The following is a 228,164-nucleotide window of genomic DNA, read 5'->3' on the forward strand; positions in this document are numbered from 1 at the left end:
CCTAACCTGTCTGGTTTTGACTCTATGCCTGTTAAATACATAAATTTTGCTCGAGTCAAACCTTGCTCAAATTATTGATTACATTTATTTGAGAATTATTGGTAATAATATGCAAAGAAAGAAAATCTTTTAACTGGCATATTTAAGTGTTTTATTCGCTGCTCTGATCGTGTAGTGTTTATTGCTGCCGATGGCCATTTCGTTGGGTCCGAACTCGAATCCCGAAGGAAGGCTGTATGTTGTAAGTGTGTAGCATCTTCGTGGCATGGGGCTCTCAAAATATATGGCGAGTCGAAAGTTCCCTCGAATGATTTGGGGGTACGGTAAGAGGGGTGGGAGACACCTGGACCCATCCCTCGGGAGATTCTTCTTCGAATTTGGGATGGAACTAGGAAATGTCGTATTATAATGTGCTCAAGCCCAATACCAATGAGAAACACAACCTTGCATTCTTTGCCACGATAAAATCGTAGAGTTGATCTGATGTTACTGTTAGACAAGTGAGATAAGTCACAATAACAACAAATATACTATTTACATTATGAAGTGTTTTGAAGTATTTTCAAATCAGAAATTAAATTTTTTTCAAGATTGGGCAGGTGAGGTATGCAAAGACATGAATATGATTAACATGAAAAGTAATCCTCTTTACACTACATACGAAAATTAATTCTTCAAACGCATTGGCAAAAACGCTACCATTCTAACATCTTTCTCTACTAGAAACTAAAGGAAAGAAAACATTAATAATATTTTTAATCTTCGCTACAAAAATCTCCTGTGCTAGATTCCAGCTAACTCAAATTAAATTCGGATGCTGTTTCGAGGTAAAAAAAAAAAAAAAAAAAAAAATGAAAAATTTCATTTTAATTTTCAGCTATTTCCCATGAGTAATGCAACAGTAAAATACACAAAAGAAAATTAATATAATAATTAAAATTTCAAAGTGTTTAACTTCCCACATTAAATACGTATATGTAAATACTTTAGGTACCTTAGGTATAATGCATTCACATTGGCACATATTTATTCAATTTTCATGATTTGTAATTGCAATCAAAAATATGCTGCCGTGCCCAAAACAACAGGAAATCCCTTGAAAAGTCCAAACAATAGAAACACGAATTTCAACCGGCACCAGATGCAGGCTCCTTCACACATAACAAAGCCACGCGCGTCTTTTCTGCGTTCCCCACTCCTATTTAAAAAAAAAAAAAAAAAAAAAAAAAATCGAAAAGTTCGTGTATGTTTGGGTAGAAGCTTCAATCTCGCATCGTGGTCCCAGCTGGTCTCCCCAACTTTTCACTTAACGACTCGATCCTTGGGATGAAGTAGCACCTGAGCCCGTTTCGCAGACTGTCAGCGATCATTGCATCCACCGACTGCTGCTGCTTTATCTCCCACGTGACAGGACACAAAGAGAACTCCGGAATATCTAACGGGTTCGAATCTGCAGATCAGTTCCGTGAATACCCAGCTTGATTCCTTTCTGTATTGAGAAGCTCATTGCTTTTAAACTATAAAATTGCAAATCAGTGTGTGGAAGATAATAAAATTAAGAGGCACTATTATTAGCATTAGCATAACGATTACAGTTTGTGCTCAAAAAACAATTTGTGCTTGAAAATAAAAGTCTTAACAGTTTGAAATCTTTATGCTCTTTACATACTAACTAGATAAATGAAAGATAAAAGTCATAAGCAAAATTTTAAAAAACTGCAAACGTAAAATTTTCGTAATACCGTATTTTAGAATTACGCAGCAAATAAATAAGAGGTATATAGCCAATGCCTTGTCCTAAACAAAACAGGAAAATAATTTAAATATTCATTAAGCTTTAATATTTGTCACACACTATTATCAAAACTCTCCCTAGCTTTTCACATACAATACTGCGTATGGATCACAGCGCTTAAATGTATTGGTGGCAGCGCTACGGTGTGAATTCCACTAAGCAGTTTTAGTTTAGCAATAAAAAAACAAGAACTCTTGTGTTTTACTCTAAAAAGATTGCAGGCGTCAGTTCGGGTAAAAAAACGAGTCAGACTCCGGAATTCAGCTCATTTTAAGTTTTGCGAGACAGTCAATGCCCGAAGATCTCTAATATTTTTAATTCTTATGGGACCCCCAATGTTCATAAATGGTTTAGTGAAGAGAAAGGAGCATCAGGTTCCAAAATTCAGCTCATCTTAAGTTGTGCGGGACAATCAATGTCCGAAGATCTACAGCATCGTGCTCAAGTATGGGACCAGCAATGTCTAAAACTTGTGTGTATTGTGAGAAATGCTTTAAGGTGTCGAGGCCATCAAGCGTCCATAAAAATTTTCTACAGAATATACAGGTTCCAGGCTTCAACCAGGGCATCAAGCCTATAAAACCAGACGGGTTACCTTGGATTTTTTATATTTAGGCAGTGAAATAATTTATTTCTGTGATTTAATTTATACAAGTTCACTTAACTGTTTTTAGTTCACTTAACTGTTTTAAAAACAATTAAGTGAATGTCGACACTGTTTTCTGTAAAGCTTAAAGAAATGTGTTGGTTTGGTTTCGTGTTTCAAATAAGAAAACATAAATTATAGAAATTTGAATTTGTGTTAATACATCTTTTAGTATCTAGTTTGTAGTTTGTAGAGACATTAGGTACTTTTTGGAAGCAGGAGAAATGAAAAATTAACAACGCGAACGCCGGGAATCGAACCGCGGACCTCTGGAATACCGAAACAGTGTGCAAACCACTACACCACGAAGGCTTGCCAAGAAGATGGGAGAAATACCCCACAAGTTCTGCTGAAACTAAGATATTGTTTTCCATAAAGTTTAAGGAAATACGTTGCTTTGGTTTTTGCTATAATTCTGAAGGTTCTAAATGTTAGCTGGTATTTTAACATATCATTTTTAAGCCGTCTAGAGATTTCCATTAAGGAGTATAAAACATTAGCTCGTGTAAGAATTATAAGAATTGAAAAATTTTTTAATTGAAGTGTTAAAGGGAAAGACTGGGAATCTCCATTAGCTTATGTTTTAACTGTTGTTATATCAATGCTTAGTTATGAGCATTTATACATAGATTTTTTAAAATTTAATTTACCTTTGAATGCATACTTTGATATACCTCGAAAATTTTGATGAAAGTATATTGTATTATCATAAGCATTTGAGTTTTAAAGCAGTTGAATGTAAAGCATTTAAATGTTAAATATTGCTTGTATCATTATAAATCCTCAAGTAGACCATTTATAATTGAACGCATAATGTGCATATTAAAATTCTCTTGAATTTGTGTTTAAGATCAGTTGAAAATGTTGTGAAAAAAACTAAGGGTTACATTTCACTTCTCACAGTTGAAATTGATATTTGTTTAATAAATAAATATATATATATAGAGAGAGAGAGTCATTAGATTTTTATCATAAATTGTGGTTATATCACAGCATTCATAGAAAAAGTTAGGAAAGAGGACTTTAAAACCTGGAAAAGGTCGGACCAGGGCTTTAGGATATTGGACTTAAGACATATGATTATGAGATATGAAGCCTACGAGGAGTAACTTGTGAAAAGTCTGTTGGAAACCATCACTTCAGTGAGGCTTGAGAGGGAAAAAAATGAATAAGATAAAATTAGGAGAGAAGAGGAAGAGAGGCAGGACAAAATTAGGACAGAAAGAAGAGAATTCTAGATGAACAAATTGAAACTCCAGGCCACAGTTGTTCGGAAAAACATAGACACTGTCGGTATTTACTCGGGAACCGAACTGATAAAAAATTAGCAGAAAATCGAAATGAAGGACTCTTTTGTCAAATTTCTCCCCCCCCCTCCTTCCCGGCTAATGAGGTAGTTACATATTCGCCAGGAACTCTGCTCCCAGTAAGCGAAGCTGATTCTCCTAAAGAAGAACAGAGGGACGCACCATTGTTCCTGTCTGACACAAAGGTGAATGAACTATCCCTTCTTTCAAAAGACAAGACTCAGTTGTCTTACCTGCAAAGAGAAAGCGAGATTAAAACCACTTTTTGATTTAGCGGCGTTAGACGCTCAAAGTAGCTCTCCGAAAAATGTTGGCAAAACAGAAAACAGACTGCTATTTAAAGGCCTGTAAAATGGACGGAAACCACTGGTCACTCCCAAAGCTGATCAAGGTATGAATGTAGTAAATACGTGCAAACTTTTACCAATCACACTTAATGAAGGAAAAAAGTCATCAGGATCGCACTCTATTTAGCTTCTAAGTACCCGGATGTTATTCCGGTAACAGAGATAAATTACTCTAGTAGATGCATTACTAAACCTCTCTACCAAAATGAGATTTTCTAAAGAAATTCGGTACGACGAAGGAACTATACTTATGCCAGTTTTGGCCTTGTACAAACGAGTCAAATTCTCTGTCCATTCGACAAAGCCTGAGAAATTCGGAAATGGGTTGTCCGAAATACATTGTAATGCAAAATTACCAGAAGAAAGAAAGATCCACTTATTATGGTAAAGCCTTATACGGAGATGACTAAAGGGAATAATATTTATTTCATAAATGATGTAAATCGAATTCATAATGAAGATTTTTTTAATGTTTATATCAGTTCAAATATTCATGATTATTTTAATGTCATTAACTGTAGTAATTCAGAGTCAAGTTTAGGGTCTCCGCAAAGAGATTCCAAAAGATGATAAATAAATATGGTAATTAAGCAAGAGATGTTGGTCTCCTACCCTTCCCCCCTCAAGGAGGGAAGCATCAGGTTTATATTAGAGAACTTCCTGTTCTTGGGAGCGAACAGCAGTATCCGCCGCGGTGGCTAGAAAGTGATCAAAGAAAGACTCATTAAGGACAACCCACTTGGCGAGGTATCTGTCACTGATCGGGTAAGAGAAACGAAACGCTGGCTTTTGTCTGAGAAATGCTGGGCGAATAAGAAGCATCACGAGTCGGCAAAGCTCTCGTCTTTTCCCTTCTGTAATAATGCTGTAATGTTACTTTTTAATTAACCAAGAAAGCCTATGTTAAGCTTTAAAATAAATATATTAAAAAAAAAAAAAAAAAAAAGAGATAAATGGTCTAAATTTTTCCATCACGGAAGTTGAGCGACGTTACAGTGCAATCAAATACTGAATGTGATGAAGATGACTGAGTTGACTCAAAACAATTCACCTATTAAAAGTGTTTGTTGAGGTCCCAAGCTCTTAAAAATGTCAGGCAGTTCGTCTAGGAAAAGAACACTTGCAGAGTATTAAAGCATTTTCTTAATTAATCAAAATGCAGTTTCCATAATATCTGTTTAACTTTAACAGTCATTTCTTCTCTTAATATATTACTATTCAGTACCTAAAACTGACAATAAGCATATGAATTTGGATCGAGATATGCTTTTCTTCCAGAAACAAATATTTTGCAGAGCGCCAACCCAAAACGACACGGACTACCTTTCATAAATTACTGGTGAGATTCTTTATTTTTGTTGATTTTTATTTCAGAAGTGTTAAAATATTTTTATTTCAAATTGTTAAAATAAATTTTACACAACTTCCATATACTCCCACGCTAGTTTTTTTAATTCTTTGGGCAAATCAGCAGCAGTAATACGGCTCGAAGATTAATTGCTGTCGGCATAAAGCATTCGCTTATATCCAAGATCTAAATTATCATTAAATATATCCTACTTTTGCATCTTCTTATGTGCTCTTACGTATAATTTCTTAATTACATATTTCTGATACTAGCAAATAAAGCGAATGCAGGAAAAAATAGTCCAAAAAACAAAATGTAAACTGTTAACAAAACGATGAAAAGTTACACTGCTTTTGTTAGGCACAAAAAGGTGTGACGTTTAAACACCAATAATTTAATTATATTAGACACCATTTGATAAATTTGACAATGAATTTGATTCAACATGAATCTAATTCATTGCCAAAGTTATGAGACGCTAAACTGCAGAAAGGTTGTATCTGTTGAGTCAGAAATCAAAAAATTAATTATATACGAATTTATACATCAGAAAAGATGCTTGGATGACACTGAAACTAGGAGAGAGAATTTCCTCGGTAATCATTAGCATCCTAATTACAAAATCATTTTGGAAACATTAAAGAGCTCTGAAAAATTATGCTGAAGCATATTTCTCTCTCTCTCTCTCTGTATATATATATATATATAAAGTTCTTAGATGGTATTACAGCAACCGAAAAGAGAAAGTATCATGAAAAGTACTAATGTTATCATACCGGATTATTACTGGTGTTTGAAGGCAGACTAAAATAATTTGTAATAAAAAGAACTAGTAATTAAAAGAAAGGAAATAAAGCTGTTAAATATTAGTGTGATGAAAAAAACGTGGTGTAAGATATTAGGATGTCAAAAAGCTTATTAACTAAACATATAAATCATGCATCTAACTAATCCGTTGATAAAGCGTGCATTACTTTTTTAACAACTCATAAATGTGAAAAAAGTAGTAAAAATGAATTCATTTTCCTCAGTAATGGTACTCAATAATGATACGATAACTAGAAGCAAAAGTCAGTACTGAAAATGATAACAGCATCAAATAGTACAATGCATCCACTTGTCCAGAAAGTAGTAGAAATTTTGTATGCCTGACTGTGATCAATTCAATCAATATAAATTTTAGTGGGTGTCTTTATTATTTGATGTTACATAAATCGGTGAATATGATGTTGATATTAATAGAGCATAAATCTTTATATATCAAGGCCAAGTATCATTCAAAGAACGATCACACAAAGGAGCCTTTACGTAAAATAGTAACATAATTTTAAGGATCACGCATCAATGGAAACAGCATCGGAAAACTTGATGTCAATAGACATTCAGTGCATTCTGTTTTTGATTAGTTAAACGTGCCAATGTTCCAGATACGTAGATTGAAACGTGCCAATGTTCCAGATAACGTAGAGTTTCAACTCTGAAACTGAGCAATAAATTTAATCAGAAATCCGATTCTAAATAGAAGAAGCTTTTCAGTGTACTTTAAATTTGAGATTCAGAGAATAAGCAACCCAATTAGATACGCTCGTGCTAACAAGACAAGGGGAGGATTTGGAAGAGGGCTTTTGCGGCACACCCGTTCCCATGGTAACTCTCATTATCGAACATGGTTCTGTACACCTTGTTATACCTAACAATAGTGCTCATCTCTAGGGGGAAGCAGTCCCTATTTAATGAAATGGAAAAAGGAGTTGAGGGGGCTTCTATAAGTTCATCAGTTTGCCTTCTGTTCGTGGCAGAAGCAGTTGCTTGGCTAAACAAAAGTGCTCGCATGCGGATAGAAGAAAATGCAAGCTCAGTAAATGTTGTAGCTCAAAACTATGGACTTTCTGGTAAAAATGGATTAAATTACTAATAATCTGAATCTTTCCGGCATTTAGTGTAATTTGAAAATTATTTTATAAACTCAATTCTCCATTGTTCTTGAACAAACGAAAATATATATATATATATGTTAAGCTATGGGATAAATCTGCTATACAGATATTAGTTTATGTAAACTAAAATATTAGTCAAAATTCTTAAATATTTGGTTTAGGCCAGTGAAATTTTAATAAGATATATTGTTTGCATTTTGTGCTGTATTGGGATACTTCGATAAACTCTAAACACTGAATCCTGTTCGTCAAAATGAAGATAACTTTAATAATCTTTATACTAAGTAGTATACTTCATTTGCCCTTTTGGAAGACAGAAATACATTTCAATCATCCAACGATATTCTTTCTGCAGGGCAAAGTATTTGATTAATTCCTCCAAAACATTCTTGCAGCGTTATCAGACAGTTTCTTATTTTCATAAACTTACTTTGTTTTGCAGATTAATTTTTAATTAGCATTGTAAAATTTTGTGTTTACCAAATAATACTCTTCAATTTAACACAGAAGTATCAGACCAAAAGTAAGGGTTGGGTCCTTCGAACGTCTAGCATATCAGCTGGGTCATTATAGAATAAACCATGTCTTCGGAACTTAACTGAGATCTGCCTTCTACAATGCTTCTAGGATTAAATTCCTATCAGAAAGACAAAATTTCACATATTTTATTATAGGATGTGATATAAGAGTAATCTATAATTAGTCAATTCGCATTAGAGAAGATGCTTTGTTCATTTTATATAGATTCTTAAATTTGGAAACAACACAACTAAGATTATAAATATACTTTTACGTAAAGATGTTCGTCATAAAATCCATTTTACATATGCTTTTGTCATTAATGATAGAACAAGATTATGACGCGAGAATTTTATCTTGATTACAGATGGTAACACTTATTAAATCAGTAACCTTCTAGAACAAAGATGGCTCTCCAGATGCTAAGCGATAAAGTCGCTAAACACTGGTAGTTTGACCCGGGTTCGAATCCCGGCGAACGATCTGGTTGCATGAGCTTTTCCGTTGCTTTCGCCATGTGTAACATGGGTGCCAGCCAAATTCTCTTAAAGAGCCCTCCAAAACGCATTTCATCCTATCGGCAAATAGCTTTCGAGTTCCTTTGATTTAATCAATCAATATTAATCTAAAACAGACCTGTAGTAAATGCAGTCAACAACGTTACCTAGGGCGGCCAGTTTTTAAGATAAGATATTAACTCCCATGTCATATCCGTACAAAGTTGTAAAATGCACAAGAAAGTCCATTTAGAAATTATAAGTTATAATCCATAAGTTCCTTTATGTTAATTAACCAGGTATTTTATGATTTAGAACTTCACTGTCCCTTCTTCCTTCCGTTTCCATGCCAGAATGCAAATTAGTTCATGTGTAAATAAGATGAAGTTTTCTAGATTGTTAAGACAGAGCGTGTTCTGCCTCTTGAGGCCACGTTACTATCTCAGATAAAATTTGAAGTCTTCGGCCTTGCATTACAATAGCGGAAATTGAATTTTCCATGCCGGTTAGACTGTAAGCCAACTTCCCGTTAAACTGTCCTGTGTAGCCTTTGGCTACTAACTTATTTAATTTTTTTTATATTTGAACTTAGTGTTATTTTAAGTTATCTCGCCATAAGTGCTGGCTGACCTTGTAAAAATCAGTTGTTCCTCCTGTTCTTCCTTACTTAAAATAAAGGTTCTTTTGCAGACTTCTCAAGGCTCAGTTGCTATTTTATACTTAGCAATAATTCGCTTAACGTTTACCAACAGTTTGGACAGAATTGGATAATTGAAAAACATACCAAACTTTATAAAGTAATTAATGAAAAATAAAATCCACATTCATAGTATTACTATAAGACAAAATCCTTGAGTCTAGCGTGGATTTATAATACGGTATTCGTGAATAATAAATTAAAGCAAGCTAAACTATGTATAAATCATTTGGATATTTTAATTTAAATGATCAAAGTATGCTACTATTTAGCTTTCGGCTGATTTTGCAATTTTTAACTGCGCTCGCATGAGCTTGTTTTGCCTTTTTTTTTTTTTTTTTTTTTTTTTTTTTTTAACTCCGTCACCTCTGCGTTGGATTAAATAAGCATATCCTTTTCTTTTTCCCTTTACTTCAAATTTTTAAATTCTGCTTTTTTACAGAATTTTATATTAAATTCATGTTTGTGAATGAAGATATTAAATTCTGTATTAAAATGCAGTTTAGAAGTCCGTGAATGCAACTGTAAGGCAGCAGAAATTTGAATCATTCTTTGTACAATTATTTCGTATTAATTTGGTATTTTCGAAAACACATAATTTAATATTATTAGCAGCTGATATCAAGCTGCTAATAATATTAAATTATGTGTTTTCATGTTAACATTCGTAATCAAACAATATACTACACCCAACCTACTTAAATTATTTTGCTTATGGCAAAACATATCAGCGAAAGAAACAGTCCAGAATTTAACAAATTCCAGTCTTAAACATGCATTTGGTCAATTCTTTTCCTGATTATTTTACAGAAAATTATTTTAATCAAAAATAAAACCAATAGTGAAGAGAATTCAGTGGTTCAACATCCGGAGATGACTAAGTAAAGCAGGCGTGGCTCAATGGCCGTTTTGGGCCCCTTGAAGCGGATTGCCTTTTAACAAACAGTAGCTGCTTTCTTTAAATATAATTTGATACAGAAATTTTATTATGCCGTGAATTTTTTAACCAACCAGTAATTTAATATTTTTTAATTACCTTGAGTATTTAGTGATTTTAAGCGATTTCAAACTCACTGTTGTCATTTGTTAAATTAAGAAACAAGATTTGAGTTCTCCTCTCACCTGCTACCACAAAGATCTTATTTCTAGAATAGAGTTCAGATACCGGAATACCAGAAAAGAGAATACACCGACAAAATACAGGCGGGGTGTATGCTGCACATCTAATTTTACCTGACAACAGGGCCATGAATATGCATAGTTGAAACACGCACTGGAAACGAACATGCCTCTTGATCCAGTTTGCATCTCATGAATTAATAAGGCTAACTTTGATCTCGATATCTTAGTCCTCAAGTTGAGAATGTAGGAAAAACTAAACTAAAATTTTTATACAAAAATCTTGGTAAGATGGCGGGTTATTTTAAAATAATTTCGCATCTCGAACTGCAGCTTCTTCGCAGCACACCCTGTCCCTCGCTGTAAACCATTGACAATTATTATGGCGTGAGGATTAGAAACCAGTAGAAAATGCTTGGTTTAATACCTAGAAAATGAGCGTTGAGTACACGGCATATCAGCTTTAAATTCCTGTAGCTTATTAATATACTTTCTTGAATGCAGAACATCATCAAAAAGAAGTAATTATTCCTGTTTACAAATAACCATATAGCGTTTCGTATTTTCATATAACCATACGGCGTCTCCTATCGAAACAGGATGAGGCTTCCTAATTAAAACAGGAAATCAATGAAGTGAAAATTTACAAATTTATTCCAAAACGTATTCCAGTATACACATGCATGTTTTACAACAGTAACTATAGCCGTTCTGTTACGCAGTGTTTATATTTTTAAAAAATAGTAAAATGATATCTGTTCTTTGATTAACATTCAGCATGTGGGGTTTCCTGAAACATCAACTATGGGAACGTCCCTAGAGAAATATTAGCAGAAATTTAAAAGAAATAGCCCCGTTTGAAAGGCTGCGCAACAAAACCACTCTGTGAATAGGCTACTCCAGAAAAAATTGTGGTGTTTGTACTTTATAGGAATTTTTTTTTACCAAATGTTTTGTAAACAATAAAAATGACACTAATGAAAAGAGGTTAATCATATCAGTTATATACGTAAATTATATACGTAAATGCTGAACTGAAACACAGAAAAAGAGGGGAGGGAAACTTATGCGTCTAAAAACGCGTCAGAATAAAATAACGCAAACGTAATTAAATTACCCTCTCTTGACACCATAATCCAGGACAATTTTAAAAGCCCTTACGCGTAACCGTATTACGCATGATCGAGAAGGAGAAAATTTTCCCATGGGTTGAAAGGAAACTCTTCCCCATTGCAATGACTAAACAGCAGTTCTAGAATAGGTAGCACAGCAAATGCAAAATTCTGATTCAAGTCAACACTAATTTTGTGAATTTTTACATATTATAGATAACGTTTCGAAGCTAAATATTTTTAAACCAGTACCAACACAAATTTTTAACCAGTTTTAATTAAGGACATAATTTAAATTTTTTTACGCATTTAAATGCATATTAACATGGAAATGCGTTACAAGCCATGTCCTAATAAGATGAGAGTTTTTACAGACCGATCTTGTTATAAAATTACAAATTCTTTCTAACGAGATGTAGAGAATAGTCCCATAACCTTTCTTAAATGGCCAACAGCAGCTTGGCTATAAAAAGCTTCTGCTCATTACTCATTGAAAGGATAGAAAAACCTTTCATATTTACTCTACTCTTTTCTACTGACTCTGGTTGAATTATCCTGAGAATGATAAAAGAATTTTTCAGTTTTAGGTCTGTCATTCTCTAGCTTGTTCGACCCGACTATAATTTCAATTTGTATATCCTTAGACTCTACTTCTTTTTACCTTGAATTTTCTCCAACAGGATCCTTTATCAGGATCTTGAAGCTATTTTTAAGTTTAAAAGCTTTACACGTAAAGCGAACCCGGATTCGAATCCCGGAGGAGGCACGGATGTTTGTAAATTTATAGCGTCTGTGCGGCATGGGGGCACATAGATCCTCCGACTCGCCCCCCCCTGGGGTGCTCTCCATCAAAATTGGGGGCGGAACTGAGCTAAATCGCACTGTCACCTGGTGCCCCTTGGCAACGTCAAGGTGCTCAAGCCTCTTGGCAACGACAGGTGTATGATGCGCTCCTTCCCATGAGGAATTTCGTGGGCTTAGGCTGACTATAGGTCAGACAAGTGAGCATTCGTCAACAACACCAACGCAAACAAAGTGTTTTCTTCCTTAAAGAGATATGAATTACCTCCAGTATTTAAAAAAAAATTTTGTCTGGAGAAATTTGTCTGTTTATGGGAAAAATCATTCACATAGCAAACCATCAGCACCAAATTGCAGTGTCTTTTCGTGAAAAGACATTTCGAATGTATTGATCCGACTACATATACCCTTTTGAGAGTATTTCTCAAACTTCAGTTATTTAGGTCATAAGGTATTTCATTCCTACTTTCAGCGTGCTTGCGTGGTGTAACTGGAAGCATACTCGACGCGAATTCGAGAAGTCAAGGGCTCAACTCCCAGCGAGGGCATTTCACATTTTTCACGTCGATAATTCATCACCATTTTTGCTTCCTCCTTTCCACATGCCTTCGTGGTGTAATTGGAAGCATAATCGGAGCGTATTCAAGAGGTCCAGGGTTCGAGTCTCGGCGAAGGCACAGCATATTTTTCACGTTCCAGTATCGATATAACCGAATGACTCATATACATGAGATTCATAGACATGAGATTATGATTATTACAATGTCAGAAGATTACGTCACATGCAAGTTATAAGGTACTTCTCCCGCTTCCCTAGTGTGCCTTCGTGGTGTAACGGTAGCACGCTGGGAAGGTATTCCAGAGGTCCGTGATTCGATTCCCGGCGAAGGCGGTTGTTAATTTTTCATCTCTCTGGCTTCCAAAAATATACCTAATGTCTCTACAAGTGGCGTCCGAACTAAAAGGGTTGTGGATGATGATTCTCCGCACCCAGGATTTGGCGACTAGGTCCCCTAAAACCCTAGTCGCCCTTTAAAAAGGGGAGTATATAAGGTATTTCTCCCACTTTCCCTAGCATGCCTTCGTGGTGTAACGGTAGCACGCTGGGCCGGTATTCCAGAGGTCCGTGGTTCGATTCCCGGCGAAGGCGGTTGCATATTTTTCATCTTTTCTGCTTCCAATTAACCTAATGACTCTGAAAAGTCACCTGGTCACAAGAAGATTAAAAATCTCTCTAAATTAAAAGACGTATTTTATTTAATAAAAACGCTGTTAAATATATGCGAAATTAAATAATGCCGAGAATTTAGTACATTAAAAAATGTTACATAGATAAATATGAATATTAATTTCTACCGTATTGATCTGAATATAAAATGGTATTTTCGCTTAAATTTCTCTTCTGATAACTATACCCGTCTTATACACGAAAATTAAAATCCAAGAAACATATTAAGATAATTTATCACATATTTCTCAGCTTTCGCTTTAAAAGAAAATAAATTTGCTTAATTTTATCTCATAAGCATTTAGATCATTTAAGCACTTTTCCGTTTCCGCAACAGAATTCAAAATAGTTTGATAGCTTTTAAGCTGAGGTTTTTGGATCTTGAGACAGAATGTGTTTCTGCCTTTAGTGGCCACGTTATATACACTGGTGTGCAAAAATTAAGGACGAAGTCGAAAAATTAGCATATCAGCTGAACGAAGAGGCAGAGTGGACAGAAAGACCAATCAGGAGATTAAGTAAGGTGATGTACGGTAGCACATGCGCAGATATGCAGATAGACGTAATGGGGGAGTGCCTGAGTAGTATAAAGCATGTTGTCGATGTAAGATCAGTATTTCTGGCAAAGAGATTGCACGCCGTATAGCAGTTAAAATCACACCGAGTTGCTGCCTCAGCGAGAAATGGCGAATAATCAATCTGTTAGACGACATCTGGATGCTTTTACCCGAGGTCGAATCATTGGGAAGTTGGAGGAAGGCCGCAGTGTGACAAGTGTGGCTGCAGAGTTCGGAATTGCTCACAGCATCGTTTCACGACTTTGGAGACAATTTCAAACTACAGGAACAGCTATCCGGGGGTTTAGTAGTGGTCGTCCACGAGGAACCACACCCGCAGATGACCGGTATATTGCCTTACAGGCCAGAAGAAACACGTGGCAGACAGCGGGAGAAATCGCTAGACACACGACACAGGCGACTGGACGACCGATATCGCGTTTTACCGTGGCCAGAAGACTGCACGGTGGTGGTCTGTTTGCACGACGCCCTGTACGGTGTGTACGGTGTGTACCTCTAACGCCTGCCCATCGGAGAAGGCGTTCTATGTGGTGCCGGGAACACCGGAATTGGAGAGACAATGAATGGGGACGAGTACTCTTTACAGATGAGAGCAGATTCAGTCTGAGTAGCGATTCTCATCGCATACTCATCTGGAGAGAGCGGGGAAGCCGCAATCATCCTTCGAACATCATTGAAAGGGACAGGTATGGAGGTGGCGGTGTTCTCGTTTGGGGAGGCATCATGCTTGGTAGTCGTACAGACCTTCACATCTTCGACGCAGGTTCAGTCAACGGGACCCGTTATTGTAACGAGATTCTTCTTCCATATGTGCGTCTTTTTAGAGGCGCTATGGGCCCGCAGTTCCTTTTCATGGACGACAATGCACCATGTCATCGCACAGTAGCTGCCGAACAGCTCTTAGAGAGTGAGGATATTGAACGTATGGATTGGCCGGCACGATCTCCAGATCTCAATCCCATCGAGCATGTATGGGATTTTCTAGGCAGACGCTTGGCAGCTCGTACCTTACCACCAGTAACGATTCCGGAGCTTCGATTGGCGCTGCAAGACGAATGGGCAGCAATGCCTCAACAACTCATTGACACCCTCATTCTCAGCATGGGCAGACGTTGTGAAACCTGCCTAGCAGTCAGGGGAGATCATATCCCCTATTAAAGACCGGATGTTTCTTGCTGGACACCCATCACAGGGATGTTTCTTGCTGGACACCCATCACAGGGATGTTTCGGCTTTCAGTCGCATTGCGCTCCATGCTACTTTTTCAATAAAGCTTTTTTTACCCCTCTCATTTCTCTTTTTAGTAAGTGTTGCTTACATTACTCATGTCCTTACGTATTGGGGATCTTACGGTATTAAATGTGTTGATTTGGAAAGTTTTTGTACAAAGTTATATTGAAAAAACCGTCTCGTCCTTAGTTTTTGCACACCAGTGTAGTTCTGCAGCTCTGATAAGTTTGTAATTTTTCGACTTATGAATGCAAAAATTCAATTTTGATATGCCAGTTAGCCTGTTGAGCCAACTTGGATTTAAATTTAATAGTGTAGTTCTTGACATTTTAAATTTTGAGTCTGACTCTTATTTTAGTTGCATCTCCACAAAATAACTAAAACAACGTCTGTTAGTACGAGAAAGTGCATTTATGTTCAAAGTTGTGTTTCTGTGAAAAAAAGTTTATTCAAAACCTTTCTAAGACTTTATTATTAGTTTTTATTTCTAAGACTTTATTTATTCAGAAATACTGATAATTCGCTCTACATCTGTTAAGAATTTGGATCTAGCGTATGCATGCTCCCAAAGCAAGCCAAACTCTATTATGTAACATTTCGTTTTTATACCGAGAGGACAGCAGAGCAACGAGCAACATAATTCTTCCATTATATAACCAGGAACGTTCTTTAGGACTCGCGCATTTTAATTCGTATCACCTATGTTTTTCACAGTTAGTTTTAAGACTTATATATGTTCCGATTTAAAATAAACAGAGCACTTTATTTTACTTCACATAAAGTTGTATACACTGATAAATGTTGCTACGCCTGATAAATGTTGCTTTAAGCACAAGATAAATTTTGTGACCATTTTCAACTACTTTACTATCTATTACAATATATTGCGCTATCTATTATATATACTATATATATCTACTATATATACTATATATATCTATTATATATACGCACTGTAATGCGAAGTTTCAGGGAGAAAAAAAAAACGAGAATAAACTTAACGTATGATGTCAAACAATATCAGAAGTTTCGGGCCCAGAGGAAGGAATAAAGTAACATCCTATTTCGAGACAACTTATTCTAGCTACTGACAATGTTAAACACAAAAATAGTGGGTTCGAATTTGGTAGTGATGAAAGAGGGATTTATGAAACTTTTTCTATAACAAAGAGACTGAACTTGTTAACCCTAAACATCTTTACCGTTTAGTATATACAGAAAAGTCGTAGCTTGCTACATACAAAACAATCAGACGGATGACAATTACTCAAAAGAATATTATTGCTATATACACTTTTGCAAGATATTAAAAGCATTCCTCCTATATGATTTTGTGCTGTAACGCACAGCATACCATTTCAAGTATTTTTCCCTTCCTCCTGTCTCTATTTTCTCCAGTTTTTCACTGTTCCCACATATTTTCGACATGCAGTCCCCATGTCGATTACAGAAATATCGAGGCAGTTAGGACAGTCTTACTTTATAACTTCAATCTCCTGAGTATTGGTTAAATCCGCGAGTTATTTTTTTTATTTTTTGGGTTTCCAAGTGATTAAATCTGCGAAACGCTGAAAGTTCGCCCCCATTCTATTCCTGGAGATTGAATAAGCTGGATGCATGAGGTTTCCGGTGTTTTCCTCTTGTATAACATAAATATCAACTACTTTCCTTAAACAATTTCTTCCCCGTAAGCAAATAACATTACCGTGCTTTATCATTATCACATAAATCCAATCCTCAATTTTGCATGTATGTGAAATCTTATTTATATACATAAAGTTTTTAATATAAAGTTGCTGTCTATTACCCAAAATTCCGTCAATGATAAAACACCTGACATTAAGTTCACAATTATTTGGTATATAAACTGATTCCAAGATACCCAAAGTCATGAATCTGAAAATAAAAGCTATAAAATTATATTTTCAAATGATTATATGTATATATACATAAATATAAAGAGAGAAATCTTTTGAAAATATTCACGTTATAATTTTAAGTTTCAAATTCATATTATACCATATAAGGAAATAAGTGCACTATTGTGAGCTTTCGTAATCTGATTATAAAAAAATTACCAAAACTTTTATTACAAAGCAACTCTGCAAATTGCGCATTAAGCCTTTTTAACTTTGTTTACGAAAGAAGGAATCTACTTAAGCTTTAGTTACAAGATAAATTCCCCGGATGCCTAAACATTTGTAATTATGTATATATACCACTCTTTCATAAATATATAAACACACCTTACGTTGCTCTTTCTTTTATTAACAAGTGGATGGATTTATTGTCAAGCTTTTGTGAAGTACTGTAAGACAAAGACATTAAGCTTTTCGTTTTTTCAGTTTTCATGAACCTTTGTAAGCGAAGACTTTTAACTATTTTCTTCACTTCCTGACTTTTACTTCTACTTGCAAATTTAATTCAATAGTTAACATTTTTAATTAAAATTAAAACCCATTTTAAGCTAATTTCTAAATTTTTTCAGAATAATATGTCAAATTTCAAATTAAATTAAATTAAAATAATTGCAATTTGAATTATGTTTTAATCCCCGACAAATCTTTAGGTAATCTACATTGTCAAAAATTAATAACATGCATTATACGTTTATTAGTTTTTTCCCAAATAACATAAATCGCTTTTGGTCTAACATTTCCAAATAGTAATTTCACTACCCCCATTAAAATTTACAGCTCAGCTCGATATGTATTACTGTTTTTGGACTTGGCAACCATATACATCCTCCACTTCAGTTTTTTCATACTTCGGTTTTACAGATATAATTTTATTTTGGCGCCTTGCTTCTTATTTCTTGCTTGTACATTATACCATTTTCGTTTTCACAAGACGTTTATTGTTTCTTGTGATACAATTTCTATCGTTATAGGATTTAATATGAATTTCACTTTTGGTGCAAACAATAGCACGTACGTTTTGTTACAAATAATTTTTGCTTTTCATATTACGCATAATTTAGGCAGATATATTAATAGGCCAAAATAGAAGTTTACACGTATTTTTAAAATTTGTATTTCTGATAACGTTCTTTATTATATTACAAAAAATTACTTTGCTGACGGAAACATTTTCGACTTAGCAAAACGCCAGTATTCTCGCACCTTGATTCTGTTTTGTTTTTTGCAAATTTTATAATTCTGTGACTTTTTTTTAACTATTTCAAATAAGATCTACACAAATGCATGTGTTCTTGTTACAAATAAAATTGTTTTATTTTCCACACTTTCCATATTTCTAGCTGTTATTGCTGATTTTGTTTATTCTTTCTTGATTTTGAAATTATATGATGACACTACTTATTCTAACGATTTCGTAGCAGATTTGTTTTTGAACTTTAGTTTTTTTTTTTTTTTTTTAATTACTGGCCTTAAAAATGTTCTAAAACACGACTGAAAATTTCTAAAACTCTTCTGCGAATAAATTTAAAAAAAAAAAAAAAAAAAAAAGCTGTTGATTATGCAATATTTTAGTTGACCCTTCCGTTTTTTTCATTGATTGCAATCTCCATTTTTAGTTCTTTTCCCCTTTGCCTCCTACTTTTGCGGACCATGAAGGATAAAAATGTTTCTTATAATTTTCCTACCTCAACACATTATTTGTTAGCAGCAGTCATCTGGCAATTAACGGATTTTAATTTTTGTTTTTACATTTCTAATACATATACATATAGATATCAGACATATACATATAGATATGATTAGAATTACAAAAACATTAGTTTACAAGGTTAATGAGATAAATTAAGACTGGAAGAAATATATAAAACAAAGTTCGAAATAACGAAAAAGTAAAAATGTCGGAAGAAAGACATATACACGAGTGCATAATGTATACTAGTGATTTTCAAACATTATAGACTCGGGAACTCTTAGAGCTATAAGGTTTTTCTTTCGCCATCCCACTCTTAGAAAAATATGCCTTAAAATCGTATTTATAGTAAATCAATATGTTATAGAAACTTTATGTAAAGACAATTAAAGAAAGGTATTGTACTTTTTTAAAAAAATTTTAACGTAAAATAAATGTAACATTAAGAGCATTAACTCGTACTTCAGGTGTCACCTACCCTTGCATTATATTTACTGACATGGGGGTGCTTGCACTTTTTTTTTTTTTTTACACAAATTGTCCAAGTCTAACTCTATTGATGTCTTCTACAGTTACATTTCATATTCTGATTCAATTTGTTTCTATACTTTGTTTTTGCTGCCAGATAAATTGAGAAAAATTTTTCGCTTAAATACAATGATCCAAATGGCACTTAAATGCTTACAGCTGTATGAGAGTATCTAGATATCTGTGTGAATTTACAACAAAAAATTTAAGAGTTGCTCTAGCTAAAATTTAGGTTTTAGCGTCGAAGTAAAGGGGCAGATTTTTTATACTGTATAACTTAACACTGCTGTCTAAATTCAATTCCGTTTCCATTCGTAAACTGTTTAGTTTTGCAAAGTATTGTACGCCATTCTCACTTACATATGATGACCACATGTTAAGTTTTAAAACTAATCTGCAACTAAATATATCTTTATATTTTTAGTTAATAAACTCTAGTCAAAGGAGTGCTTTATACTTTTGTTTCGAATTTTTATTTTGATGCAGAACTCTGGGACTCCGGAACCCCAGGGTTCCGTGGAACACAGTTTGAAGACCACTGATGTATACCGAACGGTAAAATGATTTTTTTTTTCTTTGGCGACTAGTTTAGTACTTGCAGTGTTTTTTTATAGCAAATGTAATTTGCAACGTCAAAATAACTGAACAGTAATACCCATATCCATTCCTTTCTGAGAATACTTTACTCAGTTTCGATTGCTATAGCTTTTCACAGTATGCTTCGAACTTCCTTTCATATTTATAGTTCCTTTTTACATCAGACGTACAGAAATATCATTTCTGCAAAATCTTTTCGGGGTTGCCAGGAAAATGAGAGAGAGATCGTTCACTCCACTCTGCAATTGAATGGCAAAGACTGTCTACCGAAACCATCAAATCTATAGCAGAATAAGCAAGTGCAAAGAGTACGAATTGAATTCTCCACAGTGTAAACCCCATGGCTCACATCAACAAAGCAACCTTCCCGGGTCTTTTCCTAATCCTGAAGGACAGAACAGAGCACAGAAGTAATTTACGGTTGTCATAGAAACGGGTCTGCATATTAGACTTCAGAGATCCCCAGGGTTTGTTATCGCAAATGAACTCGAGAAGCGATAGTTGCTGTTCACAACGTTGGAGGTGGATGATGCCATAATGAGGTTAAATGGTGTTTGACGATCCCTTGACCAAAAAAGCTTAAAGTTTTCACATTAGGGGACTCTGATGAATACATCACTTTTAACAAAGGATGAAGATACCAGTTTTGTTGTCCTCTTTAAATATTATATTACAAAAATTATTATTCTGTTTCTAATGAGATTTCTAGAAATGTTATAGCGATCTCCTTCAGGCGACGCTCTTGAAGAGTCGAAAACAGATCAGCTGCATAACAGCCAAATGAAAACCTTACTTCTTATTTGCACTGAAAAATTCAATACTTTAAATTTCTAACACTGAATCTGAGATTTTTTTTCTCTTTTAATTCGGTCATTTTCATTTAGAAAGATAAGATCAGCACTTCTTACAATCCAAAGTCCGTTAAAATTTTATTATTCGAATAAAACTTCTCTCAAAAGATTTTAATAGCCACTGCCATGGAAAAAGTCTTATTTCAAATAAGTTCCCTTTGGATTATATATAAAACTAATATGAACCATTCTGAAAACTTCTCCAAAAATTCTCTAAGTTTTCACGAAATTAAAATACATATATATACATGAAACTGTATGAAAACAGAAGAGAAACACGCCAAGTAAAACATAAAACTAGAATGCCCTCGAAATCGATTGAGATCTTGACATAAATCTATGCAAAATTCAATGTTGTTTTGCTACTAGTTTTTTTTTAATAATAATAAATTAAATTTACCTCTTCGTTATAAGATGTTGTACATCCGTCTGGCTACAATTATTTTAGAGAGCAGAATATTTAACAAATATACGAAATCGGCAATTTTACAGGAAAATAACAATTTGAAATTTAATTTAAACATTTTTGAACACTTTAATGAACACTTTAATTTAATGAACGCTTTAATTTAAAGCTTTGATGAATGTTGCTCATTACATTCTGTTTTTTAAATATATATATACATACATCGTGTGGCATACATTTGCTCCTGCATACCATCAGACAGAACTTAATTTGCTTTATTATTTGTCATATTTATCCTTCTCCAGATTAGTGCCTTGTAGTAGTATTCAATGCGATACTGGAATTCTGAAAGTCTTTCAGTATCCGTGGTATTTGAAGCCACAGTCACTTTTGTGAGAAACAATCCTCTGACTTGATTTTCCACATCCTGGTTACTGCATACATCCTCTAAAAAAACCATCCATCACCATATTTCAGCTACGTTCATTATTCCTAACCAAATTTAGAGCATTACAGTAAATATCCATGGAATTACTTTTGAAATTTTAATACAGAAAGATAATAATTTGTTTCCCAATAAATTTTGTCTTTTGTACTTTTATATTATTATTAAACATAACAAAATTCTTTCAAATGTAATTGCACTTCATATTTAAATCTTAAAACATCTATCACATTAAAATTATTATATTAAAGAATGTGTCTAAGGAAAAGAGCTTAGAGGTAAACCTTCTCTGGCTTGCTTCTGTGTAATTTCCTCAATTATTCGATGATAAAAATTTAAATGTATATGCCAAGAATTATCGCATTCCCCCGTGTGCGTTATTGTGCTGTAAGTGTGTAAAGTCATTAGGTTATTTTGAAGCAGGAAGACGTGAAAATGTGCAGTGCCATCGCCGGGACTCGACCTATGGACCTCTCGAATAAGCGCCGAGTGTGCTACCGTTACACCATGAAGGCATGCTAGAAAAAGAAAGAAAATACCTTAGAAGTGGTATTTTATAAGTGGCCTGTATGACCATAGGGCTAACTTGTTTTGTTAGGTGGGTCGGGCTGCTCCCGCTTCTGGTACCTTACAACTGGTACGCACATGCAGCAATTGGAATAACCGTGGTTCGAAATCTCGGTGAGGGCATTTCTGATTTATCGGGTTCCCCGGCATTGAAAATAGTCATTACTTAATGGTCATTGAAATTGCATACTTTGGCTCAATGCCATTTTTAATATTATTCTTTATACCGAACATGAGAATAAATAATCAGAAAATTATAACTTCAGCAGTTGTATTACATAACTGCATTTCGATGTTTGAGGGTTTCGAAAATTTCTGCTGTTTTTTTTACTGTACTAATCTCTCTATATGAATTTACCAGTGCTCTTAGAAAGCTTCCTTAAGATAGTGTTTTGATTTCTGTATGTGTCACTAAGAAGCGTTCTATAAATGTCGTGTACAATCAAATGAAATATCTGCTATACAAGCGTTCTCGTGGAGGGGAAAAAAAGCGATGGCTATAATTCTCAATGTCTCTGAGCCATTGTAATTAAAAAAATAACAACAAAATCTTCAATAAAAAATATAATAGCAAATATTTCAGCTTGAGTATTCGAGTTTGAGAAAAATTAAACAAGGCTTTGACATTAATACAATCATAAATGCCGCTTCAAGTCAGTCTGTTTGTTTCAATCGTTTGTGGCAAAGCCTGTGACGGATGTCTGCCTAAGGGAAAAGATGCCATTGTGATCGTAATCACGTTGCAAGTGGGGAACACTATGAAAGCCAAACGTTTGCCAGGATTCGAACCCGAAATTGAACAACCAATGTTCGGCAGTCTTATTCATTCGGCTTCAACAAAGAAGTACAAGAACAAAGAAGCATTGCTGCTTCAACAAGTAAGTATAAGAAAAATACTAAAGGAAATAGACAAAGCAGTAAAACCTAGCTTAACCAGAATACTGTTTAACTGATACGATAATAAAAAGTCACAATGCATTTCTGTATTCTCAAAAATAGACATCTTATTTTTTTTTAAATCTTTTTCCTTCCTATAGTTTAATCTTTTCAAGGAAACACACAATCCATGATGAAATCAAGTAATCACAATATATTACATGGAAAAATAAGGAGCTAGTAAACAAGTAGTGAAATGTTTTTCCGCTGTTTCCAACGACTAAAAAAATGAGGCGCTTAATCCCAAGATCTTGGTTGGAACAACAAAGCATGGCGGTGGAGATGTTCTTGTGTGGCGGTGCATGTCAGAATCAGAATTAAATAATTTAGTATTTATTGATGGCATAATGAATCATGCTCTTTGGGCTCTGGAAACTATTTTTTATCAGGATAATGATCCTAACACACGGCCCTCAACGTTCGCCTTTTTATAACTGTCCACAAATTCTGAAAACACCACCTCTCTCACCATATTTAAACCGAACAGAACACGTTTTGAGAGAATTAGAGTCTAGAGTTCCAAGACTCGGCATTAAAACAAGAACGAAATAAAAACAGTAATGATGGAAAAATGGACGAACATTGATGCAGACATTACAAAAAAACTGGTGAACTCTATGCTCAGACGTTTGAAAGCTGTCATAAATACTACGGGATATACTACAAAATACTAACTGAAAGAAATACTACAATATTAACTATATGTGCATATTTCTTTAAAGCGTACGAAGCCTTTTGTATGGTAAATTTTCTGTAACTTTTTTACTACTGATTTTTCAAACATAAGTTTTAATATGTTCATAAAATAATTAATTTAGTTTTGCTAAGAGAAACTTAGGGATATTAAAAAAATTTTCATTCTAAAATATTAATTTTAGTTAAAGTTTTGATTAAACTTGTAGAAATTCAGTTTTAATAAATTCAGAATTCAGGCTTTTACCAAAAAAAAAAAAAAAAAAAAAAAAATTCTTACAATAATCATTCTCTATTCTACCTCTATTCTACTTTCAATTTGTGATTTACAAATTTAAAATAATTTTTCAAATTTAAAATTAAATGAATTCAATTAAATTGCTTAATCGAACTTTTCCTTCAAAAAACATTTTTCGAATTTTTACAATCTTTAGCAGTTTGCAACATCTATTTTCACAAACCGTAACAGCTGACAATTTTTTACACATTTTTACGATGCTTCACAGTTAGCAACATTTTTGCACACAGAACAGCATTTTAAATTTTACATTACTTAAGAGTTTAGAGAATACGTTTTTACAATAGATCACACAGGTAGCAGCTTAACACTCAACTTTACATTGTATTAGCGCCCTCTATTTATACAGTTAGCCGATACAAACTACTCAACCTCACTTAGTTTAGCAAATGCTACTCCACTGTTTTCGCACTAAATGAATTCAAAATCATACAACTTAGGAATACAAATGTGTAGTGAATAGGTAAGTTAAATCAAAAATTACTATTTACTTGCCTTTTTAGTATTATTTTTGTATTTTGATAGATTGCATATAGTTTATATGCATAATTCGTGTCGGGGAAGTTTTCAATAGGCAAGGGTTTTTTTATTTATTACGTGCTCCGCCCTTAGACACTACACGGAAAGGGAGGGATGCCCCGTGGAGGTCTTTTTAAGGGAAATTGGCTCGTATCCACGTTACACATGGGGAAAACCACGAAAACGCCCATTCAGCCAGCTTGTTCGCCGGGACTCGAACCCCGGAACGAACTACCAGTGTTCAGCGGCTTTTACCGGCCGCTGGTGGGCCATAGGCAAGAGTTTCTAAATAACTTTGGTTTTCTACTCTTAATTACATTAGCAATTTACATTTAATTAATATTTTGATTACTAGTCAGTTTGCTTACTCAAAATTCATTTTGTTTAAACTTTTTAAAGTAATTTGCTACATTTGGTTTTGAATATTACTATACCCATGCCCATATGGATGACGAAACACGAGTAATTGAAGTGATTGAAGAGTTACGTTTGGAGGCAACTTTCCCTTAATAAGATCTGTCTACTGCCTGCTCAACAATTATTCATAGTCTTAAAAATTCTTTAAAAAAATTTTTGGGGGAATATTATATATTTTTTCATGGTTTTAGATACTTAATTTACATATGCCCTCAGAATTTAAGTGATATTGTAAATTAGTTAGCAGCAATAATTATCTTTTATTTGCATGCGATTAAAATTTCATAATTTAAAATTTAAATTAATTTCAAATTAGCTTTATACGAATAGCGAATATTTGTTAAATATACATACATTTAATATTTCTCTTGAGAAATTTTAAAATGATCATTGGAAAATGTAGTGTTTTTCAATTTTTGTTTAGATGGTAGGCGTTAGTGAAAAGGTTGAGAACCGCTGTTCTAAACAATTCAAACTTTTTTTATAATTAATATTTTAAAAATGATGTTAATACAAATTTATATTTATAAAATCATAAGAATGAAAATTTCTATACTTAGTTACATAAAACTGAAGAAAAATAAAATTACCTTTATTTGAATTACTGTCTTAAATAAATAACGTTTTTCTCTTCTAAGAACATTTTAAAACAAATTTTAACTTTTTTACAGAAAACATATCTAATTGTCGCCTGGCATACCGTTTGCTTCTGAATTTAAGGCAAGGCACTTATGAATTAAATTCAGTTCTTGAAATGTTTTCTCGTTTGTATTTTTCATACACAAGTTTCTGAGGGTGTCAATGCATTAGACAGCATTTTAAAAAGAAGGTGGGATTATTTCTTCATTTTCTTCTTTATACCCACTGTTTAAATGTTCACCTAGAAAAATGTTTTCAATCAGTTCTTCAACTGTGCACAAGCCTGACGTCATTGCATTGGCATCACAGTTTACGGATTCCTCGAGATTGTAATAAAGTCTAATCCAGTAGTTTCTAATCTTTTTCATCCATAATCACAGTTTCATAATCATCTTCATCGTCAACACTTCTCTTGACTCTGGGTTCTTAATTAATTTTTAATTGTTTGTGATTCTAACTGAAGTCAGGAAAGTGAAATGATATTCATAACCTCAAGAATATTTAAATTTTTCTGTGAATTTCTTGTAGTTACATTTTGAAGGGCTATTTGAACTAATATTTGCCTATAGAACATTTTCAAATTCTTAATGACATCCAGATCTAAAGTTTATACTACACTACTGGAATTTGCCGAGAAGAAAATAACTTTTACATTCTGCAAGAAATCTGCCGTTTGAGGACGGGCGGTACACTGATTCATGAAATGTAGAAGTTTGCTGCTTGTCTTCTCATAAATAGACTTGAGCCATTCTGTAAAAATGTCATAAAAATGTCAGTAGTCATCCATGCTTTCTTATTTCCTTATTTTCTAATGGCAGAGTTTTTAACGTATTTGAAGTACCTTGGTTTTTGTGACTTTCCTATAATTAAGAGAGTCACTTTTTCCGCAACATCAGCATCTGCACAAAGTAAAACAGTGAGACTTTTTTTCTTTGCTTAGTTCCATAACAATGGTCTCCTTTGAAAACTAGAATTTTGCAGTCAGAAGTTAAAAAAAAAAAAAAAAAAGAGAGAGAGAGAGAGAAGTTTTAACAGCATTTAAATTGTCTTTTAATTGATATCCATCTATTTTGTTGTATAAATTCTTGCACCACTCTTCAATCGAGTCGGCAGGAACGCTTTTTCAATCTTCATTTATTATATTGCATGAGATTCCACGCCGCAGTTTAAATTTATGCAGCCATCCAGTTGAAAAGCAAGCTTCCTTCCCATCAATCGAAGTGCTGTTTCCTTCGACTTCTCCATTAACATAGTACCATTCAATGGAATATTGGAAGCACGACACTGAATGAACAATTTTAGCAAAATGGCTTCGATTTCAACGAAACTTCAACGAACTTTTTTTCAACGAAACTTTCCATCCTGAACTCGTTACTTCTTGGGAGCGGACTGTCCACTAATTCTTCAACATTTTTTTTTTCTAATCATAAACAACTGTTTTCTGTAATGTCACAGGAATATTCAGTTTCTTTGCTAACTCAATTTTCGTCAAACCAACATTCTCATTAAGTTCTTAAAAGATTTGAAATTTATCACTTAACGAGAGCGCCTTTCGCTTTCATGACATTTTGTTGACATAGTTGATTTTGCTCCACCTAGTTTACGTAACGCAGTCCCTTCAGAGGTAAAAACCGTATCTACATTTTTTCCACGCATCCCTTTGCCGCCCAGACGGTATAGTGGTTAAGGGAGCCTATTGCGGTACCGAAGGGCCGAGTTTGAATCTCGGAGAAGATATGGATGTTTGTAAACGTACAGTATCTTGGCGGCATGAGGGCACTTTAAATATACGGCGAGCCGAAGGTCCTCTCGTGTGGTTTGATGGTAGGGGAGAGGGGTGGGAGACCTTATATCTAATTGAAAGCAATTAAAATGCATTCAATTTAAAATGCATACATTCTAAAAACTTGAACATTCGCTGCTTTGTTGTAATTAACAAAAGAAGAGTGTTGCCACTGCGCAAAACAAAAGTTACTTAACTTACCCTCCACGCGCCCTCGAATATAGCTAAATCTCAGAGTGCTACAATTTGGAAAAGCACAAGATCTTTATCTTTCAAATTTAATCAATCTGCTACTGATTAACAAATTAAGCGAAGTGAAAGGCAATAGATGCATTTCTTACTAATTTAAATCTATACTTTTTAATAACATAAATTGCTTATACAAATTAAAATACATTTAATAAATCAAACTGATAATGTTATGAACATTCGCAGCGTGGTTGCAGTTAATAAAGGATGTTTTTAATACCATTAATAAAGTAACTAATACAGAAATTCATTTTTTTAAAGAGCCCACCAGCGGCTGAGCAGTCAAGACGCTGAACACTGGTAGTTCGGTCCGGGGTTCGAATCACGCGAACGGGTTGGCTGCATGGGCGTTTACGTGGTTTTCCCCATGTGTAACGTGTATACGAGCCAGTTTCCCTTAGAATGTCCTCCACGAAGGCATTCCTTCCTTTAGGCAGATAACCCTCTTGTGCTTTGCCATAATTAAATAATAAATACATTTTTTTTAAAACTTTTCACAATTCTAATTTTTATAACACTTTGTTTTAATTTTGTGACATTTTTAAAGGTAAATTCTTCTTTGAGGAGTAAACGCTAATCTGAAGTTTTCAGATTGCAATCTTTCTAAAATATTAATAAGACTACCAAACGTTATCTGGTTTCTTACTCAGAAGCAATGAAAAAATATTCATGTAGCGTAGTCCTACCACAACAGCTAAATAGTCACTATTTCACCCTATTTTTCAAATTTAAAAAAGACATTTACCAAAACGAACACAAAAAATTAAAACTTATTGCCTAGTAAGGTACCTGAAACTTAGTATACTATTTTGTTATATGTGTGGCATATTGCGGTTCAGCTAATTTAATAAAGATGACAAGGCAACAGAGTATTATTTATTATTTTACCAAACCATTTCAACTATATTAAATATCGTAGATATCACTCATGCAAAATAATTGTTGAAATTCCAAATACTTTTAATTCTAAAATTAAAGAACTGATAAATGAATTTCTAGACAAGAAGGATGCAAAAATTAAAGAACTGATAAAGATTTTTTTCAGAAATGAAAAGTAAGTAGATTATAACAGCAAAGCGCACAAAATCCGCCAAGTAGATACAACTTCGATGAGAACTTCCTAAGGGAAATTTTCAGTATTTAATTTCATACGCAAAGGAAACAAAAAAAAAAAAAAAAAAAAAAAACATATAAGCCAACCTGTTTACTCACTCGGAGGAGGAGGAAGGAATTAAAGCCTAGACAAATTTTCGCACAGAAATAAATGGTCTTCCCCCTCGGTAGGCCTAAACTGCATAAGGATTTGAAAATATGAAAACTATAGTTGACATCTCTACTATGAAAAACGCAATCTTTACAGAATTTTTTATTCTTCTAAAATTTAATTGCATGTGCACGATAGCAGACTACTGAAAATTAAAAATGACAAAAAGTCTGCCTTTATATGGTTTTAGAAATTATTATTTTTACTACATATAAAAAAATAGGCTATGAAAATAAATTCAATTTTGGAAGCTTGTTTTAAAGCTGATTTACGCTCTATCCTACTCTTATTAATATTTCGGCTTGATGCAATTTCTTTCCCCATCAACCACCTTTAGTGTGTATGTGAGGGGGTGGTGGGAGATTGGGAAAAATAAATGTCAGGAAACTCGCTCTATACAGTTCCGGATGCTGCAGAAAGATGAGCGGTGTTATCCCACTCCCCCTGGAGGGTTGTCTCTCCAATTATCGTTTTAACCCCTGAGGCTAATATTTGCTGTCGAGAAAAGAGAGGGAGACTAATGATGGGAAATGTATTAGTCTTTCGGTAGGAGGGAATTCTATCGCTACACATCAAAGAAAATTCTTCTGTAGAATTTATTGGTTGTTGAGAATAACAGTTCCACGATCATGCTCGCCAAATGTGCATGTGATTTTTAAAAACTGACGTCTTTCACAGAGCAGCAATAATTTTCGTCACAGGAAGAGAGGCAGAATTCCCAGCTTCACTTTTAATCACATACAAAAACAAAACTCGTTGCACTGTAAAGAAACACAATGGACACAGTTCACAAACTAAGGAATATTTAGCAGAAATATTTCAACACAAAAACAATAACTTCCTTATAAAATGACAGCCAATTTAATAGCTAAACAATGGAAAAAATATCTGAGATAAGGCTACTAAATAAAATATTCACTAGTGACGGCACTGCAATCTTTGATTCGAAAAATATTATAATTATTGTCAAGTTTAAATTTAGCTGCATGCAACTACGCGGGAAAATGACATGGTGTATGCCGGCACGTATTGCTTCTGCCATCTACAGAAATACGACTCAAATTCTATCAAGTGAATAAGATGACTGAAATCTGCTAATCCATCCCGCGATCCTACCTTATAGCTGGTTAGGTTTCAATAATCATGAGATTTTTATCAAATACAACTGTGGCCAAAGTTATTGAAATTTTTATTAAAACTGTGCAAACCTGAAATCACTTAAAAATCATTCCCATTAAATACATGCAATATTATCATGGATGTTTTGATCACAGGTGGTGCTGCAGTCGGGTGTCAGCGCAGGAAATAAATGCAATTTTTATTAAAGCTGCGCAGACCATAAATCACCTAAAAAACATTCCCATTAAATATATGCAATATTATCATAGATGTTTTGAACACAGGTGTGCTGCAGTCCGGTGTCAGCGCAGGAAGTAAATGCACCTGTGCAATTTCAAAGGTACGGAGTCGCACACCTGCTCTCTCATATAGAAACATTACCGTCCGTGGTTCCGCTTCCCAGACACAGCGGATTCCATGCATGCGATATTCGTGCTTTTCTCTTATGTGTATATGCAAATAACAATTCTCTCGGAAGGCCTTAGGTTTGGTTATTTGAATACGCCAAAGCACATGAGGGCTATATACATTCCTGGAGGATTTTGTTTAGGAAACTCGCTCGTATTCTCCTTCACATGAGGAAAACCACAAAAACTAACCACGCACTCAGCCCGTTGATCGACCACAGGTCTTTTGGTATTCACCGGTCTTAAGCACTCGGCCACTCGTTGAGTCGGAAGGCTTTAGTAAAAGTGTCTATAATTTTTTTTTTTTTTTTAGACAGGACTGCAACGCATTGAATAAGGCAACCAGTTAGTACTGGCATCTACTTTCATTCTTATTCAACGTCTTGTAACTGGCACACTATATGGTTGTCGTTAGGTCCTAGGACACTTTTTGCTAATATTCGGTCACATAATGTGCTGCTTACATGGAACACTCTACAGATTCTAGCTGAACATCTGAAAGGCATCATGTGCTGCTTACATGGTATTCTTGCATCATGAAACGAGCTTGTCTATCAGAAACTCGAAATCTAAATTTTTCTCATCAATTATTAACTCACACATATTTTTTATAAACTTAAGGGGGAAAATTCACTATAAATACGTGCTTTTAGATACTTTTGCTAAAAAAAATTACATAGGGACTTGTAAAGATTGCAATTTCCATAGACGAAACACTTTTCTTCGAGCAAACCACCAAGAAATGTTAAAATTAACTCTTTTAACAAAATAATAATAATAAGAAGAAGAAGAAGAAGAATACTCACTCTTCCGATCTAACAAAACAGTAAAACTAAAAAGGAAGAGGGAAACAATATCCAAGACGATTGCAATTTACATAATGGTACAAAAGTATACAATTCTTTAAAACTGCTTACGTTGCTACACTCATAAGGAAAGTGCTGTAATAATTTGGAAGATCGCATGCCTTATGGATTAGCGACATTTTTCTATAAGATATTTTTTCCAGAGTGAAAGAAACAATATCATCTGTAGCAGATGTCACTAAAAAACGGTGACTGCGCAATTTTACAATTTTAATTGGAAATATCAGTTTCATTTAAAATAAAAAAGGTTGACTCAGCTCAATAAATTGGAAATTAAAAAATTCATCGCTGGAGGAAATATAATCCAAAGCTGTCACTAGCTCGCAAATACAACCCATCAGTAGTCAAGTGGACTAAGTATTCGGAATATGGAAAAGCTTGCGTGCACTGTAAAAAAATTATGCAAGGTTACTAAAAAAAAATCATGGCAACTCGGATACCATAGGTTATGTGAGTAACAGGTGCATTCTTTGTGACTTCACATTAATTACGCCAGTAAAGGTTACAGATCTTTTTCCTGTAATAATACAGTTGTGTAAATAGAACTTATTTTTCTCATGTAAAATCCCAAACGATATATCTGTAACGATTACAGATTATTTGCCTGTAATGTTGCAGCAAGTAATTATGTAAACAGAACACGTTTTTCTCACATAAAATCCCAATAAATATATCTATAACCATTACAGGTTATTTGCTTGTATTATTATAGCAAGTAATTATGTAAACAGAATATACTTTTCTTATATAATCTCCCAACATATATATATATATATATATATATATATAACCGTTAGAGGTTATTTGCTTGTTTTACAGCAAGTAATTATGCCAGTATAACACATTTATGTTAAATCCAAACTAAGTAACTGTAAAAGTTACAGATTATTTACTTCTAATATCACATTTAGTAATTATGTATGTAGAATATACAGGGTGATCAAAAAGTCAGTATAAATTTGAAAACTTAATAAATCACGGAATAATGTAGATAGAGAGGTAAAAATTGACACACATACTTAGAATGACATGGGGTTTTATTAGAAAAGCAATAATTAGAAAAGCAATAATCTGATCAGAAAAGCATTAATTAGCATAACAAATTAAGACAAAGCAAAGATGATGTTCTTTACAGGAAATGCTCAATATGTTCACCATCATTCCTCAACAATAGCTGTAGTCGAGGAATAATGTTGTGAACAGCACTGTAAAGCATGTCCGGAGTTATGGTGAGGCATTGGCGTCGGATGTTGTCTTTCAGCATCCCTAGAGATGTCGGTCGATCACGATACACTTGCGACTTCAGGTAACCCCAAAGCCAATAATCGCACGGACTGAGGTCTGGGGACCTAGGAGGCCAAGCATGACGAAAGTGGCTGCTGAGCACACGATCATCACCAAACGACGCACGCAAGAGATCTTCCACGCGTCTAGCAATATGGGGTGGAGCGCCATCCTGCATAAAAATCGTACGTTCCAGCAGGTGTTTATCAGCCAGGCTGGGGACGATGCGATTCTGTAACATATCGGCGTACCTCTCACCCGTCACGGTAGCAGTTACAAAACCAGAATCACGCATTTCCTCGAAGAAAAAAGGCCCGATAACAGTTTCTTTCTTTCTTTTTTCTTTTTTTTTTTTTTTTTTTTTTTTTTTTTTGTTCTAATAAAACCCCATGTCATTCTAAGTATGTGTGTCAATTTTTACCTCTCTATCTACATTATTCCGTGATTTATTAAGTTTTCAAATTTATACTGACTTGATCACCCGGTATTTGTTACAGGTTTTAAAATGATATAACTGTATCGATAATAGATGTTTTGTCTAAAATGATGCTTATTATAATAAAATACGTTGAATTCAGTATTCAATATGTTTAAGTAAAAGAATGGTATTTACATATATGCAAGAGAAGCATTACAGTTTCAACTTTTAAATTAGCCAATTCAACCTCACAATAGCATTAATTTAAAAGTTGTGCTATGGTCCTTTCAACAGTATTCAATATTAGTTTCTTTTCAAAAAGAAAGATTACTCTGTTGCATGGTACTTTTGTTTCAAAGACAGAAACGCTTATCAGATATCATTCAAAAGTTTTTCAGATTTTCACCAATCTGAAATTGAATTTTGATTAATTAAAAAGTTCAAATTAATATACTTCTCCTTACTCTAAATTACATATATAGCCTTTACATTAAATAACGAAAAGGATCTGAAAATTACATTTGTCCTATAAAATAGCTGAAAAAAATATGCTTTATTTATCAAAATCAGTATGTCTTATTGTTTTAGTATCAATTAATAAGATATGTTTTAGAACTCTCTTTTTTGTTCAGCAATCTTAACTTGAAACAGACACTGCTTTAGAATTAACCTATTTGAAAAAAATGTGTTGCAGGTTGGTATGATTATAGTAAAGGCCATTTTGTGAAGTATTTCTATAAAGAACTCAAAATAGCTGTTCTCCATTTTTCAAAAAAATTATACTCTCTCCATCCGAAAAACAGTATTTCCTAAAAAGTAAGGAATACAACATAATAAACCTCATTTTGTTACCATAAGGGGTACCCAAAATTTTCTTTGCATGTTTGAATTAAATTGTCCAGTTAATCGTTTTATTCTTATCTGCATTTAGTGTCTGTCAATAGTCTGCTATCATTTGAAATAACAGATGATTGTTGCGCAACTTTCTTACCTTGTCTCCAAATAATTTAATGTAATACTAATAACATAATAATAATGTAAAATATTCTAATAATTTTGTCCTCCTCCAATAATTTTGTCAACCTCCAAATAATGTCAAAATTAACATACTACATATATCTATTAAAATCTATAACTTTAAAATTTTTTAATTCCTCTGGCGAATAAACAAGATATAGCTCATTATTCTTTCAAGCATAATAAATCTATAATATGAAGGTAAAAGACATTCATTTTTACTTTTTATTTAGACAGATTTTAATTTAATATTTGTTTTGTATGCACAATTTTTACAATATCAGCTAAACGAAAATAGAGGTTTATAGTCTCAATCAAATGTCCCATTTATACGGATAAATGACTTTTTGTAGCATCGCATCCATTTTGGGAATTCAGATTGTTAGAAAGAGTGGGGAGGAAAAGCAAAGTCGAGCAGATCGTGGGTCCTTTTTGTTCTGTTCATCCTTCCTTATATAACAAGGCTGGTTAAACTTCACTATGATAGGAGCCGCATAGTAGATTTAAAGAAAGTTCGAGAGCCGCAAATCCATATTTATATTTAAAAATAATGAATGTTTGAAGTAAATTAATGAGAACTTCGCATTTTTATGCAATTATTATGCCTGTAGGAAAATGCGAAAGTTTCTTTCTTTGTGTTCAGAAACAACAAATTTTAAACTTGAGACTACTGTGCGATGTTATTTGAGCATTCTTCTTTTAGGTAAAAAACAAGCATTTGCTTTTGGTTTCCTTTATTTAGCTTCGTTCATAATTGTTGTTTGTTTTTATTACAAGTGAGCTGAAATCGAAAGAATATGTATTGAATATGTTTAGAAATACATATTATAAAAGGTTTTTCGTTTGAATGACTAAATCACTCATTTTAAAAAACAAATTGAATAGATTTTCTTAAATTTTAACTCACACACATTGTTTTAGAAAACATAAAACAAGTGATATAGGACAGCGCACGAAGCAGAGAAACTGTTTTTCGAGAAATAAAAATTATTTTTCAATACGCTATTAACTTTCTTAGGCTTTGTATGAAAATTAATAACTTTATTTTCGCACACAATTAACATGAGGGCTAATATACTGAGTTCATATCTAACTTTGTAGAGACATTAGGTTATTTCGAAGCAGGAGATACGAAAAATGAGCAATGCCCTCTCCGTGACCCGAACCACGGACCTCTCGAATTCGCGTTGAGCGTGCTGACCACTACACCATGAAGGCATGCTAAGAAGGCGAGAGAAATACCTTATAACTTTAAATAATTGAATTAATTCATTAGATACGAAAAGGTACAGTTTTCAAAGACTCAACCCACTTTTTATAAGGCTGAGACTTTCGAATCTTCATAGCTCTCGGATCTTCAAAAAGAATTTTAATTCTAAATCTCGATGGAATCTTTCGAACCTAAGCCTAAAAAATCGTTAAAAGTTTGAAATCAAAACTTTGGAATGACTAGTTTTACTGATGCCCAGAATAGGACAATTCACTAAAAATGAAAATGACTGCAATTTCAATGGAATCGGAGTCATCATTTTTATTCACGATTGCCCTGATTGTTGCACTGTTTCAGTATAATTTCCAACGAAATTTGCCAGAATTTTTATGTAATCAGTATGCTGCGGATCATTGAGAATTTTCGAAATTATCTCTGAAACTGTCTCGATAATTCTGAACATAGATAACCTACTACTAATAAATCTAGCAAATTTTTCGCGATTTATAAATGTTGCTTCGGTCACATATTCCATCTGTATACCACTCGAACTCTTCAGCAACGGCTGTTGTATTTTGAGCTGATTTTCAAACGCAGTCAAATTAAAATTAATTGTACAGAAAGAAATGATATTTATGACTATTGCAATGAATTTGTTTCAGAAACAGAGATGTAAACAGGGTTTGTACATATTTCTGCACATGGAAATTAGGAACTTTTAAGGACCATTAATGAAAAAAAAAATTAAGGACCTGTCAGCAAAAGGGAACCGAATAAATTCAATCAAAGATATTATCTATGGCTGAACTTAACTTTTGTAATACCTTCCTAAGAATAAAATAGATCCATAAGCAGGATGCATTATTATTAAACATAATTTTATAAAAATAATTATAAAACAAATTTGAGAATAAAATCAACTTTAAAAAATTTATCAAGTAGCATTTAATATTTCACACTAATAATAGTTGGACACACTTAAAAAAAGATTAGTGAAATTTTATTTATGTTTTACTAATAGTTAGTTTTATGTTGACTTTTTCTTTTATGTCTCATTTTGTCACGTATTTGCTCAGTCTAGAGGTTTAGCAAATAGCAGGTAGAATTAATGTCAAACGGCATAGGTTAAAATGAGAAGTAAAATAAATCATAATCAGCATGGCTGATAACAGAAGGCTGGCTGTTGTTATTGCTGCTGGCTTGCCTAGAGAGAGACCTGATGACTGAAAGTCTGACGTAGGCACGGTTGGCAAGTTTCGAAAGTTAGTTACTCTCTATCTGTCTGATGCAGTTAGCATCATAGCTTCGCGTAGAGTTCCTAGGGTTGTAATCCAGTTAATGTACTTTAAGGTTCCAATAAGCTACTACAGCACCAGAGGTGATAAGTTGTTTAGTATTATTTCAAGTCTCACTAGCTGCAAAGAATAACTTTAAATTAATTTTTACATTTCTCTGCTGTATCTTGTGACCACAGTAAGGATTAATGAAAGGCAATAACTAGCTTTAACATGCAGCAATAAATTTTAAGGGTGAGCAGTTAGTTACAAATAATTAAATTAAGTAGCTAGATACCCTTAGTCATTAAAGATTTAGACGGCTACTATTAATTTTTTTTTTTTTTTTAATATTTGTTACAAAAAGTACTATTAAAATCACAATCTAATACTATAGTTTAAAATACATGTAATTTATGACATTGATTCTTAAATGATATTTAGATAATTACACATTAAAAGTTACAAAACATTTATATTTTGTAGCAACAGCACTCAAGAAAATATTTGTGTTTTTTTTTCTATTTGAAGCCTTCCCAGACATTTTGAATAATTTATATTAATTTCCTTCTCTTTAAGCATCTTTTCTAACAATTAGAAATTTGTTTCAATAGGCAAACCAGTGTCTATAGGCACGCAGAAACCCACTAGTTTCTGCGTGCTCTATCTCCTAACTTGTCAATCTCTCCATAATGCATCTAATGAGGTTTTCCTTGATCTAGTAAAAGTTAAATAGTCCAAAATCCCCGACAGATGTGAGGCAAATTATCATTATGTCTGAAAGTAATTATCAGATAAAGGTTTAAATAAGTCTCTTATTTAAAAAGAACATAAAGGCACGCTCTTTATGCTAGAAAAATACACTACAGCTTGTGGTGATGTAATTAAACATGAACAGTCAAATTCAAACTAAAAATGTTGGCTAGTAATCAAAGACTATACAATTTAATTTTAATCTAAGTTGGCTCAGTAACTATCATCGTAATAAACTCAAATGTCGACAGCGATAAAGCAAAGACGAATAATTACAAATTATCATAGCTGACAGGAACTAATGCAGCATGCAAACGGAGGCCAGATATACTGTCTCACAACCCAAAAACCTCAGTTTAAAAACTATTTAAATGATTTGCATTCTGGTGGGAAAAAGGAAAAGGGAAGTTATAGTAAAGGCTGAAATTATAATAACTAGTTAATTTACATAATAACTGTACATATTCTTTGAAGAATAATTTTCTTTCTTCAATATATTTCGTCCTCATTTTAGAATTTTTGGATTTAATTAAAGAATTCTATTATTCTAAAAAACTAAATGCATTTAGAATGTATAGAAGAAAAGCTGCTAATTTTATTTCTTTGAAACTATATATGGTATGGGCCGGTTACACAGCCGGTGTAGCAGAATTTTTAGAATTTAGTGACACGTCGAGTAACGAAATCTAGAAATGGCAAAACGTTTAGAATTTAGGACAGGCACTGGGAATAAAATTTTGGAAGGCACTAGGCAATAGAATTTATGATCCACAGAGAGTGCATCAGGTGGGAAAATGCCTAGAGTGCATCGAAATCTGCGCACAACGCATTACGAGATGATATCTTTCAAATTGTCAGTTTTCCATTTATTTATTAATAGAAAAATTCCTTTTCTATAAATGCCTGTCCATGCGATAAGATTAGAAGCATTTTTGATATTTTTCATGCTTGCGTCTAGACAAAAGTAGAAAAAATAAAGGGAAGATACACGTTAAGAAAAAGACTTCTTGTATCAGAAGTAAAACATTCAAATATGATTTCATTGTTCTTCCAAAATTTCTCCAACAAGTACGAAATTCATCACACATTTTCTGTAAAATACGTCTATTACGTGTTAATATGATGAAGACATTTTTCATTTTGTTCACATTTTTCTGGAACCTTCTACACTGGTGAAATAAATTAAGAGATTTTGCATATTTTATCGAATTGCATCAAAAGAACTGAACTGAAGGAAAAACCACTGCTTCTAGATAAAAAATGTACATCTTGTACGACAAATACGTAAGCGTACACATGTGTGTAGGCAGAGACAGCAGAAAAAAATGCTTTATAAGCGCGTGGAGGGTAAGACGAATTGCGTTCGCTAGCAGACATCGGCGAATTTCTTGGAGTTATCTTACAGCAATCGGTTAACTTCGGAATAGTAAAAATGACTAACCACCAACGTTTAGATGATGGAATGAGGTGGCGAATTGTGGGGAGGCTAGAGGCAGGCCAATCGCAAGTTCACATATGCAGAGAGTTTAATTTAACGCCCAGCATCGTGTGTAACCTATTGAAACAGTTCCAGGATACTGGATCCATCGAGAGAAAGTCTGGGCAAGGTAGTCCAAGAGCCACGACGGCCAGAGAAAATCGCTATTTGTCCATTTTAGCGAGGTGTAAACAGAGGGGCTACAGCTTCTCAGCTCTCTCGGGTCCTGTATGCAGCCACAGGAACCCATGTAACAAGGGTGACTGTTTCCAAAAGACTTAATGAGAGAGGGTTGTTTGCCAGAATACCGGCTGTTTGCGTCCCGCTCACGTCTACGGACAGGAGAGTCCGATTAGCACGTTGCAGGCAGCATAGTGATTGTAGTACGGAGCAATGGGCGACCGTTCTGTTCACCAACGAGTCCCGTTTTAGCCTAAACACCGTTTCTCGCAGTACTTTCATATAGAGAGAGCCAGGGACCCGCTACCTACCCTCCAATGTCCACGAAATCAACAATTATGGCGGGGGCGGTGTAATGGTCTGGACAGACATCATGTTGAATGGCCGCACACCTCTCCACGTCTTTGACAGAGGCTCTGTGACTGGTGTGAGGTATAGGAATGAGGTCTTGGAGCCCTATGTTCGTCTTTTCCGTGGTGCAGTGAGCCCTGAGTTCATCTTACAGGACGATAACGCGAGGCCAAATAGAGCTCTTCTGGTCGACGGATATTCGCCGGATGGATTGGCCAGCCAGGTCTCCAGACCTCAACCCTATAGAGCATGTTTGGGACGCTCTTGGGAGGGCAATTGCAACTCGCAACCCCCAGAACCATCTAGGAACTGAAAACAGCGTTGCTGAATGAGTGGGATCAATTGCCACAGGCACTGATAAACTGCCTTATTTCCAGTATGACATCACGCTGCGAGGCCTGTGTTGCCGTAAGAGGGGACCATACCCCCTATTAACCCATTTCTTTTGTGTTTTCTGCAACCGCTGTTTCAGACCTTTAGACTCCCATGAGTGTTATGCATGAACATGTGTGTCTATTATAACTGTTGAATGTTTATTTTGTTTGTATTGTATCAACCTATGTTCATACTAAATTTTATTAAAATCTGTCCATTAGTTCTGGAGATCGTAGATCAAATATGAAAATTCTCTTAATTTATCTCACCAGTGTAGAATCGTGGGTCTATAAATCCTGCTTTCAAATCCTTCTAAACGTTTCCACGTTGCAATGTCTAAAATCCCAAAGAAATATTATACCTATCAATTCTGAAACAGCAAAAAGCCAGAACCTTCAGATTTTATAAGAAAGCTTTCAGATTTCATACTACGTCCAAATGGGTGTATTTTTAACGTTTTGTGTATTACCTTTACTTATTAAATATCATGTTCTTTCTACTTAACCATAAAATTCAACAGCAATATCACAAAATATTAAAAAAAGCACATCTTTAGAATTTCCGATACACAGTCTCGCATGCTGGAGATAAAAATGCTTTTTTTCGTACAGTGTTACAACTGCTCACTTTGAAATCGTTGAGTTTGATAAACAATAATTGGTTAAAGTTTAACAAAATATGAAATAGATAATAAAACAAATTCCAAATTTGGGCTTCCAGATGCCTATATTCGCGTGGAGGACTTATTCAAAATTTGATATCTCCAGGTACCGCTGTTTTATCACAATGCGAGAAACATACATACATTTATGCAGATTCTTCATTATTTAAATTTCTTTAAATATATTGCAGGGCTCTAATATTTGGTGGCAAAAACTTAAAAAGTGAAACGCCGGTTTAGAGTGGATGAGCCAAAATACCAGAATGAAATTAATAGCCCTTCTGGGAAACCTGTTCCTTTGGGCTTTTTTTTTTTTTTTTTTTTTTTTTTTTTTTTTTTTTTTTTTAATAAATAATTGGAGGGAAAAAATGTAAAATTAATTTTATAGAGAAAACTGATGCACATTCTGAGACAATTATATGGGAAAAACTCTTACCACGAAAAAATTAAAAAGAAGACATTTTTAATTAATTACATAACTATTTTGCTTTCGCTAAGAATTGTTTCGTTTCTTTTGTAAATTATGCTTTATAGCATTTATTACTTTTTTTTTTTTTTTTTTTTTTGAGATTCAAAATATTGTATAATAATTAAAATGGAAAGCAGTGTTATTTTATAATATTACAGTAAAAAATAAAAATGTTTTATTTTAATGCTTTTTCTTAAATATAATTTCAGTATACTACCATTATTTTAATGAAAACTATCAATGCTATAAATGTTTAAAAAAATCGCCGAAAATTCCAAGATCTTCGAATTAAAAATTTTCTATAGAAACTGATCATAAAATCGCGAAATTTAGAATCGTTTAATAAAAGAATTCACATCCCCAAAAGCGAAACGTTGTTCAAGAGCTCTTCATTAGAAAAAAAATGAAATAATTTCGAAAAGCTTAGGTTTCACTATATTATCATTATTTTGATAAAATGTTTTAATACTATAAAGTTCAAAAAAAAAAATTATCGTCGAAAAATTCACAAATCTCGGAAATAAAAATTTTCTATAGAAATAGATCTTATAATCGCCAAATTTAGAACCGTTTAATAAAAGAATTTACATCCCCAAACGTGAAAAGTTCTTCATGAGCTTTAATATTATAATTTTCTAAAAAATCATCGAAAAATTCCATAGAAAATTTTGGAAATTTATCTTAAAATCGCCAAAAATATTGATAAGTCGCCAAACTTAGAACCGTTTAGTAAAAGAATTTGTATCCGCAAAAGGAAAAGTTGTTTAAGTGTTCTTCATTAGAACGAATGAAATAATTTCGAAATTCTTATCTTTTATTTCATGCCCAGAAACTCGAATGTTGCCCCATTCATATATTACAAATAGGAACAAATTATAACCCATGAACCCACTCAAAAGATAACCATATTTGTCAGTAAATCGCCGAAAATATTCCTCCAAAATGCTTATTCACACTTAATATGGCAATTGTAAAAACAAACAGAAATTTCAGATGATTAAAATTAAGGAACTTTTGAGATTCTGGGCGAAATGAAGGACTTTTAAGAACCAAAAATCGATTTAAAAAAAAACCTAAGGACTCTGAAGGACCGTACGAACTCTGTTTAAAATGGAAGTTCAGCTGTCCAAATTTCTACGGACACGCATAAAATGTTCAATATGAGGTTCTTTGTAGTATTGCAGTTGTCTACATGATCATTTAGTTCCCGAGTTCTTGCCACAGAAGTTTACGGATCCATCGTATTGTAACTGCTAACTGCTGGACCCATAAAGATAGTCAGATGCTTAATCAGTCTTAAAGTTCTGAGTAAAATTACACCAATTCAGTAGTTTAAAATAAACCTTCTCTTCTAATTTTCAGACTAAAGGTTATATAATTTATATATCAGAAATTACAGTTCAGATAAAATTAAGATTTTAATTTACAAGACAAAGTGAGCCTACAAGTTTTGATTCAGGTCCTCAAACGTTCACTAACAGTTATGGCTAACAAACTAGAGATGAAATATATAACACAGTTGCTAAGAGAAATGAAAATGAGATGTAAGCTGTAGATGCCAAAAGATTACTGTTACGAACTCTGTGCTTAATACATGAACTAATGTGGATACTGATGAGAACCGACGGAACTACAGAAAAAATGAAAATTAAGGCAAAATAATTAGGTAACCTGTTAATAAACACAAAGCTCCCCACAAGCGATAGCCCACCAGCGGCCGAGCGGTAAAATCGCTGAACACTGGTAGTTCGGTCCGAGGTTCGAATCCCGCAAACGGGCTGGCTGCATGGGCATTTTCGTGGTTTTCCCCATGTGTAACGTGCATACGAGCCAGTTTCCCTTAGAAAGTCCTCCACGAAGGCATCCCTCCCCTTAGGCAGATAGCCCTAGTGTGCTTTGCCATAATTAAATACACCACACCACCACCCTACAAGCGATAACAGAGCTTGACAAATTGAGCCGCCTCGCCTGACCACTGCTTTACTTGCTATTTAAGTCCTGTTGAAAAGTAGGCATAAGAAAATCTTCCCTTTCAAGCATTCCAAAGGAATAAATTAATGGTTGCGCAAAGAAGGGTATAAACACATCGCATTCATTTAACACTTTCGCCATCCTCTCTTGTCCGAGAAAATCCCCCCCCCCCTGTGGCCGTCTGTTTTTCGTAGCGTGTAATGTTGTTTTCTCGGTACATCATAACTTTCCATACATGACTTTCGTAGTGGATGAATGTCGATGAATATTACGTAAAATTATAAGGAAATAAAGCATAATGGAAAAATAATATCTCTGCTTATTTCTAACAGCAGGATAATTTGATAACATCTGATTCAGGCGGTCCACACCTCCCATTTTGGTGTAATCATTTACAATTGTTAGATTTTTACAGTTCTTTTCCGTGTTCCAACATCAATCATCGAGTTATTATGGACTGTACACATCAAACATATATCCTTCTTGTCTTTCCAATTCACAAACTCATTTTTCCTCTTTTTCTGATGAGTAGACGTTGAAGCCATCTCTCACTGTCTTGTATCTTATGTAAAATGGCGCGAATATTCATAAAACCCGGGGCAGATTCAATTAGAAATAGAATGCCTGATTAGTGCTACTCTCTAGGAGGTATTAGAATAAACAGAATTATAAACTCAAACAAGTAAACATTTAGAAAGCGATTTAAACGTTTAAAAATTTTAAAATGTAGAAGAACGCTTGCAGCACGTTTCGGCCGCCTGCGGAAGTTTCACTTGAACGCGCTAGAGGCGTTACGGACGACGAAGAGGTTAAGGCACAGAAAATATTTATCTTCAGAAAATTATGTGTATGTTTCTTTCAGAAAATTATGTATATGTTTCTTATTTAACTAGCGAGTTTTCTGTGAACCAAATACCAAATTATATTTGTTCAGTCTGCCACATGAAACGTGGCTTCCTCACGGATCAAGAGTCTACTCGCGAAATCAAAGACTTTCAGATCTATGCTAAACTTCATCCACTTGACTTTTCGGCAACTTTTAGTGCCCATGCTTTCTCAAATTTGCAACACCTAAACTAAAAAAGCTTGTGCAACACACACCATAATTTTGCTCCCTAGTCTGTTAGCATGATGCATGGACTTGCTGAGGATTCAAGGCTAAATCACACGAAAAGTTTCGCCATTCCAATCATTGATTCTGCTTGGTTGTTAACTTGGACAAATGTCTGAATATTTGTGCTTTTTTTCTCTCACAAGCAAGCCCTATCATTAAAATGTTTCATCTACTTTGCGATATTGAGACAGTGAAGTGCTTTTTTCGAAAATTCGGTTAAAAACGATTACCGATTGAGGTTTTACATGTTCTAGCTAATAATTAATGAATTTGTTTGCACTAAAGCTTCCATTTTGAATATCATCATCTCTAATGAATTTTCCAGTGTTGTCAAATGAAAGTCAGAGAGTTAACTTTTCGTTTCATACTTTTATCTGTAAAGTAAATTTATTATAGGAATCACAAATATGGTTTCATCATATTCATCTTGAATCACCTTATATGTTTGTCAGAGCCTAGCATCAGCTCCAACCTATTGTGATATTTGTGAAGGGCTAGAAACAAGAATAAGTTCGTCAAGCAACATGCAAGAAAAAATCACGAGCTAAAGCGCTTTTACTATTATCAGTATTTTGAATAAAGCTATGTATTAGGGGGAAAAAAGATATGTATAGTTGGTGACTCATTTCTTGACGCAGCATTATTGAAACGAAGATCTGATGATAAATATGAAAAATTTCTATTGCGAATAACTTATAAAACCTGAATTAAAAATTTTGACCACAATTGAAGTCATTGTTAACCCACTGTAGTTCGTTCTCTCTGCGACCCCAAAATTTCAACATGCTCAACTGCTGATTACATAAATGATGATCTTTGCTTAAGATTACCAAGAAAGATGTGAAAGATGTGTGAAAGATGTGAAATGTGAAAAAACGTGTTTCATGTGTAAAAAACGTCACTGCAACATTTAGTGTAAATGGTTGCAAAAAATGTGAAAAACATTACAAAAAAACGACCTAAAATGCTTAAGGATTAGGAATTAACTTCGAAGGATACCTGTAAAAGAACTAACTATAAAATCCCAAATTTCAAATTCTTCCCCAAATTATTGCATTATTTACATTAATTGGCCTGATTATTACATTTTTTTGTATAAGGTGTGCACGGTTAGCTTATCCATCTCACAGCTGGAAGATACTTGGTTTGAAACATATCATAGACACAGTTTTTTCACTTTTTCCATATTTAAAAAATACATTTACAGTAGAGTTCCACAAACTTGACATAATATGGACTGAGAGGCTGTGGAGTTTCCAAAGCAGGATGATGGTGGAACAAAATGCACCTTGCTCCTCCATGTAATGCAGCATTCCCTCAGTCCTTCACTATGGGTCATCATTTTGGCTTTTCCATTGTCTTCAATCTTTTCATTTTCTGATTCATCGCATTTTTCCTATTTACCAGTGCAACTATTTCTGCATTTCCTAAAATTTCACAATTTTCATCTTGTCCCATCCATTCTTGCATATCGCCATAACTAACTTCTTCGCAGCCTGGAATTTCCTTATGTAAGTCAACTGTTTCATAATTTTGTGTCTCTTCTCTGCTTTCGTGCTATTTGTTTCCTGAATGGTCAACCAACTTTCTCCAGGAATGAACAAGGTTTATCTGCTCAATTTCAATAATAGAATGAGCTATCCATTCAACAACATCCAACATCTTTATTTTCTTCAGTTTCTCAACCATATCACACCCCTCCTCCGTGGCTAGGACAAGAGATGAAAGAAGTTTATGTCTGTACTTTTTCTTCAATGCCTCCAAAGCTCCAGGTCTGTCGGCTGACACACAGAAGTTACGTTAGGAGGGAGAAACATAGCTCTTAATCTTCTTCTGGTAACTGTTTTGCATTAGGATGGGATGAAGCATTGCCTAGAATGAGAATTGCCTTCCTTGATAGAATTTTTATTTTAAAAACTTTTCCACTGATGGAACTAATTGCTGATGAAACCAAACATTAAATATTGCTCCATTCATCCATGCGTTTAACTGATTCTTGTACCAAACAGGAAGATTCTAATTTGTTTTGGCCCCATTTGTGTACTTTTTAAAGTTTTTAAATGCCCCCTTTTTACGTTTTTAATTGCTTATAAGGGCTAGTTTGAGCTTATAGCTGCCTGTTGCATTTCTGCATGCCAAGATTGTGACTCTCTCTTTGCTTCTTTTATAGCCAGGTCCTGATTTTTCTATTCTGGATGCCAGCGTTTTTGAAGGTAGCATTTGAAAATTCGGACTGCTCTCATCACAATTATAAATTTGATCTCTAGATAAACGCTCCTCTTCAATTAATTTGTGGAAATTATACGTGAATATTGCAGCACTTTCACATCTTCTTTTTCCACCTTTTTTTTGGTGGGGGGGGGACATCTTCTTTTTCCACCCCATCAAGTAGTCTGCCCAATACCTAAATCCATGGTAATTTTAATTTTATTTACACTTTCCCCTTTGTCCAGTCTCTTTAAGGCATCTAGTTTCTTTTCCATTGTCCCGTTAGTTTGTTTTCTTTTAAAATGACTTCACATAATATAAAAAGCTACCAAAAATATGCAACACTTATACACCTAGATGTGAACTCAGGAACGATAACCGCAATGAACTGATGTGAGTTTAGTTTGCAACAAGATGCAGTCAGAAAACTTCAAACTCTTAAAGTTTCACAAAAATAGAAAGGAATATAAGCGAACAGCCAGCCATTACCTTTCTTCGTATTCTCAAAAGAAGCAAACAGCGTTGCTAAGTATTACAACTTATCTTGAAAATTGTAAGGCAGTTCCAAAAATTAAAGGTATAATGTGAAAACGGCAAAAATTACGGGGGGGGGGAATAATTGAACAGAACAGGAAAAACATACACATTAATAATAATTATATGTACTGTATGTAATATTTGCTCTGTTTGGCCTAGAGATGTATTAAAAAAATCCTAAAAAGTTGTGGAGTTATACGTAATGTTAAGGTATCGGGGGTCGAGTTTGCAGGATTCTACTGAAATGGTTTTTATAACAGCACACAAAGTAAAAATATTAGGGATAACACTTTATCACCACCTTAAGCTTTTCCTCAGCCCCTCTTTAAATGGGAATGAATCAAATTCTTTAATTTATGCTCCCACGGTGTAACTACTTAACAAATCCAGCTGGCAGTCTGAAGATCTGTGGTTCAAATTACAAGAGTACATTTCAATTTCCCCTTTTCCTGATCTGAAATGTCTAATCATCTTTACATAGTATAGGTACTCAGTTATTTTAATATGGCAAAGCATATTGTTGCGTTCTATGGGTTTGTGGATTTGGAGTAATTGATTACAACATTTGATGAAGAATCAAAACCCAATTTATTTACTAATAAGCACTATTACAGAGGACAGTTCCAAAGACACATTTACACTCTTAAAAAAACTATAACAAACATACTAAAAAACAACCAGCAGCACAGCCTTCAGGCTATAATGGTGAAGGCAGTTTCACGGGAAAGCACTAAAGTACAGCTCCTGACTCGGTCAATAGCTCTCAAGCTAATCTCTGAACTCAACACTACTACTCTTTCCCAGGACAGGCAGGGTCTATATAGCTATACCTTCAACAATATTCGTGAAAAAACCACTAAGAATGCGCTCTAGAATGTTTTTGCTCTGTCTACTATATATATACAAATGGGTGATTTCTTGCCAAATCTGCCAATCCTGCCACTTTCTGGCAATCCTAACCCTGCTTTGTGGGAAAGCTATCTCACCACAACTGGGCATCTTGCAATACCATAATGGCTAACAAAGGAGGGGGATGCCTTCATGGAGATCTTTTAAAGGATTACTTTAAATTAGGCTAATTGCTTAAGGCAAAGTAACAAGAGCGCTATCTGCCTATGGGTAAGGGATGCCTCAAGGAGAAATTTTTAAGGGAAACTGGCTTGTATCCATGTTACACATGGAGAAAACTATGAAAACTCCCATGTAGCCAGTCCATTCAGTAGGATACAAACCCTGGTTGAACTAACAATATTCAATAACTTTTACCACTCAGCCACTGGTATGTTTGAATTTTAAAGGAAAACTGGCTCATATTTGCATTACACAAGGGAAAAACTATGAAAAACAGCCATGCAAACAGCCCTTTTGTCTGAATTGAACCTGAATGGCACTACTAATATTCAGCAGTCTTAACAAGTTGGCCACTAGCAGAGCAAATTAATAGATAGTGAGTGGACACTTACTGCCTCGAACAACCTCTATTATGTATGGCATAAGCATAAATTTTCCATTATCAAAAAAGTATATTTACTTAAAACAATTTTTCAGCTATATATGTTCATAACAATACAAAAACAGTTTTTTTTAAATAGCTTATATAAAATTAATGATAGGAGAAAATATAAGGTCGCTTTTTTGAAGATAAAAAATATTAAATTATGAATAACTTATTAAAACATTCCATTAAATTGTTTCTTTTGGCAATGCAAATGAATAGAAGGTTATTAGCATATTATTTGTGCCTATGATTGCCAAATTTTCTTGATAGATTACTAACATGATTTTGCTAAAAAACCTCAGAAGCTACCAATAAACTTACATGTTTATAATCATGTATGAAAACACTGTTGGCAAATATAGTTTCAACCAATAAATTAATGCAAATGACAAAGAACAAAATAAATTAATATTTCCAAAATCCACTGCTATTAGTAAATCTTATTTATTTCCTCTCAAATGAATATAACAGGTTTTTAAAAAATCATGCCTTTCATTGTTAACACTTTAATCACTTAATAACTTAATAGTACTTTATTTTTATTTATTTTGTAAAAAATAAAGGATCTACATAAAGTCAGCATGACCATAAAGATTTTATTTAATATAAAACAGTTTAATTATCAATAGTTAGTTTTAAATGATAATAAACAAATAAAAATAATTTATGAAAGAATCGTAGGATTTACAAAGCATTACATTTCACAGCTTTATAATCTTTAAAAATAAATAAAATAAAAATTTGGCAGTACACGAAAAAAGCTGCTTAATGAAACACATTACACAATGGATTCACAACACTGTCCGTAAGGTTTTCCAACATTATGCTTTAAAATTAACTTGTTTATTAGATGCTTCTCAGAAATCTACAATATTAATGATAAAAAATTATGCACCAGAGAAGGATTTTATGAAAAAATTTAACAAACAAAAAATTTTAAATAAATTTCAGAAAACTTAACAGTTTAAATTATTTTCAGTAAAAATAACATTACTCTTTTCTGAATATAGCTCCATATTTTCTTCCGAGTTTATCCCATGATAAATACCCAAGTAGCACACGATATTGCAAAGACGTTGCAAACAGGTCCGAGTTTGCAAAATGGTTGTGATAACTTTTATGACGGCTTTACAACAACATGAAGATACAAAATATTTGCCATTGCATCTTGACAATTTGTTGACATCATGATATGACCACTTTTAGACGTGCTCGTTTTAGCAGTTTTTTTCATAGTTCATTAGCATTACTTTTAGAATGAAAAGAGACTAAATCTGCCCTTTCAAGAACCTGAAGTCCGCATAAAATTTATTTTGAAATGTTTCATTACTTTATTTCATCTAAATATATGAATTTAAGTTAGATTCATTTAATGAAATATAAATTTAATATAAATACTTTTGATTTATTAAATTTAATTAGTACTAAAAATATGTGCTAGATTATTGTTTAAAATTTTGTTAAAATAATTAATACTTAAAGTATTTTTATAAATATTATAGCAAAATATTTTTAAATGAAACTAATCTATAAAGTAAGTTATTAAATTATGCATTTTATTAAAAAAAATCATATTTCTGAAATCAATGCAACTCACATGTTAGCAATTATTTCAGTGCTGAAATATGACTATTTATTATTTTTGAAGTAAGGTCGAATTTATTTGAATTAATATGCTGACATAATATGAAACATTTTACTGCATAAAGAGCAAAAAGTACAATTTTCGTGAAGATATGATTGTGCATGAAGATGTATTCACAGATAAAAATGGGGCAATTTTAAGAATTCCAAGAAAACGTCTAGTGTTAAAAGACGATGCATATCCATGCATATTTAATGGCTGTCCAATATATACGACAGAAAACTTACCGACAGTCAGAAGAAGCAGAATGGAAAAATTCACGGAAAAAGAGAAAGAAATATGAACACTTTTCATGGAAAACAACAAAATTAATGGATTTGATAAATGACTAATAAATGTTGACATAAAAATTAGAGAAGCTGTGAAAAAATACGGAATTCATTACCTATAAAAATTCTGATGAACTGTTTGTTATGTTTTTACATTTTTGTCAATCTCCATGCATTCAAATATGCTTTGTTTAATCCTAGTATACAGTACACTCGGGATTTGCCGACATTGACATTAAAAATTTTTTAGCAAGCCCAATAAATATTTTTTTGACAACATAATCTTGTGAACATTGTTCGTAATTCTATTCAGTTGAAGTAATTCTTTTAGGCCATTTAAAAAAGATTCTATCAAATTATCAGAAGAGCCGTCGAAAGTTTAATGCAATCATATAAATCACTGAAAAGTTACACTGATTGACATTCCATGTATATTACTTACTGGATGATTATATAAACGAACATCTGAACCCGAGGCTTATGCACCGCCAAATTCGAACAAGTTACTGCGCAATTAATTGAGATTCCAGCAGTTTTTTCAAATAATTTGGTAAAGATGCCATTATTTGAAATGAAAAGATTGACTTCATATTTGAAATTGAATCAATCAATGACTGATATAAATAATATTGCTTATATTAAAAGTAAATGTAATGCACTGTCAATCAAAGAATGCATTGTGAATCTTATCATTGTTCTGTCCCCATCTACTTACTTCAACTGCCTTCAGCGAGCGAATTTGCATTGCTGTGAGGTCCTGTTTGAAAGCCTCTGAATTGAGGAGAAATCACTGTAGAAATACCGAATTTGTGCTTATTTTGTTTGTGAATATCTGCTTTACAAGAAAACACCAAACATTTGGATAAATCATTTACAAAATATCAGATCCAACGTGTTCCAATGCTAATCATTAGTGTTCATGAAATAGTGTTCTGTTTTGGTGTTTTACGCGTTTCTGGTGAATATGATATGGTAGTTGGCATTCTCCAATTTTCAGTGGTTCCAGCAGTGCAATATTTGGATACATGGATTGACGATTCGGTTATAACGTCCTTAAGTGCTATATCGTACATCATTCTTAATAGATTATTGTGTTGGTGCTCAGAATTAATTCATATAAAACCAAAAATAACATACAACGAGCCATTTTCTGGTTTTTCTGAAAATGCAATCAATGCGGAAGCAACAACTATTCAAGCTGTTATGGTATGTTCATTAGTTTCAAAATACAAGAAATTACTGGACTGGTACCAGTACTTAATATGACTGTTGAAGATGAATTAGATGTATGTAATAACAAGAACCAATACATTAAAATTAATAATAATGCACATTCTATAGTATGTTGTGTTTTGTATAATATGCAGAAAAGGTTAATGATTTAAAAGTGAATAAAATGTATGATCGAAAAAATAGTGTTAAGGGAACATTAGCATTACTATGAAATATTGTAATCTATAATTATGTGATATTTAATTGTGTAATATTAAAAAATACTAAATATTTTTTATTGATTGCAAATTGCAGTTTTATTACTTTTCGTGTGGTATCTATTCTTCCAAACACCGTGTAATTCACGTTTTTTTTTTTTTTTTTTTTTTTAAATATTGCCATTATGTATGTTTATTATATTATCTCAATAAATGAATGTTGGAAATTAGGTTTTATTTTTTTATTAAATTTGAGTATATTCTATTTTTTTTGCTTACTTTTTATGTGCTTGTGATAACAAAGAAATTCATAATAAATAGAAACAAAAAGTTTCATCGTGTGCTATTTAACAAAGAGCTTATTTTAACGTAATTAGTTTACTATCGTACACTATATTATATAATTATTTCTGTACAGTAGCAAAAGGAAAGTTATTGATTATAAAAAATGCATGAAATAATCATTGTAATCTACTGCTATTCTAAAATGTAGAAACTAAAAATAAGTAAATACATTAACATATGATAGAAAGAAATGGTGTTAAGGAACATCACCATAACTAGTAAATACTGCAATCCATAATTATTGCACTTTTAATTGCTTACTATTTAAAAAACACAAATAATATTTTATTAATTGGAAATTTTAGTTCTGTTACCTTCCTTCTGCTATTTATACTTTCAAACACTGCTAGTTCATGTTTTTTCTTAAATAGTGCTGTCATGTATGTTGTTTGTTAGGTTATTATTTAATTTTAGATATGAAGTTTTTTTTTTTTTTTTTTTTTTTTTTTTGGTTATTAGATTTAGGTATATTTTTGTATGAAATACTACTTTATACAGTGTTTAATTTGCATATCTTTGAGATGTAGAAGTTAATGGTTATATTTTTTACTATAAAATGTGAATAAATTTATACTTGAGTTTAGGTAAAATACTGATTATGTTACCTTCGCTTCCTAATTTATCATGACAGGGGCAATTTTCAATGTCTCTGAAATTTAACAGAAATAAATGTGATAACGCCGTTATAAAATCTGAAACATTCTTTTTTTTTACCCACATATATATCTTTACTTTTATTTATGTCTGATTGAGTTCTATTTACTTAAAACGTACTATTAATGTTATATAATTATAATAACCACTTTCATAATTACTCTCACTTACATACTAAAGGATTAACCTTCTAACACCTGGCCAAAATTTTCATAATATAATATAAGCCTTCAGACCAGCGAGATCCAAAACACTTTTGCACCCTCTTTGAATTTAAGAATAAGAAGAAAGATGCAATAACAACGTCCGTCTGTGTGACAAAAACCTCATCTGCAAAGACTGCAAAACAGTAGAGTTTCGTGGCCATTTGGGTGTCTTAAAGACGACATATTGCAATGTTTTTGTAACAACATATACGATGAGTTTGCAATGCTGTTGTGACGTTGCCGTGCTACTTGGGTATAAATTCTGGAAGTTTGAAATATGAAATGAAGATATCTTAAGACAGAATAAATGCATCATCAGGTTTATAATGAATGTGAGACTAATTTAAAGATATGTGAGTGCATTCTTCATTTAAATTAACAAAAATACATATAGGACTTGGATTGTCAACAGAAAGATTATGCAAAAACTTATTTTAACACCCATTATACCACTCCAGTACTCGCAGAATAAGCAATTTTGAATAGAGCTCGTTCCTACTAATAGAGACATGTGGCACCCCCCACAACTGAAAGGAACACATGTAGTGTAGAATGCATGCCCAGGTGGAAAAGGGCATGGACTGTTCTCTGTTTGCCCGATATAGCTCTATCTGCTTTCGTCCTGTGGAATCATTTGAAAACTGACATATTTAGCGGAAAAACACCAAGCACTTCAGAAAATACAAAAATTATTTTATTATTATTTGTATTATATTAATAGGAAAGCCATTCTGTTTGCAACTTTTGAAAAAAATGGGAATGAACTTTTCATTCTTTGACTATGATATATTGTTGCCTTTGGTGGTAAAAGTTTTGAAAACGCTGTATGCTCAGAATAAGCATAACAGGTTGAATGGCATCTATCAGTAAAATATGATAATAAGACTGCAACAGCCTGTTACTTAAATTTTACCCACCACTACATAAATATGCAGTAAGAATGATTTTTTATGATCCTTTTTTGAGGTTCTTTTTAACAGCTTTGGTGTCCATTTCAAGACATACTGCTCACAAACATACATTCAAAGAATGTCTACAGCTATCCACATACATCCTTTCTAACACAATGTGTGTATCAGCTTTTCCAAAGAACTTCCAGATGCATTTGTAACAGCCAACAATTGGAATTCTCATTGCACTTTAATGGAATTTCCGAAATCCTCTTAAAAGTGCATCCTTTGATAAGAGATTTCACTTTGGGAAACAGAAAATATTTTTCATATAACCAAATCTAGTAGTATTTGGATGCATAATTAAAGTTACACTTTTCTTTCAATCAAAAGTTTTACAAAACCAAAAACTGCATTTTGCAAAGGTCCACAAAATCCTGTTGGCTGATGAAACCTCCCTCAGAAATTGAAAAGACTGCTTCTTAGCAGAAGACATAGTCTAGACCTTCCCCTTCAAGGAGGAAAAAAAAAAAAAAAAAAAAAAAAAAAAAAAAAAAAAAAAAAAATGAGAATTACTTTTAACTAATGAAAACAGTAATTTTTTAATTAAAATAATTAACTTGTTTGTTAGTCAAAGCTTTTAAAAGCACAGTTTTTTAGTCAAACAGTTGGCTGTCAATTTGCCTCTGGATTATAAGTAAAACTTCAATTTCCATCATTAGAAAAGATTTATTTTAAAAACTTTAGATTACTGTCTGCCATTCCAATCACAACCTTTACTGATTATGGTATTTCAGTCTTAAGATACATTACACTGGATATCGGCTGCATAAATTCAAACAAAAATTCTATTTCAGCTGTTTCCTATAAGGAACCACTATTTTGAAGAAAAAATACTGAAATGTGTTAGTAACCATTGCCACTAGTTAATATCAGATACTGCCCAAAGAATTTGAATCAGAAATTTTTGCAGATACACCACTATGTATGAATTGAATTAATAGTTAATGCCGTTTATAATGAATTAGGGGGGGGAAGAGTAAATGTAAGATGTTGTTTCGACTAAAGTGAAATTTTGATTAAAACACCATTCAGTTAATGCTGTAGAAATATACTTCCTAATTTCTATTCTTAGTACTTGTTTTCCTTAATTATAAATTTTAAATTTCATTTTACACTCCACTAGGCAAATTAAATGAGGATAAACAACTAAGGAAATCCAACTAAGTGGTTCATTTATTTGCAAGAAATAATACAAAAAATAAAAATATCTTACAACAGCTACAGAACATTTTCCCTTTAACAAATGCTATTTTTATGCACTGTAGATACGGAACTTTACTCAAAATAAAACATATATGCATTTAGGCAATTTCAATTACCTTTCTCTAGTCTTTCAATAAAAGTCGATGCCTGAAAAGACAGCAAACATCAGTTGAAGTTTTATGTAACATCAGTAAAGTACACAAATATATCAGATTTCAATATGAAATACACTTATATTATTAAAATATGAATACAAATGGAAATGAGATGGAAATGATATGATGATACACCCTAAAACTCTAAAACGAATGGAAACAGAAATATTCCTTCATTTAAGAATGAAAACTGTAAAATGCCAGTGTGCCATTCTTAGGCTCATTATTTAGTTACTAACAAGCTATACAAAAAGCATCACCCATTTTAGCAGGAAACGTTGGTTATTACAGATGAAATTTCTCTTTAAGTGATTGCTGCTAGTCAAATCTTGTTCTGTTCTTTAAATCAAGATAATATAGAAAAAAAGAGAAATTAATTAGTATAGCTAATATTTATTTAATACCATCATAACACAGATATAAATATTTTATGCTTTTTTCAAATCACAGAACCAAGAACTGCCAATTTTAATGAGTTGAGATGGTCAAATGGATAAAACTATTACTTTTTTACTTGTAGAATATGCTGGCTGTACAGGAATTTTCATGGTTTCTCCTGCATGTAATGGAAATACTAGCCAATTGCCTTTTGAAATTATTTTAAGAAATCTACAAGTACTAAGTCCCATTTAATTCCTGATAATGAATTCTCTGCACATATTTAAAACGTTTTGCACCATCTGTGTTTCAAGAAAAGAAAGGCTGAACACTCCCAAACATGGTACATGCACATTGTGCAATTAACATACAGCAGTTATTTGATACTTTTTTTTTACAACAAACAGAAACAAATTAGGAAAGAGCTGAAATACGATGAAGAACATGAGTTTGGGGGAAAAAATTAATATTTCAGAAAATAATTATATTATCAACAATGAGATACAGCTTAAGCAAAGTAAAAGGTTTAAAGTAAAAAATTCATATCTAACATTAAAGGCTTAGCAAAAATAATAATAAATATCTTACACTTCAACTAAGCATAGCTACAACAACAGCTACCAGTTTCACTGTTACAAACTGCCAGTAATTTCAGCATCTCAGCATTACAAATCTAACATAAAACACCCATGTCAAATTTTTAAAAAATTATCGATATTAATTCTATATAAAGTATAATATTTAAACTTAACATCTGAAGAAATATTCACTACTTGGTAAGAAGCAAATGTTTAGTAATTAAATGATTTGCTTTGGAATGTTAAGTATTATACTTCTCTATTTTTTCCCTCTTTTGCTAAGAAATTAACTACATCAAAAGCAATTTTTGACTAAATTAAATAACAACAAAAATTAAAAAAGAAATAAGATGAAAAATTATGCAGTAAAAAGTATTTATATAATACATGTAAATGAACTTGCTTATCACATTACAAGCTAATAAAAAAATATAAAACAAGTAATACAATAAAAGAAACGTGAGAATAAGACAGTGTAAAATGAAAATAACACATAAAAATAAGACTTACAGTAATAAACCAATATGAATCAGGCTTGAAAATAAGTTTAGAAAAAAAGCCCATTTCACTGACAGAAGCTATAACATGCAAATGCAGATGTTGTACAGTGTTGAAAGGTGGCCAATGAAAACCCATCCTTCAATAAGAAAAAAGTAATTTACATTTGTGCATAAACTACAGAAAAGTACACAAAGTATTAAATCTCCATTTCAAATTTCAATTCCAATATGCTTGAATTCCTAATTAATTTGTAATAAATAACCTTATAATTACATTCTGTAACTGGAATAAAAACAAAAATTACTTTATTTTATCAACATAAAGTCTTTTCTTTCATTTACACTAGAAGCATCAAAATAAATTTGCCAGTTTTGTATGCTTCTGCAAAATTAGTCATTCAAAACTACAGACTGTAACTTAGGTTAGAAATTAACGCATTAGCTATGATGCTCTAAACTTTTTTTTAATTAACCACCATGTAAAGCAACTAAAACAGCAAATGGAATGCATTAGCTGTCGTATTCTACAATTTTTTTAAAATTAACCATCATTTAAAGCACCTAAAATGGTAAAAGAATTTTTTAAGCATTACAAAATATACATTAATGGTAAAAAAAATGCAGCGGCAAACAAATTATCGTTAAGGAAGATAAAAACTGTTGCACAGATTTGAATAAAATTTACAATTTAAGTGCATGTGGTTAAACTATATTGCCTACACAGAAAAAACAGTAACTGCAAGAAAAAGCAATTGAATTAATTATAGGTTCTAGTTGAACAAGCTGAAAACTGAAATAAAAATGTTCAACATTACCATTTTTCTATGCCAGCATGACACAGTTGGTCAAGTTTTATGGTAAAAGTCTAATTTTTAACGAAAGATTGAATTTCAAGAATAGCATGACTAGACTTGAAAAAGGCCTTCCTAACTTTATCTCACACATAGTCTATGGCAAAGTTTCCCAAACTTTTCTCTTCACATCATCACTCACATGCAAACAGTTGGGATTTATCCAAATTGTTCAGGGTATATAATTGTTTGGGGTAAAAAAGAATAGAGAAGGAAAAAAAATCCATGAAGAAAAAGTGATAATAAATTAATACCAATAACTATTAAAAATTAGTTAAAATTATTAATTAATTGTGGACCTTTACTTACATAATACAAGTCAGAGAAATTTAAAACTTTGTTATCCACTAAAAATCATTTCCTGATCTGCTAATAAGTTGCAACACAGAACCACTGGTCTGCAAAATTCCGTTCTGACCAATCAAGCCACTGCATGTGACAAATGTCTTAGCTTCAGTAGTGCTCTATCAAGGAAGTGTGCTTTGTCCAAACATCCATAAACATTAAATCAATGTCATTCTAGAGATGACGATGGATATGGATGTAACATTTTATTTAAATATCTAATAACAGGTATTATTCTACCAAAAACAAAGAAAGATCCTAGCATTTGTGCTGGTCAGCATGATAGATATTCTACTAAAAACAACTGTAATAAACTTGTCCTCCTGTATTTTTTCTGCTTTTATCCATTATAAAATTGTTGCCATTCTTTACTGGTTTTCAGGCTATTTTCTCACCTATCAAACAAAATTCACTGTTTAGTTTCTACAGATTCTGTTTCAGATTTTAATTCTTAGGAAATTTATAGCATTCTTTGTTAATGCAGTTTAATACACATTAAACTAGACTGCCAAACTAAAGCAGTGTTGAATTTTCTTATTATAGAATTTAAACCCCATGCTAGAGAAGGAGAAACAAATCTTCAGTAACTTATAACAGTAGTCCCTTATATAATTCTGACTTGAATTTCATTAAAGTAGCCTAAAGAATTTCTTCATTTGGCGAATTACATTGGTATTTATGTAGCATGCAATTTACTGCTTTTGCAGTTGCACAATCATCAAACTGCAACCCACCAAAAGAACTTAATCCCACAGATGGTAATACCCACAGATAGTACTAATACTCTTAACGCTAGATTGCCCAAGGAAGTCATTTTGACTGCTTTTTAATTTCAATTAGAAAAATATGCATATAATGACACAATTTCTTAGAATTTTGTGACTTTTTGTAGCAGAGCTGTTGCCCAAAAGCATTTTGACTGCTTTTGGGCAATATAGGTATATACTAAGTTTCAGTCTTTCTAGTGTTAAACAACTGAATCGCTCTGGAGGATTTTGAAGCAAAAGTTTCAAAACTATACATGTTTCTAGCCCAGAAACTGACAGATCAAATAACTATAATTAGGCTATCATTTTCTTAATTCTATGAAAAATAAATCAAATTGATTAGTTACTAGACAAAATATTGTTAGTTTTATGTACATAAACATAGTTTTGGACACCAGTGCATTACTCACATTGCACAACTTTGCAACTGACCATTTTTCTTCTATCTCGATTCTTTTTTTTTATTCAATCCCGCAAGTTCACTTCACTACAGATGAACTGGGAGTGGCATAGTTTGGAATCATTTACTCCAAATTAAAAGGGATGCATATGATAATGTAAAACTATCATGCAGATGATACTGCACGAGTAAAACCGGTATCACACCTACTACATACTCTGATATCGCATCTACAGAAACATTTCTGAGAATTTTCATTTTCATGATGTATGAATGGTTGACTTATGCGAAAACCAGTTCTATGGAGAAAAGCTATGATGGATACAGCTTTCAATGAAGCGTTTTCATCTCTATCGTAAAATATACCACGTACCTAGAAGAGACATTGGTTTCAGCAAAACATGTTTTTGCTAGGAACCCTCCATTGGTACCAGCTTGTTTTTGAGCAGTTTTTAAAAGCCTCATGCATCGTCAGATGTGATAGTCCCATTAATGAACCAGGTTTTCCAGCACAAGTCCAGGACATAACATCGATGATTTAAGGGTAACATGACATGTATGTATTATTGTTAGTACTAGAACAGGAAAAATAATATTAAATGGGAAAAGTATTCTTGAACTCAGGGAATACAAAGTCTGATGCTACTGTACATCAATTAATTGGATTAAGTATTTAAACTTATTACAAAAATACTGTTAGCAATGCAGGCCTCTTGAAACCAAAAGAGCAATCTGATGTTCAATCTAAACTGGATTATGCAAAAACCCTAAGAATATAGCTTTGTTTACTTCTATTTTGCAGGTAACTGATGAGTTACCCTTATGAGATGTCAAATGTACATTTATGCAACACAATAAAAATTGATAATAATAAAACAATAATATGCATAGAAGTTTCAACTTGTAATAACAACACACTTTACAGATAACTCAGAAACTGGAACTGGCTTACAAAACATTCAATTGCAATGACTCTCCGGGATCTTGCAAAAGCGAATGCATGTGAAGTTACGTACCATTATACTAACTATGTTTGCTACAATGATGAAAATGATCAATGCTTCTTGAGTTTAATACCCATTTGGCAGTTACAAAGACAGGCATTAAAAAGCCATGAAATTATCATGAATATAATTATAAAAGAAAATAATCAAGAACAATGCAATAAAGAACTATTTCTTACCCATAATTAAGTCAACAAATAACAAACAAAAGAATTCTAAAATAAGTTCCAATACTTGACAAAAAAAAAAAAAAAGCTTCAGATTTGTTATTGCCTCCACCTACAGAAGCTAAGTGCCAGGATGTCAGTGATGACTATGATGAAGACAGTGACTACAAATTTTCCCCTGAATAATTTATGTTTTGTCTGAAACACAAACTATTTTTAAAATTGAAATATATTTCATGTTTAAGTAAATCATAATTTAAGTTAATATGCCAACTCAGCGGTCCAACATCAAGTTCACGGCATGATGCCCAATAACATGCAATCAATAGAGGCGTGCGTAATAAGATGCTAATTTCTGCAGCCTAAGGTATAACTCATGCATAAAACATTTTTGTTGGCACTTTCGTGGCTCTGAAACTTTGACCTAAATGCATTTTGCCGCAATGCAAACCTCGGGTTGTTCTGTATTAGCCTGTACTTGTCTATGCTGATATCTATCAACATGTGAGTGGCCGCCATTTGTTTGCTAGGTGTGGATACCTTCTTCAGCTCACAGTGCATCCTTGCCTTAGAAAAAACTTTGAGGTTCTTGTAGTTTCTAAGACAAAATGAACCACTTCCTTTTCACAGAAAATGTATTCAGGACAGTTGCCTGATTTACAATTTTTTTCAATTTCTTTTATAAGTCATTTTAGAAGTGCAGATATTAGCCTATTAAGCTCAAAATGCTTAGGGATAATACACAGTGCACCTCTCTGCAGAATCCTTCGAACACCAACAAATTCATCCACTGTCATTCTCCCATTTACAGGGATCAGTTCATTAATGGCATTCAACACTGGCATTCATCATCAAAGATGATAAATCGTCTTCAACATTCATGTGCACATTTTGCAACAGTGTGAGCCATTCTGAGATCATCTGGAGTGGAACTAGTTTAATAGAGAATGAGTGATAATTAAACTAGCAATGCCTTTCAGACAGTTCAACATTTTATGAATAGTTATTATGGACTTTACATCTGGACCCCACATGCAATGAACACATCTTTTCTAACTTATACTATGTGTATCACATCAAATACAACTTCAGAAAGGATACATACTTTGTGTTGCTAACAAATTTCATTAAACAGTACCTCTGTTCTTGGCGATAGCAAGTAATTTTTTATTTTGGTTGAGGCTGCTTAAGTTTCATTTTGATACATTCCATTCTAATGGACAAGGAAAAGATTATCTCACACATAGTCTATGGCAAAGTTTCCCAAACTTTTCTCTTCACATCATCACTCACATGCAAACAGTTGGGATTTATCCAAATTGTTCTGGGTATATAATTGTTTTGGGTAAAAAAGAATAGAGAAGGAAAAAAAAATCCATGAAGAAATTTAAAGTGATAATAAATTAATACCAATAACTATTAAAATTTAGTTAAAATTATTAATTAATTGTGGACCTTTACTTACATAATACAAGTCAGAGAAATTCAAAACTTTGTTATCCACTAAAAATCATTTCCTGATCTGCTAATAAGTTGCAACACAGAACCACTGGTCTGCAGAATTCAGTTCTGACCAATCAAGCCACTGCATGTGACAAACGTCTTAGCTTCAGTAGTGCTCTATCAAGGAAGTGTGCTTTGTCCAAACATCCATAAACATTAAATCAATGTCATTCTAGAGATGACGACGGATATGGATGTAACATTTAGCTGCACATTTAGCTAGCAAGTGTTTATAATTTCTTAGTCAGTGTAATACAGTGTAAGTATAAATAATTAAAATAATTTTACTATTACAGTGATAACAAGTATTTAAGTAATTCAAGGCATGTAATACTGATCTACACTACATAAAATATCTCGGTACCATTACTAGAGCACAAGAGCATCTCACATAAGGGCACCACACATAAATTGCTGAACTGAAATGAGAATTATTCAGAATTAACTTGAGCAAGTATCCTGTTTATACAACCCATACAAAACTGTTTTAATTTATACTGTATATAGTATTCTTTATGATGAATGTTGTACACAATAACAGCCAGCTACCAAAAAAAAAAAAAAAAAAAAAAAAACTACATGTCAGATTTCAAACTTTGTCTAAGCATAATCAGATTTTTATTACAGAATTATTCATCAGCATCTCATTATTCATCGCACAAAGGCACACTTAGGTTCATAAAATGCAAAATTAATAAAAAAATCTAATCTCTTTGAGGAACAAATTCGTATCACAAAGGTAAATATAGTTCTCACTTCTTAGCATATTACATAGCACAATTTCTCAGATGCAGAATTTCATACATGTTGGTAAAATTTTTCTTTGCTTTGCACTCTTTATTTATAAATATTTATCACTTTCAACAGCTAAAACAAAGTTATGATATAAGGTATTTTCTCCCTCCTTTCCGTATATCTTTGTAGTGTAACTGAAAGTATACTTGACGCATATCCGAGAGGTATAGGGTTCGACTGCTGACAAGGGCACTGCACATTTTTCACGTCTCCTGCTTAAAAAAAAACCTAATGACTCTACATTGACTTGGTCACACTCTAAAGTTCTGATTAGCATTAATTAGCTTCTGGAAAGAAGTAAATGGAGAAGCACAAGAATTACTAAGGAATAGTCGATAACATGTCAGTCAAGAAAAATCCGCTGTGTTTGGAGGTTCCAGCCCACAAACATTCACAGTTTGTCTATAATTTTATTATTGGCGTTTGCATTCATATAAGTTTCTTCATGTTTAAATGTGAATACAACTATTCTAAAGAGTCTTTCATCAATGCGTTTCTCCTTTGGCACGACAGCCTTCACAAGATTTGCCTTAATTAAACCTACCACCATTGTCTTTTCCCACACATTTAGTATTCATATAATTTTATATAAGTTAAAGATAGAACTTTCACATTCAAAATAATACTAATTTAAGGCTGGAAAAATACAGTGGCATAATTTCTGGTGTTCAAATGTTTGCAGATACACTCCTCATTCTTATAAAAGTTCGCGTATATGAAAAAAGCAAAAAGTGAAAGCATTATTCAGCACTGAAGTATTCATGGAAGAAAATACGATTTTAATTCTGAAATAGTCGGCAGATTAGGGCATTCTGCAAGATGTTTATAAGGCCTGTTCCAAAAATTCCTGACATTTTTTAATAGCAGGGTAACGCGATTTTACAACTATGTGTAGTAAGGGACACTGCCTATCAATGAACTTTGTGAGATTTTTTTGTTTTCATGTATTTAAATTGACATAAATCATTGAACTAAGTCACTTACTTTAAGTGCAAGATGTGCCTATTCCGGAATTTTCAAAAGAGAGATTTCATGAGCACTGTATTAACATAAAACTTTAAATCAAAGTTAGAAAGGAATTTCAGAGTCCCATCAAACGCTGAAATAATCTTACGGTGATCTGTGCTGATGTCATTCATATGTTGTGTTTTAAATGTTTTAAGTGATTCTAAAATGGCCATCAGTCAAGTGATGATTATTCCCCTCAAGCTGCACATCAACATTAACTGACATAGCTCATGTAGCTTTATTTCATGAGTTCAAATCAGCTACTGACTATATGAAAACTCAATGATGATTGGAGAATTTAATCTGGATCTTGTCATCACATTTTTACTGAGAAACTGGAAGTGAGTTGAACTGCTGCAAAATTCATCTTACATTTGATGCCTTATGATCCTAAAAGACAGGAGAGCAATTTACCAGGAACTTTTGCATCATGCAAATCAGAATGAAAATTTCACGAAAAGAATAATCTTTGGGAACGAGAAATGAGTTTATGGCTTTGATAATGAAACAAAAGCCCAAACTTTACAATGGATTGGGAGGCCCACCAGCAGCCAAACACTGGTAGTTCAACCTGGGATTGGGTCTTGGTGAAGAGGCTGGTTGTATAGTTGGTTTTCGTAATTGTGTGGCGTGGATACGAGTCACTTTCACTTAAAAAGTCCTCCACAAAGGCACCCCTCTCCATAGGCAAATGGCTCTCAAGTTGCTTTGCCTTAATCAATTAACCTAACGTAATGTTAACAATGAAATGGGGAATTTTCTCCTAGGCTAAGAAAAATGCAACAGGTCAGATTGAAAGTCGAAGTCATGCTGACTATAACTTTTTATATCCAAGAGGAATTTTTGCTGGAAGGACAATTAGTGAAACACTGGTATTACAATGAAACACTGAGACTGCTATGAAAAAAACATTAAGAAATTTGAACTGTGGATAAGCAATTCTTGTTTCCTAGAACATAATAACACATCTGCACATGTATCTCTTTTTGTTTGTGATATGTGTGCAAAAACAGTTATTACCTTGCTTCCTCATCTTCTCTACTCTCCTGACTTTCCCCCGCACACTTGTCCTGTTTGAAAACCCGAAATTAAGCCTGAAAGGATGAAGATTCATCACAGACGATAACAGAAAATTTGCAAACAGAGCTTCACGAGATCCCAGAAAAAATGCTTACCAGTATTGCTACAGTAGCAAACAGCTCAGAAAGCAATGCATCAATCGAAGAAGAAAATAATACTTCAAAGGTGTCAATATTTCATAACCTCTCACTCCACATAAAAAAATAAAAAAAGAAATATTTGAACTTTTTTTTAACTTTCTCACAGACTATCTACAAAGAATTTCTAAGCATTTATATATATTTCACATTTCTAGCCTTATCAGCCATGGGAGTTGACAAACTTTGACATGCGATACTGGTGCAAATACACAAATATCCGCAACTCATCACTGCTGCCATCATCTCTACACCTTCTACTGTGCTCGCTGTCATTTAAATTTTAAAAAGCGAAATTTCATATTTAGGCTATTTTTCTTTTTTGGAACCATTCCTTTATTATATCATCCTTCCTTTTTAGCGTTAACTAGAATTTAAGAATTGCAGAGTATGATTTGCCCCTTCTCCCAGTTCTCAAAAATAAAAACACACAAAAGTTTTTCCTTTTCCTTCTACTGGTTCTTTGTTTTATGTTTCAGCTTAGGAAAAATTTCATAGAAAATCTCCACTTTCACAAACTGGATAATCCTACATATATACGCTAGAAATGCACAGCAGTGTGGATGGCAAAAAACAATGATTAACGTTGTAGAATTTTTGTAAGTTGAAGACACTCTTGATGCAGTAACTCAAAGCAGCCAGTAGAAGAATGCAAACAAGATAAAAATGAAGGTGATAAAAAAAGAATGGTGGACACAGTGGGTATTGCAATGTGTAAATGAACTATTGATTATCAGTATGGGGGAAAGCGGGAACTCAATTTGCATTTAATGCAAGACCACATGCATTCACTGGCTAAACTCTTTACGGACTCAAATAGGGTCTTTTGCCACACCCACCATATAGCCCCAACATTATTCCTTTAGACTTCTACCTTTTTTTCACACCTGTAGCTACATGTTGCTGGTGCTATCTTCTATTCTGAACAGTATGTCCGAAACGAGGTTATCTGTTTTTGTACACATGGCCACCAGTTTCTGGGTCACCGGAAGAGTTTCAAAAACTACCAAAATATTGGTAGAAAATCAAAGATTTTGGTGGTTATTACTACCCACACTAAAGGCACTGCTTTAATATTTTTTCCCCTAACTTTATTAAGAAGTTTTTTGGCAGAAAACTTTTGTTATCAACCAGATAACATATAATTTATTATGACCATCATACATAATAAATAAACCAGACCCATTTCACAGAGTACAAAACACATTTTATCTTTTAACCAGCTGTACTCTTAAGAAAAGGTGCAGTATGAAGGCTTAGAACTGTTCATTTCCCCATGCATTGAACAAAATACACATGTACTTTAAAAGCAGTTAAAAAATTCAAATGCAAGTATTCAAACAGGGATATTTCACAGATTACAGAAAAGATCGGGAGACAATGAACTTAAGTGATGAATATGGAAAAGCATGTAAAGGACCAAGGAAAAAAATGCATTCGTGGAAGACATTCTAAGAAAAACTTGCTCTATTTAGCACATAGGCTGCATTTTTTGTTTCAGATTAAGCAAACTTTAAATTACTTCTTGTATAACTAAAGATTTTATCCACACTAGCTGATAATGTAATTTATTAGAACAGTCGTAAATGTATAGGAGAGATATGCAATAACCATGGAAAAACTTCTTCCCAAGACAAACATTAATAGTAAAATATAAAATGGAATATGAAAATGTCAGATTTCCAACAATATTAGTACCTGAGTATGCAAAACAAAGACAAGAAATAAATATTTTTTCTGAAAATGTTCCGAATGAGGTAAGTCAAGGATAAGAACCTTAACCAGTTTCACGAAGGGTGCATGATAAATAATGAAGTTTCTTTTATCTTATTTTTGTTTATAATACATTTGCTTACACTAAAATCTTCCGTTTTGTCAACTCTATTTTACATTCAGGCATAAGTTACTAAATCAGAGTGATTTTGTGTTCTGAAGCTTCAGATTCAGAAAAATTACAACTTCAGAAATAATACAAATCAAAAGCAAAAAGATTAGAACAACACGGGAATATACAGTAAGCGAGCGAACATAAAATACTCTTTCCGCTAATTTTTTAACTCACAGATTGGTAGCAAAATTATAATGCACTTTATATAAACTATGACTTTTTAATAATTACTACAATCACTGTTTTCCATTTATATAGACTTTAAGAAAACATTTCACGTTAATTTACTGTTTTTCATTTCTACATATTTACATAATTTTTGCATTTTTTTTTTTTTAATTATCGTATCGAAAGAATATAACAGAATATTTGTTTTTGAAAATGTCCATATTTTCCCCCCAAAACATTATTTTTTTAATCTTTTGAAGATGGGATGGCCATTATAGTGGCCATGTCTTTTCCCCCCATTTTCCAGGCTGAAAGAGTGGGGTGAAATGTCAAATTTGACGTACCTGGGGTTTTAACCACTTATCTCTTTCAAAGGTCTTTGTGTTAGGAATTTAGTTTTTCCCTTTTAGTTCTTGTAGCTACATAGCTACAGAATTCGCGATAACTGTGTTTGTAAATTGTAAACAGAGCCTTGCATTGCTTTAGAATATTGCATATTTTCGCATGTTTTTTAGGAATTATTTTGACATTTTTCTAGCAATATGCCAAAAAGAAAAAGAAGTCTGACTGAAGAAGAAATACGAAAACGTCTTCAAGAGCTTGATGATGAAATATAAATACACATATGCATAAATCCACACGCAAACACATATATATAAATGCATATGTGTGTTTGTGTGTGTACATGTACGTGTCTGTATATACGTTATTCTCATTTAAGGGTACGCATGCTTTCCGCTTTATGTGCATATCTGCACTTATACCATATTATGTGCAGACATACATACTACATGGATATGTAGGTATAAATTTCCATAAACAAGTATAAATACCCACGTACTTGTATACACATACAAGCACTTTTTCTTACATTCTTATCAATTCATTCTTAACAGCAGGGGCATAGCTGGAGTTTCCAGCGCCCCGGGACAACTGAAGAATTTGCACTCCTTTCTTTGCCAAAAATGGAAAAAATTTCATTAAAAAATTCTGTAGCATCAATTTGGCACCCCTTGGATGCTGCGCCTGGGGACAGATGTTCCCCCTTGCCCCACCCTAGCTACACCACTGCTTAACAATTCTGTCTGTCTTTATTTCCATATATATCTGTTTATGCTGAAGTGACCTTCACATATGGAAGTTTACTGTGATAGTACTGTTATTCAGACAAATCACAAGAACATAAATATAAATTTTGTGTCAAAGAAACAATAGCAGTTTTACAATTTTAGTCTGGGAAATCATAAATACACTAAAAATAGTCAATCAGTTTGAAAGGTCATCTCTAGCCATTAGATTCCAGATGTACTGTTATTTTAAAAGGTACCTCCGTATCAGTGTCTTGATTTCATGGTCAAATAATTTTGAAGTAAGATGTTCAAAATGGATTAGAGTAACATTTGTAAAGTTTCACTGTCCGTTAAGCTCTGAGAATACAAACATGATGTAAAAACTCTCAAATAATATACAAATCATTGTTCTAAGACAACACATGTTCCTCCATCTCAATTTCTGTACCTTTACCTTTTAAGTGACTGAATGCCTTTGTCATTCATTAGATATATATCTCAGCAACTACGTTCAAGGACAAATTCCTGGGGGCATACCTTGGGCACTGTTATGAAATAGTTTCAATACGACAGCATAGTGACCGAGGTGTTAATGAAACCAATGAATAGCTGTCAAATTTTCAATAAAAAAGAGAAAAACAGTTAATTCAACTGTGTCAGTATAGATTTTGCACGAGCGGACAATGAAGATTTTTTTGGTAACTGCAAGTAAAGATACTCGCTAATATATCGTAGAATTTAAATTCCAGCATATAAAATATGCCACCATGGTTTATGTCAAAGCTGCTAGAAAGACAGTCTGGAGCTGAAACGAACTGGTTTAAACAATAGAGGAAATAGAAAAATTCACATGGCATGTCGATTTTAAACCAGGGGAGAATTTTGCTGACCGGGTCCCTGAAATTATCTGGAAATTTCTATTAATGTGCTAAATTATGTAACATAATATAGAATAACATAATACAGCATTGAAGACAACTAATTATCATGTAACTTTTGTCCCACAGTTTTTGCAGACACTATGCATAACAAAAAATTTTCCCTTCAATTTGAAAAACTCTTTGCACTAAGAAATTACCTAAATTTTGATACCCGAGTGAACACGTTCCCTTGGTGAGGCTGGGAATTTAGTTTTAGACAAATGGAATTTACGTTTTGAATTATGGGTTAGCATATTAAATAATTTGACATTTTTAATGACTTAAATTCATTCTATTATTAATACTTGAAATATATCGCTTACTAATTTTCAATAAACAGTATAAAACAGTGCATGATTAAATAAGCTTTTTTTTTTTTTTCTTTTTTTTTTTTTTTTCAAATTTTTTAAACTAAAATATTCTAAAAAACAGTTTTTGAGCATCTGTTTTATTATGCATTAATTTTGGAAAAGAACTGAATTTTAATTAGTAGCACTTATGTAGTTGGACATTGCAGTACTAACAGTCTACAATAAAATAAAATTATTTTTAATTAAACCAGTTATATTCTAGTTTGCTGAAAGTTTCCTCCTTAAACAGTATGTTATCAAGCAGATTTTGAACAATTATGTAAAATTAAAATTTCATTATGCCTATAGAGCATAATTTTAATAGTTCCACTGAATTTTAATTTTTAATAATTTCTATAGCTTTAAGCGTTTATTTTTAAATTATTCCCTGTATGGAAGAAAGCTCAAAGATACAGCTATATTTGATATACTAAAACAAATTAAAAATTATGAGGACATTTAACAGTAAAAAAAAAAAAAAAAAAAAAAAAGACCGAGATGAAAACTGCTTAAATTTTAAATTGTCCACGGAAATAATCAAATAGTTGAAATATTTTTTGACATAACATTAATATAAAGATACAATAGAAAAAATTATTGCAAGCTCTTAGTAAAGACACATAGTTTTGCAGTGTAATTTAAAATTCAAACCAAAATTTTATAAAAACGAAAGTAACATCCTATAATATAAAGAATGGCATTTTCTTCAACGGAGGTTTACACATTTCCCAGTAGTCTCAATCCGGAACAACTATAATATGAAAACTTCCCTCAATGACGAAAAACATCTTGAAGTCTGGTCACTAATCCCTACACTTCCCTTCCTTTTGCGACATAGGTGCACCCCTCTGAGAATCCATTAAACTACACACAAGAATCTTTGTTGCAAATAGGAGGTGATTTCTTAAAGTGGAGAAAGCATTCGGTTCAAGATTTCCCATCCTTTCAAGACTTTTACTTCTACGAAAGCCCAGGCCTCAAAAGGTTAATGTCTAATAAGTAACCAGTTAAACATATAGTTATCTTGTATTGCTCAGATTGCTGATGTCCAAGGCAAGTCATGTTTCCCTTTTGGTAAAGAATTTAAATACTATTTTATCAGTAAGCAGAATTTTTTATTGCATTTTCAATGAAAACTTACTGAATTAAGTAATTCATTACTAATCTACGACCCTTTAATAATTTCTATCTATTTCTAACACTCAGAAATTATCATCAAGGAATTCCATATAGTTATATTTTTCTACTTATCACACCATTGCATTTCCAATGAAATTTGATTCATTACCAAATAGTAAATTGTTTGTTATTTTTCACATCTGAAAGCATTTCGTGTCTCACATATGCTCATTACATATAACTTAACAAAATTATAAACAAGTTAGATATTAAAATACTGTATATTTCATTCTGGAAAGTTTACATGAATATCCTCATTTTTAATTCATTAACATTACTTTTTCTGCATCCCAAGTAAATTTTGGAGCATAAAATTTTCAACTTTTGGAAATTTTCAATTTTGATGGAAGTTATTTGCAGATAACTGTGATGTTATTGTGTTTTCATAAACCATTTTTGTGAAGTACTTTATCGATAACCTTTTGAACACTTTAAATATATTACTTCTGTTCATGCTGCTGCCATTGCCAAATAATTAAATTTTCAAATATTTTCCTATTTATCTTTTACAGTGTCATCTAAAGACTTTTTTTAAATTTATCATCATTTTATTTACCATCTAAAGACAAATTTTACTAAATACAGTCAAACGTCGTTAATCCGGACTCGTCGGGACTTCGGCGATTCCGGATTATCGATTTTTCCGGATTATAGATCATCAGTTGAAATCTCGTAAGATGGCATGCAGAAATTCTAAAATTAAAAATATGAAACCATAATATATGAAATAAAGAACAATTATGATCTAAAGGGTATCAAAATTTACAAAAAAAAAAAAAAAAAAAAAAGCTTAATATTTATTTGTTTACTTTATTAAACATTTCTTTCAATGTAAGTTGTTTAAGTTGCTTCGTTTTATGTGATAATACTTTCTCTTTAATTCTATAAACAGACATAATTTCTTGTTCAGTTACAAAGTTCCGCGGTTCAAGTCCCGTAATTGCTGTGCCGAAAATACCGACTAACTTGTCAATCGAAATTTTTTCGTTTTCACTAACCTCTTTGTCAGCTTCTTCATGTCTTCATCCATTTTTTGCAGCAATTCCACTTTTTGTTTGACGGACATCGAAACATACTTTCATTTTGTAGATCCAGCATCGGAAATTCTATTTGACATAATCGAAAGTTCACGTTTACTTTCATAAAATTGCTCTTACAGTCTGCAAAAAATAATAAGCCGCATCCAATTCGAAGATTAAGGAACAACGCAATCATCAACATTAACTGAAATAGATAATTAAATAATTTTAGCTTATACCATCCGTTATACATTAAACGAGCACGCGAAAACTTATTCTGCGCTTGCGTACATGCATATGTGCAGCCATAAAGGTCTTACGCGCACGCGTAAACACATGTGTCAATGCGCAGAAAGTTTTTAGCTTTGAGGTCCAGATTATAGATCATTCCGGATTATGGGTGTCCGAATTAACGACTTTTGACTGTAGTTATATTAATTTAATAATTTTGTTACAAATTTGGAATATTCAACAATACCATGCTGAAAAGAAATGGAAATTTATCTTAATATATTACTGTGATAGATTAATTTTCTCTGACAATGATGTACTTGCATGCAAATGATGGAGACTTTAAGCCCAGCTCATACGGACATTGAATACTCTCTTTAAGTTATTACGATCACTGAACTGCATTACCATTGACTTTAAAGAAATATTTTATACTAGTTTCATGAGAAACATGTCTAAGAAAATATTTCATCTTCATAAGAAACATCAACTTTTTGAATGATTAAATTTTAATTACTGGGAGAATATGAATCTTTGTTTTGAAAAAATATTTTTTATCTTTGGCTCAAATTTTCCTTTTTTATCACATTTGAAAGAAACAATAAAGCATGCATAACTAATGAACCAGGATGTTTTAACTTACTGTATTACATATCAGAAGAATATTTGAAGAAGTCATGTTTTCCCTTACCTGCTCAATTTTTAAGTCAAATTTTACTAACACACAAAAGTCTTTAATGTATTTTTAGTAAAATCTTAAACACTGAATTTGGTACTTTCTGACTACATTCTACTGAACATTCTTAACTTGAGGATGGTGGTTCGCTAAAAACCGTCGAGGCTGGTCCTGCGAAAGTTTTGAGAATATAACGCTGATTTTTGCTGTTTGACTTCTGATTTGGTGTTTGTTTGGCGAGTTGTGCCTTAATTCTTAACTTATTATGAAGAATAATTTATGCATGTACTTCGTTATACTTTTTGATCACTTTCCATACTATTTGCTTATCTCTTAAATTTGATTCCTAGTCCAGTGCTAATATATTACTAATTTTCGCCTTTCCAAAGCATTTTGTATGTAACAAATAACCATGTTAGAAAATTTTACTTTTCATACGATGCACCATTTTAAAGAAATGCCATGTTGTTTTCCTCCTGTCAGCACAATTTCAAGCAAGACTTTACTGTCACTGTTTATGCTATGTTTTTTAGCAAAATCTTGAAAGTTAAACTGAATGTTTCATTACTAATTTTGAAAATTTTCACTATATTCTACTCAAAGGAAAATGTTCCTAACTTATTAACAAAATAACTTGTACATGTAGTACTTTGTTGTGCTCTTGGCTTATTTTCAAACTGCTGCTTATCTATGACATTTGATTTCTAGGGAATACAGCTTTTCCAAAGAATTTTATAGCCACGTATGTTCAGTATAGAAAATTCTCCTGACATACCAATATTATTTACCAAAATAGGAAATCTGCAAACATTTTCATAAAAAAAAATTACATCTGTTTCTTTGCAAACATGTACATGAATATCCATATTTAATCCTTTAATGTGTATTTTCCCACATCACGTGTTTCAATTTCCAAAGCAGACATTAAACAATTTCATGTTCCATGAAATTTTCGTATATGCGATTTGTTTTCACAAATATTTTGAGAGAGTGAGCTTTTGGTAGTCTTTTAAATACTTCGAAGCTATTTTCTCTTTGCTATTGGAAACTACTTTCTCTCTGCAGTTGCTCAATAAATTCCCAACACTTTTTTGGTTTATTTACTTTTTTGGTTTTTTTGGTTTATTATTTATGAGATATTTAAATACTTAAAAATATTTTTTTAAAAATCGCTTATGTTGCTATCTATGATAGATTTTTTTGAGTGTTTGGAAAAAAAATATGTACACATTTTATTCTTGCTAATGAAGCAGATGTTTTCTTAGAACTTTTATTATTTGGAGTATTAGTCAAATAGGCCAAAATTTTGGATTTGTTCTCTTTATTCAACATAAATATCAGCTTTAATATTCCATATCTTTCACGCAGTTTTAAGTTTTCCTACCAGTAATTAGAAGACAAATATAACATATGCAGACATGACGTAAACATTTTGGAACAAAAAAAAGTTCTTCAGATATAGGAAAGTAAGGTTATTCAGTAGGATGTGTGAAGTTTCAAAACTTGAAGCTTATTTTGCAATGACATAGCATGCAAATTTTGCAGAATTCTTGATCTTCATTATTTCTCTCTATATAGAATTTACATCTTAGATGCTGTATCATACCAAAATAAGCTTTGAATTTTGAAGAACACCACAGTAAGGGGGGGAAGCAAGGAGAAAGCCTCGCTGTCCTAAACCACTAAAATAAAAAAGGAAAGAGGTAATAAAATTTGTAATTTGAAAAATTGTCATTCCAAACATTGTGGGAAAAAATACAACAGCTAGAAATTATTAAATGATAAAAGTATCACAGAAACAGGCATTTTATGCATCTAAGAGATTTAGAAATTCTTTAAAACATTTTTTGTGACTGCAGTACTGTCTTGAGCTCAGCAAATTTTTCTCCGATGATACTCACGGCTTCAGACGATTTTTCTGGAGGTGATTCTGTGGACATGAGACAGATGTTATTTAATTGATATGTTAGCTTACCTTTTCAGAAATATTTTTTTTTTTTCAGAGATAGTTTTTTAGGGAGGTGGTCACTATAAGACTGTTTACTGCATTTTAATTAAAGAGGAAACAAAAAGATTCGGGTTTTCCCACTATGAATTTAGATAGTGCTTAATGTGTGTACTAAAATTACTCATCATTATCTTTTGAACTTGTTTATTTGTGTTGCACATTAGCTGCTTTAATTTATAATTTTCTTATTTTTAAGCAATTCTATGATAGATTTCTAAACAGCTGAAAAAATTATTTTTTTGCTAACCATCCAGGAAAGCATCCATGAACGTATCTATCTCTCGTCATAGATTATGGCAAAGCACAGACAGCTCATCTGTGCTTTGCCATAATAGAGTAAACAATCATCTGCATCACCCAGTTTCACAAGGGTTTCTAGTAGTAGACCATCAAGTTGATTACATGTACGTTCTGAAACTTACCATTTATAAAAATAATGCGCTTCTTACGGAAATGACAACTGAATGAACAATTACAGTTACATTACACCCTCTATAAGTGGAACCCCTACAATTCTAGAAGATTTTGGTCTTCTGTGGAGGTAGTTTTCCAGAGAGGATGTATTTAATAATGGTGTTCACATATTTGCCAACCTATGACACTCAAAAACCAGGAGTTATTTTTTAAGAAATCAGAAAAATTTTCTCAATGACTAATAGATTTTTTAAATAATACAAATATGCAGAAAGAAAATGCATTTTTAATAATGAATTACTTTAAATTAATTAATACCTGAAAGTTGTTATTTTTTAAATGCAAATAATGCAAAATTACATACATTAAAAAACAGCTTTATTACTTGCCCCTTCTAATTAATAGAAAAATACTCTAATTAGTTTTTCTATTCATTAAATAATAGCTTAATGAGATCAATAATCACTGATCCAAAACATGTATTAATGTAATTCTGCACTGTAGAACTGTGTTATGAACATCAAATGATGGCAAAATGGAGCGTACAAACAAGCAAAAAGCTTTATTAAGGTCCAAAAACAAAAACATAGAAATTCAACCTTCACAAGATAAACTTACAATAATAGGAAAATGCACCCTTGTCACGCCCTTTTTTTTTTATTTTGGAAGAACTTTGTTTTGGGAAAGCTTCACACTTTATTATAGAAGGCAGCCATGGGGCAACAAATTGTTGAATGTTTTGTGCCATGCAAAATTATGCAATGTCTTGAAACTTGGCTGCAGGCAACCTTGAAAGTAAGGAAAGATAGCAGGCTTCAAAACAACAGATAAGTAGCAGTTATGCAGTTTTATTAAACAACTGAATAAGTTAAGTGAATCAGTTCTTCCTTACACAATTTACAATTTAAACAAGGATGGAAAAAAACAGCAGAAGATATCTTAAACCCTGCTAGTTTACAATATCTTAAACCTCGCTAGTTTACAATGTCAAGCCTAAGTAATACAAATCAGATTTAGATAATAAATCTGATTTATATTACTTAGTTAAAATGACAAAATCAGAACAATGTGGATACTTAATTCCAAGAAAAGGCTACACTTCAAGAAATGATATCAGATGTCATGCTTTAAAATGAAAATCTCTAGAACTGCATAACATAAGGAAAAATACAATAAGGAAATTCAGAATAATTCAGAGGAAATTAGTGCTTCATTAATAGATATCTGAAGAGAAAAATGAGCCTGAACAGATTATAACATCAATCAACATTTTTAATGAACAGGATTAACTTAAACACAGTTTTGTACAGGAGAGAAAGGCAAAGCAAAGAAGGCATATACATACATACGAAAAAGAGAGTTACGTCATTGCCACACAGATAAGCACGAACTGCACATGCATTAGGAGAAGAGCTCTTAAGCTAAATGTGATATTATATTTTATGATACAACAGTCCCCCTTTTGATGTTTTGCGGTTAAAAAAATTTAACATTAAACATTTACAGTCATTCCAATTAATTTACAGCACTTAGAATGTTTTGAAGCAGTCAATGTTTTTGTCAGTACATCAGCTGGCATTTTCTCTGTTGAAATATATATAGCGCCAATTTCATTTCATAAATCTTACATATGAAGTGATATCCAATATCTATGTGTTTAGTGTGTGAATGGTAAACAGTTTTTCATAAGCTTCTGTGGATCTTGATTATCACAATATATAACGGTAGGATATACAACATTAAAATTTAATTCTTTGAGAAAATGATGTAAATAAACTGCTTCTTTAGCACTCTCTAAAAGACTGATGTATTCTGCTACAGTACTTGATAATGCAACGGTTTGTTGTTTTCGCAATTCCTATGTTATTAGATTTCCGGCAATCTTGAATAGATAACGAGAATAGAATAGGATTTTCTAGTAGTAACATCAGACGCTCAATTGGCAGCAGTACATCCAATATATGCTTTTCCAATCTTTTGAAATTTTAGGCAATAATTTTTAGTTTCTTTCTAGTATCTAAGAACAAGCTTTGCAGCCAACAAGTGTAATTTTCTAGGATCGTTACTAAATTGGCTCAGGTGAGTGACAATGTATTTTATATCTAGTTTATTAAACATGAAAAGATTACATACACGAACAAATTAGACAGTGATAAGATTTCTTACTTTTCACTTTCAGAAGAACAATTTCTTTACTTAATTTTACACTAGGATCTAAAGGAGTTGCTACCTTTGGAGAATGTTATCAACATATTTCTACTGAGATAAACTGGTACAATCATTATTTACATCTTGATTAAATTCTACCCCAAGACAATAATGAAGTTTGCATAAATCTTGCCCATGGAATCTTTAGAAAGGTAATCAAAGTTCAGCATATAAATTACAGCTATTTGTTGCTATTGTTAAGTCATCTATATATAAAATTAGAATTAACTGCACCTTGAGATATTTTCATCTTGTAATTTATGTAATGTAAGTCTGATTATAATGGTTGTAATCCAAAATTTTTGAGTTTCTAGTCTAATTTTTCATACCACTGACGTCCACTTTGTTTCAAACCACAAAGAGACTTTGGGAAAGCAAAAACATAGTCAGGATTATTTTGGTCTTACAAACTCTTAGCTTGTTCCATGAAAATTTCTTCTTTTAAATCTCTGTTAACCCTTTAACTGTCAAGTTATTTTGATGATTTGGGTACACAAATTGTCAAATTTTTTTATTGCAAAAACCAAATTTTTAGTACAAAATAAAATATACTTAAGTAGTTAAAAATTGATACTTTGACGTACATTGGTAAAATTTTTAAAGTTTTGTAGCCACTGCATATTTTCTTTGAGGCGGCTGTCACTCAACATGGCAGTTGCAAAGTTCGCTTCTAATGGAGCATTATTTTCTAAAAATGAAAAAAATTAACTATTTTCTAAAACATAAATAAATATAAGTGAATACCTATTAGTAGTCCAGTAATTCAGTCTTGTGTGGTACAACTGGAAAGACTTTTCCAAGCACAAACCAACTCCACAATCACTACACCAGAATCGTGATTCCTTCCTTATCTTTTCCCCATTTTTATCCTTTTTCGAACAACACACTTTGCACTGTCTTGTAGGCTCACGTTTTGCAGGAATAGGAGGAAAATGGGATATAAAATGTCGTTCAGTAAGACGAGCAGGGTTATCTATCGTAGGTGGTCTGCCAACATTCTTTTGTCCAGAAGCTGCATCATCATATTTATGTAAAAGCTCTTCTACAACTTGGATTCGAAATTCTAAAAATGTAATATGTTTCTCAACTACATTTTTATAGAGCAAATATGAGTTCCAGAGTACCTTGTCTAGTAAATGTAAAAATATCTTTTTATAATATTTTTCTGACATTTTCTGATTGTTGGATGAAAGGATATTTCCTGATCACAGCGATCTACACCACCCATAGTTAGACCATAATTAGAAACAATCTTCGGCTTGAGTATATCGCCATTTTTTATTTTTGAGGCTGACCATGGAAGTATCATGAATACTGCTCATCAAACACACATCCTTCATCTTCGGTTGAAGAATCTAAATCATCTATATAACGTTTCAAAGAACTGGATGCTATTTTACAACAAAAAGATCCCATGCACCTTGAACCAAATAAACTCTAACCTTTGAAATCTTCAGTAAAGTGCTGTCATCTATTGAACTGAGCGCTCATTAACTTTTCCCGAAATACAGTCGGGTTTGACAAAGAGATGAAGATGAAATAAACATCTCCCGATATATATTCGGGTATAACAATACAATGCACTCAAAAAAAATTACCCCAAGTAATACTCGGGCGTGACATTTTCGAACACCAGTGCTGTGCCCGAGATTATCTCGGGCATGACAGTTAAAAGGTTAACATACATAACAAAATCTGATTAATATAGAATAAGGTCTTGTTTAGCAATGTATGCAATCACAGTTCTTATACAGCTTGCTCTGTCTGCTGGAGCAAAGGTTTCATTGAAATCAATTCCAGGTTCCTGTGCAAATCCTCTGGCAAGTAATCAAGCTTTCCTCTTTTGAAATGTTTCATTTGCATTATATTTCATTCTAAAACCCAATGACATCCTATTCTTTTTTTTTTTTTTTTTTTGCTGTCATTTTACTAATTTCCATGCACCATTTGCACCAAGTGCATCATATTCACTTTACATAGCCTTATGCAAATCTTCAGCATAACATCCATTAAATGCTTCTTCTAATGTCGGATTTCTTCAGTAAATTATGCTTCTTCCTTTCTTATGTTTATACTGCAGTAATCTGCCTTTCCGGTATTGCTTTGGAATTATAATCTTCATTATCAGATGACTCTGCAGCTGCTTCTGCCATATTAGAGGTACCCTCTGTTATCTCATCAGCCGATATTTGCTTTACATTCAAAGGTTCTTACTTCTTTCTATCAGGAATAATTTCAAGAAATAAAACTTCCAAATCTTTATTACAGTTTTCAAATTCATCAATAAATCTAACATCTCGGTATATAATAATTTTTCTGGAAATTTTATTCCCCAGCCCGTAAACTTTCAATTCATTTGAGCATCCTACAAATATATATTCTTCTGACCAAGGATCAAACTTCCCTTTAGACCTTTTATTAAGTATGAAACATTTCTGTCTGAATACTTTGAAGTAAGATACAGTTGTCTTGATGCCAATAAATATTTCATATGGTGTCTTGTTTACTCCCAGGTTTTGATTCAGGCAATGATTACTTATGTAAAGAGCACAATTCAAGGCTTCAGCCCCAAAATTATTGGGGAAAGGATTGCTTTGTAGTAACAGACATCTGGTCATTTCAGATAAAGTACGATACATGCGTTAAGCTCTCAAATTATGTTGGGGAGTCACAGGTGCCAAGAATTCCCGTTTAATCCTGCATTTTTGAAGATATTTATTGAATTCTTCTCCATGATATTTGAGACTGTTATTGGTACAAAGGACTTTTATTTTCTTTCCCAGATAATTTTCAACTGCAGCTTTGTATTTAATGAATGCATTTTTCACTTTGCTTTTAGTTTAAAAAAAAACTAACTTTGACATAACACCATTTGTCATCTATGGAGGTAACATAATAATGTGAAACAGCATGGCATGGAACTCTCATAGGCCCACAGGAATCTGAATGAATCAAATTCAATATTCAAGACTTTGAAATTTTGATTTCTTTTTTGGAAGGTTGAACAGTTTGTTTACCTTGGATACACACTTTGCAGTCTTTTAGAGATTTAATATTATTAAAATTTAAATTTCTAACCATGTTATTAGCAATAAGACTTTTTAAATTATAAGATATTTAAGATACTACTTTACAAAATCACTTACCTGTGCTACTGTTTCAGTGCTTGCATATATAAAGATCAAAATTTCGAATAGCCTCCACTAGAATTGATCCATTCGATTCTATTATTTTAGTATGTTGTTCTGTAAAAATCACTGAATGATTTGCGGTAGCTTTATATGTTGACAGTAAATTACATTTTAAGTCTGGGATACATAGCAAATTCCTGATAGTAACATTAGTAGTCATATTTCTATTAGGTACTATTATAAGGACAGTTCCAGTTCCTGTAATTTTTGCCATTTTGTGAACAGCTAACTTGATGTTTGACCTCGTTCGAGGATGAAATTCTGAAAATAACCTTCTCTCATTGCATATGTGAGATGTACAGCCACATCTAACCACCAGGAGAAAATCTGCTGATAAGCATTACTGCTAAACCAATTTGCTCTTCATAATTAGAAGCCATCATAGAACCTTGATTTCCCTTATTTGATTGTGTATATTTTCAGTCCGCATTTTTGAACAGTCATTACACTTCAAGTTTCGAAAATTTCTTTCAGCAGGAAATTTTTTTTTTAAACTTTACCTTCCATTTTTCATATTTCTTTTGTTCTTGATTTCTTTTATTTTCAGTATAGTGCAGATTTTGTGAATTTTGAGATGTTTTCCCTTTCTTTGCTTCCCTCTCTTCAAGCATTTTGATTTTTAAAGATTTGGAAATAGGTAATTCATCTCTTGATTTGATGGCACATCTAAAATTCTCAAAGTTTTTCTAGAACTTCTACAAAATTTCAAAGCTTTCTGGAATTTTTCACAAAATGAGCAGAAGAATCAATAATAAATCATCAGCTATGTCAATTTCCACTTTTTTAAGCTTATCAATTAATTTGAAGAAATTGTTGCAATGCTCAGGCATCGTTTCGCTTTCCACCCTTTTTCTAAACAAAAGCTGTTTTAACAGAGTAGCCTTCTTCGAAGGTCCTTTCAATTCATACACAGCTTTGAGTTTATTCCATACAGCATTTGATGTCCAATGCTTTTTATGACACAAGTCACAGGGATTAATAAAAAGAATTATGCTTGCATGAGCTTTTTGATCAGCTTGGAGCCATTTCTTTTTGGCTTCAGTTCCTTCAGCAGGTTTCAGTTCTTTACCAGTCACATAACCCCAATGGTCATTTTTAACTAATACAGCTTCTATTCATAATTTCCAGCTGCCAAAATTACTTTTCCGAGCTTTTCTATAGTAGTCAAATGCGAAATAATGTAATACAGTCTCTCGCTGCCAAAACAAGATTGAGCAAGCGAAAAAAAAATGGCTTAACAGAATGCTGATCAAGTCTTAATTTCGATTAGGCTTAACAGTTCCAGCACTGGATCAGGCTTAAGAGTTGAGTGCTTGAAAACTCAAATATATATATATATATATTTAATAAAATATTTTGCTACTTGGGCACAGTTGAAACCATTTAAAAATGAGCCGACAGAGCTTAACATAAGCACAGTTTTGTAGAGAGAAAGCAAAGCAAAGAAAGCATATAGATACACAAACATATGAAAAAGACAGCTAAACACCATATTATTTTTTATGATACCACAATATCAGGTGAAGTAATTTCAGAAAATGAACAAGTTTGGTAGAGAGAGAGAGAGAGAAAAAAAAAAAAAACAGAATAAAAATACACGTTCAAAATGAAGTAACAAATGGAGTTCTTCCTTTGAAAAGTGACTGATACAACATAACAATTTACAAAAATAAGCTAATGATATAGTTTAGGACTTTGATAAAAATAACATGTTATCCAAGCAACCTTTTTACATATTACATCTATAGTTGGGTAATCCATATTAATTCTTTCAAATTCTGGTTTTCAAATTTTCATTCTGGCTTTGGACATGAAATTTCAAAGTGCAATAATATGTTATGAATAAGTGGTATCTTCTTGAATATAATTTCAAATTGATTCTCTCAATTTGTACCTTGACTCCTTTTCTTCCAAAATACATCAAGCCCAAATTGGTTAATTTAGAAGCTAGCATACATTTTCGTCCACAATGAACGATACAGCAATCTTATGCAAAATTTTATGTCCACAATCCTTTGGAAGATAATGTTTTAATCCTTGATTTTTATTAAACAGATTTGCTGCTGCATAAGTAAAACATTTCACTAATTGGAAAATTGACTCTTTTCACAAAAAGCATTTGAAATCATAGGCAAAGAACAGTTCAGATTATTTTTATTGCAGTAAATTATAGTAAATAAAAGCTCCCAATTCTTAAAACTTTGAAAATTCAACCAACTCTATACAACTGAATACATGTTTTAATAGGTTAAATTTAAAGTAAGTATTTATTATGTTTTCCTTAAAGCCATTTAAAAAAAAAACTCCAAAATTGGAAAAAAAAATATTATATGAGCTCTTTTGAAATAAGCAGTACACCCATGCTTATAATCACAAAACATTAAATTCAAAAGATCATTTAATATATTTCTAAACAGGATAACTTCAATAACTGTTTACCTTGCATCATCTAAACTGACATTTTCATTCATCAAGATTTCCTTTCCAATTTCTACTAGGGTTTTGACTACTCACATAAAAAGAGAAAGACACTCAGATTATAAAAATATATGCTTGTATTACACATTAATATATTTTCAAACTTCATAGCTTTATTATAGGTATTCAAATTCACACTTCTACATTTTATACAGGGGTAAATGAATGTTATACATAAGTCACACTCATTGTAGAAGAAATCGCAACAATATACATTTATAACAATGCAAACAGAGTAAAGCCTGTGAATTACAAAGATGATTCATCCTTAATACTGCATATGTATTGGGATATATTTGTTTCTAGATTTGAAGGGAGCAGTGAGAGCAACCACATCAAAATTAAAGTACTGTTCATAAAAAGCACAATTACTGCAGTTATAATTTCCAAAAACTAGATACGTCTAATTATAGTAGTTTTTATGCAATACATTTTTGTAATTGGGTGAAGACTCCAAGTTCATCCTTTATATCTCAAGCAGACAGCAGCAAGTAGCCCATACTGCCTAAATATCATACATAAGTTACATGTGGTATGTGCAATTTCCAGCCATGCTGTTTGGTCCTTAAACAAACAGGAATTTACATACACATACAAGGTAAGAAACAAAAAAATATACCCTAAATTTGGATTACTTATGCTCAAAATTGACCTTCACTGACCTGAAAATAAAAAGCAATTTATTATGTTTGAAACTGATGAACTTCCCCCTACAAGCAAGGCATCAGGAGATGAATAAAAATCACAGTAACTTCAAAACTTAGTCAAGGTTTACTTTTTAGTAACATAAAAGTGTATAAAAGAGTATACAAGTTGATTTATTCATTTATAACTCAGTAAGAATTCCATAACATTCCCAACCAATGTAATAAGTGATACCTCTAATTTTCACTTATAGAATTACCTTTCATGAATCTTTGGTTTTACATCATATTCCCGTTAGCTTATATTACAGCATTACTCTAGTTTCCCTAAATTATTGCTTAGGTACCTACGTTATCCCATACAAAATTGTTCTTATGCATCAAAAAGCTTCGCAAACTGTTACACCAAGAAGATTCAGCAATTATATACTAGTACAATCCCTTTACTACAAACTGCCAAATTTTCAGAATGCACCAAACTCTGGCAGGAATGTACATAACAGTTTTTCAGAGAACCATGCTAAAAACATTTCTTCAGCTCAGGAATGTCGTCATTTTGAATTCTTTTCATAGTATTCCAAGTTTAAACACTTTTTTAAAGGCAAATTATGATTCCCCCTTAAACTCTATTTTAGACTATGTGATCATGTAATTTGCCTGCAGAAACAGAAACACAGGATTTTGCTGCAAAATCACTAAACGGAATGATTATTTTGAATCTGTTACAGTAATCACTATAAAACATCCATCAGATTAAAAAAAAAACTTGTAAGTAGGTTTATTGATTGATTTTGGGGATAAATACCATATTAAATGTAACACATCAACATAATAATATTAATGTATGTGATAAAGTAATGTTTTGCATTCATTATTCCTTTTCTTCTGTAAAAAATTGTTAATTGGTTAGTTGCAAGAATATGTAAACACTGAGAATTCTCATACAGTTAAAATCAGTAATCTAAGCAATTTTTCATAGTTCTATAAAAATTCCTAGTTATGTTAGGCATTTTGTGGATTACTAGAGTCACTATGCATTAGGTTTCTCCAAGTCAGGCATGCATCTTCAAAAATATCTAATTATATGCCTTTTTCAAAAGCATTTTATGATGGCAAAATATGGCTCCTGATTTAGGTTAGATTGGATCAATTGATTACGGCAAAGGACAGAAGCTATCTGTTTAAAAAAGGAATGCTTCTGAGGACCTGGTTATGACAGCTTAATTTGCCTATATGTTATTTTGCGTGAAAAAAGCATACAGACTTTAAGCAGCCAAACATTTCAAGAAAATATATGCCTAGGTCGTACTACCAAAGTTCAGTCTCTCCCGATTTAAAACATTTTACAACCTTCAACATTAACAAATCTGATACTAGCTATGTCACTGAAAGCAAACACTTCCTTCAATGGAAGAGAACATAACTAAATTTAAAATTCAATGTGACAGCTAATAATTAAATATTAACCTGTAAACATGTGATGTAATGATAATTATAATAAAGATTACCTTTAAACTAATTTTTTATTGTTAAATAACAGAAAAAGTAATTGAATGCAATTCTGAAGTTCAATCACCTTCCATATCATCATTCCCTTTGACTAATTTTTTTACATTTCATTTATCTCAAATTATACCTATTCATGAATTTCTCCTACCCACATGATTTAGAGGACTTTCTTTTTTAACACTTAAACACATACAATAAGTACTTACATCATCATAAGACTTATCCACTATAAAACATGCTATCATAATTAATAAAATTATAGAACTAAAACAATTAATGTCAATGAATTATTACAAAATTTCCTTGTAAAATTATTGAAAATTTCCTAGTAAAATCACAGTACATAAATTTTTCTATCAGGATGTTATTGACAATTCTATAAGTGTTTAGTTATGGTAGCATGTTGGGACAGTCAAACTTTTGCATGCTGGCTGCATTAATGCTTTAGCTTTCTGCATACACATTTTCCCCCCTTTTTTTGCATTTGAAGCAGGGGGATTAGTGAAACCCATTTCAGTCTTTATGACAGGGTTTCTTTTAGAATTAACTTTTTTTTTTTTTTTTTGGAAGAGGTTAGGCTCCAGCTCTCCTTTTGCTTTCTGCTGGGGGCTGTTAGCGCTGCTGATGTTATGAGTGTTACTTTGCCCCTCTGGGCTGATATTTGGCGGGGCCTAGTAGCACTCGTACCCGCCGCCCTGCTTTTGTCAGCGGAACATGCGCTTGTTCGCTGGCGGTGCTTCGTTGGGCGGCGTATTTTTTTCGATCCCTTGCGTGCGCCCTTTTTCTTTTGGCCGGCGGCGGCCTTGCGCCCCCTCGCATAAGACCCGGAATTTGACAACGTGCTTTTTTTTCTTTTCATTTTCTGAGTATTTTGCTCATTTAAAGCATTTTTTAAGTTTTTACAGCTTTTTTGGGGGGGGCATTTCAGAGCATTTTGAGGTATATTCTCATAATTAGATTGAAAAATCAAGTTATTCTTAATATAACACTGCCTCCACTCTCATGCACTTATTTTTACTATGCAGGCATGTCTTATCCATAGAAAACTGATTATGTAATCTGTTACTCCTATCTACTATGGCAGGCTTTTGTCACAAGATATAAGTAACACTTCCAAGAATTTTTCGATAAGTGCATTTCTTAGCTCTTTCAGACTTTTTGTGCAAGTTCAGTTCCATATGATTACATGCAGAGGGGCGAAAGCTATGCCACAGACACATTCTTTATGTTTTCCTACTTGGATAAAATCCCTTTTATTTTCTTTTTCTGCTCAGTCTATTAGCAGTAAGTTAGCAAATGACCTTGGTTTTCCACATTTTTGAAAAGGAACTATCAGATTAGGAATGCCACGAACACAAAAGATGTTTAGTGACCATACCTTTTGCCAAACTATTCTTTTGTCTTGAAAGTACCATTGAAACAAGCAAATTACTTTTTAAAAATTTCACTGTATATATTTTGTTTCAATCTTTTAGCAAGGGCTGGCACAGAAAATATCCTTTCACATATCATATTCACTAACACATACAACATATCAAATCATCATCTTATTGCAAACTAAACTCACATCAGTTCATTATGGGTATTGGTCCTCAGTTCGCATCAAGGCGTATAAGTGTTACATACTTTTGGGAACTTTTGATAGTCTGTGAAGTGAAAATGTCATTCAAAAAGAAACCAAACTAACGTGTCAATGGAAATGAAACTAGATGACTTAAAGAGACTAGACAAAGGGGAAAGTGTAAACAAAATTACCATGGAAGTAGTACTGGATGGACTTTTTTGATAGGGTAGAAAAAGAAGAGGTCCAAAATCGTGTCTTGGTGTGTGAAAAGGTCATGTACGGATAGTTGAAAGGAAAGAAAAAGTATGAAAGATGGTTATTACAAAAAAGTGAGTAAGACGCTTTATTTGTGGTTCAGACAGTAAAGGAAACACCCATAGGACGTATTTTACATGAGAAAGGCCTAAAATTTTATGATGAATTTCAAGAAGGAGAGCCTGGATTTACTGCTAGTTCTGGCTAGCTCAACAGATGGAAAAAGCGGTACCACCACCCACAGTTCAATGGGCAAGAGTAGATGTTTTTTAAATTCATATACAAGTACAATTTGTCTCTAGGATCCTAATATTCGATTTCTAGAGTTTTTTAGTTAAAACATTATAAAAAATAATATCACATCCATGAAAAGGTTAAACATTAAAGAGTTCTGAAAAACCCACCCCTTATTCTGTAAAACTCGACTTTTCGGAAGCTCAATAGTCGGTCAGTGCACATTAGGTCAAGTTTGCAGGACTCTGCTAAATGGACACTGAATACGCAGCTGTAATAAGGTACGTATTTAGTGCTGATGTAGATTCATGAAATAATATATCTTAATCATATTATTTAAACATTTTTAATTAATTTATGATAATTTAATATAAATTACAATATTTAGATGAAAAAACTAGTGTTTAAAACATAATATTCAGACTAGGTCTAAAATAATAATTATATTTAATTCAATCTCACCAAGACTAACATCTGATGATTGCAAAGTTGATGGATTTTTCACATGGTTTTTAGGAATAACTAAGTAATGATGTGATGTAGCAGGTCTTTTATCTTTGAATGCTAAAAATTCTTCATTCTAGAAAATAATAAAAATTGTCTGTAACAAACAGTTTGTACACATTGAAATAAAACAAAAATTTAGTTTGAATATTTAATACAATAACACAGTGCTGAAAAAAAAAAAAAAAAACAGAAGCATACTTTTTTGCTACAACACGACAAATATATTGCAAGCAAATAGATACCAATTTCTCTTGACATGATTTCCTAGAAATAGTAGTCAATTCAAAATCAGCTGAATTTTACTTTTGGAAAGTGAATAATATCAGTTCCAAAAAGAATTTTGGAAAGTGAATAATATCAGTTGCCAGGGAAGCAATAACGACTATCAGGAAAATTATGAACATACACACATGGCACAAAAAGGAGCAGGTGCTGTATCAAGTCATGAAGAAGGAGCAATTCTATTACATATCCTACCTATCTGACTAGTAGCAAAATCATGAGATACTGATATCCATAGATGAATGATAAGATTGTTCTGCCACCTAATAACAGCTTCAGTTTCTCTTTTGATGAATCCATTTCAGAATTCCATATATGCAAAACTGCCTGTATGGCACATGCAGCAAGTTAGCTTACACTTCAACTGTGTGATGTAATAACAAATCCCTCTACTATCACAAGTATCTGTAATTCATTTCTTTGAATTCAATTATGACTGCCACTCTCCCCCTTAAAATAACACTACTACTGTTGCCACTCATCTTTTATTTCCCCACTTCCTGTTGCCCTTTCTAATTAATTAAGTTGTTATTGAGTTGGTGGAATTGGCAATGGAAAAAAAGAGAGATATTGGAATTCAGTCCATGTTTATGTTTTTAATAGTTCCACATACGATGCATGATGCTAATAAAATTAATCTATAATGAAAGATCTTCTTCAGTCATAATAAAGTGGCGTCCGGTGACATGACAGAGTTTGTATTCTGCATTTGAAGAATTCAGAATTTGAAATTATAAAAGTGTACAGGTACGAATGATTTAAATTACCGCTTTTAAGTATACAATATGCTGTTTACGATGATAAAAGCGATTTAAGTTTAAGAAAGTATAATCACTTTAATTTCTTCAGTATAAACAGAAATTAAGAATTAATTATGAATCATTTTAAGTAACTATTTAAGTGTACATATAAATATGGATGCTCTGAAAATAAAACAAAAGTTGTTAAGAGCTTCATTTACAGCTACGGTGAATAAGATGAAGCAATATTTAACGGCAAAACTAGATGCCAAGGATGGCGATAAGCTGTGCGCACTGAACGCTCAGTTACAAGATAAATTTTTACATTTAGATGAGATTCAGAATAACATTTTATCATTACTTTCAGAAAATACTGAGGCTGTTGCTGAATACAAAACTGATTCTGAGGTGGCAGAGGATTATAGAAATAAATAGCTTGAGCTTAAATCAAAGATAGAAACGCTATTAAATAAAGATTCTGGATCTTTTTCGGAAAGTTCTACAGAGTGTGATGTGGTAAAATTAACTAAATTTGAATTAAAAATGTTTTCGGATGATCCCAAAGAATTTTTAACATTTTGGAGTATTTTTTAAAAAATACATGACTGAGAGAAACTGATTGCTATACACAAATTCCAGGGTTTATTCCAGTCTATGATGCCTGATTCAAAAGCTGCTAGATTAATATCCAGTTTCCCAATAACAGCTGGAAATTATCCAAAGGCTGTACAATACGTGAAATTGGCCAGGAGGATCTCCTAGTGCAAAAATATGTCCGCGATCTCCTTTCACTGGTTCTGAAAAATGCTATGGCCAGGAAAAATGTTCCTGATTTAGCCACCCTCTACGATATGCTAGACACAAAATTAAGAGGAAAATTGGAAAGTTTAGGGTGCACAAAAGAAAAATTTGCTAACATTTTAAAGCCATTGGTGGAGTCATGTTTGTCAGAAAATGTTCTGAGAGTATGGGAAAGGAGTAGAATTTCAGAAAATATTGATGAAGCTACAAGTCGAAGATCCCTGGAAAGACTGACGTGCTTTTTACGCCATGGAGTTGAATCAGAAGAGATGATATGTTTAGCTCATGAAGGATTCAGTAAAGATAGGGGAAATGGTGCTATTCAGAAAGATTGTCCGAAATCGGTCCACAAAGATGAACCCACTGCAGCTACATTATGCACAACTGCAGCAAAACTTAATTGTATTTTCTGTGAATGCTCTCATCTAAGTAAAGACTGTCAAAAATTATCCATTATGACTTAATGGGGACATAAAATCACAAATTATAAAGAAAAGATGCTGTCTCATTTGCCTTAAGTCAGGACACATGGCAAGAAAGTGTTAGAGTAATGCGAGATGTTTAATTTGTCAACGGAGACATTACGTATTCCTTTGCCCAGATTTACGAAAGGAAAAGTTTTCGTCTAAGGACAGAACAGCCGATAATAAGCAGAAATTTACAGAAACATTGCTAACAAATCTTCCTTCTGAACACGAAATATATCTCAAAACCATTATGATCAGACTACGAAACGGCGACAAGGAAGTCTGTGTTCGAGCATTGTTGGACAGTGGGTCGCAGCGATCCTATATCGGAATTTAGCTGCAGAATTAAACCTTTCTTCCTCTGGAAGAGAAATATATTCTCAAGGACTATTTGACAGAGGAATTTCTCCTGCTTCTGAGCATAAGAGATACATGGTAAATGTAGAAAGCTTAAATAGTTCTATTCACATGTGCAGTATATCGAGCAGTCCATCTAAAACTAGTTTCATCTCTCTCCACCGAAGCGTTTATGCAAGCTCTGAGAAGATTCTGGGCAAAAAGAAGAGGTTCTACTCTATACACTGAAAATGGCAAACTTAGGAGCAGCAAATGCTTTGAAATCTTTGGATTGGGATTTCATTCAAGTTGAATGTTCTTTAATGAAAATAAAATGGTTGTTATCATGCCTTCCGCCTTATGGTACAGTGGATTTTGGGACTCCTCTGAAACAGTTTGAGCAAAACTTGCGTAACGTATGAAGAAATGTTGACTTTACGATTGTGAGGCAACAAGAAATGAACGACCACTGACATATTTGTCAGATGATCCAAAGGAGCCGAAACCTCTTACACCAGCTCATTTCATTCAAGATATAAAAGACACATTTGATTTGGATCTGATTGATTCTCAGCATATATTAAAACGGGTGCGTTACCTTCACACCTTAGGATTGACTTATGCAAATGTTTCTACAAAGAATACCTTGCAGAATTAATAAGAAGTCCCAAAGTAGATTCAAGAAGAAAGATGATTTCTCCAGGAGAAATAGTCATAGTTGAATCAACGAACCCAAACCAAATGAATTGGCCTCTGGCTCAGGTAATCGAATTGTTTCCAAGCAAGGATGGCGTGGAACGTGTGGCCAAGTTGCGACTAGCCAGTGGTGAAATTATATGACCACTACAACGAATTTATCCTACGCAGCTCAGTGCTAGTGATCCTATCAGTGAGGAACAAGGAACTGATTTTACTGAGCTAAACATGGGCCCTACCGCATCTGATGTTCTCGAGGAACGAAAGAAATCTTGATATGGCCTCCCATTAATTCCTGCTAAAAGACTGAATTTGTGAATTGTTAATAACCTTTACTTTGCAATGTCACATATAAGATTATTTGGTTTTGTAACGTAAATCTGTTATAATTTGTTTATGTTTTGTATTGCTTTAAAACGTTTGTATGCAATACAAAAGGTGGAAGAATGTTGCCACTCATCTTGTATTTCCCACATTCTGTTGCCTTTCCTAATTAACTAGTTATTCAATTGGCAACAAAAAAGAGAGAGATTGGAATTCCATCCATGTTTATGTTTTTATAGTTCGACGCACATGATGATAATAAAATTAGTTTATATTGAAAGATCTTCAGTCATAATAACTACCTATATCATTTACTTACCATAACTGCCCAAGAGTTATTTTTTATTAACTTTCCATAAATTTAAACCATGTACATTATACATTAATAAAATACATAACTGAGCTGAAAATATACTGAGAAAGCGAAAAATTTGCATTTTCTTTTTTAATTCTTCGAACTTTCTTTTACTGTGGTCACTTTTACCTATACATGAAACTTGTTTCTTCTTAACCCATTGACTAGTTTTTTAAAACGTAGGGTGTGAATGTTCATAATGCATTTTGACAAGCGTAAAACAATGGGAATTATGCATTAATGTGGATACATGGTTACGTTTGCTCAACTGAAGGCAGCAAAGCACAATAGGGCTGTCTGTTTAAAGAAGAGCTTTTTACGAAAAACAACCTTGCAGCTTCATTACTCTTAAAGAAAACCATAAAAACATTTACACAACCATCCCATTTGTTAGTATTCAAACCCCATTTAAACTACCTTTATTTGGCAGCCCTAGTCTCTCAGCCATTGGTAAGCCTGTACATCAAATAACACAGCATACTTTTGCTAATGAGCTGCCACTTTATTTAGTGTGTACGAAGAGCTGACTGTTCAGCCTTGTGATTTCACTGTTAACCCATTCAGAAACAACGTTGCAAAGGTGCGGCACAACGATTCCACTCTTACCAGCCCAGTGTCGCTTATACGCAAAGAGTTCCAGCATCGCTTATATGCAAAGAGTTCCAGCGTCACTCATACGCATTCAGGTCAGCGTCGTGTATGTGTAACTTAAAAACTGAACGATTTTTTTGAATTTTTAAATGCCAGTGGCTGGTGATAAATGGTAACGTTTTTCCCATCGGTTAAATTGTGTGGGTTTTGACCTTCATGTATTAGCATCAGCTTTTCTTCTGTGCTTTTGGTTTTGATATATTTATTGGTATAAACACAATGGGAATCACAGCTCTTTTAAGTTAAGGGGACAGCACGTGTTTGCCTATTTTGTTAGGAATTTCTTTTTGTTGTTATCTTCATTTGAATTCTTTTCGTTTTCCATTATTAGAATGTGGGGAAGTGCATACAGCTAAATGTTTTCATTTATGTGGGCTTTTTTGCTAGAGGAATGTGGGAAAATGTGTCTAGTTGACTATAAGGGGTGTAACATCGACGAACTTGCGTGATGGAAAAACTCCGACCAGTTGTCCTTTTTATATTTATTTTAAAACTTAAAATAGACTGCCTTGGTTAATTAAAAAGTAACTTTACAGCACTACTACAGAAGGAAAGACATCAGCTTTTCTGATGCATGATGCATCTTACTTGCTCTTCATATGCTTGCAAAAAAAAAAAAAAAAAAAAAAAAGGCATAACTGTCCTGTGTGCCAATCCTTGTTTTGATTTATTCCACACACAGCAGAATTATTAAATTGGAATTTAATTCCTTACAGATAATTATTGCTTAATTTTTTTTTTAACATTTCGTATTTGTAATTTTGTTTTCATGCACACAGTTAAAATTTTAGTATTTCGCATGTTTCATTTATTTCTATTATGTGATAATCTTTATGTTAATACATACTAAGAATTAGTATAAAGTATGTAACTTCAAAAATTGAAGTCATTATATTAAAATGATGATTTTATGTGTTTTTTTTTTTTTTTTTTTTTTTTTTTTTCCTTTTGTAAAAGTAGGCTTAACTGCTGAAAATGGGTGGGCAGGTGGCAAAGTTTAATTTCGGGGCGGGGGGTGTCCCATGGCTGTGCTTCGGTCCCCATGTGCTGGTCCTCAAAGGATTAAAATTTATTCAAAGGATTAAATTTATTACAGTTCCATCTGCCACAATTTGAAGCACAACAGTTTTAGACATTTATTGGTTATCCCTCAAATTATCTTAATGATATATTTTTTATGCAAAAAATGCTTTGGGGGAATAAAACATTTCCACTGACATTTTGCCAACAATTAATTGTCAGTTTCTTACCTCTAATGGTTCCTTTTTTTGTTATATTTATAAAAATAAATACCTCCTGGCAACAATTTTCATTTACTCATCTCAATTTTGCTCACTAATTTTTATTTACTTTTGCAGCTAAGCATTTAATTAATAATGACAAATATGTTCATCTGTGTTAAAATTGCCTTGGCAAGAAACAGACAGCTACTCTTACACACAAGCAGTTCATTCAATGAACAGACAGACATATATTCAAGGAATTTGACCACTTCATGGTCCCTACTACCTGATCTCTATAAAATAGAGATTGAAAATAATAAGCATAACTGAAAAAAGTTTCACTAGCTGAAGAAACAAATTATGTACCCATGAGCAGATTGGCAACTATTTATTTCTCGTAAGGGTAAAAATGTGCCACTCACCAAGATCACATATAACTTAGAAGTATCGTCAAATAAATAAGTACAGCTTACAGGAATTTCTGTAGTCGAAGCTAGCAACTATAGTTAGAGATAAGAGTTGGCAAAATGTCAAGTAATGATGTTTTATCACCAAAATGCAACCACAGAACCATTATACGAAAATTGGGAAAACTACATCAAAGTTACCATCACCAGTATTCCCGATGATATAATATGAATAACAGATACTTCCCAATGCCACTCAAAAGATGTGTGGCATAACAGAGTTATCTAACATAGGTTATATTCAAATTTTGACCAATAAATAGAATTCTTGCACCTATTAGTTGACAGAGAGAATAATTAATAAAAAGCAGTTATTCCTTTACAGTATGGTTTTATGTATACTCTAAGGATGACATTATGTCTTATATTTTCTGTTTTTGGCTACTTTATGATTCAGAAATAATTTTCACAATGTGAGAAAATAAATAATAAAATAAATTATCATATAAATCAAGATCATAAATTAAATGTTAGTAAATATTTGCAAGACTGGAAAAAAAGTAGAATTTACTGAAAATTGGCATCCTTCACTAAGCTTTCTAAATTTGAGAAGTTACTCGTACAGTTAAAATTTATAATATGGCAGGTAATATCACAACCATATTTTATTCTAAGCAAAATTGAGATACTTTCTTTTTTTACCTCCTCCTTCCCCACTAAAAAATTGCTGTTGAAACAAAACAGATTATCAGTGAAAGAGAAATCTATGAAGATAATGCAACTGCTGATGTTTGTTAAAATTACTTTAATAGGCAAACTTCAGTTTCATTTAGTAACTTTCCACCAACACTTTTTAATGAAGAAATTTTATTTGGATTAACTGGTAAGAAAATTTTAAATCACTTTAAGAGATAATTTAATCCACTTTTGAAGAAAATTCACAGATCAACTAGCTGCAAATACTGTTTTAATATCCTCATAACCTAGTTCTATTATAAAAAAAATTCACTTACTTCATACACAAATGTATCTAAGTTTTCTTTAATGCGGCAAAATACGCAGTTTTCAGTTCCATTAGCCATGTAGAAAATGCCTTAGATAAATAAAAGTGTTGGTAAAAATAAAAGAATTATACTGCGCACTAAAAATTCATAGCAATCATTTATATCATATTAAAGGATGCAATGTTATTATGCCTTAAAAATATCCAAAATGTTTCTTTATAACAAAATTATTTAACAGAAAATACATGCCTGGCAATAAAATCTTCTAAAATTAAAATAAAATGCATTTTCAGCAATTGTCTAGTTAGATAAAAATGTTTAACATTTTAGTTATGGCATTAATGCATAGTACTGATTTTAAGTTATATTAAAAGAGACAGTAGCAATTATTAAATAGCAAGCCACATAATAACGATCTTGTACCTTTTATGTATTACTTTAATATAAATGCAAAATAAACTTATTAATTTATAAAACTTAAATAAATTTTGCGGTATGCCATTCTAATTCAGAATAATGAGTAACTAATCTTAAGAATACAAATATAATTGTTTTTCACTGTAGTTGTTAAAAATAAATTGTTTATGAATACAAAAATCTGCACAAAAAGCATAAATCTCAGATCCATTTAAAAAAAGGATACATATATAAACATAACTACAGTAAAAAAAATTCCTTTAAGAATTCTATTAAAAAAATATGCATACACACTGCTATAAAAAATATCTCACTAATTAATTATTTTTTAGCTGCAACCTTCTTTTTAGAAGTGAGCTTCATCCTTTAATCTTGTTTTTTAAAAAATACCTATTATAGGGACATAGATGACAGCTTAATTCAACATATTTTATGAAAAATAAATTTCATCAATTCATAAATTTGCTATGTGTCTTTTTGAAAAAAAATCACCACTCATACAGCTTTTTTAAGAGAAAAAGATAATTCTGGCATAAGCTCGTGTGTTAATTGTAATACCACCTTGCTCAAAAGAATTCATGATCTTTTATCTATTATGAATCCTATTACATTTTTACCCTAAGAATGATAGAAAATATAATGGGATGAATAAAAGTTAAATAATTTTTACAGCTAATTCCTCTTAGTTTAATTTAAAATATTTTTATTAATTATAATTTATTTTTTTCTTCTTCAATCTTCTGTTTGTTACCTTCAGGGGAGAGGGGAGTTATTAAAAATCTCGTTTAAATTAACAATAAGAGCAAGCCACACTGATGAAGTATTCAGTGAGACAATGTCAGCTGTTTGATATTATACCTCTGCCTTTGAGAAATTCTGTTAACCTGATGATTTCTAAACCTTAAGCCATCTTTAATGTGAATAATAAATATCTGTTTATAGCTGATGCAGAAAGTAGTTAGTTTTGTTATATCAGAGAGAGAGAAAGTTAGATTCAACAGAAAATCAGCAACATGTCTCTTGCTTACAGCAGATTATATCCATTTCGTAAGAAGTAACTTACTTAAAATTACAACCTGATCTTACGCTTTGGCTTTTGCATAAATATCCTAGTTAAAAATGTGTTTTTGGACAGTTCTTAAATCCTGATCCACCCACAGTTAACGAAATTTTGATATGCCCAAAATCTATATACCATTTAGCAACTTATACTTAAGATAATTTTATCAGAAGGCAAAAAGTTCGATTTTATGAGCAAGTCATTAGTATTTCTTAAAAACTCCAACAAAAGTTACGCTAATTTCTTGTCCCCTTAAGATAGATTCAAATAAACCATTAGTTTGTATTTTACCTGTAGCTACACTTTAGCCCAATTTTGGTAATTAATTCTTGAAGTAAAATTTTGAACTGAAAAGCAAGGATTAGTTGACACAGAATACTGAAGATTAGACAAAACTATTTAAATATTGCTATGACTTGTTACATATAGGCAATAAGTGCAGATTCACAAAATTTGAATCGTATTCAGATTACCAGTATTAACTTGCATCGATGTGAATAAATAACTTCTCAAATCAATGACAAATTAAGAAAAAATTATACGTTTGTTCCCCTATACAACTACAGTCAAAAGTCGTTAATTCGGACACCCATAATCCGGACCTCAAAGCTACAAACTTTCTGCGCATGCGTCGATGCGCGTATGACCTTTACAGCTGCGAATTCGCGTGTGCGCAATATACGTTTACGAATGCGCGTTTAATGCATAACGGACGGTATAAGCTAAGCTCTAATTATCTATTTCAGTTAATGTTGCAGATTGCGTTGTTCCTTAATCTTCGAATTGGATCCGGCTTATTATTTTTTGCAGACTGTTAGAGCAATTTTACAAAAGTAAGCTTGAACTTTCGATTATGTCAAATAGAATTTCCGATTTATATTTACTAATATGTAACGGATCTACAAAGCGAAAGAATGTTTCGGAGTCCATTAAACAAAAAGTGGAATTGCTGCAAAAAATGAAAAAAAGCCTTTTCCTTTGTTTATCTTTAACGCCACGGCGTGCGCAATTAATTGGAAGTTGATCTGTCAGAACTATCCTTATCTTCAGGGCAGATGTTTTTATTTTATTTGGCTTATAATTGCTTACGAAATACGTCTTTGATATGATTTAAATCAAATGCCTCGTCATTATAATTCGCTTCCGATAGCGAAGAAAGTAACAGAGGTTATTGAAAATGAAAAAATTTCGATTGACAAATTAGTCAGTATTCTCGACACAGCAATTATAGGACTTGAACAGTGGAACTTTGTAACTGAACAAGAAATTATGTCTGTTTATAGAATTAAAGAGAATGTATTATCACATAAAAAACGAAGCAAATTAAACAACTTACATTGAAAGAAATGTTTAGTAAAGTAAACAAATAAGGCTGATCTTTAGAATATGGTAACTGGTAGTTTGGCGACATTTTGGAGGCGATAAAGGTTACTACCTGGGACTTTGGTAATAATGTGAGTAGTACTCAGTTCCGATTACGCATTATTTTGTGTGAGGGAATTGAGAGATCATGGGATATGTCATGTGATATTAATGGACGAATTACAGTTCTTTACTCGGAAAAAGGGGGAAATCGGGAAAAAATCTGGAAATTTTGTATTTAGCTTTATTCTGTGTTGTGTCAAACAGTTTTGGTTAATTTTTGTATCCCATGGCCCTAACTAAAGTGAATTCGAAATGGGTATTTAGTGAGATTGAAAGGGGTAGTAATAAGTGTTTTTTTTGAGGTTGTGCGAGATATAAGTAAAGATGTTTTATTAAGTTATTTATTTTACCTGGTACCTTGCTGTGAACTACTATAAGTATGATTTTAAAGATCCTGAAACAGGCGCACATACACTTGCTTTTTATTTAGGGGAGGAAATAAGAAAAGTTTATCGGCCATGTAATCAAGATTCTGAAGAAGGTTAGGTAAGTTAGTATTTTTAATTATTTGAGGATATTATTTTTATGCATTGTTCTAAATGTAAGGTGGAAGTAAAGTAATTTGGTATTATTGGGAAAATTGTTATTAGCAATGATTTAGTTTAAAGTAATTAGGATTGTAAGCTAATTTTTATTAATTTAATGTATGTGTTTATTTATATTTTAAGTAGTGTTTTTGAATTTAATTATATTTTAATTAAACGATAGTTATTTTGTGAATTTTATGTTTGTAGGAATTTGGTATACGTTTTAGTTGAAGTAAACGTGCATGGAAATAATTTAAATACTTGACGCTAAGTATTTGTAATGCTTGCGGTATGAATTTGTTGGTGACGTTGATAATATAATAGATGATTTAGAGGTAAAAGTTTTTGGATATTTTATTTATTTTATATGTGGAAATGTTCATATTTGGAAAGGGTATATACTTTTTCGCGATCAGGTAATTTCATATATGTTCTTTTTACCGGGTTTAAAGATTCAGAAAATTGTCATGTATTTTCGTGAAATTTTTCTAATTTATGAGGAAAAAGCAGTGTACATGGATATAGTGAAGAGTGTGCGCAATGCCATTTTTGCATAATTGTGGGATTTTTTTTAAGTAAAAATAAGTCGACGTGTACATGGTTTATGTCTATGTGTTATTTTGAAAAACGCGTAAGGAGTATGGTATTGTGTACTTTTTCCCAATTTTGCAGTGAATATTTGTCATGATTAAGCAGTTTTGTTAGATAAAATTTCTAGCATATGTGTAATTCAGCTAGTAGATTGTTGGAAGAAGTGTTCAGTAGATAAAAAGAAAAGAAACATGTCTTTACTTCGTGAAGACAAAATGGGGGCGGGAAAAAAAAAATAGAGGGTTGCTGTAGGAGAGTTGGTCGCCAAATTTTCGCCAAAAAATCGCCAAGTTACCATAATGTAAAGATCAACCACAAATAAATATTAAGCTTTTTTTTTTTGTAAATTTTGATACACTTTAGATCATAATTGTTCTTTATTTCGTAAATTACGGTTTCATATTTTTAATTTTATAATTTCTGCATGCCATTTTACCAGATTTAAACTGATGATCTATAATCTGGAAAAATCGATAATCCGGAATCGCCGAAGTCCCGACGAGTCCGGATTAACGACTTTTGACTGTATTAAATTTGCATTAGGAAAAATACACCCACACATTCGTTGAAAGTTTCATTCATTATAAAAATTAAAACCCTCATTTTCCCATTCTAGATAAGAAAAAAAAATTGCTTTTCTTACAGATTAGTATGAAACTCCAATTCATACTAATCTGGAGCTGTTTAAATTATTAAAAACCACCAGATTAAGATATGTATGTGCCTACCCTAAAATTGTCATTTTGGTGAAAACTTTCGAATTTTTTTATTTATTCATTTTATAGGCCACACTTTTAGGTTTCCAAAAATGCTTTATATTTGTTTTTACAATAACTGGAAGCAAAGTTATACTATAAATCAGCGGTTCTCAAACGATGTTATGCATACCACTTGTGATACGCAAGAGAAAATAGGTGATACACAAAGAAACAAAGTATTTTTAACAATTAAATTCAAAAATCTTGCGAAGAAAAAGAACAATTGATTGAAATTTCCTGTGATTGATCTCATTTAAAAAATAACACACTCGTTAACTTTTGGCTGAACGCAAAAAAAGAATTTAAAGGCGTTTCGAATAAAGTTGTTAAATTTTTATTGCCCTTTTGCACAACCTCTTTGTGTGAACAAGTATTTTCTTCCACGTTTCATCTGAAAAATAAATGCAGAATAAAATTTAAATTGGATGCTAATTTATGGTTAACTGAAATATGACCGGACATAAAGAAATTGATCTTTCTTAAACAGGCCCGAATTTCACACTTAATTTTGGAATTAAAGTATTGTAATTTGATAATTAAAATAGTAACCAATTCTTAATCTAATATGTTTTATGTGTACATATTTAATATAGCCAATAGACTGTGCAAATGGAAAAATGCATTTTTTAAAAAATATTATTATTGAGAAATTGAAAAATAATCATTGTAAAATATAGTGGTGGTACTAAAAGCGTTTCAATTTTTGTTTAGATGGTACACATTAGTCAAAAGGTTGAAAACCACTGGTATAAATAATGAACTGGAAGTGAAGTTTCGGATGACGGAAGTTGGCACTTAAAGAGACATGAAAGAGTTTGTGACATGAAATTGATGATAAAATGCCTACTTGGGAAGACACAGAACAATAATGTGTGTTTTAATAACCTTTTGTAAACTATTTTACCTAAAGAAACCTTTGTCCAACTGAAAACATTGCTTTTAAATGTACATATTGCTTTATTATTGTTTAATTCAGGATATTTAGGACTTTTACCTATTTTCAGGTAAAAGAAATAGAAATTAATCCCATTGTGTTTGAAAGCTACATGGGAATAGACAAACAGCGAATTCAGAAATTGAAACGCCAATCTCTACAAGCAACAATGTTATCCAGGAAAAAGCTAAAAGAAAGTCAAAATTAGCTAAAAACGAAGCAAAAGAATGCCTAACACACAAATATGGCGAGTTTTAAAGGTCTAAAATGGCTACAAAATTTTTTTTTGCTGTATTAAAAATCTTTAAATGCATTTTCTAAGAAACTATGTTTTTCGTTATGTTTGATTGTGATTATATTCATTTCTCAAAATGTATTTAGAATATTGAAATTAAATTTTGTCAAAATGTTTTAATCATCTTTAACTGTGTTCTGTAGCAAAATCTGACCTCTTTGTATTTATTTATTGATTTTATTGACAGTATTTTGAAGAGGACTTTTTTTTTTTTGGCTCTACTTTTATATGCGCCCTAAAATCACCATATGTAGCGATATGTGTTCTGTGCTGATTTTTGATTGAGTGTTGTATAGCAACCCTTTCGAATTGAAAACTCTTTTGCTGGAGTGGTTTAATTGCTCATTGGTTCGTGTCATGTATGTTTAGAAATAGCCTATATTGCAATGAGAGACATGGTTGCAAGAGGGTCTGGGAGATTATTTTTTGCGGTTGTGCATGATAGAAGTAAGGAAACGCTGGTGCAGTGTATTAAAGAGTGGATTGAGCCTTGTACAACTATTTTTTCATACGGCTGGAAATCTTACAAGAATTTAGGAAAAGAAGGTTTTGAAGATTTATTTGTGAACCATAGTATGAATTTTCTGGATAGCGAGTTTGGCTGTCATATAAATACCATAGAGAGTACATGGCGGCATGTTAAAGCTACGTTCGGTTAATCTTCGGATTATGGTAACTTGGCAAAACTTTGGCGACCAACCCTGCTACAGCAACCTGCTAGTTTTTTTTTTTTTTGACGCCATTTTGTTTCCACTAAGTAAAGGCATGTTTTTTACTCAACATTTTTTTTCCAACAATCTGCTAGCCGAATTACTCTTATGCTAGAACTTTTATGGAACAAAAGTGCTTAATCATGACGAAGATTAGGTGCAAAATTGGGAGAAAGTGCAGAATCGCCCACTGCTTGCCGTGTTTTTAATACTTGCACATACACGGTATCATCCACGTACACGTCAACCTATTTTCACTTAAAAAAAAACATCTCAGAATTGCATAAAAATGACATTGCGCACACTCTTGACTTTATCCATGTACACTGCTTAAGTCCTAGCTAGTAACCTTATCAAAATGTCGCCAAACTACCTGTTACCATATTCCAAAGATTAGCCCTACGTTCTGCTGTCCGAAGAAGCATCCATTATGGTAAGTACAGTTTATTTTATTGTTTTTATTTTGTAGAATGTTATGTTCATTGTTTTTTACTATGAATTTCCGTTGTTATTGTTGTTTTTTGAACTATTTGTAATTTTAGTTATTTTAGTTTATTTGTGTGCAATACCTAGATTGTGCAATTCGTAATTGTTTTTTTATAATTTAAACAAAATGCTGTGTCCATGGTATTCTTTGAAACTTATTGTTGTTATGTTAATTTATTAAAGCGAGGTGTGCGCTGTTCATAGATTCCTTTACTGGCTATATTGTGCAATTCGTAGATGTTTTTTTAAGTTAAAACATATCGCTGTGTACATGGATTCTTGTCAAATATTTTTGGTTAGAAACTTTACATTTTTGCTATATAAATTTTTTTGTTTCGGATTTTTAGCTTAAATTGTGTGTTCAAAATGTGGTTTTTGCATATGTGAAAACTGCGCTTTTGGAGACATTTTACTTACTTAAAGTTTGAAATGTAGACACAAAAATTTAGATAGTAATATGGCACCGAGGACATGTGGCGACCAGAGGGCGCATATAAGAGTAGTTCCTTTTTTTTTGATTTTGAGCTTTTGTAGCAAGTTTGGAATATTTCAAAAAATTTATAAGCACAGCAAATCATTTGCTACAGAATACAGGTAAGTATGTTATTTATATACTGTGTAAAGATTACTGAAGTATATCCATTAGAATCTATTACAGGAGATGTGGCGTAAAGGAAAATTTTCACTAAAAGTTTTCAAAATATTGCCTATATTTAAAAAAATTAATGAAAATTTCGGTAAAATCCATTTAAATTCATAGTTTTATATCCCCATCTTACTCAAAAACATGCGCGTTTAATTAAAATTTTATGTATTTAAAAAAAAGTGCTTCGTACGTAGGCATATACCTTAACTTTAATTAAAACAGCGAAAAGCAATTATCAATTAATTTCAATTTAACGTGCCTACGCATTATTATATAAAAACTTTTAATGGTTGCTGAAATAACTGATTGAAAAATGGTTCTGTGAGTTTCGGTTCCAAACAGTTTACATGTAAATACAATTTACACCGTTAACTAACTAAACAACGAAAATTCTAGATAATGACTTACTTTAAACACTTTCACCCATACATGAGGAAAGGGGGGAAAACACACATATAGGAACAGAAGTAAACAAATCATTTCTGTTGCCAAATTCCCCCAGTTGCTAAGATCCATTGCCGAGCCACACATGCAAATGATATCCGGCAGTCTTCATTCTGTGAAAGTTAGAGATATATTAAGGCTATTATATCTCTAGCAGCTCTAAGATATATGATGATGAAGATCGTATTTTATTCTCGAGTGTCAAGATGTAGAAACATCTTTTTACTCGGCTTCTGATGAGCAATCAGGGAAAAAAGGAAAACAGTGTCATGGAGGTAGGAAGTAAGAAGGAGTCGCCCTAAACAAGTTTCTCCGTACCCTGCTCTGAAGCACCGGCGATCCCTACGTAGTGACCAAAACATTGGGTCATTTACCATTGAGTTCTATGGGATTTGACGCGTTCGGGTGTAAATATTTTGTAATTACGTCGCAAATATACATATAAATGTATATATTTTCTTTTTCTACAACACTTCAGAGTCCTAAGTATGTGAAAACAACATATTTTTAAACAACATTTCGTTCTGAACGGAATTAAATGCTATACTTTTCACAGGACAGTTTTCTCAGAATGGTTTAATTTGAATGAAATATTTTCACAAGTTTTCGTTAATTACATTAGAAAAAAAAAATTAAGGTAATTCGATTTTATTCGGTTAAGGTACAAAAATTAAGATCAAAGTTTATTGTATTATTGATATTAAAATTATGCATTATTTCTTTTCTATTTATAGAGCTTCTTCCTTAAATACTTTCTTAAATATGACATGATTTTTTGGCTTCTGAGGCATCTTTTAAATCGAAAAATGTAAGTCAATTTATAATTAATGCTCCATTCGGTTCATTTTAAATTAGAGAATTATTAGGAATTAGCGAAATACTTTAAATAGTACTTGACTTTCTCTGAACATTTCTGAAAGGGAATAAAATAAGTTTTTTTTTTTAAAGTATTATTTAAAACTTGTAACTGAGTTATTATAAAATGTAAGGGGAATAATTCTTTTAATTATACTTATCAGATTTTTTTTACCCTTCATTTCAACAATACATATTCCAAAACTCTTTATTACGTTCTTAAGTGCGCATCTCATAGCATTTGCTTTACAATACCTTTTAACAGATTGCTTTCCACTACGAACAATTCTTGCTTAAATAGTTTTATAACGTATTTCTCAACAGGATTTCAATTTATGTTTACAATTCAATATTAAGGTTATTATATATTTAGATAACATTTATAATCATTATAAATTAGATACATTTAATCATTAGATTTCTTCACAGTACTTTCACAGTTGTTTATAAGTGAATAAATTCTTCATTTCAAATACATTTATAAATAATTTAATGAATATTTAAGTATTTTGTCAAAGGCAGATACATGCTTTTTGCAAGCACATGCATAAATACCCGTACATATTTCCTATTTATCATTTCCGGCATGTGCAAATCTTAAATTTCTGTGCATTCACTATATTTTTCGTGTAAAGTAATTTACACTAATTTAGCATACACCCGAAAGTTTTACATAAAAAATATATATGAATATAATTTGAATGAAAATTATAAGTATTATTTTTAATACCCACTCAAAGGTCAGTTTTTCTTCAAAATTCCTCCACGATGGCATCTCTCTCTTTAGGCAGATAGCCCTTGCATGCGTTACTCTATTTAATAAAAACTTAATCTGACCTATGTGCCTAATTACAAATATCTTAACATACATAATTTTATATTTACATTTAGCCATCAAGTTTCAAACTTTTAAAATCTTCTAGAAAATAAATTTTGGCAGATCTCTTTTAGCAATTTTCTTAAAATCTATATTTTTGTAGTGCAACAGCTTAAAATTTTATAAAACAAATTCATAATCAAAATCGCTGTTGTTAGTTATCGAAAAATAACCAAGATGTGATTTTTGCGTAAAAGTCAGTAAACTATACAAATTGCTATTATCCATCACACTATGAATGTTTCTTTCATGCGAGAGTGTCCCTTTTTCGATTTCTATGGAACCGTCTTGTGTCGAAATACTATCAGAATCTTGTCAAGCGAGCTTCTGAATGTAAACAAAGAACACCCCGTCTGGTGACCCAAGCTTCAAAGCAGTGCTTCACTTCTAGCGCGGAATGGCCACTCCTCCCTTTCTTACCTCCATGAGGAGGTTAGAATCAACGACTTCTTATAACAGGGCTTATCTCGTTGGTTAGAATAGAAGGAGGGAAGGTTCAACTTAAACGGTGAAGCTTGACTGCCATGTTACTGTTATCGCTGTGACTTGCGCAAGGAAGTCTGTAATTGTAACATTTTTTTTTTCCTTTTTTCCTTTTCTTTTTGAAGCTTGTCAACTTATATTGCATATGGATGCCCAAATAGATTTTCGAAAAATATTCCTGGGATTACTGTTCTCTCGTAAGTATTGATTTTCTTTTTTTTATGTAATTTTATAAGTATGTTAAAAAATATCACAATGTCATGTTGTTTTCTTTCCAGATGTGACAAATATGACTTAATAATAATCGAAACATGTTAAATACATTTTAATGTTTTTGCTTACAGCTGGTATCTTCGTTCCTTAACATACAATGATATATGCTAGGATTTAAACGCTCAGATAATTCGTTTTATAATTTTCATGAAAAGTAAGAAATCAATTGTTACTATTTTTATGAATTGTGAAGGTGTTAAATAAAGCAACGCTTTTCTTTATTTATTAATTACTATTCATTCTTAAGTTTTGTGAACTGTTACGGATATAATTTGTGCATTTGATCAAGATAAACTGTTCTGTTGTTAAAATGTTTTTGCATAAGCTTACACATTTCTGGGCAGTATAGCCATAAATGTAAGTAAAATATTTACACAATTGAACATGTGAAAAGATATATCCAAAAATTTATATAGGTATATTTCTGTAATTCAGCTTAATTCAAGGTAATTTCTTTGAGATTCATAAATATGAAACGCGCTTAAACTGAAATCATTGAATTCACATAAATCTGTTTTATTTTATTAATATTTATTTTCTTGTTGATATAAGTTCATTATTGGTTGTGAAAAGAATCGATTTAAAACTTTCATTTAAAAAAAAAGCAACATGTTACCATTTTTTTAGATAATTATCTGTTATTAATTTCAGGTAAAAATGATTCTTTAATAAATTATAATAATATTGCGAATAAATCAGAAATATCACTTCTTAAAGAAACAATTGGAAAGTATAATACCCGAGAAGTTGCTAATAAAACCTAAGCAAATTCTTGAAATTATGCAGAATCATAATTTTTAAAGGCTTTAATGTTATGCACATGCATTTAGATTTCGAACTATTTCTTAAAGATTTTCTGTACTTAGTAAATTACAGATATCACCTTTATAACTTTAAAACAAAAACTAACAATAGCGAAGCATTTCATTACAAATTTAACATATTTTTACTGGAAAATGCATGCATAGAACAGCTTACAAATACGTACGTTTCACTGCCGTATTGCAATGTTTTGAAGTAACAAACATGGACGCTGCCTGTTTCGTGGAGTTTAATTCCCCGATAGTGGAGGAAACTGCGAACCCTCCCTCCTTCTATTCTAACCTCCTTGGCTCGAGCTAAGGCTCCTCTAAACCAGGCTGAATCACCAACTTTTCTCTCTTGGCGAGGGAGTGAACGCGCTGCCAATTTTGGCGCGTTTATCGCACACGCTGGCTGAATGTCTGCTGTTTTTTTAAAGATTTATTTTATAGACGCGCGGCATTCAGCGCATATAAACTTTTCGGATAATTTATTAATTCTCGAATAGTATATAGACGTTTTCACTTAAATAAAAATTTCGCGTATATTTTGTAAACATATTCAAAATAACTTATTCTTTAGATGTTTCAGTTTCGTTAGCAGACTAAAATAAATAAGATATGAATAAAAACTTTCAATAGTGTCAAATGGGGAAATAGTTAAAGCGTAGAGTGTGCAAATAAATTTATCTTAATGACATTTTAACAAAAATTTCCATAAAAACACTGTAAATTCATACTAAAAAAATATGTTGTCATTTAAGTCTGAGGTATATGGAAATAATTGTGCAAGATTCTGAAGAAACACTTTCTTTTAAATGTGTGAAATATTTCATAACATATATGGAAGAAGAAAGTACAGCATTCTCTGTTTTGGATGCTTTTCATCAAATGTAATATAAATACGAACTAGAAACCGTAATAAAAAGTCCTTCCTCTTCAATCAGATCACCTTTGTGTTGCATTGTATTTGTAATACTTCTAAAAATCCAATTTTTACCTAAATTAAAAAACAGTTATTCCATAAAAGATAATAACTTTGAACGTATATAGAATGAATTTTGTAATTTGAGTTATGTTACAAAATAATTCATAGTTTATATATTTTATACTAATAATTTAGATAAAACCTGTCCAATTTAAGAATATGTGTTAACCACATTCTTAAATTGTAAAAGGACGACTTAATCAAATGTAATTCATTTCAAAGCATAAAAGAAAGCTTATTTTTTATTTTACACAGCAACAGCATTTTCATGCAGTCAAGTTTTTTTAACTGCTAGTTATTATACGAGGGCTATCCAGAAAGTAGATTACGTTTTGGAATAAAAAAATAAACAAAGTATAGGAAACAAATTTTATTATATACAGATGAAAGCCACACTCAAATACTACTTTTCTACATAGTCACCATACAAATTAAGGCATTTATCGTAGCGATGTACGAGCTTGGAAATTCCTTCGTCGAAAAATTCGGCCGCCTGCGCCTTCAACCACTTCGTTACCTCTTCTTGCCTTCCATCTTGCACAAAACTTGTGGTAACCAAGCTTTTCGCTGATGATTTCGTGCAACAAACTTCGCGAAATTTGTGGAAAACTCAAAGAAAGTTCCGTTATTGTGAAATTTCGATTTTCACGGACTTTAGCATCGACTTTTTCGAGAAGTTCGGCGGTCACTATGCTGGGTCTCCCACTTCGATCTTCGTCGTGAACATTGGTTCGGCCATTTTGAAATCTTATGACCCACTGACGCACTCCACCTTCAGTGATAATGTTGTCCCCATACACTTCACGAAGCTGCCGATAGATTTCTATCGGTTTACAGTTTTTTGCAGTCAGAAACCTTATTACTGAGCGCACCTCGCAGCTCGCGGGATTTTCAATTAACGCAGACATTTCAAACCGTCACAGTATCTGAACGGAGCACAGCACGAACCTCTCACTAGCACGGCTAGATGCAGACTGAGCTGCGCAACGCTCTGACCCCAAGATGGCCGCGCTAGCCCCGCCCCTAGCGGACACAGACGGAAACGTAATCTACTTCCTGGATGGCCCTCGTACATAATGCTTAATTTTAAACCCATTCTTATTAGAAAGCATAACTAAGAAACTTCTTTTTAAAGCACCACAGTGATTGCAAAGAATGTCGTTAAATTTACAAAAGTATTGAAGATATATTGAACAGCATTATAACAAGAAAGTACTGTACAAAATATGTAAATTTAGCATAACTTCTTTTTTAGTATTTGCATAGTTTCCTCCAAATGAACCTTAATGGGAAGTTATCTTGCGAAAATTTAAAAGTATTAAAATGGCCTCTATTTAAGATGTAACTGCATTTATAATTATTTTGTAATTGCGAATAGATTATATTATTGCAATTAGATTATGCACTTACAACATAATTGCATAAAGTAATGAAATTAAGAGTTCACAGACACAATGTAATATAATTACAATGCAATTATCTAAATTGTAATTATAGTCACTTATTTAATACCACAATATTATTACAATCACAATGTAATTTAAATTGGGTACTATATTTGCATACCCTCCACTCAAAAGGAGGTACTGATAAGCCTGGAAGTTATTATCGACAAAAAGCCTGTTCAGGACAGTTTGATGACAATTTCCACCGGGCGAAAAGTACATTCTTAAGCCCAGGCAAATCATGACAATAAAAATCATTTAGTCTTATGATTCACTATATTTTAAACCCTAAATTTGAATTCTGCACCAAATTATTTACCTATATTTTAACATATTTTATGAATTATTAGAAGCGATATGGCAAATATCTTCTAAAAATAACTGTAAAATATTTGTATCCATTAATTGATTCAGATACACACTTTTATTATTTAAGTATATCAAAATAACAGTTTCATGTTCCTGAAATACAAAAATTATGGAAAAAAAAGTAATATTCTTAGAAGCATATGATATTAGTCACCAGATGCAAAATTATAGTTAATTTTTTGCCCTAAATACAATTTTATTACACAGTAGTCAAATGTGTAACTTAATAACATGTTATATAAAAAATTAATGATAATAAGTTTATCAGAAATGAATTAATTCTGCAAATAAACTTTCTGCACTTGAAAATTTTCTACACCTGAGGGGAGGGAGAGATCTAGTAAAATTAGATTTATTATAACTTTAGTTGGACCAAACACCTTCTCTCTCTATATATGCATCACTAAAGAAATAAATAAAATTATCATGCTTAAAAAACAGATATACCATACCAGTTTTTTTCCCCTTGTTACCCTTTACATTGAGAAATAACAAACACTGAAAAATACTATCCTTGAAATTTTGTTTAAATGAAGAAACACACACCATCTTTTTATTTAAGCATTACACTTCAAAAACAGATACACATACCAATTTATTTTCACTAGCCTTTATACTGATAACATGCCATATAAAAATGAAAAGAATTACCCTTGAAATTTAGATAAAATGAAGTAACACAATGGGAAAATTTATGCACACGGACATCTTTTTTCTATTACATATTGTCTGACATGATCCACAAGTGCCTAAAAATGTACCCAAAGAAACGCATTTCAATATTAACAAAAAATTGTTTACAGATTAAAATTCATTCATTTCATACCAGTATTATAAAGATCATGCATGAAGCAAATCTGCTTTCCCATACTTTTAAGTAAAACTTTTATACTGGAAAATAGACTATATTTCTATATATTAGAAACAAGAAAATACTAATTTGAATGTTCTGCATTCATTTCTAAATCTTTACTCCATTGCCAAATTGTATAATGCTGTGATTATAAATAAACTTGCACAATCCTTGCAATTATTGAAGTCAGATTATATATATTTTGTCTCACACTATTCAATTTATTCTATTGACTTCAGATGTCAATGTCAAAATTCTGGAAGTTATTTTAACCAAGAAACAGTAGTGGGTTCCGTGCATAAACAACTCATCTAACTTTTTAACAAATGTGATTATAAAATAAAGGAAAAAATTATATATCATTCCAACGATATTGCAACTATAGTGTAATGTTACATATATCTTTAGCAAACATTCAGATTTTATCTTGACTTTCCAAATTATTATTTATTTTTTAATAAATTTCAATATGCTTATGATTTTCATGTTACATTAGTATAAATTCCACAATTAGCACAAAAAAACAAAATCCGCGCTTTATATTAGAAGAGAAATTTCTTTTCCACATTCAAAACATCTACATTGGCGATGTTTGGCGACTGGTACATTAACCCTAGACTAATTTAATTATAGCTATTATTACAGAAATTAGCAAATACTCAGGTTATTGTACACAAGAATTTCACTTTACTTGCACATTATAAACATCAGAGAAGATATAAACTCTAAATGAAGGCGTAATTAACATTATACTTACTAAGCAAAGTTCAGCGCCTGGACCAGGTTTCCAATTGTCTCTTCGGCAATTATTTACCCATATTTTTCTTCTTTCTTCATTTTTAGGAAATTTTACCAATGTATGACTTTTCCGTGAATGATTTGAACAATTAACAGCTGTACATCCGCCCATTTTACGCAAAAGAAACACAAAAAATTGTTGCACCGTAACTACACAGCCGCCATTAAATCTCCCACTTGGGAGCGCGAATGCCTGATGATTCAGCCTGGTATATAGGAGCCTTAGCTCGAGCCAAGGAGGTCTAAATGGGAGTGATGTCAGTGATGTTATAAGCTGAAGCGGGTGTAAAACCGCAGAGTCAATTATGGTGCTATTTTTTAAGTGGGCAGGATGTCACCATAGGTTTCTCCCCGCGGTGGCTATTCGCACCACCTACGTTAGCGCATGCGCACAATCAGCCCAGGTCCAAGCATTTGAGACACTTGATGATAGGCTCGAAGTCTACGATATAGCATTAATTGCAGTGTTACGCAATGTTTTAATTTTTTGGCGCGAATGTCTGTCGAAGAAGTTTGTAAGTTGATTTGAGCGTTTAAAGACAAAGTATGTCGGATTCAAAGGCTAATGGTAAGTTTTAATGTTGCTGCTTTTATATTGTAAACAATTGTTGCTGATAAACATTGCTGTTACATGATATTACTTGACTAGTTTACATGCTTAGTGCGATTTGTGATAAACGTGTATTATGATGAAGTAATTTAAAAATTAAGTTTAATATGTCCTGCATTTATTCAAAATTTGAATTGGCTTTGTTTAATATCAGATTGCTTTTAAGTTGAGTAATTGGCCATATTAGCGAAAAAATTCAGAATTTGAATTATGGACGAACTTTTCGAAGTTTCATTGATTACTTCTGTAAACTAATAACTGATAAATAATTTTAGTACATTTTACTCGCAAATGTTTTTTCGATTGATAGTTAGAAAAGTAGCTGTTGGATATCCTGTATCGTATCAAAGATTAGAATTGTACAAGTTAGAAAAGTGGGTTGGATCCTAGTAGAGCTCACACCCTTGGTGCGCCCACTTATATGGCGCGTATTGGTGTGTACATGGAAAAAGTCATGGAAGTGTGCAATTCTGGGATTTTTTTTTTAAGTGAAAATAAATCAATGTGTACATGGATACCAAGTTTATGCAATTTTTTTACTTGTTTATTTCAAGTTGGCGATTTTGAGAAACTCACGAAGCAGTGGGTGATTCTGCACTTTCCCAGTTTGTCGCCAAGGGTGTGGGCTCTCCTAGGATTTTACCGAAAAGTGTGAAAAAGAAATGATGGTGAATCTTCGGATTATGTTAACTTGCCGATTTTTTTGTGAAAATTTGACGACCAACCCTGCTACAGCAACCTGCTAGTTTTTTTTTGGATGCCATTTTGTTTTCACGAAGTAAAGGCATGTTTTTTTTTTATTCAACAATTTGTCCAACAATCTGCTAGCCGAATTACGCTTATGCTAGACCTTTTATGGAACAAAAGTGCTTAATCATGACGAAGATTAGGTGCGAAATTGTTTCTTAGTGCTTATGAGCTAAAATCACGAGGTAAAACCTAGTATACGGTGCAGCCTTGGCGTGACTTTGAAAATTATCCCCAACACCAAAAATGACCCAAAGAACGTCTATATATATACACACATAGTATATGTATGTACACACATTATACTATATACATAGTATATACTATGTTTAACTGTATATTTTCTTTGAATGAGCGGTTAACTACTCATCGTATATGTCCCGCTTTTACTGCTCATCATAAAGTCGTCAAAAGTAGCCAAATCCTGTATGCACCGGATACTAGGATTAAACCAAATCACGATCGGAATTTTCCGGAAAGTGTGAAACAAACGTGCACAGAAATTTGTTTCTACAGGGCAAATTTATATATAAAACATGTAAATAATTTTTCTCATACTCATGATCTCTCATTTTTCTTAGACAAAGTAATCTGTGATCGGAACTCTGTACTTCTCAAATTATTGCTAAAGTCCTAGCTGGTAACCTATATCGCCTTACCAAAATGTCGCCAAATTACCTGTTACCATATTCCAAAGATTAGTCGAAATGACATTTTTATATGCATATTGGGAATCTTATAGTTGCTACGAAGAAATTAAGGGGAAAGTGCAGAATCGCTCACTGCTTGGCACGTTTTTAAGAATTGAACATACTCAGTATCCATGTACACATAGACCTATTTTCACTTAAAAAAAATCCCAGAATTGCACAAAAATGGCATTGTGCACTCCCTTGACTTTATCCATGTACACATTGACCTATTTTCACATAAAAAGTCAAAGAAAATTGACAAAAATCCAATTCTTCTTACTCTTGTAAAAAGCTGCAAACAAATAAGTGCGCGATCTTGCACTTTACCCGAAATTAAAAGAATTATGCAGGCTGTATGAAAAGTCCAATTTATTTTGAATGAAAAATGACTGAAGAAACAAAAGTTATTTGTATGGAAGTTTGTGAGAAATACTTTGATAAACTATATTATCCCAACAAACATGTATAAAAGTAAAAAAGCAAATTTAAAGCCAAAATTAATTTTTTTTAATTAAAAAAAATTTGTAAACTTATAAAAGATTTAATTCTCGAACTAATCTACAATATCATTTAAATTCAGAAGCATAAGCAAATCAAGTGCAAAACCAATACATGAAAATAAATTCACTAATTTAGCAAATTAAAATTAAACCAAATCATTTTTTTAAAAATGCATAAGTGAATAAAAGTTGAGCAGGCAGGAGACAGACTTATCAAGGGGAACTTGCCTCCAAACCTAACTCTCCAATCATTCAATTCGTGTTTCGTCATTCATGCAGGCAAGGGTAAAAGTCAAAACCAAAAGTAAAAAGTGAAGAATGCCCAAAAAGAAATATCAATAAAGTGGTACCCTTAGAAATTAGCATTTAAGAATTAAAGTACTAAAAGGAAAATACTCATGAAGTGTTTTGAGAAACAAGCAAGTGAAGTCAAGTATTAAATTAAACTTTTTTTAAAAAAATTAAATTAAAAAAAAATTAATTTGGCTGATCTTTAGAATATGGTAACTGGTAGTTTGGCGACATTTTGGAGGCGATAAAGGTTACTACCTGGGACATTGGTAATAACGTGAGCAGTACTCAGTTCCGATTACGCATTATTTTGTGTGAGGGAAATGAGAGATCATAGGATATGTCATGTGATATTAATGGACAAATTATGGTTATTTAATCGGAAAAGGGGGGAAATCGGGAAAAAATCTGGAAATTTTGTATTTGGCTTTATTCTGTGTTGTGTGAAACAGTGTTCGTTGAATTACACTTATGCTAGAAATTTTATCTAACAAAACTGCTTAATCATGACAAATATTCACTGCAAAATTGGGAAAAAGTGCACAATACCATACTCCTTACGCATTTTTCAAAATAACACATACACATAAACCATGTACACGTTGACTTAATTTTACTTAAAAAAAATCCCAGAATTACACAAAAATGGCATTGCGCACACTCTTCACTATATCCATGTACACTGCTTTTTTCTCATAAATTAGAAAAATTTCACGAAAATACATGACAATTTTCTGAATCTTTAAACCCGGTAAAAAGAACATATATGAAATTACCTGATCGCGAAAAAGTATATACCCTTTCCAAATATGAACATTTCCACATATAAAATAAATAAAATATCCAAAAACTTTTACCTTTAAATCATCTATTATATTATAAACGTCACCAACAAATTCATACCGCAAGCATTACAAATACTTAGTGTCAAATATTTAAATTATTTCCATGCACGTTTACTTCAACTAAAACGTATACCAAATTCCTACAAACATAAAATTCACAAAATAACTATCATTTAATTAAAATATCACTAAACCATGTACACGTCGACTTATTTTTACTTAAAAAAAAAATCCCAGAACTGCACAAAAATGGCATTGCGCACACTCTTCACCATATCCATGTACACTACTTTTTTCTCATAAATTAGAAAAATTTCACGAAAATGCATGACAATTTTCTGAATCTTTAAACCCGTTAAAAAGAACATACATGAAATTACCTAATAACGAAAAAGTATATACCCTTTCCAAATATGAACATTTCCACATATAAAATAAATAAAATATCCAAAAACTTTTACCTCTAAATTATCTATTATATTATAAACGTCAGCAACGAATTTATACGCAAACATTAAAAATAGTTACAAATACTTAGTGTCAAATATTTAAATTATTTCCATACACGTTTACTTCAACTGAAACGTATACCAAATTCCTACAAACATAAAATTCACAAAATAACTATCATTTAATTAAAATATCACTAAACCATGTACACGTCGACTTACTTTTACTTAAAAAAATATCCCAGAATTGCACAAAAATGGCATTGTGCACGCTCTTCACTATATCCATGTACACTGCTTTTTTCTCATAAATTAGAAAAATTTCATGAAAATTCATGAAAATACTCAACGTATACTACTCAAACGTATTCCAAAATACTACAAACATATAACTCACAAAATCACGATCATTAAATTAAAATATAATTAAATTAAAAAAACACTACTTAAAATATAAATAAGCACATACATTAAATTAATTAGATTAAAATCCTAATTACTTTAAACTAAATCATTGCTAATAACAATTTTCCAATAATACCATTTTAATTTATTTACTCCTTACATTTAGAACAACGCATAAAAATAATATCCTCAAATGATTAAAAATACTAACTTACCTAATCTTCTTCAGAATCTTCATTATGTGGCACGCACACTTCCCTACAGAAAGAGTTCCAATCGGCTGCAGTACTACTACTAATTTCTAAATCCGAAATCCAGTAGTCAACTTATTATTAATTATTATGTATTAAAAATTTAGAATTCACTTTACATAGTGCCATGCAATCTGAAAATTAATCAACACTATTTCACACAGCACACAATGAAGCTTAATACAAAATAATTTTTCCAAATTTACCCCCTTTTCCGATTAAAGAACTGTAATTCGTCCATTAATGTCACATGACATATCTCATGATCTCTCATTTCCCTCACACAAAATAATGCGTAATCGGAACTGAGTGCTTCTCACATTATTACCTACCTTTATCGCCTCCAAAATGTCGCCAAACTACTTGTTACCATATTCCAAAGATCAGCCGGTCTTATCTCTCCTGGCGTGGCGCCAATAAGTAGAGAAGGAAGATTTTTCACCGTATTAGCTATTTGTCATTGATCGCTTCTCAACTTTTTTTCACCGCTGTGGAAAATTTTCGTTTCATTTATTGATGCACGTGTAAATTTTTCGTTTCGTTTATTAAAATATTTTTTTATTTATGTACGCAAGAGAATTTCACTATGAAATTTCTCGATATAAATAGTGATATTATACAATTAGAAGAAGGTGTCCGGAATGTATTTAGGTGGAATTGGATTGAACGGAGAGATGGTAATGGGGATACCATCGGCACATGGTGCAAGAAAATAAATGTTGCTGGACAAGCATATTGTGTTTTTTGTAACTCACTGCTGATGTATGGTGGGAAAGGATTCAAGGCTTTCAAAAATCATTCTAAAACTGTGACGCACATAAAATATTCAAAGTGCATTAGACATTCAATGACTTTAAGTAATTATGCTAATTCAAAAAATACTGATGACTTACTGGAGACTGATGCTCGGCCATTGGATATAGTGACAAGAAAAGCACGCCAAGAGGTATAAATAACTTCGTTTATCGCCGAGAATTCTCTTTCTTTCAATGTAGCTCCCAATTTAATTGAACTCTGCAAACAGTTGAGCCGCGATCAGACGGCGCTAAACTCGTTGGAAATGTCCAGGACTACTGCATGTTATAAGATGAAATATGGGCTCGCAAAAACTATTAAGGAAAATATCATTAAAACTTTAAAGGAGACTCCATTTTCTCTAAATTTGGATGAAAGTACTAGCAATGCTCAAGAAAGTATACTGGCAATATTGGTGCAGTTTTATGATAACAATCAAAATGAAGTTGTAGTTCCATCATTTTGCATCTCTAAAAATGGAATCTTGCAATTCAGAAGCTGTTTTTAAAGCAGTTGTTAATACTATTGAAGATAATAATATTCCATGGGCAGACTTAATTAGTGTATTAATGGACTCATGTAACACCATGCGTGGAAAAAAAAAGGGTGTTGAAACCAGACTACGATCAAATAAAGCACCTCACTTATTAGATATTGATGGTGACACATGTCACACAGCTAATAACTGTGCAAAAAAATTTGCTTCATGTTTTGATAGATACTTAGACGATTTGTTTGATGATATCTATTTTGATATGAAAAGCTGCGGTAAAAGAAAATTTTTTTTCAAAATCTGGGAATCCCTTGCCATTAAAAAACTTAAGCCCTTGAAGAGACCAGACGGTACAACTCTGATAAACGCCCTAATTTCACCAAATGTGGCGATATTATTTTTGGCGCTGGTTTTTCGCACGATTGTATTTATGGGGATCGTAGTGTATTTTTGGAATTTCTGTGGGAGTCGGGACTTTTAAAACGGAGTTTGACGTGTCCGAAATGCGGAGCGGATATGATTTGGACGAAAAATGGTGTTTCTGATAGACTTGTGTGGGTTGCAGTAAAATTGTTGCTAATGAAGTATGTGGGTGTCAGCGGAGTTTAAGGTTTGGATCTTGGTTTTCGTGTAGCAAGTTAACGTTGGAGGAAGTTTTTATTGTTACTTTTGAAATTTTGAATCGTAGGAAGGCATGTGATATAGCAAAATCGTGGAAGTTTTCTTCACAGACGTTGTGTGACTGGCAAAATTTTATTAACGAATGTATTTTGGACTTTGTATGCTCTGTATCTGAGAAGATAGGAGGGAAAGATATTTCTGCTTTTAAAAGCAGCTTTCATTATGGTAAGGGCATTTTATTTTATTGTTTTTATTTTATAGAATGTTATATTCATTGTTTTTTTGTATGAATTTCGGTTTTTATTGTTGTTTTTTGAATTGTCTGAAATTTATTTTAGTTTATTTTCTTGATTTGTTTTTAGTGTAGATTGTGCAATTCGTAGATGTTTTTTAAAGTTGAAACAGAACACTGTGTACATGGTATTCTTTGAAATTTATTGTTGTTATGTTAATTTATTAAAGCAAGGTGTGCATAGTTCGTAGATTCGTTCGTTGCCTACAGTGTGCCATTCGTAGATTTTTTTTAAGTTAAAACATGTCGCTGTGTACATGAATTCTTGTCAAATATTTTTGGTTAGAAACTTTACGTTTTTGCTATCTAAATTTCTTGTTTTTGTTTCGGATTTTTAGCTTAAATCGTGTGTTCAAAACGTAGTTTTTGCATGTGCGAAAACCGTGTTTTTGGAAACATTTTAGGCTTAAAGTTCGAAATGTAGACAAAAAATTTAGATAGTAATATGGCAGAGTAAAGTTTCTCGCCAAAAATATTTGGCGAGAAATTTGCCGACTTGAGGGCGCATATCAGAGTAGTTCCGACCAGACCATAGGTGGGTGTACCTTTTATGTGTTTTAGAAAGAATCAAAGATCTGTGGGATGCTCTTATTGCATTTTATTTTCACTACTTGGATAAAACTGATAAAGGGGATTATTTTTCTTATGTTGAAACTGTATACAATAAAAGAAATATTTCTGCAACTCAGAAAAAAATTGTTGAAGGGGTGTATTCTTGCTTGCATTCCCAACAACTCACAAAGGATGCTTTAGCTCGAAAAAAAAAATACTAAATGGGTTATTTGTTATGCAAAACAAAACTTTATTGCATATGGCATTATATTCAGCAGTATTACCAGAGTTCAACACATATATTAAATTATTTGAAACAAAAAAACCAATGCTTCATTTAATACATTCCAGTATTTATAAATTGATGGCAAAATTTTTCTCTTTTTTTATGAAGCCAGAAAATATAGAGTGCACATCTTATAATGATTTATTAAAGGTTGATGTCACAAATCCAGAATTCCATCTACCTAGGAAAGTAATATTTACTGGTGCAGAAGCTTCCACTCTCCTGAAGAAATTATCAAAAAATCATCCAATAGCAAAAGAATTCCAAATTTCTCTGATGAAACCGTATACTAATACAGCACAACATATGAAACAGAAATTACCCCTTAAAAATTCATATCTAATTAGTTTTACAGCATTAGATCCAGAGCTAGAAGGTAAAACCAGTACAATATTAGCTTTTGAAAAATTATCATCTTTTATGTCCCATATTTTTAGTGATAATGAAAAGTCAAAAGTAGAAGCTGAAATAAGGTTATACCAGAGTGATATTGATATCACCAAAGAAATGTTCTACACATCTGATGAAAGTGGAAATCAAGTCAAGTGTACAATTGATAAATATTGGTCTAAAGTTTTTAATTTAAAAGATGATTTCACAAATGATTATAAGTATCCTACATTGGCTAAATTGGTCAAAGCCTGCCTTAGCTGCTTCCATGGCCCATTAGTGGAAAGTGCATTCAACTTAATGGATACACTTGTCACTGACTATAGAACCTCTCTTAAGATTGATTCCCTAGATGCAGTGCAGACTATTAAATATGATTTAATGGCTTCTAAAGAAACCTCATGTGAAAAATATGGCTAAAAAAATCCAATGACTGATCCAATTCACAAAGATCTCTTACTGAATATGAACAGAAGTTGGAAAACATATCAAGAGGACTTAAAAACATGTATTTCAGATGAGTCACCTATAAAAGTCTCTGAAAAACCTTCTACATTAGCAGAAAAGCAAACTGCTTCTACCTCTGCATGTGCAGTTCTCGAGGAAATTTCTTCAACTGTAAATGAGGAAAATAAAAGTCAACCTTCCTGCAATTATGAAGTTCACCACAAAAGAAAGACAAGCCCACAAACATCAGAAAATAAAAAAAAGCAGCAGAAATTAGATAATTTTTTTTAAAGAATTAATCCAGGTAATTTAAAATATTTACATAAAATGTAGTAGTTTATATGTTTGAAAATTTATGGTTATTAATTTTTCAAAAAAAGTAATTCATTGAATTTTTATAATTAGGTCATTGAATACTTCATAATTGTAATTTTTCATTTCTCTGCCCCGTCTTCTCGAAACTCCAAAATGTCGGTAGTAAGTCCGTAAAAGTTTCAGGGGATTTTTTGGGGTCCCACAAACACCCCTGCATAATGTTTGCAAAATTTTATGAACTTTGAACTGTTTTTCTTTAGTTTTAACTTTTCCTAATTAGATGCTTCATCTTGTAGGCATGTGCCACATAATGTCTGTTATTTAGGACAGACATGACATCAGACCAGCCATTATGAAAGGTGTTTGCCATGTCTGGCATGTTTGAATAGATTTCTCCATATGCTTTCTTAAGGTATGAGAAAAACAGCGACTTAACTGCTTGGTTACTTCTGTTACATAATAGAAAGTGCATGGAAAGCTCTGATGAAGTTCATCAATTGCAAGTTATGTTATGAATTCAAACCTGTAATTGTGTAAGCCATGTGTTCCATCAATGCAAACATAATACTTTTCATACTTTTGTAGTATATAGGTCTGAGTTTCACTCATTATCATTAAAATAAAATCATCTAGATTTCATGCAATGCTTTTTAACATGTAATTGGTTAGTCTATATTTTAGGGTGCCCCTTGGATTATCACCAAGTTGATTTAGTTACGGTAACCTGAGTAGTTAAATGTTATGGTAATCTTATTATGACGTGATTGGTTGTGTGATTGCAGAGAATTTGACTAATAGGAAAATATTTGTAAAGGCTTATTTATGTGTTGGATGTTGGTTAAGAAGTGCATTGCTTATCTTCTGCTTTACACCGTAAAAAGGCTGTATGTAATAAGTTTAATCTGAAGTTTCTGTATGATTTGGAATGAAAAGGGGCAAAAAGCATTAATTGACTGCAGTGTTAATGAAGGTTTGCTGGTAAAAATACGGTACAAAGTCTGAGATCCGTACTCGTTGGAACTTCGGCAGTTCGGGATTTGGGATTTTTCCAGGTATTAGATCATCAATTTAAATCTAGTAAGATGGCATGCAGAAATTTTGCAGTTAAAAATATGAAATCGTATTTTATGAAATAAAGAGCATTTAGGATCTATCAAAATTTACAAAAAAGAGCTTAATATTTATTTGTTTACTTTATTAAACATTTCTTTCAATGTAAGTTGTTTTAAGTTGCTTCATTTTTTGTGCTAATACTTTCTCTCTAATTCTATAAACAGACATAATTTCTTGTTCAGTTACAAAATTCCACTCTTCAAGTCCTCTAATTGCTGTGTCAAGAATACCAACTAACTTATCAATCAAAATTTTTTTCGTTTTCAACAACCTCTTTGTCATTTTCTTCCCTATCAGTAGCGGTATTTTCTGGATCTAGAACCATACTACAGATTTTGCCATCCATTAATTGATTGATTATTGGGGCATTGTCATCGCAATGAAAAACTTCTGTTATAACATCTTCATTTATTAACACTTCTCCACATTTCTTTACAAAATCCCTTAGCTGGAAAATTTCACCTTTAGTTTGCAATATTCGGAAGCCTTCAAACTCGCAGCTGTCATTTTCAACGTCCTCACCATGAAATATAGTATACTCCCACATGAAATATAGGCCATAAATTATGAAGCTGGCCATAAATTATGCCAAGCTTTTTTTAATGTATCTGGAGACACAACTTCCCATGATCTTGCAATGCTCCACAAAGCAAATTTTACGCTAAAATATTTAAAAAATTCTTAAATGGTCTTGCCTTTGCTTAAGAAATTTAACATGGATTTTAAAAATGCTACTTTATATTTGCATTTCAGCATGTGTACTATTCCAATATTCATAGGCTGAATGACGGACATACAATTTGGAGGAAAGAATAATATGGATACATTATCTTAGCATCTGCTATAACATTATTGGCTATTTATCATAAGATTGGCGAAAAAAGATAAGTTGTTCCACTAAATTTTGTCTTGCTCCTATTGCATATTGAATTAAGCTTGAATTGTATTAGTTTAGTTATTTATTATACCTACATCTATTTCTTGCACATGCTTAAAACTAATGAGTGTTGAATAAATAAACTCCCACGTATACTTAAGCTTTTATCTAGGGCCGGTGCTAGATACCACCTGGTGCAGTCTCTGCAGGTCCTAAATTCTGCTACAAAGGGCCTTCCTAAGTTCTAAATTTTCGCCGCTCCTTAACTCAGTGCTTTCCCTATAAATTAAAAAAAATTTCTCAACCCTTAATTTTGCTGCTCAATGCATCCCCAAATTCCAAAAAATTTGTCTTCCCTAATTCTGCCATCGCTTCTGGGTTTAAATGAATAACATATCAGTTATTCTTAATTAAAATAGCACTAAATGTAATTTTTGGCCTATGAATTTCATTAACAAAATCTATTTTTAGCATCTGAAAAGAAATTTTTATTAAATTTTTCCTCGTCAACATTTCTTAGCACATTGAACTTATATCTGTAACCATTGCTAAGCGTAATGTTATCATAAAAGGTTGCCATACTCTTGTTATTCAATTACTAATATAAAAACAAAATTTTTACACATTGCTGCACAAGTCATTACTGAAGCTGTCATATATTGATAAACATACAGAGATGAAAGCAAAATATAATAAATAATGACTCGCCAGGTCAGCGTCAGGGATATAAAATACTAGTAAGTGAATGTTTCAGTTTGAGATGAATGCCAAGCAGATGCTCATCTATGTAGCCAAATTCTTAATCTCACAAATTTATGCTTACATGATTGTTTCTTCATACCGAGGTATTTTTATTTAGTGCCTAAGTGAAATTAAGAATCGGAATTTTTAAGTGAAAATCTCCACATGTTTTATTATGGAATTAAAAATTAAATGCGTATGCGTAAAGCATACAAGAAAAAAAGTTTGTGGCTTTGAGGTCTGGATTTTAGATCATTCTGGATATTGGACCTGCAGATCTCGGACTTTGTACTCTGTATTTATGGGTGCCCCTTGGCGGAAATTGGGGATTTTCAGCAGTACATGGATACCGAGTTTTTGCAGTTGTTTGCCTTGTTATTTTGGCTTTGTGTAGCGGCGATTTTTGCAGCAAACATCGCCACTACACAAAGCCAAAATAACAAGTGAAAGAATTGCACAAACTTGGTATCCATGTGCACATCAACCTATTTTCACTTAAAAACACATCAGAGAATTGCACAAACTTGGCATTGCACACTCTCTTTTCTTTGTCCATGTACACATCGATCTATTTTCACTTAAAAAGGTCAAATGAGCAGCCAACAAAAAATATAATCTCAATAAACTACATTTTAAATGAAACAGTGAAATAACATAAAAGAGGAAATTCATCTTAGCACTGCGCAAAGGAAATAACTATTAAAGTATGTTAATAAAAATAATAATAATATAATATATAGTTTAGATAAGTTCTGGCAACAGTGAGTGACATATCGAGCTACAAGACATATCATGAATTGTTTCACATACTTTATTGACTTTATGAAGTTTGATAGTCCCTGTAGCATCAAGGCTGCTGGAAAAGAAACTTTAGTTGCTCTTGGTAAAGGTACAGTATGTGTCAAAACAACTATTGGTAGTAAAATCCAAAGAATTTACCTTAAAGATGTTTGGTATGTCCCTGAGATAAACAGAAATTTATTTTCTTTACTTGCTGCTCAAGATAGAAATCCGAATAGTAAATTTATTTCAACAGTTACAGAATGCTGGTTAAAGGTTAATGGTCAAGTAGTGCTTTTTGGAACTCGCAAAGTATATGGTACTTTATACAAGGCAGCTATCGAACCTATTATGCCTGATAAAATTATAGAAGTGCATGCTGCTGAAGCAGACAATTCCTTGTTAGAGTTATATCATCAGAGATGGGGACATCAAGATAAACGTCACATTAAGAACATGCTTGAGAAAGAATTAGGAATTAAAATCCCATTTGAAAGAAAATTGTGTGAACCATGCATTTTTGGCAAAGCACATCGTTTACCATTTGGCATAAGAAAGCCAGCCAGCAAGCCTGGTGAATTAATTTCAGCTGATGTCTGTGGACCTTTTGATGAATCTTTCCAGAAGAAAAGATACTTAGTTGTGTTTAAAGATAGCTACACAAAGTTTCGTTATGGGTATTTTATCAAGGAAAAATCTGCTGTTGTAAATATGTTACAACACATGCTTGCACACGCTAAAATTTTAGGACATCCAGTCAAAGAATTTCTCAGCGATAATGGAGGCGAGTTTGACAATGACAAAGTGCGTGCTATTTTGCATTCTGAAGGTATAACTCAAAGACTAACAGCACCTTATTCTCCTGAACAAAATGGCTCTAGTGAAAGAGACATATGTACAATAATCGAAATGGCAAGAACATTTAAGTACTCAAATTCTGAAGCTCATTTTCCTGCAGCAATATGGGCTGAACTAGTCAACACTGCCATATATGTACTAAACAGAACTGGCAAATCATCAGTGGAAGGCATGAGTCCTTATGAGCTATGGTTTAAAAAGAAACCTCGAATTAAGCATCTTCGTATAGTAGGATCTGTGTGCTATGCCCATATTCCTAAACAAAGAAGAAGGAAAATGGATAATAAGGCTACAAAAGCTTATTTAATTGGTTATGATGGAGACGAAAGATACCGATTATGGATCAAAGAAACCAATAGTGTGATCTGTTCACGGGATGTTATATTTAATGAAAAGCTCACAGATTGTGAAGAAAGGGTGCAGTTACCTATTCAAGATCAAGATAGCCTAATTTCTGGCTCTGAACATCAACAAAATTCAGAAAAAGATAAGTCAGAAAAGTTTCTTTGTGAAGAAGACAATTCAGAAAAAGAGTACAACAAAGAAATATCTGGAAATATATCAGAAGAACATTCTGAAAGAGAAGAATGTGAAGATATTAATTTGCAAAATAATGCACAGTCAAGATTCCTAAGAGATAGAGCTGACATGAGAAAGCCAAAGCGTTTTGAAGATTATATAATGATAAGTGAAGCTTTTATTATTGATTCTGAAGAACCTGAATCTTATGAAGAAGCAATCAACTGTAAGCAAAGTGTTAATTGGAAAGAAGCTATGGATTCAGAGATGAAATCATTGATAGAGAATGAAACATGGAGTTTAGAAAAATTACCAAAAGATGCTAAAGCTATACCATGCAAGTGGGTTTATAAGATCAAAAGAAATCCTGATGGATCTATTGATAAATTCAAGGCTAGACTTGTTGCCAAAGGATGTACTCAACGTTTTGGAGTTGATTATGATCAAACGTTTAGTCCAGTAACAAAGTTAGGAACTATTCGTTCAGTTTTGAGCATCGCAGCCAATGAGAAAATGCATCTTTCTCAGTTTGATGTCGGTTCAGCATTCTTATATGGAAAACTTGAAGAATCTATATACATGCAGCAACCAGAAGGATATAGTGACGGTTCGAAGAAAGTCTGTAAGTTGAAACGCAGTTTGTATGGACTTAAACAATCATCACGCTGCTGGAATAAATATTTTGGAGATTTTGTGTCACAGCTGGGCTTCAAGACAAGTGAAGCTGATCCATGCTTATATATAAGAAACAATAACGGCAAGAAGCTAATCGTATGTTTATATGTAGATGATGGTTTAATAGCATCAACAGATCTACAAGAATCTGAAAAATTTCTCAGAGAATTGAAGTCGAGATTCAGAATCACAACTAAACCAGCAGTATACTTTCTTGGACTTGAAATTAAACATCTTGAAGATGGAAGTATTAAAATTAATCAGCAAGCTTATGCAAGAAAAATTCTTCAAAAATTTGGGATGGAAGATTGCAAGCCAGTGTCAACTCCTATCCTGAAGGAAGGTCTAACTGAAAAGAAAAAGGAAGATAAATCAAACAGAGAAATTTTTCCTTATAGAGAAGCTGTAGGAGCTTTAATGTATCTTATGTTAGGCACAAGACCAGATTTAGCTTACTGTGTTGGCATTCTATCACGTTACCTAGAAAATCCTTCGAAAGATGATTGGAAAAAAGTGAAACTTGTATTCAGATACATAGCAGGTTCTCTAACTCAAGGTGTTACATACAAGAATAAATACAAACCAGGAATTCTAGAATGCTATAGTGATGCAGATTTTGGAGGCTGTCAAGAAACAGGAAAATCAACGAGTGGAGTAGTGATATTATATAGTGGTGGAGCTATATCATGGATTAGCCAAAGGCAAACAGTTGTTGCAACTTCGACGACTGAAGCAGAAGTAATTGCAGCTAGTGAATGTTCTAGAGAAGTAATTTGGTTAAAGCGACTATTTAGTGATGTAACCAAGTTACGTGAAACTCCAGTAATTCAAGTAGACAACGCCGCTGCAGTGAGACTGTCACAAAACCTGGAGTTTCATCGACGCACAAAACACATTGATATCAAGCACTTTTTCATACGAGAGAAAGTTCTAGAAAAGGAAATCATTGTGCAGCAGGTACCTACAGAGGCGCAAGTTGCTGACATAATGACTAAACCTTTATTTAAACCGAGACTGTTAATTCTTTGTGACAAGATGGGACTTTTGTGACTCTTTTCTTTTAATTTATTATTATTATTTTTTTTTACAAGGGGAAGTATTAAAGTATGTTAATAAAAATAATAACAATATAATATATAGTTTAGATAAGTTCTGGCAACAGTGAGTGTTGTCGTCATCAGGAGATCGTGCTTCGCGATACTGTCGTTCGAAAGAATAGCTATAGTTTGTAATTCCAATAAAAGCATCGTATTTTTGCTCTGCTGTTTGTTTTCTCTATTTTTAGAAATACCTTTTTAGGTTATGTATTTTTAAGAAATACTTTTTTTAATAACCACTTACCTTATTTAAAAATTTCCATCTCTTCAGTCAAACAAAATTCCTTAACAGCATCCAAAAACTTCCTAAAATTATCTGAATTGGAATCTGTATACTGGCATTGCCACAAAGATAAAAGTAAAAAATATCCTCCGGCATTTGACTGTACGCATTTCCTTCCCACAAACAGGAGACTTATAATGGCTACTTAGTAAACCTTCATTTACACACCAGTCAGTTAATGCTCTTTTCCCCTTCCGTTCCAAATTGTACAGAAACTTTAAATTAATTACCACATTCAGCCGTTTTACTGTCTAAACCACCAAACAAGCGACGAACTTCCTAACCAACACACACCGCAAGCCCTTACAAATCTTTTCCCCGTCATTCAAATTCACTGCAATCACGCAACCAATTATGTCATAATAGGGTTTCCATAACATTCAACTATTCGCGTTACCATAAATGAAATGACTTTGCAATAAATAAAACAAGAATGTCGCGATAATACAAGGCACCCTTAAATCTATTCTAACCGATTTACATAGTAGTCATTATTAGTATCCTGTTTGTACGAAGGAAATGCATATGATCAAACGCAAAGATCGTTCAGATGGCTTTGAATGGGTTTATCGCAAGAAAGGTTTATGCAAGAAATGCCACTGACAATCCGCCACTATGGAAGATATTTTTTATTCTTTATTTTTTGGGAATTTACGTTGTGATGGCAGTATACAGGTTCTAGTTCAGATAATTTTAGAAAGTTCTTGGATGCCGTTAAGGAATTTTGTGTGCTCAGTCTAAAGACGCAGAAATTTCTAAATAAGGTAAGTCGATATTTCCTTTTTGTAATGCATAGATGAGAAAACATGTATTTCCCTTTTTATGTTATTTCATTGTTTGATTTAAAATGCAGTTTATTGAGATTATATAGTTTGTTTTAATTATGTTTTATTGCATTATGTTTTGGACGCAATTTTACTGTGTAGGGCATTAGACGTAAACTGGAATTGCATCAATTTTTGCCAAGGGATACCCTGAAATATATTTTTACCAATTTAGAACTTTCAAAACTCCTCATAGCATTTATCCATGCAGGGAGTCTTTGATAACAAGGTTTGTAGCGGTCCTTACAAGTGCTTATAAGTCCTTATATTTGAAAATAAAATATAAAGGCCCTTATAGGTGCTTACTTTTTCTTTAAAGCCCTTATTTATTTATTTTTTTTTTAGTGCTTATTTTTTGCTTTTAGTGCTTTTTTTTTTTTAATGAACGTGCATTTTTCCCCCGTACCAAAGCCGAAACTAAATAAACAACTTTTCTTCCTTATATGCAACGTCAGATGGTGAATCATACTCCTGGAAACTGCTTTCCCCCCTTTCTCTGCATTAACGTAACCTATGGTGCACGCGAGAGTACAGACAGGTGCACGTCGTTCTGTTGGTCAAAGAATTGCAAAATCGGTAAAAAATTCCGGTACATTCGGTATTCTTTTCCTCCCTCCCAAATACTACATACATTTGAATTTCTATCAAGATTTTAATAATTTGCTTTCTCATTCCACGTGGTCAGTTAATATTCGTGTTTATTATTATTGTTATGCTTATATTATGAGCATATGAATGAATATTTATAATATAGTTGCAGTAACTGCTGAAGTATAGATAAACTTCCAAAAATGGGTGTGTTTTTACTCAGATTAGCTATCTAAGGAATAATATTCGGAATGGCTTAAATAAAAGGAAAGTAACCGAATAGTCAAAATAATTTCTTTTTTCTTTCTTTTTTTTTTTTTTTCCCAATACATTATACAAAGAGGAGAACAAAGCCAACCTATCCATCACATGCAACGGTTCTGTTTGGTGCTTCAACAGCAACAAACAGAACTGTTTTTTTGATCGTTTGATTAGTGGAGACAAAAAATAAGTCCTATATGATAATCCAAAACTCAAATGGCAGTTTTAATAGGGGCTACAAAGGGTTTGCATCCTGAAAAGGCACTTCTGGGTGTTTGACGGAGTATTCGCGGAATTTTTCATTTAGAATTGCTGAAACCTAGAAAAACTGTTAATGTAGACCTTTATTGTGAACAATTGGATCTAGTGAACCAATCTTTAATTGAAAAATATCAATTGTCAATGGAAAAGGCATCATTCTGCAATACGACAGTGCAAGATCGCACTGTGCAAGACGAACACTGGAAAAAAATTAATGAATTGGGGTGGGAGGTACTGCCATACTCAGCCAATATCGCCGCATTGGATTTCCATTTATTCGGATCCCTACAACATTTTCTTAGTGGCAAAAAATTTGAAAATTTGGATGATGTCCAAAATGTCCTCTCTAGATATTTTACCCCAAAACCAATTGACTTTTATCGGTCTGGGATTGAAAATCTGCACATTAGATTTCAAAAGGTTGTTGATAACGAGGGTGATTATATTATTAATTAAAAATAAAAACTTGTTAATGTATTCGTTTGAATTTAATGTAAGAAAGCGGCATTACTTTCCTGTCCCCCTATTAAATGAAACGTCAATTTTTTAACATACCTTTTTTCATGTGCATGCGTTTAGGCTTCCCACCACCATCTCCTCCATCCTCTAGATAGGCAATTCAATTAAATTTTTCATTGTTTCTGATCATCCACTGTTAATCAACATTCATCCTCTTACTCATCTCAGACATATTCAAATGATGGTGCCCACAGCAAAATAATAGCAAGTTTAAAATCCAAGACAATACCACGCACGTGCAAGCAAACGCAGCAACTGAAAAAATAGTAAGAACCCAAAACCTGGGTCCATACAAAAGGATTATTATTACAGAAAAGCAAAGCGGGCTTCCAGATTTCATGAACAATCACTACCGCTTGGAGATTTTTTTCAGAAAAAAAGACAAAGCGGACCATACAGTGAAAAATTAGCCGATCATGCAAATGCAATGTATATTACATAGTTAAAAAAAGTTTTAAAAGATAAATTATATTTCTACGTCTTTTCATGATGTTATGCAATTGTTTAAATTTTGGGAAGAGACCGGTCAATAGAATAGGATAAAAGTAACTGAATTTGTCTGTATTCATTCCATGAAAAGTTAAATCATATTGGTTAGCTCAATCATAAAATATTATTTTTGTGTAATTTGAACATCGTCTATAACAGTGGTTTCAAACTGGTGGCTCCCGAAGCAATTTTTTATGTTGTCCGCAAATATTTTTCAGTCATGTATTTGGTGCAAAGATTTCAATATTTTATTTATTTGAAGTCCAAGTTTATGTTACATTCATTGAACATGAACTTGAGTAACACACTGTAAGATCTATCTCTACTATTCCACATAAACTAAATTTAGAGCCTACAATGAACCTGGTGAATTCTCACAGGATCAAATTACAGGCGTGAATAAATTACCAGCACAAAAGAAGGGTGAAAATAACCCTTTATTTAATTTAAATAATTAACAGAAAGGCATGATCTTTGTTTTTTACAATGCCACCATTAACTTGCGGTGAAACTGAAACGTAAAATATAATTCAAGTCAAAAATCCTGTTGACGTAATCCACAACTTTTGGCATGGAAATCTTGAGAGATGGCAAGTTGTCAAAACTAAAAGTAGCAATGACTAGCAAAATTCACCACCATGGGAGGTGCAAATCATCATTGTCCATGGCAAATTATATAATTATCACAGCATTTGTGAAAAATGTAATATGCAATAAAAATTGTTCTTTATTTCAAGGCTTCGATCGTGCACCACTCGACAACTGTTTGCTTCTACAAAACTTTTCCGTAGGATTGCTGTATTTATCGATAATAATGCATTGCAAGGTACGCTCCTTTATCGCTGTCATGGCTCATCATGACAAAGGTAGGAAATGGGTTACTCGTGTTCTTATCTGAGGTACAGATATTGCAATGCATTGCTAGTTGTCTTTACTTTTTGCTTAGGCATCTAAAAGACTCTTCCTGAAGGAGATTTTAACATGAATCATGGCACATTGTGCGCATAATCAAAGATTGTCTAGGGTTAAAAAAAATAACATTTATTAACAAACTTTTTACAAATCGTAGAGACATTACGTTTTTTTTAAGCAAGAGATGTGAAAAATGTGCAGTGTCGTCGCTGAGCTTCGAACCTGGACCTCTGGAATACGAGCTGAGTGTGCTACTTTTACACCATGAAGACATGCCGGAAGGAGGGAGAAAATACCTCTGCATACTGTGCCTTTTAAAGGTAACTGGGGATTAGGGGACCCAGTCATCAAATCCTGATGGTGGCAAATTATTGTCCACCACCTTTTAGTCCAGGTGCCACTGTAGAGTCATCAGGTTGTTTTGAAGCAGGAGATGTGAAAAATATGCAGCGCACTTGCTGAGACTTGAAGCTGGACCTCTTGAATATGAGCCAAGTGTGCTACCGTTACACCATGAAGGCATGCTTGAGGGTGGGAGAAAATAGTTTATAAAACAAAACAGAACCATGGATTACATGCAATGAAAAATGGATGCTATACACAAACAGTACTGTGTGATGACTGGTAATGTTGCTTTTCCTGGGGGGGGGGGAAGAAAGCAGAGCCTGATATTCGTGGGAAGAAAGTTTTATTGTGTATTTGATGAGGGCAAAGAGGTGTAATCCATTATGAACTTCTAATGTATGGTAGAACTATGTTAACTTTGAAATACTGTCTATATGTGAAAACTGCATGATGATAACTGTATGGTTTTTTTCATGGAAGATGATTTTAGAGGCACTGGTAGTGATTAAATTACTTTTAAGGTTATACCTAATTAACTATTAATCTAGATTAAATTTGTTTCTGTGTTTATGATAAATTCTCATCTATGTATTTCGAGGTCAGAAACTTTAGCCTTGACAAGAGGTAAAACTTAAGGAAATGGTTTATTCAAAGCTATACCTTGTAGTACAACTAAAATGTAACAAAACATATCCTCTGCTTCTTGAGGTATCTTATAATTGTGAATGCTTAAATATGTGCAAATCAACAGCTAGTTTCTGTGCCTAAATCCAGCTTCAAGTATTTGTGACTTTTAGGTCTATTAACACAATTATTTGCTATTTAAACTCAGTGTAATTTGTATTCTTGGGAAGGCTCATGGAAGAAATAGAAATAAAGAATTAACTTTAAAATAACTTATTAGCTAAAATAAACTTTCAGTAGTGTTCTTGTTATATCACTTCAAAGTTCATTTGCGAGAGCAAATACGCTTCTGGAACTGTTAAATTAAAATATAAGATCATTTGTCAAAACTGTGTATTTTCTTTAAAATACTAATTTATATAATATTAACTTTCTTTCGAAAGCAAACATAAATGTCACTTTCATTAAAACAAATATTTTTTTTTTGACTTTTTCCATCTGTGGCTAATTGGTTAAAGCTATGGCACCAGAGTGCAAAAAGGAATAAAAATTTTTAAAAGATTTAAATCATATATTTTTGATTTTTTTCTGCATGAATTTATTAAATGCTTTCATGCATTGAAGATTTTCATTTTCAAAGTAGTTAACCTCTGATTAGATGTCTTTGCACTCCACTTTGGCTGAGAATACAGCATTTAAAATATGAACCAGTGCCGTTGCTATGCTTGTTTTGCATACTTGATGATAGTTGTCCCAGTAAACACTGCATGAATACGGGCGATTGTTTAAAAAAATGCCGCATTATGACAAATTGTTAAACATAAAATTTTCTGTTTTGTTAAAGGTTTATAAACTTGAATTTGCTTTATGTGATGTAACCAAAGAATAAATATCTTGTTTTATTGCAGCAACCATGTTTTTTTTTTTTTTTTTTTTCCATGTTATATATTTACAAACCACTATTTACAAACAAGCTGGAGTTGTTGGACATGAGTCATTAGGCTGAAGGGCAAATGGCTGAGAATTGTAATACATATTTTTACACAAAAATTAATATAATTGTACAAAATTTTATTTATTAATAGCATGAAATACAGTGAAATATTTTGGCAGCTGTTTGACATTAACTCGTAAAATCAATTTAATGTAAATTTATACAAACTGACAAGTAAACAGTCTTCCACCCAAATAAGGCGTTTGCTATTATATCTTTTATGAAAATACAAATAAACAAACAATCAATAGTTATAACTATAGGAATGTTGCTTATTTCTGCAATCTGCATAACTTTTTCAAAACTCTTTATTGCACACATTATATTTGAGCTACTACCACTTGCATTCAGTGCTTTAAATGAAAGAAAAATTGTTTTGCTGCCTTTTCAACTTATGATGGTTTTCACAATTTTCTGTGTACAATTCTAAATGAAGAAAATAATTCTTTCAGTCCCTCCTGATGAAGATCTTGCTGTGCATAATATTTCAATCATATCCAGTTCTTTATCCCTATGCCGTCTTTCTAAAAAAAAAAGCTATTGATTTCTATCACATAAGTGTGATCAGTGACTCGATTGCCTGATTTTCAAAAATCGTTCCATTCAAAAGTGGAACCTGAATTATAAATTTCAATGTAATGATGAACAAAGCAATATTCACACATTTTTCTTTTACTGATTCCAAATTCTCTTCCTTTTCAGATGTTAATAAAGCTTCAGTTTCAAATTTTGATGCTAAAATATATGTTAAAAATGAGCTGTTGATGTGCTTTTTCATATCCTGTTTTAAATAATTTTATTTATGATTTATTAAGATTTTTAAGCTGTTTTTGATGTGTTCCCAAATTTTAACATCTGTTATCATGCTTAGTTGCTTTAGATACTCAGTAACATTGGATATATTTAAATTTTTGGCCAATAAATTATATAATAAGATATGTTATCTGAAACAATATATCCATAAAGAAGTGATATATTCATAAAATATATGCTGAAAATTGTTTTCTAATTTTTTTCTCATTTTTCCGCATTTGCTACACTATTCATTACAAAACTACAAATTTTATATTTATATTTGTTTGCAACTTTTTTAATGGCATTAACAGCAAAAATAAGTGAATTTCACTTATATGTTGTGTTAATGATGTGTCAATTATTTCCATTAAACAAACAGTTCCATCCAGTGCTTAAATTGCGCCGGAGCCCGCCTCCGCTACTTCTCAGTTTTCGAGATAAATTATAATTGTAGCCAGAGCACACCGGAGCTCTAAATAAAAGGGCTGCAGTACTTCTTTTATGTAAGGTAACCACAATTTTAGCACATGATTTTTTTAAATAGTAAAACATGTGTTCAAAATTAATTCTTACTTCTGAATTCTGTGTTTCCCTCGCACTCAAGCCTTGCACTGAGGTTGAGACTTTTAAGGGAAAGTCCCCCAATCATATGTCAAAGGCTTATTCTTCAGGATATGCAATGAATTTATGAGAATGGGTAAATTTTATATTCCTCAAAGAACTAAAAGTGATACCCTGGTCATGTACGTTTCACGCTAGTTTCTTACTGCACAGCTCCTGTAGACTTTCTGAATGATGTAACCAAATGGGAGGACCACTGGTGTCACTTGTACAAAGAAATCTTGTGTTTATTCTCATGTTGTATTCAGGAAAATTATATCGGCAGGGCATTGCGATCAGACAGTCTTGAACTCTTTCCTCTTTATTTTCAAAGCTACAATTTTCCGTTAAATCTCTTTCCATATCCTCATACCATTTCTAGAATTCTCACTATTCTCCTTAGGGGAGCTTTAATCGTTTTATCTTTTTTCCTTGGTTTGCTGCAAGAAAAGAGTGGTACCTGTCATCCCTTGAGATAGTATATTATGCGTATAATCAGGGCTTAAACTTAGATGGCAATTGGCTGAGCTGCTTCTTAGAATCTAAGTGGAACTGTAATTCCAGATGATGCTACAAATAAGACAAGTCCGATATTTTTTTTTCTATTTAACTATTTAAAATTAGTAATTTATTAGATTTTTCTTTACCTCTTTAAATATTCTTAATTTTACTTAATTAAATTAATAATAATTTAAATTTATTATTTAATTATTTTAATATTTAGCTGTTTTATTTCTTTCTTTTTGTTTCCTTAATCACAGTCTTCCAAAGGGTTCAGGCATTTCTAATTTTAAAAATTAAGCCCTGGTTCCATTTAAGGTTCCATTATGAAGGTTTACGGTACGATGAAGGTTACGTAAACCTTCATCGGTTTGCCTTCCACCACACTTTAAATCATGTCATCCGACTAAACAAAAGTTAGCTTCATTTTATTCCTATGTTTTCTGTGCTTTTCAAGTTTGCTCCTCCAAACTAGCCCTTGATGAAGAACTAAATTATTTAAAAGCAATAGCTATTGACAGGGGCTTTTCACCCAACATTATTAATCAAGCAGTTAAAAAATTCTCATCTCAACACACTAAAAGCCACACTCTTATTTTAGGAGATTATAAAAATTCTGTTGTCATTCCCTTCTTTCCATCAATTAGCTATAAAGTTGCACATATTTTGCAGAAATTTAACTTTCGGGTTGTTTATTCTCCCATCAATAAAATGCCAACTTCTATACTCAAGGACCCCATTCCGGATATGAATTCCTGGGGTATTTATAGGATTCCTTGCCAGTGTGGTTTAATTTACATTGGCCAAACTAAGAGAGCCTTAAAATTTCGCATCAAAGTACATGAGGCATGTGTTAGAAAAAAGGAAACACAGAAGTCTTCTGTTGCTCAACATTGTTGGTCCGAAAATCACACTTTCAATTTTTCTGCTGCTAAAATTATTCAAAAAACATCTTCCATTGGAGAACTGGATTTTCTAGAGGCATTTCACATTCATAAAAATCTTTCTATTCTAGTTAACGATCCTAATTCCAATCCAAATTTGCCTTCGGCTTTTAGAGAAATTATGTTTTAGTTCTGGTTTCGCCAACAGATGGCGCCACTTGCTTATTCTTGTCCAGGCTTTCTTATCTCATCTAATCATTATTTCCTATCTTGTTCATTTGCGGTTTTGCAGCTGAAGATGGTGGTTCTGTAAAACCATCGAAACTAGTCCTGTGAAAATTTTGTAAATATAACGCTGATTTTTGTTGTTTGACTTCTGAATTAGTATACATAGGCTTGTTATATTAATATTGTGATATTTAAATTAAATCTCATTGCCTTGATTTATGCTTTTTTCAACTTTTTGTTGTATTTTTGTATCAAATAATGTTTTAAACAGAAAATAAGTAACTTATATTAGTTTAATTTTTGTAATGTTTGAAACAATAAAATACTGTCATAGAAGTGGATGCATTTTATTTTAGGTGTTTGTCTCTGATTGATTGATTATAGTGTCAAGAATTAAATCACATAAAATTGTAGACCGTATTTGATCAATAGTTTATATATTTTCAACTTTTTTGCAGAATGTGATCCAGATTCAACTAAGTTGATCAAAAAGCGCATTTTGATGCGAATGACTGCTGCGTCTAACTCAGAGCTTCAGAACATCCTTCAGAAATTAGATACCAGTTATCTTTTGTATGGCATGAGTATATCATTTTTTTTTTTTTTTTTTTTTTTTTTTTTTTTTTTTTTTTTTTTTTTTAAATGCTGATAAATTTTATTTGAATATGGTAATTATTTTGTATTTTTAGTTAAACCAGAAGTATATAATAGATATAAACTGGATTTAACATTGCTTATCTAATAAATATAAATATCTGATATTTGTCAAAAGATTTTCAGTAATAAGTTAATTTGTAATCAGCAGTAAGTATCTGGGCTACAGACCCCACTCTATTTAGGCATATGAAAAGATAAAAAAAGAAATGTAGAAATTGAAAAAAAATTACAATTTGTAATATTGATACAGTACAATGTCTGAAATCCGGATGTCTAGTATTCAGAATGATTTAATGTCTAGACCCCAGGACCTCTAACAAAAACAAACAAAAAAAATACAAAAAAAAAACTCCATGTCACGTTCAAGAAGCTGTGGCTGGCCAATGAATATGCATCGATTGCACATTGGTCTCAACCATACTTTCGACCTTTGTGTAGTTGTGAAGGGGTTAACCCTTTTTTTAATCTGATTTAAACAATAAGTGAAGCCCCAATACAGAATTGTTTGGAGTGGGATGTTGCACATACTGATTTTCTTTTTTGGACATAACAGTGGTGAAGAGAGAAAGATTCTCAGAAATGATCGGTCAACATTGTTACTAGTGCTCTTTCTTAACCTTCTAATTTGATTCAGATTATTTGTTTTTGTGGACTACTATTATAAAATCTATCTTATCAAAATCTGAATTTTTTGTTATGTTGAAAAAAGCTTCTAATTCTGGAACTGCAGTAGGATCTACAAAGCAAAAACTTGTTTTGATGTCAATCAAAGAAAAAGTGGAATTGCTGCAAAAAATGGGTAAAGGCATATCCTTCTCAAAACTATGCAAGAGTATGGCATTGGAAAGTATAAGGAGGAAAAACAGAAAAAATAATTTTTTTGGAGGGGGGGGATTCTGATACTTCACTTGCAGTGAATAACAGAAAAAAAAAAATCATTCATTATGCTAAAAGTAACCATCATGTCAAAGTGACACACCAAAAGCATGCCACTGATAGGTACAATGCTAATGCCTCAAACCAAAATATATCTTGAAGAAATGCACTTATATCGCCATGTTTTGAGTCAATCTATCAAACTTATTAACAGCAAAAAAATTGTCTCCAGAACAAATTTATAACACTGAAACTGGTCTTTTTTGGCAATATATGCCCCAAAATACCCTGGCAGCTTCTGCAGAAAAATCTCAATTCATGTCACAGATTCCAAAACAAGAGTAACCGTTATGGCACCTGCATATTTTCAGCCATGCCTCTGCAAAAGGCATGTACAGTTTGTGTGAGGACCACACAGAAATTGTAACTTTTCATAATAGAAAAAAATGTATGACCTCAGGCATTTAAAAGATTAATGATTTTTCCCTGTCATCTGTCATTCGAATAAAAGAATATGGATGACATAAACATTACTGAATGATTGGTTTGAAAATCATTTCATACCGGAGGTTTGGAATATTTGAAATGGGCTTATTTACCAGACAATGCAAAAATTTCCATGATTGTAGACCACTTTTTGGCTTATGCTTTACTTAAAGGTTTAGTAAAAGATAACATATCTTTCTTAATCTTTCCTCCAAAAGCATGCGTTATTCAGTCAGTGACTATGGGAGTACTGTGTGTTAAAATGTAAATGTATTGTAGCTGAACAGTGAAAAGGACCTTTCAAGAATATTTGAAATATTTTAACTCAAAATATGCTCTGTGAAGCATTGCAGAGTTGTAGGAGAATGTGTTTGCTGACATATAAAAAAGTGCTTGGTCTAATTTATGGCCTGCTACCTATTGCTTGGTAATGGTGATGATAGCTGCTAATCTGAAAGTTTTTGGATATCATGAGCTAAAGACTTTTCCAGTTAATGGAATTTATGAAGAAATGTAGAGACATGATAAAAAATGAAATTTTTCATTGCCCTATTCATAAATCAACTAATAGACAGAAAATCTGCAGTATGGTTTTATACAGGATTGTGGAGTCGGTAGGGAAAATGACAGACCTCCTGGAATTTTAAAGACTCCGACCCCCTCATATATATATATATATGTGTGTGTGTGTGTAAACATATATACATGGATTACAGCTTATTTTTTTAATATAAAAGAAGTAATAGATGCAGGAAAAAATTTATTGTATAGCAAATTATTTATATTAATTAGCATTTATTATAAAAGGGGAAAACTGGCATTAGTTATTTCTAAGAAATAGTATAGCTTCGGCAAGATCTTTGTTGGAGGGCCATAGATCCGATTTGATAAACTTCAGAGATGAGAAGAGTCTTTCCACACTAACTTGAGTAGGAGGAAGAGCTGTTACTGTTTGGGCTACTTCTTTTTAACTTTTCAGGATAAATTTTTATTAGTTCTAAAAGAGGTGTCTTGCAAGCGCAATCATATTTCTCTATTCTATTTCAAAGGCCGTGTAGAAATCTTGTTTGTATCTTTTCATTTTAATATCTAAAGACTCTTGGTTCTTTATTTTCATTTGCTTTGCCTTAGCCTTTTCAATATTATCCAAAATTGTTTCTCAAAATCTAATTCATCACTGGAAGTGGATGATGATTCTCAATTGCAGTGTCTGTAGTTTGACGGTCCTGATTCGAATTCTCCAATTGTTCTGAGAATAATTTCATTCTAAATAAAAGTTCATAGATGGCTTTCTTTGCCTTTTTAATTTGTCCATCATCCAAGAAAATTTGTTGTTTCGGATCTACATATATTGAACCCAGCAAGATCTCATTGTCTAGCAAACTAGTTTCTCTTTTCTTCATTGAAGAAATGATTCCTTCTGCAATAAACCCTCCATTTCAGAAAGAACAAACATCACATTCTTCCATTCTCATCTTCTGTCAATTCTTCAGATTGCAGCTTTTTTGTGGCTATATATGGTGTAGAAAGAAGAGTTTCCAATTCTGCAAGATCATTCCACAGTCTTTCTGTTAGTGAAACATAAAACCCTTATCACATATGATATTTGTTACCGGAACAAAATGTTTGGTAGAACAGTTCCGAGAAACGCTCTTTGGCGAAATAGGGTTACCATCTTTACTTGGTAAACAGGCTGAAAGCCAAACAAGAATCAGTTATCGCTCAGATTGGTGAAAGTGACTTTTCCTTTCAAGTGACGTTTGCTTCTTCATGTTGTTTTGTATCGCTCACACTCGTTTCGTTTTAAACTTTATTGTTAGTAATGGAAGATAATAGAAAGGTGATTGCTATCAAGTTAATCACTTTGATCTCCACTCTGGCACTTCAAGTAACAGATAAACACACTTCTGGTTATAGCAATCAATTACATCAGTAATAGCCAAATTCTGTATACACTAAGAATAGTTTAAAACGTGTGCTGTATAAGTCTATTTATCAGACATTACTTATGTGTATTTTCTGTTGTCTGCATTCCAAATGTGATGGCTCACTGGAAAATTTGTGACCTGGTAAAAGCATTTTCTTGACTAACTTTATGGCTCATAATTACTGTTCTGTCCATTCAAATAAACAAACAGACAAACAAACAAACAAAAAAAAAAAAAAAAAAAAAAAAAAATAAGACCTATGACAAAAATCTATATGGCTGATATTTACATCCTCTCAGCCAGCAGATACTATTCAGTAAAATGAAGATCAAATAAAGCATATGAATACATGAGCAATCAAATGCAAGCAAACAACATGTGCGAGTTGTTTAATGTCCCATAGAACACTCGGTAATATACCTAAAACACATTAATTATACCAACTCTAGAAATTAGGTGGTGCACATCATGAGTTTGTTTTATGTGATTATGGCAAAGCCTCGAGGGATATCTGCCTAACAGGAGGGAATCCCTTTGTAGAAGATTTTTTAAAATTGGCTTGTATACCAGTTACAAATGGGGAAAACCAAGAAAACACCCATGTAGCCAGCTCGTTTGCGGCATTCTAACCTGAGACAGAACTACCAGTGTTCAATGATGCTTCGGCCAATAGTAGGCCCATGCACTTAATTGGAAAGTACAATTCATTATGTAAACAGACATGAAGGTAATAATCAGTTGTGTACTGTTTTAAGTAATCAAATGTTATAAATGCACAGCTGTTACATTTCTTATTATTTATTAGTCATATTTATATTACGTGGATCATACATGTGATATAATTATGAATTAACCCAATAACAAAATGTGTACACTCTTTAGTACTCAAATGCTCATGAATTATTTTTCAACAGATTATTACATATTCATAATAATTTGCAAAGAACTGATGACTACAGTTGGTGCCAATTACATGATCATTATATGAATTAAAAGTAACTTCAAATAAACTTTTTGGCAATGTTCATTTTTGTATTCATACATATATATATATATATATATATATACACATCTAATAAGTCATATATTTACATACAGATAAAGAGATGCAATGGTTTAGAAGTTGTTAATATATATTTATTAGTATTAATGTAAAGAATAAGATTTATATCAATCAATGTATATACAAATGTTTTTCATCATGCATAATAATAAATCCATAAATTTTTAATGTTTCAATATGTAGCATTTACAGTAAAAGTATAGTTTCTAATGTATTTATAATTCAAAAATATTTCATTAATAACATGAAAATAATAGACAAATATAATGAGCATTCTCATTATTACATAAGCTATGCTTTTCTTTTTTTATGCATCTTTATGCTGTTTAAAATGTGTCACTGATTATGCAATTAACAATTTAAAAGATAAGTAATCAGGAGAAAAGCCGTGCATATACAAACGGATTTTAAAAAATTATTCAACTTAAATTTAAGAAATAAAATTCTATTATATAACAGTAATAATACACGATCAGCACGAAATTTGGCAGAATCAATAGGCAATCGGTCAGTAGGCATTGGCAATAAAAAGCAAATTAATAGGTGATCGGTCGGTGAAGTGTTGGATTAAGTGCTAAGAAGTGCAAGCATATTGTACAAAGTCTGAAATCTGAATTTCCAATGTCTGGGCCTCCATGCTCACCACTGTTTTTAAAAGTCTAGGAAATGAGGATCTAATTTAAAAAAAAAAAAGGAAGGAGGGCCAAAAAAGCAGTATTTTCCAACATTTAATGACATTAGATTGATTGGCAGATGCTTGGATACTGTATAAACCTGGATGCTGGGACGTATATGTCCCACACATTCACTGCATTACATAAGGCTGAAAAATTTAGTTTACTATGGAGATTTAAAATTTACTGCTTAATGTGGAGCAGGAAATACAGATCCCCATGAATTTGATTTTCTATTCCTTGCTGATTGAATAATTGAGTAAATGGTTTCAATACATAAAAAATTTGTCTCCATAGCCAACATGAAAAGGTTAAAACGCATTCAGCCTATAATTCTTATCTGCTGTTTCCAGTTTTCTCAGTTGATTTCATGAAGAGGAGTGATGGGTTGAAGATTCCTCAACCCAGTAGTCTTTTAAAAAAATCTCAAAAAGTGAGGTAGTTTTGCCTCAGGAAAAGTCATTGCATTGTCAAAAGGTGATCCGTTTTGCACAGGAGTAAATTCAGTTGGAGAGAGAGGCAGACATCCAGGTCTGGTGGGTGTGGTTTCCAGAGAAAGTACTGGTCACATGATCTAATAAAGCAACCAGAACTCTTGGATTACTGTTTAGTAAGCAGCAGCACAAACTTGAGGACAAACAAACAAAATATGCGAGGCATTAAAGTGGTCAGTCCAGCTTTATAAGTTCAGTATTAAAATTATTATCATTTACTTTCAACACATGGAAGGTCATCAGATTGCACCACTTGTTTAGTAGCTTGGCCTTTTGCATTTACTTCCTGAAGAATGCAATATTGATTGACATTAGCCACAATCATGCTTCTGGACCTTCGGGGGGGGGTTGTGCAGGAGGATGGGGAACATTCATCTGTCTGACCTAAACAATAAGTGAAACACCAAGGCATATTGTTGAGCACAATACTTGCTAATGCAGATTTTCTTTTGCTGGGATAGTAAAGAGAAAGAAAGAATTCAAAAGACTTAAGCTCTGCTCACATAATAAATCGTGCTGTTCTATAACTGTCTAATTTGATCTAGTTCATTATTTTTTGCAGTCTATTATTGTTACAGCTATCTTATATCAAAATTGATGTTTGAATTTCTGTTAATGTTGAAAAGATTTTGTAATTCTGGAGCTATAGCAAGATCTGCAGAATGAAAGTATATTTGGTATGTAGCAGCCGTGAAACAATGCAAGCTTAAGGAAATGCAATTTCCAAATTAAACAAAACAATAACTTTAGCTGACTGTTAATTTTAAATGCTGTAGAATCCAAAATATTCTGATTAATGTAATTTTTGATGAAATGTAGGGACATGATAATAAATGAAGATGATACACTGAAGAGCCAAAAAAACTGGTGTAGAATATATGTATGCAAATAAGAGAGGTATGGAAGCAATCACAGTAAAGTGTGGTGATCAGCAGTGTTAGAACCAGTCCTCAGTTGTTAGCTTTCATTCATAGTTTGACACAGTGAAGAGTGGCAACCTTCTGATCTTTGTTGTAATTTGTTAGTGTGCTTAGGATTTTGAAAATAAACATGACGCTTTAGAATATTAGATGTAAAATTGTTTTAAGTTCATTAGGAGAAATGATAACGGTTAGTTCTTGCAAATCTCGAACAAGCAGTGCCTATATAAGACAAGTGTCTGTCAAAGTCGTTAGATTGGTTACTGCTGCTACGGCAGGTTATAAAGTTTTAAGTGAGTTTGAGTAGGGTGTTATAGTTGGCATTTGAGAGATGGGACATAGCATCTCCAAGGCAAAATTTGGACTTCACATTTCACAAATGTCTCGTAAATATTGGGAATTCACTAAAACATCAAATCTCCGACATTGCTACGGATGGAAAAAAACTTGTGAAAGAATGGGACCAACACTGACTGACGAGAAACATTAAATGTAGCAGACGTGCAACCCTCCCTCAAACTGCTGCAGATTTCAGTGCTGGGGCATCATCAAGTGCGTATGTGCAAAGTATTAGATGGACCGTCATTGATATGGGCTTTTGGAGCTGAAGGCCCACTTGCGTACCATTGTTGACTCCAGGACTCAAAGCTGTATACCTTACCTAGGCCCGCCAACACTGCCATTGGATTGATGGCTGGAAACACATTGCCTGATATGACAAGTCTCATTTCCAGTTGTATTGGGTGGATGGACATATATGGTTATGGAGGCAACCTCATGAATCCATTAACCCTGCATATCAACAGGGAACTGTTGTGGCTGGTAGAGGCTCTGTCAAAGAATACGTATTGTTAAGAAAGAAAACTTCTCCACAACTGGAGTATCTCCATCCCAACATAGAGGGAAACAACTGTGCATGCACGAAACATCTATCACCAAAACATGAAGCCGGCGTCAAAGTTTGAAGTACAGGTTTATCAAGAGTTCGTAAAATGAATATAATTTTTAATTTTAAACTTTAAAGGAAAAGAAAATATTTTTTTGCACAAGTAAATTAATTAATGGGTTAGTTATTTTGAGCAAATAAAAGTACGAAAATCCGAGTTTAAGTTATTGCGAAAAACTTTTGTCAAAGAAAATTTCTTCTTAACACATGAACCTAAATTTCCTGTACACATTGCCAAGGGGAAATTCTCGCCGTCAGGTTCTGTCACCAAATTCCTTGGCGAGTTTTTCCTCTGCTTTTTAGCGGCATAATAGCAAACTGGTTTACATTATGTCTATGGAACCTTTCCTTCTTTGCATAGACGTTCTTTGGCTCTTTCATGGCATGGGGCTGTGTGCAGCTGGCATGATGTGGTATCCCTAATACATCTAGATATGACTGTCAGGTGACAGATACATAAACATCCTGCCTGATCACCTGCACCCAGTCGTTTCCATTGTGCATTCCGATGGACTTGGACATTTCCAGCAAAACAATGCTACACCCCACACATTGAGAGTTGCTACCGAGTAGCTCCATGAACAATCTTCTGACTTTAGATACATACAATGGCCACCTAGATTGCCATACATGAACATTATTGAGCCTGTCTGCGATGCCTTACAAAGGGCTGTTCAGAAGAGATCTCTGTCATCTTGCACTCCTATGAATGTTATTTATTTATTTACTATTATACCTCCTGCTTCACCTCTTAATGGGCATTACAGATCAGTCATGTTATCTTGATCACTGCACCAGCAACTTTTTTTGGTTGTTTATCTTCTCAACTTTATTATTAATAAACAGATTTAACATTAGTGTATTACTTTTGTTGGGTGCTCCAACTTACAATGTTTTGGGTATGTTAGTATAAAAATTAGCAAACAAGGTTAGTTAGTTTAGATATATTTACATATGTGCATGAATAGAGGTTTGCTCCCTTTACATTTCATCAGGTGCCTAGACCTGGTTATCTTCTATGATTATGTTTCTCTTAGAATAGACATATTCTGTGATGTTTCTGATGCCCCCCTGTCTGTAGTAATTCTGAAGAAGGTCTTTGAGGCTATGCAATCCCTGGAGCTGAGGAAGTCGTGCAGGATTCATAGTGTGAATTACCTCCAGTACACCTTCAGACATTAGTCGAATCCATGCCACATTGTGTTGCATCACTTCTGCGTGCTTGTGAGAGCCCTACATGATATTAGGCAGGTGTACCGGTTTTTGGTCTCTTCAGTGTATAACACAAGTTTTTCATTGTGGTGACAATGCTCCAATCAGCGATCAACTAACAGATGCAGAAATCTATTGTTTGTTTTTGCATTGTATAACATGTATTACTTGGCCTAATAAATCAATGTAATATGTGACTACATAACCCCTTCACATAAATTTCAAAGAAATACATTTCTCAGCATTTATAGACAAAATAATAAATAATAAATCTTAAAAGTTTATTGCGTAACTTTGAAAACGAAATGCAATAATGTATTATAGTGGTACTTGACTCTTACAAAATGTCTAATGCATAATATTCTTAATTGCTTATATATTACCAAAGAAAGTACTGTAAGTGGAGCCTCTTGATATACTAAAAATATAGTAGATTTCTTTCTCTTAAAGGTTGATTAACTGTAAAATTATTATTGATACTATTTTTATGTGTGCCTGTTGGTTGTTCAGTGAAATGAGTGGAGTAAGTGACAGGTGCATAAATTGAAGGCTGTTTGACTGACAAGAGGCTTAAGTGAAATAGCAGTAAAAGTTAGTGCTATGCTACAAATTTCATATGAAGGAATGTTAGTTTTCCCAGCATAAGCATTTAAAATGGATGAAAATAAAGGACATTTATTTTGCCTGATTCAATTTTCTTTTTAAATATTTTCATATAAGCCTAGAAACAGCTGTAACTGTGTCAGTGTAACAGCATGGCTAGCAACCTCCAGCTATATATATAAGGCTACATTTTAGTTTAAATATGTTGCAAATAATAATTTTTTCTTAAAACGCTGTTATAGAGTATTGCTTCTTTAAGAAAATATTTTGAAATGTGCAGTGTTGTTCATTTTCAGTACCCAAGTGCAATTAAAAGAAAAATAGAATGTACTATTTCTCATTTATTAGCAATTATTTTTTAACAAGGTATCAAAGAAATCTTGCCATTTGAGATATAAAAAATTTGAGATTAAAAAACTGAATATCTAGTTTAAAAAAAACTAAATACTGAATTCGAGATTAGAAAACTGAATAAAAGCTGCATATCTTTTGGATGTTAACCCTGCCTTTGTTAAGTGTTGCTAATAATTCATCTAGGTTCAAATCCCATCAAAATGGGCTGGCTACTTGGGTATTTTTATAGATATCCCAGTGTGCAGCATGATTATGAGACATTTGTCTTAGAATGTCCTTCATGGAGGCATTTTTATGATGAATTATATCAGCTTTACTATTAATCCTCTGGCTACTCATCCCATGATTTCCGCGGGCATGTTTTTTTCTTCCTTTACTGAGGAGCGCATCCCGTTTTTTTTTCCCGTTTAACCACTGAAATAAATTATATGCAGTATTAGACATTTAGTTTACGCTTTACCAACAGATATCGTTAATTGTCCACTAAATTGCGGCGTTTGAAGGCACGTGGTATTACCGCTCAAACTCCACTTTTTGCCGCTTTTTTCTTACAGAATACCTGCTAGAAAACATTCAGCGATTATCTGGATTATTTAATTAAATTATTGGATTATTAATTAGATTTATTGAATCTGGTGCAAAGGCTGTGAAGTTGGACTTCACAGAGTGTGAAGTTTGAACCCTTCTTTGAACTCTATTACACTAAACTGCATTTCTAAGATATTTTATCACTTGGTGCTTTATATTTCCTTAAATTTTATATATTTTACTTTTTTATATTATGCAATGAATAGAAATTAACTGTAATTTGACTGAAATTTATTTTTAAAAAAATTTTTTTGGTAATAACATCTGAAATTGGTTTCTCTGGTAACTTAGTTTCTCATGATAAAAATCTATATAAAAAATATTTTCTAGAAAGGAAAAATGCATTTTTCAATTCTCCAATATATATAGATTTAAAATATGAAAAAAAAAAAAAAAAAAAAACTTACATCATTTTTTAAGCGATTTCGGTCCACAAATTCAGTGGTCAGAGTGTTCAACACCTAATTAGTGAGACTTTCATGTTATTTCTTTTTAATATGTGCAGATCAGTTGTTTAATTTCAACCTTATCTAATTTTTTAATTATAGAATTGTATTTTAGGGCAAGCAAAAGTGTAATGAGACAAAGAATATGTGATATATGTACCACTGATAGTTCTGCTGCTGAATATGTATTAAAAAGGCAAATGGAAACAAGATGTTCCTATAATTATATTTGTGTCATTGACTTTGAAGCAACTTGTATAAATTGCTCAAGTAAAACTTTCTATCCGCATGAAATTATTGAATTTCCAGCTGCAATTATAGATATCAAGAAGTTAAAAATTGTGAGTATTTCTTTGATATAATCTCTTCTGTGTGAAATCCTAATAAGCAACAAAGATTCATATTGTATATTCCATTGGAACTTATGTACAGGGTATTCTAAAAGTCAAGAAACATTTAAAAAAAAATTGTATTTCAGTGAATTTGATGAATGTGGTAATTCGACTAGCATAAAAATTCATAATACCATGGGCCATAAAAAGTAATTTTATTCAATTTTTTTAATTATAATTATGTCTGATAGATAGTACTACTTCCATAAAGAATGGAAAATGCCTTGTAGTGAATTCTGAATGTTACTGCCATCATTACTGAGCAATTTAAGGTGATGAGATAAGATATCTGGATGGCAGAAAAATCATTTCTTTAAGGATACTTGATATATGCAACTGCAATAATTTTTTTTAAATTGCCAGTGATGCTGTGTACTTGTGGTTTTAAGTAGCTCTATTACAAAAAATCTTAAGATTTCTAGTCTGGATATTTGGATGGTCCTTAATGCCGAAGGTGATGGCTTATTATTCTGGCTTATTATTCTTATTTCCTAACAGTTAAGAGTAAGAATTGTTTTCATGACAAGCAACATGGGACAATATAACTATTCTGTATTTAGATACAATTATCTTTCTGTGTTAGAAAAATCATTATTTCACAACAGCTTAGTGTAATCCTGACCTGGGATAGTTCAGAAATAAAGCCATGTGTGGAGAATAATATTTAGTTTTATCTTAATGGATATAATTAAAACTTACCATTAGAAAATTATTTTACCCTTCTGTAATTTTATCCATTTTTGTTCTCTTTGCCTTACCACCTGCCATAAATTTACTGAAATGCAAATTTTAAAGCTATTACTGACTTCTAGATTTTTTTTAAAGGACTAGTTTAGTGCAGAAATAAAAGCAATCTTGCCTGTCTGTTATATGAATTTATCATGCTTCACTTATAAAAGGCCCCAAGTTATTAGTTGCTATGATATAGTACAGTGGTTTCAAATCAAATTGTCCATGGGACAGATTTTTTTTTTTTTCTTTTTCTTTTTCTTTTTTTTTTTTTTTTAAATTTTTATTGAGAAATGTTTTAAGTAAATTTAAAATTTTGCTTACTAAGTATTTCAAAACATAAATAAATCATAATAATACGGCAAAGGAAAATCAAATTTATATTTTCTATCTGAAATTTAAAGTTTGGTACCTGCAAAACATTTTTATTCATTACACTGTTACTCAAATATATTAATGGCTAAATATTCAGACTGGTGTTTAAAATAGTTCTAACATGTTTAATTAATCATTAAATATATTTTAATATAAATTGAAAAATTATAAGAACTTTCCTAACTTTTCAGAGATAATTTTTCGAGGGGGACAAAATAATGGCAACTTAGTTTCTTTCTCTTATCTATTTAATTTTTTGTCAATGTCTAAATAAAGTACATACTTTTGTATGTGTACAATTGTAAATGGCTTTTGATGGCTCTGATAAAGTTTATAGCTTTTAAGAGGAAATACTAAAAATTATTTTCATGGCAGCTTGTAGATGTTCATTGGTCAATTGGATTTTTTTAATTATCTTTTAATTATAAAGAAAAGCTATTCACGTATAAATGTTTTCCGGAACAAAAGAGATAATTCTTTATGCAAAAATTCATAACTGATTTATGTGGAACAAGTATGAATAAAAGTTAAGAATCTGTATCTTCAAATCTTTCCACAAGATTTACATCATGCTGTAAATTAATTCAATTACAAATTATCTGGTGTATTATTTATGTTTGGTTTTGATGGTAATTAACTAATATTAACTCTTACTTCAAATAACTAAAATCTTAAAATCTTTGAATTTGCAACAAATATACTGTTGAAAAGCTTTCATCGGCCACATATAATTGTTTTGGGAAGTGCATGTGACCCACGGACCACCAGTTTGAAACCACTGGCATAGTATACTGTACTTACTAATGCAATTTCTTATATTTTTTCTCTAATATTATCTCTTGAAATTGATAGGAAAAAGTTATGGAGTGTCTGCTAGTTCTAAGTGAGAACTTATTTTGTTGGAGTGTATATGAAATAGACATATCAGCATGACTGTTATTGCTTCAGCATATTTTTTTTTTTAAATTTCTGCATTGTATATTGCTGTTAATTTCTTAAACAATGGGTCTATGCATTGCTACGTTTTTATAGGACTGCGGGTAAAAGCAAAATTTTGTGCTAAGCTTTGTAATTTAGTCTGGAGATTTTTGTAAATGGTAAAAGAATCTAAGCAAGTAAAAAAATTATTTCTTCAGTATTCTACTGTAACTAGTTGCTGGAGGTGAACCTTGGGATGTTAAAATGGGAAATGTATGCTTTCATGGAGTTTGAAGATATTCTATCTTTTATTTCTACTTAGAAAGAGAATGTATGGCCTTGGCTAAGATTTTGAAAGATCAAATGCAAATAATTCTGAAAAATTCCTAAAAGTGATTACTATAGTGGAAGAGTTCATTTTCTAAATTTAGGAACTAACTGAAAATTATGAAATAAATTAAAAGTTTCTAAATCTTTCTCTGAAATTGTTAGAAGGAATTGGGAGGAGAAAAGAAATATGTGAGTAAATATGGCATAAGGTAGGCAAATGTTAACTCTAGCAATGCATACCTTGCAAGATTTTATATCATATCTGAGTCAATTCCGGAAGTGCGTAGTTTTTCCTATAGACCAGGGATGTGCAAACTTTTTCAGTTGCAGGCCAAAAGTCGGAAACAAAAAGTTTGGCAGGCCAGGATAAATTTTTCTAAAATTTTAAAAACAATATACAAGTATTACAATTTAAATATTTTAATGAGCTGCATGAAATTGAAATTTCGTTTCTAAAAGTTCCTTATATTGAGTTTCGAAGTGAGATGTACTGAATCTAAGGAACGAGGGTAAATGCTCATCTGTCAGTATACTTCTGAAATGATTCGTTCTAAGTTTCATAGTTGAAGATACTTGTTCACATATGTAAGATAAAGCAAACATAGCACTCATTATCTGGGCATGAGATATTAAATTTGGGAAACTTACTTTCAATAATGCTTTATAAACTCTAACTTTGGCACATTTAGAAAAAAACTGCTTGAGATAATTGTTAGATTGCAATTCAAGCTGCAGATCTGACCTCACTGCTTCACAGTTTACGTTGAAAGGCATGATAAAAATATTTCATACTGCTTGAAAATCTTGAAATCTTGTTCGAACTCAAAATGCAGTTTTTTCAAATCATCTTTATAATTCTGAAGCTTCTCTTCATTACTGAGTATATTGAATTTAACCTTGAGAAATGAAACAAGTCATTCTTAGGTAGCTACCCAGCAAACAGATTAAGTTTTCTTATAAAGTTTTAAGTTAAAATAATTAAGATTAAGTTTTTTCTAAGAGGCCTAATTCACCTATATTGGATTCCCATATGTCTGCTACCCGAGAAAGAGATAACGCTTGTTGGCTCCAATCTACAGCTATAACTAACAAAGAACTTCTGCTTTTAACACTTTACCAATTGAAAGCTGTCTGTGCTTGCTATTTCCATATATTTATATTTTGTAGAACAAAAATAGAAAAAGTAAAAAAGATCATCAGCCCTTTGAAAAAAAAAGGAAGAAAAAAATAATATTTAAACAAAGTAGAAAAGGAGATGGTATATAATATATAAAATACATATTTCTTTTAATTTGCCTTGGACCAGCAAATTAAAATTCTACCCACGGGCTGGATAGAATCTTCCGGCTTGCCATACTGTGCCCATTCCTGCTTTAGACAATAGTTTTCCATATGGGTGCTGAGAAGAGGTGTGAGGGTTAACTGTTTGTTGAAGAGCTTAAGAAGACATCTAGAAAATTTCATTGCCTAAATTTTCATTTTATTATCGTATTTCTTCCTATATTCCCCCTAGCTTTTTTAGCACCAAGTTCTGAAAATTTTGTAAATATTTAAATAATTCCCCCCTTCCTTAATGAGTTCACAAAACAATCTCACCTAAATTTTAAAATGGGTTTGCCCACATAATGATTGTTTTTATCTTAATAGCAAAGACAAACCCTCAAAAACTACCTGTGGAGGTCATGCCGGACTTTCCCTTTTAATTGTTGAACTTTATGCCAGCTTAACACAAGACTGGCCAATCACAGTAAAGCAAACACAAACTGATATTCAGTCTATGATTTTGTTGAGTCAGCTGTACATTTACCTTCTCTAGTTATTTATGGAAGATCTGAAACCTAAGGAGTAGCAGAGACAACACTAAGAGTGCAGAAGGTAAAAGTTACAGGGGAAGTAGAAATATCTAATTAGATGTTACTATCACTATGCATTATTTTTGGAATATAGGTATGTTTTAAATAAATAAAATTGTGATAGTTACCTGTAGTTATCCATGACTGGTTTCATTGTTATCTTCTTATTGTAACCATGTCCTTTAGAAATTTAAATTAATCAATGAATTTTCCCTGCTCAATTTTTGGACAATAAAATTAATAAAAAGAGGATAATATGTGAGAAAATACTGTGTATTGCTGATATTCATCCATTTTGTGCAAGCAGCTTTTTCTAACAATACATACCAGTATACATGCTACAGCAAGAATCTGTGTCTATTTCGTTAGAATCAATGCATTTATAAGCTTAATCATTACCATTTTGTTTCCATATTATGTAGTGAGATTTAGCGCTATTGCAATAAATATACATAATTTTTATATGCTCTTTAATTAATGTTCACAGATTATGTTTGAAGGATATCTAACATATAATTCTTGCAAGGGTATGAGGCATTGAATTAAAAAAAATTCAAAATGGAAGCAATGAACCAACAAATATTGGGAAGCAATCTTCAAGGAAGCTAGTTAATGACTATCATAAATGTTTTTAGAAGTGGGATCTGGATGGAATACATAAAAATAGCTATGTAGTATGCAATTTATTTTGAAAAGTTGTCAATAACATTGCAGTATATATGTTCACTGCTGTTTTGAAAAAGATATGCCTTATTGAATCTATTTTTGATAGCTCAAGTTTTCTTGAAAATCCATTATAGCTTGAGCATTGTCTGTAGACAAAGTTTCTGCAGATATCAGTATTCCCAAATTTTTTTAATGGAATATATGAATAAACCAAAATCTGTCATAAGGTGTAAATGAATAAACTATGGACTATTCACACCTGAATAATAATATCTCTATGATGCTTGTCAGCAAGGCTGCCAAAACCTCTCTTTCAAACTGAAGAATTCTTATTCTTAATTTGCATTCTGATGGGAATTGATGAAAGTAGAAGTAAAGATGCAGGCAAGCTATAAAGATAGCTCAGTTATTTAGCATAAAACCTTATAGTATTAATTCTCCAATGCTGATTATAGTTGCAAACATCTCAATAAATCAGTAGTAACTATCTCAACATATTTCATTGGACATTATCTTAAGTGTGTTATTTCATTTTCTTGTATATTCTTACTATTTTAGCACCAAAAGATAGTGTGCATTTTTCTTATCACCATTAGCAGTAGAGTTTCATTTTCCCTTTGTAAAAAAAATCTCATTAACATCCTTTTCAAAAATTTTTGAATCAGTTAATTTGCTACACAGGATGTGTTCATAATTATCAAAATTATGAACACTTTCAACATATTTTGCAATATTATCATCTAAATAATATTGATTAGTTATATTTAGCATGCTTGAAATGTTGTCAGCATCAGGTATCATTGCTAACATCATATGATATATTTTCCAAATTACTTAGAAACTGTAGTATATACACAATTGGCTCTGCTTTCAGAAAAGGCATAAGTGGCTAGGTTGAGCAGCACAGTTATCTAAAATTAAAAGAATGTGGGCATTATTTGTGTGTTTATTATGTCCTCCATTTAAACTGTTATACTTACATATATATATTTATATACACTGAAAAGGCAAAACATTTTGATCACCTACTCAGTAATGCCTACAAAACAGCTGCAACTTGCCTTGGCATGGATGGCAGTGGTCATGCAATGTTGAGATATTTCAACATGGTGGTGTTTGAGCTCTGAGCTGCCACTCCACGACATCCCGATTCTGCTCTATTGGGGTAAGATCTGGCGAGTTAGGTGGCCCAGACATTAACTGAAATTCATCCGTATGCTCCTCGAACTACTCCGACACAATTCGACAATTGTGTCACAATTATCGACAATTGTGTCACAATCATACAATTGTGTCACAATCATACAATTGTGTCATTGGATGTTTCCTGTTGGAAGATTCCATTTCCAACACAATTGTCCACAATTGTGTCACAATCATACAATTGTGTCATTGGATGTTTCCTGTTGAAAGATTCCATTTCCAACACAATTGTCGACAATTGTGTCACAATCATACAATTGTGTCATTGGATGTTTCCTGTTGGAAGATTCCATTTCCAGTTGGGAAGACAAACACCATGTAAGGCTGCAACTGATCCACAGTTATGTTCAGATAGTCTGCAGCTTTCATGGTCACCTTTAAATTTTATGTTGTGGAACTTCTTTACATTACTTCATCCACTTCTCACTTATATCAGGAGGTGAAGCTTCATCCCAAGAAAGTTTTCTTTGCCATATATCCTGAAAGAGGCTCTTGAAACGGATAGTAAAAGGAGTCACAAGACCTAGCGGGTTGAAGATTCTTCCAGCAGCCATTATTAGAAACCATTTGGTGTTCCTTTTCTGTTGGAGAAATTCTAGCAAACTATTAATTAGACTGATTTTTAAAGAATGAAAGTTTTCATGTTGTGGTCACTGCGCTGTTGGAGTTCTAGGTGTAAAAAACCTATATGATTCTAAGTGTTAGAAAAAACTTTTCAAACACTTAGAATCTCTTAGATGAATCTAATTGTTTTCATTTGAAAAATTCAAACACTTGAATCACAATCAATCTGAGGCAAAGTCAGGTTCTCTTTTGTGTACATTGTATTTTTTCAGAATTTGTAATGCTTTTTTTTTTTTTTTTTTCTTTTTTCTGCTGACAGAGCTATTATTTTGTCCTTTTGCTCTGCTATTATGAATAAGTTCCATTTTAGAGACACAACATTTATATAAATAGTATCAGATTTTCTAATTTCTTATTTTTTCCATATTTTTAAATATTATGTAGTGAATAAAAATAAGGGAAAAAGTGATAATTTTCATGATTTGTAATTCATAATGTAATTAGCATTATTATGAGAATATATTATGAATAAAATAAATTTTCTGGATTTCAGGTGGATTTCTTTCATTCATTTGTCAGGCCTGTTTTGAATCCTAAACTATCTGATTTTTGCAAAAATTTAACTGGTATCTCTCAGGTAAATGTGCTTTCATTTTAATGTGTTTTTTTTTCCCCCTCCATTTAAAATGTTCTATTATATATATGTGGGATTTTTCTGAGATCTCCATATTTTCAAGAAAGTCTTTAAAATGAAATATGCTATACAATACTTGTGTGTGCAACTCGGCATATTTAACATAAAGAGTAAGAATATGGACTTGTTTCTGTTAAGGTCATTGATTTAATAAACAAGGCATTTTTAGCTTAGATTACAGTAAGTATTAGTACTAACTACACAACAGAGATCTTATTATACAGAGTGTCCCAAAAGGTCATTTACAAACTTTACAAACCAGTTTTATATAGGAAGTTGTGTCTGAAACCATGACCATCTGCTGCTAGAGTGCAATATTCACAAGTATATTGAAGAGTGGAAAGTGGGATTGCTTCAGATGATGATGTTGCAGGAGAATGATGCATCTGTGTAGTAATGAGGAATTGGCTGATATGCATTACATTTATGTGGCCATGGATGGAAATGGATAATAGGTGAGATGCATGTACTAAGACCTCTTCCCAAACAGATGGCTACCAAGTTATCTGTTGTTTGGACAATAGCACTGATGATTAAGTGTCGCTAGAGTTTTTTGAGTAAGTAGCCACATCAGCCAGCAATAAACTATGTGAACACATGCTGTAGAAGAAGCTATGTTACGTGATATTGAGAGGTCAGCGAGATCCTCTCACCTCAGCCTCATGAATGTGGGATACACCTTGTGGGGATACATGAAGGTGTATGATGACCCATAACAAATGACATTGATCTCGTTGCCAGGATTGTGGCAGCAGAGGCAGGTGTCTGATATACCTAGCCAGTTTTAATGAGTCCATGAATCAATGTGCTGACGTTATGTAGCATATATTGCAATGATTAGAAAGAGTTTCGAGCATTTTCTGTAACCATGATTATTTCCTTCATATGTATCATTTTAATAAAGTCATGCTAATGCCACTATTGTCTCCCTTTCTCTGTGTGTCACACATATTGCTGCAGCACTGGTTCATTTGATTTTCAGACATTTTTTTTTTTTTTTTTTTTGTTCATGGTCTCATAGACCAGCATATAAAATTTGTAAATGACTTTTTGGGATACTCTGCATACCTGAATGCACTACCTCTGCTGAAACTTCAAGGAAATGCTTCCGGAAAATAAATTTATGTGTGCCAATCTTTGGCAGGTGCTCTTCAGACAGAGAGATAAAAATTTGTGCTGCTTTGTATCCTGTACAGTGAACAGTATGCTCACAAAAGACAGTATAAAATCTGGCATAATCTGTGTATTGTCCAAAATCTAAAAGGAAGCCAGAAAATTAGGTGAAAAAAATCAAGTTTATCAGCTATATGGTAGAATGGTTGAGTTCAGGCCATGTGATTGAAAGAATCTAACACAAAAAGGTTCCTTAAATAGGACCAGATGTATTCTGGTAGTGCATTCATAGCCTTTGAAATTCGAGAGGAAACTAATTCAATTGGGCCTTGATGCAACAGTGATATGCTAATGATTACTACAAGGTAAATGAAATGCATACATGTAATATTTATGGAAGCTGGCAGAACTGAAGAGTGAGTACACATACTTAGCTTCATCATCGAACTGTTTGTAATCGACTACTCACGATGCTATGACTTAAATAAGAGTAATGATTTATATCAGTAAGACTGTCACTTGTAAATTCTTTAATGTACAACTTGTAGGTAATGTACCATCTGTAAGTTTTAACATATACTTCTATACTAATCAATGGCTATAATAGCCAAAGTTAGATACCACAGTGTCAGATCATTCATATTTGATACAACAGTGCATAAGAAAAGTGACCAACATAAATGTATTTGAGATTGAAACTGAAATGTTTTGTTGGCTGCGTGTGACTGACGTGGCCCCAGTGGCTCAGTGAACTGTCAGTAATGTCTCCAACACGACTGTACGTGTATCAATTGCAAAATTGAGTTATGCTTTTATTGCAAACAATGAATGGACAAATAATAATAATATTTGGTTGAAGGGACTTGTATTGGTAGAATTTATAATTCATTACTGGTGTCAGCATCTTTGAAAAGAGGGATGGCCTTTTTATCTGAGAGGACTGGCCAGTGTGTAGCTGTTTAGAAAAATGAACCAACATTTTCATTCATTATAATTTTGGATTTAATTTTTTTAATCATAATGTATATCCCTAAAATTGAAGTTTGTTTGTTAACATACTTACATATTAAAACTTCTGTGTCACAGCCCTGTGTAAATTTCAGAATATATACTCATGTGCAGAATTAAAAGATTTTGCACATTATGTTGAATTTCTGAAAAACTAACGGACATATTTTAATGAAATTTGGTGTGAATATACATTTATAACAGAGGAAGAGCTGTGTCATTCGAAAGTCATTTTATGTACACGATTATCAGTAAAGCTTACAGTGCAAAGATGTCCAAAGTCCACATTGTGATATCGAACTGGATTGCTTTGTTTGATTATGGCAAAGCACTCGAGGGCTATCTGCCTAAAGAGAAGAATGCCTTTGTGAAGGACTTTCTAAGGAAACTGGTTGGTATACACATTAGACATGAGGAAAACCACAAAAATGGCCATTTGCCAGGTTTTGAAACCCAGACTAAACTACCAGTGTTCAGCAGCAACTTTACTGCTCAGCCCCTGGATGGCTCTCGAAATGGAAATGAGTCAAATATGCAGTAAAGCCCCTCTCAAAGCCAGACAGGTAGCACAGTATAACAGGATACTGGACAGGAGGCATTTGAGGAATTTGTTACAGTCAACCTCACTTCTGTAACAAGGCAGTGTTCAACTCCGGGCTAGTTCTTGGATGGGAATAGCAAAATGAAATTATCCCCCCAAGATTGTCCCAGACATACTGTATAGGGTTAAGGTCAGTTAGTAGAGACATTAGTTTTTTTTTCTTTTTTTTTTCTTTCTTTTTTTTTTTTAAAGCAGGAGATTTTAAAAATGAGCAACTTCCTTACTGTGAATCAAACCACGGACCTCTGGAATACGCGCCCAGCGTGCAGACCGCCACACAATGAAGACATGCTAAGAAGGCAGGAGAAATACCTCATATACTCCCCCTTTTAAAGGGTAATTGAGGATTTTAGGGGACCCAGTTGCCAACTCCTGGGTGTGGAGAATCATCATCCATGACCATTTTAGTTCAGGTGCCACTGTAGAGACATTTGGTATTTTTTTTTAGAAATGAAAAATTAGCAACGTCTTCGCCATGAATTGAACCTTGGACCTCTGGAATACGTGCCAAGCATGCAGACCACTACACCACAAAGGCATGCTAAGAAGGCGTGTGAAATACCTTATAAGTTCATGCAGCAATGTTTCTCACTTTCCAGGTAATTTTTGACTAATTGAGCCCTATATGGATGAGCACTCTCATTTATTAACAAACTGCACCCCTGAAAAGTTGAACAGAGGCTCTAAGGTCTGTCTATACTTTATAACAGTCAGGAAACCTTTGTGAAACGCATGCAGGGGTATGCAGCCATTCAGCATGCCTGCCCAAACCATTCTACCTCCACCACCATAATCATCCTTTTCCCTGATCAGGATGTGATGGCATAATGTTCCAGGTTCTCTTCAGGTACAGGTATGTCAAGAATCAGCGTCCAAGTTGAATCTTGACTCATTTGTGAAAAAAATAGTGCTTCACTGAAGTCTGGTCCAAGGTGCTTATTGTGTGCAGCATGCTAAACACTGTCTTGTGTGCTGCAGTGAATGAGATGCAAACATTGGTCTTCTGGTATAAAATCCTATCTCATGAAGCCTTCGAGCAGCTGTAGACTGAAACTTGGGTTCCAGTGGCAGCATGCAGCTCATGTGAGATCTGTGAAGCTGTGGCAGTCCTGTGTCACTGCGTTGAAAGTGCCAAATAATGATCCTCTTTTGTCATGATGGATCTTGTTCAGGTCTTCTCAGTATGGATCCAGTGTCATGAAAGTGTTTTCAAAATTGCAGATGACACTGGGTATTACATTGAGCTCTGTACTCACCTGCACTTGTGACTGGCCTGCCTCCAGTCTACTGATAATTCTCCATCTCATTGCATCATCCATATGTTCATGGTTAATCATTTTACCTTCTACTTTAAAAATTTACCCAACTGTTGCAAGAAACATGGCAAAAGTCGTGAAGGAATACGAGCACAGAAGTCACCAAAAATTCTTTTTCCACTTATATCCCTTCCACAGCAACAGCTCTGCAGATATACATGTGTATGCTTATGTATTCGACTTTGAATATTTGCAAAATTCTTTGGTGCCATAATTAGTACCTTTCATTCAATACTTTTCATAAAAATAAACATAATTTCCAAATTCTCTTTATTTTGCACACGAGTGTATTAGATCAACAAGTTGTACAATTTTTTGAAGTTTCCCATTTTGACTTGTAATCTTGTATTGAGAGAAAAATGAAACTAATTTATGAAGGCTCAGCTCTTGAGACTTACAAAATGGGTACAAAAATAGTTTTAGGGTACAAAAATTAGTTTTTATTTGCTGGTTCCCCCCCTCCCATTCTCTTGTGTCAGGATGAAGATTAAAGGGAGTGAAAATGGTTGTGACATGCACTCCAGAACTTTTTCAAAAAACGCTAACTCTGACAAATCAATCTCTTAGTACAGCTGACTGATTTTTGAAGCTCATGTGGCAGAAAGTTAGTATGATGTAAAAATTGTGGACAAAAGTAAAATTGTATTGGATTGCTTAATTTAGGCAAAGCAAAGGCTATTTGCTTAAGTTGCACCCCACTTTTGACTGAGAGTAATCTACTAGCAGGGCAATTTACCAGCATCTCTGTATATATCATTCCATGCACCATATCAGCTGTAGAATCAGCTAACTACCAAACCTCAGCTAAAGTCCAGGATAACAGTTCAGGTATGTATTTATCAACAGAGTAGTATGTTACAATCAAGACGTGGTTTTGTGTTTTAAGTTCAAAACAGGGTAAAAATTTATTTTAGACAATAGTTAAACAGAAACATAAAATGATTACACTGCTTATGCTAGTCTAGCATTTATAGTAAAGTAATTGACAATGAGTGTAAAATGCATATGAAAAAGTGTACAATAAAATAATACAATTTGGCCATAATAATAATACAATTTATTACAATAAACAATTTGGCCTGAACCAGGTCACATAAGTTGAATGTACAAAGTACGAAACTTGCTTTGCATGCATGAAAATAATAGTACCAGAAGCACCAGAAGACAAGTACTAGTTGTGCAATATATTCTGATTATTGAAATGAATTGCTTGTACTGTACAATGAATAGGAGAGAATACTTTCAAGCAGAAACATATTTACATTGAAAAGACTAAGAGAATAGTGATAGAAGTGAATGCGAATTAATTCATGTTTTATCGATAGCACTGTTACCTGTTCTTCCAGAAATTATTTGCTGTCATAATACTGATACAAGTAACAACTGTACACGAAGTTAAACAGAAAATGCAATGCTTATGGAAATGAAGATGCAGAAATCATTTAGGGGTAAATATAATTCTTACAATAAAGTCAAAATGTAGTGCTGTATACTGATGCGTAGATGCAATCAATGCAGTGTACAGATGTAGACTGTATGGTTAGCCAGCAAATGCTTAGATGAGTAGTTCAGAATGTGAAAATGCAGTGGATTCAGTTGTATTAGTATGCACTTTTAATCAGAGTGAATTTCAGCATCAGTACTGTTCAGAATACATGAAAAGAATACTTGTTGGTGAAAGTAGTCAAATTATATTCTCAAATCATATACTTAAAAAAAAAACAGCTATAGCAATATATAAAAGAAAACTTTATTAAATAAGATATATCACAACAAGCTTTACCACATTCTCCTTAATAATCTCTCTAGATGCCAGATACATTTTAACTTTTACAATAAAAAGAAATCAATGTTGCCAAATATTAAAAATTATACTTTTATAAACAAATAGTATCAATTCCCCCCTTATTTGCATTTCAAGATATAATTTTAATTCGTCAGTTATGTCCATTCTTTAAAAGTCCGTCTTTAATTTTACACTAGATAGATATTTTGTGAAAATGTCTGCTTCTTGATTTTGCAAACATGCACATGTAGGAATGATTTGATTCATTTTTTAGAAAGAAATATTTTCAGTTAATGCGCCATGAACTTCAACTTTTTTTAATCCGATCTATTAATGCTTGACAGTCTGTTTTAATTTTTGTTGGGTTGTCAATTAGATTATCTTGTTCCAATTCTTCAAGTAAATAGATATACCATTTGATATCACATGCACATTCACAGAATGCCAAAAGTTCAGCTTCCTTTGTAGAGAGAGTGACTATTCTTTGTTTGTTGCACTTCCAATTTATGAAATTTTTACCTAATTTAATTAAAAGAACCTCCAAATAATTTTCCATCTTCAGTGGTACACCAACTTGCATCTGAAGCAGCATTTAATTTTCCATTGTTTTAAGTGTATATTAAACATGCATTTTACATTTTGTGTTCCTTTAATATATCTAAATGGCTTATTCATTGCTCTCTAGTGTTTTTCTGTGAGGTTTTTATTACATTTTGACAGATGACTTACGGCAGAAACTAAGTCTGGCCTTGTGCTTGTTGCTAAGTACATCAGTGTACCTAATATTGAATCTTGATATTTTGTTTTTGATATTGGTGGAGCAGATGCTATGTCATCAAGATTTTCACCCGATGTCTCCTGGATTCTTCACAGGTTTACATTCATTCATTTCAGATGTTAGTTGTATAGTTTTTTTGACTTGAGTATAAGTTTTCTAGATTCTTTCTGGATGTGTATTCCTAAAAATTTGTTTGTTTTTGTGAATTCTCATAATGTAAATTATTAGATGATTGAGAAATGGAGTCTTTTATTTCAGAATTTGAATTTCCAATAACCATTAAGTCATCCACATATGCTGCTATGAAAAATTAACTGAGCTTATTATTATAAATACATTGATCTGATTTTAATCTAGTTTAATTACTTTTCTTAAGAACTTTACATAATTCTTCATACAGTCAAAAGTCGTTAATTCGGACACCCATAATCCGGAATGATCTATAATCTGGACCTCAAAGCTACAAACTTTCTGCGCATGTGTCGCGTTGACCTTTATGGCTGCATAAGACCTTTATGGCTGCGAATTTGCGTGTGCGCAAAATACGTTTACGAATGCGCGTTTAATGTATAAGGGACGGTGTAAGCTAAGCTAAAATTATCTAATTATCTATTTCAGTTAATGTTGCAGATTGCGTTGTTCCTTATTCTTCGAATTGGATCTGGCTTATTATTTTTTGCAGACTGTTAGAGCAATTTTATAAAAGTAAGCTTGAACTTTCGATTATGCCAAATAGAATTTCCGATTTATATTTACTAATATGTAACGGATCTACAAAGCGAAAGAATGTTTCGGAGTCCATTAAACAAAAAGTGGAATTGCTGCAAAAAATGAAAAAAAGCCTTTTCCTTTGTTTATCTAAACTTTGTTTATCTTTAACGCTGCGGCACGCGCAATGAATTGGAAGTTGATCTGTCAGCACTATCCTTATCTTCAGGACAGATGTTTTTATTTTATTTGGCTTATAATTGCTTACTAAATGTAGTATTTCATTTCGATGTACTCCGTCTTTGATATGATTTAAATCAAATGCCTCATCATTATAATTCGTTTCCGATAGCAAAGAAAGTGACAGAGGTTATTGAAAACGAAAAAATTTCGATTGACAAATTAGTCGGTATTCTCGACACAGCAATTATAGGACTTGAACAGCGGAACTTTGTAACTGAACAAGAAATTATGTCTGTTTATAGAATTAAAGAGAATGTATTATCGCATAAAAACGAAGCAACTTAAACAACTTACATTGAAAGAAATGTTTAGTAAAGTAAACAAATAAATATTAAGCTTTTTTTTTTGTAAATTTTGATACACTTTAGATCATAATTCTTCTTTATTTCATAAATTAGGGTTTCATATTTTTAATTTTATAATTTCTGCATGCCATTTTACCAGATTTAATCTGATGATCTATAATTCGGAAAAATTGATAATCCGGAATCGCCGAAGTCCCGACGAGTCTGGATTAACTACTTTTGACTGTACCAGCATTTTCCTGAATGTGGTAATTCATATACACTTTTGTTCACAACATATACTTGGTTGGGATCTGATCTAAATCCAGGTGGTGGTTCCATGTAAATTGTTTTATCTAAATATCCATTTGAATATGGATATTTTATATAAAAAAATTATTTTGTAGTTTTTTTTTAAACTTCAATTGATAATAATAGGGTTCTAAAAGTTGCAAGTCTCATTACTGGACTAAATGCATCTTCATAATTAATTCATTTTCTTTAATTAAAGCCACTTGCTACCTGTCTTCCTTTGTAAACTGTGTCTAAATTACCCTTTTCATCCTTTTTTTTTTTTTTTTTTTTTTTTTGAAAATATCCAATGGCTTTTAATAACTGTCTTATCAATTGGTCTTTTAACTAATTCCCAAATTTCATTAGCTTCCATTGAACTCAGTTCTGTCGTTGCATGCAGCCAAAACTGACCATTCAACAGATTCTACAGCTTCATCAAATGTCTTAGGCAATTCTTTACTTTTATTGTATACTAACATAAGCTTTTAATTTTTCTGGTGGCTTCGGGTTTTTTTTTTCTATACAAAATTTCATGAGCATCATTTCCAGGTTTAACAGTTATTTGTGTATACTCTAATACTGGCATTTTTAATGAATTATTTTCATTGTGTTTATCATATGTGTTTGATGGCAAAATTTTCTCAGCTACTTGATGTGTTGTATCATCTTCTCTATGGTCTCTTATTCCTGAAATTCTTTATTATGGTCCATTATTCCTGAATTGTTTATACTGCCATAAGTTTATTCCTTGTAAAAGATAACTTCTTGTAATATTTGGCTTTTATTGAATTTTAAATAATTTCTTTTTAGTAAAGGTGATCCAAGTTTCTCATTAAACATTACATCTCTCACTTCATGAATATTATTTAGTTCAGGAACATAAATTCAAGCTATAGACTACAATAATTCCTTTTTGAGCTTTTAGTTCCATCTTTCCACGTTTTTCTCGTCTGATATAAACACATGCTTCACATCCAAATCTTTTACAGTAAGTAATTTTAGGCTTGCGTCATGTATATAATTAATATGGTGTAAACGTTTTGTCATTTTTGTGACTTCTTTTATTCACATGTACAGCTAGCTCCTTTAACACTTTCAGACCAAAATTTTACTGGTAATTCTGCATCAGTCAACACAGTCCTAACAGTTTCGATTATAGTACGATTAAAAGCTTTTGCATTATTACTTTCCAGAGTGTAAAGGGGTGTAAGTTCATGTTTAATTCCCATTTTTTTTCAAAACATTCTTTTGTACTTTCAGTTAGGAAGTCATTGCTATTATCAGTGCAAATTCTTTTTAGTTTCTTCCCTTTTATTTTCTTCTTGGGTGATAAGCTTGAATAGAGATACTGCAGTTTCACTTTTTTCCTCAGTTGTTATCACAAATAGGAAGTTACTGTAATGGTCTACCACTGTTAAAAAATAACAACTTCCATCTATTGAGTTCTCAGTTGGTCCAACTAAATCTGTATGCAATAATTCTAAAATATCTTCAGATTGCTTAAATTTCACACTTATAAAAGTGTGTAACATTGTACATCAGGAAAAATGACATGAACATTTAAGTGTCATTTTCCATAGTGTACAAAGTTCACAATTGTTTTTGAAAATGTTTACTCTTTCCAATCCAGTAACCGATGAGTGTTTTTATTATTATTATATCTATTAATCTTTGACAAGTCTCTGATGCCATAGTGCCTCATTAACATTATTAATTTTAGCTTATAAGATATTTTGTCCCTCCTTCAGTATGTCTTCATGGTGCAATGGTAGCACTCTTTGCGTGCATTCGAGAGGTCTAAGTTTGAGCCCCAGTGAGGGCATTGCACACTTTTCCCATCTTCTGCTTCAAAACAATCTAATGACTTTGCAAATGATGCCTGAATTAAAAGGTGGTGGACAATAATTCATCACACAATTGTTTGGTGATTGGGTCCCCTAATTTTCAGTCTCCCTTTAATAGGGAGAGTGTGTAAGGTATTTTCTTCCTCCTTCAGCATCTCTTCATAGGGCAATGTTAGCACACTCGGTGAATATTTGAAAGGTCCAGGTCTGAGTCCTGGCAAGGGCACTGCTCATTTTTCACATCTGCTTCAAATAACCTAATGACTGTACAAACTTCTATTATATATCCATCAGCTTCGAATTTATTTCCATTTTCTTTAGCTGTATATAGAAGAATGTCTCCATGTTTATTGATCATATCTGCTTTAGCTTTGGTGAAAGGTGCTTTTAAATCATGAACTACAATTTTTTATACTGGCAGTAGATTTTCACTTAAATTAGGTACTTGCAAAACATTTTTTATTTTCAACATGTTCTTATCTCTACCAGTTTGCATTTTATTGTTACCAATACCAACTGATTTGATCATGCCTTCTATTTCAGGTGCCGTTATTTGTTGTCCTTCATCTTAAAAACTAGTAAATATTTTTTTACATGTTGCCAAGTGAGACGTGGCTACTGAATTTATAATCGATTTAATTTTTCTGTGTGTTGTTCTGTTTCATTCTCTTTGTCATTTCTATCTCGATTAAGACATGAAGTTTCTTCTCTTTTCTGAGGTGCTTCAGCTAAGTTTGTAGCTGATTTATATTCTCTTTCCTTGCTTGATCTTCTATTTGCTATTAAGTTTTATTTGCTAAATTTCTCTGCTTTATATATTCTTGTTTGGTTTCCATTTTACATTCAGTTAATTTCTGGCCAAAGTTTCCACAACCAAAGCCCTTTATTTTATTATTATTATGGCATTCTTTCATTAAATGTCCTGACTTTCCACATTTAAAGAATCTTCTTTCATGATATTTCAATTTTGTCTGGTTTTCTTTTGCCTTAGAACTTATTTCTATTTCTTGTCCTCTCTGTTTGTATTTTTCTTCTGTTTCTTTTAATTCTTGTTTAATTGAAATTATATCCTTTTGTTTGTTGTTTTTAATCATTTTGAAATCAAATTCAAATTTATTTCTAAGTCCTTCTAATATGAAGTATATTAATTCTTTATCTCTTATTTTATCTCCCACTCGAATACTTTTATTTTTCGGAAATACAGCTCTATTCATGTAATTGTCTACAGATTCATTTTGCCTTATTTTCAGTTAAGCTAATTCTATTCTACATTTACTTTGAATAAATCAAATTTACATTGCCACCATTCCATTTTTTATTTTCTCTTGGAGCTTCTTTGTATTCTTTTCATTCGCATATTTTAATGCTTGTGGAGCTGTCATGGTTTGGTTCATATTTCTTGCTATTGCATTATTATTATCATCCCATATCTGTCACATAATGTTTTGCTAATTCATAAATATGAATTCCATTTTTAAAACCTGAATTTTTAACATTAATCACTGCTCTGATCAAATAATTAGCACTGTACGTGCAGCTAATATAATAATAATTAGTTCTGTATGGAATTATAACTGATGCACCTTTCTAAACTTAATTGCTTTTCTTGGTAACATGTATATTCTTCCTTTAACCTTTTACACAGCAATCCTAGATGGGAACATAAAGTTTAAAATTCATTTGAAAATAAAGTTTTATATCAACTGCTTTGTAAAAATTACTAGCATGAAAATCGTTGTCTAGAGATAATTCTATTATGTACAGAAATTCATAAAAGACATCTTTTTTAACATTTCTGACATTGTGTTAATTAAAAATCCTCCCCAAATAGGAATATTAACCAGAATTTAAAAATTAACCAAAATATCTGACAGAAAATGTGCTTGATATAAGGAAGAAAATGTTCGTATTTGAAATGAGAACACTAGGCACCTTTCATAGTATAAAATTACATGATTTTTTTAATTGCATTACTTTTCTGAAATTGTTGAAAAATGAGATTTAAAACTTCTGTTGCTGTTGAATGTGGAGTAGTACGACATAGAAAAAGTACCTGTTTCTTGTTTAGTCTTCCCTCTGTCCCCACCCTTTAGAGGAGTGTGTGGTAAATGGGATGTGGAAAGTTTACTTCTTTAGCTAGAAATCTCTTGTTTACTTCAACAAAAACTTTACATTGTCTCTGCATTTTGTAATACAGATTTGTCTGTGCCAGACATGCCATATCCAAAGCGATTTTTAGCATTTGAAGAGGCTTTAGATTATTTTGAGACTTTATCGGACGAATGTAATGAAACTGTTGTTGATATCCACCATTTGCCTCCGTACGTTTACGGAGGCACTGTCATGGACATAAAAGCAATAAATAAGATAAAGTGGACATGTAACTGATTTACATAAGTATGGTATCCGATTCGTAGCATTCAGCAAGTAATGTATTCTGTAAATGTCCTTTCTGCAGTTATATGCACCATACAAAAGCAAGTAATTTGGCAAACTACCTCAAATCACTTCAGATCCATTGAGCTTCTCTCTAATGTTTAGCAGAATAAGCATGCTTGTTAAATAATGAGAACAAAAATCTAAATAAAAAGCAATGTATTAGCTTGCAGTTCCTTTTCTTTCTTTTAAAAAAATCATTCTAAGTTTTATCTCAATAAAGATTTTTTGTTCATAATGTGCATTACTTTTTTTTTCTTTTGAGATTTTTTTACTCTTGCCAAGCATGACACTACTTTGTCCTTTAACCAGCATAGTATAGGGTACAGTTTCTAGCATTTTGTTAAATATATTATTTCCCTCCTTCAACTTTAATTGTAATCGTATTTTAATAGCACTTCATATTTAGTGAAGTTTGTTGTGCTGAATTTTTATTAGTGCAATCTATGTATATAGGAAGAAGTGGATAGTGCTGAAAGTTTTACAAGTGTACTAATCAGTTTTTCTAATTGGATCAAGAATTACACTATGAGAGGCAAAACTGTAATCCTGACAGATGGGTAAGTTCAAAGCATATTTTTATAATTTCTTAACAAATAAAGGAACTTTATTGCACCTGCCAAGAATAAATCATATTACAGTACAAAGTCCGTAATCCGGACGTCCATTATCCGGAATGATATATAATCCGGACCTCAAAGCCACAAACTTTTTTATATGCTATATGCATGAACGTAAAGTATGCTTTACGCATGCGCACATTGAAAGAAATGTTTAATAAAGTAAACAAACAAATAAATATTAAGCTGTTTTTTGTAAAATTTGATGCCCTTTAGATCGTAATTGCTCTGTATTTCATAAATTACGGTTTCATATTTTTAATTGTATAATTTTTGCATGCCATCTTGCCAGATTTAAATTGATGATCTATAATCCGGAAAAAACCCTAATCCAGAATTGCCGAAGTCCCGATGAGTCCGGATTATGGACTTTGTACTGTGTAATAAATTAAATTTAAAAATTAATCTTAATTGTGTGTTCATTTTGAAAATTTAGTCTTGCCAGCAGCTAAATAGTTAAAAAAATGTTGAATACACTTAGTATAACAGGGTCCAGACCCAGGTGAATGGGCTATCTATATAGTTAGTTTTCTTGGCTTTCTCCATGTGTAACATGAATGTAAGCCATTTTACCTCACAAAATTCTCTGTGAAGGCATCCCTTTCCTTAGCCGTCATGTGCTTTGCCGTTTAGGAATAACCTAATATTTTTAGAAAATTTAAACTATTACATTCTTAATGTATTTTAATTAGATATAATTTGTGTATGTCACTTTTGCATGCAGAGGTTTTTTTTTATTACTTATACTTTTTGTTTATGATTATATTTTCTTTATTGAGAAATCTGCTTTCAGAGATGGTTTGTTTTATCCTATAGAAAAGTAGGCTTAGAGAATTATTATAAGGTGAAAAAACAAAGCAGAAGCCTAAGTTTACTTAATTTGCAGAAAAATGGAAAAGAGAATAAGAAAGCATTGAATGCAGAGCATGACTGAACCCATATCTTGAATACACCTTCATGGAACTGAAATCATTTAATACTGTGTATGGCTATTTACATTTATCATATGCAATAGTAAATCTTTGTATGGGTGGAGTGTTGTTGAAGCTTTCAGCAGTTCCTGAAGTAATGAATTCCATTCTTGAAAAATTAGCTGTTTTATAGTGGAGGACTTTAAGATTCAATAAATATTCAGTGAAGTTTAAGTATAGTGAGAAGGCTGACTAATCCATTTGTATTATATCCTTGGATTCAAGCTAGAATTATAAGCTGAACTTACGAGGATGTGCATTATTATCCTTCAGGGGAAATATAGTGTTATGTGTTTATCTGCTAACTTTTGGAGATTTTTCGTAATTTTTACAAAAATTAATTTATGGCTTTACATACATAACTCTTCTGTTTTTGGTAGAGATACCAAAAACAACCATTATGACCATTTGTTACTACATTTGTGTTTTAAGTAGTATTATTAGCCCACCAGTGTGCAAGCGGTAAAAGTCACTGAAGACTGATAGTTCTGTATAGGGTTCAAATTCTGGTGAATGGGCTGGCTGTATGGGCGTATTCATGGTTTTGCCCATGTGTAACGTGAATACAAGCTAGTTTCCCTTAAAAGACCTCCACTGGGTATCCCTCCCTTTCTGTGTACTGCCTAATGGTGGAGCCTGAAATAAATAAAAAATAAATAAGTAGTACATATGACAGCTGTTTGGATCATTACCAAAATTTTCACTCGCTATTTCATGAGAAATTAAATTACTATTTTAGAATTTCATTTCACACGTTGTTAATTGCATAGTTTGAGACCTACAAAAAATTATAGTGTTTTAGGACATTTGGCTTTCAAAATTTTAATTTGGCTATTTAGGAATTTTCTAATTATTTCTTTAACATAGATGGTAACAATACTGTGATATTATTAAAACAGCAATATGTTATTGCTTTCGGAACATAAAAATCTTGAAAATTAGGATATAAAAATTTAACACAAATTCTCAATGGGGAGTATGATCACCCGAAACTGAAATACAGGCTTGGCAGTGATGTCAGTGCTGTTTATGATGTTAATGAGCTATATGGGTAGCAATGCTCATCAATCATGTAAAACAGTTGTAAGCTCATCTAGGATTTGGGGAGGAGGTTGGAGGCCAGAGCATGCCTAATGAGAGCATCCCATGCATGCTGAATTTGATTAAGGTCATGAAAGCAAGCTGGATATTCCATTTAGTCTGTAGTTTCTTCCTCATCTCTTGATGCAGGAGGCCAGCAGTATGAGAGCAGGCACTATCTGCTTGTGAAATGAAGATATCACCAATTGTGTCCATGTGTGAATTAAAAATACGATCCAGTATGTTGTCTTTGTACCTCAAAGCTATAAGATTTCCATGTGACACAGGGTTCGTAGCGGTCCTTACAAGTGCTTATAAGTCCTTATATTTGAAAATAAAGTATAAAAGCCCTTATAGGTGCTTACTTTTTCTCTAAAGCACTTATTTTTTTTTTTGTTTTCAGTGCTTATTTTTTGCTTTTAGTGCTTTTGTTTTTTTAAACGAACACAGATTTTTTCTCCATACCAAAGCTGAAACTAAGTAAACAACTTTTCTTCCTTATATGGAATGTCTACTTGGGCAAACTCGAAGAGGTTCGTAAAAGGGGTCCCCGTGTTTTATCGCTAACCTGGTGTAATATTTAATAAATAAAAGTAAAACACAAAATGTTAAAAAAGGCCCTTTTGGACATAATATGGAACGTCAGATGGTGAATCATACTGCAAGAAATAGCTTTTTGCCCCTTTCTCTGCATTAACATAACCTTTGGTGTATGCGAGTACATACAGGTGCACATCGCTCTATTGGTCAAAGAATTGCGAAAGAGTAGAAATTTCCGGTACATTCCGTATTCTTTTGCTCCTACTCAGTATTACACATGTTTGAAGTTCTATCAAGATTTTAATAATTTGCATTCTCGTTCCGCGTGGTCAATTGATATTCGCGTTTATTATAATCAGTATGCTTATATTATGAGCATATGTATGAATATTTATAATAATATATTTCCAGTAACTGCTGAAGTATAGATAAACTTCAAAAATGGGTAAGTGTGTTTTAACACAGATTAGTTTTCTAAGGAATAATATTCAGAATGGCATAAATAAAAAGTGAAAGTAATCGAATAGTAAAAAAAAAAAATTTTTTTTTTTTTGCCAATGCATTATACCGTATGGAATTGGGAGTTCTCCCCTTTCTCCGCAAAATCTCGAATATTGAAACCGTTACAGTTCGCAGCAAGAAAAGCAGCGGATATTTTTTTGGGTCACTTTCCAGCATCGGTGGAATAGGACTAAAAGTTCTGTGGTCAACCAACCCAAGCGAAGAATAATTCTATTCCGGAAATTTAATGCAGTCTGTTCAAAATTAGAATGAAAAACACCCCAGATTGGTAAATCTCTTTATTAATCAATATGAGTATGGCAGGGATATCGCATGGAGTGCAACGTGTCCTGCTCAATGATAAATATGTCACATGGACACACGGGAGTGAAAACCGGACGAAGCAAACGGGCATTTTCCTTTATTTAGTTATTTATTCTTTGAATACCAGCAGCTGTTGATTCCAATTGCGTAATATCACGTGCGGAAGAATTAAGGTGCACATATTGTGCAATAACGTTTGCGATATTTGAGATAAAAGAGTTTTACTGTGCTTGCTAAGCAGATTTTTTTTTCAGTTCCATTGGGCTATTTTTTATATGATGCACATATCGAAATGTCAAAAGCATTATTTAGTTGAAAAATCCAAAGAACAGCTACAATATACCCCCTTCCTCTTTTATCCGGAATTTTCAGATATTTGGCAATTTCCGAGTATGCTGGTTAGTTAAGCTTTTACTGTTAAAGAATGATTGCATGAAGCAATTTCTCGTCTTCTGATTTCAGAAAAGTTCTTTTTTTTTTACTTATTTTTACTTAAATTACTTTGCTTGCAATATCTGTTAAGGGAAAACTGTTATACAATGCAAATTTAGAAAATGTTCAGAATTTTGATTTAAGTTAAATTATTTAAATATTAATATGAGTGGAAAAATAAATTATATTTATTTTTAGGTGCCAAGCGAATGTAATAAATATGGCTTATTACTATTTATTTTCTCTATTTTGAACTGAAATTTCATCATTCAGTGTTGTAATATAATTTAGTTCTGCATAGTTTTTTTTCCTCTCATTGTAAACTAGTTCTGTAAATTGAACTGTTATTTAAAATTTAAAAAAAAAAAGAATGTAATTGTTTTCCATGGTTGAGTAATGCTCATTCTCTCTCATATTTTGAATTTCTCATATTTTAAATTACAAATCTAATTTTTCTTTTAAGGTTATGCAGTTGTCTATAATGTAATTAGACAGGTACTTATTTTTTTCCTTAAAATGTGCTTGAAAAGTGCTTATAGGTGCTTATTTTTTTAACTAAAATGTGGCTGGGAACCCTGTGATGGCACACACAGGTCTGAATGCCCACTTAAAGATATTCCTTCCCATACAAGAACACTGCGTCCTGCATAAGTATCCCTTTTACATATGCTAGATAGAAAATACCGAGTGTTTGCTTTCTTCCACTCATAAACATGTCAAGAATCACTCTGCAAATCATTGTGGGACTCACCTATGAATAGAACAGACCTCCACTGATTTTCATTCAAGGATGCCTATTCTGCACCATGAGAGTTGTCTTCAAATTGTTGGCCATCAGTGTCGCTTGTAGTGAAAACCAGCTGTAGTCATTTTGCATATTCTGTGAGTACAGAGTTGGTTGAAAATGCGAGGAAAATGATTGCTGTAACATCAATCAGATTTTTGTGGTTGGTTGTAGAAGTTGGATCACAGCTCTCTATGTGTTTTCGCCACTAATTTTTTCGTATCTAAACGAAGACTCTAGTAGCAGATCTCTAAATTGGTATCAAATTTATCAAAAAGATGATGATGCATTTCTTTTCTCTGAAAATGTCTTTCCATTCTTTAGACTGCCAAAATTTATTGTCATAGTAATATGCGCTGAGCTGAGAGAGTATTTGGAATCACACTGAGCACCGCATGAGAAAACCAACTGACCTGACTTTCTTTTAAAATAGTCTTATGGTATTATTTCTTCCGTATATAAATATTACATAGGCATACAAGGCCTGTGTATCAGCATGGATATGTTAATTACAAATACTGTCTGGTATAGTTATACAAGATACTTATATATATATATTCATGACAATTATTTGTACACCCAAACCATTTTTTTACGCAATTTTGAAATAACAAAGTTCACCAATAAGAACACAAACACTTTTTTTTACATGAATTTTTTGTTCTAGTGCAAATACCCCCCCTTTTTTTTAAATTCTAATGATCAGACGTTGGGTTGGTTTATACCCACACATGTGTTAGAGATTTGGTCTACTTCATCAAAGAATTTGTAATGTTAAGAACGAAAGATTCTCCAAAGCAGGAGTGGCTCTGCCACATCGAAGAGGGGCATTCATCCAGCCTTATGCAAATGTGCGAAATAGCTGTCGAGCAGGTGAGGAAGGTCTCGTTTATCGAGTTCAAACTTCTGATGCCATTCCCCCTATTGAATTGACGTAAATTAAATCACTGATCAAACTGCGATATGGACGAAGTCAAAGGTGAAGTTCAGCTATTAACAGATGGTTTAATTCACGAGGGCTTGAAATTTCCTACAAGTGTGGAACAACATTTCTTTGCTTGTGATCCTGACATGGAGCGTGCTTTAAAATTTAAATGTAATCTTAAGTTTCGTATAGATGAATATCAAGAATTATATAACCAACAGTGTAATTACAGCACTGGGCATTGGTTGCAACATTAATTCAGTGAGCATAATTTTTTTATCTTTTAAGTTTGATGACCAGTAAAGGTTGTATTGCTTTTTGCCTTTTCTTTCATGCAGCAATATATGAGGGTGAATTCTTTAGCTTTCAGACATAAGGGTACATTTACGTTTTCAAAAATATACAGGCCCATTCCCCTTTTTATTTATTTCAGTTCTTACATAAACTTTCTGAGCATATTTGTCACTTCAATAACTTGAATGTGTAAACTTTTAAAGAGGCCTTAAAAGTATATTTACCTGATGTAAATAAAATAATCAATTTATCTAATGTAAGTAAAATATGTTTCTTTGCTGATTTCATAAAAGCTGTTTTGATCATCATATTTATTACAGGTTCTTATTTTAGCAAAAATAATTAACCATCATGCATGAAATTTTTATTTTCAGGACCTGTGATATTGGAAAATTTTTAGTTTTGCAGTGTCTTATCAGCCAGATAGATTTTCCTTCTTGGGCTGTTCACCACATTGATGTCAAAGATATTTATCAGAAAGCATATAAATTAGAAAAAGTAATAATTGAACTAATGTAGTTTTTTTGCTATGTAGTTTTCATTGACATTATTGACTGTTTTGGGAATATGATGATTTTGTACTATCTTGTATTTTTTTTATAACTTATTCACTAAAATGAATGTTTTCCATTTGCACATCACATGAACATCTTTATTGCTGTTCGAACACTATTCTGGAATTTGAATGTAAAGGCCATTAAACAACAATGAATCAATTACTGTGACTAGAACAAATCTTATGATTGTACAATGTCAAAACTGTTAGGGTTATGAGGTTTTTTTAAGTGTTAAAAATAACTCTAAAATTTATTTTATATAGTAATGTAACTTTTTAAGCATTAACCATATTTCATTGTTAATCTACCATCAAATAAAAGCTCCAGTTTGTAAGTTGGAAAAAGCTGAACAGACATGAAAAATCTGATTAGCTTTATTAAATTGTGAAAATAATAATGGGTAGTATATAATCATTATCAATATAGGCTGTCCACTCAAATCAGAAGCTGTAAAATAAACAAATTCCTTCTATTTTATATTACAACATCCTCCTCCTCCCCCCACAGTTAAGGAAATATTTCAGTTGGGATATTGAGTTGTAATCAATAATACAAATTAATTTTTTTATGAAGGTTTCTGTTAAGAACTCAGTCTTAAACAGCTGGATTTTTTTATTAACAATTCTTTCAGAATTTTTCTTAATTTTCAGGGAAAGAAATTTTTTCACTGCAATAAATCATGCTAACTTAAAATAGTATCATGCATTATAAATACACAGACTAATAAAATTAAGTCCTTCAAGAATTCAGTCATTACTAAGCACTTCAGCCAACCATTTCTAAAAAAAATATTTAAGGTCTGCCTGTGTGTAAAAACAGTACAAAATATCTCATGTTTCGTGATTTATGTGTTTATAGCAATAATTTGGAAATATTAAGATAAGGCATTGACACAGGGCCATAGGACTGTTAATTTCAGGTGCAAGGGAAAACATTTAATATTAAACAGTGGGGGATGAGAATTAAATGCCACTAGAAAAGGAAAAATAAAAGAATAAAACAGTTAAATAAGTATAAAAGGTCTTATAAATCAATTAATTTATGATGATCTATGGGGGTTTTAATAGCAATCAGAGAAGAAATACTGAAAAAGATTATAGAAGCTGAATATGCCAAGGAAATTCATTCTTGCAAAAAGAAATCATTTAATTCCTTTGTTCATACATTATTTTCTGTTATCTTCCCTCCCCCAAGATTCTGAAATTCTCAATGACAGAAATCTGATGAAAATTCAAACAAGAAAACTTTTCAAAAGAAGTAAATGTTACCAATACAGTTAGTGCTATAGTGATTTATATCCTTATATGCTTTGTCTTATCGCTTTAGTAAATCCTGGAAGAGAAAGAGAAGAAATATTCTACTTTCATTCTAACATTTTTGTAGTGTACATGGATATGTGTTTTTCCAACATTTATTACATTTTTCTTACTCTGAGAAAATTTTGTGTTTATTTACAGAGCAAACTTACTGATATGCTTCTGTCGTGTGGGATGGATTTTGAAGGAAGGCTGCATTCGGGGAAAGATGATACTAAAAATATTGCAAGACTTGCTATAGCTATGTTAAAAGATGGTGCTAAGTTCCATGCTAAAATCTTTTCTCCTGGAGTACAGTATGTATATATTAAATGTTTAACAGTATACTTCTTAAGCTATACTATTCTGTGTTCATTTGATTGGCTAACTGAGCTGCTTCTGAATATGAAAATGATTGAGCTTCTTAATTATACATGTTACATAAGTAAAATAAATTTTTATCAGTTATGCTATTAAGATCATAAATATGCAGGCAAAGACATCAGTATTTAAATCACATACGAGAAACTAGCATTATTGCTAAGGGATGGTGTGGTGCTTTTCAACCTTGATGGTTATGTAAATAATAACCCTTCATAAGCTACTCTTACCCAATTATCAGTTCTTGCTATCATAATTATTTTGTTTTTCTCTGAAAATTCTTCAAGTGGAATTTTTCAGTAGTATAAATAGTAGAGAGTTTAAGGTCCACTTGCATGATGGCTATTTACAACATGAATAAAAGTATCTGTAACTGAAAGTAAATTTCAACCTTTAATTAGGAATTATAACATTTTTACATAATATTTGCTGATTAAAGCTTAAATTTTTTTGAGAAATGATTCATAATTTTTAATAATTTTTAAATTAGGCTTAAAATCTTATTCAAATGCAAATTTAGTTTCTTGTGTTGTTTGTTTGTATAATTGTATTTTGATGTATGAAAATATGAAATGTGGTGTACATTTTAATATTTTTTTCAAAATAATGAACACTAGCATTATATTAACCCAGAGAGAATACCCCTTGAGGGAAAATTTGTAGTTTAAGGAAAGAAATGTGGTTATCCTTTAATTTACAAGTGAAGTATTTAATTTAAATTTATGACTACAAAAAACTACTTTTTATTGAAGTTTTGATATTTATCAATATTTTATGTACTCTAATTTATAAGACACAGTAAAACATAATCTAAATTTAAATAAATATTTACTTGTTTTTTTTAGTTTTGAGAAGGAGAAGGGAATGATCATTTAGCAATGATTAAAGAAATACATAAGGCAAAAGAGGTTGAGAAACATTATATTAAATTAAAAAAGATTGTGTGTTTAGTGAACCATCAAAATCTTCCAGTAGACAAATTGAATATATACACTGAACAGTTTTCTAAAATTTCATTTTCTGGTATATACCCTATGCACAAAGCTCTTATCTAGTTATTTTCACAACTGTTCCTTTCAATTAAAAAATTGTTTTAAATCGTGCAAAGCTTCATGTTTTCATGAGTCCACTAGCAGCTGAGTGGTAAAGTCTTGGAACACTGTTAGTTTGGTCCGAGGTTCAAATCCCGGCAAACAGGCTGTCTACATGGGAGTTTTTATAGTTTTCCCCCATGAGTAAAGTATAAGGCAAATGGCTTTCATGAAGGAATCCTTACCCTTAGGCAGATAGCCTTTCAGTGCTTTGCCATGGTTAAACAAACCAAACCGTGATGTTTTTGTATTTTTAAGTTAAAAATAGAATTTTATATAAAATACGAAATATAGTTTTTTAATGCACCCCTTTTGCCCCTATATATACATTTAAGTAAATTTTGTATCATTTATAGGGATTCCTGATAAAAGTAAATGTAAAAGAATTTCACTTTTTCTGTGTTTCATTTCTTATAATGAGTACAGAATTTTCTTGAATGTAAGTATATAGCCAGAGAATTTTGTGTTTATAATAAATTATTCTATTTATTAAAAAAAAAAAGAAAAGAAAAGAAAAGAAAAAAGAAAACATGAATCTTTGTCATTTAAAAGTTTCTGTAACCGGAAGTATATATCTTTGACCAACAGCTGTGAATATAAAGCTTGGATAAAGGCTTTTATGGACACAGTGTGTATGTTTTTATATGTACAAGGTGATTCAAAACTAATAGAGAATATTCTAGAACGAACTTCTAGAAGAGATAGGCTACACCTAGATGTCTCAGATAAAGGCTTTTATGGACACAGTGTGTATGTTTTTATATGTACAAGGTGATTCAAAACTAATAGAGAATATTCTAGAACGAACTTCTAGAAGAGATAGGCTACACCTAGATGTCTCAGAATCCTATAGCTATGTAGATTCAGAAATGCAACTCGAAATGGCAACGAGATGGCCTGTTAGAGACTGTAGCAGGGAAACTATCGACAGCCACTCCAGAGGTGTTAAAATGGAAAATATAAATACAACGTGATTATAAATTGGCAGTTAAAGACCATAAGTGATAAAGGTCCCCAACATTTTGTAACGTGAAGTAAGTTATAGATCTGAGATGTTTTGAAATGGCACATCATCGTGGCTATCGTGAATGTCCAACAGATGCCCAACATATTTCTTCCTTTATTCCATGTGATGCCCACATTACAAAACTTTAGGAAACTTCATTATCAGAAAAGTGGGTTTTTTTTTTAAAGCTTATGGTTTTTAAATGTCAATTTGCAATCACGATGTAGTCATGCTTTCCATTTTAATACCTTTGTGAATAGCTGTCAATAGTTTTCCTGCGACAGACTCTAAAAGCACTATCTTATTAGGATTGCATTTCCAATCCTACATTGCTATGGTATTTTGAGTCATCTAGGCCTATGCCTCCTAGAAGTTTCTTCCTCTAGTTTTGAATCACCTTGTGTATATGGTTAATTTCCTTTGTGGTCAGTGTTTAAGCAGTATGATTATTCTATATAGTAAACTCGTTCCTTTCATTGAGGAAATTTTTATTAAAATACCCAATTTAAGACCTTATTAAATTTTAGAACAAAAATATAGCAAACAGGAAAGGGGTTTTACTTTTGGATGAATATGGTAATTCAAAAAAAATTTGTAATTCCCTTTTTTGTGAATGACTTCAGTTTTAAACTATTGTTAAATATACAGGAAGATGTAAATACACTATTATCAGTATGTTAGTGTAGTGATTCTCAACCGGTGGTAAACAGGAGAAAAATAGGTGGTACATAAAGAAACAAAGTAATTTTAATTATTAAATTAAAAAATTAAATACCCCAGCAACATAAGTTTTTTTCTCTAACACTCGTAAATTTATGCGATCTGAGTTTTGTTCAAGGTCAATAGCCGCTCATAAACTTGAGCAAAATCATCAGTTATTATTTTCACAAATATTGTTTTAGCTATAGACAACAAAATTTTTCACAAATGATTTTTTTAAAAAGAAGTAATAGAAATGGATGTTGTATTTAAGGCATAAAAATAAGTTCCTGTAAAAAGATAATAGTATCTCATTAATTCTTGTAGAGTTGACCGATTTATTAGCAAGTCTATACTTTATGCCTCCACCATTTTCGGGCTCATACTGCTCTATTTTCAATTGCAGTAATTTTTTTTATGTCAGTTTGCTTTCTCTAGCCACAGATATTTTGTATTCTTATTGTTTTGCATTCTTTAGTTTTCTACACAATTTGAGAATATTGTTGTTTGTATTTGAAGAACTGGTAATTAAATGGGCATTTAAATAATTGTAAAAAATAATAAAACAAACCTAGATTTTTCAAAATGGAAAAATGGGTAAGATTGACTAAGCGGAAAAGTGATGATTCACAGGTGATGGATCTAGGACAATCTAATAGCACTAAGAATATTGAAAAGAAAAATGTTTTATAGAAAATATAATGAAAGTTATTTATCATTTGGGTTTATTTGGAATGGAAGTGAAATTGACCCTCAGCCTTAATGTCTTGTTTTTGGTGAACTCTTATCCAATCAAAGTACAGTACAAAGTCCATTATCCATATGTCCATTATCCGGAATCCATATGTCCATTATCCGGAATGATCTATAATCCGAACCATAAAGCCACAAACTTTACGCATGCACTTAAAGAATGCGCATACATTACGCATGCGCACATTAAAAGAAATGTTTAATAAAGTAAACAAATAAATATTAAGCTTTTTTTAAAAAAATTGATATCCTTTAGCATAATTGCTCTTTATTTCATAAATTACAGTTTCATATTTTTAATTAGATAATTTCTGCGTGCCATCTTAGCAGATTTAAATTGATGATCTTTAATTCAGAAAAACCCCTAATCCGGAATCGCCAAAGTCCCGACGAGTCCGGATTACAGACTTTGTACTGTATCAAATCATCATTTAGTAAAAGACATCTTGAATCTAAGCATGCCAATTTAAAGGATAAATCTGAAGAATATTTTAACAGGAAATTATCGGAGTTCAAAAATAGTAGTCAAGTAATGAAAGGTTTTGTTACTTTAATTGAAAAGCTTTGGAAGCCAGTTTAAATAATTGTAAAAAATAATAAAACAAACCTAGATTTTTCAAAATGGAAAAATGGGTAAGATTGACTAAGCGGAAAAGTGATGATTCACAGGTGATGGATCTAGGACAATCTAATAGCACTAAGAATATTGAAAAGAAAAATGAAAAGAAAAATTCTTAGGCTTACCTGGTAAGCCTAAGAATTGCCAAAACTGGACAGGCTCATACTATTAGAGAAAACCTTATATTTCCAGCAGCTGAAGTTATTGTTTTAACATTATTCAACGAAAAAGTGGTTAATGAACTTAATACTATTCCGTTATCAAATGACACAGTAAGTCGACAAATCCATGGAATCGCAAATTCCATACAAGAGACACTTATTTAAAAAATAAAACACAGTGAGTATTTCGCATTGGAATTGGTTCAAAGTACTGATATAATGAACTTTGTTCAATTATTAGTTTACATACTTTTCAAAGAAGATAAATCGCTGAAGAGTATTTATTTTGTGAATCTTGTGATGATAGAGCAACTGCTAGTGAAATTTTCAGAGTAATTGAGAAGTCTGAAAATAATATTCCTTGGAATAACTAGAATGCTGTATGCAGTGATGGAGCTCGGACTTTAACAGGGAAACATTCCATTTTTATTTCTCAAATAACGGAAGTCAAATCTGAAACTAAATCTACTCACTGCTCCATTCATCATGAAGTTTTTGTAGCCAAAACAATCCTCAAAAACCTCAAAATCGCTTTGAATCAAGCTGTGAAAACTGTTAATTTTATTAAAAGCCCAGGAATGGGCAGCCATTCTGAAGTAAGTGGTTATCCAGATGCAAAATTTTAAATCGTCTTTTTGAACTTCGATCAGAATTTCAAATTTTCTTCTGTGTTTCAGAATTTGAATTGCAAAAATGTTTTTTTAGTGAATTATGGTTGGCGCGTGTAGTATATTTAGCTGATATTTTTGGAAAGGTAACTGAATTAGACTTAGGAATACCAGGACAAAGTGTTAATTTGTTTACCATTAGAGATAAAATAAATGCAAAGATAAAGAAACTCGAGCTCAATCAAAGAAATGGATAATAATATTTCAAGCTTTTTACATATTTTAGAGAGTTTTCTAACTGAAACTAATTTCAAAATAAAAGAAGAATTAGCATCCGACATTAAAAATCATTGTTTTTCATTGATAAATAATTTCAAAATGTATTTTCCCCAGTATTATGAAAAAGAAAACTGGATTAGACATCAGTTTGCTCAAATGTACCCAAAATTAAAAAACAAGTGATAAAACTTTCTTGTGATTGAACTCTAAAACTGAAATTTCAAAAATAACATAATTGTAAACTTTTGGCTGAACTGAAAAAAGAATTTAAAGGCATATCAAATAAAGCTATTGAGTTTTTATTGCCTTTTTGTACAATCTATGTGTGTGAAAAAGGATTTTTTTCCATGTTACATTTGAAAAATAAACACAAAACAAAATTAAAAGTGGATCCTAATTTACGGTTTAAAACTAATCGAAATAAGGCCAAATGTAAAGAAATTCATATCTCTTAAACAGGCCAAAATTTCACACTAAATTTTAGAATTAAAGTAGTATAATTTAAATTTTGATAATTAAAGTAGTAACCAATTTTAATCTAAAATTTTTTATGTGTGCATATTTAATAAATAGCCAAAACATTGTGCAAATGGTGAAATATATATTTTTAACATTTCTATTGAGAAATTTAAAAATAATCATTGTAAAATGTAGTGGTACTAAAGTTTTTCAGTTTTTGTTTACATGTTATGCGTTAATGAAAAGGTTGAGAACCACTGTGTTAGAGTGTAATTAGTAGCATAAAGTATTGCTAGTTTGAAGTAGTAGAATTTCTGAGGATTTTTTTTTTTTAATCTGCCGTTTCTCTCTCTATTGCTGCCTTTCTCTTTTTCTTCTTAACATTCCCATCAATTTAATATAGGTAGTGGTCTGTCAAAAATTAGGTATTTTGTGCAATGCAAATATGTTGTTTGAAGCTTAAAAATGTGGTGAATTTTGGAAACACAGAATTTAAAGTTTTCATATTGCCAGTGTAAACATTTTTAATTCTTAGCCTTTTTTTCATGCCAGGTTACTCTCTATATTATGAAGTTTAATATGTTCTTTGTCTGTAATACAAAATGAAATTGATGTGGCTTTGCAGTTTCTTCAAAGACTGAATGTGTAATGTTTGCCTGATACTGATGAGAAACATGCATGCATGCTTTCCAGAGAATTTCTTTTGCATCCATTTAGTAACTAATGCTATTTCTTTATCTCTTAACAAATAGTGTGAGTTTTTTTCACTTAAATGGACTTTATGGGCCACTTAGACATCATATACGTTTACCTTATCACATTTGATAAATAGTGTAGCTAAATAACCATTATAGATGAATACTATTTCAGTGTTAACTCCTGGCAGCTTACAAATCAACCATACAACTTTTCAAAACTTCATTGTCGTTTTTTAAGGTTTTCATTTGAATCGTACATATTTGCTAAATTAGGCTTGCAAATATAAATGCAATTAATTTTAATGAATTAGTCTCATTATTATTCTGAAAGGCTTGTTTATGCATTTTTTAAAAAAAGTTATGAAGTTTTCAAAAAGAGTTTATGTTTTGTAGGGTTTCTTAAATTATTTTTTAAATGTTTCATAATTAAATTGTTAATTTCCGACTTTAATTTTTAACAGGATGAAATTGTTTCGAAACAAAGTTAATGCTTATAAAAGAACAAGAGCAGAATCTTCAAAAACTTCAAAGAAATCAGCTAAACGTAAAAGTGCATCACAAGCTAAAACTAGTCAAGTGGAATCCTGCAATAATGCATCTATGGATATTGATCCTGACTTAAAAGAAACAGAATATATTCTGATGAAATTTAAACGTTTATGAGTGTGTAGAATTCTGTTATAATATTTTAATATTTCAAAGTACTGCAGTTAAATGTAATTAAGAGAGATGGAACTTGGTCTTTAATGCATATCAGTTTGATTTAACTTTGTATGTATTTAGAAAACAACATGTTTGCCATTTTTACATTATGTAAAATAGTTATAAATTTTCTAGCTCAAATAGTAAAATTAATACCAAAAATGTAACATTAGACACAATTTTAGGTGCTGGTGGATTCTTCTTCATTTTGACGTGCTGGTTCCTGAATTAGTTAAGAATTTTTCATGAAAACTTTCTATTGATATACCACATGATAGCTTGTGAACTAAACTGAAGTTTATTTAACTGGCAAACATGTTTTTAAACTGCTTGGCTAAGTAAAGGCATATTTAACATCATGCTCATAACCTTTTTATCCTCATTATTGCTTTTCCTCCTTGAAGGTAATCATCATTATTTATTCATATGTCATTATTTTTAAATGCCTCGTAAAATGTTTTAGATTGTAAATTTTTTGTAACAGATATTTTGCATATGAAGGTAATACATTTTTTGAGATTTTTATCAGTATATTTATTATATTTGATATAAAAGTGTTATACAGTTAATTTCTGTCATCTGTCAGTTATGAAACTTAAAGCATTTAACAAAATATATTTTGGCAACAAAATAAAACTCAAATGAAATTTAAGTAGAATTACAAAATTTTTGCAAAGTGACCTTCATGTGAAGTTTGCTGCTATTTTTAATCCATGTTTTTTAAACTTTCATTTAAATTTTGAAGCATTATTGCAATGATAAGGAAATTTTGAATTTACAATTGAGTTTATGTGATGTCCTGTTACAAAACTGATTTGTTAAAAGGTGTTCTGTGTTTAATATACGTTTACCTTATTGTATTTTTATAACTGTTAAAATTTATTAATAAAGAATATATTGTTACAGTTTTTTTTTACTTCTATTATTTTTAATTCTTCGGTTCAGATAAATAAATTTTTAGTAAATCTGGCATTATTGCCTCTCTAGACTATATATGCAGTTTCTTCAAGCTGTTCTGAAACTTTTGTTGTAAAACTGACAGGATTTCACATCAGTGCATATTGAATGGCATATACAAGGTAACCAAAAAAGTTCTTGCCGTTTCTGATATGACATTGGAAAAGTGCACCCTAACATAAAAATAGTCACCAAACCTGGTGATGAAGTGTTTAGGAGGGAGTCAGGACATTGAAAAAGTATAAAAGCATGTTGCATCAGTACTTCAAACATAACTCTCACAGCGACTGATTGAAATGGATGCAAACATGGTTTTTTTTTTTTTTTTTTCATATTGCCAGAGCAGCATACATACAACTCTCGTTCGGAGTTGTATGCTGTTTGATTTTTAAGTGGGCCTGTCATCAGCAGAATCAAGTCACCGAATTTGCCAGGCCTTTGGGGATGATGTCATTAGTGAATGAACCGCTAAGCAATGGTTCCAGAAGTTCGATATATCTCCTAGTGATTCACCACACAGTGGTCGGCCACAAGCGCTGGACAATGAGGCCCTGAGAGCAGCCATAGTTAGTGACTGTAGCCAAACGTGTGGTGAGCTTGTTGCACACTTCCAGGTATCTGATGAAATGATCAGACTCCATTTGCACTGCATAGGATATAAGCTCAGCAAGTTGGTACCCCACTCACTGTCCGATGCAAACAAGCAACAGCATGTCGCTGCCTGTTTGTCATTACTTACTCGGCACTGCAGTGCATCCATATTTGATTGAGTACTCACCAGAGATGAAAAATGGGCCCAGTATGACACACCCAGGCATTCCAGACATTTGCTGTCACCACGGGACCCTGTGCCTCACACTGCGAGACTTTCTATCCACCCATGCAAGATCATGCTTAGTATCTGGTGGACTAGTCACCAAGTGGTTGGTGCACTATGAGCACCTGCCATTGGGGAAAACCATCATGGCAGGCCTGTACTCACAGCAGTTAGAACACGTGCAGTGTGCATCAGGCACTGATGCATCAAGAACCAGCATTGGTCAATCGTAAGGGTGTACTCATCCTCCATGACAATGCGAGGCCGCATGTGACTCGAGAGGCCAGGGACACCACCCAGCGACTGGGCTGGGAGACACTACCCCATCCCCCATACTCCCCAGACCTCACACTAACAGACTATGGAAAATCCTTCAACAAGTGGCCAGACCTCGAAAAGGCCCTCATGGACTTCTTTGTTTCCAAGACTCCTGAGTTTTACTGCAACAGTATCGCATAGCTAGCCACTCGTTGGCAAAAGGCACTGGTTGCCCATGGTGATTACTTTGAGGAATTAGTGGTGATTATTATTAGTTTATGACTTTTTCTTTCTGACTGTTCAAAACGGTGAGAACTTTTTGGTTACCTTGTAGAATGACTTCCAAGAATCTCTTTCGTTTACCAGTCTATATTCTGAGTGGTGTTTTTGCTATATAGCTTTATTTAAGAGCTTGTGTAATTTTTAAATGCTTAAAATGTTTGGTGCTTTAAGGTAAAAGGTTTATTTTAAGAAATAATGAAGGAAGTTTATATTCAATTTGACCCTCAGGTGTGTTATAAATGGCTTAAATGTGCATTTCAATATTTAATTTTACTGTAGAATCCTATTGTATTCCATTTTATCATAGAATCCTATATATGTAGCTAGCACAACACAGTTAAAATTTTTGTACTTAGAAAAAAATTTTAAAAAGCAAACATTTTTAAGAATTTAAAATCATGTAGTATATTTACAGCATGCAGAATTAAGTAAAATAAGCATGATAGGAAACAAAAATATTTAATATCTAAAATCGCATATTTCTCATAATTTTATAATGGTTCTGTTTATGTTTGAAAACACATGCAAGTGCTTAGCTTCAACACAAAGTTTGATCAATGAGTTTCACACCAGTTTTCTGTGAAATAACTAGAGAAGAATATCGATATCTGGATTCGTCTACTTTCTCTTTATAGTTGTGAAACATTTCTGGAAGAAATTTTAGTTGTGGATTTGAGATGGAAGTTGTACCATAATGTCAAGTGTCGAAAGTTTGTTTGCCATATCTACCTCAAAATGAGGACTACACTACAAAAATTGTATGCTTGGATGTTCGAGGTACAATCCACAGAAAGATGCTTGCATATAAGCGAGTGATATGAGCTGACCGCTGCTAGACAGATTGGAAGTAGAACTAACATCTAAGCAATCGGTGTTTGTCAGTCACAATCGTTCATTATAATAAAGCTGCTTTAATAGTTCAGCAAAGGTTATTCATGTTATCCTACGTAGGCATTTCTCCCTGCCTTGCCCCTTATAAAAGGCTTTCGATGATGATGAGAGGGGACAGGAAAGCATGACGTTTTCACTGTAAAGCAGGAGAGTTTTATCGGCTAGACAAATGGCAAAAATTAATTACAGTGATGCCGATTATTTGGAATCAGATACTTCTCACTTTCTGTTTTCTCCGCTGCTTTTCTTCTTTTTAACTAAAAAACAAGTAGAACTTTTTCCATACATCCCATAAAATATGCAGATACATTACTACAGCCCACAAGGGATAGTATGAATATGAGCACTGATAAGTAGCACTGTATTCGTATCCGAATTCTGAAGGATCTGCTGTCTACGTGGGTGTTTTGCTAAATTTCCACACAGAATTCAAGCCAGTTTATCTTAAACCACCGTTTTCAGACTTTTTTCAAGTAGGAACCTCTTTTATAAATTATAAAGTTCTGCGCATCATCTTACTCTTGTTCCCTTCGAAATAATTTTTTTAGCCTACTAACTGTAAGTTACTACTTAAAACACAGTTAATTAAAATTAATTAAATTTTATATTGGTATTAAGTTAATAGAAGAAAATTTATAATGGCTTTTAATAAATCAAGGCTATTAGAGTTTGGATAATTTTTATCTTATTAACTAAAAAAGAAATAAATATTAGAACTCTTCTTAATGAGGTGGATTGAGTCTGCCAATTCTTGCACATCTCTTCAATGTTTGGATGTATGCTGGTATGAAGCACCACAGACAGTGCTTTAAATACTTCTTTTGTTACTAAGACTAGAAATCCATAGGTAGAGTAACTGGTAATATTTCTTAAAATGTTAGTCTTGGGAGAAAAAAAAAATGATAGATGATTACCATGTGTAATTCCCAAATTCTGAGATTTTCAGCTATAACGCTGTATTTTGCATGAAATCGAAGTTAACACTAAACGAGAGGTACAAGCAAGATTTTCGAGCCTTGATTCACAGTTTCTCTGGAAAAACAATAGATATGGAGTGATTCTCTACCCCGTATACAAGCTTCTGGGTGAGGTAGATAGCAGTGCAAGATCGGAAACGCCATCGTTGTGTGCAGGTGTGTTGAGAGCATGAGAAACGAAAGAGCAAAGCGTAACTGAAGATGAGTTTATCCGTAAAAGTGTAACAGTTGTAGAATTTAGAGATTTGCTCAAAGTTTCAGCCACTTGCTCATACATCACCTGATATCGTCGTGTGAAATCACTGATATTTTGAAATATTACTGGCGCCTCTTGTATAGCCACAGTAGCTATGCAGATGAGTGAAAAAAGATACAACCAATGGTGTATCATACATCAACCTTTCATGTAACCCAAGAGAAGCGATCATGCAGGTAAATGAATGGGACCATCTCGCCTGAGCCACTGTTGTAAGATATTTTGATTAGCTTTCAGGGACATTTGGCTGTCGCACTAAAGCGCTTCCAAACTTCCCGAATGATATGAATTAGGGCCCCATTATGCGGTAACCACATATCGTAGTACAACGATTGCTGGATCTGTTGGGTCTGTCAACAATTCGGGCAAGATTTCCTCCTAAATGCCTTAAACCACCATTTATTCAAGTGAACAAGCAGAAGATATAGGCATATTAAGTGATACCCCATAATGCTAGATCAAACATTATCAGCAAACCAGTGTTATGCTATGCTGCAGATTTGTGTATAACATGTGGTCTGCAATACCCATACATGCGAGTTACGTGCTTTGAACAAACATTTCCTGGTGAAGTATGTCTCGTCTATGAAATAGTCAGAAAAAGAGACACACCACACTGTTCTGCAGATACCATTGAGCAACAGCAATCTTCTGCAGGTAATCTTCAGAATTCAGTAGCTGTATGCACTGCCCATGATGGTTCGAGTTTAGGGTCCTCCAGACGGTGGTTTGTGGAAGACCTAAGCAAGTAGTGATTGTTCGTGTATTGGCACTTTGTATGAGTGCCTTTTGTATGATGAAACACCATCTTTCCGATTTCATTGGTCCGTACCACTTCATGGTACATCTCTGAAATGAACCTCCTTTCACATAATCTTTGATGCAGCTGTGTAATGTTCGGAATACGATTTATCAGTAGCGCTTCTGGTGCAGGCTCATCCATTACAATCAGCAGCTCCATATGTTATATTCATTCTGGAATTATTGAATTGTAATTTTCCTGCGTGGTCATTTTACCGGTTCACAAGTAATTCCCTCTCTCGCGTTGCTATTGAGTTTCTGACCCAGTAATACAAGCTCATTCTGATTCGTGTCTTAGAGTAACCTATCCCTCCCAGAAAATTGCACACGCGGTAGCGAAGTTATATAAATATATGAATATGCTCATCTAGAAATACCTAAGAGTGAAAATTTTAGTTTCTAATATTCTTTAGCTAGGTAGTTAAAAACTGCAAGAAACAGTGAAATTTTACGAAACAGCATTAATATGATATCCTAAATTTTTAAAATGCAGTTTTAAAAATCAGAAAATCATCAAGTTAATCGATTTACAGAAAGAAAATACCAATAAATGAAAAGGTAAAAAGCAAAAAATAAAAATTTTTGCTATGATACACACTAACTTAAAATGAAAGAATAATGAAAACTGGTGGAAATTTAATCTTCGAAAAATTAAACCAGAATGCATAAATTCTGAAATTCACGAATTTTGTAGAAGGATGTCCGGTATTGTAGTGGTTTCAGAGACATACAAATAGTACAATGCTTTGATTGATATCGCCTAGATAAGGTACTATAAAAGTCATCAAATCTGTAGTTTGGCTTATGTCAACTTAAGTCAATGAATTGAAACTAATCGAAGTTTCAGAAAGGCAAGCCTATCAACACCTAAGCGGATAAACTGCGGAAAAACGTGTAGTTTTTTTGATGGGGTTTTAAATCTTATTACTTACTTACCACTAGCTCAGTTGCTGTACCTCCTGTTATGTGACTATCAGCATTCGTACTCAATAGGTGGAGCATTCTATTGTCGCTAGGCCTAGGCAAAAATCTATAGAATATTAAAATTTGTAGCGGAATTTATTAAGTTACTTCGGAAGATGGGTATTTATGACCTACGGTCATAAAAGACTTCAAGTCAGACAGACTTTGACTGTGCTGAATGAGGATTTTAGCAATGTTTTACGTATTGTGATTCTGAGTTTCCAAACAACGTTTACTCTAGAAGTCAGTGGTAGCTTGGATATGCATTATACTCAACAATATCAATTAGGTATATTAATGTACATCATATGTACTGTTAACATATCTGCAGAGTTCCTGTGTAATATTTGATTGTCACATTCACAGTAGACACTTGTGTTATTCACTTATTTATGGTTCATTTACAATTCAGTTGTGTATAGTCTGCCTGATAACTGAAGGTGATGCTAAGAAATACAAATCAGTGTGTAGAGTTGGAAATTTATGTGTTCAATGAAGAACTTTGAATGGGATTGTTTCAGGAGAGCTTGACCTCAATGGACACATTGGAACTGTATTTTCTTATGCGACGCCAAAATTTTGTTTAATTTTTCTGATAATGATGTGATAATGTGTCACTTGCTCAATGACCAGTGAAAACAGATTAAATTTTGCATCGTTTGGCCAAATTGTGACATCATTTTTTTATTCATTATTTGACGAAACACATGCGAATCCACTTTCAAATGTGACCATCTGCTTCATTTTCACAGTCTTTTTATTTGGCGAGGATTTTCTGTGCTTTTTCCATCTTCCTACCTTGGCTTTTTATATCTTAAAATCTCGTTAATCGTTTCTTGCACTGTTTCTCGTAGTTTTAAAATCGCTGTAATCGGAATTTTCAGTTTGATATCCTCATGGGTAAAGTCTGTTAATTTCAAGTTCCTGGCTATATAATCTTGAAACATTACATCTAGATTACATCGCATATATTTGCATCGTCAAATAAAGATACAGTTTAGAATTAAAATTCTCTTCCAGTGTTCCCCTAATTTTTGTTATTGTTGTCGCTTATGCACACTTGTCAGATGTAATCAGCCCAAGCCCACGGAATTCCTCATGGCAAGCAGCACTAGAATACGAGTCCGACGGTCTCCCAGCCCTCTTTCCTTCCACCAAGCCACACGACTCGACACTTTCGGCTCGCCGCATATTTAGAGTGTCTATATGCCGCACCGACACTATACAGAACGCGCAAGAACTTGGACCCCGTCCTGGGGTCCTCTAGGAGCCTGCCATTCAGGGTTTGATTTATCCAAGGTTCTGAGACCTCATCCAAGGCGGTGCAGACCCCCACAGTCCCTGCCCGGCTTTATACAAAGCATGGGACAGAAAGAAAGCGCTATGAGGAGGAATAAAATGAAAGAAATGCTACGCTTAGTACACCTTTGCCTCCGGGCGCCACTCCATCGGCGTCAGTTTTAAACGTTTGGTGCTCTCTCCGCTGTGTCAGTCACCGTCACTGGGACTGCGAGGGCCAAACCCACAAGGACTTAGCCTGAAGAAATCAACATCTAGCTCCACAATAGCCGAAGGAACGGACAAGACAGTACCAGTATGGCCCCTGCCAAACCTGAGCCTACCACCCTATGTACGGGCTTCTAGTCCTGTGAAGTCAACTTAGTTACCCCTTGGTTGGGACTGCCTAAGTACAGATCCTAGGTAGTACTTCCCAGAAATTCTCCTTAGTTAACTCCCGGGAAGCCGACACTATTCACTTACACATATCCTTGCCTTCTCCGGGATTCGAACCCGGGCCCTTCGGCACGGCAGTCAGCGACGCTAATTGATTTTAGCAATCAATTAGCATCACCAAATTGACGCTAATTGATTTTTAGATTTTAGTAATAAATTTGGCTGCAAGTTGTAATGTTTCGCAAGGGGAAACTCCTGAAAATATTTCCTTGAATTCTTATTCTTATTTTCTTTTTGAAAACTGAAAGTGTTTTTGCTCATTTAAAAGCCTATGTCTTAAACAATTGTTAAATCGATGTAAACAGGAAACTAAAATTATGCAAATCTAACTATAGTTTTAGATATAGCGCTGTTCTGGAGATACTACCAAATCTAAAAAATTAGTCAAATTTTGTCAGAAAGTACGTCATTACTATCCCAAAACTCCATATCTAATTATTTCAGGGGTTACAATACATCAGTAGCTAATTTGTTTACTATTATTATTTCTGAGTGAGTAGATTCATATATGTGTATTTGATAAAAATTTAACCGGTCAAGACTGGAAGCATTTATTGTTTGCTAATTCTAAAAATTTAATGTCCTGTCCAAACAAAACATTCCTTTAGCAAATAAATAAATAGACTGCCTGTTCGGCGAAACGTTATTTGAACTTCAATTATGCATCACATATTATTACTTTTTAATATATTTAAGGAATTAAAATGTAGAGACCTTAGTTTATTTCGAAGCAGGAGACATGAAAAATGTGCAATGCCCTCGCCGGGACTCAAGCCTCTCGAATACGAGCCGAGTGTGCTGACCATTACACCACGAAGGCATGCTAAGAAGGCGGGAGAAATACCATATATACTTCCCCTTTTTAAGGGCGACTGGGGATTAGGTGGACCCAATCGCCAAATCCTGGTGGTGGAGAATGATCCTCCACCACCTTTTTTTTAGTTCAGACGCTAAGGTAGAGACATTAGTTTATTTCGAAGAGGAGACATGAAAAATGTGCAATGGTTTTGCCGGGACTCGAATCTCGGACCTCCCGAATACGTGCCCAGTGTGCTGACCATTACACCAAGAAGGCATGCTAAGAAGGTGAGAGAAACACGTTATAAAATAAATAAATAAATCATAAAATTTAAGTAGTTAAAATAAATAAATAAAACATAAAATTTAAGTAGTTAAAATAAATAAGTAAAATACAAAATACTCTATTCATTTTGTATGAAAGTACTAATTTTGCTTTATCTTAATAGAAGTCCTTTCTCTTTTACTGGAACATTTTTAAATTTTCGAGATTTTTTAAAAGAGAATCTACAGTATAAACTGTTTTCTAGATTAGGTATTCTGGAATCTTAAGAAAGAAAAAAGAAGGGAAAACATAATCACTAACCTTCGTCTATGGTTTTGTTCGTCATATTTTTGAAAACATGCTTTGAAACATAAATAAAAAATCTGATGTGTACACCACATGACTTCCTTGTACGGAACATTAAATTATACTCATTTTTCTTGCATTTCATTTAAACTTATTGGATTGAATTAAATCTACTTCGCCGACAGCGCATAAACCACAATAGAATAAATGCATTCTTTAAAATTCACTCTAGTATTTGTTTACCATAGCGACACTCTGGCGCTAGATTCACTTAAAAATTATTACTGTAACTAAATTTGTATTACTGTCAGTTTGCGCGCAGTGCTTCAGTACAAATTTTTAATTTTCGGAAAATATTGTTAGTTTTTTCTTTATAAAACAAATTCTTATACACTATTAAGTAAAATAAATAAAGAAAGATAATCATCTATGTATAAAGATGACACACTGAAAATTTCATATATGTATGACAAAAACAATTTGACTTATTAAAACTCGAAAATCAGCTAAAATTCTCACTTTTTGTTTTGCGCAAAAGTGATGACTCCACTTCAGTATTATATTTCGTTCATATTATAACTCATAATGCACAAAATTTATATCATTTAAAGAATAGAATTATCTAATCGTTGCCACATGTTCTAATCAAATACTATAATAAAGCTAGAATGATGTATAAAAGAAATTAAGCAAACAAAACAAAAAAACAAACAGTTTTTCACAGACGATTGAGTATTTCTCATTTAATTAATTCAGTTCTCACTTCGCGAGAAGGCAAAAATACATAAAAACTCAAAATATCTATATTAAAAATTACGAAGTAAATCTTAAACGCTTATTTCCTCGAAAAGATTCCAGAAAGGATTAAGCATGATTTAAATAATAAATGAAGGCGTTATCTTTGTTGTTGCGAAGGTAAGTTTCTCTATATTGGCAACAAATCCACTAGTCTCCTGTTTCAAATGTAAACATCAATGGCCGCCATTAAAAAAGGCTTAGCGGCAATTAAACAACTTTAAAATTGCTGATAATTCTAAAAATATTGCACACAGATTTACTAAAGGCATAAAATCCTTAACTGGAAGATAAAAACAACATAATTCAATCATTTTTAAAGCAAAAAATGTACAATTTACCAACATATAAGAGTAAAGAAACTGAGATCACTGGGCCGGGTAACAGAGTGGATATATATATAAATATATTTATATACGTTTGGTGCGGCCGATTGCAACCAAAATACGAGGTGCACATCTACATGTTATAGCAGTCCGATATACAAAATTTCAACGTTCTGATGCTACTCGTTTTTTGAGTTATGCGAGATATGTACGTACGCACGAACGTACGTACATACGTTCGTACAGACGCCACGAAAAATTCTCTTCAGAATTAATTTTAAAGCAGTTTTATAATTTTTTTGAAGGAAAAGAGTATTTTATTCTGTCCTTACGTACAGATATCACGCAAAAACATCGTTAAATTGCATTCGATAGCGGTCAAAATGGATATTTTCGTTGAAATATGCTGCCTGAAACTTTTCGCGATTACGATACTTCCTTTTTACTTTGTACAAGGAAGTAAAAATATGTGAACGAAAAATGCAGCTTCGCATATTTAAAATTACTTCAATGCTCAATTTATAGTTAAACATTTATTATCCTGTTAATTATTTGATTACTAGTGAAAAGAGAGTAAATTTTGCAAAAACTGTAATAAGCTTACTCAATCTTCCTATTCATTATATTACATTTCGTCGCGCTTAAACAAGTTTAAGACAATTTTAAGTTCCTACATATTGTTCAAGAAATCTTCTAATTCCAGTAAATTAAAATTTAATAAGAAATGCGCAAAAAATCTGTGAAAAGCTAAGTATCAATTCACAAGTCAAACAACAAAAGTCAGCGTTATATTTACAAAATTTTCACAGGACTAGTTTCGATGGTTTTACCGAACCACCATCCTTAGCTGCAAAACCAACGCTGACTTTTGTCGTTTGACTTGTGAATTAGTATTTATTCGGCGAGTTATTGCGTCTTAAGTCTTAGCTAAGTATCAGTTCACGCGAAAGAAAGTAACGCATATACATTAGAAACAATTATTCATTGGGTCCAATGTAATGCATGCAGTTATTCATAGAAATTCGTAGAAAAGATTGATTAAAACCATCTGAAACATACGATTTTTTTTTTCTAAACTTTTCTAACTTTACATAGCCTTTTTTTTTTTTTTTTTTTTTTTTTTTTTTTTTTTGTCACAAGAAGGTCTTGTTATGTATATTACACACAGAGTAAACTTTAAGAAGCAAAATTACAATAATATCTGATAAATTTTTAACTTAAAAACTGCGAATTATAAATCTCCAATTAAATATAAAAGCCGATTGAGAGAATTAATTTTTATAATTTATTGGATTTTCATTTGTGACACCGAATTTTGAACATAAACTCTACTTGAGACAATTTTTGCAATGTTGTGGGTATACTGTAATTTACGTTTTACTTCGGACTTACGTTTACTTAAAATTTTGCATAATGTATTATTTCACAGGCATCGCTAATGCTTGAGAACTGGAAGTTATTAGAAACGATGATCAAGAGGCGACAGCATGAATCCAAACGGTATGAACTAGGCTAGTATGTGAGTAAATCCATTTTCCCCCAGTGTCTTAAATTTTGTGTAAAATCATTTTATACCAATAAATAAATAAATAAATAAATAAATAAATAAATCATAAAAAAAAATAAACGGCGAATCCCCCCCCCCAAAAAAAAAAAAAAAAAAAAAAAAAAAGAACAGAAACATGTTTTATCGGCCGCAGAGGATCACAGAGGAGTGTCTAGAGAATACTTTACGTGTGTGGGCCAGCGTAAGATCGACGACCGCCCCTTAGTTCAGTGAACCTTGGCATACCTCTCTAATGACAAGTCCTGTCAGCTGACTTTCTGCTTCTTGCCTTTTAACTTCTTTGTGTTACTAAATGATACTCAAGATTTCATATTATGATCCTATGATCCGGTGGAAGTCTTCTCACTTGAATTTATTTGTGCCACCATGCTAGCTTTCCTTTCTAATAAAACAGGAATTTTTATACACGACCCATATTCTTTCGAACCCTCTTGCTTTTTTTAGCTGATGTTAAAGAAGAGAAAAATCAGATCTAAAAGTTTACTGCGCCAGTTATTTTTCCCGGTTCCTCTTTCAAATCAATATACATGGCATATAGCAGGATAAAGTATAAGACTTTAAATCAATATCATTTTAAAGAATTTTTCTTCCAATTTTCACGTTACAAACGCAGAAATAAAACTTATTTTGTTTCTAAATTCGAAGATCTTTCTGCAGAACTAAAGTTATATATTTTCAAAGCCAGTAATATAGAGTCAATACTAGGAATTTATTATTTTTATTGAAAGAATAAAAATTCATAAAATGCGTTTAAATAGAGAAATACAGCTGAAAAGCACAAAATAAAATAGAAGCGTAAAGTCGTACTTTAAAATTCATAACGTTCATTTTAGAAACATAATCAGGTATAACAAAGTGAATTATGGAATGGAATGAAAAGCACAACACTGGAAGGAAAAATTAGATATGGCATATTTTATTTTATTTTTATTTATTTACTTAGTTATACATTTATTCATTTAATTTTATTATTATTATTATTATTATGGGTTAAGAAAATTTCAGATGTCTTTTTTTTGACGACTGATAACTCAAAAAAACAAAACTGGACCTAGGAAAACACAACTACTCATTTGTATAGGTCAGAGCGTTTTCTTAAGTTTTAGCTACGTTTAAAGAGATTGTTAATAAAAGAGAAAGTTAATCATAAATATTTTAATCACTGTATAAGGCGTTTCAAAGGAAGAAGTAAATTTTACTTGTTCGCAATGCTATTTCTTGCAGCGCAAAAATGGATTATACTACCCCAGGGGGAAAAGAAGAAAGGTTTCCGATGTTTGTTTGCAAGATTAGTAATTTATTTGAATGTAACTCTTCCTCAACACTGAAACTGTCAAAATATGTAAAATGCCTTTATGTCTTGCGCTTAGTTTTTCAGGTCCTCGGGCGCGAACGTTTGCGAATTTTCTTTAAAGAATCCTCCAAAGTACTATGTATGAACCATTCTTATCCACAATATATTACTGAAACTTAAAATGCTAAATGCTTTTACAATAAGTGCCACTTATTGTGATCGTATTTATCCATAACCATTCTTATAAATTAAACGAATGATAACATTAAACGGTGAGAAAAGTTCAAAAGAATGAACCCAGTTTTACTAATTTGCTAAAAATACATTAAATAGGTGCAAATTCATATTTTAACATGGCATTAACTAAAAATAAAATAAAAAATTTCAATAATGAGCGAATTGTCGACATTGTTAATTAACAGTTCGTTTTATAAGCAATTCATTTTTGCAATGTTTCTAGAAACTTTTTGACTGAAATATCTGATGCCTAGCCATAAAATTCGGCGCACCTTTCTCAATTTACCACCTTCAAAGAATTTCTCGTGATTTTATCTTCTATTACTTTGGGAGCGTTTCTTTCCCATATATATTTATTACTTTCTTAAAAAGTTTCTGATATGTTGCGCTCGGATACGTCTGAAGAAGCAATTAGCTTACTTAAACATATTTCGCTATCATAAAATCTTTTTTATTAATTACCTATTCAAGTTTCAAATTCATCATAACTTACTTTAACTGTAGATGTTGTTCTTTCTTCTTTATATTCCCTCGTTTCATCCGAAGAACCGGCACGGTCTTTTTTGACATAAGGTTCTAAGTATGTTCATTAGATGCAGTACACTGCCTGACAGAGAAAATGCAGCATCATGAAAAAAGAGCAGAATTTGATGAAAGTTGGCTAACAGAGAATACATTATAAATAAAAGATTTTAATTAAAAATAGCGCAATATTTAAACGAATATAAAGGCTGATCAGTAGGAAATAAGACCCCCTCTTGTGGCAATACTAGAAACAATGTTTCGAGATACAAATGAAATCAACATGCGGATAGCGCCCGAGAAATAGATGATCATGTGCTATAACCATCTTCCTCAGTTTGGCCTCTGACATAGGCTGGGGCAGATTAAACAAACGAAGGGGCCACTCACCTCCTACAAACGCTAGATCTGCATGATGTCTGGAGAGCGTGGTTACTAAAGAAGTATTTGATACCTAAAAAGAACTTATCTACTGATGACTGCAGTGTGCTGCTGGTCGTTTTCTCTCTGGAAAAGAACACTTTGCAACTGTTTAGAGCAAAGAATTGCAGAACTTCAACCACTTAAACGTCGTGCCATCATTGTACCTCTAATACAAACCACACTGTAAAAAAAAATCTGTAAGGTAACTAAGAAAACTCATGGAAACTGGGATGCCATGGGTTATTTGAGTAACAGAAACAGGTGTTTTCTTTGTAACATTACAAGAGTTTTGCCTGTAATGGTTACAGATCTTTTTCTTGTAATATCACAGCATATAGTTAAGTAAGTAGAACATATTTTTCTCATGTAAATTCCCAAACGATATATCTGTAATGGTTACAGATTATTTGCGTGTAATATTACAGCAAATAATTATGTAAAAAGAACATGTTTTTCTCATGTAAAATCCCAAACAATATATCTGTAATGGTTACAGATTATTTGCGTGTAATATTACAGAAAATAATTATGTAAAAATAACATGTTTTTTTCATGTAAAATCTCAACAGATATATCTGTAACCGTTACAGGTAAATGCATATGATTAACCGTTACAGGTTAATCATATGCTTGTATTATTATAGCAAGTTATTATGTGAGTAGAACCACAGAGCTCATATGGACTGCAAAATAGACTTACCACTGGTGCTATTTTTCTCGATGTTGCTAAGGCTTTCGATAGGGTTTGGCTGGAGGGCCTCATAACAAAGCTCATAGTGCAGGGTTTCCCTGCCTACATCACACACACTATCTCTTCCTATCTGCACGATAGAAACTTCGTCGTTCGTGTCAATGATACATATTCCACAAGCTAAATTATTTACAGTGGCACATGAAATATACATGATAAAAATTAATTAGAAAATTAAGTTCAAATAAATTTTAAGCTAAATTACGTGTTGCAATGTAAGTTGCAATAATTCAGTTGTAATAATTAATACTAACAAAACCAAACATCATATTCCCATTCTGCAAAGTATAAAAATTCTTCTGCAAAACTGAAAAAATGATCAACACTTTGGCTTATTTGATAACTTTCAAATTCACTCCTTTGTTTGCATTTAGAATTTATAACTTTAATTTTCCACAGAAATTTGTTTTTGATTAAAAAAAATTTCACTGGCATAATTTCATTCACTTCAGCATATATTAATAGATGCAGAAGGTTTTTGTACCTTACATAATTTTAAATCTTATGTAAACTAACGTAATTAATAACAAAATCAAAACATAGATCAGAAATTGCATAAAATTTAATTAATAATTACTACTAGTGTCACACGAAATGCTATGAAATTAATTAATAAAATAAGAATGAGATAAAATATATAGAATTAATATTCCACATGTGTGAAGTTTGGAAGTTTTACGTTAAATATTTTTTTTAAATTAAGTATTTTTAAAAATGACCCCTTAAAGCATGGGACCTTTCGTAATTAGAACTTGCAAATCCACTTCGCTAGTCTTTCATAACATTGCTTTTCTTTTATTAACAAGAAATATTGCATTCAGTTATTTAATTTAAGATATCAAAAATAATGCTACTGAAAGACATGAATACTTACTTAAATTTGAAATTAATTTGGTTGACTTAAAATAATATTTTAAAAATAAATCTTTATATATACCTCTAAAAATCAGACCTTATTAATTTTCTTTTATTTGAACGATATCTGAATTCTGCCTTTGTTTGGACTAGTAAATCATTGGGCAATTAAATGCCAAGCTATAAGAGAACTAATGTAGTTTACAAATGCACTGAATTTTATTTCCGGTATTAACTTTCAAAGAAAGTAAAATTTTCTGCATATTTGCATCATTTGGATTGATAGAATATGGCAAAGCATGCAAAGGCTATCAGCCTAAAGGGAAGTATATATTCATGGGCGGTTTTGTAAGGAAACGTAGCTTGCATTTCCATTTATTCATGTGTATATATATATATATATATATATATATATATATATATTTACATTGCTAATGCTAAAATCAATCCTTCATTAAAAATTCATTATTATTTTATTTTTAATACAACATACAGATACAGAATTGTTTTAAATTCCAATAAACAATAATAATTTATTTTTAAGAAAACTTATTTTATGATTTATATATTATATTACATGAATAAGAGAAACATTTGTCAAGAAATGTATTAAACTTGTATTAGCAGATTCATGCTATCCTAGTAACAAGACTATCATACTTCAAAACTGTATTAAAACTGGGCAAAATAAAATCAACATAAATTCTACATTAAATGTTTAAAAACTTATAAGTATGCAATGGTAGTTATATATACAATATAATATATGTTGTCATTTATAAAATATTAATGAAATGCTATTTTTGGAAATAATGCACAAAATTTTAGTTTTGTTTTATTAGTTTAACGAATTGTTAGAAAAATATTTTAGGTCATTTCCATTTTTCCCCTGTTGATATTGGTATATTAAAATATATGGAATAATTAAGTTGCATCTAGTTAGTAAAACAAAACATTACGAAAAGTATGATACGGCATATTTTTAATCAATATAATTACTTCATTTTGGAATTATAATATTTTCATAAGAAATTAATACCACTGAAAAAAATATTATTACACTAAAGGAATAAACGAGATTCTCGACCACGTTGTTCAAGTTTTTGTAATTTTACTTCATAACACACTCGTACATAAACATATTAGACTGAATTATAAACCAGGTATAACTAATTAGATAATCCTAGAAAAAGAATAAACTAAACCTAGTAAGCAAAAAATATATACATTACATTCAGAATTCTAAATGTTTATATAAACGTTTCTCGCAAGGCCTGCCGGGAAAAAGATGTCAAACGTTCTTTGGTCAGACGATTGGAAAAGAACGCTAACATGATTAGTTTTGTTTTCAACAACCACATTAACATTTCAATTAAATACCACAAACAGTGATTAAATTTTGGAATAATTAGTTTTAAATAATAATACGGGCAATTTAAGGCGTAATTTATCGGATGCACAATGACAAAATACTACTATTAGATCTGCATTTGGAATAAATATTTTGCACTCTTTCAACTCATTAGACATTACGAACACTGATATTAATTAATCGCAAAGCTTAAACGTTTAAATACTTACTCACTACATATAACAGTGCAAAGTGCATGAGAATAATCTGCATAAAATGAACAAAAAATATTTCAAGTAGTAATTGTAAACATTTTCTTACTTACCTGCGCTATACAACCAACATGCATTCAGCCATGTTTTTTTATGCAACTAGCTTTCAAACACTTTTCTCCTGATTGGCTAATTTCCAGTCAGTCACGTGATTCTTCCGCGCGGCTACTGAAACATTATCTGTAATGCTACAAGCAAATCAACTGTTACCGCTACAGTTTGCTTTCAACCTGTTACCATTACAGGAAATTCTTCTGTAACTTTTTGATTTCTGTAACTTTACAAAACTTTTGCCTGTTAAGAGCGAACTTTTTTTTTTACCGTGCAGAGATGACCAACTATACATGACAATAGTACCCGAATATGTACCTAAAACCATGATGCCGCACTGTCACTCAGTACGACGTTCATACTCTGAAGCAGAAGTGAGCCTGTTTCCACGTCGCCTCCCGAGTTTTACCCTGTGACTTGGTGAAGCAAAAGCGGGTCTCATCGCTCTATACCAGTGTTTCTTAAACTATTGGTCGCGATCTCAAATGGGGTCGCAAAGCGAAATTTTGGGGTTACGAAAATTTAATTCGACAGTTGAATTTAAAGAAACTGCATTCATAAGACTTTTGAAGAAATTACATTAATTGACTTTAATGAGGTTAGACTTATAATTGATATTAATGACCTGTTATATAAAGTGCAAAAGCCTTTGTAAAGCTATCCAGCGATTCAAACCTAAAACTTGAGTTTTCTCAAAAATCCATGATGAATTCTGGATCGGAGTTAGAACTAGATTTCTCATTATTTCTGAAATAGTATTAAATGTTCTCTCATTCAGAACCACATATTTTAATAAACTTACTTCTTCAGCTTTAACGCTAATTAAAACCAAATGTCATTCAATGTTAAAACATGTTGAAGAGGATTTTTTGTCCAGCTGTGTCAAATATCGCAACAACACTTAATTTGTTATGCAGCAGAAAACGAGCACATTTGCTTTCAAAGAATTGTCTAGAGATTTTCTTACTGATAATGGAGCATCCAACACTTCCTGTATATTCTGCATAATGTCGATAGTCGTACATTTGTGGTGCTGCCATTGCATGCCTTTGAACGTTTTGTGGCAGGCGTGATGACTTCCTCCTAGATTCACTAGTACTCCTGGCAAGATTCACATTTCCAGCAGTTCCTTTGGATACTATACGCTTGTGGGTGTGTTTCAGGTGTGATACGACTGAAGGATGAACTAGCCATTCGCAGGCTTAAAGTAAAACCCTTATGAAAACGTTTGATTACCGAAACTTCGGTGGCGTCTGCCAGGCTTCTCAACTATACGGGTCTTCTGAGATGAAAAATGGGTTTTCGACAGACACAGAAAACATTAGCTATTGACTTAATTGGATTTGTTTTGATATTATGTTAAATCTCTTATACACAGTTGCAATTATTATATTATAGAGGAATCGCCTTGCTTTTATTCCAGTATAATAATTAATTTAGATGCTTTAAGTTTATATATATATATATAGTATATGTATGTATGTATGTAAAATAAAAATAGATAAGATAAAATACTAACTTTAACTCGAAATAGCCCATTAACTCCTTTTTAATTTTATTATTTTCCCTTTTATCCTAAACATAGCGACATGCTTACAATAAATCTCTCTAAGCTGCGTCGTTGAAATTTGCAAACTAAAACGTCTAACCCACATTGAATCACTCTCATCTAAGTCTTCAAACCAAGATCAAAGCAAATTTTTTCCCCGTTTCTTTGTTCTTTTAGGAAGTGCAAACTCGAAATGACGTAGGAAGTAGAGTTTTTAATTGGGAAGGGAGGGAAAAGCAGGCTAAGTTATATGGACGAGTAACTGTGGTATTTTAGGACTTAAAGACGTATTATCCAAGCGAAGGCTTAAGGGTTTAATCTTGTTAAATTACTTTCTTGTAATACATTAGATTTAGTGCTGAGCATCTTGTATGAATCATAAACGTTAAAACTTAAATATCAGGCGTCGCACGTGTCATGCACTTGCATGAGATCCGACTCATCATATCCCATTGATCTGTGAAAGGATCACGTTAAAACTTAAAATTGCGAGGGTTTGAAATACTTCAAACAAAACTGCAAAATAATTTTAAGTCACAAATAAAGGCATTTCGAAGAAGAAGCCCACCAGCGGTCGAACGGTAAAGACGCTGAACACTGGTAGTTCGGTCCGAGGCTTGAATTCCGCGAACGGGCTGGTTGCATGGGCGTTTTCGTAGTTTTCAACCATGTTTAAAGTGTATACGAGCCAGTTTCCCTTAGAAAGTCCTCCACGGAGGCATCCCTCCCTTTAGGCAGATAGCCCTCGTGTGCTTTGCCATAATTGAATAATCCAATCCATTCGAAGAAGAAATAAATAGCAGAGTCCCTACAGGAACCACACATACTTGCACTATTCGAACCTGTCCGATTTATGCACTCAAAATGTCGAATTCTTTGATTATAGTTCTAAATTCATAAAAGTAACTATAATTTATAAATTTTGAAAAGCAATAAGTTATTAGAAATGCATAAATATATTCAATACGTACTTCTCTTTAATTAAGCTAAAAATAAATCATTTAAGTAAATAACACGCTGAATAAAATAATTAAACATTTTCAATTAAAAAAATGCTAAGAATATCTAGACTCACAATAAACTAGCTAACACTCTAGCTAAAAGGCTGATTCAAACAACCTACACCGACGATAGACTTAACAAACGGCCAGAAGGTATAGCCATAACTAAGATTAACAGCAGGAAGACAGAATAGCAACGTGCGCTAACTAGCGAAATCACGCTCTGTCTAACCTTTTCGTTTCGCTTGATTTAATTGTTAGAGCATGTTAGAGCATGTTAATACTCCATTCACTTAAATTAATTTGTATACTGGCAAGGAAATGCGAGGGGAAATAAGAAATTCAGAAACGGTACCAAATTAAAATGATTGGTTATTCAAACTAATGGAAATCCTACAAACTTCATCTATTGTAGACAATTGTACAGATGGAAGGTGTTCCCAGTGTGTAAATGCCAAAATTACGAGAAAAAATCATAATATGCATTAAATTTTTAGAAAAGTTCTTTTGATTATTAAAATAAGAGTAACAATTTTAATAATAATGTTAATAATCAAAAGGCAAAACGGCCAAATTTGGAGCAAAATTCAATTAACAAAATAATAAGTAAGAAAAACTATAAAGCTTAAAAACAAAGTATGAAACATGTATCTTACTTGCAAACAAGAAAATATGCATCGTGCTTCTGTAAGCATTTGAGAGATGAAAATGCGTTAATAATTTTAAATATCATTCTTGGTAACGTGCAAACACCGAAATCTTAGATGAAAGGACTTAAAAATGGTATCTTCGCCCAAACCTCTCATTAAATGGCTATCAGTTAACTTACCAAAGTGTAACTGAAATGTTTGAAAAACTCTAGCTTTTCAAGTGTAAAAAATACCCAAGACTTAATTAATTAATAAAATAAAACATGTTTAATATCGTCTTTTTTAATGTTGTTAATATAGTAGACGAGAAAATCCAAAGAAAGCCAATCGAAAATGACTGAACACAGGATATCGCAATGTAGGAAATAAGAAGATAAATATAATACATAAAGCACTGGAGCAAAATCATCCAATTTATTTATTTGTTGAAACTGTTTTGAAAAGAACAAGAAAATGCTATGAAAGACATGTGTATAGAAACCGATAAATCTTAACACATATCGGATATTTCAGTTGAAACCACAAGAGAAAATTAAATACGAAAAATGTTTGCTAAACAAAACCCCTCTAACTATCTCTTACATCTTATAATTTGCAAATTTTTTGTCGCTTGCTTTAAGACTCTTTCTTTCCACTGACGGCGAGGCAGCCGATCTATTGGGGCAATTAACATATCGGCCATGTGGAATAAACTTTGTTACTGAAGTTCCTGGATTGCAGGCTTCCCAGGCTTCTGTTTGGCTAAGGGGCAAGTTGTTGACCAATGCTCACTTTTCTGACCAAAGTGTATTGCGAAAGTTTCAGCAATATCTTGTGGCAAGGAACACGAGATACGTCTCTCATTGGCAACAGCATTGAGCACCTTACAGGTAACAATGCCATTTCAGTTCCGCCCCCAACTTTGACCGAGATCACCTCGGGAGAACGAGTCCGAGGATCTCCCACCCATCTTCCCCTACCACCAACCGCTCGAGAGAACTTTAGGCTCACCGCATATTTAAAGTGCTCCTATGCCGTGCTTCTCCGGGATTCGAACCCGGGCCCTTCGGCACCGCAGTCAGCGACGCTAACCATTATACCGGCTCGGCGGCGATGGGGTAAGTAAACTGTTGTATTTCAGTCCTTTTCAAAAGTCCACAAAACATTTTGGTATGTTTTGTGCAAGACGAGCGCTGGACAAGTGCTGAAAGGTGCAAAACAACAACAAAAAAAAGTATTGGACGAGTCAAATGTTTCAGTAATGGAATAAGAGTGCAATGCGGGTAAGAATAATTGCAGTTTTCACATGTTCAGAGCTACAAATGGATAGATACAACTTAAATAATGGTAATGGGCTTCCACAATGCAAATAATTAATAAGTTCTATAGATCATTACAAGTCAGGTAAACGTATGACTGAGTTATATCGATATACTTGGTATAATCAGCTATACAGAGACACAAACACTGACTTATTTGAGCACTGAGTCAAGAATAAAACACTGACTTATTTGTAGAGATAATTTTAAAACACAGCATTCTTAAGATCTTTTTTGAGACGCTTTTTACGATATTATATTAAAGCTGTATTTATTTTACAAGGAACATTTAACAGAGTTCCTGATACAAAAAGATAAAATAATACATTAAGTAGCATAGCATACACAATTATTAAAAGTTAAATTTAGAGTACATGACATTAATTAAAAAGTAATTAATATATTTATACATATACATACACACACATATATTAAATAAAAAAAATTAAAAACTCACATCAAAGATAAGACAAAAGGAAATAAAAATAAATAGAGAAGAACTTGCTTAGACTATCGTCAGCTAACCAATGGTGGTGTGGTGTATTTAATTATGGCAAAGCACACTAGGGCTATCTGCCTAAGGGGAGGCATGCCTTCTTGGAGGACTTTCTAAGGGAAACTGGCTCGTATACACGTTACACATGGAGAAAACCACGAAAACACCCATGCAGCCAGCCCGTTCGCGGGATTCGAACCTAACTACCAGTGTTCAGCGACTTTACCGCTCGGCTGTTGGTGGGCTAGCTAACCAATGTAAAGCAACATTAAAACCACAATACGATCAAAGGCTCAAAAAGCAATGAAAATGACCGCTACTGATGCCACTTAAAAGAAGTAATTTTATCTGTTTTATGGTTAGCCATTAATGGAACAAAACAATACAAAAGAGAAGCAAAAATCAAACACTGACTTATTTGTAGAGATAATTTTAAAACACAGCATTGTTAAGATGTTTTTTGAGAAAAATTTTTTCGATATTATATAAAAGCCGTATTTATTTTCTGAAAATGATTTTACATTGCAAACAAAATTGATGGAGGCATCAACGTTTTTTAATGCTTCAAATGTGCAAACATGCATCATTTGCTCTCATAATAATTAGGTATCTGTCACAAGTAAGTTTTAGTCACAAATTAGCTCTTTAAACTAGAATTTGTGACTATGCAACTGCAGATTTAAATAATTTATCTTATATAATATTAAAGTACATTTACAGCAGTTATACCTTATGTAAATAAATTAGAGTTTTGAAATAATATGATATAATAAGCAATACTCGGATTTATGTTTTTGTGTTTTGTGAGTGTTCCAAAAGTTATCTCTAAATTAATAAAAACCGTATTTCGCAAAACACGGAAAATTTCTGGATTTTATAAATGTAGCCTTTGATTTGTTGGGCTTTGACCTCCCTTTTGAAGAAGTGCAGGCTCAAAGCGTTTTAATATGTTGCATTTCTTAGCCTTTTAGCTAAGTTTTCTGTCTAAACTTAGCTTAAGGTTTACATTTTCAGAAAACTTTCTACCAGTTGCCTTCTTTTCCGTTTCAAGTTAAATTAACTTTGGGAAAATTATATTGGTTTTATTTATTTATTTATTTTGTATTTTAATAATTAATACTTTTTCCTTTGATAGGCAGTAGTTGCTTTATTTATGTAACTTAAGATTTAACTTACGAAAAAACCTTCTCTTCTTTGATACGGTTTTCCGGAAACCCATACATTTTCTGAAAGCTTATATCACAAGTAGAAAAACTGTTAAGTCTTTTAGGGTCAGAGGGACAAAAATATAGGAGTACAACCCACAAAGTATCATTGAAGTGTGTATAGATGGACATATTTCCGTAATGGCGTGTCTATTTCTTGTATGTTCATGCATTGTCTGCTTCCGAAGTACTTGATGGTAAAGTCCTACAAAAAGAACTGATATCTGAAGGATTTACGGGAAAGATCCAGCCTCTAGATATTCATTTTTTCAGACACTACAAATCTTTTGTTCGTTACATAACGCGCACAATCATTATCAAGACATAGGAGTACATTTGGCATCGCGCTAGTTTTATGGCCCTGCAGTCCTTTTCACTGTATCAATTCAGCGCTCCTCGTTTTAAGAACTTGATTAAGTATGCTTTTTATAAGGGTAGATTACTTGGGCGACGAACCTGATATGTGGATTCCCCCAATGGATTCTTGCTTCGATTCGTTGACAAATAATGAGTGTGCAAAGCATGAAGCAACCGCTTTTGTAAAATGTGCCCATTGGGAACTTTCTGCCTGTCTCACTGTTTAATTGACGAATTGCACATCAATTGTCTCTTGTAATAGATTTGGCTTGAAGTCAATAACAAGTCATATTTTTAACATCCCAACGTATAATTTTTCTTTTCAACGAGTTGTTTCTTTATACTGAGGTCCCTACTTTCTTACCATGAAATTATTTTACCATGAAGAAATTTATAATTTCTTACCATGAAAATCCCTACTTTCTTACCATTATTAGTTCATATAAACACGTGAAACGAGCATTTTAGCGACTTTTGGTGTCACGTTTCCATCACTTTTCTGATACTTTGTGGGCCCTATAGCTCCTAAACGCTTGTCCCTCTACCCCTAAGATTTCACAGTTTTTCTACTTGTGACATCAATTAAATCTCTAAATTTTGCAAACATTAAGATAAATTATAAACGTTAAACAAATGGTTATAACAGAATGTGGTTTGACGAAGATTAACGCAAGAGCGAAGTTTTTTCCGGTCAAAGTGTAAGGAATTATCGCATTTCTTTATGCGTTCCCTCAAGCAGTAAGCGTATGGTCAGCTCTTGAAGTGAGACGTTAGCATTTACACTATAATTTTCACTATGGCGCCCGAACTAAAATGTGATGTAAGATAGCTTCATCATCTGAATTTGGTCCACTGAGCATCGTGCCCTAAGTGGAAGAGAATCTAAGGAAATATTGTATTCCCCGCACTTGTTCTTGTGGTATAAGTGGTTAGCAGGTGAAATTAATAACTTGAAAATCCGTGGTTCGAATCCTAGAGAAAGTATAATTGATTTCTCCTTTTCTTGCGCCGAAACATTATGAAAAATGAATGTAGATGTGCATGTTTAGTTCAACTTTTCAGCAATAAGTATGATCACATAGACAGTAACAACCATGATTGTCATATTCGCCTTCAGAATAGCACTGAAAGCTTAATAATAACCTTAAAAACTATATATCTTTGTGGTATGTAAAGGATTGGTCGTATGTTAAATGGATTTCACTATTATTCTGACTGTGATTATTGCCATCGATACGGCTCAATGCTTTCTTCTGGTGTAACACTAAATCAATTATATAACGCAACCATAACGGTCCCCTACAATACGATTTATTTTCATGCAAACCTCATGCTGTTATTGCCATTCATTGAATTCTCATAATTTTCAGAAATATTAATGACCTTTGCACACACGGAATATTAGAATAGCTTTTTATTCCGATGTAGTTTGAATGCTGAGATAATGTATTTTAAAAGAAAGAAAATGCATTCAGGTTTCAGCAAAGCTGTTTGTTTTACTGGTTTTAAATCTTCTTAACGGGGTTTCACAATTTTTCTTTCTATTCAAATTTGATTGATGAAAATTGCACTGTGCGTTATATATGTTGAAAATGAACAAGAAATTAATATATTACTTTAACTTCTAAAAATGACAAGGCTTACTTTGCCTGGAAATCGGACGATCATTACGTCGCCATATGCATAGGAACGATGAGCTTATATAGCCCTGGTGACTTTTCTGAATTTAGCACTTAGTTTAGGGCTACTACCGTTCTCCTAAATACTGCATTAAAGCCCCACTCCCCGTCAGAGGCTTAAGTAGCTTTGGCACTTGTATAAAAAAAAACTTTTAGTTTCTTTCTTCCATAACATCATCATAGGAAGCTCAAATATTTAGACAATATTAAATTTTCATATCACATTTATTTCAAGATTAGTTACCTAATTTTGGCATCAAGAAACATATTTATAATATTTCCTAGCCAAGTGAAAAATAAATATCTTTTTATTACTTATAATACAGGAAACTACAGTTTAGCGTTTACGCAGTCACGGAAATAATCAGAAACGACATTATTACATTAGATAAGAAAGGCATTATTAAAAGTTAGATGCATATAAATTTAATAGATCAGAAGACACATATAGAAATAAATCACGAAATGCCAATAATTGTAAAATAAGATGCAATGAAAAATAAGTAGTATATATCTGTAGAAAATTTTAGGTTGTTTTACTAATTCAGTTTCATACAAAGAGAGAAAGAATGTGGAAGAAAATTAGTTAAATATTTTGTTTAATCCTTTAAAACATCAGTGAACTAGTTTAAAACTGTATCCAGCTATGATGAATTTATGCGCGAGCCCGGCAGCATCTTTGAACCTCAAAATAGGATTATTAAAAATTTAAAAAATATTAAATAAATAAATTAACTAATTTTAGTTGGAAATGTTTTATGATTGTAAAAGCATAAATGCTTTAATTATTTATCTTAATTATTGTCATATCTTTGTTGACTGTTGACTTTTGTTACCCCTTGCCAGTAATGCAACGTACAGGGCGTTTTTCTTTAAACTGACACTTCTGAGAGTCATCTGTAGCTCGATCTATCCACTGAAATGCTACCATACTTAGTAGGGAGACTAATGATGAGACGACGAAAAAGATTTTATGGCTATAAATAAGTTCGGAAAATAGCCGATAGGGAAATATGCGGCGCTGCTGCAGTTGAGCTGAGAATTAGACAAGCACTGTACAGTTACAAATGACTACACAGATGAGAATTAGACAAATGAATACAATGCAGCAAATGGACTCCCAAAAGGGTGAACAGAGAAGCACGTGCTTGGCGGGGGCATAGACCTCTTGGACCACCCTTCTCGTGAACTTTTTATTCTGTATACAACATTTGCCATTGCCGAACGCTTAATGTCACAAGCAATGCTCAGCTCAGTCCATAATATGTTGCCTTTTTAGGTCATCAGGGTAGGGATCCTACCAAGATGGACTTAAGACCTACAGTATATATATAAACCCACAGGAAAAAGTCACATAAGGTTAGATCCGAGCAGCGAGGCGGCCATGTAAGTGGAAAAATTCGACTTATGACCCTTTCTTGTGTAACATGATGGCGCAACAGCCGCTAATGATGAATTATCAACAGATCAACGTTCGGTAGTGCTCAATCCTGCATAAAAGTTAACTAATGAAGCAACTGCCTCTGCCGAAGTTGTCGTATCACAAAATTATCCAGCATATCATGATAACTTTGCTTGGTAATGCTGCAAATCTGCCGTACTGTTTGAGTTATGTTCTAAAAAATGAATGATACGGTAATGGAATCTGCTTTGAAGCCACACCAAATAATGGCATTTGGTGAATGCAGTGGGATTTCCTGAACTGCATGGTATTGTTTGCTTGCCCAGATTCGAGAACTGTGAGTGTTAAGAGTCCCATTTAAGGGAAAACGAGTCATCTCCCCACAGAATTCCACACGGTCAAGCATGATCAACCTACATCCTGGAAAGAAATGTCACAGCGATTCAAACTTTTGAATAATGACTTTTAATGCATTAATTGATAGATAGCTTTTACTTAGATTGTTACGACTTCTGAACTCACGAAGAGTGATGAGGGCATTCCATTGGTGCAGATAAAACAACTACACTAGTAACGAGCACTGAGGGTAAAGTGAGATGCATATTGAACCCGGGCTAACATTCGGAATATTCTTCGATGTGTTTCGCTTATCTCTTAGATTGAATAGCTGATGCAGTGCTATATTTGCCCTTATCGGCTATTTTCGGTACTATTTTTTTACGGAATGTTTTTTCCCATGTCATTATATTAGTCTTCCTACCGAATTTGGTGGCATTCTAGCTGATAGATCGAGGTGCAGATAGCTCTGAATACTGTCAGTTTAAAAAAAAAACCTATATATATAGTAATCACTTCTCGGGTTACATTTGGCATGGTTGTCTGGCTCTCATAACTTTAACCTTTCATTTTTATCCTTTCATTCAGTGCTGTTATGGCAATACCTACCAAGCGTCCGTATACTATCATTCATTTGATCGCTTTTTTTCCGTATCACTTGCATTATTACTAATAAAAACAGCATCTACTATAAAAATATGTAAATAATAATTTATGTCACATCAATTTAGGTGGTATTAAAGGATTTCAGATTCTTAGTTTGGAAGCATTTTCCAATGAAAAATTAAATGATATTGCTTGCGTTCTAGCAAAAATATTAAAAATATTACATTCAGTAGTGTATTGTTAGTACCTTATACGCATGACATTTGCATCGTGTCTTCTTGTTATTATTGTTGCGACAATTATCATAGAGCTTAGATATTTTCCACATCGAGGGTACACTCGGTTCTGAATTCATCCATGAACGAGCCATATAGTTATCATTTATTTTAAAACGAGATTTAGGGGTTTTGGTTATTTCACTTTTAGAAAGCTAATAAAATGTTTTTTGACTTCTGGTTCTTTATTTCTTCATTAACTCAGTTTGCCATTTGCTTCCAAACTCAAAAACTTTCTGATAATTTTTTAACAACTTATTCTCACGCTTCCCTGTTAAGTCTGAAGCTATTTGAAAAACCGTGGTTTAGTTTCGAAGAAAAAGTTTGGCATAACATTTATTCAATCAAATATTTTTTTCCTAACATGGTTACAGAAGCAACACTAAATCTTTTAAAAAGGTTTTTAATTGCTTTGCCTTCATTTATTCCTCCCGTACTATTTGAAGTCAAAATTATATTTAATAACATTCTAAGAATTGCCGAAAAATGAAATTATTGCGGAAATACGCTATTATTTCCAGTAAGTCATCTTGTAAAATAAAGGCGTTGCGAAACATTGCTCACTGTCATTAAGTGAAATTCTAATGCTGCAGTAAGCATATGATACATCTAGCTGTTTCTAAAAGTTTTGCTCTATAGAATGTTATTCATGTTTGACGCAGCAAAACAGTTTTGTCCATGCAGCTTTTCTAAATTAAAATTTTCACTCTTTTAAGAAATGGTACGCATTTGCAGTATTGTTAACCTGATGTCTTGCCTCGAGTGTAAAGCCCAGAAAAGATTTGACTTGTTACTATCTCTAATTCTTTTTGCTCACATCAGAATACATAAAAATTGAATAAAAAGATACTGTTTAGATAAAAAAGATTATTTTCTTTTTGTTATTACTAAAATTATATATTTATTAAGCATTTTGTAGCAGGAAATCTTAAAATCTCAACTATGTCCTCGCTGCAAATTGTACTTACCAGTGACTTCTAACTATTGGCTAGATATGCTAGAGCATATGGAAGGACCGGTCTGTCATTCCTACTCGATTTACAATTCCTATACGATTTATAATAAAATGTGGGAATCTAGTTTAGGACTAAGGTAACTCTGAATGTTTGAAAACATGAAATAGTATACTGAAATTTATATACCCATGTTAGCTTTTTATATTGAAGCGCATACAGCATTTGCTTTAAAGTAGGTTTTTCCTCTTATGGGCTATTATTTTCTCTGATGCCTTTGAAGCAACAGAAAAGGGCTCTGAAATTTATCTTTTTAGCTTCTCCAACGAGTTGTCGCTTTTCATGAAGATACTTTACACAGTTATAGCAAGCAAAACAAACGAATTCATAGCAAATCTTTCTAGTTTGCAAAACTAGTTAAATGATTAACTGATCACGACAAACTATATGAAAATACCTGCCTATGAAGAAAGACGTTTTCGTAAAGGTTTTTCTAAGGCGAAACTAACTTGTAATCACATTGCACACGGCAAGACTGAAAGTCCCTTGCAGTCAACTAGTTTGCCGGGAACTAAACACGAAACAAACTAACATGCTCAGCAGTCAGCACTTGGCCATAGGTGGACTTTCTTGAATAGAGTATTAATTTGTAGTTTGCTGTCAAATCAAGCATGTCATTTCAAATTAACTCTACGTAACCCCCCCCAAATAATTAAAACTTAACATACACGGAAGAAAACAAAACCTACTGATCTTCCCCCACTTAATACATAGATAAAATGTTCTCAAATTAATTCATGCCGGGATAATTTCAATTTCTTTGTTGATTCTTTCAACCGAGTGCTTGGTACTAACTACTGACAGCAACCGACTTAAATATCTCGCGCTTAGAGCTAACATATTACGAAAGACTAAAAGCATGGAACTACAAAAGCGCTTAATAATTAAATCAGCCATTGAATACTAAAATAATTAAATCAGTAAATCAAATTATTCCTAATCGTTGTTCTCGTAGTTGTTTTATTTAGATAGCAATTCACACTCTGCGATGTTTTCTGAAATGATCTGGAGTATATGAAATGAAAGGCGTTGATAAGAGGGAAAATAGTTAAAAATAATAACTGGTTAGAAAATCTAACAAGTGACATATGCAATATGAGTTAATACCACCATAATTCCAATAAACTGTAGAAGCATTAGGCTATTTTTGAAGCAGGACACTGAAAAATATGCAATGCCTTCGCCGGTATTCGAACCTGGACCTCTCGAATACGCTCCGAGTGTGCTAACCGTTACACCACAAAGGCATGCAGAAAGGAGAAAGACATTATATAAGGTTTGAATCTTACCCTGTCAGATTGTTTGTTCAACCGAAGAGATGTACAAATTGCCTTCGTTTTGGCTATATCAAACGCTTCTGCAAAAATGAAACTGTTTGCCACACCTGTTCAGCTCCTCATTTAGCCAAAGACTGTAAAAAAAAAAAAAAATTAAGAAATGTATTAATTGTAAAAATTTTAACTCAAGGTATAAAATGAATATAGATGATGGGTACGAAGCTATTTCTAAGGAATGTCCAGTTTTTACGAGAGAAATAAAATATATTACGGAACATATAAATTTATGAACTTATGAGTTTTTAACTATGGGTCCTGATATGTTAGTTTTACTGATTTAATATCTCGCCGCGGGATGCATACTTGAGTTTCACTGTACAAATTCTACTGCGGATTTGTTTCTGCTTTAATTTTTCCTGGCTTAATTAATTTTAATTTATATCGGTTTTAGGAGAGATTTTACCATTACACGATTTTTAAATTAAATTAAATTAAACTTTTAGAATTTTTATTGGATACAGTTTTTATTGTACCTTATTTAATGAGGTTTTTAAGCATTAATTTGAATCATTGTCAAGCAGCTGCCATACAGCTCTCTGCGATTGATGAAATTTTGACCAAGACCCAGACGTTATTTTGATTCAAGAACCATACTGCATTGAGGGCGCCCTTGCATATAGTAATAGAAATTGGAGAGGTCATCAAAATGATGGGAGAACGGCCATTATTGTCGTTAATCCGGATATTGATTTATTACGGATTATTATTTAGATGTTATCACCTCTATAACAGTTAAATAATGGTAAAGATTCATGTGGAGTTGTGTGTGTTTATTTTTCCCTAGCAGAAGATATAAATTTATATCTCTTTGAATTGGATGAGATTTTAAATTTATATATAAAATGTTTAATTTTTGGAGATTTTAATGCAAAGCATTTTACTTAAGGAGCTGCATCGGTTGATGCGAGAGGAGCTTTGGTGAACGACTTTATTTTTCATAGAAATCTTTTATTATTCAATAATTTTGATTTTGCCGCCACTTTTTTATCTACAGTTGGAGTTGGATATAGTGACTTAGTGATCGGCTCTTCAAATGTAAGTGTTCCAGATTATAATTTTGTTATTTCAGATGAATTGACTCTTAGTGACCATAAATACCTGATTTTAGATGCGAATGCAATTATATATACAGAAACTAGTTCCTGTACTACTGCGAGGAATCCAATTCGTATCAAGAGATTTTGTCTAAAAATGAAAAGTAAGATTACGAGTTATCAGGAGAGAATTATAAGGGCTGGTACTAAGTCCCAGTTGGATGAAATTATTTTGGAGGTGGAGAAAGATCTGTTCGGTTATTAAGAAAATCCTATCAGGTGAGATGCATTTCGGAAGAAATTAGAATTCATAGAGGATCTGCTATAAGAGAGAATTACCAATGTATAAAAAATTAATTAAGAAATCAAAATATTAAAATAAATTGAATTACTTTTTGAAAAATAATTGTTATTATGATGGAATTTTTAAACACTCAACTCAAAAGGTAAAAAGGGGAATAGTGTAATGATGGTAATCGAGAAGAAAATATAAAGCATGTGAAAAGGGAAATTCTAGATGAGATCTTGGGAACCGGTATTCCTATACTTAATAATTTTGATTTCATCTCAGAAAATATAAATGAATGTAATGCCGATTATAAAGAATTCATGCTGGATGAGATTCGGACGGTTATTACACAGCTTCGTACAAGAAGCTCCCCTGGTTTGGATGGTATGTAAGGATCTTAAGTTTTACTAACGTTTATTTTATTTTAAATCTTTACTATCACTTCTTATTTTCTACTTCCGGCCAGAATTATAAGCGTTAATGTATTTATGCAAAGTTTGTCTGGCGAACGCCAAGTATTTAAGTTGTGGCTTTTTGCCAAGCGAGAGAGAGGAAGCAGTTAGTCGAAGCAGGCCGCTTACCTTAGAAATTTACTCAGTTGCTGGTTGCCTTTCAGGCCAGAGGTTTAATCCTCTTGATAACTTTAAACGTATTGTAGTGTTCTCAGTTATCTGTACTACATACGGCTTCCTGTTAATATAAGGCCAATCTTCCACGTTTATCATTTTAAAGTTAAATTTGTACTAGAGTTTAGTTTTATCTTTTATATTTTTACGTTTAGACCCCAAGTAGTGGGTCTGTGTATTCCGAAGTACGGAAGTTATTGTAAATAGAGAAAAATAAAGGGTTTTGTATACCCTTCTTGTGTATCCTGTCTACTTCCCACAGTTTTGAACATAGCTTTAGTAAGCTCTCTGTTCCGAGTCAGGTCCTTGCATGTTCCCGAAGAAGGTAAGACGGAACATCGAACCTGATAGGTATACATGCGGGCATAGTTAAGATGTTGTTCGAGTTTTATCCTAGCTTTTTCCCGGCATTTATACAATAAGTGTTTGTTACATAATCTCTTTCCTGAGCTTAAAGGTGATGGGAAAGGTGCTGGACAAATTGATTGCAAATCGCTTACAATATTATATAAAAACGAAGAAATTTATGTCTTCTAATCAATATGATTTTTGTACCGGGCGGAGCACAGAGAATGTATTATATTATGTTATTAATTTTATAAGAGATAATAAAAAGATAGATCATGTGGTGGCCGTCTCTTTTGATGTTACTGGAGCATTCGACTCTATTCGTTGACCGTCACTCCTTGTCAAGGTACTTGAATTAAAGATACCAAGGAATATTTTAAACCTTATTATAGATTATTTTAATAAAAGGAAGATTGTGTATGAGAATGAAGATGGTCAATCTATAATTATTGATTCTATCAAGGGTTGCCCTCAAAGGTCTTCTAGTGCTCCTCTGTACTGGAACCTCATAGCAAATGATTTATTTAAAAGACATTTTCCTGAATATATACGTTTGGTAGCCTATGCTAATGACATACTGGTGCTTATAATAGGTAAATCTTTGGAAATAATCGAAGACTATTTTAACGAATTAGTTCTGGAATTAGAGGATTGGGGAGAAAAAGAAGGATTAAAGTTCGATATTCAAAAGACAAATGCTGTTTCTTTCCCCGTGCAGGAAAGCAGACAAGGTTGAAATATAAGAATCAGAGAATAAAGTTTAGAAAAGAAATTAAATATCGTGGCGTAATTGTGTATGATAAATTAAATTTTATTTCACATTTTAATACGGTTTATAAAAAATCAGAATATATTTTAAATTATTACAGTAGGAACTTCCCCTGTGAAATTCTGTCTATTAAAAATTGCCATAATAAGGTCAATCTACGAGACTGTTGTGATTCCTCGAATTATGTATGGCATAGGCGCATGGGGTTGCCGGGCGGAGGAACTGGTTAGACTTCGTATGAAACTGGACACAATGCAGAGAGCTTGGTTACTAATGCTTACGAGATGTTTCAGAACGACCTCTACTGCGGTTGTTTGTATCCTGGCCGGTGTGCTCCCGCTCTCCAAACTATTTGTTTTTTATTATGATAAATTTTGTTTAAGAACAGGAAATATTGATTTTAAATTACATGGAGATTCTATTGTAACACAGTGGGCTTTTGAAAAATTTGATTTAAATTTGATTCACCCTGCTGAAAGAATTTTTATTCCGTATTATTTGGATGCTCGAAAAATAGGAGAAATTGACATTTGTACAGACGGGTCAGGTCTGAGAGATGCCATTGCTTTCACATATGTTATATATTATTATGGAACAGACACTGAGAATAATAAATTTAAACTCAATATTTATAACTCAGTTTATCAAGCGGAAGCTATAATTATTTTTTATTCACTGAAATGGATTAAGAAGACTCTTAAGGGGCCGATGTTAATGCTCGTGACATTGATGTACAGGGATAAACAAGGAAAGCTGTGACTATAATGAAAAATTATATTTATGATAAATGGAGGAAGGAGTGGGAAAGGTCTGATCGAAATAAAGATTATATGAAATTTGTTATAAACTTAAAAAAGGTTTATGTTATTCAGACATTGACGTTAACCAAATCATTACAGGTCATGGCCGTTTTCCTTTCTATTTTAAAAGGTTTATATTACAAGAGTCTGACCTCTGTGATACTTGTAAAGAACCGGGCACTGCGAAACGTTATGTGGAAACATGTAAATATTTTACTGATATCAGGAACGAGTTTAAGAAAAATTATGTTTTTAATATATATGATATTGTAAATGATTTTAAAAGACAGAAAAAACTTGCCAGGAAAATGATGGGGAAGATTTATCATCATAAGCTTGCAGTAGGGATTTTAATTTTAATTTTTTTAGTTATGTTCTTTATGTGTGTTTGTTGAAGGTGTTGTTTCTGGCTTGCACTGGTGCAGCCCGCAAAAAGGCCATAGGGCGACGTAAAGTCTGCCAGGAGGGTCGGGATGCGTCTCTCATCTCATCGCACATAAGATTTAGCTACATGCACCGTGTCCACAAACGTCTTTACCCGGCTTTTATTTTCGCAACCGTCGGTAGTAGAAATATACTTCCAGTTATAAAAATATTTTAAATAACGCAGAGATTCATGGTTTCGTGTTATTAAATTAAAAATGAAACAATTTTTTGATAAACCATGAAATCTAACGTTTTACATGTTCTTCCAGTCCCTATATTTATATTTAGCAAAATTTTGTATTCTTCATAAAGAATGAAACACAAAATGCTTGACTCTCGTACGACAGGAATTGACCAAAATATTTAAAATGAAATCCTGGAATCATATTCAGGAATACCATTCTTCCTAATTTTGGGAATATAATTTTTTTAAAATTTAAAAATAATTTTAAATATTAAATCTAACTTTTTACACTTTTCTCTGGTTCGTATGCTTAATATTTAGGAAATTTTGGATCCGTTGCAAAAAATAAAGCAAAACATTTGACCGTCATACGACAATTGATAAGTATTTATAATAAGATATATATTTACAATAAGATATTTAATTTCAAAATTTGCGATATTTGCTGGTATTCATTTTTCATCTTATTTGATGTCATTTTGAATTTATATTAGCTGGCCAATTAATAAATATATTAGAATAATTCGAAGTTGATTTTCCACTCAAATGCCATTCGATAATCCTCTTTTACGTTTTACTAGCGTCTTTAATTTATAATTTTGTTACAAATGGTATACCGAATGAATTTTCACATATGATATGAACAAAGAATTTAGTGGAAAACTTTCGCAGACCTTTAGCGAAAAGACGGTAAAGTTTGACAGCAGCAGGTGATTCGATAACCGGAAGAAGTTTTCTCCCGCTAATAATAATCGTCAAAATTAAATCGCAGAAGACGAAACTGGGGGAAGAAACTACTCTTTTAAACTAGTCAGGGATGCTGAAAGGTCCTAGGGTTGATTCAGGTGGTAAATCATACTATAAAGTAGGTATGGCCAAACTGTGGCTCGACACCCTAACTGAGGCTCGCGACCTTGTGGCTCTTTGGTCCATTAAATGCGACTTGCTGTCAATAAACAATACCTTAATTTTCGACGCACAGTTGCATTTTAAAATAAAAAGGACGCAATGACGTGTTCTTTTACTAATTTGATTTCTTAAATTATATTACGCATTTATAAATTTAATCGATTTCAAAATATCTTTTGCAAGTTTATAGTCAGAATAATAAACAGATTTGCAAATAGCTCCATTTCTGCCAAATACTATCACAGCCATGTATTTTTAGAGCAAATGACGGCCATCGGGATAGCATAAAATATGCAATACGAGGACAATTTAAACGTAATTCTCTCCACTTTTTTCTTCTCAGGTTAATTTTATTTCGGGCAGTTTCTTCTTACATTCTTTCTGTACAAACTCCTTGCTTCAAAATGACAGTCTTGATCCATTAACTTGGAAGATTTGCTCTTTCTCCCAGTACACTAGTTTTAGTCAGTCTTTGACTAGTTTCGTAACTATTGGAAAACACTTCTTTCAGGGAAGGAAATCGCTGTTCACGGGAGGGCTGTTTTAATTTGGGGAAAGAAACTGAAATCTTAGGATTTTATATTACTCCTTTTACAGCTGCCCTTCGAAGTTACTTCCTAATCCTTAAATATTTTAGGTCGTTTTTATGCAATGTTTCTCTCATTTTTTGCAACCACTTATAATAAATGCTGCAGTGACCCTTTTTGCTCATGAAACTTATTTTTTTCACATTTCACATCTTCTGCAATAATACCTTGATAATCTTAAGCAAAGATAATCTTTTACGTAACCAACAATTGCATGTTGAAATTTTGGGAGAGAATAAACTCTACTGGATTAACAACGGTTTCAGTCCTAGTCAAAATTTTTAATTCAGGTTTTATAAGTTATTCGCAATAGAAATCTTTCATCTTTATCATCAAATCTTCGTTTCAATAACGCTGCATCAAGAAATGAGTCAGGATCTTTACATAAACTTCTTTTTTTTTCCTAATACACAGCTTCATTCAATGATGGTAGTAAAAGCTCTTTAGCTCGCGATGTTTTCTTGCATGTTGCTTGAGGAGCTTGAGGAGCCCTTCACAAATATCGCAACACACTGAAGCCGATGCTAGGCTGTTTGCCGCCGGTTGCTTCTCAAATGTTTCGCCTTTTTATTCCGCCGTCCAGTGCAGCTGACCTGGTTGTCTCTGTTCTAGTTCCTGCACTACAATTCTTTAATCAGTTGATATTGTTTGATCTTCTTAAACTTCGATCATCTGGTATGCTTGCCATTTCCTCCACGAAAACTTAGTAGCTCAAAGGAATGTGTACTTTTCTCCAATCCTTGATAGCTAAAATCTCACGTAATATACTGTGAAATTTTGCTGGATTTTAGCCCCATAAAAGTTTCGTTTTGAATTATGATCTTTCATTTTCTGAAATATCCTCGTATGCATACGTTGAAAATTGTACTGAAACACTGCAGCTCTCAGGCCCGTCAAGAATAAAAATGATGATTTCGATACCATTGAAATTGCATCTTCGTTTTTAGTGAATTCTCCTATACTGAGCATCAATAAAACTAGTCATTCCAAAGATTTTGATATCAAACATTTAATGATTTTTTAAGTTTGGGTTTTAAAGATTCGATCGAGACTTAGAATTTAAACTCTTTCTGAAGATTCGAGAGCTATGAAGATTCGAAAGTCTCAGCCTTAAAAAAACTGGGTTGGATCTTTGAAAATTTTTCCTTTTCGCATCTAATCAATTAATTAAATTATTTAAAGTTAGATGTGATCTCAGTATAGCCCTCATGTTGAATTGTGTGGGAAAATAAAGTTATTAGTTTTCTTACAAAAGCCTAAGAAAGTTAAAAGCTTATTTTTAAATAATTTTTATTTTTCAAATAACAGTTTCTCCGCTTCGCGCGCTGTCCTCTATCACTTATTTTATGTCTTCTAAAACAATATGTAGGAGTTAAATTTTAAGAAAAACTATTCAATTTGTTTTTTAAAATGAGAGATTTATTCATTTAAATGAAAAACCTTTCACAACATGTATTTCAAAGGACCAATACGTATAAAATATAATATCTTCTAAAAAAAGCAAACAACAGTTATGAACGGACAGCAATAAAGGAAACCAAATGAAAATGCTTGTTTTTTACCTAAAAGAAGACTGCTGAAATACAAATTAAATTTATAAATTGCTGCTTTATAATTTGTTTCTGAACACAAAATAAGAGAAATAAAGTTCGTATTTTTCTGCAGGCATAATAATTGCATAAAAATGAGAAGTTCTCATTTACTTAAAATAGTCATTTATTTTTAATATAAATATGGATTTGGGGCTCTGAGAAAATCCAGTTGCAGCTCTCAAACTTTCTTGAAATCTACCATGTGGCTTCTGTCATAGTGAAATTTGGCCAGCCCTGCTATACAGACTGGAAATCAGGCCCCTGATGAGCAAAACTCTTTCGTTATGACACGGTTGTAATGCTGCGCGCTTCCAACCTACACGCAACAATAGTGGAGACTGCTAAGAACTGGAAAGTAGACAAAGTCTTGAGAAGGGTTTAAATCCCCTTTTTATTCAACTTTAGAAATTATAAATGCGTGCTCTTGACGCTCACAAACTACGCCGACCCGGCGGTAAAATAAAAATAAGAAACTGAAAACAGATAATAACAAGTGACTAACTACGAGGCTCTCTAAACGTAACTAACCTCACCGCGTTCTAAGATACCGCTGATAATTCAGCAAACTTCTGAATATTACGTTGAAAGATTAAAAAACTGCCGAGGCAAGCACACAGGCCGAAACGCGTGGTTTTTCAATTTCTAACTAGCCACCTCCACGCTCGTGAAGCAAGAAAAGCAAGCACACTTTCGAACTCGTTTCCCTTCTATTTAACTCAGATTACTTCCGCTGACAATTTGAATCCTTGCGCATTCTACTAAAATTTACATACTCTGGCATTGGCAATTCCAGGGGAAAGTAAGGCTTGACAGGAAAGATAGTTTAAACTTAAAATAAATGTTAGTTAAAATAAATATAAACCCTACACGGTCAAGGAAGAAATAATACAACAACATATTGTACAGATGCTAAAGAATAAAATTATGATCCCCGTAAGTAGCACTTAAAATTATAATCCCCATAAGTAGCCCTGCAGTATTCTGAAGAGAGTAAAATAATCTCCCACCCATGGTTTTTAAAGCATGACGCTTTGCTATCGTCTATGGAAAAAGGAAGAGCATAATAAAATATCCAAGTTACCAATAATAGGGGAAATAATTAAGGAAATAAAATCCACAAAATACAGGACGATCCTAGACCTCACCTCTGGACATTTTCAGATGCCGCATTTATTACTAAATCGGTAACTTATTGTTTTCTTAAAATACCATTTGTCTTAGGCGTAGCACTCGCCACATTTTAAAGAGCTACAGCTATTATTCTAAAGCCTCTCGTCGTAAAATATACATTTATTTACTTAGACGATATAATAGTTACTAACTTGACAATTGATGAACATATTCTGCATTCAATTCTACAAGAAGCAGGTTTAAAGATAAATGTGGCCAAGTGTCAGTTTACGGCCGAAGAACGTCATTTCTTGCGGTATTAAAAACTCGCAATGGAACATTCTAAAACCGTAGCGATATAAAATTATTCACCGCCTTATCAGGCCTACATTTTTGCCGTAATCAGCGAAAATAGTGGCCTCATTGTTTGGCTTGTGCTCCTATTATAGGACTTTTATCAAAGGTTTTGTTCATATAGCAGAGCCACTATTAAACTTAAAGAGAAGAAAACCAGGTTTCCCCTGGTCGGGAAAAGCAAACATGGTATCTGAAAGACTCAAATCGGTATTAATTCAAGCTCCAGTCTTGAAAGAATCAAGAAATTTCTTTTCTGAAGCGGACTGCAAATGAGAAGTGTCTGCAGATGCATCGCATTTTGCGCCAGTATATATGTTTATTCTAGACGAAGATCCAAGATGAATATTTTAGCAGGACACTTAATTCATCTCCAAGAGGGAAAGTTTGCATTCCTTTTGGCAGTACAGAAATTTCAACTGCGTTTGGGGAAGGCACAAGTTTTCATGTGTATACAGAGCATGCGGGCGTTGTCCATTTGTATTCCAAGAAGAACTTATAACCCAGACTGGTACGATGGGCCCTTAAATTACAAGAATACAATTTAGTATTTAAGCATATTCTCAGGAAAGAAAATGTTGTAGCTGATGTTCTTTCAAGAATTATGCCAGGTCATCAGGGAAACGACGTAAAATGTGCAATAATTACTTCAAAATTTTTAGATTATCGCGAAACAGTTATTTCAGAAATACAAACAGAGCTGGAATTTAAAAACATTTATGCGTATTTGAAAGTTCGCGAAAATTTTAAATACCATGATCTGAGGGGTTAGTTAGTTAGTTAGAATCTGGGCTCGGCCCGGCCCTCCTAGTGCATGTGAACTCACTTTATAACCAAAAATGTGCTGCACCCGATAATCTGAAGCACAGCTGCAAATTATGAAATTATTGGCAATTCGAAAAAGCCGACCAGACGTTTTGGGAAGCTGTTTGTTTTCTACAGCAACAAAAATTTGTAACCGAACATGACGAGTCCTGTTAGTTAACGATATTAATTACAGACCAACCGGGTATCGAAATAGCATAAAAGCTATTTACCCTTACGAAATAATAGGAATTAATTTATTAGATTCCTACCTGCATAGGGAAAAATTAAAAAAATGGAAATTTGCTCCTAATCGCAGATCATTTTCAGAAAGTAACTAGAAATAATTCTCGTAAAAAGATCTTTCGCTAAAATTGTTGCAGATACATTTTAAAATAAATTTATATTAAAATATGGAGCTCCACTAATAATACTGGACAACGGAAAGGAATATGTTATGACATTTTTAATGATATATGTACAGGTCTTTGCTTACAACGTTTTAAATTAGTCCATCACTAAACACATTCGAATATTACAAAGCGAGTGAACCGAAACATAGTTAAAATAATCCGCAGCTATGCTGAATTATTTCCGGAAAGACACAGTCTGAATTATTTCTTGGGAGAAAGTTTCAAACATAATTTAAAATGGCAGACATTCAGAAGTTAGTGGACAAGGCAATTAGGATTTCGGATTGGCCTACGGTGAAACAAAAGTTTTATTATGCCAAGAAAAGGCGAGAAGCTGATTTTAAAGTGGAAGGAAAGTCTTGAAATTAAACATTATTTTTTGTGGGTACCAGAAGGAAATACTAATTCAGAAGTCAAACAACAAAAATCAGCGTTATATTTACAAAATTTTCACAGGACTAGTTTCGATGGTTTTACCGAACCATCATCTTCAGCTGCAAAACCGCAAATGAACAAGATAGGAAATAATGATTACATAAGATAAGAAAGCCTGGACAAGAATAAGCAAGTGGCGCCATCTGTTGGCGAAACCAGAACTAAAACATAATTTCTCTAAAAGCCGAAGGCAAATTTGGATCGGAATTAGGATCGTTAACTAGAACACAAAGATTTTTATGAATGTGAAATGCCTCTAGAAAATCCAGTTCTCCAATGGAAGATGTTTTTTGAATAATTTTGGCAGCAGAAAAATTGAAAGTATGATTTTCGGACCACCAATGTTGAGCAACAGAAGACTTCTGTGTTTCCTTTTTTCTAACATATGCCTCATGTTCTTTGACGCGAAATTTTAAGGCTCTCTTAGTTTGGCCAATGTAAATTAAACCACACTGGCAAGGAATCCTATAAATACCCCAGGAATTCATATCCGGAATGGGGTCCTTGAGTATAGAAGTTGGCATTTTATTGATGGGAGAATAAACAACCCGAAAGTTAAATTTCTGCAAAATATGTGCAACTTTATAGCTAATTAATGGAAAGAAGGGAATGACAACAGAATTTTTATAATCTCCTAAAATAAGAGTGTGGCTTTTAGTGTGTTGAGATGAAAATTTTTTAACTGCTTGATTAATAATGTTGGGTGAAATGTTGGATATTGTGCTTTGCTTGTCTGATTTCATGCATTTTGCTTACAAACGTTTTGTTTTCTATTCATTTCAGTGAGGGATTTTTCTGCTGTTTTGTGTGTACTTTATTATTGCTCAGTTAATTTAATTTGATTTTCTGCATTGTTTATCATGCCTTCATCCGTTAATCGTTTCACTAAATTACGCCTGAAACGGCAAAAATTCCTGAATAATCTTGACTTTTTACTTAAATGTAAATGTAAAAAATTGATTCCCAATTTTATTCAAATCAAATCTAATCAAAAACCTTCGAGTCGCGTTTCAAGAATTCTGTTAAATTGCAAGCTTGCCTTACTTCGGTCCGTGATAAGGGATACATGTCAACAATTGTCCAAAATTGAACATGAACTCTATAAGCTTCATCTGGAACTCGCTAAATCATATCCAAAATTCACTGCCCTTGAACAAAAGTCTTGGTCTAGAACGGAGAATGCAGTTAACCGTCATAAAAACATCCTTGCAGTTAAATTCGAAAAACTTCTTTTACAGTCTTCCAGTTCAAGTAGTTCAAAAAATCTTCCCATTGTAAACATCAAGCCAATAGTTAATATTTCTAATGTTAGTCTTTCAGAAGAACAAGAGAGAATTCTAAAATATAATTTTAACTTCTCACAAACCTGTAAACCCTCGATTCCAAAGATTTTGGCTCCTATCGAAAAAGCTTTCAAGTTCAGTAAAGTTTCAGATTCACAGAAAGAAATGATTAGGCATCTTATCGCTCATAATGTGAAATTCAATAATAAACCTTTGAAACCAAATCTAACTGCGAGAGAAAGAGCTACAATGCGTGAAATTCATTCTAACCCGGATATTATCATTTCAAAGGCCGACAAAGGTGGCCAGATAGTCGTCATGGATAAGAACACTTACATCGATGGTGTCACTAAACTCTTAAACGAAGGACCGTATAATCCGATCCCTAAAGATCCTTCACCTTCGGACTTATCCAAAATAAAAACTGCGATCAAATCTTCGCAAATCATTTCAAGCAACTTAAAACATTCGCTTATCCCATCTGTTGCGAATTGTGCCAGATTATATGCTCTTCCCAAAATTCATAAAAGTGGTATTCCTTTCCGCTCTATTGTATCAAATTTAGGTACTGCCTCGTATCCATTAGCTAAATATTTAGTTTCTAGATTTTCCACTCTATTAGACAATAACATTTACACCATAAAAAATTCAATAGAGTTTGTAAAAAAGGTTAAAAACATTTCTCCTAGTAATTTACTCATGGTTTCTTTTGATGTAAAATCATTATTCACCAATGTCCCAGTGGAGGGTGCATTAAGATGTCTAGAAACCAGATTTCGCGAATTTCATTTCTCTTGCATCGAAATTGATGAGCTAATTTCTCTCACTCAACTCTGTTTGAAACAAGCACATTTTGTTTTCCAAAATAAATATTACAAGCAAACTGAGGGATTAGCCATGGGAAGCCCCCTCAGTCCCATCCTGGCTGATATCTACATGCATTATTATGAATCAAAATTGTTTGAAACTTTAAACTTCCCGGCATGGTTCCGCTACGTAGACGATACTTTTACCCTGTTTGAAGGTAATAAAGATGATTTAAATAAAGTTCTTTCAACAATGAATTCTATTGATCCTGCTATTCAGTTCACTTTTGAACTTGAGACTTGCAATTCTCTTCCGTTTCTCGACATTCTGGTCACACGTAACACATCCAACTTCAGTACTACAGTTTACCGTAAACCTTCATCGGTTTGCCTTCCACCACACTTTAAATCATGTCATCCGACTAAACAAAAGTTAGCTTCATTTTATTCCTATGTTTTCCGTGCTCTTCAAGTTTGCTCCTCCAAACTAGCCCTTGATGAAGATCTAAATTATTTAAAAGCAATAGCTATTGACAGGGGCTTTTCACCCAACATTATTAATCAAGCAGTTAAAAAATTTTCATCTCAACACACTAAAAGCCACACTCTTATTTTAGGAGATTATAAAAATTCTGTTGTCATTCCCTTCTTTCCATCAATTAGCTATAAAGTTGCACATATTTTGCAGAAATTTAACTTTCGGGTTGTTTATTCTCCCATCAATAAAATGCCAACTTCTATACTCAAGGACCCCATTCCGGATATGAATTCCTGGGGTATTTATAGGATTCCTTGCCAGTGTGGTTTAATTTACATTGGCCAAACTAAGAGAGCCTTAAAATTTCGCGTCAAAGAACATGAGGCATATGTTAGAAAAAAGGAAACACAGAAGTCTTCTGTTGCTCAACATTGTTGGTCCGAAAATCACACTTTCAATTTTTCTGCTGCCAAAATTATTCAAAAAACATCTTCCATTGGAGAACTGGATTTTAGAGAGGCATTTCACATTCATAAAAATCTTTCTGTTCTAGTTAACGATCCTAATTCCAATCCAAATTTGCCTTCGGCTTTTAGAGAAATTATGTTTTAGTTCTGGTTTCGCCAACAGATGGCGCCACTTGCTTATTCTTGTCCAGGCTTTCTTATCTTATCTAATCATTATTTCCTATCTTGTTCATTTGCGGTTTTGCAGCTGAAGATGATGGTTCGGTAAAACCATCGAAACTAGTCCTGTGAAAATTTTGTAAATATAACGCTGATTTTTGTTGTTTGACTTCTGAATTAGTATTTATTCGGCGTGTTATTGTGTCTTAATTACAGAAGGAAATGTCAGAAAGTTTTGCAATGAGATCGAAGACCCATTTTCAATTGAAGGAGTTGTAGAGATATTAGATATTTTTTGAAAGCAGGCAAGATGAAAAATGAGCAACGCCTTCGCCGGGAATCGAACCGCGGACCTCTGGAATACGCGCCTAGCGTGCAGACCACCACACTACGAAGGTATGCTGAGAAGGCGGGAGGCATATAAGCATAGGGAAAAGTCCATCCTCGTGATTGGATACGGCTTCCGATGATATCATTTCCTCTACGCTTAGGAACGCCTTGACTTTGCTTGGGCTCGAATGTACACGTCCACACCGTTTGTCTACATTTTGATAGCAGTACCGAAAACATTATTAACGTTAATGACGTGTGTTGCAGATTACACTTATTACGGCCCTGTAGTATGGTGAAGTTAATATAAAAAACGTAGTGCTTTTTTTCTCATAGAGAGGAATGTTCATTAATATTAAATGCAGAGGTTTTTAAATAAATGTATTATTAAATTAAAAGCCTTCCTATTAAAGGTTTTGTGATTATTAATTCATTGTTTCATGCTCATTAAAGATAGATTCTTTGCAGATGCAGTCTCCGGAAGCATGAGACAAGTCAGTTTTCGCAAACAGCAAAAACGTTGGGAGCTAATATAATACAGAGCAAATTCACGATATTTGTAGTCAGTCTGAAAAAGTAACATTTATTTTTGAAGTTAGGCTACTATAGATTTGAAACACAGAAACAGAGGCACGTATGTATAAATTGAATATTTCCCATGAATATGTACTTTATGAATATTACCTATTTTTTAATGCGTAAAATCTTTGGTACCATTGTATAAAAATAGTGTTTATCAGA

General features: G+C 32.6%; 2 protein-coding genes across 6 annotated transcripts; one reads left to right on the forward strand and one right to left on the reverse strand.

The window, feature by feature from the left end:
* Positions 1 to 54,808: 54,808 nt before the first annotated feature.
* LOC118196456 (adenosine 5'-monophosphoramidase HINT3-like) lies at positions 54,809 to 102,714 on the reverse strand. Of its 2 annotated transcripts, XM_035367914.2 has the most exons (7): positions 102,581 to 102,714; positions 94,333 to 94,412; positions 86,993 to 87,110; positions 82,286 to 82,352; positions 56,478 to 56,604; positions 55,978 to 56,062; positions 54,809 to 55,003 (listed from the first exon to the last, which is right to left on the reverse strand). In XM_035367914.2, exons 2-6 carry the CDS (start codon positions 94,399 to 94,401, stop codon positions 55,985 to 55,987), a joined length of 459 nt encoding a protein of 152 aa, XP_035223805.1. In that variant the 5' UTR covers positions 94,402 to 94,412; positions 102,581 to 102,714; the 3' UTR covers positions 54,809 to 55,003; positions 55,978 to 55,984. The 2 variants fall into 2 exon arrangements, with proteins under 2 accessions (XP_035223805.1, XP_035223807.1); XM_035367916.2 differs by lacking the exon at positions 55,978 to 56,062 and having other exon boundaries at positions 102,581 to 102,654.
* Positions 102,715 to 110,739: 8,025 nt separating this feature from the next.
* Positions 110,740 to 183,175, forward strand: LOC118184214 (3'-5' exoribonuclease 1-like). Of its 4 annotated transcripts, none has more exons than XM_085809099.1 (8): positions 110,740 to 110,925; positions 135,565 to 135,679; positions 146,469 to 146,694; positions 153,937 to 154,020; positions 166,945 to 167,048; positions 173,334 to 173,457; positions 174,974 to 175,128; positions 182,027 to 183,175. In XM_085809099.1, exons 1-8 carry the CDS (start codon positions 110,904 to 110,906, stop codon positions 182,226 to 182,228), a joined length of 1,032 nt encoding a protein of 343 aa, XP_085665225.1. In that variant the 5' UTR covers positions 110,740 to 110,903; the 3' UTR covers positions 182,229 to 183,175. The 4 variants fall into 4 exon arrangements, with proteins under 4 accessions (XP_085665225.1, XP_085665226.1, XP_035209741.1 ...); XM_085809100.1 differs by lacking the exon at positions 110,740 to 110,925 and adding an exon at positions 116,940 to 117,281; XM_035353850.2 differs by lacking the exon at positions 110,740 to 110,925 and adding an exon at positions 126,439 to 127,045.
* Positions 183,176 to 228,164: the final 44,989 nt, after the last annotated feature.

Source organism: Stegodyphus dumicola, chromosome X2 (assembly GCF_044657685.1).
Source record: "Stegodyphus dumicola isolate Sdum_Otavi_A_Nest chromosome X2, ASM4465768v1".
NCBI classification, from domain to species: domain Eukaryota; kingdom Metazoa; phylum Arthropoda; class Arachnida; order Araneae; family Eresidae; genus Stegodyphus; species Stegodyphus dumicola.

What these genes read in the sequence shown, in the direction of transcription:
- LOC118184214 (XM_085809098.1), top strand. Translation starts at nt 127,549, where the DNA reads ATGCAACGTCAGATGGTGAATCATACTCCTGGAAACTGCTTTCCCCCC. An exon ending in TTAGATACCAGTTATCTTTT is followed by an intron (nt 135,680 to 146,468) that starts GTATGGCATGAG and finishes ATTGTATTTTAG; the next exon opens with GGCAAGCAAAAGTGTAATGA. An exon ending in ATCTTTTCTCCTGGAGTACA is followed by an intron (nt 175,129 to 182,026) that starts GTATGTATATAT and finishes AATTTTTAACAG; the next exon opens with GATGAAATTGTTTCGAAACA.
- LOC118196456 (XM_035367914.2), bottom strand. Translation starts at nt 94,401, where the DNA reads ATGGCTAATGGAACTGAAAACTGCGTATTTTGCCGCATTAAAGAAAAC. An exon ending in GTCAGTTTAGATGATGCAAG is followed by an intron (nt 56,605 to 82,285) that starts GTAAACAGTTAT and finishes TTCTTATTGAAG; the next exon opens with GATGGGTTTTCATTGGCCAC. An exon ending in ATTCATATTGGTTTATTACT is followed by an intron (nt 56,063 to 56,477) that starts GTAAGTCTTATT and finishes GTTTTATGTTAG; the next exon opens with ATTTGTAATGCTGAGATGCT.